Below are 288,358 nucleotides of genomic sequence, written 5' to 3' on the forward strand. Positions count from 1 at the left end.
TATTACCTGGTGGTAACGCAATATATTTCATTCCAGAAGTAATTAAATGTTAAATTTGGGGATTTAGCCGACAAATTGTTAATTAAAAATGCTTAATATTTTAATTTAATATTAGAAAATACTACTACTAGGCCTACTACTAGTACTACTACTAAAAGTATTTATTTATTTAAAAAACGCTGATTTTGTTGATTACTATCGTATTCTGCTTATTTACTAAAATAACAAAAACTGGAAAAAACAAAACAAAACAAACTGCATAGATAGATTAACAGATAAAAAAAAAACTAAAACAATAACTAATAAAAATGACAAAAACAAAAAATTACTAAAACTTTGACTAAAATTAAAATGGAAATATGAAATATAAATATAAAATTAAAATGGAAAACAAAATTCAATTATATATATATATATATATATATATATATACACACAGTATCTCACAGAAGTGAGTACACCCCTCATATTTTTGTAAATATGTTATTATATCTTTTCATGTGACGATACTGAAGAAACGACACTGTATATAAACCGCTGTATGGTCTTGGCCATCGTGCAGCAGCTCAGTTTCAGGGTCTTGGCAATCTTCTTATAGCCTACGCCATCTTTATGTAGAGCAACATTTCTTTTTTTCAGATCTTCAGAGAGTTCTTTGCCATGAGGTGCCATGTTGAACTTCCAGTGACCAGTATGAGAGAGTGAGAGCGATAACACCAAATTTAACACACCTGCTCCCCATTCACACCTGAGACCTTGTAACACTAACGAGTCTCATGACACCGGGGAGAGAAAATGGCTAATTGGGCCTAATTTTGACATTTTCACTTAGGGGTGTATTCACTTTTGTGGCCAGCGGTTTAGACATTAATGGCTGTGTGTTGAGTTATTTTGAGGGGACAGCAAATTTACACTCTTATACAAGCTGTACACTCACTACTTTACATTGTAGCAAAGTGTTATTTCTTCAGTGTTGTCACATGAAAAGGTATAATAAAATATTTACAAAAATGTCAGGTGTGTACTCACTTCTGTGAGATACTGTATATAACATAATAGTATCTCAATGATAAAATAACACAGATTGCAGACAATGGTTCAAAAAGTAGCTACAGTTCTCCCCATAAATACGTACCAAAATTAACCATGTCTAAGACCTGAATTATAATAATAATAAATATTACAGCGCCAGTAAAAGACCTTCAGACCCTATAACTGAGACCACACCAATCTGAGACTGCTGAAAATGTCATTACAGTCCTCACTGGATTGGATCATGTGTAGACCAGCGTGAGTCTGGTCTTATTTAATACTTTAGCTAGAGCATTTAAGAGTTGAAATCAGGCCATTATAGCAGCACGAAGCGAATCAGCCATCTGGTACCACTGATATAACCCTGCCAACAACACCAAACTAGTGGAGTATACCTGCACTTAACCACTTACATTTGTGTGAATAATCTACATTTCCAAACATAATCACTTATATGTTTAAAAAAACGCTAAAAACTCTAAAAATAATGCATGGGTCAAAACACAGCATGCGCTGCAGTCAGGCGGAGAGTTTCTCAGACTGCTTTCAGTCCCTGCTTGAGGGCATTTGGAGATAAATGTAGATCCATCAGTCATGAGTTAAACAATTGAGATCTGTACAGCACAGAAGCCCGGGGATGTGTATCCGGCGTGATGGCGCACTCATTGCGTACCCTTCCTAAAAGCATCTCAGTTATGTCTCGCTGCCATGGAGAACGACGCAGATGAGATTAAAAGATGCTTTGTTGAGATAATATAGGTGAGCATGTGGTCAGGTTGGGCCACATTGGACAGCCCAAATAAGCTTTAAAACATAAATCAAGTTTGTTTATGAGCAGATGCTGACGGGTTTTATATAATCTGTGAAGTGCTTTGTAAAGATCTCATATCAAAATACTCTTTTAATGTGGTCTGCAAACTGAAAGAACCATAGTGAAGAGGTTAGACATAATATCTGATATGATTGAAGGTATTTTGTGATCACTCAATAACTAAGATGCACCATCCATCACTGGTAGATCAAGGGCAAATTTGAGGCTTTTTTAAAGCCCAGTTAAAAGAAGCGGCTGGCATTTGCTTCAAAACACCTTCACTGAGCTTTTATTTTTTTTTATTTTAGGTTTAGCCAATTTGCACTTAGAGTAAACGTATTATGTTTCAGTTACACTGTAAAAAAATATATTTGAAGTTGTAAATAAAACAAAGATTATTGGAGATGTACAACTGCCTTTTTAGACTATGTTGGCCAATAGCTTGATCACAAGAGGCATGAGCTCTCAAAAACATCACATAATTTTAACAGCTAAAATCAGTTTATGAAATCTGTAAGATAAACATATGATAAGCTGTTTTGGACAATGGTGAGGTCAGCATTTGAATATATTCACAGCTGCTGACGGGGGTGGTTGAACAGCTGCAGGGTTTGAGATATCAGCAACAGGCGACATACGGGATGGGTGGACAACATTCTGCATTACTGCACTCTTATTACTCCAAATATTTCACCAACTGTACTGAATTTTACTGTAAGGCCTCCCATACTGAAAAGATCTAGTACTGAATGAACCAAGATAAAAGGTCCAAAAGGGGTTTTTCGCAATTATGTCATAGAAGAACCATTAATGCTTCCCCAAAGACCCTTTCGTGAACAGTTCTAAAGTAAGTAATCACCTAGCAACCACCCTAACAACTGCAAAGCGTCCCACTAAAAACCACTCAGAACGCCTTAGTAACCGCATAACAATGACCCGGCAACCACCCATAACACATTAAGAACATTCATTGTATATGTATTCTAATTATCATTACAAATTATTCGCATATACACTGCACCTTTAAGAAGTTTCGGGTCAGTAATATATATAATTCTTTTCAATTAATACATTTATTCAGCAAGGACGCATTAAACTGATCAAAAGTGATGGCAAACACATTTATAATGTTACAAAAAAAATTAGTTTCATTCTATTCCTTTCTATTCATCAAAGGATTCTGAAAAAATGCATCATGGTTTTCACAAAAATATTAAGCACAACCGTTTCTAACATTGATAATAATGATAAATGCTTCTTGAGCAGCAAATCAGCAAATTATAATGATTTCTGAAGGATCACGTGACACTAAACACTGGAGTAATGATGTTGAAAATTCAGCTTTACCATCACAGGAATAAATGTAATTTTTTATAGTGAAATATAGAAAACAGTTCTATTAAATTGTAATAATATTTCACAATATTACTGTTTTTACTGTATTTTTGAACAAATAAATGCAGCCTTGGTGAGCAATTGTCTATTATATTTTGTAGCCAATAATGTAACTTCTCATAATATGAATAATCTTTTATATTGTTACATCATAATCTATAAACGTTTAAGCAGATAAAGCCCATTAATCAGCCCAAAACAGCCCTGATGAATAAATTTATACATAATGTTGACCTTGTCCAGAGGTCATTCAGTAACGCTCCAGAGGACATTTTCATGTCATGACCGTCTGAAATCCCAACATATATTTTCGCATTGTTCATATGAGCTCAGACCTCCACACCCTCCTCTAGCAACAGCTGCTCCCACCCTGGGATTGTACCACTGACCCAGGATCAGCTGAAGAGTATCACTCACATCATCATGTTCACTGTCCGGCAGGTCCAGGATCAGCTGCTGAGGGATCAAGGGTTCGGAGCTCAGCTGTGTCTGCTTTGACTTTCAGCTGTTCAGACGTGACTCAGACACAGAAAGCAGCTCCATGTTTCTGAGAATGCTTTGATTCACTTAGTGACCAAGTCTGCATTTATTTGATCAAAAATACAGTAATATTGTGAAATATTATTACAATTTGAACTATTTTCTATTATAATAATATATTTTAAAATGCTATTTATTCCTGTGATGCAAAGCTGAATTTCATCAGCCATTACTTCAGCTGTCAGTGTCACACGATCCTTCAGAAATCATTCTAATATGCTGATTTGCTGCTTTGTTATTAATAATAGTCCTATTATCATTGATGTTTAAAACGTTTCCGCTGCTATATTTTCCCTGCTTAATATTTCTGTGGAAACCATGATACATTTTTCAGGCTTCATTGTTGAATACAAAATAAACTTTCATCAATGCATTTATTAAAATAGATTTTTTTTTTGTAATATTATAAATGTCTTTGGTCACTTTTGATCAACTGAATGCATCCTTGCTGATTAAAAGTTATGATTTCTTCCCTTATTTTAAATCATGCTTACCCCAGACATTTGAATGGTAGTGTATTATGGTTTCCATAAAAATATGATTTTAAAATCAACATAATAATATACTGTAGATAATGTAATAATATAGATAATAACCACAAAATCAGCATATTAGAATGATTTCTGAAGGATTGTGTGACAGTGAAGACTGAAGTAATGATGCTGTGTCACAGAAATAAATTACATTTTAAAATATATTCATATAGAAAAGAGATTTTAAATTGTAATATTTCACAGTATTAGTTTTTACTGTAATTTTGATCGAATAAACGCAGCCTTGGTGAGCGTAAGAGACTTTAAATATCATTTCATATTTTTGATTGCCAGTGTATATCTCTTCATTACAGCAATTTGTAAGCACAGCTGACTTGTAATATATTATAAACATCTAAAAAATAATAATAATTTAAAATAATAATCATATTAAGACTGACATTTTATGAAACATGAGCACTCAACTTAAAATCGGTATACAACTTTTTACTAAAACTTGTTTAAAATAAGTTTGTTTAAGCCGGTATCCACATTTTTGCAGGATTATACAAGAACGACGTCTTTGAAAGGACCATGGGTTCATACAAACCTAGGAGGAGGAAGTTAAAAGTTAAAACTCGACAGACAACAACAACAGAAGTCTTATTTTTAAATGAAGTAAAGATTATGTAAGTGTTACCTGGACCAGGTATGTCCTGTCCTTTGACGTCCTGTATCCATCTGCTTGTCCCAGAAAGGAAGGCAGCACTAGACACGAGGTGTTTGACCGGACGATTGTAGTTCACTATGTCATACTGTCCCGGGCCTGGGAAGGGTGGGTCTTTGGTGGGTATCAGAGGTGGCGCTGATAATCCCAAGTAGTGTCTCCTTCTGCACAGATATAATACACTGATCATCTCATGTGACACATTTAAACCTCTTAATCCAATATGAAGAACGAGACATCTGAGATATCCAAGATTATTCTTATACTGCTTTTGAAAAACTAGTTCATGATAAAAGCAGACGTTTTCATACATAAAATATATTCAAAAAATATCTTTGTATTGTGATGAAATTCTTGGCCAAAAATCATTATATAAACGTACATGTAACCAGTGCATTTTTGCTCTTAACAACATGAAAGAGAACCCTTATGGGTGTAATTTTATTGCAGATCTGTCCGAACACTTACGGCAGAATGGTTCTCTTCACAGGTTCTGGTGGCTGATAGGGGTTATAGGTCCCAGGACCAGGGATGTTGTTTCTCACTGGTGGCTGGATCCGGGAAGTAGTGGATTTAAAACAGGAGTAAGGAACTTGAGGAGTCTTCTGGAGCAAAACGTCACTCACGTTATAGTGGCCTTCAGAACAAGGATAGAGATGGATTCATCAACCGTAATTTCTATTGTTGTCTATTGTCTGTTGTCTATTTCTATTCTAATTCACAATGATTTGAGTAGATAGAGAGTTTTAAATATGAACATGTGAACAAATAAATTAATAGCATTACAATATTTGACTGTAATTAGAACAAGACAAAGTAACGGCACAAGAATATCTCTTCTTTTCCAATGAATATAACACCTCATTTCACTACTAAATTTAAAATATTAAAATAACATATACACTCATGAAAAGCAGACAAAACTCATTAATATTTGTTTTCAAATATAGTTTTGTTTTTAACCTCAGAATTACTGAAGAGTTTTAACAATTGGTATTGCAACTTTAACTTAATTATCTTCATCTAAAACTGGTCAAATATATGAGTTACTCACAGGGAGAGGGTCCTTTAAAGTCATCTGAGACACTGGCATTCCTTCTGGTTTTAGAGCGAAATGCACTTTGAGCAGAAACAGTTGAATTTTTGTCCACAGCACTATAAGACACCTGACAGCAAATAAATAAATAAATAAACTAAAAAATACAAATAATTGAATCATACACGACCGCTCAAAGGTTTGGCGTCAGTAAGATTTTTTTTTTCATCAAATCAAAAGTGACAGTAAAGACATTTATAATGTTACAAAAGATTTCTATTTCAAATTAATGTTGTTCTTGTGAACTTTCTATTCATTAAAGAATCTTGAGTAAAACATGCAATACTGAATTTACAAAAATTTTAGGAAGCATTCAACATTGATAGAAATAACAATGTGTCTTGAGCAGAAAATCAGCATATTAGAATGATTTCTGAAGGTCATGTGACACTGAAGACTGAAGTAATGATGCTGAAAATTCAGCTTTGATCACAGGAATACATTTTAAATACATTCAATTAGAAAGCAATTATTTTAAATTGTAATAAAATTTCACAAAATTACTGATCGTATTTTAAGTTAAATATCTTACATATAAAAATATAAATTAAAATCTTACCAACCCAAAACTTTGTTTTACCGAATTGTAAGCTTTCACTGTGACAAATAACAATCGAGATGTATGCTGGGTGATACATACATCATACTGATTTGGTGCAGGATTTTCATTTTTTGGATTTTCCCTCTTTACTGCAACAGGCAGACGAAACATTCTGGATTCTCCTCTGCAAAAATCGTGTTTGTGAAGTAGAGACGTCTGGAGGCTATAAGCATCGGGTCCTGGGCTTAATCTCTGGAAGCTACGGGGCACACGACCAGCCTTGAGATATGAAAACAGTCAGTAATATTATTCATAATAATAATTTCAAAGAAGTAATTAGCAGGAAGGCCAAATGTCTAAAGCATAGTAGGGTTAATGTAGGGTCTGATCAGGGTCTCACTTTTGAAGCAAAGCTGCCTGTTCCTCTCTTAGAGAATGAAGGACTGCATCCCTCAGCGGGTGCATGTGTGATATATGAACCAGGCCCTGGATTCTCATTCTAAAATGATAGATAGATAGATAGATAGATAGATAGATAGATAGATAGATAGATAGATAGATAGATAGATAGATAGATAGATAGATAGATAGATAGATTAAAAGCATTGCATTAAATGGAACACTATAAAATCTTATATGCCATAACAAATGAATATAGGAGAGCTGGATTATTTATTAAACTCACCAGGTGATCTTGAAACCTCTTTGACTGCGAAGAAAAGCCTTTCCTCTCTTCATTGCTGATGATGATTGTCTGGTACTTGGTTGGAATAGATGAAGCACATCCCTGAACTACAGAATGAAATACATGGCTCTGAATAAGATTAAACACTTTAGCAGATTTAATGACACTAAAGGCAAATCACTCACATTCATTCAGGCCTTTGTAGAGTTTACCCATGCTCTCCTTTCCTTGAATGTCATGTAGTTTTCTTAGTGCAGAGGGAGACAGAAAAAAATAAACATAAAACCTTTATTTATTAATAACCAGTCGGTTTAAACACTGAGAGAAATGCCTGGTCTGTTGTTTTCATGCTGTCGCAGGTAAACTCAAGTTTGTGTTGCCATAGCAACACGTAAACGTGCCTCGAGTTCAGAAAAACTAGTTTAGATTAGTTAACCTATCCTACTAGTAAACAAATACCAATAACAAACGAAATATATAAATTAAAAGACACTTAAATGTATTGACAATGAATATAGATTCTATTGTTATGATCCAATCGGGTAAAAGTAACGTTACATTTATATTGAATAAATATATTATTAATGTAATAGTTGCTCTTGCCTTCACACCAATTACTCTTCCCGTTTAACAATTTATCCCAAAATACGCTTTTACTGGGACGTCTGTATACAAAAAAAAGAAAGTTGCTTTTATAACAAGTACTCTGTCGCCGCTTGGTGGCCACTGGCTGTGTATAAAATGACGTATAAGACAAAAAAGCGGGAGATTTAACTCAGGGAGGCGTGACTTACATGTTCACGCCCGCGTTTCATTGGTCAAGGAGGAGGAAACGTCACATCTAAACTTGATCTAAATGCGAAGGAAATCATTAATTATATATTTCTTGAATATTATAAATTACATTATTATATCAGGATTGTATTATTATTAATAATAATAATTTCCCTGTCCTAAAGTTATTTGCTGATAGTAACGTTACCTAAACCGCAAGGGCTAATGTACTGAAATTTAAAGTAGAGACAACAATACTTTTTCTCTTTACATACGAACGACAACACGTGCAGCCCTCTACAGTTAAGGTTTTCCACAGTCCTCAGTCGATCGATAAACAGATCCAAAACTGATTAGAAAGACCGAGTACTAGCAGCAGTTTTTCGATTTTTTTTTAGCTTTAGTGGTTTGAATTCTGCTCTGGCTGCGAAGTGAGCGCCCCCTGTCGGATCGGAGGACATGCGCAGAACTGCAGTCAGGGGTCCAGCTTCAGCTGTTCTCAGTCATTGAGCAGCTCAGCTCCAAGATGGCGATGCACGCCAAAGCGACTCCACCGCAGATCCCCGACACCCGCCGCGAGCTCTCCGAGCTGGTCAAGAGAAAACAAGAGCTTGCGGTAATTATAAACCTTTCTAAATGTCCAGAACTCTAAAAACCCTGACTGAACTATGGACTGAAATACCCGCATCTGTGTTAGCGTACTAACACGAGTCTGAAATAAACCGTTACAAATACTATATATAAAACGAATGCATGTATTTGTATTGTATTTAAAAAGTCTTAGTTAACCGTAGTTGTACTACATATGTCAAAATGATGTTCTAATAACTACTATATATCTATGCTAACGTGCTAACTGTGTTAGCTGCTTTTGTTGTGGCGCCTCCTGATGCACAACATATAATTATAAAGCATGAAAAACATGCCTCTTGTGCACAACTTCGGTTTACAAAATGAACAAAGTAGAACTGCACAGAAATAATAATATAATGTTATCATATGTGGGTCATTTATGATTGACAGCTGCAGCTAAAATCTTTTTTTGCTATTTTAACAGGAAACTTTGGTGAATCTAGAAAGACAGATTTATGCATTTGAAGGCAGTTACCTGGAGGACACTCAGATGTATGGTAACATCATTCGAGGATGGGACCGATATCTAACTAATCAAAAGTGAGTGTGATATGACTTCATGTGGTGAAGAATCATAAAAACATACAGGTTAACATCAACTGGTCTCCTACTTTAGGAATTCAAACAGCAAGACTGATCGGAGGAATAGGAAATTCAAGGAAGCAGAACGACTTTTCAGCAAATCATCCGTCACGTCAGTGGCGGTCAGTATCTTAGAAATATACATACTTTGTGTATATGAAATAAGAGACTAAAGAAATTAAACAAATGATCTATTAAATTGGTTTTGGTGGACTGTCACACAGGCTGTTTGTGCTCTTGGAGGAATTCCTGATCATATGAATGAAAAACGTGAGTAAAATCTCAAGCTTATTGTGCCTGCAAGAAATTTCTGTCAATCATGTATTGTTTTTAAATGTTAAATGGGATATATTTTGAAACCTAGTGAGCTGGGAACCACAATTGTGTGCCCCATAGACTGATTTGAGTATTTGAAATCAAGTAAGATGTCTACCCAGTATTTCTGGGTATCGCCAGTGAAAATGGGTTTGTGAAGTGAAAATTGAGATTGAATTGAATCAGATTCAGTGTATTTAGTGTCTTAATATTTTAAATAATTTCTAGTTTGTAAACTTTCCTTTTCTTCTGTTTTCTCAGGCGAACCAGGCAGCGGAACAGAGAGCGACACGTCCCCAGATCTCCAAAACCAGGAAAACGAACCCAGCCAGGAAGACACAGAGGAGGCAGATGGAGCCCTGCAAGACCTGAAACCCCAGAAAGCTGCTTCGTCTTCCTCAGGAACCCACCACAGCAGCCACAAGAAACGCAAGAACAAGAACAGACACAGGTACCTGATCTCCAGCAGGCCCTCGGGGTCCAGGATATAAGATGGTTCTTTACTTACAACTTCATTCTGGCTGATCCAGTGATAATTGAAATAGACTGTTATTTGATTGTAAATGATGTAATGTCTTGTGGACACGTCTGAACATGGGAGCAGTTGTAAGTTAACATTCATGGATGATTATGATAGCTATGCTTCTTTTCTCAAATGGGAGGGTTTTACTTCAGTTTCGTTGTGCTGTGACTCCTGCTCAGCGTTTTTGCTTTGACTTCTCCTTTTAGTGTCTTTATCTACTCTTTCCTCTCATGTGGATCCAGCCTAGAGTCTCTTACTCTGTCCTGATGTTTGATGTTGTTTTGGTCCACTTTTGACCGGTTTGATTTGAGAAGATGCTCAGTAACATCCGCGTTTGTATTAGATGGACAAAAGGAAGATTTGAGAAGCTATTTTTCCTTGATTCCGCCCAGAGTATTTACAGCCACTACTGCATTTATAGATGATTTATGGAAAATTATGGATTGATAGGTTAGATATTAACAGGGTTTAAAAAAATGAACCTTAACCTTAAAATTTCCTTAATAAATACTGGCCTGTTTGTCTGTATTTTTTTTTTTTTTTTTTTTTTATTAGTAATTGCATAATACATTATTACAGTACCCTCCATAAGTATTGGAACAGTAAAGACAAAATTGCTCTGTTGGCTGTGGAGTCAAGACATTTGCAAATATGATTAAAAGATTAATATGAGACAAAACTACAGAATGTCACATTTTATTATTAGCCGTTTCAACACGTGTTTTACCAAATAAAAAGAACAGCACTTTTAGAGTTCATCTCACTCATTGATGTGAGCATAAGTATTGGGACAGTTGAACATAAGTCAGATATAAAAGATTAAAAGCTATTATTTAGTTGCAGATCCCTTGCGCACAATCACAGCAGTGAGTCTGTGACCCATAGACATCACCAGACTCTTGGTCTCATCCTTTGAAATGCTTTTCCAGCCTTTAATGCAGCCAATTCTAATTGTTGCTTGTTTTGGGGAGTTTCTGCCTTTACTCTCCTCTCCAGCTGGTGAAATTCATGTTCAATCGGATTTAAATCTGGAGATTGACTTGGGCAATCTAAGACTTTCCATTTCTTTGCCCTTATAAATTCCTTGACTGAACTGGCAGGGTGTTTTGGGTCATTGTCCTGATGCAATATGAAGCACTTCCCAATGAATCTGGTGGCATTTTCTTGAATATTGGTAGGCAAGATGGTTTTGTACCCTTCCAAATTCATTCTGCTACTGTCATCATACATTAAGTCATCAGTAAAGTTGAGAGGGCCTGTTCCAGAGACAGCCATGCATGCCCATGCCATGACACCACCTCCACCATGCTTTACAGATGAGGCTGTATGCTTGGGATCATTGCCGTTCCCTTTTTTTCTCCACATTTTTGCTTTCTCATCACTTAGATAAAGGTTCATCTTTGTCTCATCGGTCCATAAACACAGTTCCAAAACTCTTCTGGCTCACCTTTGTGCTTTTTTGCAAACTCTAATCTTGCCTTTCTATTTTTGGTGCTGGTCAGAGGTTTGCATCTTGCTGTGTAGCATCTGTAATTCTGTGTCAAAGTCTCCTGAGGACAGTAGATTGTCAGAGCATCACCCCAGCTTTCTGGAAGTTGTTGGTGATTTTACAGACACGTCTTTTAGGGTTCATTTTCACAGCTTTTATGATTTGTCTGTCATCAACTACTGTTGTTTTCTCAGCCGATCAGGTAGTTGTTAGTTGTTGGTTGCTGGTGTCACTGGTGGTTTCCAAACTCTTGATTTCTCCATGCCCTTTGTTTTTGCTAGAGCTCTAACTGACTTCCTCTTTTCTTTTAGCATCCAAATTGCTTGCTTTTCTCTCAAAGTCAGCTCCCTCGTCTTCATCCTGGTTTGTGTGTTATCATCGAATGCAAGATTCAGAATACAGAAGTAATGGATATAACTGATACGACACATTCCCTGCTTTTAATATCTGAAGAATTAATGCAATTTAATGCAATGTAGTTTTGTCTCATATTCATCTTTTAATCATATTTGTAAATGTCTTGACTCCACAGCCAACAGAGCAATTTTGTCTTTACTGTTCCAATACTTATGGAGGGCACTGTATATATTTTTTTATTAAGAACAAATTTTTATTTTACAAAATAAAATAATGCAAAATAAACACAATTTGCTGCCACAATGAATATTCGATGAATGAAATCAAAGTTTATCTTGTGTGGTTTGCCTCAAAAATATGATGAAGAAAATGGTCATGCATTATAGGCACAAAATTTCACGTTTTAATTAAAACAAACTATATTTTAATTACATTTTAAGTAATTTTTAGTTGCGTTTTAATTAATTATATTTTAATAATTTCATGTCTGTTACATATTCCAGCCATTAACAAGTTTGAATGGCTCTTCAAACCCATGTCTTGTTCTTTCTGTCTTTCTTGTGGAAACTAATGGTTGATGAAATAAGATGAGCACTAGTTAGGGTCCTATATTTAATAACGCACTAGAGAGGATGCATTAGTGTCTGTCCTGTTGTTCATCTAGTGTACAACTGAAGGTATAAACCCACGCATTGACACCCTATTTAGTGGACTAACCTCTAACCTCTGATGCTCTCTTTTTTTCTTAACGCTGCCCCCTTCAGCCCTTCTGGCATGTTTGATTATGACTTTGAGTAAGTCTCAATTTTACTTCCTGTTTCTCACTCCCTGTCTTCTGTCCGTTAGCTGCGTGGGGCCGTCCATGTCGCGTGGATGAATGCTGTGCCGCTTGCTTCTACCTGATCATTCGCAGATGTTGCTGCAGTTTCTTTTTTGGTTTTGCTTGGTTTTACAATTATTTTTCAGCTGCATGTTTGTGGAATTCATAGACATGATGGGTTTAGAGTTAGTTGCATGCAGGGTTTTTAACAGGTTCATTTGTTTATATGACTGTGATGGGCCACTTGTTAACTTATGTTTTTCCTTACAGATTTGACATGAAGATGAACAAGAAACCCAGAGCAGTAAGTTCAGATGTACTAAATATGTTTTGTTTATATATGCAAAAGCAAGTTTTATCTATAGAAACTTTTACTTTTGTAAGACACACTATTATGTCATATCTGTATCCTGAGTGTTTTCTCAGTGTAATTGTTTGATCCTGCAGGATTACTCGGCCTAATAGATCCGGATAATATTCATGCGAACCCAAACCTCTTCAGTCCGCTCCAGTTCTCTTCGGTATAGATCGCCTGGATCTCACAATGCATTTCTCCATGTTTGTGTTTGCTTCTTATTTCGACTGTAGTGAAGCTCTCATGTAATTATTTTTTTTTTTTATTCTCTGATGGATTCAGATCCGCCTGTTATTGCATGATATGTACTTCAGACATGAGGTTCTAATTCTGCTCATAATGATGGAATCGTTTTATTTATGATGCTACATGGACGATGTATCAGTGGATCCAAACCTTTCCCTCATGCTTTTGCATATCCTTCACTTTTGTTTTGTAAAACTTGTGTAGCTAATGTAAAAAGTTGGTCATGTCTTTTTGTTTTATACCATCTTGTTTTGAATAAAACTGAAAAAGACAATGATTTGTTGTTTGTTGATTAGTTTTTGGATTAAATATGGTAACTTACCATAATTTGGGCAGTTATCATAATAACGTATGAATGCTGTTCTTAGAACCAGCATTAGTTGTGAGAAAAATCAGTCCCAATACAAACAAGACACAAATGTAACCCAACACACCGAATACAAGAGACACATTTAAATGCAATATAAATACAAGAGGAACCCTGACATAACTGTAGTTCAGTGACAGATTCAGAGAAAGTGAAATGAATACTCATTGAGCTGTTCAAAAACCTTTATGGATGCATCTGAAACTCTCAAATAAGTGATAAATATAAGAGATTGTCCTGAACAGGTTTTTAATGGAAGTGGTCTGGTTTAGTCAGGTTTATGTGAAGCTGGAAACAGTATGAGAACCAGATTTAGTTGTCAAATACTCAACTAAAGTTGTTTAAGACACTGAAATAAAAATGTATTTCATTTGTTTTGTTTGTAAACTCTGAGGGGACAAATGTTTGGTCTGTTCGTTAGGCAGGGTAATGAAAAAGGACCCTGAATGCAAATATGCATGACAAGATGAACTAAGAATTTTTCACATATTTTTACAAAGAGATATATTTAAGCTAATTAATATTGGTTGCCTTTAATATAAACGGCAAATTATTTTTTTTTACAGTGCACTCACTATGTTTAGAAAGGAAATGTTCTCCCACAAAATGTTTATGGCATCGAAGTGGTATAAGAATTTAATTAAAGATATGTAATTCGATTGGTTGTAATGTTTGTTGCTTCTGTCATTTTGTCACACGACATAAAGACTAAAGAAACAGGGAAGTAGCCTAAATGACCTGCAGATAGACTAAACAACACAAACCTGCTGGGTCATTCTTCAATTGGGGTGGCAAATAAGAGGTAGAATTTGTAAAAATGTTTTTTTTTTCTAATAAAATATATAGTTTATAGTTTAATATGCTATATCTATTTGTTTTTCAAAGTCTTAAGGTTTTTATTTTTTTATTTTTAAGAATTTAATTATGAAGCATGTCGGATTTTAATATTTTATTTTTATCTTTTGTACCGTCTGTGTGATATTTTGTGTCTGCCGTATGATGCTACTCCCCTACTTGAATTGCCCCTTGTGGGATTAATAAAGTTCTTAATTTTAATCCATTAAAATAAAGTTTAAGAACATTTTGATTTTTAAATAATTTCAATCAAACACTGGTGGCACAGCCACTTACGTCTATGTCATTTTGAAGTAACACCACAGTCGTAATATAACACTGAAGACTTTATATTTCAAGTTACTATAGGCTCTGTGGTGTTACTAGAAAAGACAGTGGAGTCCTGTGTGATTTCTGTGAGGAGAGAAAGCTAAAAGCCCTGAAGTCGTGTCTGGTGTGTCAGATCTCTTACTGTGAAACTCACCTGCAGGCTCATTTGAGAGTGACACGTTTAAAGAAACACAAACTGATGGAGCCTGTGAGTAATCTGGAGGACTATATATGTCAGAAACATGAGAACTGTAAGATCTGATCAAGCACTGAAGACGTGCAGCAGATGATCCAAGACAGAATCAAGAAGATTCAAGACATTAAACACTCAGCAGAAGTCAGAAAAGTGAGTGGTTGTGGATGGTTATTATGATATAACTAAAGTCTGTAATATAAACTGTGCAGCTCGCAGACAACACCGCTAATAATTTGTTGATTAAACTGGTTGAGCAGAGAAACAGAGAAAGCAGCTCATGTTGAGCTCTTCACTGATCTCATCTGCTCCATTGAGAGATGTCTGACTATGGCAATCCGTTTTAATATTTAATCTATAAGCCACACTAGTATTTAACGTTACTGGTACTTATTTTTTAAATACTAGTGTAGCGCCCTCTAGCGTGTCTAGCTATTAGTGTGGAGTGCGCTCCCCGAATTCCTATGTAGCGAGAGATCTCTCTCTCTAATATTAATTAATGCTTTACTATAATTCCCTGATTATTATTTAGTTGTTAGCGGTTACCTTAATAGTAATTTTTAACTGAATGCAAAATGGCAATAACGTGTCTGTATAGCTAAATGAAAGTGAAACACTAATTGTATGCAGCTATCAATACTATAAGCGCAATAAGCATCAATTGAAATGTCACTTATAGGCTATCTTAATCAGCGCTAATAAACACTTTCACTTTAAACCAGGCTACTGTTAACTCAATAATATTATCTGACTTTAAGTAGGCCTATCAAAATTATCAATATCACAAACCCAATGTAATGAAAATCTTCAACAGAAATACGTTTACACCATTTACTGAAAATATAGTATTTACATATACACGGTTCAAATATCAAAAGTAAAATTCAAATGAAACACAATTCAGTCCAATGACCAGTTATACCAACCCACTCAATTCCCCAAAATTAAAGCTAAGCCGGCAAATTACTAAGTGGCCACTCAATGAAATAAAATAAATACCCAAACAGTCAGAGGAGGACACGTTGCAGGCCTGTAGCGTGGCTTGGGGAGCGGAGAGACCTTAAAAGCACAATGGTTGCTTCGCGCAGTGGCGCAGCAAACAAAACAATGGCTGTAGTTGTGCTGGTCGTCGTCGCGTTGCCGCGGCAACGCGGTACTGGCGATACTGGTGGTTGAAAACGTCGTCCGACAGCTAAGCAGGGAATGGCTCTGTAGATAAGTGTTTTTCAGACGATGCATAAAGGGCAACCGAGCCGGCTACTCACTGGCAAAGTCCTTGCAGCTAAATCGTGCTGACTAGCCGTCCACTCTGTCTCCTTGTTGAAAACTCTAACCGAGTTTTTATAAACCATCAACCATTACACTGTAAACTTAGTCAAATGTCTGTAACTCACTCTTCGTGCAGTCTACAATTACATTTACTATACACGCATTAACTTTTGGTGTTTACCAATTTCTAACGTGGCAGTCACAGCGCAATTCTCAGTCATGTCTTCCTCTCTCCTTTTTTTCCCGGTCTTGTTCTCCCAACGTTATCTTTTTGCTTCCTCGCGACCTCTCACCCTGACCCCCGATTGGATCTTTCTTCTAGGTAAGTGAATTTTAACTTAACTTATTTTCTAACACACATAAACATTATTTAAACATTTTTTAACAAACATGAAATGTACATTTAAAAGAAAATAACCAAAATAAAAAGTGCTTTTTAGGAAATACCCCCAAATTCCCATAGGGCTACACTAGTATCTTTTCTATTAAGTACTACTACTTATTCATTAACTACTAGTGCTTATTCTTTAGGTACTAGTGTCTTTTGTAAACAGTCGGTTAGGCATAGGCCTATGTCTTAACGTAAACAGTTGAGAAAAAAACGCATGATTTATGTTCATGTTATATATTTTGGTTGCGTTTGTGAGTTAATAAAAAAGTAGATGGTTGTTTAAAATAGGTAGGCCTATATAATATCCTTATATCTACTATAATATATTTTAATCTTTGTAATGCTTGTTTTATTCATTAAATTTTTCCAATCTTTACCTGACAACCGAAACTGTCTGTAAAATATTTACATCAAAATAAACCAATGTAATCTCAATAAACTGTTATTTTAAGGCTGTTTCTATCATCTCCCTTACAAAATGTTTTGTGATCTTACTGTGGTACATCAGATGGTAATATCTTGATTTATATAACAGATTACCATATTCATATTACATAGTATGTATATAGCACTTCAAGGTATCTAAAAACGGTAGATACAGTTTTACCATAAGAATAGAATCAATTACAACTGAGTTACATTATATAGACAAATTTCAATACATACTGGTGTCACGAGTCCGGGCCCTGCGCTTCTCCCTGTCGCCACCAGAGGTCAACATCTCCCTTCCTCCCGGACTCATCATGTAAATACATACACCTGTCACATCACACACACCTGTCCCACTCATTACACCCACAGCTGTTCCCAATTTCCATGGACTATTTATGCACCACACTCCTACTACTCTGTCTGGTTAGATTAATTGTTATTTGTGATTTCATGTGCATGTTTGGGAAAGGTAGTTGTTTTGTTTTTTGTGCCGTGTTGGCCTTTTTGTTGCTCATTAAAAGAACCTTACCTGCAATTGGACCCTGACCTCGTCTTTTCACGGCGTACCGTGACAGAATCTAACCAGCAAGATGGGTCCAGCAGGGAGGTGCCTCCACATCCGCCAGGGAGACCGGAGCATGGAGGATTATGCCAGGGACTTCATTAGAGGAGCTCGTCAGTCGGCGACGGAGAAGACCTGCCTCATGGTCTTCTTCTGGGGAGGCCTGGCTGAGCCCTTCAAGTCCCTGGTACCATACTGGGACCCCGGGGAGTCGCTGGAGGACTACATTAACCTGGCTCTGCAGGTGAGCGGCTCAGCCTTCAGGTTGGGGTTAGCGGCGGAGCCCGTTCACAGTTCTTCCGAGGCGGCGATCCGGGGGACGGCGGTGGCTGCGCCCAGTGCCTCGCGCCCGCTTCCAGAGCGTCTTGGTCTGATGTGCAGCGTGCGGGAACCCTCGCTGATGTCGGTGCGAGCAGCGTGGTCTGCTCGTGGTCTTTCCAGGGCGGCGGTGCCCGCTCTCAAGGCGGCGGTACACGCTCACAAGGCTTCTGAGGCGGCAGTGCACGCTCACAAGGCTTCTGAAGCGGCGGTGCCCGCTCACGATCTTCTCGAGGTGGCGGTGCACTCTCACAAGGCTTCCGAGGCGGCGGTGCACGCTCACAAGGCTTCCGAAGCGGCAGTGCCTGCTCACGATCCTCCTGAAGGGGCGGTGCACACTCACAAGGCTTCCGAAGCGGCAGTGCCTGCTCACGATCCTCCTGAAGGGGCGGTGCACGCTCACAAGGCTTCCGAGGCGCCGGTGCCCGCTCACAAGGCTTCCGAAGCGGCGGTGCCCGCTCACGATCCCCTCGAGGCGGCGGTGCCCGCTCACAAGGCTTCCGAGGCGGCGGTGCCCGCTCACAAGGCTTCCGAGGCGGCGGTGCCCGCTCACAAGGCTTCCGAGGCGGCGGTGTCCACTCACAAGGCTTCCGAAGCGGCGGTGCCCGCTCACAAGGCTTCCGAAGCGGCGGTGCCCGCTCACGATCCTCTCGAGGCGGCGGTGCACACTCACAGGGCTTCCGAGGCGGCGGTGCCTGCTCACAGGGCTTCCGAAGCGGCGGTGCCTGCTCACAGGGCTTCCGAGGCGGCGGTGCACGCCCACAAGGCTTCCGAGGCCTCGGTGCACGCCCACAAGGCTTCCGAGGCGGCGGTGCACGCCCACAAGGCTTCCGAGGCGGCGGTGCACGCCCACAAGGCTTCCGAGGCGGCGGTGCACGCCCACAAGGCTTCCGAGGCGGCGGTGCACGCCCACAAGGCTTCCGAAGCGGCGGTGCTCGCTCACGTTCCTCCGGAGACAGCTGTGCTCCCCCACGAAGCCCCCGAGAGAGCGGTGCTCGCTCACTTTCCTCCCGAGACCGCTGTGCTCGCTCACTTTCCTCCCGAGACAGCTGTGCTCGCTCACTTTCCTCCCGAGACAGCTGTGCTCGCTCACTTTCCTCCCGAGACAGCTGTGCTCGCTCACTTTCCTCCCGAGACAGCTTTGCTCGCTCACGAAGCTCCCGAGACAGCTGTGCTCGCTCACGTTCCTCCCGAGATGGCGGCGGTGTCCGCTGATGTTCCCCACCCTGATGTGCCCCCCGAAGCGGTGGAGCCCACCATTGCCCGCTCCAGGGTGGCAGCTCCACAGACACCACTGTGGTGGCCGCTGGTTCTGCCCTGGGTCTCCATCCCGCCGGCGCTGCCTCAGAGCCCAGGTTCCCTTCCACTACACGGGCCTGGCCCGCCATCCCTCCCCCTGTTCCACCTCCCTCTGGACTTTTGGGGGGTTATGTGGAACGTCTGGAAGCCGTTCCTTGAAGGAGGGGTCATGTCACGAGTCCGGGCCCTGCGCTTCTCCCTGTCGCCACCAGAGGTCAACATCTCCCTTCCTCCCGGACTCATCATGTAAATACATACACCTGTCACATCACACACACCTGTCCCACTCATTACACCCACAGCTGTTCCCAATTTCCATGGACTATTTATGCACCACACTCCTACTACTCTGTCTGGTTAGATTAATTGTTATTTGTGATTTCATGTGCATGTTTGGGAAAGGTAGTTGTTTTGTTTTTTGTGCCGTGTTGGCCTTTTTGTTGCTCATTAAAAGAACCTTACCTGCAATTGGACCCTGACCTCGTCTTTTCACGGCGTACCGTGACAACTGGTTTCTTTTTTTTTTTTTTTTTTTTAAATGATACAGTGCATCACTTTAAATGATGCTCGTCATGTGACACACAGCAGCCACAACAGCACTTATCATTTATTTTTTCCTTTTTTATTCGAAACATTCCCATACGCTTTAACTTTATCATGAAATATATTGATTCTCACCTTTGTAGATTATGTTCTATAGTGGGCGATGGTCAAAGTAACCTAATAATGTCATGCCTTAACATATTTTTAATACGACTGATTTTATATTTAATTCACTTTGACTGGGCATGATGCCTCTGAGTGGAGCTGATGTGAAGTATAGGGACACACATTTTAAACCGCATAAAAATATTTGACATCCCCATTCCTAAAATAACTGGGACATTTTGAAAAACGCAGTAAAAACAAGAATCTGTGATTTTGTTCATTATTTTTAACCTTTATTTAACTGACAAAAGTTCAAAGAAAAATTTCCGATATTGACCAACGTGATTTTGATGACTGCAGCACATTCCAAAAACGTTGGGACAGTGGAAAAATAAGTGAGAAGATCATAGAATATTCAAGTTAAACCGTTTTTAAATATTCCACAATAAGCAGGCAAATTGGTGATAGTTGAGGGTATCATGACTGGGTAAACAAAAATACACACGCACCCACCAAAGTCTCAGTCTTTGCAAGAAAAGATGGTTTGTGGCTTATCTATGCCTCTTAATGAGAGAATTGTCAAACTGTTCAAAAATAACATTTCTCAATGCAAAATTGCAAAGAATGTAGGTCTTTCTCCATCTACCATACATAATATTGTGAAACAATTCAGGGAATTTGGAGAAATCTCAATCAAGAAAGACAGGACATCTCTGTTGAATATGTGTAATTTTCAAGCCCGGAATGGCACTGTTTGAGAAACCATAATTCTTCTGTGTTAAATATAGCCACATGGACTCGGGAGTACTTCGTAAATTCATTGTCACTTAACAGTCCATTGCTGCCTCAAGAAATACAACTTGAATCTCTGTTACACAAGGAGAAAGCCATACATCAATCAGGGAAGTTCTCTGGGCCCGAGGTCATCTCAGATGTGCTATGGTCAGATGAGTCCACATTTCAGATTTTTTTGTGAAAACAGGCATTGAGTTCTCCATGCCAAAGAAAAACGGGACCATTCAGACTTTTATCAGCGACAGGTGCAAAAGCCTGTCATGTTATTGGGTACATTAGTAGCCTTGGCATGGGGGACTTGAGTGAAGGTACCATTGAGGCTGAAGCATATATTGGGATAGTAAAGAGACATATTCTGTCATTAAAAAGGACATCATTTCCTGGAGCATTAATGGTTATTAATGCAAGACAATGCCAGGCGTCATTCTGCATGTGAAACAACAGTGTGGTTTAGACTCTGAATATACTGTATGTGCTTGACTGACCTGCCTGTGGTCCAGTAGCCATTACATAAACTACTTAGACTAGTCCTATAAGGTTAGTAATCAGTTTTTTTTCTTTAAGGCTGGTCATATATATATATATATATATATATATTTATTTATTTTTTATTTATTTTTTATTTATTTTTAAGTTTGTTACATAAGAGAGTACAAAAATCCAAAAAGTAAGACTGTTTACCCTTGGCTAACTGTTAATTGGTCAGACTAGTTCTTAAGACTAGTTAAGTATTAACATAGTGGCTATGTTTATGCAACTTGCCCCTGGATTCATCAGCCTAGCTTTCACTTTCCCTGTGTCCTCAACTACTTTCCTGTGCCTTGTGTAAAGTCTGTTCAGATCTCATTCTCTTCTTGGGTTCCTTCTCTTAGATCCAGGTAAGTTTTCATGAATTAATGAAAATGAATTAAGTTCTATAAGCAAACTTCATTCAAATTCTCTCAACAAAAAATTGTTAAGATCTCAATTTTTGGGTGAAATAACATTAATAGCAGCATTCAATTTGAGAGAATTGAAGACTTTTGGAAATTACCGCTTTTTATCTATAAACGCAATGCAAGTTGCTATTTTTAAATGTTTCACTGAGAAATAAATGTAGTTAAGTTATTGTTTGTTTTTTTTACGCTTCAAACAAAGCAGAACAGTTTCGACTGAAGATGTTGTAAAGGAAGAACAGCATTCTGTCATTTGCCGCTTATAAATTTTTAGTCTCTTTTGGTCTACTTCTGTGTATAAATACAAACACTGAGATTAATATTCATGTCAGGAAACCTTTTCTGTCTTTGAGATGTTAAAAACCTTTTACCCAGAGCTTGAAAATCACGGTATTGTGTTTTTCACATCAGGTTCCCATGACTAAACCCTGCATCCACGAGAGCAGTGTCACATAACATATCAGATAATAGACAAACAGACTGACTGACATCTGTATGTTATGCAGAATTTGTCCTGGAAACTCCTAACAAATGTTGCCAGTCTTTTGTAAGTCTGCTGATATCTCTTCTATGTGGGCTGATAGAAACATCAGTCCTAATACAAACAGACACACATGAACGCTAAACACTGAATGCAGGGACAAATTCAAATACAGGAGGAGCTCTGACATATAGTTCAGTGAGAGATTCAGAGAAAGTGAAACTAACTTGATCACCCTGCAAACAAGCCTTTACAGGCCCACTTAGGACTAGCCTAAGGGCCCCCAGCGGGCTGCCAGTGCAGGGCCTCTGAGAATTTACTCATTGGCAAAGCGTTGGCCCCTTAGCGCTGGCCTTGCACGGGCAGCCCTCACTTAGACCCTAGGAAGCCCTCACTAGGCCCACACAGGGCCCATACTATTAATCTACAACAATACATCTGTTTCACTTTAAATACTTTTCAGCTACTATAACTTAAGTCTTTTGGAGAAACAGTTATTATACATCTGAAATGGATGCAGTCACCACGTAACTAATGTCAGTATTGTCAAAAATGTACAGTAGTCAAAGGGATTTCAAATCAATGGATTTATTAAATTTAAAATAGAAAACATTCAATTCAGGTTAATACATCTAATTTAACACTCTGAAAGGGACTACAAATTGTCTATACAAAATACAAATTAACATAAAATAAAAAAATAACAAATTATTTTGACCTCTGCTGAAAACATGTTTTGGTGTGCTAAAATATTCACTGGCAAAGCTCACTCTTCCTCCGAGGTCTCTCTATTAGTCAGCAGACGGTGGTAGCGCTTCTTTCATCCACTTGCTCTGTCTCTTGAATTCCGCAACCACACCGCAATCGCTCTCACAACTTGACTGAAAGGAGTATTTTCAATCAGCCTTTGAAAAGCAAATATGCCTATATCAGGGATCCTAGTCTCGTATTTTTTACTTTTACACAAGGCTAGTTATACAAAAAGGGGTTCATTGCTTAAAGATGTTAAAACCATTTAGGAGGAAAGACACTCACTGTTTTTTTATATTCACATATACCCAAAAATGTAAATGCACAAAAGTACAATAAAAATAAAAACAACAAAAGAAAGCAATGTAAGATTGTAGGATTTCATCATGTGAAAGTTGATGTGTGCGAAAGTCTTATCTGTAGTGCATCTATACAAACATAAAAAATGAATTTGCCAAGACTATGAAACCTCCTCCTATAAAACTATAATGGCCTATTTTAGAAAACAAACAAACAAACAAAAACGGCACAAATAAATTAACGTTCACCCTTTATTTGTATTTAGCTTTCATACAAACAAGAAATCGCTGTCAAATAAACATCTCAGACTCACCTTATTAATATTAATATCTTTAACTTTAAACATACACTATACCAGTAAAAGTTTTTGAAAATTAAGAGTTTTAATGGTTTTTAAAGAATTCTCTTCTGCTCACCAAGCCTGCATTTATTTGATCCAAAATACAGCAAAAACAGTAACATTTTTTAAATATGTTTACTATTTAAAATAACTCTGTTTATCAGTTTGCACCGGCTACAAATAGCTGCTCGCATAAAATTCAAGGCATTAATGTTTGCCAACGAAACCACCACTGGCTCTGCACCCCTTTACCTAAATTCATTACTTTAGACGTATGTCCCTTCTAGCCTCTTAAGACCCGAGAAAAAAAGTTTTAGGAAAAAAATTTTCTTCTTGTCTTTACATTGTTTAGAGCATTAAAAATAATGTAAAGAATTTAAAAATGATATTTCATTCATAAGTTATGCTATGTCCTTGGTAGAGGACATTGGGACATGAATGAAAAAATGAACATGCATAGGCAAAAACTATTTATTTTTTTAAATCACCAATACATTTTTTAAGATTTTTTTTTTTTACCAAACTTTGTATAAAGATGATTCTCAACTATGTTATAACAGAATGATTTGATATACCATTGTTCTTTCTGCAAATCTCTGTAAAATGGCCATTAACGGCTTTTCTCATTATATACAATGCATCTATAAACTAAATCTAATTTGCATATTAATTATCTTTGATACAGCACTCCTTGAACAGCCACACCTTTCAGTAATGACCCTCTGTGACTTACCCTCTTTGTGGAGGGCGTCAATGTTCGTCTTCTGGATCATTGCCAAGTCAGCAGTCATCCCCATTATTGTGGCTTCAAAGAACAATAGATACCCTGAATTTACACTGTGGGGATGGTCATTTATTGAAACTCAAATGTAAATATTCTAATATTTTGAGATACTGATTTTTGACTTTCATGAGCTGTAAGCTCTAATCATCAAAATTAAAACAAAAAACTTTTGAAATGCTTTATTTTACATGCAATGAATCTAAAATATATGAAAATTTCACTTTTTGAAATGACTTACAAGAAAAAATTAACTTTTTCACGACATTCTAATTTATTGAGATGCACCTGTAAATAGAATAAAGTTTGTGTATTTGGCATGCTGTCCGAGGGGAGGGCTCCAAGCTCGGAATTTTGGCCCGAACCCAGACTACACCCCCTACAGGTTAGGACAGAAATAGTTGTAAGTGCGGAGAACGGGTGGTGGAGGGATGCTGCAAAACTGCCACTGAACAGAGGTAAGTCTGCTGTGTATATACACACACGCCTCTTGTCTTGTTAACTGGGTTGATTACTGATTGTTCTCCTCTCGTGTTAATTAGGTTAATTATCTGAAAGTGCTCCTCCCGAACTTTGTTAATAAAACTTAATTTGTCTCTTCAGAGCTGAAGTGCATGCAGCAGTATGCAAGTACAGTGTGCTGTCTGAACTATAGTTTGTTCATATACTCACAGCTTGAGTACTTACACCCCTATATGATTCAACTGGATTAAATATTATATTACAGACATTATCATCACTAAACTCTGTATTGTGAAGTTTTGATTCATATTCTTTTTTTTTTTTCAGTGGATGTGACTCTGGATCCTGATACATCTCATCCTGTCTGATGATAGAAAACAAGTGAGACATGGAGACATTTGGCAAAAACGATACATTTATGCCCATATCCAAATAATAGTGGCAAGAACTCAATCCTACTGATCATCACACCTGTGAAATTACAATAATTGAATTTTCAGCATTAATATGAAATGCAGGATGAAAAACCCATCCATTCTCCAAACTGCTCATCCTCTGTAGTATCGCAGCAATTTCTAACCCTGTGTCTCGGGCCACAGGAAAGGAAACAGCCTGGACTGATGGTCAGTCCATCACACACGCTAACACTCACACTCACACCTACAGACGATTTAATGTCTCCAGTTCACATATGCTGCATGTCTTTGGATTGTGAAAATAGTTTATGGGAATGAAATTATCACAGCAGTCAGGTCCCCAGTTATTAGTATGATGTCTTGTAATTGACTGTAACACCGGAAAATTTAAATATATGCACTTAATGAAATTTGAGCCATAGCAAAGGGAAAGGTTTTCAGTAAATCACTTTTTTTACAGCTTAAAACTATTTGTTATTTTGTAACACTATTGATGCACAAATTACACACAGCTAATGTTCATTATGTGGCACTATATACTGTAGTTTCAAAATGGAACATCTAGATAATATACAGTGAGATTCATACAGTCATGGAAAACCAGGTAACATTAAGAAATTATAAAAGAAATTGTATAATTTGTGGTTGCAAAAAAAAAAAAAAAACGAATCAAATGTATCAAAAGTTTTATGAACGTATTTACACTACTTTAGTGAATATATATTTTCTAGTTTACTTAGCACTCACAAAGAACAATTTCTAGCTATGTCTGGAATTTTTTTTTTGCATTTTCATACATGGTTTGAGTATGTACTGCTGTATTTAACACGTGATGGACTGGGTGGTTCCAGTGTTTAGTTCAGATGGTTTTAACAGAGACAGCAGGAGAAATGTTTCGTCCGCTGAGGATTAGGACACAAGACATAACCGAAAACCCCAGAGTACAGCTTGAATAGGACCCAGAGTCTCTCCTGGGACAAACTAAGGCACAGTTTTCATATTTCTATAAACAGGGTCAACTGCATCTAAGTGAAGAGTCATGAGAATTTTTTAAACTAACAGCTACAGATGAATGTTTTTAAAGAATGTTGGAAAGATCGTCTGCTCATGTTTTTGATTGTATGATTGTCATTGCATTACATAACCAAGCTGCATTTGTTTTAAATAATAAAACAGTCAAATTAGTGTTTGTTGGATGTTAGTGTTTGGTGTTGATAGTTAATGTGATTCTCTAAACCTGCTAGACACTTGTCTGAACTTGAAGGGGTTCATATATCCACTAAAAAACACCGAAACATCAGATGATTAAAAGACATGGAGCAAAAATAAAGAGTTAGTGAAGACAAAAGCATTTAAGAGTAGGTACAGACTCTAGATCTGATATTTTGTATCTAATAATAATAATTCATTACATTTATACAGCGCTTTTCTGCTTTTTCTAAGCACTCAAAGCGCTCTACATTGTGAGGGGTGGTGTCACCACCATCTAATGCAAAGTCATGAAGGCATTTCTTGGAAAACCTTAATATCACAGACCTCACCTTTTAAGGATCACGGTATCCATCAGCCCATATTTTCCATTGGATGTGTGTGTGACATTACTCAAGTATTGAGCTGCTGGGACCACTACACCCACACTAAAGTACCACCTGTACTTCCTGCTCTGTGTGCTTCAACTTCCTGTGGTGAGAAACCTTCTGGAATCAATCATTTTAGGAAATTACATGTTCTATCCTAATTTTTTTAGGGCTGTGTGCCCTTATTTGGGAAAAACATTTGTCAGAAATTTGGCATCTGGTAAAGGGGCAAAGAGTGAAGTAAAAATAAATGTTTCACACGAGATTTAAAATCAAGCATAACTAAAAGCAATTATTAGAATTAACTTCACATGGAGGACTTGTCCATTGTCGTTAGGAGACAGAAAGTGCAATGTAAGGGTGGCATGATACTGTATATGCCAGATTAGTTTAACCTTTACATCTTCTATCACAGTAATGTATTCACATAAATGCCGTATATGACATATGGGGGGGGGGGGGGTAGAATATTGAAAATTCGTTCCCACAATGTATTAATTAGTTAGTTAAATCCATGCATTTTGGAAAACATAATCTGACTGAACCTTAAATGATATTTGAAAGTTCTCATATGTATTTTACAAAATTTTTATGAAAGGAAATACAACAGCAGGAGCAGTTTTACAGAAGGCATTCATGTGCAAAAATACATCAAACATCTGTGAAAATCATCAAAAATATTATTTTGAAAGCAACAAATAGGAATACGTGAATATTTCTTGTGAGAATTATTAAAAGCATGCATTGGTGCATTAAATAATTCACTGTTTAACCAACAACATATTCTGTCAATATGCATCATTACATGATTCAGTCCTTAAAGCTTAATGTCTTGTTGAATGCATGCATACACATTAACAATCATTTGGGTCATTGTGTTTTGTTCAAATGTAAATTTTGTTGAGGAATGTTGATGTTGGAGGGAATTTAGAGGCCTGAAGTTTATGCAAACACATGGAAAATTACTCAAATGTAAATTCAAAAGACTAATGACAAAAACAACATCTCAGGAAACTGAGCCTTTGGCATTTACGCATGCTTGGTTCAAATGATTTGAGTTTATAAACCATAAAATGCATCAACCTGATAAAACACGTCCTTCTAGTTTAGAAATGTTTAACACCCAGATTTGGGAGAATGTAACACCAAAACATTAATGTACATCATACATTTCATGTTTAAATGATTGTTTCAGAAATGTGCTTATATTACACTAAGGTTAGTTCACAATCAGCTTTAGCACATTTAAAAGAAGCAGTTGTTGGTTATTTGGCATTGCAGCTTTTGCAGAGAATCTTTGCTCCGTCTGGGAAGAATCCTGCTCCAACCAGAGACACTGAACACTCGGAGCACTTAAAACACGGCTGATGCCACTGACGCTCCTCAAACGATATGTACTTCCCTTCTCCAAAACCTGAGGAAAAGATTCAGAGGTATTTTTTTGTGATGAGTGGCCTCTTCAATCTCTAAAACACCATAGTCAGGATTAAACATGGTTTAAATAGTTTCTAAAGACTGAAAGGGTTACACGCTAATAAGTCAGTAAAAATAGGGCACAATTTTCTATGAATATGAATTTTCCATATTGATTATTCATATATGTTTTTATCCATATTTTGAAATATGTATTGCATAGTGTTGTGAGTGAGGGTTAAAGGTGGGGTATGTAATTTTTCAAAAACGACAAGTTTGAGTATCAAAACAGATTTGCAGCCAATCAGCAGTAAGGGGTGTGTCTACTCATGATATGAAGGAGAGAGCGTTCAGTGAACAGCCGATTCGCCGCTATTCAGCACGGACGAATTTGGTGTCTTGACGCACCACTATTCTTATGGTTACAGATGATCACCTTATTGCTGTGAATTTCACTAACAACATCAAAACTCTCTCAACGGAGTGAAAAAAAAGACATGGATATGACCGTTATGAGTAAATTAAAAAAATCTCCGCAAACACAACTTTTTCAGAACTTGCTCTGAGGTTAGTATCACTTTAAGATATTAAAACATATAAACAGTCTAGATATTTGACCCCATCTTGATAGTTCACGGCCTGGTGGATGTCAGACTCTTGGGTTCCCAACGAACAAGCAAAACTATTTCAGACTGAATCAACATTGTGAAGGATCCATCTGCCTCTAAACACATGAGCCTGTTATGTGACAACTGTCTCTTGTTTCTAACAAAGCGTTTCTGTTAGCAGCTGTAGGGACTAGTAAAGAAGAGCGCTCTTGTTATAAGAGACACACCAACACACACTGACCTGTGATGGGCTTGTCGCAGGCAGAGCATTTTTGGGCGTACAGGTTGCTGAAGCACTTCACGCAGTATGGATCTTCACCCTGTGTCGTGAAAGGCTGTCCGGCGAGCTGCACTTTACAACCCGTACACAAGAAACATTCTTTATGCCAGGGCTCGTCTCTATATGTAACACCACCCTGAACCAAGATCTGGAAGAGAGAAGACCAATAAAAAAAACTTAGCATGTGATTTAAAGGTTGGCAATGGAATAAACGCAATACTCAATATTTAGATTAATATTATAATGTGTGTAGTTTGCACTCTTAAATATAATGGCTCCAAAAGGGAGTTTTCACAGTGATACCATAGAAGAAACATGGAAACATCAATGCCAATAAAGAACCTTTTTTGAGTTTTCATCGCACCTGTTTGCAGTGGGCGCAGCGCGGGGCGAATCGTCCCTCGTAACAGGGCACGCAGTAGTACTCGCCCTTATCTGGGATGAACGACTGGGAGCCGATGGGCTGCTCACAACCACAACAAACAAAGCATTCCTCGTGCCACGCGCAACCTCCATACTCCAGCCGCTTGGAGCCTGAGAGATCGAAATCAATTCATATTAAACTATAAAACAAACTGTTATACACATTGCCTACATTGAGAAGACAGTGTCTACATTAAGCAAAGCATTTAACTAATGGGAGCTCATCAAAAAATTCTTAACATGTATTTTTGTCTTATACTACAGTTAAAATATCTTAAAATTTTTTGAAACAAGATAAATTTGATAAAACGAGATGAACGAGAAAAAACAAGTTAAAACCAAGTAAAAGAAAACCACCAAAAAAACCCCATCCATCTCAATTTAAAAGATATTGTTGCAAACATTAGATATTTGTACTGAGAAATAAGTAGCTAAAAATGACTAAAATTACTAAAAGATGAGTCATTAATATTTGAAATATTTTTCCATTATCTGAAGTACATTACAGTGTTTAAATGTTTCTGTTTGAATATGTTGTAAAAATGTAATTGAATTTTACTCCATTACTCCAATCTTCAGTGTCACAATATCCTCCAAAAAATATTGTAATATAATGATTTGCTGCTCAAAAACATTTATTATTATTAGTGTTAAAAACTATGGAAGCCTATTTCTGCTACAGAATAAAAAAAAATTAATTGCAACCTTTTTTTAAATCTCACAATTCTGACTTTTTTCACACAATTGTAAATTTTCTGCAATTACGTGTTGATATCTCTAATTACATTTTTTCCTCAGAATTGTATGATATAAAGTCACAAGTGTGAGCTCATTAGTGGAAATTGTGAGATATGTTTCAATTCTGAGAAAAAAAGTCATAAGGGTCAATTTTTCAAAATTGAGATTTATACATCTTCGGAAAGCTGAATAAATAAGCTTGCCATTGATGTATGGTTTGTTAGGATAGGACAATATTTGGCTGAGATACAACTATTTGAAAATCTCGAATCTGAGGGTGCAAAAAAATCTAAATACTGAGAAAATCACCTTTAAAAGTTGTCCAAATTAAGTCCTTAGAAATGCATATTACTAATCAAAAATTAAGTTTTGATATATTTACAGCAGGAAATTTACTAAATATCTTCATGGAACATGATCTTTACTTAATGTACTAATGATTTTTGGCATAAAAGAAAAATCAATAATTTTGACCCATACAATGTATTTTTGCCTATTGCTACAAATATACCCCAGCGGCTTAAGACTGGTTTTGTGGTCCAGGGTCACATATTTCTATTTTACTTAAACTTAAAATGAAAATAAGTTTCGGTGGAAGTACTAAAATTACTAAAAGTAAACTGAAATAAAAATGAAAACTAAATGGTAATATTACAAAAAAAAGAACATTAAAATTCAAATAAAAAAAAGAATCAATATAATAGTAATACTATAATAATACTAAAATTAATTTTAAAATACTATACCGTAGTAAAAATACTAGCATCTAGATTAGCCTCAAACATAACAGACACAAACTGAAAGCCATAAAAGTTAAACATTATTTCATAGCTTTCATATGTTTTAGCTTGTTGTATCATTGCACAATCAGTGAATGTGCTTTTACCTGTCTGCAACAGATTTCCTCTGAAAAACAGCCTCCCCTGTTTATTCACTACAGGTTTTCCTCAAGTGCTTTTACTGTGTTGCGTGTGGCTGATCATGTCCGATAAGTAACTAGCAACTGCAAAGCAAAAGCTACACATGACGTCATGCTACACAACTATGCGTACATTTGGGCCTGAACTGCACTAGATCTACAAAAGCCTCCTGTGTGGGAGTTTTGTTTGAGGCGTGCCAAAATCATAGGCTGGAAATGACGCAATGTCTGGTATTTCAATAAAAATGCATGTGGAATCTGGAAATATATAAGCTGCAGATGCAACATACAGGTTTGGTGGGAAAACGGCTCACCTGATCTGTGTATGACTGAGAATGGGTGTGAAAATGAGGGACTGATACGGCCGGTCTGTTTTGAATGAACGAGGGAGGAGAGATCTGCCACTTTTAGTTTGTAATTTTATCCTTTTGGAACTTTCCCCGTCTCTTATTTCTCTCCGAAAAGCTCCAGAGAGACAGAGGCAGGCGGCGGAGTGTAATTATGGGTAACGTAACGCCCGAGTGTTGGCGTCAGGCCTGCAGGCGTGTGCGCGAGTGTGGCCGGAGGCTTTCTCTCTCAGCTGAGCGTGTCTGTAATCACACTGTCACATCTCTACTGCTGCACCCTGACGCCTAATCAAAACTCATTAACTCAGTTTCTGCTTTAACAGGCAGGGTGAGAAACACTTCAACTTCATTTCCTGAAGGACTACATCTGAAAGGTTTCATATTTGTTGTGTATATGTTTGTGGTCTTTACATGCAAGACAGTTGTGATGCTTGGGACGTATTATCAATGTTGAAAACTAATGAAGCTCATTTCCGCTACAGAATAATAATAATAATAAAAAAATGTAATTGCAACTTTTTTTTATATCACACAATTCTCACTTTTTTACTTACAATTCCAAGTTTATGTTTCACAATTCGGACTTTTTTCACAGAATTGTGAGTTTATACCATGCAGTTGCGTGTTTATAGACGTTCTCGCAATTCTGAGTTTATATTTTTTCCCTCAGAATTGTTAGATATAAACTCACATTTGCGAGATCATAAGTTGCAATTCTGAGGAAAAAGTCATAATTGCGAGATGTAAACATGCCGTTGTGAGAAAGAAAGTCAGAATTGTGAAATAAAAAGTCGCAATTACTTTTTACATTTTTTTATTCCATGGAAGAAACAACCTTACATAGAAAACCATTGAGCTGCTTAATATTTTGGTGGAAACTGTGATTTTCACACCATTTATTTCAAATAGAAATCTTTTGTAACATTATAAATGTCTTTTCTGTCGCTTTTGGTTAATTTAACGTGTAGCACTGAATAAAACAATTTATTTAGAAAAAAAAAAAATCTTACTGACCCCAAACTTTTGAATGGTAGTGTATATAAAACAGCATATGCATGTGTGTTTAGGAACTGTACCTGGCATCACAGTCTTCCTGCAGGCCACACATTTAGATGAAGACTCATTGCAGTAACAGTCGTTACACACCAGGGCGTCTTCCTGACAGGTGAACGGCTCGTCCGCCAGCGAACGTCTACAGCGCGAGCAGCGGAAACAGTGTTCGTGATAATGCCTGTCCTCATAATATAGCTCCTGAACACAGACAGCACAGCAACATTGTCAGTTCAAATATAAATTACATTAATTCTTTAAAGCATGCAATACTTGGTTTATTGAATTTAGTTTAGCGCTTGTAACAGTGCATGAGACTGAATACCATGGACAGTTGGAGAAAGTAGACATGGCATGTTGCTTTCAGGCTACTAGAACCTGTTAGTCCATAGAAATGTGCATTTTACTCCATTGAATCAGTTACATAATCAAACTGTGGGTCAAAGGTCCCTGCACAGCTGAAAGAAAGGTAAAATGAGTTGACACAGCTGCTTGTGCAGGAAGTTGAAGCAAAACAGATCTTGCTGTTCTCTGTCATTTCCACTACCATGAAAGGAATGGTTTGAGACCTTTACGCAATAAAAAGACATGCTTTACTACCGTCCACTGATCCAAGCTCTAAAAGATCAGGCGGCTGTTAATACAGAACACAGAACAGAAGCTTCTCGTGTTTTACACACTCAAGGCCTTTCAGTAAAGATGTGAGAAATCAGATCTGACAGAGCTCACTGTCTCTATGTACACTACTAGACCTGTTGATGTTAGTGACGGTTTGCTGTTTCTCACAAATGTTGAAGCAAAACTGTATTGGATCAAACTGGATCAGATAAAATCAAAATACATCAGATTGCAATGTGAATCAATTTAAATAAGATACTTTGATACTGAAATTCATCCAATGTATTTACACGGTACTCCAAGGTATTAATAGCATTGTACAACATATTTGATTTATATATTGTATATATAAATAAATATGTATATATTGATATTATAAAATCGGTTTTAACAATACTGAACTGGATCAATTCAAATCAAAATGAATCAGACTCAGATGTGAATCAAATTGAAATCGAATCAAAATAAAATCACATACTACGGTACTGAAAATAATTACATTTACATGGTACTCCAAATTAACAATAATGTACTGCATTGGATCAAATAAAATAAAAAAAGAATCAATTTCAAAAGTGAATCAAACTGAAGCTGAATCAAATGAGATTAGATGGAATTCAAATCACAACAAATATAATTGAATCAAACTGATTCTGATTGAATTATATCATATTCAAACCAAAATGAAACTGAATCAAATTGGCACTGCCTTTGGATTAATAAGGTTGCATAATAGGGTTTAACAATGCTGAACTGAATCAAATCAAACCAAAATGAATTAGATGTGAATCAAATTCAATTTCATTACATATACATGGTACTCCAACTGAACAATAAACAACTGGACTAGTGAAGTGACATACTTCCAAGTATGGTGACCCATACTCGGAATTCGTGCTCTGCATTTAACAGTGGGCAGCCATTTAAGCTGCGGCGCCCAGGGAGCAGTTGAGGGTTCGATGCTTTGCTCAAGGGCACCTCAGTCGTGGTATTGAGGGTGGAGAGAGCGCTGGACATTCACTCCCCCCACCTACAATCCCTGCCGGCCCGAGACTCGAACCCGCAACCTTTGGATTACGAGTCCGACTCTCTAACCATTAGGCCACGACTTCCCACACTAGATCAAAATGAATCAGATTCAAAAAGAAATCGAACTGAAACTGAATCAAATTGTATTAGATGGAATCTAATTCAAAAGCAAAACAAATACAACTGAACTGAACTAAATTGAACTTGGTTGTATTCAACCTCAAAATACATAATCCATGATAAGGATCTCTGTGAGACCCAACAGTTCTTCACATGTGATTGATTCAGAGCTGTTCAAACTGTGTTAAACCTGTCATATAATAAATGATGTCCTTTTAGCCAAATGACCCACAAATCATCACGTCTGCAGATGACTGATGAAGGAGGAGGAAGGAAAACACAGAAAGAGAGCGAGTGAGTATTAGTTTATGTAGTGTGTATTTCTCCCAGTGGATCAATAACTCAGTGAGCGGCGGGCTGTGGCGTCTGCGGCCTGCTCTGTTTTCATGGCTGTCTGCTTCACTGCTCTGTCGCGTGTGACCATGACCAGCTGTGAGGATGCAAATCCTCAATCCTCTACTCAAATGTATTAAAAATTTTCAATATTGTTTGACTATAAATAAATATTAATGAATTAAAATACATATTTATATATTAATTAATGCACACACAAACACACATTAATGTAATATAATACATATACATGCATACATACAGTATCTCACAGAAGTGAGTACACCCCTCACATTTTTGTAAATATTTTATTATAATAAAATTATATTATATTCTTCATGTGACAACACTGAAGAAATGACACTTTGCTACAATGTAAAGTAGTGAGTGTACAGCTTGTATAACAGTGTAAATTTGCTGTCCCCTCAAAATTACTCAACACACAGCCATTAATGTCTAAACCGCTGGCCACAAAAGTGAAAATGTCTAAATTGAGCCCAATTAGCCAATTTTTTCTCCCCGGTGTCATGAGACTCGTTAGTGTTACAAGGTCTCAGGTGTGAATGGGGAGCAGATGTGTTAAATTTGGTGTTATGATCTCACTCTCTCATACTGGTCACTGGAAGTTCAACATGGCACCTCATGGCAAAGAACTCTCTGAGGATCTGAAAAAAAGAATTGTTGCTCTAAATAAAGATGGCGTAGGCTATAAGAAGATTGCCAAGACCCTGAAACTGAGCTGCAGCACGGTGGCCAAGACCATACAGCGGTTTAACAGGACAGGTTCCACACAGAACAGGCCTCGCCATGGTCGATCAAAGAAGTTGAGTGCACGTGCTCAGCGTCTTATCCAGAGGTTGTGTTTGGGAAATAGACGTATGAGTGCTGCCAGCATTGCTGCAGAGGTTGAGGAGGAGGAGGAGGAGGGGGGGGGGGGGGTCAGCCTGTCTTTGCTCAGACCATACGCCGCACACTGTATCAAATTGATCTGCATGGCTGTCGTCCCAGAAGGAAGCCTCTTCTAAAGATGATGCACAAAAAAGCCTGCAAACAGTTTGCTGAAGACAAGCAGACTAAGGACATGAATTACTGGAGCTATGTCCTGTGGTCTGAAGAGACCAAGATAAACTTATTTGGTTCAGATGGTGTCAAGCGTGTGGTGGCAACCAGGTGAGGAGTACAAAGACAAGTGTGTCTTGCCTACAGTCACGCATGGTGGTGGGAGTGTCATGGTCTGGGGCTGCATGAGTGCTGCCGGCACTGGGGAGCTACAGTTCATTGAGGGAACCATGAATGCCAACATGTACTGTGACATACTGAAGCAGAGACTGGGCCGCAGGGCAGTATTTCAACATAACGACCCCAAACACCTCCAAGACGACCTCTGCCTTGCTAAAGAAGCTGAGGGCAAAGGTGATGGGCTGGCCAAGCATGTCTCCAGATCTAAACCCTAATAGAGCATCTGTGGGGCATCCTCAAACGGAAGGTGGAGGAGCGCAAGGTCTCTAACATCTACCAGCTCCGTGATGTCGTCATGGAGAAGTGGAAGAAGACTCCAGTGGCAACCTGTGAATCTCTGGTGAACTCCATGCCCAAGAGGGTTAAGGCAGTGCTGGAAAATAATGGTGGGCACACAAAATATTGACACTTTGGGCCCAATTTGGACATTATCACTTAGGGGTGTACTCACTTTTGACATTAATGGCCACTGGTTTAGACATTAATGGCTGTATGTTGAGTAATTTTGAGGGGACAGCAAATTTACACTGTTATATAAGCTGTATACTCACTACTTTACATTGTAGCAAAGTGTCGTTTCTTCAGTGTTGTTACATAAAAAGATATAAAATATTTACAAAAATGTGAGGTGTGAGATACTGTATATATTATTTATAAATTTATTATAAAAATTACAATAACAATATATTCTGTAATATTTTATATAATTATTTAGGTAAAATAATTGAATAATAACTTTCTTTTTTTTTTAATATACCATGCTAAAATTCATAGTATTTATATTTTACGCCAAGGTAATCCATCTATCTAAATATTCGATTTCTATCATAATGTAATTGAAAAAAACACAACTTTTATGAATCCCATAGATGCTGATTACTAAAGCACTCACCCGTGAGTTGTGTTCGATGAGCTCTTTGCACTCCTGGCAGGTGTTTGCGTACAGACGGTCGTAACAGGGGACGCAGTGGGGAACGTCATCCACCTGGATGTATTTCTTGCCGTACAGAGACTCCTTACAGCTGTCACAGTCGAACGGCTCTGACATGACGCTCCCCTCTGCTCCTCTCTGACTTATGCAGCACAGTCAACAGATTGAGATGCACTCTAGTCCTAAAGCAAAACAAGATTTAAAGAAAGTTGTCATTGAGTAATTACTTGTGAGCTGTTCTAAAGAGAGTCACACAGAAATAAGTGCAGAGCAATTTATATAACCTGTAACCAAAGATGAATCTGTTTTGATTTGTAATCAGTGGTAAAACTTTCATCACAGTAGACCTGAAGGTTTCTAATTAAATGACTGGTGTAAATTTAAATTAAATAGGCCTACTCTGTGTGTGTAGGGAGAATGAAAGTAAGACAGAGAGCAAGAGAGTCTGCCAAAAGACACACTAGGGATCTAAGTCTAGTCCGTTATCTCTGATTAAACGGATAAGATGGTCCTCAGGATCCAGTGGGGAAACAAGTGGTCATTCTATATGTGTGTGTTAAATATGTGATCATAACTGTGTGTGTCCCGGACAGAGCATGAGAATAAATAGATTCCCACACTGAAAACTCAACAAATCCCTCTAACTACTCTCTACAAACTGAAATGCCATTCACAATCCAATTTAACTTCTGTAATGTGATGCATTTCAGAGCAAAACTGGATATTCAATGAGAAAACATAAGGTGGGATGAAGTCAGTGCAGTGGCATGCAGTTAAAGATTATGAAAACAAGCATAATTTTTAGCAACATGCTAAAACATGTAATGATGAACTATTCTGTTTAAGATCACCTGGTATTTTTTTAAAAATGCATTTTTGGATAAAACCATTTAACAAACGCACTAGTCAGATTTTAACCCGCATTTAGTGAATGTACAGCACTCTCTCGAATAAAGGGCTACGTTCTTGCGCATAAATGGCTGCACACTGCTCCGGGTGTGTGTTCACGGTGTGTGTGTGTGTGCACTTTGGATGGGTTAAATGCAGAGGACAAATTCAGAGTATGGGTCACATACTTGGCTGCATGTCACGTTGTCACTAGTTGTGAAAAAAGCAGAATAACGTACATTTAATTGGTCAATATCACAAGATAAGCTGCTTCTCTTTCTTTAATTCCTTTTTTTAAATTTGATTTATTTTGATTATTTTGGGGGAATCACGTTCAAATGAAGAGAGTTGAACACCTAAATGGCCCTTACCATGTGTTTAAAAACATACAGTATGAATTCAATGTAACAAGTAAATGGCAAACTCAAAGTATGTAGTTTTTCTCTGCCTGCATCTCTTGTCCCACTGTAATTCATGCTTTACTCTGGAATTCTTTGTGGGAGTCTTTCTGATTGTAGAACATGCGGATCTAATGAGATGTAAAACTCCCCAAGGGGTAAGAAAACATCAGAACTCCCTTTTATGACAGTGATAGCGCGGTCTCCCCCTCTTTCACATCCTGTACTCACCCACAAATGAGCATACGGCCCTGTAACCTGGAAGTAGGTTATGAATCATGCTTACATTCCCCCAAAACCATATTGTTTTTGTTGAGAAATGATGATAGCAGTGCAGTGCAAGACAATGAGTGACTCTTGATATAAACAACAGAACATTCCTTCATGAGGATCGAAAGGTTTGTCAGTCAAATGTTTGGACACACTGTCATATTCTTTTCCACATTTTGCAATAATAGAAAAATAACAAACGGAAAACCATGAGACACAATAGTAAATATTGTATATTAGAACTACTACTTTGTCTAGATTCCAGCTCTGCTCACTCAGGACATCAACCAACATCATTAGATGCTTTTCAAACACTACTGAACTCATCAATTGAATAAAATTAAATAAAATAACCCCCACTAATAGGGGAGTTTACATGTATGACGCACATTTAAAGTTACAGTCTGTAACTTTTTTGGTTAAAAATGAGTATAAATCAATATCCTAAATCAATATTTGAGCAAGTACACAGCCAGCCAGTGTTCAAAATTATTGCCTTTCTTTAGCCTGATTCACAACGTTTAGCTTATAATAATGTTTTCTAATAACTTCAATTCAATTAAACTTCAATTCAATTCAATAAAATAAAATAAAATGCAAACTTAAAGCAGTTCACTAATTGGTCCAACTCATCCATAAAAAAATAAATAATTCTCGCTCATACAGAAGGGAGAGAGACTAATGTGCAAGTGTTATGGAATGTATAGTCTACGCAGAAAGATGAAGGGAATGTGGGAATCATTCCAAGTAGCCCAGTTCTCAGATCATAGGTGACACTTTCCCACTACACTAACATACCAGAGTCTGTGTGTCTCACTATGTTAGACATGTCAAATTTTAACAGACAGCATCTCATAAAAGAGTGTCTGCACGTCCGAGCCAAGCCCTAGTATTACCTTTCACGATATGACTGAACGGAAAAGACCTGGAAAAATTAAAACAGACCTCAACAGACCAGTCAAACAGTGAATGATAAAAAAAATCCACATGAAATCAGATCTCATCATTCAGACTGACATGCATTAACAAAAATCTGATTTTAACTGCATTTCAAACCAAACCAAACCACCTATACTAATGTTCAATCAACAAAAACTTGTTTTTGATCACATTTTCAAACTAAATTTATCCTCTTTTCTCTTAAACTACCTTATTTTCTAAAGCTCAAACCTGATTTAATTCCAAATAGTGCTACATAACTTTCTCCATTACCTAAACCTGCCACCTAAAGCAGAACATTGGTGAAAAACTAATCAAATAAATTCCACAGCATTCCCACATGATTAAACCTGCCTCCACAAGGTGCAGATTAACGACTTTGCATAACAAGTAATATTTTCCGATCCACATGCACACACTTTATCATCAAGATGATCTTAGATTTGTGATGCCGCCCATCCAAAAACAGTATAGACTTTCAAAGACCCCATGCAATGGCAAATCCAGGAAAGGCGTCTCTGTTCTGGTTCCGCCGCATATCTCCAAAGAAACACACTGCTAAATGGTGTGTAAAACCCAAAATTAGAACAAAAACTTTCTTTGAATGTGGTTTCCACAGGTATTCAATGTACCAGAGTCTAGCTTATTCAGTGCACCATGTGTTATGAGAAGAAAATATAATAAATCCTTAAATTTGACACAAAATCACTCACACTTATTGAAGCACATAGTACATGTTGTTCAGCAACTGCAAAAGTTTCCAACCCCATTGTTCAGTGTGTGGAAAATTAACCAGCTGGTTAAGCGTGTGTGTGCGCTCTGATAGTTATTTGTTTCCTGAGGTCTATGTGCTAATGAAATTATTGCTATTGAACACCTGCGGGCCAAAAGTCAATGTTAGCAAAGCTTTGTTTCATTTTGAAGTCATACTAAACGAATCCATCCACACATTAAAATGTGTTGTTTGTGGATTTTAAATGTAGCCCAGATTTAGAGTACCACAAAATTGCTTAAAGTCCACTTGCGTGTAAACTCGTAGTCAACATTTCCCATATTTCTGACAGATGTTCAGTCTGTGAGTTTGTAGGTTTGGGAATAAAATGAGAAGAACTCATTTTATTAGAATAAACAGCAGGAAAAGTGAAAATGGCAAAATTAAGAATTCTATGTAATTAAGCAAACTATAAATGTATATATATTTTGTTCATTTCTTAATAAAATATTTAAAAATACCATAGTTAAAGAGTTAGTACAACAATTAATTCCCATATTTCTGACAAATTTTATAGCTGAAAAAGTCAGACTGGGAATTTGAGAAAGATTTGGAATGAATATCATAAAAATGAGACAAGCAAAACGAAGAATTCTGGGAAATGAAGCAAACTGTAATTAAAGCAAAACTTGTGCAGATTAAAGTGCAAATTCCAGTCTGGAGAATAAACACCAATTTGGGGTACGTAAAGACATTTAATTCTGAGTCTAATATCTTGGTTGAGATCTTGGGATAGTGAAGTGAAGTGAAGTGACATTCAGCCAAGTATGGTGACCCATACTCGGAATTCGTGCTCTGCATTTAACCCATCCAATGTGCACACACACAGCAGTGAACACACACACACACACCGTGCACACACACAGCAGTGAACACACACACCGTGAACACACACCCGGAGCAGTGGGCAGCCATTTTATGCTGCAGCGCCCGGGGAGCAGTTGGGGGTTCAGTGCCTTGCTCAAGGGCACCTCAGTCGTGGTATCGAGGGTGGAGAGAGCGCTGTACATTCACTCCCCCACCTACAATCCCTGCCGGCCCGAGACTCGAACCCGCAACCTTTGGATCACGAGTCCAACTCTCTAACCATTAGGCCACGACTTCCCACAATCTTAGTTGTTTACTCTTAAGAACAACATGTCTTCCTGCCATGGGATGTGTTGGAGCCAGCTTCTGCTGTTTAGCAAACAACACAACCATCATATGATGCTTATTAAACATATTTAAACACCAGACAGGTTTTATTATGAGAGGAGAAAGGAATACCATTGCTTTCCTTATCCAGTCTTGCATGCATTCTGAAAGTATTCCTCAAAAAGTTCTCTTTTACATCTACACTGATCTTAAACAAACTCTTTAGGATCATTTGACTAACACAACCATGTGCTAAATATAATGGACTCACGTTTTTATACTTGCATAAGGATTCAAAAGATTTTTACACTACAAACTAAATAATTTCACAAAAGATTCGATACAGTCATTTGCAAAATGCATAGCACAGCCACTTAGGGTACATTTACACCACAATGATGTACTAAAAACGGAAGAGTTTCTCATTTGCGTTTCGAAAAGTTTTGCATTTCTCATATCGTTTCATATATTTTTCAAAAACTTTCACTTTGAAATGTTTTCAGGCACCTAAAATGCCTTTGTCGCGTAAATGAAAGGCCAAAATGGAAAAAACATTTCCCTATTTTTAATTGAAAGGTTGGTTTTTTCAGTTGTTGGTCAAATTTTGGATTCTGTCTTTTGTGCATAAGCTCAGATCAATGAGGCATATGATCAGTCAATTTTAAAAACCAATGCAAAACCTGTACCTGTAGCAATTTTAGGCTGGGAACCCCACAACAAGGTGACAAAAATGGTTCTTATACCCTGTGTGAGCAAAGTCAGTAAGTTTTAGTCCAAAGCCATACCATTAACTAGTAATTCAGGGGAAAGAAAATCCTATTTTGGTCAAAATAACCGGAACACAACATGAGCTGTAAGTCAATTTATGTGAATATATTTAATCAAAATATTTAAATAGACAAATATAACAAAGAAAGGCATGTAAATAGTTGCCTTCATTTTTATAAAAGTTGTCTGAAGAGCTAATTTTTTATAATGCATTGTGTCTGACCGTAGTGCTCTTCACTGGCATGTCTCCAGCTATTGTCTCTGTGCCCTGTACCACCCTGTGGGAATGCCTCTGTGGTCAGGAAGAATTTGATGGTTTCAAAAAGGGCAAACAAAGACATTTTTCTGCCTAAAAATGGCACATTCCACTCTCCGGGCAGAGAAAAACCAGATGGAGTTCTTAGAAGACCAACATTTCTGCCAGTTACTCATGGAGAAAGACCAAAAACATTATGTGGTCACAGCCCCCCACCTCCATTTACACCCATCCGTTCAGACTCCATAACGTCGTGTTTGCTGGATAAGAGTGGAAACTTTTCCATTTGGTGCCAAACTCACTGGTGACATCATGCACTTAGATGGTGGAAAAACCGAGGTGTGCGAGTGCGGACCCCGCAGTTGGTTTGCGGATAGGGAATAAATACCGATGTTAGTCTTAATTACTCTTTTACAAGCCATATTTACCCTGCTCTATAAACAAGCATCATGTTTACCTCACTGGCGCCTTCCCATAATGCCATGTTCCATCCATGTCTGCCATTACAATGAAACCAAATAGGACGGCTCTTTAAAAAGCCGGCAAAATTAGCATTGCAGTATAGCAGAACAAAAAATAAGGTCAAATACATATTTTACGCAAATGTTGTTTGCAAGCATGTGGTCCCATAGTCCATGCTTAATGAGTTACTGTGGCGGTTGATGACTTACTTCTGGACTCTGAACCTTCAAATGACTATGCCATTAAAAGATAATTTCCCCTTGGATACCAAAGTATTCCCATTAGAAGACTTTAATGCATATTTGATCGTGCACCCAATTAGAAATGATAGAAAATTATAAGAATTTTAAAAAGTGTGCTTTTAAGTCTTAATTCTTAAAACATGTTAATGTCTGTTAAATTATGTATCACATTAGATAGACCTTCAAAAAAATTTAAATCCTCTCGTCATTTACTTATATTGTTCCAAACCTTAAAATATTTTGAAGAATGTTGGCAACAAAACAATTTTGGTTCTCATTGACATCCATTCTATTTTTGTTAATATAAGTCAGTGGGAACCAAAACGGTTTGGTTTCCAACATTCTTCAAAATATCTTCTTCTAAAGACTTACTTTCTAATGCAGAACATAAAAGATGATATTTTGAAGAAAGTTGGTAACCAAACAGTTTTGGTTCCTGTTGACTTACATTGTATTTTGGTCCATATAATGGAAGTCAATGGGAATCAAAACCAGTATTCTTCAAAATATCTTCTATTATGTCTCGCAGAAGAAAGTTAGTCCTACAGGTTTGGGATGACATGAGGGTGAGTAAATGATGTCAGAATTTTCATTTTGGATGGACTTTGCTTTTAAATTACCAAAGCTAAAACCAGTCAAATTAAGCGTGTTATAATTCATGATTTGAGCCTTATAAATCAGAACAAAAAAAAACAAAAAAAAAAACTTCATAAGGACCTGTAATGTCTTCCTAAATGTCTTTCACTTCTAGAGTTCTTCACTGAGCTCCTGGGTAGTTCTTGTAGCATTCATCTGCAAGACAGTTCAACTAATTTATTAACACTCAGGAGAGGGACAGCAAAATAATTTCCACAAGGTTTTAAACCTCAATCACTTCAGATCCAGTGGTTGAAGTTACGGTAAAGTCTATAAATCCTGCCCTTAGTGGAAAGTGGTCTTCTATTCATCATTTCGACAACTGTGGCTCCATGAATCTTACTCAGGAACAGCATCCAGAAACACAAATGTATGTGCACCAGCAATGAGCGCCACAATTCCCTTCAGGTCAACTAGTTTCAGAGCAGTCACTATTTTGGTGGACTGAGTCCCAAAGACCAATGTTTTCAAACACTAAAGCCGATTAACTGATATGATCCTCACACTTGGTTCATTCAAGGGAATATCAAGGTCAACAGTGGTGCAAAACAAGTTATATTTACGTATAAGTGTTAACTTAAGACATTACTCTACTGTGGCAGAAACATTGATGGTAATACCAGAGTGGTGGTGTGGTATTTTTTGCTCATTGTTTTAAAGCAACTTTATAATTTTTAATTGTCCACGTTTAGCAGTGTAGAGCTGGGTATAGGATAGTTTTAGGAGAGAAATTGTACATTAATTTGACAATCCTTTAATATGGTGTATTAGTATGATTGGCATCACCACAGTGCTGTTTGTACAGTAAATCTGGGAATGAGAAAAGGCACTGGGGACAAAGAAGTGTGGGCAAATGCCATCTTAATTCTGGTGAGAAATGAGATATAGTGTGTGTGTGCGTGTGAGAACTGACTGTATTCCGGACAAAAATAACTCACTTTTCAAGCTGCCTTTGTCGCTGAGCCCCTGGGGTGCCATACACGCACACACACACACACACACACATCCGATGAAACTGTCATTGTTTTATAGAAAATGTAAACTGTACAACTTTGAGCCTATTCCAAAGTTACTGTACTGTAGAGGAAATGAACAGCATGAAATCAGTGCTGCTTTAACAAGCTTTTCAAAGGTCCATAGAATATATATAGTCCATTATGCATATAAGAAATTAACGACTATAGTGACAAAAATCCGTTTAAGTTTTAGTAAAAAATATGAATAAAAAATTAAAATATACAAAATGAAAAAAGTAACTAAATGATTAAATAAATAGAACTTGATCATCTGTAAATACATCAAACACATCTCAAGGTTTCCACTGAAACTAACAGATCAGGAAACAATAGCAAGAGTTCCCTAGTGACATATTATTATTCAGCTTGTAAAACTGAATAATTCTGCTCTTTCTTATTCTACAGTAAGTTGAGATCTTACCGTGGTGTTGAAGCGTCCAGCTGATCTGGCCCTGTGCACAGTGTGTAAAGTCCGTCTGTGAGACACAGTGGTGTTACTGCAGTTTTTCCCATGAAGCACATCACACGGAGCTGATCCTCCCACTGGGCGAGTGGGCGAGACATTTGCAGTCTCAGCCCAGCCCGCCCACATCTGACACACCAAACATCCAAACCTTCAGCAGCTTTGAGCTGATTCTTCAATCAATGTCCAACATGGAAATTTTATGGAAAAACTCACACACTCTTAAAACACTTAGACATTTTGCTCAGAGACAACATTTGACAGGATTTCTGCAGGTTTCATGAAGGTAAATTTAAGACCAAGTAAAGAACACTTAGGAATAAATCGAATGGAACAATACGTTATGGTCTCTAATTGTAAATGTCTTGTATTAGCAACAATTCAAAGTTTGAACAGTTCCCCATTATTTAACTTAAAAGTTCACACTGCAAAAAGTGATACATTTTATTAGTATGTTTGTCTTTTTATCCAGTGCAAATGACAAAAGAATTCTGAAAAATTTATCAAAATGTTGTAAGTTTGATTAAAACGACAACAAATATCTGCCAGTGGACCTTGGCAGTGCAATTTACTATGCAGTCAATGAGACAGTCACAAGCCTCCCGGTTTTCATCCAAAATATCTTAAATTGTGTTCCGGGGATGAACTAAGCTTTTATGGGTTTGGAACGACATGGGGGTAAGTGAATATTAACAATTTTCATTTTGGGTTGGAGTATCCCTTTAAAATATTTAGATATTTGTATTGGGGAAAAAAAATTATAATAGGAAGTTTTTTTCTTCTTCTCCAATACATAACATTATGAAATTAAGATTTTTTCGGTTCTTAAAGACGTTTTAAGGCCTACAATTTGTGATAGACACCTGCAGAAACCCTCATACGATGTAACAAATGTTGATTATTATAAATTTATAAAAAACAAAAACAAAGTTCTAGCTGTAAATTCTGATTAGATTATCCATGTACTGTTCTTTTTTTTCTTCAAAATTATATTCAGTATGGTTGTACCTGCTTGCACACTTCAATTTGCTGAATCTTTATCCTGACAAACAGCGACATCTAGAGATGAAACAACAGCTAAGACACACACACACACACACACGTGTACAGACTAATGAGACCAGAGCTCAAATGAATATAGCTTTAATTTATCAACGTGCTCTGAGACAAAATATACCATAAGTAAACAATTCTCATTTTCTTGATATCTTACAAGTAATAATCTTTATAGTTCGATCACAAAAATGATTTTATTCTTTTACACTTTATTAGAAAAAAAGGAAAACGCACACAATCATCACTAGCAATCATCATTCAACACAATCGTACTTACCAGGGAGTCTCTGGTACACACACTTTCACAGACACACACACAAGCCCTCATTATATCCATTCAAGAAAGGGGAATTTGAGAATGAATAAAACATTGAATCATGTACAAAAAAAAAAAAAAAAAAAAAAAAAAAAAACGACTTCACATGAAAATGTAATACCTTTAAGCGCTTGTTCAACAGTCTTCAGTGTCATTATTCTGTGTTCTCAGCATATCAGAATTTTGCACCAAGCATTTTATGGAAAATACACGCTTACTGTTAGTCTGGGTTGACGCTTGTTCCCAGATTCATTTCAAATTGAAACAATAGATAATTAGGTGAAAAAAAAAAAAAAAAAAAAAAAAAACTCTGTATGCGATTCTTTTCACTGTAAGGCAGTTCACATAGACATGACTACATTCACAAATGTCTTTAGACTTTTCTCCCTTTATAGATCAGGAGTAAATAACAGCGGCAGCCAACACAATCACAGCACAGGCCAACATTAACAACTGGAATCTTAAAGACGGTTTGGCCTGGGTATTTTGCTACAAAAGGGAGTGAAGATCTGTTTCATTGGTGAATCTAACACGTCTAATCAAAAGAAAGAAATAGGAAATATATTGCTTAAAGAAAATTAAAGCCATTTTTAATTAAAACTTTCACATTGTGACAATATTTTTTATAAATATAAGTACATTTCACCCCAATTCGTATTACTGTAATGCAAAAAAAAAAAATCAAACAACCCCACCCCCCCCAAAAAAAAAAAAAAAAAAAAAAAAAAAAAAACCTGTGTTCTCATTTAAAAAAAAAACAAAAAAGTGAAAAATTTACATTGAATGCTATGGAATTAAGTGTGTGTGTGTATGTATGTGTATATATATATATATATATATATATATATATATATATATATATATATATATATATATATTTTTTTTTTTTTTTTTTTTTACTGTAATACAGTTAAAATACTACATTAAAGTAATGACAATCTAGAAAAATTGTGAATAATGGGAATTACAAAAAAAAAAAAAAAAAATTCTGACCTATTATGGCAATGAGAATTTGGGTGAAATGCGTTTCATCACAATGCAAACATTTTTAATGCACCTAAAAATAGACATAATTCAAGCATTTTTTTCCCCCATTTTGATTTGTTTGTGAAATGTTACTTGAACATGTGGAATGGGTCTCAACTTAGTGAGCACCCTACCTAGACGGCACTTTTGGCCACCATAAACGCATAATGATATAGTTTTGAGACTATTTACTGTAATCATTTCATTGTGCCTCATTATGTTGGCTAAAGTTTTCCCATTTCCTCCATTATAACAGCGGTTGCTGCATCTGCACACAATTTCACTCTCTCTCTCACACACACACACACACCAAAATATCATAAAAAAGCAGCAATGTAGTCTGTCCTGTACGAGTGTCCTGTTGTGTCTCATGTCCTGCAACAGCAGGTACAAGTAGAGAAACGCTCCAGTAATCTTACGTGTACGTTAGCGCACGTTCAGCACACTAGTGTGAAGGCCCTGTGTTCTTAAGAGGTCCGTGTGTCCTGGGTTAAACCAGGCTCCTGGGTGTACCGTTCAGCGCTGCGGATTTGAGTCGGGCCAGGCCATTGCCGCTGCTGCTGGGGGGGCTAAACTGCACCGCCACTCCTGTCCTCTGGGTGGAGCTGCTCACCTCAAATACCTCGTGGATGGCCTTTCGAAAGCAGTGGAAGTTGTAATCTATCAAACCTGTGGAAGATAGAGACATGAGGTATGTGCGAAATTGCAAATGAGACATCTTTAAGTAAGAAACACTGTGGTGCTTTTATCATTTTGTTGGTTAGAACAGTCTAAAATATCAACTATTCAGTCACTCACATAGTGCGAGACCAACCAACGGATAAACAACAAATTGACACCCTTAAAGGGTTAGTTCACCCAAAAATGAAAATTCTGTCATTAATTACTGTTGTGTCGTTCCAAACCCGTAAGACCTTCGTTCATCTTCGGAACACAAATTAAGATATTTATCAAATCTGAGAGCTCTCTGATCCTCCGTAGACAGCAATGCACTTGAAATGTTCCCAGGCCCAGAAACGTGGAAAGGACATCAGTGGTTCAACCGTATTTTTACGAAGCTACAAGAATACTTTGTGCGCAAAGCAAACAATAATTTATTCAATAATTCTTCCTGAGTCTTTCGCCATTTTTGAGAGTACCCCAGAATGTAATCACTAACATAAACAGCGCTGATTAGGTTCAGCGAAAGGGCGCACATTCTGAGCGTAAACAACGCTGATTACGTTGATTACATTCTTACATCCTTTCTAGAGATCGACCGATATCAATTTGCCGATATTTCCCCCCGATATTTAACCATTTTACCATAATTGGATATCGGTTTTGTAATATCGGATTCACCGATAAATGCCGCCATCTTGTGGGTTGTTTTCAGAATTGCGTGCAAGATTGCCATTGCAGTGGCGTGCAGGTACTTGATTTGCTGTAGTTAGTAAACTTTATTTAACATAATAGCCATTAATGCACAAATTAGATGCATTACAACTGGAGATTAATTATCTCCGCGAGCGATCGCAGTTTGAGTATAGTTCTGTGTAAATGCATAGATAAACCGCACTGTCAGCAGGTATTTCATAATCTAGAAGGACAAATAAAATTTAATAATTCTGATAACATTCCAGTTGAGAAATGCAATAAAATACGATGTTTTGTTTCTTATATTACACTATACCAGAGAATATTATTCAGTGAACTAACGTTATCCAGTGAATTATTCTTGGCCTATTAAACAGCTTATAAACCTACTAAAACTGTAGTTTAAAATGAAGTTGATATGACTCCTGTCCATTATTTATTTTCTCCATTTGAAAACATTAGACATTCTACATTTATTTTGCTTATGGTTAATATTAGGGGAAGTCGTGGCCTAATGGTTAGAGAGTCAGACTCGTAATCCAAAGGTTACGGGTTCGAGTCTCAGGCCGGCAGGGATTGTAGGTGGGGGGAGTGAATGTCCAGCGCTCTCTCCACCCTCAATACCACGACCGAGGTGCCCTTGAGCAAGGCACCGACCCCCTAACTGCTCCCCGGGCGCCGCAGCATAAATGACTGCCCACTGCTCCGGGTGCGTGTTCACTGCTGTGTGTGTGTGTTCACTGCTGTGTGTGTACACGTTGGATGGGTTAAATGCAGAGCACGAATTCAGAGTATGGGTCACCATACTTGGCAGTATGTCACTTCACTTCGTGTTGTTGCTGCTGATGCTTTTTTTTTTTTTTATTGTTGTAATATGAAGACTTTAGAATTTAACATGAAAGACTGCTAATTTTCAACATAAAAAAAGATGACTGAAAAGAGAAAAAAATACAGTGCAGTCTGTTCTTACTTCATAACAGTAAATAAATATCGGTTCTGCATATCGATTATCGGGCACAAACATGCAAATAATTGGTATTGGTAATAAAAAAATAAAAATCTATATAGGTCGATCACTAGTCCTTGCTATTTGTCTGGACCTGGGAACATTGCAGTTGCGTTGCGGTCTATACAGGGTCAGGAAGCTCTCGGATTTCATCAAACATATCTTAATTTGTGTTCCGAAGATGAACAAAGGTCTTACGGGTTTGGAACAACATGAGGGTGAGTAATCAATGACAATTTTCATTTTTGGGTGTACTAACCCTTTAATTATGGCATCTGTGGTTCAGTGAAGAACTTTAACATCCATGGAATTTTCCATTCCACAAAAGTTTCTTTATAGGAAGAAAAAAAAAAAAAAAAAAGATACTTTAGATTTTTGAAACGTTCTTTACACATGGTTCTTTTAAGAACTGTTCGCCAAAAGATTCTTTGGAGAGCCAAAAATGGTTCTATGTGGCCCTTTACCTTCACACAAGTCAACAAAACATGCTGATATTCTATAGCTATGATCATGTCAAACGTCTGTACCTTTTCTCTCAAAGCTCTCTTCTCTCAGGATGCAGACCAGGGCCAGGAACCTGGTGACCTCCTTCAGGTAAAGCACTGTGGTGTTGTTCAGCTTTATGATGGCCAGAGACTCTTTATCATAAGCGTTAACGTTGCGGTCATCTTTTAGGCTAAAAACATTCAATAAATGGGTTAAAAACAGATAATAGAAGACATAATATATAAGAATCATCTTATATCACGCACTGTCAGCATGATAAAAGGATACAAATTCGATAGAATCTTTTTTTTTTTTTTTAACTAGTATACATTACTCTTCAAAAGTTTTGGGTCAGTAAGATTTTTTTAAGCAAGTAACACTGAGCAAGGACACATTAAACTGATCAAAAATGATAAGAAACGTTTCTTAAGCAGCAAATCAGCATATTAGAATCATCTATGAAGGATCATAATGACAAAACTGAAAATTTAACTTCACATTGCAGAAACAAGTTACATTTTAAAGTATATTATAATACAAAAAAAATAAGTTGTAATAACATTTCACATTTTTTCCTGTTTTAACTGTTTGCTTAAATGCAGCCATGAAGGGTTTGAGAGATGTCTTTCAGAAACATTAAAAGAAAATCTTCAACCCCAAACTTTTGAACAGTAGGGAATTTATAAAGCACTGCATTACAGTTTCTCACCCATAAATACATGAGACGTCAATGACGACATCGATCATATCACAGCAGAGCTCGTACGACTGCATGTCCACTGGAGAGCTGTCCGTGGCGATGTAGATCTTACTGACCACGTCGAACAGGAACGCTTTCTCAATCCCAGAATTCTAAAAAGGGAACAATATATTGACATATGCACTATGGATTTTGACCAAGTATAGTACAAATGGAATCTCACTCCGTTTGCAATTTAGAATTGGAAAGAGCCATTCCTTAATTTAAAGAGGATATAGATAAAATAAAGATGAGGATATGCAGCTGTGTACATACAGAAATGAATATGTTGAGGAGGTTTTCCAGAGTGGGCAGTTGAGGGAGGAGTTTCTGGACCACCTTACTGAAGGCCTCAAATATGGAGTGATCATAGATGCTGGTGAGATAGAAACTGAAAACAAATCAAGAGAAATATTGCTCACATAATTCATACACATGTCATTTAACACATTTAATCCAGAAATGCTAGAAAATTAGCTCCAACGACGGAGGAATTCCAGAAATTTGCTTAATATTAAAAAGGAAACATTATATGGAAATAATATAATTTTAAAAACAAACATTTTGAACTTTCATAATGTGACATTTTTAGTCTATTAGAATAGTGTAGACTGAGACTTAATTTTATCCAACAGGATTTGATTAGGCAGAGAAAAGTAGACTGTTTTAATATTGGTAAATATTATTTTTCCTGGCCTAAGAGACCTTGAAAAAGATGTTTTGGAGGTGGATAAAAGTTTTGGATTTGCATGAAATATTTGAAAGAAAATAAAAATGTTTTCCTAAAACCCACACTGGTGAATATAGCACAATAAACATAAGAGATATCCGAATAAAAATGAAAGGGGAAATATAATATCAAGAGGATGTATTGCCTGCATTACCAGTGTTATTTTAGTGTTATTACTTACTATTATAGAATTAATATTTTGAATTAGCTTTTACATTTTATTTAAATTTTAGTTTGTTTTCGATATTTTATTATGTGCTCCTGGTATTTTTTAGAATATATGTGACCCTGGACCCCAGGTGTCAATTTTCCAAAATTGAGATTTATACATAATCTGAAAGCTTATGACAATATTTGGCTGAAATACAACTATTTGAAAATCTGGAATCTGAGGGTGCAAAAAAAATAAAATAGAGAAAATCACCTTTAAAAGTTGTCAGAATCGGGCACATGAAAGATCATATTCATGGAACATGATCTTTACTTAATGTCCTAATGATTTTTGGCATAAAAGAAAAAAAATCAATAATTTTGACCCATACAATGTATTTTTGGCAACTGCTACAAATATACCCCAGCGACTTAAGACTGGTTTTGTGGTCCAGGGTCACATTTCTATTTAGCTTTCATTTATTTTTATTTCACTATTAGTCATTCTAGTACTTCAACGTGAATTTATTTTATTTCAGCTAGTTATCAATTTTTTAATCAAATATTTATATTTTATTTTATTTCAGTAATGAAAAATATTTAATAGTTTGTTTTATTTAACAATAACACTATTTAGTACACATTCTCAAACACATTACCTGCTGGAATTTCACTGTAGCCCTGCTGAAAGCACAACATAATCCTACCAAACGCTGTCTATGTTATTAGACTGTATCATGGCAAATTGATCCGGCTTTAGGATCAGTTATGACCAACCTGAGGTGAAGCTTTTCCAGACTGGCGTCGGCTAGATCATCGTTAGCCCTCTGATGAATGTCTCTCTGTGTCTCTATCTTATGATCGTCTGATAAACCGTCCACCTTGTGTATAAACACCTCAAAATTTATCTCCGGGTTCACCCTGAATGCCCGCGACACCGTCAGATGTAGCCGGCCTAATGCTTCGACATAGTCATCCTACAGAGAGAGAGAGAGAGAGAGAGAGAGAGAGAGAGAGAGAGAGACATCTAAACACAATGGTAAGATAGCTGCAAAGTCTTTGCCAGGCATGGAGCCAATTCCCATACCAAAAAAGTACAAATGAAAGTATGCGTATTAAACAACAATCACTCTCACAATCCTTATATTTCACTTGTGTCAGCTCACCTGAGCATCGATGACGAAAATCAACGCGCCTGTGCCCCTGAAAATCATCTCGTAATCGAATGTAGGGTCAAAAAAGTCCACCTGCCCAGGAAAGTCCCATATGTGAAAGTTTACAAAAGAACTGCCAGAGATATCATCCTTGTAGATCTTGTTGGTGCTCTCCAGGAACAGCGTCTCGTTTGGGGACATCTTATGAAACACCACCTGAGAATCACAACATTAAATCATAGGTGAATATGCAATGTGCAAATACAGATATTATAAAACATAACTGATTCATTCCTTACAATCAGGCTTACATCTTACAGAAAACAATATTATTTCATCCACACACATCCAACAGAAATAGTTCTAGAGGGTGAAGGATTTTAAGCAGCATTAAATGTTACTTAACAGGAAATGTTCTTTTGCAATTAGTTCGAAATGTAACGTGAAGCAATATTTGAAATGCATTTCACTTGGTTATGTCAGCAGAATCAGTAGATGATCCATTTTGATCAAATATGAAGAAAAGCATTTTTCTTTTATGCAGTAACATGCATACACTGATGAATTATGCACAATATGATCACTAATCAGACACGCTTGCTTGTTCAAAGATAAATGAACGTATATACAATTATACAAATTTATACATACACAGAGCTGGGTAGATTACTTACAAATTGTAATCCGTTACTGATTCCAGATTACATGACAAAAATTGTAGTTAGTAACGTAATCTGTTACATTACACATTTTAGGTAATATAATCAGATTACTTTTGATTTAACTTGTTTATCACATTGATTTAAATAGCATTATCTTGTACCATAATGATGTAAAAAATGCAAAGAGTAAGAAAACTTGTTCCATTCATTGTAATTTTCAACATGAAGCGCATTAAACATTATATTACAGTTTCCCAAACTAGGGTTCGTAAAGGAACTGCAGGTGGGTTGTGAGTTTAATGAAAAGCTGACAATTAATTAAATCATAAAAAATAAAATTAAAATAAATCATTTTAAAACAAACTCCCTTTTTTTTTATTTACTTTTTTTTTTTTTGAACTCCCTTTTGAGGAAAGTCTCTTCACTTGGTGGCCATATTTGCAACGCCTCCAGTCAGCTCATACAAGACCTATCTTAATGAACAGGGGAATCCTGAAATCTCAAACTGCTCGCTGAACTCACATTGTCAAATTAGCAACAAAAATCTGAAATTAATTGCCCCATGAATGTTGTTTCTTATACTCAAATAGCGTTTAAAAAGCTTATTTGTCAGGCTAGACCAGGCAATGCGCATGCAGAATCATAACCTGCTTATACTGTGCATATGCATTGGCTAGTCTAGTCAGGTTTCTATGGGAAATTTGACTCTTTCATTTCGAAGGTGGGACTATTCCTCCATATTGCGTTGCAGTTTCTCCCATTCATAAGTATAGGAGTGAACAGTCTTTGTGTTTCTATAGTCTTTTTTTTAAATAAAACACTTACTAAAAAAATATTAAATATTTTTATTTACCTGCATGCCACGTGATCATTAATCAAAGAAACCGTGAACATACAAATGTGATACTTAATTATTGAAATATTTATTTTAAAATCTCAAAGGTACTTAAAGCAAATATATTTGGTGAATAAGGTTTAGATGACAATGTTTTGGAATGCCTGCATTACATGCATCTAAGAAATAACGTGAATGTGTTCATTTTAATTAGTTATAATTAATAATACATGGTTAAAAAACCTACAGAGTAATAATTCAAAGAAAAATGAATGTGTTCATCAGTAGTTGATGCAATGTTGAAACCCTTCTTAAACCTGAAATGATTTTTGTAAATCCAGTGGTCGAATGCTGTTGCCACCTGACTAATGACTGATCTTTGTGTGAATGTCCGCAAGACTGGACTATTTATACATATATAATAAGTATATAATCAGTAGGCTATTTTAGAAAGGAAAATTTAAAAGATGAAAAAGAGAAATTAGGGGGAATCAATGATTTATGAATAATTTATTGCTATTGTGTGAATAATATGTAATCATGTAATCCATGAAAAAGTAACTGTAATTTACTCTGATTACAAGTACTTCATTTTTGGAATCTGATTACGTAATCCAGATTACATGTAATCAGTTACTACCCATCTCTGTACATACATAGATACTAATATAGATAAATTATAATATTTAAAAATATATTATAACTATTATAATAACTATTATAATATTTAAAAAAATATTAATTTAACAAAAAATAAATAAAATGGTAAATGTTTTTAATACACTGCTATAATGGTTACACACAAAAACACCTTTATCTTACTGTGGCGGTACCACAGTACAGTGACAGTAATGATGTGGTACGTCTAAACATTTCACGGTACTGAAATTAATAAACAATTGTATTTGTGGTACTCCATGATACTTCCAATAATACCATGGTATTACACGTCCAGTTTATTGATACTATGGCATTATGGTACCGTGGTAATATAATGCGTTTGAACATACCATGGTATTTTTGGAAGTACCACACGGTATACAAAAAACCAACACTACCATCTGATACCATTATTGTACCATATTGGTACTGCCACAGTACATTTTTGTAAGAAACGGTACACCTATGTACTTCATAGAACTGCGTTGAATTATCATATCGGTAGTGTCCAAATCCAAAGCTTTACCATGGTAACGTTACTTTTATTGTTAGTGCAGTGCTGTCTGACCTTCTGGATGGAGGATTTCCCGCTGCGCCTCAGTCCCATCAGCAGGATTCTGGGTTTATTGTCAGCAGACGGCGAGTTTCCCAGGTTTTCCTGCATCATATCCATGTTTTCCACGCCGTAGCCGAAATCTTTTGGGAAAGAGTCCACCAGGCTTCCGGCTAGCTGCTGCTCGTACTCGATCGACATTATAACCCCGTTTTTAAAGCTTCGAATCCCTCTGATCTGTCTGTGTGGACTCTGCAGGCTCTGGTTGAGGGATTGAGGTGGGATCGGTGTGGATTACAGGTTTAGTTTGGATACAGATGAGGAGGTTTCATAGTGGGAAGCGGTTAGCTTGCTGCATTAACACAAACAAACGGGAAGCTGATCATATGACAGGCGCAGAAGGGAACGCCTGCAGGCGAGCGGAGAGGTCTACGGTATGAGGGAGGCCTCTGAGTGGAGCGGTCTCTCAGATGAGCAAGTTCTCGCTTACATTTTGGAAACGTTTTCTGGATATATTATATCAGGGGTTTTCAAACCTTTTCCTGGAGGACCCCCTGTCTGCATATTTTGTATGTCTCCCTCATCTAACACACCTGATTCCACTCATTAGCTGATTAGTAGAGACTGCAAGAACTAAATTGGGTGTGTGTCTGATTAGGGAGACATTCAAAATGTGCAGGCAGTGGGGTCTTCCAGGACGGGTTTGAAAACCCCTGGGCTAATATTTAAAATAAAAATATTATATTAATAAAAAATAAAGATTTTATATTTTTATTATATTAATCTACTAGAATTAGAAAATGAATTATGTCGTAGAAAAGTTTTCTTTTTGCGGCAAACGTTAAACATACGATTAACATTATTATATTATATTTAGTGCATTCAAAATAAAAGTTTTTGTTTTCATAATATATGTGTGTTTACTGTGTATATTTATTATGTATATATAAATACAAACACGTGCATGCACATATTTAAGAAAAATATGTTATGTTTTTATATTAAATACATTTATATATAATATAAAATATAAGAATATGTGTGTAAATGTATAGACATGTAAATATTTTCAACATATATACTGTATGTGTGTGTATTTACATATATATAATACACAGTACACATACATATATAATTTGAAAATAATTTGACAGCATATATGTTATGCTATGTTATATTATTACACAGCGAATGTTGCAGCCCATCCAACAGGGGGCGCTTATAAACAAGAATGAGTCACGCGCTTCTTTCTCATTGGCAGACTGCAGCAGAGAAGAAGCATCAGCAGTGTACACAGGAAGAGCGTTTGTGAGTAAAAACAAGCTTTTGCTCTCACACTTTAAAAGCATGTGGTTATTCTGCCAGCGTTATATTGGAAGAAATTGTGAGTTTCATAACGTACGTTAATACGCTGTTGACACGTTGATATCAGCTGATACATTTGAAGATATTTCATTCAAACACGCCTTTGAAATCAGATCTAAATAAACACAAATGTGTCATTTTGAATGAACAAACAATGATGATTGTTAATTAATTTAATAAGGAACGCATTAAGATTTTGTTTAAGGCTGAAACATTGTTTATTTTTATGGTTAGATTTTGTAATGCACTCTTGTTTTATTAAGTTTATGGTTACGAATATGTAGAATATTACACATTTTGGGATTTTATTTTACTTATTTACTGAATTCTGTAGTCCTTTTATGTTAGTAAGACAGTGTATTTAAATGAAGATTAAACATTAATTTCTGTCAAACAGAACACTACTACATTACATTACTGTTTTCAACACTGATATTAATAACCATAATTAATAATTTATCAGAAAATGATTTCTGAAGGTTCATATGAGACCGAAGACTGAAGTAATGGCGCCTGAAAATTCAGTTTTGCATCACTGGAATAAATTACAGATTTTAAAATATATGCAATTACAAAACAGTTATTTAAGTAAAATAAAGTATTTTTTAAGTAAAATATTGCTGTTTTTATTGCATTTTTGAACAAATAAATGCAGCCTTTTGGCTGTCTGTGTGTATTATATTATATATATTTCTGATTTAATATGAATTTCTATTTTGCCTGTTGTTTTAAAAAAACATTTACATCAGACATCAAAAGATTAAAATGTACAATAGAATAAATGGAAAACTCTATTAAACGCCTTTGAAACCTGCTATAATAAAACAATGTTGTTTTGTGGATGGTTTTCCTTCTATAGAGTTGCTGTATGCAGACATGAGCGTCCCAGACTACATGCAGTGTGCTGAGGACCATCAGACGGTCCTGGTGGTGGTCCAGCCCATGGGCATCGTCCCAGAGGACCAGTTCTTCCGCATCTACAAACGCATCACCAGCGTGAGTCAGGTTAACATATGGGACTCCCAGCGCGTCCTCTTCATCCGGTACCGCAACCATTACCCCCCTGAGAACAATGAGTGGGGCGACTTTCAGACCCACCGCAAAGTGGTGGGTCTCATCTCAGTGACCAGCTGCACCATGGCCAAAGAGTGGCCGCAGACGTCCGACCGGTTCCACGGGCAGAAGGAGGTGTTCGGCTCCACGCTGTACGACTCGCGGCTGCAGGGGGAGGTGGCAGAACAGCAGCGGACAGATGTGGCGTTCTACCCCAGCTACGACGACTGTCCTGATGTGGAGAAGCGGGTGGAGGATTTCGTGGAGTCTATATTTATTGTCCTGGAGTCGAAAAGGCTGGACAGAGCAACTGATAAATCCGGTGATGAGATACAACTGCTGTGTGTGCCGTTTGAGAAGAAGGACTTTGTGGGCTTGGACACAGACAGCAGGTGAGATTGTGCTCTGAGAATATGTTCATCTATATTGGCAGCCAAATTAATCGCTTATTGGAAAACCCATATGTCTGAATCTAGAAAAGAATGGCTTATGAAACTTCAATTAACACTTAATTATTATCTTGCTATGGCATGCATGATAAAGAAGTACTATATCAGTTATCAGCTGATATTAAATTTTTTTTTTTGATTTACTTGTACGTGCTATTTTTCTGTATTTTTACATTTTAGATTACCTTTACTATCATCGAATACTAACTGGAAGTTATTCTTGAAAAACGCTAATATTTTATTAATCACTACTAAATGTAATCTTTTGAAAATTTCTTAATGTGTATTTTTCATACTGTACATTATAATGTTGTGATGCTTACATTTATTTGTAGCATTTATACTGATTGATTTGAGTTTTTATTGTTTTATTTTTTGTTATTTTTATTTAGACAATGGATTTCCAAACTTTTTGTCAGCCGAAAGCCTTTGACCTAAAATATTTACTTTACCTGAGATTTTATATATAAGTGTTATTTATATATTTATATGTATATATTATATATAACATCTTAATAATAAAATATTTAGATTTATGTATTTAAGCGTGCTAGTTTGAATGAATTAATTTATTTTTATAGTAATAATTTGGCAATAAATTAGCATGTTCATATGTCATTCATGTGGCCAGTAACCAACATCACATTCAACTAAATTAATACAATAATATATTCTTAGATATTTTATATATAGTATATATACACATTTATTTATATGTATGTTTTTGCATTTTAGCATACAAGTACATCGTTTATATATTAAAATAAAACGTTTATATATTTATAATATAGTCCAATAAATTAATAGATAAAATTATAATAGTCCAATAAATTAATAGATAAAATTATAATAGTCCAATAAATTAATAAATAAAAGAATAAAAAAAATTATGCATTTTATATATTGTTATAAGTGTTTTATTTTGAATTGATTTATTTAAAATTGTTATCATTTGAGAAGTTATTTGCTTTTTTCAACTCATGAACCCGCTGCAGTTCATCTTCAGATATGAAGTCTGAATTGACTGCGGTAAATACTGAATGCCCAGGAGTCCCACAATATGATGGTTTTGCTTGGAGGTCAACCGTGCATGATCTTCTATCCTGTTTCATGAGTTTTGCCTTTTGTTTTTCATGGTGGTTGTTTTTCTTCCCTTCTCTTGTTTTGCCTTGTTTTATTTGTCTTTCTTCTTTTCTTTCATACTGTCCTGTGAGTTTATTATTGGGTGTGAAAAGGTGAGCCGGTTTAGTTCATTCTTACCTGATCAGCCTCTTCCTCTCCCTGTCAGTGACACAGTGGTTGGACCTTGATTCTCTTGTGTCTCAGTTTAGAGTAGAAAGGTCAAACTTTTTCAGATGAAAGTCAATGTGCAGGACCGGAAAAAGATTTTTGAAACTTTGTGTCCTCATGTCGTCTTTGAGTCAATTTTTTAAAGGTGAAGTATGTCATTTTTTTTTCTTTTGAGCTGCCTGGCTGAATAAACCAGTGGCAAACTTTCTGTTTGCTTGACTAATGGTAGATTTGTACTGGTTTGCAGTTCTGTTTGGTTATGCATAAATTACATACTTCACCTTTATGGTGAGAATATTTTGAATCCGTGTTGGAAATATGGGAACGATTCTCTGGGTCCTGGTGCCTGAAAGCGTTTAGTCAAGCAAACTGTATTTCTTATTCACTATCTCTGTCTCTTTTAACTGTAGAAATGCATGGATGTCATTCAGTAATTCATGAGTGATTGCTCGCAAAGCTTTCTGCTCATCTCATCTACGGTCGCAGCATGAATTTGAATATGACATCTATGCATCTATAGAAAACACTCTAAGAAAAGTTCTCGATCGGAAGTTAGATAAAGATTATAAATATAGATTGTTTATAAAGATTATATTTATTTATATAAAGCAATGCTATTAATTATATATTTAAATATATTTTAGTTTTTAATGCATGTAGTAATATATAAAAAGTATGGTGTTGATTTATTTTTTATTAAGTTTTAATTTTTAAGGTATTTAGTATTTAAGGTCTATAATGTAGGTTTCAGCTAATTGATTATTTATTAATAATAATCTTGCTAATTTTATATATATATATATATATATATATATATATATATATATATATATATATATATATATATATATATATATATATATATATAGAAATCTAAATTCATGTATTTACTTATGTATAAAAGTAATAGTATGAATATACATAACATACACATATATATATATATATATATATATATATATATATATATATATATATATATATATATATATATATATAAAAAATGAAGTAGTTATCTGTTTACTGAGACATCCTCTCTATGTAAAAGTGTAAACTTATAAAAGTAATGATGAAGAATATTCTCCTTTTTCTGGCTCTCACTTGAATAACACTTGACCCTCTTGCACACTATCTATAGGGGTCCTTCCACAAGCGTTTTACCTCATGTTTATAAAATAGAAATCCCTCGTTTAAAAAAATTGATTTAGTTTTTTTCATCCCCATGGGATTGACATCAAGTTGCTTTATGTCCCCTTTAGTTAAAATCTCCCCCTCCCAGTTTTGCCTGTGCATCCCCTTCCTTCTGCATCAGTATCTTCACCTCCAGCCTCCCTCTCTCTGTCTGTAAATCCTGGGCTATGACAGAAGACCAAGCTTGACGCAAAACCACATCAGCATATTTGTGTTCCATATAAGGAGAGCCAAATGAGATGACAAAGATCCACCGCTAAGAATAACTTTAATTAAATATGGCTGACGTCACCTGCACTTGGCTGCGAGCGCGTCTTGCATCGATTAAGCTCTGTGCGTAAATGCTGAATGTTTGCTGTAAATGACGCCTGTTGCTGCTCATCTTCCTCAGGCACTACAAGAAACGCTGTCAGGGCCGCATGAGGAAGCACGTCGGGGATCTGTGTCTGCAGGCAGGCATGCTACAGGACGCCCTCGTACATTATCACATGGCTGTAGAGCTGCTGCGGTCTGTCAATGATTTCCTGTGGCTGGGAGGTAAGACGGTGATTGCTAAATAATTTACAGATATATTTTCACACCAAGTCAGTGTTCTTTTAGTATCATTGTGATACTTTTATAGTTTTTATTAATATTGCTAAATAGTTTTTAGTTTATTATATTTTCATTTAAATTCAAGTTTTATTAATTTTGTTGTTTTTATAAAATGTAGTAGTCTTTGTAATATTGTAGTAATTTATGAATATTTTATTTATTTTAAATTATTATTAATTTATTTAGTTCTAAACTAAAATCAGAAATGTTAATAGCTGAAATAGGAAATATATTTAAAATATTTTTAATTTTATTCATTTCTATTTTTATATTTTCTGTTTTCATTTTAAGTCTGAAGCTTTAGTATATTTTAGTATATTTTTAGTTATATATATATATATATTTTTTTTTTTAGAACATCAAGTTAAAATAAAATGAGATGTTAAAAACCTTTTTAAATTTTGTTTTATTTAAAATCTCAGTCATCAAGTTTTAGTACTTTTAGTTACTATAATGATCCTGGTGTGATAAAATCAATTATATGCCAGTGCAAAATGATATCCATTTTTTTAAACTCATGTGCTGACCAGCTATCTAAGCTAACAAACCCAGTCAGCTTTCATCAAAATCTCCAACTGTTCAACTCCAAGCAACTGACATTTTCAGTCTTTGCCTAAATGCATCTGGCTTTAAAACCTGCATGGCAGATGTGAGGAATAGTAACAGTGAAATGGTTTGTGTGTTGTTCCTCAGCTGCTTTGGAGGGGTTGTGTTCTGCGTCTGTCATCTTTCATTACCCAGGAGGCACTGCGGGGAAGAGCGGAGCCCGCAAACCTGGCGTCTCCTCTGCTGCCGACGCTGGAAAGAGACACAGACCTGGTCAGTGCAGTCAGACACATCTATAACGACACTTTTTATCCAAACAAACAGTATAAAGATGATTTTCTTCATCGTATTTTTGGTTTAATAGCTTGAGAGATTCTAGATTTAATATTTAATTCTGTTGTAGATCTGTGTATCTTTGCTTTTTCCCCACACACATATATTCAAGAAAGAAATGTGAGGATCTCCTATGGAAACTGAAATAATGTTTTTATTTCCATCATGAATGAATGTGTAAATAAACCAGTGAAAGAGTGGAATGTCTCTTAAATGATGTGTCTGCTCATGCTCAGATGTAATTTATTGCTCTTTGATGTTTATTTCTTAAATGAAACTGCATTAGGATTGAATCTTTTCTCCACTGACAGCAGCAGAAGCGTTTAGTCTAAAGCAGACACATGATTATTGCTCAGTCTGTTATGCTGATCCAAAGCATAGAGGAATGTGAGAGCGTTCTAGAACAGAGCAACATAGTCAGTTTTCAATTGATCTATTTATTTATTTTGTACAATTTATAATTTTTTTCTTCTGTATTTTTTCCTTTTTCTTTCCATTTTTCTTTTGTTTTTAAATAAATAATAAAAAATTCATATAAATTTGCTCATATTAACCTATGTGTAAACCTCACGACTCTGTAACATTGTATTTGAACTAAATAAGCATATCATTCATTTACATGTTTCATTTGCTAATTAATGCGTTGCGGTAGGGTTTTTGCAACAGATTTGCATCTACAGTAGTTCCAAAAAGTATTTTCACACTTAAAATGAATTTCATATTTGATGCATAACAAATTATCATATCAAAGGCATTTAATTTTTCAACAAATAGACACTTTTACACACAACAGTTGTATAATGACAAAAATAGATGCTGTTCAAAACGAAGAGCAAAAAGAGCTCTCACAGCATTTGTGCAGATGCTGTTTGGTTTGATATTTTAATATCTAATCCAGTGACATTCACATTTTAAGTATGACTTAAAGGAATAGTACACACACAAAAGAAAATACAAATTTGCTGAAAATTTACTCATCCTCAGGCCATCCAAGATGTAGATGAGTTTATTTGTTTATGGGAACAGATTTGGAGAAATTTAGCACTTTGTGCACCAGTAAATTCACTCTGCAGTGAATGGGTGCCGTCAGAATGGGAGTCCAAACAGCTGATAAAAACATAGCATTAATTCACAAGTAATCCACATGACTCTATTAATGTCTTGTGAAGCAAAAGCCAGAAAAAAAAGGCAGTTTAAAGTTAAAATTCCTCGATGGATTTGTTTCTTACAAACACACAGCTTTTTACCGTACAAGATGTTTTGTTAATATATACTGAACCAAGAGAATGAATAATGTTTTTTTTTTTATAGCGTGCATGCTTCCTCAGCATCTGTTAATGGTCATTATTTAGAAAAAGCCCATAATTTCTCAGTTCTGCTGCTTGTTTGCTCATCTCCACAGCTTTATCATCATTCAGCAATGTCAGGATCATAACAGACCATTTTGTGCCCTGATATGTGCTGTACTAACACTGCTCACTGCTTGTGCCCAAGCGTGAACCAGGTTCTCTCTCTGTCTCTCCCTCTCTGTTTGTTTATCTGTCCGTCTTCAGGCGCTCAGGAAGTTCTCATTGATCCAGGTACAGTAAAGCAATTGTGTAGCTCAAGATATGGCTCTTGTTCTTGCCCGTTTATGCAGTTGTGACATAGTTGTAGTTACTTTGTTGTGCTTGTGCATGTGTGCAGGTGTTTGGGTGGCTTTTTGTGTTTCTAATCCGAAAGCAATGAAAATATCTACAGTGATTTCAGTGCATGGATTTGAATCCTTTCTTTTGATTTCAGCTGGATTTCTAACACTTTTGCAATCATTAGATGGGATATTTATGCGTTTTCTTATCGATTTTTGTAGTAGTTATTATGTTAATGACTGATTTAAACCTCCATTATAAAAATCAGTAGATACTGATCAGATCGGTTTGTATTTGTGAAGATGATTTATTAATAACTAATGGGTTTGAAGCTTTAGTTTAGACTTTACAACTTCTGCTATTTGCTGCCACTAGAGGCCAGTGTTTTGGTGTCATTTGTATTTCTTGTGAAAATTTGTTAAAGGGATTCAATTTACATAATAAAAAAAGATTTAATGGTTTTTAATTGAATTCTCATTTCTTTAATGCGGTTGGCCAGGTAAAACCAGCAGTTTCTGAATAGTATTTATGAAAAGCCTTTCCAGAAGGTTATTAAAGTTTAATAAAAAATGATGCACTGCTGAATCGTTCCCAATACGACCAGGGACATGGATTAATAAAGTAAACAGGGTAACTCTTCTTTCTTTAACAAACATCCCTAGTGTGTAATTATTTTTCTCATTCCTCTAAATATGTTTCTTGATGACTTTCATATTTAATTCAAGAGATTGCTTGTGGAGTTCCAGGTCTTGCATCAGACAGATTAACTCATTTGCAGAATCTTTTATCTCAGAGCGGCATAATGCAAAAATCTTTAATATTATTGTGGACTTTAGGCTTTATAGCTTTTAAAAATAAGGTGATGTGTTACAGTGGCATGCAGAGTACAGAATTGGCTTCTTTTTCTTTGTTTTCTTAATCTTTCATGGTGCATTTATCATGGTCGTTTCTCTTGTCTTCCTGTCCAGGTGCTCTGATGACCAATGGCATCAGTGCGGACACGAGCACGGAGATCGGCCGAGCCAAGAACTGCCTCAGTCAGGAGGACATCATCGAGAAGTACAAGGAAGCCATCTCTTACTACGGCAAGGTAATTTCTTGCACATGAAGGATCTGCTCTATCTGAGATGCTGTTCTCTGCTGTGGAGGATCAATTTTGTTTTCTGGAACTTCTATCCTTGTGTTATTTTAGTACCATTGAAATACTGTTACAGTTTTATTATTACCGTATTTAGAATACATTTTTAACTTTATATTTTCTGCTTTCATTTTAATTTCAGTTAAAGTTTAGTAATTTTTGTTGTTTTCAAAAAATTATTATTTTTTTTAAGTGTCTGTAAAGTTATATAAATTTTTGTTTGTTATTTTAGTAAATCAGGTTAAACTAAATTAATTTAAGGTTTTTGTTCAGTGTTGCAATTATTTGATTTAAAAATACAGTAAAGACAGTAATATTGTGAAATATTAAAAATAATTGTTTTCTATTTTAAATTATTCCAAAATATAATTTATTCCTGTGATGCAAAACTGAATTTTCAGCATCATTACTCCAGTCTTCAGTGTTACATGATCCTTCAGAAATCATTCTAATATGCTGATCTGCTGCCCAAGAAACATTTATTGTTATTAGCAATTTTGAAAACAGTTGTGCTTCTTAATTAATTTATAATGTAAATATTTTTGTCAGTATGCTTGATTAATAGAAAGTTCAAAACAACAGCATTTTTTTGAAGTGGAGGTATTTTATTAAAATATAAATGTCTTTACTGTCAGTTATTAACAAACTGCAAAACAGAGTTTTAGCTTTAAAATCTGATTTTAATGAGGCACATTTAAAGCACCTGTAAAACAGCCTTTGCGAACTCTTTTAATCATAAAAATATAATTATTTATTGAACATAGATATGTGGCCTTTTTAAAAATGATAAGTCTACCAAAGTCTTGTATTATAGCAATTTTACTCCAGTTAAGGGAGTTTTAAGTGCACATCTCTTTTTAACTGTGGTAAAACCACTTTAACATGCAGCTTCTCGTGGCTTATTGTTTTATTAAACACTCAAAGTTCTGTTTAATTATTCATCAACTCTCACTCTGAGATGGCAAACAGGGCCGGCTCGTTTTTAAGTAGGTGTTACCCACAATGCCTCTGCAAGTAGCCCTTAGAGATGCCCTTAACGTTTTGCATGGTGCATTTTAAACTCACTGTTTCTCGTCTTGAGTGAGACTCATGAAAAGTAAAGTATTTGACCCCCGTCTTGTGAAAAAAGCTGCTTATTCAGTCTCTGTTCCTTTCAGCGATGTCCAACTGCTCATTTCTGCCACATCAGTTGTTCTTCCAGCAGAGGACACTGCAGCCTTGTAAATTCATGGATTTGAACAGAGCACTTTGTGCCACTAACTATCCTGCTGAGTGTTGATTTTCAAAGATGATGACACATCCTGAACAGAGACACTTAAGAGATGGACGTACAGCATGGCCTTTCTCTGACCCGCAGATCTTTTCGTTAAATATAGTTCAGTGAGCTTCAATATTGCAAGTTTTTATCTTTATGGTCTCAGAGACCAATTTTCACAATCTGAAATTATATTTTAACTTGTGAGTAAGCCAAAACATATATAGCAGCATGATTGAAATGACTGGGGTCAGCATGATTTTTAACTAAAATTAATTCCTGAATCCATATTTTTTGTGCCTTATTTATCTGTTGTGCAATTAAAATATTATTGTATTAAAAAAAGGTTTAATAATTGCACTTATTAATGATTACATTTTATTAAATAATTTTCTAACCAGTTTTTTTAAAACTAATATTTTAGTCTTTGCACTTCAGTATTGCTAGTTATTATAATCTTTATGGTCTTAGAGGGCAATTTTCACAATCTGAAATTATATGTTAACTTGTAAATAAGACAAAACATGTATAGCAGAATGATTGAAATATGGGCATGATGTGCCTTTATGGAAATATGTCTTTAAAACCTTACTTATTATTGTATTAAAGAATTTAATAATAAATGTAATTTAATAGTATGATTTAATCATGAACACAACTTTTTTTATTATTATTTAAAGTATTATTAAAAGTAAAAAAAAATTAAAAAAAATACAAATTTAAATTAAAATTGTTTTTTTATTTGTCATTTTTAAATTTGATAAAATTATAATTCATGCTCTTAGAGTGCAATTCTCACAATCTGTTATTATGTTGTAACTTGTGAAAAAAGCCAAAACGTATGCGCAAAACCTTTGTGCATTTAAAAACCATTTAAAAATTTATTTTTATTTATTTATTTTTTTTAATTAAGCTTGAATGTCTTGAATGGATATGTATGGGCCTGGCCATGATTAATTGCGTTAATTTATTTTTTTGTAATTATTTTTTAATATAAATAATGCACTAAATTAACAGTTTAAATTGACAGCTCATAACTCATAAAAATTTAAATCTTGTTGTCTGTCTTTAAGTATAAGACTGCAGGAGTGATTGAGCTGGAGGCCTGTATTAAAGGCTGTCAGAGTGTTGGCCATTCAGAAACGAGCCATGGAGGCTTCAGAATTCCTGCAGAACGCCGTTTACATCAATCTAGGCCAGGTGAGGGCTTGCAACAAGTCAGTTTTCAAAGCTGCTCAATTAGAAATGGTCTTTGAGCGTATGTTTATGTGCTCAGCTGTCAGAAGAGGAGAAGATCCAGCGATACAGTGTGCTGTCAGAGCTCTACGAGCTCATCGGCTTCCACCGCAAATCAGCGTTCTTCAAACGCGTCGCAGCCATGCAGTGTGTGGCGCCCACCATCCCTGAACCGGGCTGGAAGGCCTGTTGCAAACTCCTGCTGGAGACCCTGCCGGGATACAGCCTCTCTCTAGACCCCAAAGACTTCAGCAAAGGTAACACGAGATGTTTCTTCTAGGGCTGGTTAAGTTGTACTATTATAATGATTGTTTTTAAAGCTGTTAAGCCTAAATTTAGATGGGACTTTAACAAAAATGGTCATTCACAGTCATTGTTTGGTCGATTTTAATGGTCATTTGAAGGTAGAAATGCTTTCTAACATTACTGAATGCACTGGCAGTTTTTTTTGTTTTGTGGCTTGTAAAGTGGCCTTGATTTTATAGAACGGTGTTATATAGTGAAATAAAAATTTTATGTTTACATTTAGTCATTTGGCAGACGCTTTTATCCAAAGCGACTTACAATTGGGGAATACAAAAAGCGATTCATCTTGAAGAGGCAATCAGACCGAGGAAGTGCTTGTAACACCAAGTCTCAGTCATTGTTCAAATAAGTACAAGCTAGTAAGGGAGGGAGAGAAAGATAGAGGGAAAGTTTTTTTTTTTTTTTAGGATGAAGTCAAGTACTGCCGAAAGAGATGAGTTTTCAGTTGTTGCTTGAAGATTGCCAGGGATCCGGCGTTCCGGATAGGGGTGGGAAGATTATTCCACCAGCCAGGAATGGTGAACGAGAATGTTCTGGAGAGTGATTTTGAGCCTCTCTGTGATGGTACCACAAGGCGTCGCTCACTAGCAGATCTCAAACTTCCGGAGGGGATGTAGGTTCGTAATAGTGAGTGGAAGTAGGAGGGTGCTGAGCCTGTGGTAGTTCTGTACGCAAGCATCAGTGTCTTGAACTGGATGCGAGCTGCCACTGGTAGCCAGTGCAAGGAGATGAAGAGAGGTGTAATATGCGCTCTTTTGGACTCGTTGAAGATCAGTCGTGCCGCTGCATTCTGAATCATTTGTAGAGGTTTGATTGTGTTTGATGGCAGACCAGCCAGAAGAGCATTGCAGTAGTCCAGTCTAGAAACGACAAGGGCCTGATCAAGAAGTTGTGCAGTTTACGAATAGTGCATATTAAACATTTATTTTTGCAACTGAATGCACCACATTGTAAAACTGTATACTTTTCTTCTTGGCCTTATTGTAGTTGATCTGATTGTTTATGTCTGGATAGAAAAGTGCTTGTCCAGCAACCAAAAAAAATTTATATATATATATATATATATATATATATATATATATATATATATACACACACACACATACATGTGGCCATGTGTATATACAGTCATGGCCAAAAATATTGGCACCCTTGGTAAATATGATCAAAGAAGGCTGTGAAAATTAATCTGCATTGTTAATCCTTTTGATCTTTTATTAAAAAATTCACAAAAATCTAACCTTTCATTGGATAATAAGAATTTAAAATGGGGAGAAATATCATTATGAATCATTGTTTTTCTCAAATACCAGTTGGACACAATTATTGGCACCCCTAGAAATTCTTATGAGTAAAATATCTCTGAAGTATATTCCCATTCATATTCACAATTTTGAGCAATCCAGGGTCATTATGAACATGAAATTATCCAGCATTGGCTTCCTGTTTCACAGAAATATAAATAGAAGGGAAAACAAAGCCCAAATTCCCTTAATCATCCATCACAATGAGAAAAAAAACAAATAATATATTTCTGATGTTCAGTAAAAGATAATTGAGCTTCACAAATTAGTGAAGTGGCTTTAAGAAAAGAGCTAGAGCAGTGAAAATTCCCATTTCCATCATCAGGGCAATAATTAAGAATTTCCAATCAACATAACATGTTATGAATCTGCCTGGAAGAAGACGTGTGTCTATATCGTCCTAATGCACGGAGAGAAGGAGAGTTTGAGTGGTTAAAGACTCTCCAAGGACCACAGCTGGAGAATTGCAGAAAATAGTTGAGTCTCGGGGTCAGAAAACCTTAAAAAAAAGTCAAACAGCACCTACATCACTACATGTTGTTTGGGAGGATTTCAAGAAAAATTCTCCAAGCTCATCCAAACACAAACTCCAGCATATTCAGTTATCAGACACGACTGGAACTTCAAATGGGACTGGCTTCTATGGTCAGATAAAGCTTTAAATATTAGCTTTTTAGCAGCAAACACTCAAGATGGGTTTGGTGAACACGGGGATAAAAAGTACCCCATGTGTACAATGAAATATACTGCTGTATTTTTGATGTTGTGGGCCTATATTTCTGCTGGAGCTCCTGAACATCTTGTTCAGACACATGGCATCATGGATTCTATCAAATACCAACAGATAAAAAAAATCAACAAGTGACTGACTCTGTTAGAAATCTTATAATGGGCCATGTTTGGATCTTCCAACCGTACAATAATCCAAACACAAACCTCAAAAACAAAACAAAAATGGGTCACTGAGCACAAAACCAAGCTTCTGCTGGCCATTCCAGTTTTCTGACCTGAACCCTGTAGAAAATGAGTGAGGTGAACTGAAGAGAAGAAGCACCGTCATGGAGCTGTGAATCTAAAGGATCTGGAGTGATTCTGGATGAAGGAATGTTCTCTGATCTCTTGTCAGGTGTCCTCTAACCTCATCAGGCATTATAGGAGAAAATATAGAGCTGTTAAACTGGCAAATGGAGGTTTCAAAAAGTATTGAATAAAAGGGTGCCGTTAATTGTGGCCAATGTGTATTAGAGAAAAACATATCCCCCCCCCCCCCCCCCCCCCCCCCATTTTAAATTCTTATTATCTTATTAAAGGTTAGATTTGGTTTTTTTTTTAAATGATCAAAAGGATTAACAATGCAGATTAATTTTCACAGCCGCCTTTGATCATATTTACCAAGGGTGCCGATATGTTTGGCCATGACTGTATATGTATATAAATATTTTATATTTAGGCCTGTCAATCAATTAAAAAAAATTAACTAATTAATCGCACATTTTCTCTGAAATTAATCGCAATTAATCCCACCTATCATTAAAGTATTTAAATGCACTTATATTGCAATAATTTCACATTCAATCTTCAAATTAATGTACAAACAACATATTTTTAATATTTGTTTAATGGCATCTTTTTTTTTGACTGAAGGCCAGTATCACTGATACCAAGTAATACTGATTTCCCTATAAGAAAAATTCCCCTAATATTTAACCATTGACTATAGCCTTTAAACATTAAATTATAATTAAGAGCTAGTAATTTGAACATTTATTAGACTTTAAAAATAACTTCTGATTTAAGTGAACATAAAACAATCTTCACATGAACCCATTATAATAAATGTTATATTTAGCTAGGTTACCTGTGCCCCTCAGCAGAAATACACAGAAATTGAATAAAGTTATCAAACACTAAATTCTAAACTAAATACAGATAAATACTTACAGCTATATAAAAGTTATTGATTTCCTCTTTTTTTTTTTTTTCTTTTATTCTTGATGAACAGACATCACAGCAGCTGGTTATTAGGTTGTTTTGGCTGCTGTTTCTTTAAGAGCTGCTGCTGAACGTGACACGGATCTGACACCCATCATATTTTCTCTCAACTCTCATCACCTTTTCTGACCCATTTCAGTCTCTCAATCGGGTCTGTTCGATGAGGGAGACAGTGCTGGGATGCTCCAGGACAGTTTTGAAAACCATTTCAGAGACATGTTCTTAATGTAACTCGTACAATCAGACAATTTAGTGATATCCCCGCAGTTGTGGTCTTGACTGGTCTTGAAACAATATCCCAAGTCCTCTTAGTCTGAGACCAAGACAAGTCTGAGTACAAATGCGGTCGAGACCGAGACAAGACCAAGACCATCAAAAAAGTGGTCTTAAGACTGATCTCAAGACCAAGATCCATCTCGAGGTTGATTTTCATAAGGTAATCAAGTATCACTCACCCTATTTTTAATTTAAAAAGCTTGTATATGGGTTTCAGACATGATTATAAAACACATGAAGTGAGTAGGGCTCAACTTTTTTACAATGTCCACAACATATTAATTTGATGTAAAATTTATGGAGCCATATTTTTTATTGTAGAGATTTTAGTATAATTAGAGCACCTGTGTATTGAGCCAGGTGATGTTGGTAATGGGGAAAGAACATGGTTTTTGACCGTGTTAAAGGGTAACTTGAACTAATGCGGATTATGCAGTATGTGAATATGTGCTGTGTATACAAGAACTTTATGTGTACATGTTTATGACCACGAAAGAAGGAAAGGCAAAGATTTAGGCTTTGTTTATTCTCTAAGCACAAAATAAAGACATTCTGCTTGGATCAACGTCTTTATGCATGGACTCTGTTTTTGCACGTGTTAAATACATGCTCACTCCTGTTATCAACAGCTTTATCGAGGCTCTGATGCTTGGAATAAGGTTCCCATAAATATATGAAAGAGTATTGCGCATGTGTTTCGAAGAAAATGTGAAGATATGCTTATTTATATAACCTAAAACTAAGTACAAGAACTTGGCTAGTTCATTAGAATTACAAATACACCTGATTTACAGCTGACCAAGATCTACCTGCATTTCTGTATAAATGCAATTCTGTACCATCATCATGGAAGACAGAAAGTTAATTCTGCTTGATGAGCATACAACTGAAAAATTGCTGCATTTATGCAGAATTATAAATACTGAACATAAAGAACTCAAACTCATTTTAAACAAGGCACGACATTTTGCTAAGAGCAACAAACTAACTCCAGTGTGTCATTAACTAAATGGCACTTTTTTATAAAGTTTTGTACAAGTCCATCAACTTGTGATCAAGTTATTCAAGCTACACAAATTTCACCACCTGGAGAAAAAGAAAAACACTGGAAATGATATAGATACAGATAAACATGAATAAAACTACACAGGCTACAGGTTTGGCTATCTGTTGTTACCACACAACAAAAGAAGATAGGTATTTCCCTGTGTCCTCAAATGCACTCTGTTACGAGAAATCACGTGATATCATGGCAAACACTTATAAACAGTATAATATGACACTTTTGGAAAACTGTTGGCTTAGAGCGCCACCTAGTGGAGACTAATAGCTAGAGAACGACTAAAATGTGCGTGTTTTAGAGAAATATATTTATTTTAGTTCGTTTAGTGTTTAAGTCACAAGACCATTCGATGATGTCGCATTAATAATTTGTTACATAGATTAGGTTTACTTTAATCGTCTTACATATTGGCGCAATATAAACAGCAGCCAATGCGCATGCGCGGTAGATACTCGGTGAAACCGAAAGTAAAATGAAGCTGCGCCAATGTTTCGGGGAAAACCCGACGGATCTTAAACACCCCGAACAGAACATCCACACACAGTCATCGTTTTAATAAACAGAGCAACGATGTCTGAGATTTCGACCATATACAAGATATCTTTCATCGCATTTACATTGTTTTGCAGCGGTAAGATTTGGTAATCTTTAAAATATGTGTGCGAGCACTGAACGCTATTCTCATGTCTCTTAATTTGCAGCTTCCGGTTCTGGATGTCCGGTTCTGGAGTGCTGGTTTGTCCAGGAGAAACCGGGTCATGGAGGGGGTTTCTCAGCACCGATGAGTCAAGAGAAATCTCTCATGTTCATCAGAACTGAAGCCTTCAGTGGAGAGAGCATATCTGAACTTCATCCTCCTGCAGACATCAGTTCATCCAGGATTTACTATGTGACTGGTCAGTGACAGTGCAGCATGGGATTTAAACAAAGATATTTGTGTTGATTTGCGAACTGTAATCTGTATGTAATAAACCCCCAGTTTCACAGACAAGGCTTAAATCTAGTCCTAGACTAAAATGTAAGTCTGAGCTGATTCAACTGAAATAAACTTGCACTGACTGATCTAAAATATTTACACTAAGTGCAAATAGAATATTTTTTAGCAATGGATTCTATTTACACTAAGTGAAAATAGCTGTATTTTTTAGTGATATGCTATTTACACTAAAATGTAAATAGCATATCACTAAATAGCATATAAGTGCAAATAGCTATAGATTTTATTTACACTGTTAAAACAGCAGGATTTTCTGTTATTTATACTACTTATTGCAAATAGTGGCAATTATCTGCACCTCAGTATTGTAGTACATTATAAAACAGTACGCAATAATAACTTATTGAGTGTAAAGGATAGTTTTAATTCAAATTATTAAATGGATGCCACATTATTGGGACAATAAGGCCCTCCCTACACCCACCCTAACACTACCCAATACTTTTATTGTCAACTTTTTGATTATTTCCTTCATTTTTATTGAAAATTAATTATGCTTTCTGATGCGACATGAGATTTGAAAAGGGAAAAAAAAGTTTGGCAAAAGGCAGTTTTGAACTCGGGTCGACCGGGTCAAAAAATATGCGCCTAACAATTTACGTCACTGAAACTGATGCTGAATTAGGGTCTTTTTTTTTTAATGTTGACTAACCCAATCACACGTAAGTGGGCGGAGTTTGTGTAAATAGTCTTTGCCAACAAGGCTGGCTATTTGCACTTAGTGTAAACATACACTCCGTTATTTATTTTGTCTCAAAACAACTCCACACCAGTTTTTTTCTAAGCATGTTTATAAAAATTACTTAAATGTCCTAATTGAACTATGTCCTAATCCTGGTTTAGCCCTGTCTGTGAAACCAGGCCTATATGTCACAAACACCATCCTTAAGTCAAAGAGGATTTGCATAATGTTGTGGTTTAACTTGTGGTGACTTTTTTTTTTTTTTTTTTTAAATAAATACTGTAATAATGTTTTCTGTAACGCTTATGGTATAGTCTTATAATATAGGCCTAGTTTATACCGTATAGACCAATATAAAATATACCAATATAAAAATACTGTATTTAAATACATTTACTACACCACCCAGATGCGAAACTACATCCACAGAAGATAGTACAATGTCTTTCAAAGTATTAGGCGATATTTAGACTTTAATGGCTTGTTCTCCTCCAGATCCTGCTGGTACGTTCTGCAGTGCTGCTCTGAATCCACTCAAAGGCTCTGTGAACAAACCTAAGTGTGAGATTAACCCTTTCATGCCTCATGCCTCTATGGTCAGATGGGTGTCTGCTCTCACTGACTCCGCCCAAAGTCCAGTCTACCTGCAAGCTGATTGGTTCTCAGTGGCAGCACAAGGGCTTGACGAGCAGCTGACGCTGTCCAATATCATGAGAGCACCTTCAGCTTCTAAAGAGCCACAAGGTAAAGAGCCCAAATTTCTCATATATTGCAGAAATAATAAATAGCCTACATATAACTGCATATAATGATATATATTATATATTTGCATAATATATAGTATAATAAATTATAATAATTGTTTGTAAAGAGCCAAAAGTTAGAGCACAGGTTTCTTATGTATTGCATAAGAATTGTCTTATTATATTGCATAACCGCATGTAATGTTATATACTTTATAACGGCTCAATGGGTTATGTAAAAATTTTAATAATTGCATATAATGTTATAATTATTATTAGTGGTAGTAGTATTCTACGTAGTTATATAGTTATAATATGTGATTATATATTTTATTTGTAATTTTAAGATTTATTTGCATACCAATATGATTTTGCAATCCATGTATTTTATAATTTGAGTCATTAAAGTAAGGACTAAACTCTGTTGAACACTTCTGATTTAATGAGGGTTAAACACTTTTCTTTGCTCAATTAATCGCACTCTTTTCTCTCTTTCTTGAAGTGATTCTGAGTGTGTCCAGTAAGACTCCTGTGGTCCGCTCTAGACTGGGAGAACCGGTTCTGTTGGACTGTGGGTTCTGGGTCGATCCATCTTCTCCGGTTCACGGCTCTGGATTCTCTATCGAGTGGCGTTATCAGTTCAGGGGTGAAGGACGGCTGATCCTCGCTTACGACGGCAAGAACGATCGGTTTGCAGAGACATCAGAGACCGGAGCCGATATCGACATCACAGGCCTCTATGAGACAGGAAATGCATCACTGATTCTGGAAGAATCTCAAGTGAGACACTCAGGAACTTACATCTGCACCGTCTATCTTCCTCACCTGCTTGCTCAGGTAGCTGTGGACCTGGAGATAATTGGTGAGATGATTGTATAATTTAATTATTATGCATATGATGCAGTAGCCACCTAGTTTAACTATTAGTAACCTTCACTGCCTGTTTTCTTTCAGAGCCTCCATCTCTGTCCATCTACCCGTCTCCTCTTCCTCTGCTGGTTCCTGGGCAGGTGCTGCTGGTTCAGTGTGAGGCATCTGGTTTTGCTCCTCACACTCTGGATCTGAGCTGGGAGTTCAGCGGGGCAGACGGGACGTCCCGCTCTCTGGGTCAGGGCAGTGTAACGGGTCACAGACAGGCGTCTGATGGCACCTTCAGTCAGAGCAGCCGTCTGGAGCTGGACTCGGGGAAGCTGGGACTCGGTCGAGGTGGAGACGTCACCTGTGTGGCCAAACATGAGGGAGGAACACGACGAGCTGCTGCTGCACTCAATGTGATCGGTGAGTTTACACGGTCATAGACTGTAACATGAAAGGTGGCAACTAATGTCTTTGTGAGTCAACCAAAACGTTTTTGTACAAATTTCATTTCATGTTCTGTTAGCATTTCCAAAAGAGTATTTATGACAGTCAGATTGTTCTGCTAGTCTTGATGTGATGTTTTGTTGATATCAGGTGTCAGTGCTCCTTCTATTGAGGACTCGATGGCGATGGTCGCTGTTGCACTTGTTCTTTATGGCATGATAAAGTTTCTTTTCTGGACATTCAGCTCTTCTGGTAAGTCAGTTCAGTTTGATCACTACAATCTTTGATTTTTTTTTTTCTAGTATCACTGCTTTAGAATGATTTGTTCTATAGTAAAAAAAACTACTGTATTGCAATATATATAGACTAAAGTTGTGTTTGTGATATAGTATGCCCTTGAATATATAAAACATCCAGTAATGTTAATGAAGTTTTATTTATGATTTTTTTTTTTTTTCTTTTCCATATAGACTCCAGTGACACAGATGTAAAGGATAAGGTAAATAACATCGTTTTTGCTAAACTGCAAAAAACACTCTCAAAACTTTTAAATTTTATTAATCTTTAGCTTTCATGTACAACTGTCTGTTTGCTTATTGTATATCTTTGTCTCTTCTGTAGAAGGACAAGTAAATCTGGACCTGGAGGGGATTTTTAAAGGCTGAATAGAGTGCAGTGAATGTGTGGTGTTTCTGTCTTTGCTGAAGATTTTTAGTCTGCGGTACATGAGTTTGGGTTAGTTTTGCAGTGCAAGTTTTAATTTTTTTAATTTAAACATTTTCAATGTCAGTTGTAGAAAATGCTGGAAAAAATTGTAATGTAAATTTGATTGTATTTTAAATACTGCTGACTGAGCTTTGATAAACAGAACTTGATTGATGTAAACTCAGTTATTTACAGTTATACTAGTTAGTGTGGAGATTCAAAGAAGTAATGACCTGTTTGTTAAATCATTAGGATGTTACCTGCCTTTCTGTCTCTTAACTCTTTAAGTCCCTGGAGGAGGAATCAGGCAGCAGGTTTATTCATTTTTAACTTTGTGTTTTAAACAGACAAAATACAGAGGATGTGTCACACATCTAATCTCCCATTCAAACTCACCATTTTATTACGTCATTTTCTCAAACTAAAGACTATGTTGCTGCATTCTTTGTAGTATTTGAATTGCATTTTCTGTAAGCACAAACGTCAAGTACGACTCCTGTATTATTGTGCAACTATGGTCCAAACTTGAATACTGTATATAAACATGTATGTCAGAAAGGAAACGGAGGATATATCCCAGGTTTGATAAGACAGAAAGATAAGAGTAAAGAAGAAAAAAAGCAAACAAAGGGTGATATTTCACAAACAGCAAAATATAGGTATTTTATTAAAAGGTTGCTTTTTGATATTTCGCTCTGGTGTGTGCGACAAAGTGCATTTTTTTTAAAATCTACAATAGCTAATATCTAATAGCATGTGGAAGGTCAAAACATAATATTTATTTACATTCAAAATAACATCTTGTAATTTAGTATAATGGATTTGACAAACCAAGCAACATATGCCAATGCAATGAAATAACCAATGTTTTGTGAAAATGTTTTTTTGTCATGTGGTAACATCTACACTAACTGGTTTTAAGTCAAAAGTGTGATTTAGTATCTCTGAATCAACATACACAAATCAGATTTCTAAGGATTTTGGGTCCAGGGTCAGTAATGCAAAGCAGTGCAAAACAAATAAAACTTAAATCCTTCAAATTAATCATTGGCATTCTTGTTTCCTCCTTTGTCGCTGAAGAGAAATATATACATTTGAAATATATACAATTTCCAGCTTTGTGCATCTCAAAATGCACATATGTCCATGAACGAATGAATAGAAATTGTAATTTTTTTAAAAACCTTGTTTATTCATCTGTTCCCATCCCAGAAATCTCAAGTCCTGTGTTTTATGTGCAGTAGTGTAAGCAAGAGTAAGCTGTCATAGCTGTCCGTCCTCACCTCTTTTCTTCAGATACACCATATATCCAGCAGCACCAGTGACAATCAACAGAACCACAGCAAAAACAATGATCCCAACATGAACAGAATCTCCTGTTTGATCAGAGGAAGACATCAGATTACTCACAGACTGTGCCTGGGCTATCACCAATACATTTGTATATAATAATAATAACAACATTTAATAACTTCAACAATAAATTAATTTTAATAAGAACAACATAGGTCTAAACATACATTACAGAGTTTACATGAGCAAAACAAATAATGTAACGGCCAGGTGATAATTATTTAGTGTTTGTTTATTATTTGTTTTTGGATTGTTCCCTCTGCAGGTCAATCAAGGAATTACAGTATCCTGCCCCAAAATACAAATATTTTTTTCTTACAAACTTATGTGTGCTGAGACTGCAAATTTTGGGACCACACAGATTCTTTGTTTGAAAAAAATAATCCAATTTTACCCTTTTTATTTATGTTACAGAATTAATGGACTGTTTTCAATAATAATAAAAACTCCACATATTTTATTGTATTCATAGTTCACTTATTTGATTTCTCTCACCCCTGTTTGTTCTGATCTCTTTCTCTGTCAGGATCTCTCTGATGGTTTTGCCCCGGTGCTCCACCACACAGCTGAACTGGTTCTTCTTCCACTCATCAGGTGTAACTCTGATGGTGCTTATCTTCTGAAAAGTCCCGTCCTCATTGGGAAGAAGTTCACCAAGATCCACATTTATACAATTGTCTAGTCCATTTCTCATCCAGGAGATTGTTACTCCACTGGGGTAAAAACCTGTAGCATGACACGAGACTGAAGAGGAGGAAGACTTCTGCAGGAGAGACTGAGAGTTAATACAATGATGCCATATTTAAATTAGTACTTAGTCACCAAACAAGAATTCATGAGTTCTGTTTTCTTTTATGTAATATTTAATAAATAATATTAAAAATAAATATTATGGGTGGATGACTGGTGCTCTATTAAGAAACATCCATTATTATTTTCCACAAAGACCTTATGACTGACAAAGCTTCAAATAACAAAGGTCTAATGTAACAGAATGTGTAAATAATATATGATTTTTAACACAACCTCTGGAGTACAATATTGCTTTAGGAAAACATGCACATGATGACTCCTGGATAAAAATAGATGTACCCATTTTCTCCAGGCTGCTGTTGCTGTACTCCACGTATTTGTTCAATGCTGAAGTAATGTTTTCTACCCTCAAGATAAGCTCTGTTATTATTCCACTTGTTCTGGGTGCTGAATCCTTGCTGCACTGGTGAAATTCATCTCATCTCTTTCAAATCCAGAGACAGAAAGTACCTTCATAACCTTCCTGACGAAACCCATTTGTTGCTCCAGTCTAATCATGCCACTCACAGCCGTACATCAGCTGGAATGTGTGCACACCTGAGAACAGAGATTATGTTTGTATATTGCATGAAAAAGACAAGTGATCTTAGAGGGGTTTTGGACACTTTTACACCTTAAGGATGGGTTACAAACACCACCCATTTGCTTAAAGGTTAAGTTTGTTTTGAAAAAAAAAAAAAACAGGTCTAGTATCCAGTTTCATTGCAGATGTCTCTTGATATTTTATTATCTCATAGAATTTAATGACTTTTCTTTTTCCTTTTCCTGACTTTTCCTACTTTTTGGGGCCAAGTGTAAGAGTATTCTGTGATTGTATTTTGTGTATATTTATGATACCTGTTGAATGGTTGAACCGATCTTTTGCGACTTGGATGTTGTTTCTGAACGCGTGATGAGTTCCAGCTGTGAGCTGAGTTTGTGTGTCCCAGTAATCTGCTCCTTCCTTCTGTTTTATCCACTCTGTCTTTGGCACAGTTTTCTTTGTGTTGCTGTCAAAGTAACTCCTCATCTGCTCCTCATCGACCTGACCAACAATAGTGAACTCTGGGAAGTCAATATCTCCAGACACAGCAGTAAAGAAATATTTCAGATAATGTGTACCTGTTGACAGAAAACTTTTTCTTTAACCATTTTTATATTTTCTAAAAAAAAAAAAAAACATTTTAGTTAATATAAATATTTTTAAACTGTTCATAAAATAAAAATAGGCTCCAAAACAAAACTGGACCCCACTGACTTCTATTATATGGCGAAAACAACAACAAAACTGTATTCCATGGAAGAAAGAAAGTCCTACAGGTTTGGATTGACATGAGGGTGAGTTAATTTTCCCTTTTTTCCAACAACAAAATATCTGCAGCAATCTCTGGCCACATTAGAGTATTAAATATTGAATAAACAAGTCCACAATGATATCAGCCAAATATTCAAAACCAAATAAATATTACAAATGAAACTGACCCTGTTATAAAAACTCCTACATTTGAGACTTTTAAAGTCAATTCCAAAACATTACATTTTAAATGTATCTTGGCCTATTAAATATAATTATTGGACTCTGCATCTACTACTGCATAATTTTAAAACATCCAAGTTCGCTTAAACACAGTCAACTTCAAACCATTTACTCACCAGCACAGGCGAGAGTAACTTCAAGCAGCAGAAGAACTACAGACCACATGATTGGACTTTGACTGAAAAGTAGTTGCAAATGAAAATGTACCTCGTCTCAAGGTTGAACAGTCTAGCCAATAGATTTTTAGGACAAGGGGAACATCACCAATCACTGAGGTTTTCTTAGACTGAACAGATGAAAGTGAACACAAAATGAAGTCATTGCACCTTTGACATATAAGTATAAATGGAAAATGATTATAAAAAATACAGTAAATACAGATTCACATGTTGCAGTGAATAAATATGAAGAATGAAATTAGCGAAGGATGGAATAAAATCAATCAATCAAACAGGAAATTCCAAAAATGGGATTAAAATGCAAAATGGAAAATTCTTTAATCAGTAATTTTATTTGTGTATGAAGTTCCATGTTTATTTTTTTCCTTCACACAACTTGCTAATGAGAGGATTTCATCAATCATCAGTAGGCAGAATTTCTGAAACCATTAGGTCATGTTGAAGAATTCATTAACTTATATGACCAATGAGCGCAGAGGAGTTGAGCGTTTGCCAATTTTTATTAATAAATAAATAATAAAAAAGAAAATCCCTATTTGCCTGCCACAATTATTTACCAAACTTTCCGGCTTCTCTTAATGGTGGAATGCTAACAACTGGTCAATAAAAAATAAAATAAAATAAATAAAATCTTTAGTAAGAAAATCTATTAAAAACATATATCAAGAAAGCAGCTTAATAACAAGCTTAATAACATTGGACCACTTGACTGGTGCGTATCATAAAGTTCCTGAAGCGAAACATACAGCATTTATCATAGAGGTCTGAAGCCGAAACGAGACCTATAGATTCCTGATTTCATTACTGTCTCCAGGCTATTCTACATAACAAAAATAAACTGTATGTGTTGTGGAACAAACAATGGTCTTCCCAAATTTGTCAATAAAGCTCAAGAAGCTGAGTTTCAGATGCGACTTTATAAGATGACGGCCACCGCTTCTGATTCTCTGTCTGTCCACGAATCCATTTAATATCTTTCTTTCCTACCATAATTGGTAGATCTGGTTTTTAATTTTAATAATCTGGTTTGCCACAATTTATTATCAGCCCACCTGGCCAATTATTTAATGGTGGAATTTGGCCAGATCAGCCACTTTTATTCAGCTGCCAGTAAGGAGGTCACACACATTGTCATACTCTGGAAATCACCCAAAGTTTACTCTAGTTCAGTCCAGTGTTAATTTCGTCGACGACGACGACGAAAAATATTCGTCAACGAACCTTTTTTCTGTGACTAAGACGAGACGTTCACGAGCTAAAACTAATATCTGATGATAAAAACTATGACGAAATTTATGCCACATCTTCGTTAACAAGACGAGACGGGACTAAAATGTTATTTGAGGACTACCGGACATTCAAAATACATCCTATAGGCTAAGTTAACTGTCTTGTCTTTCAAAATGTGCGTCTCTGTCATTGGATAAGGTGCGTTTGCATGGCAGCCGAAGTGGACGGATAGGCTACCAAAACGCGAACTAGCGATCTGAAACAATGGCATCAGCACCTGAAGGGTTAGGGAGTGGGTGACCAGACGTCCCGTTTTTCCCGGGAGTCACAATTCATTGTCGATTAACTTAAAGTCAGTGAAGGTGCGATAGGCGGAATCGCGCTGATAGAAGTGCTCTCTCTCGCGCACACTCCACTTCTTCAGTTCTCATACAGCGCGCGATCAGTTCTCAGTGCTCACATACACACACAGCAGTCCAAATGTCTCTCATGTAGAGCATCTCACGGAAATACAGTCCGTTATGGTTTAAGTGAGCTTAAACAGGTGGGTGAAAACTGAATGTATGTCAGTAGGCTATTACATACATACCTTCCGTCTTAAATGGACAGCATTCCTAATTATCTGTCATAAATGTTAACCTACAAAAGATGTTAAATAAATGTATACTTGTTAAGTAAACCTACTGGTTTCTCTTTTGGCTCTCAGCGAAGGCGGTCGCATTTTTTCTCTCCCTCCCTTCCCTATCCTTCCCTGCTTGCCTCTTCGTCTCGTGTCGTCTCACTTGAGAGACTCTTTCTGCACTGCACTCCAAACTGAAAAATATGGATTTGATCAACTGGTCTCTCAACGAAATTGACACCATCTTCTCGATGAGAAGCCTGGGATCGGGGAACCTGACTGCCCTGGCGGAACGTTCGCAGCTGGCTACACGATGGACGCAGGTCGTGTGTCTGGCAGCTCTTTCCGTGGAGGACATTGAAGACATCTACCTATTCGGAACCACGATAACGGGTTTTCTGCTGATTGGATTAGGCTTTGCTCTGTTATTTTTAGAATTCAGGAGACGGTGAACAGCTGTCCAAAGCCTCAAGGCTGCCCGTCATGAAGTAGTGGGCAGAACGGTCAGCACTGTCTGAGACTATTAACCGCAATATGGATACCATCACGGAGAAGCTCACGGTTAAAGGAAAATTGATGATTTGGAGACCAGAAATGGACTAAGAGAGTAGCTGTGAAATTGGAATGCGGCTACTCGCCCCAAGACCAAACAATCTTATCTTCTTTGGCTCTCCTAACCAGCGCAACCTCGGACAAGGTCGAAGCTGGAAAATTTTCCCGGGAAGAGCACTGCAGTTAGACTCTCTTGCGTTCCTCCCCCCTTCCAGACACCTGCTGTTGTTGACTCGGTTGGGGTCCCGATCAAGGCTGTCTCCATGGCAACCTGCTGTGTCGCTTTCACAATCTGCGGACTGAGGCAACTTGATTCGAATGCCAGTCTGCCAACTTCCCAGGCCACACATACATACACACACACATACAGATACGCACTCACCTCCCAAACCCCCATCCAACGCCTTAGCCGCTTTGTACCGCCATTCTGATATGGGTCTGACCGGGTCTGACCGGCGCCGAGAATGGCTGCAGGACCGGATGGCTGCTTGTCGGAACTGGATTACCCCCCCCCCCCCCGACGCCCCATCCCCCGTTGCAAGTCGTGTGTCTCCCCTGTTACTATGTGCTTTTTGTTGCTGGGGTGTTTTTTCTGTTCTCACACTGTACTCTCATAAGAATATAGTCTGTGAATTATTTTTTTTCTCCCCCCTCTCCTCATGTCAAGCTGTATCTTTTCTATAATACCTACATTTCACTGCTGGTTATACTCTGTATGATTATGTATGTGACAATTAAAATTACTACTAATAAAATTACTACTGTATCTGAAAAATACCAGTTTTTCCAAATTCAATCCTTGATTCAAATTTCTCATAACTAAGCTTAATTGATTTGGTCTAAAGAGAGAAGAATTGATGACTATTTTTGTTTGAATACTACATATAAAATAGCTACCAAAATAAATGTTGGTAACTGCAGTTTGACTAAAAGTAATGACTAAAAGTTGACAAAAATGCAATGACTTTTCGTCGACTAAAACTATGAAAGACTCAAATGACTAAAATGTGACTAAGACTATTAAGCTTTTTCGTCTCAAGATAAAGACTAAGACTAAATCAAAAATGCCTGCCAAAATTAACACTGGTTCAGTCTAGTTCAGTGGTGCTGCCCAATAGAAAGTGCCATACTTGTCCATTAGGGGACACCTAAGACTCACAGCCTATATTAAGACATCCAATGTTGAAGCAATCATTGAAACAATCACCATATTGATCAGTATATTGATTATGGTTATAGCCATACCTCATATTTTTGAATAAAATATCACAACACATTTTAAAAATATACCATACTGATGTGAGATATAAACTCCAGATGCTCCAAAAAGGCCTGTTTTTGAAATCTAATAAGGATCTTCCCAGCCTGTTGTCTTGCCTTTGACTCATGGGGTCCCCAGAATGATATCAGGCTTCAGATAAACATTTAGTTGAATTTGTGAAACAAGTTTAGCCTGAAACACAAATTGGGAACCTGATGAATATCGGTTTTGTTTCTGGAGACACAAAACACAAGATGCACATCTGACAACATTAAGTACAATTTAGTTTGCTGCCACATCATTTGACTGTAAACTTAAGAAATGTGAGCTGAGTCTCTGTTAAAGGGTCGCGTCTCCTGTTCCCTGCGCGGCGCTGATAAGCATCCAAATGCACTGCGTCCTAATCAGATCGCAGAAGAAACACGTACTCGCGCTCAGCCAATGAGCGATCAGATTACTGGTCGCCAGCGAATCAGCGCGTCTCATGTTGAGCTGTACAAAGATCCAGCGCTGAGTTTCAGGATCCGAGCGCGTAAGTTGTTTCTGATTGTCTTTTTTATCGATTGATCGGTAACGAGGTTTTATGAAAATGATTTTATGATTCGTTTGTAAAGATTGTGAGGATTATGACATATGTAGTTACAATTCATGTTCGAGGGTCTAAGGCTTTTAACAGAAAACGGAAGCTGTACTGTTTGACCGAATTAAAGAGCCACAGTCTCTCCAGTCTAACATAAAATATTATATTAATGTCATATAATATTAAATTATTATTATAACGTTGAGATATCGTTGGCCTTAGTCATCCATTACATCTGGTTGCTATGGAATTAAGTAAAAAAGGTACCATGGTAAATATAGTTACCGCCAAAATACCAGTAATTACTGTTATTATTGTAAAAATCATTACTCATTATATATAGTCTGTCTTTTGTTTCTTTTTTATTACACTGGTGACCATCCAAAACTTTTTTTAAAGAGCATTTTGCTTTAAGTTTCTATGACACACCAACGTATTTACGAATATTTAAATTATTTGGCCTTATTAATACATTTATCAACACAATATCTCTTGCATGCAGAAGTATTTCACTAATTAATATATTTTTCTCTAGGTACATACGGATTTTGGCATCTCAGTTTGGACTTTGACTGTCTCTTGACCGATTCGATGCTCAGTGCTCAAGTATGTACAGAAAAGCTGAACAAATAAATATTAGATGCATTAATGCATACTGTGTAGATGTTGACAGATCAAAATGCAATATGCATTGCGATTTTAAATAAAACTGAAATATGGCTGGGTTATGACATCAGTATGGAGTGAAATCATAAGGAGTAACTGGTATGTTTTCAGGTTTTGGTGTAATTGAGCCTGACTCCTCCACATTCATTACTCCTCAGCAAATCCTCTCTCCTCCCTTCCGGATGGCCGGAGCAGTGATGGACAGCATTGTGATACTTGACGATGACGATGAAGAAGCTTCCACATCTGCATCGACGTCCTATTCTCACGCTACAAACTGCCAGTCAAAAACACCCGTGAAGAATCAGCTGCCGCCTCCAACACACATCTCACAGTCTCCGTTCGCCTCTGCGAAGAAGGATGTTCATGTCCTGCAGGCGGAGAATGAAAAACTGTTTGCAGAGGTATGTTTGTTAACAATATTTACGTTGCAGAATATACTGACTACATACTACAAAAATAGCAAACAGGACAACAGTTTAAAAATGTCATGTTGTCTGATAAGGTTTCTTAGGATTTCTGCATGTCCTAAAATGTATTAACTCACACTTTTACAAATAAAGGCCTGACAAAGTCTTAAATTGGAGCAGAAAGTCTTAAGTTCATAAAGTCATCATTGGAATAAATGTTGCATGCAGTGCAAAAACTGAGTCTGTTTTCCAATCTAAACATCCTTAGATTAAGATGTGTATATGTGAGATGCAACGGGAAGATATGAGAAATTAAAAAAAAAAATTAATGTTTATGCTTGAAACAAGAACAAATATGTCAATGGGGAAAAAACTTGTTTTCCCTTTGAATGAAGTTGATTTTTCTAAGCCCATTGGAAGATATTTGTTCTTATTTTAATCATAAACACTTAATTTTAATGACTTTTTCAGAAAACAAGGCTTTTTTTCTTATGTAGTTTTCAAATCAAATCAAATCACTTTTATTGTCACATCACCACAGCACATGTGCCTTCGTGAGTGAAATTCTTGAGAGCGTGCTCCAGACAGTGCAGAAACAATTTACATATAGACATTACCATACATACGTACAGACTTATACAGATGACAATGTGTAATATACACATACGTATACGCAGTACACACAGTGTACTATTAGACAGACATACAGTTACCGATACACATTATACACAGTATGTAGTACACATTCTACGTTATATACACACAGTAATATGCGAAGATGCAGCAGATTATATATAAACCGGATGTGCAAATGTCATGGATGTGCATTGGATGGTATCCAGTGCTGGCAAAAAGATTGTTGTATTAGTGCAGTAGTGTACTGGTAGTCCAGTTTGAACTGTATTGGAATTAAAGTGCAGTGCGTGGTATATTGTAAAGTGGGAGTGTGCTGTAGGGTGTATTAGTTTTGATTGTTCATTAGCCTGATAGCCTGAGGAAAAAAGCTATCCCTCAGTCGGCTAGTGCGGGATCGGATGCTGCGGAGACGTCTTCCTGAGGGCAGCAGAGAGAGCAGTCTGTGGGAAGGGTGGCTGGAGTCATTGATGATCCTCCGGGCTTTCTTTATACACCGCCTGGTGTAGATGTCCTGGAGGGAGGGAAGCTCACCTCCAACAATGTGACGGGCAGTTCGCACGACCCTTTGCAGAGCTTTGCAGTTGCCAGCAGTGCTGTTTCCAAACCAGGCGGTGATGCAGCCGGTCAGGATGCTCTCCACAGTGCAGGTGTAGAATGTTCTGAGGATGCTGGGGCTCATTCCAAACTTCCTCAGCCGTCTCAGGAAGAAGAGGCGTTGGTGTGTCTTCTTCAGCACTGCATCTGTGTGAGCGGACCATGTGAGATCCTCAGTGATGTGAACACCGAGGAATTTGAAGCTGTTTACTCGCTCCACAGGTGTCATGTCGATGGTGATGGGTGTGTGTTCTTTCATGTCGATGGTGATGGGTTTTGCTTCTCAAGTAAATGTATCTTGATTTAAGAATCTTTAGACATTTGCACTGGAAATACTGATGAAGAACATTACTTTTTTTGAGTGCGGTCATAAGATACAGTAAAAGTGATTTCCATAGTATAGTGGTTGGGAGCAGAGCTATTCAAGCTTTAAGTTGTATACATACTTTTGTTTTGTGAAATGAATTAAAAAGTAAGAGAAATCTAAAGGAAATTTGTATTTTCAAAGCATTGTAGTACAAGATATTTACATTAAGAGACCATATTAATGCATTTTGTTCCAATCAATTTATTCCCTGAATTTCTTTACTTGGTCTTGGTCTTAAATTTACCATAAAACCGGCAGAAACCATGTTTTTTTCTGTTATCATATTAAAAGTATGTTGTATTTTTCCTCCTCTTTTCCCACTTGAATCTAACCCAATGCTGTCCCTTTATTCTGCTCGTCCAGTTTGTGGAACATTGCTCCAAGTACTCTCAAGACCATCCCGAGGTTGTGACCTACCTCCAGAGCAGATACTCTAAGGCCCTGCCGACCTTCCTGTCGTCGGTGGAATTTCGTAATACTCTGGGCCGCTGCCTCACACGAGCCCAGGCCAACACTGGCAAAACCTTTGTCTACATTAATGAACTCTGCACCGTTCTTAAACAGCACACAGCTCGGAAGAGGACCTCCATACAATCTGTCCCCTCCCAGACAAAACCTGAGCAAAAGAGCAATGGGACAAGTTTAAAAGAGGAGGTACAGGTTAAAGAAGAGGCGGAAAAGCAAGAGGGCGATGAGGAAACTAAGAAAACAAAAAGGGCTTCAAGGAGACAGGTATTAGAGCAATCCATCATAACTAATGTTGAGTAGGTTGATTTGATAGTGTTCTTGGATTTCTATATTAACACTGTTGAATTTCAAAAGATAGGGATGGAAATTATTAGTAGGGCATCCATTGGGATTTTTAAAAAAAATTCAGTAAAGAGTTTGGATGCTGTGTTTCATTTAAAGTGCGGTGTGGGATATTCCTATTTGAAAGCAATGACTTTTGGCCATAAGTGTTTTATTGTATGAACTGCCAGTATACATTGTATATATTAAAAAATAAATAAACCACGGACAATTAACTGGCAGTGTTCTGCCAGGATATTATCCTCTAATTTTACAGACATTTCCATGAATCATAAAATAACGGAAAGTGCAAAATTTAAAACACCTGTAAAAAAATAAATGTTTACAGTGTATAAGTAGGTTTCTACAGAATTTAACAATACTTAAAAATATCTATTTTTTCTAGTTATACACCAAAAGGTTTATTTGTTGATGTTAAAGATTTTATTATATATAAAATGAATGGAAATTATTTATTGAAATGCTACTGTTGCGCTTTATACTTGTGGACATTGAAATGCGCTGAGAGATTTTGGCTTGAAGTAGTTCACCGACAAGCTACACAAATCGCACTCAGAATTGCAGATGAATCGCCTGCGATATTGAACGTGATCTTGCGTAGCTTGTCAGTGAACTACGGCTCTGTGTATTAAATGCCGCTCCATTTGAAAACAGGTGATGGAGATTTATTACTAATCACAGAACCGGCTTTACTGACGAGATGCGCATGAAAATCGCATGCAATATATTGTGCAGCCCATTCATGTGCATTGTAATTTGTGTATGTGTCTCGTGTTCTGTTTCAGATAGCATACCTGGAAAACCTGTTGAAGGTGTATAATGAGGAGATCCGGCGACTGCAGGAGCGGGAGTTGAGTGTAGATGATCTGGAGAAGGAGGATTCCAGTTATATTCAGGAGCACAAGCTCAAACGCAAGGTAAGTCTCTCTATTCCTTATTTGGTTCAATTAAATGGAAAGTTCCGGAAAAGTCTTTGTACCTTTTTTTTTTTTCTATAAATAGTCCTATATGGACAAATTTCTGGATGTTACGATATGTTATTATATTAAATCAAACCATTTGATACAATCAACTGACTTTGAAGTCATGAGATTTTATTGGCTGTTATAAGATCTTGTTCGGATGTTGTTTTTGTGGTCTCAGATGATGAAGATCTATGACAAACTCTGTGAGCTGAAGGGCTGCAACACTCTGACGGGTCGAGTGATCGAGCAGAAGATTCCCTACAGTGGAACACGCTACCCTGAGATCAACAAAAAGGTGCTTCTTTTGCTACTGAACTCACTTTCCTCAAGATTAGTTCTGTAGATTCTCATTACTCAAAATAATGCTTCCTAATTTTCCCCACTCCTCTGTCCTCAAGCCTATGATAATAACAGTTAGCCGTCTTGAAGGACATATCGATTCTGTAATTGCTCCGTGAGGAGTGAGGATGCTTTCAGAGGTGCTATAAGTGGGGTGTTATTTATCGAAAAACTTGACACAAGTATAAGTTCTCCTCCCCCTTTATATCTCTCACAGTCTGTCATCAGGCTAGGCATCTCGCATTATTAACGTTTCTTATGAATTTTTTAAATAACCGAGCTCCAACAGCATAAGAGCACATCCCTTGAGCTCAGCTGATGATGCTTTGAAGTGATAAAGAATATTCCAACATTCCAAAGTTTTTCTTTGATTCTTCATTCTTGCATTGGACCAGAGATTGAGTGATTTGATTTATCAGTTTGTTTGATTTGTTCAGTGGTCAGTGATCACATGATTGAAACGTTTGGTAGATACATTAGATGATGTTTGGTTGAAGAACCATTCTGTGAAGCTTTGATCAGCAATTAATTGTAAAGGGATAGTTCACCCAAAAATTCTGTCATTAATTACTCACCCTAACCCCGTAAGACTTTGTTTATCTTCAGAACTCAAATTAAGATTTTTTTTTATGAAATCCGAGAGCTCTCTGACCCTCCATAGACAGCAATGCAAATACAACGTTCAAGACCCAGAAAGGTAGTAAGGAAATCGTTAAAATTGTCCATGTGACATCAGTGGAGTAAGGAAATCGTTAAAATTGTCCATGTGACATCAGTGGTTCAACCTTAATTTTATGAAGCTACGAGAATACTTATTGTGCACAAACAAAACAAAAGTAACGACTTCAACGGTTCAACATGGATGGTCAGAAAACTCTCGGATTTCTTCAAAAATATCTTAATTTGTGTTCCAAAGATGAACAAAGGTCTTATGGGTTTGGAACGACATCAGGGTGAGTAATTAATAACAGAACTTTCATTTTTGGGTGAACTATAACTTTAAAATTAAATAGCATCAGAAATCACCAGAGCTTATTTTTGACATCTGATGTTTTCTTAAAATTAATCTGATTTTTAAAAATTGGTTAAATGAAAAATACACCCTCATAAAGAATAAAAATTGCTCATTGAATGAAATCTAGGGGGCAAATATTAAGAAAATAATGAATATGAATATCATTTTTCTTTGCTTTCCTTTTCATCTTTACCGTTTTCTCTGATTTGTAGATTGAATGCTACATTAACAGTCCAGAAGCTCTTCACAATCCACCAGACTACACCGATATCCTGAAGGTGGTTCAGCGTGCCAACGAACGCTACAAACTCATACTCACCCGCAAACAGATGACACAAATTGCTCAAGAAGCCTTCAGAGAGACGGGCAACAAACTGCAGGAGAGACGGCATCTTGACATGGTCTACAACTTCGGCTCCCACCTCACCGACTCCTTCAAACCTAGTAATTCAATTCAGTTACTCTCTAATTCAGCTAGAGAACATAATCGTCTTATTGTATTAGTCTTATGTTTTACACTCGCCAACGATTTCTGTACAGTTCTGGATAGATGTAAGCATGAATGGACTCCAGTTATGTTTAGTGATTGTAAGTTCAGCATGCGAGGTGAATTTCCTGTGTTTCCTTCAGCGTTAGATCCTGCACTCACTGATCCAGCACTAAATCGCAAACTCCGCTCAAACAGAGACATGGCTCTCAGCAGCCTGGAGGAGGTGATCACCAAATACGCTAATAAACAGGAAGACATAGATGTCGAGGAAACAAGAAAGAGACAAGAGAGAGACCGACAGAAAAAAGAGGTAAAAGAACAAAATATATTCTTATATTTTGTTGTTGTTCAATAATTCATTTCAGAATTTGGTTTTTCTCCAGTAGAATCTGAAATGTATTCAGTTATAGAATCAATCTAAAATGTAAAATACTTCAAATGTTTTCAAATACATGCATACAAAAAATAAAATTGAAAATAATTATGATTATATTTTACAGTAATCAAAATTAAAGATAATAAAATAAAAACCTTGTTTTTTGATGCAAAGATACTGATGAAAGATATAATTTATATGTATAATTTATATGTAAGCTGGGCAACAATTAATTACAATTAATCGCATCCAAAATAAAAGTTTTTGTGCACATAATATATATGTGTGTACTGTGTATATTTATTATATATATATATATATATATATATATATATATATATATATATATATATATATATATATATATATATATATATATATATATATATACATGCATGTGTGTGTATTTAAGTAAAATATGTTGTTTATATATTAAATATTTATAATGTAAATATATATATGTAAATGCATGTAAATATTTTCAAAATAAATGCTGTGTCTTTATATATACGTACATAAATATAAATACAAACAATACACACACATGTATTATATAAACAAAAATGTTTATTTTGTATGCGATTAATCGCAATTAATCGTTGCCCAGCACTAGTAAGATATAAACAAAAATTACAAATATTATATTCTATTTTAATGAATACATTAAATAATGTTTTAAAATAATTATAATTAATTGATGTAAATAACGCTGTTGTAATATTACATAATGACTTAAAATATAAATCAAATATTTACAATTTATTCCTATTTCTGCATTGTCCAAAATGAAGCCAGAATCTCCTTGAAATCATGAGCAGTCTTGAATCTGTTTGTTCTTCCTTCACATTTACAGGCACTTAATGGGCAACAGAATGACAGCAAAGAAAAAGAGAGGGAGGAACCAGAAGAAAAAGAGGAGGAGGAAGAAGAGGAGGAGGAAGATGAAGAAGAGGAAGATTCCTCTGATCCTGACATTGAAGATGAGATCCAAGCCAGTCAAGAACAAGTTGGTCCAGGTAAGAAGTGCATAAATCATCTTCATCTCTGTCCTTTATGTAGCTTTTCCCTTTCCTGTCAGGAAAAACCCATTTCTCCTTTGCTGATGCGTTTCAGATAATGATGAAGAGGATGCCGAAGAAGAGCAGTTAAACAACAGTGACAATGATCAGCCGATGGATGAGAACTCTCCTCTGTCAATCAAATCATCCATTCAGGACACAGAGGAGGATCAAGGTGACGAAGACCAGCGGTCTCCAGACAGCAGCACACATGAGACCGGATCTGTGGAAACAAACACAAACGGCAGACTGGCGAAACAAAGCCCTCCGTTCATAGAGACTTTGGAACCTATGCCTACCGACGATGACGAGACAGAACTTATTTCCTCAAATCACATTAAAAGCACCACTACCTGCACTGAAACTGTCTCCACCAATCAGGACACACCGTCAACCCCTATGAGATCAGCCAACTGCAGTCCACTACCTCAAACAAGCCCTTTGCTGATCGACGAGATGGGCAACTACAAGAAGAGGAAACGATCATCCACTGAGAACCAATCTGCTGCCTACAATGGGAATTGCACACAGGACAGGTAAACCTGAATAAATCATACAGACTTTCCATGGGAAGCTGTGTAATTAATAACTTATGTAACGATGCTCCCCAAGCCGGTTGAAAATCAATAAAAAATATGCAATGAATTCAAGTCAGTTGAGATGTTAAACAAATCACAATACATTTGGGGTGGGGTTTATATGAATGTATAAAAATGACTTTTCATCTTGCTTCCTTATAATTCACGTTAAAGAAGTGTTTATAAGCAACCAAGGAAACACTATTGCTGCTGTTCCCTAAGCGCCACCTGCTGTCAGAGAGCAAATTTGCATTCTCATTCAGCCAGTGTAGGTAGTTTAACAAAAAATACATTTTTCACCTTTAATAATTTTGTATCTAGATATCTTGAATATTAATCGATGAATATTGATCTGTTTTTGAAAATTAACTTCAACAAATGAATTTTTTCATGAATTACCCATTGTCAAGATTTCGTAAACATGTCAAGAATATCTTTGGCTGCTGTGCTGATTTGTGCTAGGACAGATGTCAAGATTTTCTTTGGTGTTCTTCTGGAGGAAGACATCCATACAGGTTTGGAACGACGTAAGTGTCAGAGCTTGCATCATGCAGTTGTGTTTCTCTTTCTGTTTTTCTCAGTGATATTCCTCTGGATATGGGTGTGATCTGCTGTCCTGAGGACAAAGATTTAACCAGGACGAGGAGTTCGACTCGGGTCAGGGTCAGAAGCTCACGAGCCACTCCACCGCCTAAGAAAAATAAGGTGACTGTGTGTCAGTTTGCTTTTAGCTTGCATTAAAACTGCAGTAAATGCATTGGAATCTCTGCTGAATTGTTTTGCTTGTTGTTATTATTACAGCACTCCTGTAGCAAAAAGGCTGATTTTAACAGCTCAAATATTTTAGCATGACTTTATTCCATTGCAACTTTCTCAGTCACTGCAGTAAAATCACTTCATTTTCATTAATACAGTACTATATTATTTATTAATATTTTTGAGTTTGTTTTTATTTTAATTTTAGCTTGCATTTGAATTGTTTTTATTTATTTTTAAATATGTATATTTTATTTTTATAGTTATTTTCAGTTTAAGTTTTAATACTTCAGCTTTTCACAAATGTGAAATGTTGTCATGGAAACTTGCTGAAATTATGGAGGTAGATGAAACAAGCAAAAACAAGAAACAGACATAGAGAAAAGTACACTCTTATTGCTTTTGTCCTAAAATCTTCTTTTTTTTTTTTAAACAACAACTAGAGGAATATTGCTGTGATTCAGTTTAGGGATCAAGTTTCACTGGTTTGTATCAGCTTTATGAATTTCATTTCAGCTTCATATATCAGAAACACAGCAAGACTTGAAAATTTGTACTGAAAATATAATAAAATGCATAAATATATGATAATAAATTAAATGATTTTCAATATTGAAAATATTAGAATTATATTTATTAATAATACAAATGTTAGCATAACTATTCCATTACAGCCCTCTCAGCCATCTTAATAAATTTGCCGCTGTGTTTTTTTTTTTTTTTTTTGCTATCATAGTATTTATTAATAATAGAATTTAGTAAGATTTTTTTTTTTTCATTTTAATTTTAGTTAATTTTTGTGATTTGTTGGTTTTATTAGTTGTTGTTTTATGTCAGTTTCATTTTAATAGTTATTTTCAGTTTGTCATTTTAGCACTTCAACTTTAAAACAAAAATGAGAAATGTTGCTGAAATATTTACTCAAAGTATTATAGTTGTTTTTTAATTTGGTGTCAATTAATGTGTTTTTAAATAGTTTTAGTTACTGTGAACACACCTGATCCAGCTAATCAAGTCCTTCAGGCTTATTTGAAAACTACATGGTTTGTGTGTTGGAGCAGGGTTGGAACTAAACTCTGCAGGAACTGAGTTTGACACCCCTGCCATACAGCATTATTGGCCCACTAAACAAAGTGCTAACTCCTGTCATTCATGTGTTCACAGGTGAACGTGGCGACTCAGTGTGACCCAGAGGAAGTGATCGTTCTGTCTGATTCAGATTGAGTTCTGCCATCACAGGGTACTGAGCTGGCATCTCAGTCAGCGTCCTGCTCCGTTAGTGCCTGCCAGTATGAACAGAGAACAAAAATCTTTATTTTATTTTGGACTGGTTCAGTCAGGTTTTGAACCACTGGTACACAATGCCACGGTCTACTTTTTATACAAGGGAAAATGGCATGCCATTATTCATTCAGGCTTTTTAGAGGTATTTTGGTATATTGTAAATGGGACTTGCCTCTAAACATTCCTACTCCAAGGGTTTATCTTGTGTATTTATGGTTTTAGTTTGAGGGTTTGGATGCAATCCTCTTTTGTGCCAAGAGTCATAAGGGGAAGTGAACTTTCTCTCCTCAACCCAATAAATGCTTCCATTTTGTGTAGTGTTTGACTTACATGTTGATAACTTTGTATAGTGCACTGTGGAGTTTTTCAGCAGAATTAATTTATGAATTAAGTTATGAGCTACTTTACATGCTCCAATTTACAAACATTGGAAGCTTTGTTTTCAGATTACATCTAAATGAAATAGTTCACCCAAAAATAAAAATTCAAGCATTAATTTCACCTTTTTTGTGTGTGTGCAATACAGAAAAATATCAGTATTTGGATTTAAAAGGACTTGAGAGTAAATATTGACAGAATTTTTATTTTTGGGTGAACTGTCCCTTTAACTGGCCTCAGGTGATAAAGCACAAGAGTTAAGTGTCCACCCGCACTTGACGTTTAGTATTGAAATGATTTCTGTAAACTGCTGATGATTGATCTATTAAATTGATCAAGTATTGTCATATTATTATTTTTGTTTTAATTACTCTGCTTAAATAGAGGATTTAATTAGCATGACAAAAGAACAAGGTGCATGGTAACCATATTAAAGCTGTTGTTAAAAGTTATACTTACATTTATATTAATAATCAAGTTGTATTATATGTGCAAAACTTGCCTTGAATGTAAAATTAGTTTTTTCTAATACTATAATTATTTATTCCTCCAGACTGGTGGATAAGTAATACCTTTTTCTATAAGAATAATAATTTATTTTGGGGCAAAATATCCCTATATATATATATATACACACACACACACATATTAAGGATATTTTGCCCCCCCGCCCCCCCAAAAAATATGGCAGAATTTTCGTTTTTGATTGTATTGTCACTTGAAAACAATCAGTGTAAATGAAAATATCAAAAAAGGAAGAAAGTTAAAAACTGACTGACTTTCAAGCAGTAATAAGACAAGAATGAATCATAATTTGTGCACAACATACTTTATTTCTCTTTCATTTGAAGATCTTGAATCTTGTAAAACCATTGACATATTCTGTCCACATCAGGAAAATGCTTAGTCTGCTACCGTCTGTCGCATATTTAGTTCAGATTCACCACAACAGTTGTAGACAGAACAAATATTTTTTTTATTTATCTGTACAAAATACAGATCTCTAACCAGATTACTCAAGCGAGCACTGAATCGTGCTTTTACCTACTGGTTATTTTTAAATTAGATTTCAAATGTTCTCTACTTTATTGTTCACACTTCAACTTTGCTCACTAATCTGAAATACACACAGGTTTGATATAAAAGTAATAAGAATGTGTGGATAAGCAACAGATATGTGATTCCTTCCAGCTCACAATCTTCAGATCCGGTTTTATTTATTGTAATATATTGAACAGTTGCACAAATGTTTGAGGTATATGGTTTCTGTGGTGCATCTGTGGTACAAGGCAACTACTGATCACTGCATTAACATATCCAAACATCCACACAACTCTTGATCGATCCCAATCAGGATCCGTTAAATCATCTTCATATGTCTTAAACGTTCTTGGCAGTTGCAGACGTTCGCGCTAATTTGGCATGTCATTTGCATACTTCATTCAAGCTTTTCATCCATTCTCAAATCAGGGCTCGGCCTTCATGGAAGGCAAACATGTAAACTATCACTACAGTTTCACTATAGGCTACATCTAAAATACCGAAGGAGTTCAGTAGTTGGATGCCAGGTGACTTTTGACCAGTAGTGAGGAGGATGTGTCCCCCCTCAATGTTTATGTTGGTTTTACGGGTAAAAGGGCATACTGTTGAGCCAAAATGCACTGCGAGTTGATTCATTTCATGATCCAACTACCTACAAACCCTGCGCTTCCCTGCCCTTCAAGTAGTAAAAGCCCGTTCACACCAAAAATGATAACTATATTAGCATCCACACCAAAGCACAATAATGTTCCGTTTATTATAAGCATGCTTTATGGTTTTGTGCTTGGGCTCTTTAAAGTGGAATAGATTCTTATTGGCTGTCAATGTTTTTTAATCATTCATCAGCTGAAAAAAGGCAGCCTCTATGCCTTCATTGATATCGCTATTCTCACAGAATTTGAATGATTATTTGAGTTTTAAGGCCCGTTCACACCAAGAACTATAACAATATCTATATTAGCATCCACACCAAAGTACGATAAATTTCTGTTTAAGTGTGTGCTGCATTTTTTGGCGTCTGCCACTTTAAATGCTTGAGCTCTTTAAAGTAGGATTCTAGTGCTTTTATCATTCTGATTGGCTGTCAGTGTTTTTATCGTTTATCAGCTGGAAAAAAAGTCACTATATTTATGAAGTGAAGTGACATACTGCCAAGTATGGTGACCCATACTCAGAATTCGTGCTCTGCATTTATCCCATCCAATGCGCACACACACAGCAGTGAACACACACACACACCGTGAACACACACTCGGAGCAGTGGGCAGCCATTTATGCTGCGGCGCCGGGGAGCAGTTGGGGGTTCGGTGCCTTGCTCAAGGGCACCTCAGTCGTGGTATTGAGGGTGGAGAGAGTGCTGGACATTCACTCCCCCCACCTACAATCCCTGCTGGCCCGAGACTCGAACCCTTTGGATTACGAGTCCGACTCTCTAACCATTAGGCCACGACTTCCCCTGGTCATCGAATGATTATAGTTGTGATGTGGACTTTGCCATTCACTTAGAATGATTAATTAGAATTAGATTATTAAAACTTAAGAATTATTGTTACAACATTTTTGTGAACGGGCCTTTATCGTTAGTTACGTTATTTGTGTGAACAGACCTTTATAGTTATCATAATAAATTTATGATCTTTTTTGTGAACAAGCCTTCATAGTTATCGTTCTTTTTATGAATGTACCTTTATAGTTATTGTTAAAGTTTTCATCCTTTTTGCGATGACCCTTTATAGATGTCATCCTTTTTGCGAATGAGCCTTTATTGTTATCGTTATAGTTTTTGGTGTGACCAGACCTTTTTAGTTATTGTTATAATTATCACCCTTTTTTGCAAACAAACCTTTATAGCCATTGTTATAGTTATCATATTTTTTTGCAAATGAGCCTTAATAGTTATAGTTATCCTTTGTGTGAATGTACTTTTATAGTTAGATCTTTGTGTGAATGAGCCTTCATAGTTATCATTATAGTTATCGTCCTTGGTGTGAACAGGCCATAAGACACCAAAGTGCAGAGGAAACTATATTCTTGTCTCTTATTTAAGAAAACAAGAAATTTAAAACCTTTTGAGAGTGAATATTCTGTATATAGTTGAGTGACAGAACAATAAAACTTCACATCAAGAATGGACCAAATGAGTTACAGTAATGTACAGCTCTGTACAACATAATATAATAACAGAACGGCACTTTAGAGCAACAGTGAACGAATGTTCTGTGCTAGTGAGGCAGCTTGAACGTGATGGCGACTGTACCTTATTCCTGGCCGGGATACGGTTTCAACAGTCTCCATAGCAGCCTGGTCTTTAAGTAGATACATACGTGAGCTAGCAATGGGCACTTGGTCATTGGTATTATTTTTTAACACACATGGGACATCTTGTATGGCGCACTCACCGACATGAGGTAAAGAATCAGACAATTGTGCACATAGGGCCAGATTTACTATCAGCTTGCGCCAACGCAAACCCTCATTTGGTGTTAAAAAACTACTGTCAGGATTTACTAAGACTGTGGGAAATTGGCACTGAAAAGCGTGGACAGTTATTTTTGCGACTCACCTTATTGAATATGTATTTGTAGAAGTTTCCCATTCGATCTGTAAATTTATGGGAGGAGAATATTTAAATGAATCACACATTTACGCTCGTCAATTCTCTGGTATTTGTGGCATTATTTAATGCCCAAAAAAGCATGCTTTAAAGCAGGCAGTAATTTGCACTGCCCAGGTTTAAAAATAGTACACTTCCATAATGTACTAAAAGTGCTCTATTTTCACGCAATACTTTTATACTTAATATACTAAAAATGATTCTTTAGTAAGATAAACTTAAGATCAACTAAGTGTAAACAAATTTGTTATTTTAGGACAAAATGAATATGAACTAAAATGTGCTTTTAAAATATCTCTGTATTTAAAAAAATGTATTTAGTTACCACTTGTACTACACTTGAGTGTACTAGTGTATGAAAGATGGGTTCAAGTGGTAGCTAAATACATTTTTTAAATACAGAGATATTTTAAAAGCGCATTTTAGTTCATATTCATTTTGTCCCAAAATAACAAAGTTGAGTACACTTAAGAAGTACAAAAAAATAATTTTTAGTATATTAAGTACAAAATTAGTGTGCGAAAATAGAGCACTTTAAGTACATTATGGAAGTGTACTATTTTAACCTGGGTGCTCTTGGTAGATTGCACTGGTCATTATGGAAAAGAGATATTGTTGAGATTTTTCCCCTCCCAACTATGCTTTTATGGAATTGCGTTCTAACGCTAATTTTCCCTGATTAGTAAATCTGGCCCATAGTCCCTTGAAACCGAAGACAAGTGTTCTGGTTTTATGGGACGGTGGTTTCTGAGGGAAACCTCTTATGTGACGCTGCTTTCGTCAACGTCACCCTCACAGACTTCTTCCACACACCCGCTACGATGGCCACCAATGCCCAAAACGCTAGATCCAATGCCATGCGGCCCACTTTGAGAACTGATTCCAAGAAGACGCCCAGAAGCAGCCATGTTGAGACAAGAGACGCTATTGTTGCTCATGGAATGTTGCGGAGACAAAACGGGGATCCCGCTTCTGGCGCCAACGCTTGTCTCATTGGCTGACTGGAGCTTTATGTGATGTGGTGGAAAAATGACCGACCTTTCGGATCTTGCTCTTCCTTCGGCCCTGCTGCGCCTCTCGCAATGCGAGCGATGCCTCATGAAACTGTCGCGCCACATGAACTTCTTCCCGCAGCCGTGGCAGTCGTAGGGTTTCAGACCAGTGTGGGTCTTCATGTGCTCCGTGAGGTGATGCTTCATCTTGAACTTCTTGGTGCAGACGGGGCAGTGGAAGGGCCGCAGGTCTAGGTGCATGTTAATGTGCCTATCCCGCATGCTCTTATGTGTGAACGTCTTCCCGCAGTGACACATGAAGACCTTGCCTGAACTTCCAGGTGCGCTACCGTCTAATCCTTCCATCCCACTCCCCAAAGCGCCTTGGCCAGGTAAGTGGACCGCTCCGTGTTCGAGGCTTCCTTTTAGAGACACCCCTGACATGCCTCCTGCGAGCCCTAATGGAGATGTAGATTCCAGGGCTGCTTGATTGTACAGGAGAATCTGGTTTCCCTGCATATCCAGAGGGAAGAGCTGAGCTCTGGCGGCTGTCGACTGAACCGAACCGAGCAGGGTGGACACTGTCCTGCTGGAGCATTGGTCAGGGTTCTCAGGAGGGTGTTGAGAGGACATCTGGTCCATCAAACCGCTCTCAAACTTGAGGTAGTCTTCCGAGGACTGGCAATAGTCAGCCTAGAGAAAAAAAGACATTTGAGTAATTGAGGATGGTAAGTTGTTGTTGGTGCACCTCAATTATGAATATTTTTTTAATGCTGTAGTTTATTTTTGTCCACTTCATCATATTATCTTTGCATCTCTTATTCCAATCCAGTTTTATCTATGGGTATACTATAGTATCAATCACTGATTTGCTGAAATTATCTGTTCTGATCCTTTTTTTTTTCTTTACACATTTGACAATATTTGATATACAAAAATATTTAGGCATTCAAATAAAAAGACATTTAAAAATTCCCTATAATCCAATCACATGGATTATTTATCAATATATTAAAACAATGTGGCATTTTTTAAAATATATATGGAAACAAGAACTTACACTTAAAAAACAAGGTTTTGATAATTTTTTCAAAATATTTGGTTTCAAAATATGAAGCAGTATATATTTAACATTAAGACAAAAAGTCCTGGGTATTTTCTTGTTGTCAAACCTTGTGGAGCATGTTTATTTGTTAATGTGATGAACTTCACCAGTGGTTATTCTGCTTGGACACCGTCTGATGAACTGATTTCATACATTCTTTAAACAATTACCTTGAGATCAAATCAATATAAAACTGGCTCACAAAAATGAAGTTGGTTCTACAAAGCTCTACAATCTTTTGTTTACAGATACTACATGGTCTGATATTTTTATATAATGCAATGAAATTAGTAGACTTCTTTAATGTGTGACAAGTGTCCAAAAGTGCTGGTGATAAAGCTTAAAAAAACTTCAAAAATATTACTTTATATATATATTTAAATGAGGGTGATTCTTCTGTTAGGAAACCTAAGACAAGGATTACATTCACTCACAAAACCCTATTCTTAATAAGTAATTTTCCAGTTAAAATATATAAAAATCCTTGACACAAAATAAATATACACGAGAAGCAACACTGCATAAGATTCCGACTTTTTTAGAGAATATACCGGTAATCTATATTTAATGCGAGTGTAATTGACCTTACTACACTGGCAGACTTTTTCACTTGTTTTAAGTATAAACGAGGTCAAAACAAGTGAAGAAATCTACCAATGCATTTATATTTTAACTAGTCATTTTTCCAACTTAACTGAACAAATAAAAAGCATATTAGAGTAATTAGCATGTAAAATAATTCTTTTTTTAATACAGATAAAATGGTACCCAATATATTGATAATATATTATCCAGTCCTAAAAAAATTAAGTTAATGCAAAACTACTGACCTGTGCTTCCATTTCAGCTTGTTCTCTGAGTCCAGAGAGGGTCCTAACGTTCGATATGTTAAATGTCCTGTCCCTCTCTCTGACTATCTCCATCTCTCGTTCCTCTTCATCGTCTCCTCCCTCCTCTCCTCCCGAAACCACGATCAGGTCGTCGTCTCTCGAGTGCTCCGTCTTCACCACCACCCACTGTTTTCTCGGCATGATGCTCGGCTGACTGTATGACGGCCGCTTCTGAGGTGGAGAAGAGTCTCCATCTTGATACGAAGAAACTCCAAAACTGTCGCTCACCCCAACCTCTTGATCAGAGACGGAGGTTGCGACCTTTTGCTTGCCTCCCCGATCTCTTTTCCTGGGAAACAAGAGCTCGTCGTCGTCTTCTTCGATCATGAAGCCTTCCTCTCCGCCGGAGGGCATGCAGTAGGTCGGGGTGGAGTGAGCAGCACCCTCTCCCACTGCTCCGGTGGTCACCATTGTTCCGCCGAAGTGTGCGTCTCTAGGACTGAAGTAATTGGTGCTGCTCGGTGACTGGCTCTCGCTGAAAGACGGTCGGCTGGGAGGTTGAGGAGTCGAAGGTGCGTCTCCTCCGTCCGCTGGGGCGACCTTGTTGGCGCCACCGCTCTGCCCTGCGCTCTCCTTGTCTCCGGATCCCTGAGCTCCACTGGAACCGCCCCTGCCTTTGAGAAGCTCAGTGCATTTGTCCACAATGTGCCACATTTGAAGCACACTGCCAACAGTGAGGTAGTTAACGATGTCTTCGCGAAGCATTCGCAGCTGGCCGGTGTACGCGCAACTGAGGACGCTCTCAAACGCCAGGGGGTCCATGACGGCCGGGATGGAGACAGTGGACATGTTCTTCAGCAGCACCTGGAAAGCAGAAACAAATCTGATAGAAACTGGTATCCCTAATAATATTAATTGTGAAAGAAAATTGGTCTGTGAAATGTTACAGAACTTGGCACCTGCTAAGATTTTGCACTTGTCTAATATAACTATATTGCAGCTCCTCATGTGTGTTGTATAGCTTTGAATTATTTTATATAATTTATTTTATATAGCTTTAAATGTATTTATATAGATTTAAATACATTTTACAGTATTCAACACTCATAAAAGTCATAGTGACAAAATATAGATTTATATTAGATTGATTGATAGATAATAAAATAAACATTTACTGCAATAAAATATATTAAAACCATATTTCTTCAGCTAGCTCCCAAGGCAACATTTCTCATTTTTGTATAGTTTAAGTAAAATAACTAAAACTGAAGAAAGAATGACTAAAAACGGTTACTAAATTATTAAATAGCGATTACTGATTACTAAAACTTTTAAATTAAAAACAAAATATTAAACAATTATTCAAAACATTAATAAAAATATGGAATAGTATTGCAGTTATACTAAAACACTTATTTTCATGCTATATTTTATTACACATATTTATTGTTTTATTTCTTCCATATGTTGTCTATGCAGCGTGTTCAAAGATAATTTGAATTATTCAGATTTATAGGCTTTTCTCAATAAATACTAACATACAAACATGCAATTAGTTTTATTAATGGGTCAGAATATTATGCAATTAATTTGATTTAAATTCTAGCTTATTATACATTTCATTATACATACTTATTGTTTTATTTATTTATTGAATTTATAGTCCATGCAACACACCTTCTTGTGTTCAAAGATAATTTGAATTATCTTGATTTTTAGGCTTTTCTCAGTAAATACTCACATATGCAATTAATTTTATTAATCAATCAGAATATCAGTCAGAATTCAGTCAATCTGATTGAGTCTCTTTCAGTGTTTGTCAACAACTAAAGTGAGAATTTCCAAATAGGAAATCACTTATCAGACCTAGCAACAGTAAGCAAGGGGATGAGGCCATGTAGAATCAGAGTGATCTACAATACATGTTTCAAGAGATCTTTTACACCATCTAGGCTTCAAGGTAAATATGTACCTGGTCATGGAAGTAAGGTGATGATGCAGCCAGCACACACCGATGGGCCTTGAACACCTGGCCCTGAACGTGGATGGAGAGGTCGCAGAGATGGCCTTCTTCACGCTGCCGATTCAGGCTGTCCAGCACTGAGGCCTGCACACTGGGGAAGCACACCTGCACCACTGAACCTGCAGAGTCACCATAGCCTTGGTCCGCCGTGGCCGACTGCATTCCTGCAAGGGAAGAGCATCATAAAATAAATTATAAATTTCAGTGCAAACTTAATGTTTGTCCCAATTTGCATGCTTATGCACTATTCTTATGCACTATTATGCACCGTTTTTATCATAAATAATGTAATTGGTGTTCCCACTGAAAATTCCAAAAAGAAAAGGTGCACTTCAAATGCCTGGATAATGCACTTAATTAACCGAAAAAATGAAGTGTAAAATGTCGGGACACTTCATGCAATTAATTGTTGCGGGAAGAGGAGGAAATATCAGACTCTGATGCCGGATGACAAAATAACCTTATATAAGTCATACACTAGACAGTTGAGTACATAGTGCACAGAATAAATATGTACACTACGTTCAGCGAAGCGACATAACTAACATTGGTAGGTCACATTATAATAACAACACGGTGGATATAGCACGTCCAAATTTCATTCATACCACCCATATTCATAATAAACAGAACGTAATTTTTTAACGGCCACAAAGTAAGTTCAAATTCAAATGTAGTACCTACTCCAACCAAGTACACAGATAGTGTACCAATAGTGTATAGTGCATCATTTGGGACACAACTTCACATTACAAAGGCTACTTCCACACAGCAACATTATACGGTTGTCAGTCCTGTTGTATTAAATTGCTGAATACATATTCACACACAGTTCGGTTATAAACCAGAGTAACAACAGAATTAATCTCATTTGCATAAAAATGAAATTTACTTTGAAAATGAATGACTTTCAGCCACTTTCACATGAAAAAAAATACTGTTTATATAATAAAGATATGCTATATATTTAATAAATGTTACATAAACATATTTTAGATAACATAAGTAGATAAACAAACAGCTGCTAAAAAGAGGTGTTTTGATTATCCTCATAACATAATACAATATTAATTTCGATCTCTTTGAACCCAGCAAATGCTATTGCAGGTCCAAAGAACAAGGGGCATTGACCAGGCACTGCATGAACACTTTATTTATTCACGTGTTAGGTAGTCTTTCCGTTGTCTAATAATAACATGCATCACGAATATAGTTTCCTCAGACCGTTATAATGCCTCAGTGTGAATATTTCGCTATCCATTAAAGTTGCATTGGTGTTTGGTCAACAAACAGGCTGTGGCTTGCGCGAGCTCTCTGTCAGCGTGTATTAAAATCATATTCGCCACGTATAAACTCTCAGAGCCCCGTTTAAGAGTTCGCGCACGGCTCTTATTCACATTAGCCAGCCGCTGCGAAACCGATCCGTGTGGCCTTAAGAAGCACGTGTCATAAATCAGACTCTTTTTATCGAGCAAGATATCTTACCGATTTAAATATGTCCGTCAGGCACTCAAAAGAGGGGTTTTCATTATGATAGATCGACGTTTCCCACCGTAATGGTGGACTGACATCGGGTTTGGAGTCTGGTTTTGCCTTTAAGAAATCCCAGACAGCTGCTCTAGACTCGGCCGACTAAAAAAGGGAAGCAGACACTGGATCCGATTCTCTATTGTCATGGCAACAAGTGTTGTTTTAGAGTATTAGAAACCATATAAATTATAACCATCTTATTAAAATTGTTACCACTGTTCCAGCCTTCAACAACAACAGAGCAGTTAGCTATGCTTCATCTAAAACAATTTGATCCAGAAATTTCCTTCGTTATTTTATTCTGATGGGTTTAAAATAAATTCAATTGGCAATTGTAATGTTTAAATAAATAATAAAAAATATATATATATACAGGTGCTGGTCATAAAATTAGAATATCATGAAAAAGTTGATTTATTTCAGTAATACCATTCAAAAAGTGAAACTTGTATATTAGATTCATTCATTACACACAGACTGATATATTTCAAATGTTTATTTCCTTTAATTTTGATGATTATAACTGACAACTAATGAAAGTCCCAAATTCAGTATCTCGGGAAATTAGAATATTGTGAAAATGTTCAATATTGAAGACCCCTGGTGCCACACTCTAATCAGCTAATTAACTCAAAACACCTGCAAAAGCCTTTAAATGGTCTCTCAGTCTAGTTCTGTAGGCTACACAATCATGGGGAAGACTGCTGACTTGACAGTTGTCCAAAAGACGACCATTGACACCTTGCACAAGGAGGGCAAGACACAAAAGGTCATTGCTAAAGAGGCTGGCTGTTCACAGAGCTCTGTGTCCAAGCACATTAATAGAGAGGCGAAGGGAAGGACAAGATGTGGTAGAAAAAAGTGTACAAGCAATAGGGATAACCCTGGAGAGGATTGTGAAACAAAACCCATTCAAAAATGTGGGGGAGATTCACAAAGAGTGGACTGCAGCTGGAGTCAGTGCTTCAAGAACCACCACGCACAGACGTATGCGAGACATGGGTTTCAGCTGTCGCATTCCTTGTGTCAAGCCACTCTTGAACAAGAGACAGCGTCAGAAGCGTCTTGACTGGACTGCTGCTGAGTGGTCCAAAGTTATGTTCTCTGATTAAAGTAAATTTTGCATTTCCTTTGGAAATCAAGGTCCCAGAGTCTGGAGGAAGAGAGGAGAGGCACATAATCTGTGTGGGGTTGTGTGCTGAGAGGGCTGTGTGCTGAGCCCATTTCTCTACTCCCTCTACACCCATGACTGCAGGCCTGTGCATGGATCGAACTTCATCATCAAGTTTGCTGACGACACCACAGTGATTGGCCTCATCAGAGACAACGATGAGACTGCCTACAGGGAGGAGGTACAGCACCTGGCTGCATGGTGTGCTGACAATAGCCTGCTCCTCAACACCAGCAAGACAAAGGAGCTTATTGTGGACTTCAGGAAGAAGAAAAGTGGAACGCATGACCCCATCCACATTAACGGGATGGTTGTTGAACGTGTCTCCAGCTTCAAGTTCCTGGGAACCCACATCTCGGAGGACCTGACCTGGACCACCAACACATCCAGCCTAGTCAAGAAGGCTCACCAACGCCTCTTCTTCCTTAGGACACTGAAGAAGAACCACCTGTCTCCAGCCATCCTGGTTAACTTCTACCGGTGTGCAATTGAAAGCATCCTGACCAACTGTATCACAGTCTGGTATGGGAACTGCTCAGCTGCTGACCGCAAGGCACTGCAGAGGGTGGTGAAAACCGCCCAACGCATCACAGGGACACCACTTCCTGCCATTGAGGACGTCCAGAGAAAACGCTGTTTACGTCGAGCTCACGGCATTCTTAAGGACTCCTCTCACCCTGACCATAGACTGTTTAATTTACTGCCCTCTGGGATGCGCTTCAGGAGCCTCCGAACAAGGACAAGCAGACTCAGGAACAGCTTTTTCCCTACAGCTGTTTCCCTACTAAACAATGCCCAATGATACCCCCCTCACACGTCACTACAAACTCTTCACCCCTCCCCATCATTAAATCGATTTAAAAAAAACAAAAAAACAATCTACACACTGAGTACTGGAAATGTTTATTTCTATGCACTTTCAATGTTCATTGCACTAGTGTTTATATATCTTAATGTATAGCTTTTCATATCCATTTGTAATTATATTCATAGTTTTTGCTCATAGTGTACATACATTTACTGCACAATCCATCTGTATAGTATGTTCATATCACCCATCTGTATATCATACTGATAGTATTTAAAAATGTGTAAATTATGTCCATAGTACTACTGCCTTATCTGTATATTCTGTACATATGTAACATATTGTAGGCACTGTATATCCTGTACCTCTGCTTATTGCACTTCTGGTTAGATTCTAACTGCATTTCTTTGCCCTGTACCTTAGATGTGCAATGACAATAAAGTTGAATCTAATCTAATCTAATCATAATCCACGTTGCTTGAGGTCCAGTGTAAAGTTTCCACAGTCATTGATGGTTTGGGGTGCCATGTCATCTGCTGGTGTTGGTCCATTGTGTTTTCTGAGGTCCAAGGTCAACGCAGCCGTCTACCAGGAAGTTTTAGAGCACTTCATGCTTCCTGCTGCTGACCAACTTTATGGAGATGCAGATTTCATTTTCCAACAGGACTTGGCACCTGCACACACTGCCAAAGCTACCAGTACCTGGTTTAAGGACCATGGTATCCCTGTTCTTGATTGGCCAGCAAACTCGCCTGACCTTAACCCCATAGAAAACCTATGGGGTATTGTGAAGAGGAAGATGCAATACGCCAGACCCAACAATTCAGAAGAGCTGAAGGCCACTGTCAGAGCAACATGGGCTCTCATAACACCTGAGCAGTGCCACAGACTGATCGACTCCATGCCACGCCGCATTGCTGCAGTAATCCAGGCCAAAGGAGCCCCAACTAAATATTGAGTGCTGTACATGCTCATACTTTTCATATTCATACTTTTCAGTTGGCCAACATTTCTAAAAATATTTTTTTTGCATCGGTCTTAATTGATATTCTAATTTTCTGAGATACTGAATTTGGGACTTTCATTAGTTGTCAGTTATAATCATCAAAATTAACGGAAATAAACATTTGAAATATATCAGTCTGTGTGTAATGAATGAATCTAATATACAAGTTTCACTTTTTGAATGGTATTACTGAAATAAATCAACTTTTTCATGATATTCAAGTTTTATGACCAGCACCTGTATATCACACAAAAAAAAAATCCTTAAAGTTATGGACCAAAGAAGATTAGTATTTTATACTGGAAGAGTACATTTGTGCACTGATTTGATCCCTCATAGGACTTACATGTTTAATGCTAATGTTTACAACATTTGACCAATAACAAAGGATTATTGCTTTAATTATATTACCATAGGATATCTTTTAAACATTGAAAGAAGCTTTCAGAGTTTGTAAAATTTTATTTCTTGAGAACAGTAGCAAAGTTCAAGTTACCTCAGTTTCATTTAAGTAATTTGACAAACTACGATTACTATAACTTGTTTGTAAGAGAAGCTATTCTCATTTGCATTTCCATAAAACTACAAACTATATCCACAAGAACGAGATTTTACAAACTTTGTCCATTTGGCATCATAATGAGGCTCATCACTGCATTACATGCCAAAATAGAAATTTTATTGATCACCTTCTGAGATGCAGTGAAATATGCATTTGGTGGTTGTTAAAACATTAATAAAAATTGTTTGCTAGTAAGAGAGAACATTAAAAATGCATCACAGAAATATAAAAATATACAAAAGACAGGAGAGATGAGGATATAAAATGAAAAAAATTCAGATTTTAAAAAAAGTTCAAAACTTAAAGAGACCACAGTGGAAATAACAGCTGAACTACTTCCGATTAGCTGAGGCTGTTCCGATGACACAGTCGTTCACCTGCAACACAGTAAATGTGACGGTGATGAAGATTAGGAGACTTTCATGAACTAAAAACACTGATGTGATCACCATGAGATCCCTCACCTTGCTGGCAAAGCGCAGAGAATTCAGCGACTCACTGAAGCTCTCTTCCTCAGGTGATATATTCACAAACATCAAACTGTACAGAGGAAAAGAAATGAGTCACATATTCATTAAATTCACAAGAACTATATTCTGCAAAGCCCTGAAAGAAAATATCATCTAATGCTATAAAACAAACATGTACTTGAGCATTATACTCACGTTTTGCTGTTGCCTCCGAGGCAGTTCTGGAGGAGGTATGTGAGCTTTGAGTTACGGTAGGGAATAAAGTTCTCCTGTAGAAAATTAATGTGAGAAAACATTATAGTCATATTACTGAAGACAACATTTATAGCTCACTACTTATAATGCATAATGTACCAAGAAATCTAGAAAACTGTAATTTTGGTTTTGAAAATAAACTATGATATTGCAGCGTTATATTCTCCAATAACTCAGAATTGGTTTCACATAGTTAGCTAAAAACATACCTTGTTGGCCAAAGCAGCGATCACAATTCCCAGATTGGTGAGGGAAGAGTTAATGGCGGTCATCTCCTTGAATCGCTCTCCTTGAGACTGACTCTTCTGAACTCTCTCACTACCGGCCAAATCCACCAGACACAGCACAGCTGAAACGCAATCAATAACAATCAGTCATACAATTAAAGTCAGGCATCAATATCAAATATAACTATGGGCAAACTCAATATGAAGACTAGGGCTGTCAAAATGGCTGAAAAACTATTTTTATTATTTTGCACTTAAATATCAATATTCGAAATTAAAAGGAATAATTTTAATTAGGGGGGAAAAAGGGGGGTCTTCTATCTTGAGCTAGACGCGAGTGCAACGGTGATAGATGACCCTCTAGAGACGCACAAAATATGCATTCAGTCTGAACGGCTTGGTTTCAGTTTAGAAGTAAACAATATCACCTCCACAATGATGTTCTCTTTTTGAATTCAACTGGATAGGCTAACAAAAACATTAAAAAGCAACAGCACTTACATTGTCATTGCATTTCGTGCGCCACTGATAAGGCTGCCTGGCTCACATAATGCAACGTTTTTGCATTCGAATGTGGATTTTTATTTTATATTAAACGAATATTCGAAATCCAAATTGACAGCCCTAATTAAGACTACTCTTAATTAGACCTCCATCCCCTTTATAAAGTGCAGTTTATCTATTAAATCAAGGTACTCTGTGATTCTTACACTTGCACTTGGTGTCTCGATCAGAGTTCTGTCCCTCTATGTCTAGCTGGAACACAGAGTGAGAACGTGAAGAGTGATCGTTCATGCCTGTGCGAGCTGTGGACCGGTTCTGGTTTGCCAGCATGATCAAGTTTTGCACCTGAGACATGAGGAAAGAAATAAACATTAATAAACTGCACACTCATGTGTGAACAGATCAAATACAACACGGTTTACTGTGAATTTCAAGGTAGTGTTATCTAATATTTCTGTGCAATGATGTGATTTATAAATGAGCAGTACCTCATCTTCATTGTTGACCTTTTGGTAAGTCAGGTTGGTAACTGTGATCTCATTGTTGGAGACCTTCCTGATCTCATGCTCAGGTCTCTTGTTTGGTTTTCCTGTGTAAAGAAGATCTCGAAGAGTCTCATTGTAGATCTCCACAAAGCTGGCAGTGAAGGTGTACTAAAAATACCAACACAGAAACAATCTATTCATAAACAAACCATGAGGAGGCCACAAACAATACCACTCAGTGAACAAAACCTACTATCAAAACTTATTTAACCTAATTTGAACAACAAATATTTCATAGGAAAATATGTTGCCCTTACCTGCCACCCTTGCTCTTGGAGTGCTTTGGCAGACTTGAAGATCTGCTGGACAGCACGTGGAATGACTCCCCACAAGTCCTCCAGATCGCCCCCCTCCATAGTAAAGGTCTTCCCGCTGCCGGTTTGGCCATAAGCAAAGCAACAAACGTTGTACCCATCCAGAGCAGACTGTACCAGCAGAGAGATCTCTTCGAAAACCTCACGCTGAGAGTCACACGGCCCGAACACACGGTCGAAGCTGAAGTTATAGCTCTTCTGAGTGTCAGCGGTGCGCCCTGTGTGCGACTAAGAGAAGAGGGAATTTGAAAGGTTGTTGGTCTGTGTAAAGTAAATTCTGAGAATTGTCTGTAAACACATTATAAATGTTAGAAATGCATTGCTGAAACATTACAAAAACTGTGAACTACGTAGTACTTAATTGTGGAGTTATACCTTTAAACAGTTTTTCAGCATTTTCGTGATCAGGATTTTTTTGGCGGGGCTAAATCATGACTCGATGACGCAACCGAACACGGCCTCTACCCCAACACTATAAGCGGACTTGAAGCAGCATTGACTGCACACAGACTATACTGAGAGCTATAGAGAGCAGACACTCCTTATGCTTTCGAATCACTCTCTCAGTAATTTGATGTCAAACATTGATCGTTCTGTGTAGCACTGCTTCATGTCGAAAACGCATAATAACTAGAGCACATGAGTATCAGTGGTCCGTCGCTCAATCGCGAGTTACTGTCATTACCGTTAGTTACTACAGCTCAGTCTCCTTATTTAAATTAAGCTGCTGCTAGAGGAAGAGAGTTGAGAGAGACAGTAGCTTTCCCACGAGTGGGTGTGGCTTCAGAAACATGATGGGACGCATATACCTCTTCCGTTTTGGCAAGGGTAACAGCCTTGTTGTCATGGGCCGGCAGTTGGATGTGCAGAATATCAGACTGATTGCCAGTCAGCAGTGGGCGGACCCTACAAAACACTCGGATGTTGCCCTAAAAAGAGAGTATAGATTAATTAATCCATATTTGAACATAAATGACTAAATACATAAGAGGGATTTTGGACAATCTCACTTTAAGAAAAGTTACCCAACATAATGACAAACAGACACCAAGAAGCCAACAGAATATATTATTACTCGTTCCGTCATTAATGGTTATGATCCATGGTGTCACATACCAAATAAACAATACAGTTTTATAATCTCCAAACAACTCTATGAAAGCTCACTTTCAGCTCTTGAATAGTGTTGTGGAGCTTCCTTCGCTCCATTTCTCCAAGGTGGAGCTCTTCTTTTTGATGGGCCACAGTTTCCTCAAGGTTCCTGACCATTTCTTGGCTCTCCTTCAAACTGTCCTGACACTGCCTCAGTGTAGAGGCGTGAATGGCGAGCTGAGTCTGAGAAAGACACAGGAAGAGTTTGACAGAATCAGATTACAAAAAGTAGATGTTAATTAAAAGGTGTAAATGTGGCTGTATGAATGTTTACCTGTATATTGCGGAGTTCAGACTCCAAGTGATCCCGGAGTCCTTCCAAAACCTTATGCTCCTCGCTTAGCTTGTTGAGGTCTTTCTTAAGACCATCTCTCTCCGTAGAGGTTTGTGCCAGGTCATCTTTCACAGTAGCCAGCTTTTCCAGCTCCTCTTCACAATCCCTACAACAGAATCAGGAATATTCTCAGACAAATAAAAAAAAGACCACCAAGTTCTGATTCGTTATGGAGTTATTTTTAACATGCTTACCTGAGACGCTTTTTGAGACCTTTGTTCTCATCTTCGATTTCAGCCTTATGCTTTTGGGCTTTGGTTATAGAGACCTTCAGATGATCGTTTTCCAGATTTACCGATTTTATTTTGCTCTGGTAATTATGGACTTTGGCCTCCATGTCACTCACTTTGCCCTTCAGGTCCCATCCTGGCCTCCGTGATGCACCTAAACCTGCAGCTGCTGAAAGTGGATAAATTAGCCATTAGTCATCTATTTTATTATACTGTATTATATTACTTGCAGACCAAAATGTTTGACATACATATGCATGTATGTTTTACCTTTAGGTACTGCTGCAACAAGTTTTCTCTGGTCACCTTGATGCAAAGACAAAGTTGATGTTAAGTTGGGATATTCACATTTTGCATTTACTGTGGTTATAATATTGATGGTGCTCACTGATTATTTACAGATAAATAAATAAAATATTTTAACCCACAGTTTGTGCTACTGACCTGATTTTAGTAGTGTCAAGTGAGATTTTGTGTGTTTATGATCAGTTAAAGCATGTGTTTTGCAATACCTCTTGCGGGGGCGACGGCCACTGTCGCGGCTCCAGTTGGACGAAGAGCTTTGACTGGAAAAGAAGAGAGACAACATGAAGACCCCATCTGTTAAGTCAAATGGCCCCAAAAAAAACAAACAGAGATGTTAAATTTCAGTATAACCAACCAGGAGCTTTGACAGCCACAGGGCGTCTTGGGGGCACAACACTAGCCGCAGGTCTGAACCTCTGAGGCAGTTCTGTATCTATCTTGCGCATTTTCTTCTGGAGAAAAGTGGGGATGTGTTTCCATTAAATATATTCTAAAATTTGTGATAAAAGCATAAGGAAAATAAATCTGAACCGACTAAAAACACACCTGCACAGGCTGCTGTTGCTCCCCATCCATACTGTTGGTGTGAGCCCGTTTCCCAGACATAACAGGGAGACGGGATAACGTATTCTGCAGAGGAACCAAGAGAAAAACATGAACAGACTTTCAAAAGGTACGCATGACTGTATACCTAATGAGAGATGTGCAATCCAAAACAGTTGTAGTTTAAAAACAATGCATTCAGCACTCAAACTAAATCGCTGATATGGTGCATAATATTTTGTACTGTACTGAACAGCAATAACAAGTAGCTTGGGCTGCATATGCATGCTTGCAAGTGGATATTAACTTGTTTGTTAAAAAAAAAACTTATTTTTCTTATAGTCTTGTCCTTCCGTCCACATAGAGATGGCGTTTTTGTCAAGGAAAACTGAGCTTTTTGAAAACTCTCCAAAGTTGATAAATTTGAAAACACATTTTTCACATTGTAGTGTGAAGTGTTTAAAACGGAGGTATTTGAAAATGATAACGCATGTTTAGTCATGTGATGCATATTGTACCAATAGATATATACAGTGCTGGCTAAAATGTTTAGAACACTAGTACTTTCACCGGCTAAAAATGGTTCAAACATTCATTTTGCCATCAATTGTAATACTCCAGTGAGATTTTCTTGTCTGACTACAGCCAGTGCTCCACACAGAGATCTGATCTCATCATCATCCAAGGGTGCGTTTCCCAAAAGCAACTATGGTCCCAAGTTCCATAGTTAATTGATAAAGAAAATCTATTTATGATATTATTTTTGACAGCATCCTCATACTACAGCATGTTTCCACAAGTGCCTGAAACTTTTAACAGTAATGTAGCTTTGCAGGTAGGTTTCTTGAAGCAACTTTGAGACGTTGCCACAGTTCTTCTGGATTTAGTCTCAGTTTGCTCTGTTTCTTCATGACATTCCAGACAGACTGGATGATGATCAGATCAGATCTCTGTGTGGAGCACTGGCTGCTGTCAGACAAGAAAATCTCACTGGATTATTACAATTGATGGCAAAATGAACTGAAATATCATGCAAACTGATATTTCCTGCTGACACACTACAGCAAAAAACAGAAATAACTGACCTAAAACCATTTTTAGCTGCTGAAAATACTAGTGTTCTTTTCATTTTGGCCACCAGTGTATGTTTATATTGGTATTGTGCCCGTTATATAATATTAATGATGTTACATTGTACACTCTTCATATTAGAGTATTGCAAAGATGACAGGACGTTTACTCACAATAGTAAAGTTAGTCTTGAGGTAAAACATGAGGGCAGTTTCGTTTTAGATCAAACATATAACTTAACGTTAATCTGAAAGCGTCAGTCAATAATGAGATATTAGAATTACATGTCTATTTGGTCTGTTTCAGCTTTTATGAGGTTTACACCAACAAAGTAAGGCAAATTTAACGTTTTCCGACGTTTGAGTGTGGATTAGAAACTTGGAAAACGCTTGAAAAAGCCTGGACGGAGAGGAAAAGGAAAACATCGTTATGCAGATTAATATAACGTTAGACGTAAATGAGCCTTTATCTCCAACTCTTTATAATCTTACCTCTTTGTTCATGGATCCACCGCGGTCAAGTGAGCCGCCATCCATGAATACCCGGTCAAGCCAGCCGCCACCTGGATTCTGCTGCACGTCTGTTTGTAGTATTACGGTACGGAGACATGAAGCGGCCAAAAAGCTGACGAAGACCTATATTTCAGCGGTTATGAATTAAATGTGCCCCAAAACACAAAAGATAAAATATACAGTTATATTATGTTCAAATATATTATACTGTGGAGTTTTCCGTAAAAATAAAGTCTGCTAAAATACATTATAGCATTGATTATTTCCTACTATTTTCTACATGCATTATTCAAATTCCATCACAGTTAATACGGAAATGTCAAGAAATTATTTTTCAGAACGACCAAGTCTCTATCTGTGTAAACTTTCACTGGGTCTTACTGTAGAATTTGGAAGAAAATGAATGGCAAAGTCTGTCACAATGCATTATAGCACTCCTTGACATTTAGACAGGCATTATTCAAATTCCTTCAGAGTTAACAATAAAATTGGAATGAATTCTTTTTCAGGACACCCAAGACTCTGTCTGTGTCAACTTTCTCTGGGTTTTACTGTAGAATTTGGGAGAAAAATAAAGACAAAGTCTGTCAAAATATACAGGACATTGATCATTTCCTGCTTTTTCTAATGGCATTAATACAATTCCCTCAGAGTTGACATGACATTTTCTATAAATCCTTCGTCAGGATAAACATGGCTCTGTCCATGCCAAGTTTCACCAGGATTTACTGTACATTTTGGGAGAAAAATAAAGACAAAGTCTGTCAAAATATTTAAGACATTGATCATTTCCTGCTTTTTCTAATGGCATTAATACAATTCCCTCAGAGTTGACATGACATTTTCTATAAATTCTTCTTCAGGATAAACATGGCTCTGTCCATGCCAAGTTTCACCAGGATTTACTGCACATTTTGGGAGAAGAATAAAGACAAAATCTGTCAAAATACATTATAAGGGTGATATTTCCTGCTTTTTCTAATGGCATTAATACAATTCCCTCAGAGTTGACATGACATTTTCTATAAATTCTTCTTCAGGATAAACATGGCTCTGTCCATGCCAAGTTTCACCAGGATTTACTGCACATTTTGGGAGAAGAATAAAGACAAAATCTGTCAAAATACATTATAAGGGTGATATTTCCTGCTTTTTCTAATGGCATTAATACAATTGCTTCAGAGTTGACATGACATTTTCTATAAATTCTTCTTCAGAATAAACATGGCTCTGTCCATGCCAAGTTTCACAGAGTTTTACTGTAGAATTTGGGAGAAAAATAAAGACAAAGTCTGTCAAAATACATTATAAGGGTGATATTTCCTGCTTTTTCTAATGGCATTAATACAATTCCCTCAGAGTTGACATGACATTTTCTATAAATTCTTCTTCAGAATAAACATGGCTCTGTCCATGCCAAGTTTCACAGATTTTTACTGTAGAATTTGGGAGAAAAATAAAGACAAAGTCTGTCAAAATACATTATAAGGGTTTATATTTCCTGCTTTTTCTAATGGCATTAATACAATTCCCTCAGAGTTGACATGACATTTTCTATAAATCCTTCGTCAGGATAAACATGGCTCTGTCCATGCCAAGTTTCACCAGGATTTACTGTACATTTTGGGAGAAAAATAAAGACAAAGTCTGTCAAAATATTTAAGACATTGATCATTTCCTGCTTTTTCTAATGGCATTAATACAATTCCCTCAGAGTTGACATGACATTTTCTATAAATTCTTCTTCAGGATAAACATGGCTCTGTCCATGCCAAGTTTCACCAGGATTTACTGCACATTTTGGGAGAAAAATAAAGACAAAGTCTGTCAAAATATTTAAGACATTGATCATTTCCTGCTTTTTCTAATGGCATTAATACAATTCCCTCAGAGTTGACATGACATTTTCTATAAATTCTTCTTCAGAATAAACATGGCTCTGTCCATGCCAAGTTTCACAGAGTTTTACTGTAGAATTTGGGAGAAAAATAAAGACAAAGTCTGTCAAAATACATTATAAGGGTGATATTTCCTGCTTTTTCTAATGGCATTAATACAATTCCCTCAGAGTTGACATGACATTTTCTATAAATTCTTCTTCAGAATAAACATGGCTCTGTCCATGCCAAGTTTCACAGATTTTTACTGTAGAATTTGGGAGAAAAATAAAGACAAAGTCTGTCAAAATACATTATAAGGATTATATTTCCTGCTTTTTCTAATGGCATTAATACAATTGCTTCAGAGTTGACATGACATTTTCTATAAATTCTTCTTCAGAATAAACATGGCTCTGTCCATGCCAAGTTTCACAGATTTTTACTGTAGAATTTGGGAGAAAAATAAAGACAAAGTCTGTCAAAATACATTATAAGGGTTTATATTTCCTGCTTTTTCTAATGGCATTAATACAATTGCTTCAGAGTTGACGTGACATTTTCTATAAATCCTTCGTCAGGATAAACATGGCTCTGTCCATGCCAAGTTTCACCAGGATTTACTGTACATTTTGGGAGAAAAATAAAGACAAATTCTGTCAAAATATTTAAGACATTGATCATTTCCTGCATTTTCTAATGGCATTAATACAATTCCCTCAGAGTTGACATGACATTTTCTATAAATCCTTCGTCAGGATAAACATGGCTCTGTCCATGCCAAGTTTCACCAGGATTTACTGTACATTTTGGGAGAAAAATAAAGACAAAGTCTGTCAAAATACATTATAAGGATGATATTTCCTGCTTTTTCTAATGGCATTAATACAATTCCCTCAGAGTTGACATGACATTTTCTATAAATTCTTCTTCAGGATAAACATGGCTCTGTCCATGCCAAGTTTCACCAGGATTTACTGCACATTTTGGGAGAAAAATAAAGACAAAGTCTGTCAAAATACATTATAAGGATGATATTTCCTGCTTTTTCTAATGGCATTAATACAATTCCCTCAGAGTTGACATGACATTTTCTATAAATTCTTCTTCAGAATAAACATGGCTCTGTCCATGCCAAGTTTCACCAGGATTTACTGTACATTTTGGGAGAAAAATAAAGACAAAGTCTGTCAAAATACATTATAAGGATTATATTTCCTGCTTTTTCTAATGGCATTAATACAATTGCTTCAGAGTTGACATGACATTTTCTATAAATTCTTCTTCAGAATAAACATGGCTCTGTCCATGCCAAGTTTCACAGATTTTTACTGTAGAATTTGGGAGAAAAATAAAGACAAAGTCTGTCAAAATACATTATAAGGGTTTATATTTCCTGCTTTTTCTAATGGCATTAATACAATTCCCTCAGAGTTGACATGACATTTTCTATAAATCCTTCGTCAGGATAAACATGGCTCTGTCCATGCCAAGTTTCACCAGGATTTACTGCACATTTTGGGAGAAGAATAAAGACAAAATCTGTCAAAATACATTATAAGGGTGATATTTCCTGCTTTTTCTAATGGCATTAATACAATTCCCTCAGAGTTGACATGACATTTTCTATAAATTCTTCTTCAGGATAAACATGGCTCTGTCCATGCCAAGTTTCACCAGGATTTACTGCACATTTTGGGAGAAAAATAAAGACAAAGTCTGTCAAAATATTTAAGACATTGATCATTTCCTGCTTTTTCTAATGGCATTAATACAATTCCCTCAGAGTTGACATGACATTTTCTATAAATTCTTCTTCAGGATAAACATGGCTCTGTCCATGCCAAGTTTCACCAGGATTTACTGCACATTTTGGGAGAAGAATAAAGACAAAATCTGTCAAAATACATTATAAGGGTGATATTTCCTGCTTTTTCTAATGGCATTAATACAATTGCTTCAGAGTTGACATGACATTTTCTATAAATTCTTCTTCAGAATAAACATGGCTCTGTCCATGCCAAGTTTCACCAGGATTTACTGTACATTTTGGGAGAAAAATAAAGACAAAGTCTGTCAAAATACATTATAAGGATTATATTTCCTTCTTTTTCTAATGGCATTAATACAATTGCTTCAGAGTTGACATGACATTTTCTATAAATTCTTCTTCAGAATAAACATGGCTCTGTCCATGCCAAGTTTCACAGATTTTTACTGTAGAATTTGGGAGAAAAATAAAGACAAAGTCTGTCAAAATACATTATAAGGGTTTATATTTCCTGCTTTTTCTAATGGCATTAATACAATTCCCTCAGAGTTGACATGACATTTTCTATAAATCCTTCGTCAGGATAAACATGGCTCTGTCCATGCCAAGTTTCACCAGGATTTACTGTACATTTTGGGAGAAAAATAAAGACAAAGTCTGTCAAAATATTTAAGACATTGATCATTTCCTGCTTTTTCTAATGGCATTAATACAATTCCCTCAGAGTTGACATGACATTTTCTATAAATTCTTCTTCAGGATAAACATGGCTCTGTCCATGCCAAGTTTCACCAGGATTTACTGCACATTTTGGGAGAAGAATAAAGACAAAATCTGTCAAAATACATTATAAGGGTGATATTTCCTGCTTTTTCTAATGGCATTAATACAATTCCCTCAGAGTTGACATGACATTTTCTATAAATTCTTCTTCAGAATAAACATGGCTCTGTCCATGCCAAGTTTCACCAGGATTTACTGTACATTTTGGGAGAAAAATAAAGACAAAGTCTGTCAAAATACATTATAAGGATTATATTTCCTGCTTTTTCTAATGGCATTAATACAATTGCTTCAGAGTTGACATGACATTTTCTATAAATTCTTCTTCAGAATAAACATGGCTCTGTCCATGCCAAGTTTCACAGATTTTTACTGTAGAATTTGGGAGAAAAATAAAGACAAAGTCTGTCAAAATACATTATAAGGGTTTATATTTCCTGCTTTTTCTAATGGCATTAATACAATTCCCTCAGAGTTGACATGACATTTTCTATAAATCCTTCGTCAGGATAAACATGGCTCTGTCCATGCCAAGTTTCACCAGGATTTACTGTACATTTTGGGAGAAAAATAAAGACAAAGTCTGTCAAAATATTTAAGACATTGATCATTTCCTGCTTTTTCTAATGGCATTAATACAATTCCCTCAGAGTTGACATGACATTTTCTATAAATTCTTCTTCAGGATAAACATGGCTCTGTCCATGCCAAGTTTCACCAGGATTTACTGCACATTTTGGGAGAAGAATAAAGACAAAATCTGTCAAAATACATTATAAGGGTGATATTTCCTGCTTTTTCTAATGGCATTAATACAATTCCCTCAGAGTTGACATGACATTTTCTATAAATTCTTCTTCAGGATAAACATGGCTCTGTCCATGCCAAGTTTCACCAGGATTTACTGTACATTTTGGGAGAAAAATAAAGACAAAGTCTGTCAAAATACATTATAAGGATGATATTTCCTGCTTTTTCTAATGGCATTAATACAATTCCCTCAGAGTTGACATGACATTTTCTATAAATTCTTCGTCAGGATAAACATGGCTCTGTCCATGCCAAGTTTCACCAGGATTTACTGTACATTTTGGGAGAAAAATAAAGACAAAGTCTGTCAAAATACATTATAAGGATGATATTTCCTGCTTTTTCTAATGGCATTAATACAATTCCCTCAGAGTTGACATGACATTTTCTATAAATTCTTCTTCAGGATAAACATGGCTCTGTCCATGCCAAGTTTCACCAGGATTTACTGCACATTTTGGGAGAAGAATAAAGACAAAATCTGTCAAAATACATTATAAGGGTGATATTTCCTGCTTTTTCTAATGGCATTAATACAATTCCCTCAGAGTTGACATGACATTTTCTATAAATTCTTCTTCAGGATAAACATGGCTCTGTCCATGCCAAGTTTCACCAGGATTTACTGCACATTTTGGGAGAAAAATAAAGACAAAGTCTGTCAAAATATTTAAGACATTGATCATTTCCTGCTTTTTCTAATGGCATTAATACAATTCCCTCAGAGTTGACATGACATTTTCTATAAATTCTTCTTCAGGATAAACATGGCTCTGTCCATGCCAAGTTTCACCAGGATTTACTGCACATTTTGGGAGAAGAATAAAGACAAAATCTGTCAAAATACATTATAAGGGTGATATTTCCTGCTTTTTCTAATGGCATTAATACAATTCCCTCAGAGTTGACATGACATTTTCTATAAATCCTTCTTCAGGATAAACATGGCTCTGTCCATGCCAAGTTTCACCAGGATCTGTCAAAAATGAACCCTTTTTTAAAAACAACTGTAAAATAACGACATCTACAGGTTACTACGAGTTAGAACGATTTTCTTCAAAGTGTTAAGAAAAAATTTGAGTTATAACGTAATGGAGGACTAAACCTTCAAAAACAATAAAAAACTAAATACACAAATACATAAGTGAATACATCAATACATCAATATGGTCCTGCATAAATAAATATATAAATAAACATATATATGTATTTTTTTCCTTCTGATTTTCCCGCCTTGTTTGTTCTAAATTATTTATTGGGTGGTGATTATGGAAATTAAGCGTTGTCAAGCATTTTCATTAGTCCAAACTTCTGCTGTGATTGGTTAACTGCTTTAAGGCGGTCACTCTGAACAGCATAAATAGCACATAGTAGACTATATCTGGTTTCAACGGTGTTTGCTGGTCTCTGGTAATTGCAAGTTTAGCTCCTTTATTTTCGCCCATCTGTACGTTAATGTGCCAGGCACTTTCACATCGGTCAGCCAAAGTTTTAGTTTAACTGATAAGTTTTTTGGTGGGGAAATCAGTGTTGCATTTTGCCAATTATTTATTAATTATTGTTTTATTTAAAATATTTATTTTTTCATTCATTCAAGCTATTTTATATGCAGGAACATGTGGGTTTATGTAAGCTACTGGTTATTTATCTTTTGTTAGTGTCTATATTAATTAATTGCTTTTGCAGGTTTCATCCTGCAGTAGGCTACAGTCTACTCCAGTTCTCACCTAATTCAAGAATGAGTACACACAGGTCAGCATCCAGTTAACCAAACTAAAACGCTCTGTTTATTATACACAACTGAAGTGTACATATTGCAAAACATAGCCTACATATGTTCTAATGCTGTTTTTTTGGTATGTATTTTTTAAATCATTATTATCAATAATTTCATAGTTGTATATTAATTTAAGCAAAAACAAATCTCAGTTTCAGCAATGCTGACCCGTCCCTTTGCGCCACCTGGTTCTGCTTTCGCTTTTAGCGAAGGTTTTAGCCAGTGACAGGCAATAGGGTGGCAAAGATGCAGAGCAGTTATATGACTAATGGAGCCTGGGATATTGCTGATAAGCAACATGCACATGAATTATTGACATTGTACCGTTTTGCAGATCTTCATTTAGGTCACCATAAATGTAATTATTTTTACTTCTAGTTCATTGAAATAGTATATCCAGTATATATTTAACTGCATTTTGAATTGATAGTCCAAGCACGTTATTTGCAGTATTAAGCCATATGACACACATATGTGTGTATAATTTCTTTAATTTCCTATGTATTTTGATTCCAGAATCTGCACTTTCAGCACATTTGGAAAGGCAAGTGTTAAATTAAACACACAACAGCCTACTTTAAAAAAGTGCATCCCCTCATGAAACCATTGCATTGCTTTTGTTTATCAAATCTATTTTTCAGATGGAACACAATTTACCGTAGTGTCATGCAGTATTTGCTTTTGTGTTTAATTTCAAAGGCACGGAGAACTTCGAGAAATCTTGAAGATATTATAGCAAGCACAAATAAATTTGTTGTACCTGGGACCAAAATAAATGCCTACAGTGTTCACAATGTGGCTGGCTTTTGGTACAATGTTTGCAAAGATTTGCAAGTGCCAAATACACTTGCAAATCGCAAAAAAATTCTTCAGGCATCCCTACTTTTGAAGGTAATTTGTTATTAGATTGACTTGAAAGACTCAACAATGCTCTATATTAGTAGAGCATAGCGTCACTGTTATCTCACGCATGAACACTTAATTTGTGGAAGAATTCTAGGGGTTCAAATAATTTTTCTTCACATTTCTATATGTTTGGTACAAATATATGGTCTTGTTTCATGTTAAAATGTGCCCCATACACCATGTTTACCACTGTTTACCAACCACTGGCACACCTATTGGCTCAGGGCCTTATTTGTCTTATTTTATTTTTGTATGTGTCTTTTATCGTCAACCTATATTTTTACAATTAACTATGCTTTCATTTTTTTTTCATTAAACATTCATACAACGTTTTCAAGCCTACTTTAAACCATTACAAAAGTGAAATTTCCTTAATTTTTCTATAGAGCCCCTCTGCAGTTGAGAGTCCTTTAGAAGAGACGAATGTCAATGTTGAGGAGAGACCTGTTGGGGAGAATATTGGTACTGTGGTAAGTTAAACTGTTGGTTAAGGTTTTGGCGGGGTGGGGTGTCTCCACCAGACCTTATTGTGAGTAATTTCCTGCTCCTTTTCATTTATTTATTTGCTTATTTATTAAGGATATTATTGGCTGCATTCAGCTTTCAATATTAAATCGACAATATTAAATCAACTAACAATCACAATAAGCCTATAATCATGAATGAACTGCGTTATCTCTTCAGTGAGCAAATGAAAAACGAGCTTTGAAGGCGCAGTGGAGTTCAGCGACCTATGGTAGATTTTCCTTGATTGATGTTTCAGCCTGCGAGGTTTTAAACATTCATTCCTTAAATGCAACTCACACGAGCTCGTAATGTTGCTGTCACTATCATCATCATCATCATCATGGGAAAAGACACAAAAGCGAACTTCTAAGATAAATCAGACTTTATTAATGAAACTGAACATCAGGGCTACATTCTAGATCTTCATTTTTCATTTACGCGCTGAAGCCATTCGCCTGAGGTTGCAGTCATTGGATAAATTCAGATATACACGTTAACGAAATCGTTACACTGACCATTTGAATTTTCATCTGCTGACACTGTCATAGGTGTTGATTTAAATGCCATTATTTTTATTTCTCCTTTCTGGCCTTTTGGTTTTCAAAGAATTGTTTAACTTTGCTAGGCTATACCTTAATAGTCGCTATTGCCTGTGCATTTATTTGCAATTGTTTGGTAATTAAGAATTAATACTCTTTTTGGGAAATCTTTCAAATACTTAGGATGACCAAGATGCTGGAGACAGTGACTTGTCTCCATACCAAAAAGAGGCTGAATGTCCATCTGTCAAAATGGTGACTTTTTATCTTTGTGTGCTATCCATTTGGTGTACTTTGTTTAACATTGTTTTAGAAGTGACCCCACTCTCTTTCTCTTGTCAGGATGTGTGGGAGACTTGCGGCAGTGACGTTGTCTGTAGTCCTTTAACAGGCGACTTGGAATCAAATTGTGGTTCCACAAGTGAAAAGGTTGACTGCACTTGTTCTATTAGATGTAACAAAATGTATTTAATTCAGAATACTATGACACATGTAATGAAGTCAATACTTTGGCATGTGAAATCTAAATCTGTTATCCTTTGCAGAGTAGGCTAATTGTAATGTGTGAGGAATATAACTTTTTTTCTCTCTCTCTCTCAGTATTCAAGATTCAAATATAGCTTTATTTCCATGGTGACAGAAATCTTTACATTGCCAAAGCTTTAATAACACTATACAATAAAAATAAATAATAATAATAAAATAATAATGAAAAAAAGAAATCTAGAGTAAAATATAATGGAATACAGATAAAATGATTTAAAACAATTATAGATATAAATATCTTATAATATTTATAGAAGTGCCTCTAGGCGTCTGTCCCATGCTACAAAGTTATTTGGATAAATTAAATATCTAAAATATAAAAATCATGAAAAAGAAAAATAGTAGGGTACAACGGGGCTAAAGGCGCCTTTGATATTATTATTTTCATCTAAATCACTAGATGCAGAGTCGATCCTCCCTATAGGCAGAATACACAAGCTGCGTAGGGCCCCTGAAACACCAGGGGGCCCCCTTGCTCTCAGAGAGGTTTTAATTTTAGTTTCGTTTTTGAGTTTGGCCAGCGGTTATTGAAAACATGAATGATCATTTATTTCAATGCAGTGCGCTGTCACCCTCTCTACGTAAAAAATCAGTCAAAACATGTAACGTGAATGTCGTACAGTCTCTTGCTCAAAACTAAAAAAACGAGTTGAAAACGCACCAAGCCGCGGAAGAGATACTGTTTCTCGAGTGCTTTCCACGAGCGCGATTCACAACAAATGCGTTACATCCATTCTTTCAAACCCCCCCCACCCCCCCCCCCCCATATTTTAATGACAGTATATTTATTGAACAAAAATTATTTTTTATTTTTCTAAATAAGCAGAAAATAGTACAAACTTTGCACAGATTGTTTTGAACAAGCATTAACTTAGACATTATACAAAATAGCGAAATACATTATTTTAGCTGAAGTATTTGTATCAATACCGTGGGCTTTTTACCCTGTGTGTGGGGTAAAAGGCACCCCTTGCCACCTCATACATTTATAAGATTTTGAAACAAAATACACAACTTGAAGAATTTGTTTTCACACAAAATTTGTTGCTCCATTATTGTTCAATACAATGTAATTTTTTTTCTTTCTGCAATTATACATTTTAGGCGCAGTGAATAGTGCATTTTTTATTAAGGTGGGCCTTTTGCCCCGTTGTACCCTACTGTAGAAAAAGTATTCTTATTTGGTTTAGTAATTAATTTAGGTCTGTGTTGGGGTTCTCAGGGGAATTTACCTCTTTAACATATGGCCAGTTGTGAAGGCTTTTATTTCCTGACACACAAACCTAAGCTGTAGTTTGAATTTCATATGAACACAATGGAATGCCAGCTATTGAACATGGGAGAAGGACATAAAGGACAATAGAAAGTGAAGGAAAATAAAAGACAGAAGTAAGCTTTAGATATCAGAAATGTGTGTAAACTTTTTATGTATTTTAGTTCTTTTCCTCTATTACAGACTTGGGAGAAGGAATTCCCTCAAAATGTATCCCCTTCAACACACACCAGTGAGGAAGAAAAATGCTTCACATGTGCTTTGCCAGCTCAGCCCTGTTTCTTTTTTATAGAACAAAAAGAATGGCAGGCACTAAGAAAACACCAGTATGGCCGACTTTTTCAAGGTCTTCAATGGACCAACATAATTGCCAAGGGCATCAGGTCTGTGCATCCATACTGCAGCTTCGGGTTTAAGCGGCACAGTGTCAAAACCCTGCTCTCACAGAAACCAGGACCAGTTTTTACATGTGTGGGCTACTGCCGGTTTACAGATTGTCCAGTGAGAGCACATGTTGAAGTCACTGATGAGTGCACCCTAAAGGCAACAGTGGTTTTCTCTGGAGGTGATGTGTGTCATAACACACACGAGCTCAAGAGAAGGCCAGTGCGTGCAGATGCACGTCAGTTCACAGCAGAACTCCTACAAACGAAACTCCCTAGGAGTTTATACTTGGAGTCTATGCACAAGCTTCCTCAAATGGTCATTGATTCTGGTTGCAGGGACAATGCGCCATCCAAAGACGTGCTAAAAAACATCACTTGGAGTGAACGAAAACAAAAACGACCACATTTTGATGAATTCACCAGTTTAAAAAAAATCATTGATGAGCAACCTGGCACGGACAATGATGTTCTACAGAAGGTTTTGATGCAGCCGAAAGGGATAATGCTGTGGTCGAGGAAGACACTATCTGTATTTTACAAGAGGTCTAAGGAGGATATAGTGTATCTGGATGCAACAGGGAGTGTGATTCAAAAAAGTGCACAAAATCCACCATATTATGTGTATGAATTGGTGGTAAGAAATCCATCCAGGGGGGCTTCACCTTTACCTGTTGCAAGCTATGTTACATGTGATCACACAACAGCATCCGTCACATACTTTCTGCAGTCTTTCCAAACAGACCTTATCAGAATGTATGGAACTGGGGCAAGCAAAAGGCCAGTAATGATTATATGTGATGGCTCCCTTGTGCTTATGCACTCCATATCCATTACATTCTGCAGAACAGGTCTGGAGGATTTACTGCAGAAATACTTCCTGCTGATCACAGGACAACATCCTGCAGATACATTTGACCTCCCCATTCTTCATAGATGTTTAAGTCACATCATGAAGAATGCCAAGGATCTATGCAAAAAACAGTAAGTACGTTTTGGAGTGTAATTTACTCTTTGAAAATAAATTTACTCTTTGAAAATAAATTTACTAAGATAATAATGTTGTTCTTGATTGCTTTCTTTGTAGGATTCCAAACCATTACAAGCTAGCAATGCATGTATTTGGCCTCCTTACGTGCTGTTCAACGCTTAAAGAAATGGATGAGGTGGTTTGTAGTTCTGCAGTCCTTTTTTGCAGTCCTTGCAGTGGAGCAAATATACAAAAACACTACAACAACTTACAAATGCTCATGCAGCAAAGAGGGAGCTTTGAACATGAGAAAGACGTCATTGCTGAAGACTACAGGGTATTAAAAATAATGTTAATATTACAAGACCTTTTTTTCAGCACACAATCTCACAGCTATAATGCATACAGTATACTGTGTAATAAAAACCAACCAGACCTGCTAAAGCCTTTGGTTGCTAAATATTATGTGTGCTGAGTAAACAAGTGGGTTAAAGTTAAGTTTCTGTCTATGAGTTATCCGAGTAAATTAACACCGGTCAAGGACGTATCATGCATCTTAATTCAGGTCAGGCAGGCATAGATGAGCCACATTACTGTTAAACAGAATAAATTAAGAATTAACACACATTTGACATTTCTACAATTGTGAATATTGATTTTCAGCATGATGTCGGAACCACACCCCTCATGACTTATTTCCAGGTGACAATCAGTAATGCATCTCTTGATCTTGATGGCCCATCCAACATCTATTACGCACCAGAATTCATTTCTGGTTTGGCCAAATACTTCCTCCCGTATGCCACCCTGTGGTCTGGTATGATGCTAGGTAAGTTTAACTCATGTTAATACATTTCATTGATTTAAGACAGGTACTTATTAATCAGTACATCAATACAGCATTTGCTTACTTTCACAATTCTTAAATCACTTTTAGGAGATCTAGGACGTCATGGGACAAGTCCAGTCTACCAGAACTTGAGTAAGTTCTATAAGAAAGTCAGACAGTCAAAGAAACAGGTAAACTGTTACAAGAAGCATCTGCTATTTTTCTTTTAAAATCATGTTATACTTGTTCTTAGAATGTCAACAGATAAAAGATGTGCAATAATGTTTCAGAACTTCACTCAAGATAATCATACGCAGGGGATAATGGAGAAAAGCCAATGGGACCTAAAAAAAATTAGGTTCCAACGAAAAAGGCTAAGAAGACTTGATGACTTCGTTCAAATTTATCAAAAGATGCACGATGCGCTGATTCTGGAGTATCAAGATGTGGAAAGATGTAGGAAGAAAGTATGGAATACTTTCTGTTTTTTGATTGCTACTTTAACCTGCTCACATTTAAAAAAACAATATACGCTTGAGCAAATAAAAATGGGCATTTATGTTTTAGTCTGTGTTTGTGTCTGACAACACATCTTTTTATAAGTCTTTTCGAGTGGATCTGGAAGTCTGGAGGAAAGGTCGGAAGCGCAGAGGAGTTTATGTTTCACCTTTAGTGCTGGACCTGTCACTCAAGGTAATTATTAAAAGATGTTTTAAATGACGCAGAAATACACAAAAGCATGTGTTGTGATTTTTAATATTTCTAAATCCTAATTGGTCTACAGTAATTTTTTTTCTCTAAAACCAATGTATCCAAGATGTTTTAAATCTGTTGTAGCTATTACTGTCTGACTTAGTAAGCTAAGTTTTCATTTTTAGGGGTCTATTTTGTAGTTATGCTTTGTTGGGAAAAGTTTTTATTTTTTAAACAGAAAACAAGAGACGACTCTGCACAGCCACGTTTACCAGATGAACAAACTGAAGTATTCATGCAAACACAGGTGTTTATTAAAAAAATGTGATTTTAGATATATAGAATAGAATGTCACCTTATTCCTGCCATTTTTATTAACAGAGTTCAGAAAACATGACCACATCTGAAGCTCCAGCCACATTAAACACGACAGAGCATCAAGAGGAAGACAGAAGTACTCAAAGAACCAATGATGTACAATCACAGGTGAAGTTAAATAAAATTAAGGATTGTCAGCAAAATGCCTGCACTGATTGTTTTGGATGTGATGTAGAATCTTGGAAAAAAAACATTATCATTACTTTTATAAATTTTTCCAGGATTGTTTCTGACAGTAAATCCAACATTATATCACAGCACATTAAGTCTACATAACTTAATTCTGTCATGTACTTATGGAAAATCTATAGCAATATGTTTTCTTGACCCTCAGCTAACTGAATTATGGGAGAAAAACGACACAGAAGTGGTTGTTTCGAGGATCCCCTCTCAAATAAGAGGGAACAATTCCATCATCCACCACTCTGAGCTCCGATCACTTAGACCGCACAATTGGCTCACCGGTGAGGTATGTAAGCCAAATGGTACTGCAGCATGATCATGTAGTCACTGAAAAGTCGCAGTGACGTAATCATCTAAATGCATTAATGAAATAGGCTACCTATGTTATGCTGCCCTCATAACAGTCATTTCAATTTAATTATTTGTAAAAATTTGTTTTTAAATGCTTCCAAATTTGCAGACTGGGGAATCCAAGTTTTAATACCAATGCCAGTAAATAAGCCAATACATAATCAATTTGTCTGTGCACCTAACCATGGTCATAAGTGATAAAAAGAATGTAAAAAGAAAACAATTTATCATGAGGGACTTGCCTTTGCATCCTGGCTCGTGCTCTGTCAAGTATAGTGGCATCCAGCTGCCTGTCTCTGGAGTTAATGGTTGGAGCTTGTTCTAGTCCATGTTTAGATACTGGGATATGATTTGGGTGTGGTTGTTAATGTAATGATTTCTGATATGCTGTCTCTCTAAATATTAAATGTGATGTTAGATAATCGAGGTCCTCTTGCATCACACTGTGAATCATCTTCATTTGGAAAAAAACATCTACATAATGAACCATTATACAGCGGGTGTGATCCTCTCTGGAGACAGAAAAGCAGTTAGGTGTCAGAGTTTACCGAAGGTAAGATTTATTTGTTTCTACAAAGGGTGAAGAGTTTGATAATGTACACTATGATGAAGCAAAACCAAAATTAATGTAAATGATAAATGTTAACAATGTCTTTTGTGTTTATCATATTCTTACCATAATTTTTGTGTAACAGGTTATCTTTAATGACTACAAGGCCATTGTGTCTTTTATTAACGTACAAAATAGGCACTGGAAGTTTCTGGTTAGTTTATATTTAACAATTTATATTTATGTACATTCACTTTTGTTTCTGTAGTTGTTAATATTTGTGGAATTATGCTATTTTTCTTGTGGTTACAGTACATCAATGCAACAGAAAGCAGAGTGTACTTAGTTGACCCATTACACAACTCTGCAGAGCAGGCAGAATCGGACCATGCTGCCAATAAATTCAAGTACTTATGCAATTTCAGCTATTAAACCTAATCATTTACATTGCATTACATCTATCTATGTATGCTATTAGTCAACAAAGGATTGTGGATGTAGACAGATGGAATTTAATTAGGCTATGGTCAAAACAGAAACACAAATAACAAAATCTTAATTTTAAAATCATCTGGGGCTCAGTGCAAAGAAACTGATATGGTCAAAAAGTAGTGTTTTTCTAAAACCGTATACATTTTAGATTTTAGTAATTGGATATTAAATATAATATGCAAATTAACATTTTATTCTCACACAGTGAATACTTTCAATTGAGGACCATCCGCCACCGCAAGAGAGACTGGGCTGATGTTAAGTTCAGTGGAGCTGTCATGACACATCCAGTCCAGCAAGATGGAAGTAGTTGTGGTGTGATCGTCATCATGGTACAATAAGATTGTCAGAATGCAACTATTTCACTAAATATCAATGATCTGAATCAATTCAGCATTTGTATTTGAAGTCAGTTTTGTGCATATTGTGCATGGTATACGTATATTTGGACAAGAGCTATTTACATTGGATAATTGTTACCTACTAATATAAATAGTGTAAATCACATATGTTTTTAGATGGCAAAGGCTGTGATGGAGGCTTTTCCAAAACTGCCCAACATGGAATTTGGCACCACAAAAAAAGAAATGGCGCTGGAACGTAGAGCTTTGGCACTGACAATCCTTGAAGCATCAGGTGTGTGGCAGTTTTTCATATGCATTTTTACTGCCATATTTAAATACTCAATCTAAAAATTGCTTTTCCATTTCCATCAGTGTTTGATGCAGAGCAAAATTGCTCTATGTGTTCAGTAGCCAAACTATCAAGTCCAGGGCCTTCCATGACTGACTGGGTAAGTTGTTGTTTTTCATTTTGTTCATTTTGCACTTGTTGATTGATTGAAGGGTTTACATTTTGTGACTTTAATAGAAAATGGACATCAGCCAGGAAACAAGGGTATTGAAAGACTGATAATGACATGCCACCATACATGCAATCCAAATGGAGTCATAAGTTATCTTGTTGTTTGTCTCTCTGCATCCACTCTTCACTATTTCAAACACAAACCTAATAGTGTACAGAGGTGATCGTGATGAGTTTTTAAACTGGGTATGCCATCTAATTTATTAGAAATGCATGACAAACACAATAAATAGCAGGCATCAATTTAGGGCTACTGCCAGAAGTAGCCATTAAGTGGCAGTGTGTACCCTAATTCTCTCTCTCTGTCACACACATACACACACACACACACACACACAAACATGCAAAAATACTAAGTTTTGCAAGTTGATTAGTTTGCTCCGGCATCTTGCTAAATAACTTGTACATTCAACATTTGTCTACGTCAAAAAGGCTTTCAGTGTTTTCAGAGAATCTTTTAAGCAGTTGTTAAATTAATATTAAGAAGTAAAGAATGGCAGCCAACTGCTCTAAATAATAAATTAAAATCTGTGACCATGATAGTACAAATGTAACATTTGGTGAAACAATAGTAAGCAATTGTACTAAAGGTGTTGTATTTGTCCCTTTACAGATACAGTGCGACAGCTGTAATCGGTGGTTTCATACTGAGTGCCTCCAGATGAACACACAACAACTAGAATTTGCAAAAAAAGCAGCCTGGGATTGCTGCTTGTGCGAAGCTTAACTTTTTTTCTTTCTCTTTCTCTCTCTCTCTCGCTCTCGCTCTCTTTTGTTAGCACAATTAAACTGCACACTTTTTGTCTGTTTTGTATTTGTTTTTTGGCTCTTAAAAATAAATTTTGACAGATTCTGTAACACTCTCACAGTCATCTTGAAGAATCCATTGGAAATGTCACGTCAACTCTGAGGGAATTGTATTAATGCCATTAGAAAATGCAGGAAATGATCAATGTCTTAAATATTTTGACAGACTTTGTCTTTATTTTTCTCCCAAATTCTACAGTAAAACTCTGTGAAACTTGGCATGAACAGAGCCATGTTTATCCTGAAGAAGAATTTATAGAAAATGTCATGTCAACTCTGAGGGAATTGTATTAATGCCATTAGAAAAAGCAGGAAATATCACCCTTATAATGTATTTTGACAGATTTTGTCTTTATTCTTCTCCCAAAATGTGCAGTAAATCCTGGTGAAACTTGGCATGGACAGAGCCATGTTTATCCTGAAGAAGAATTTATAGAAAATGTCACGTCAACTCTGAGGGAATTGTATTAATGCCATTAGAAAATGCAGGAAATGATCAATGTCTTAAATATTTTGACAGACTTTGTCTTTATTTTTCTCCCAAAATGTACAGTAAATCCTGGTGAAACTTGGCATGGACAGAGCCATGTTTATCCTGACGAAGGATTTATAGAAAATGTCACGTCAACTCTGAAGCAATTGTATTAATGCCATTAGAAAAAGCAGGAAATATAATCCTTATAATGTATTTTGACAGACTTTGTCTTTATTTTTCTCCCAAATTCTACAGTAAAACTCTGTGAAACTTGGCATGGACAGAGCCATGTTTATCCTGAAGAAGAATTTATAGAAAATGTCATGTCAACTCTGAGGGAATTGTATTAATGCCATTAGAAAAAGCAGGAAATATCATCCTTATAATGTATTTTGACAGACTTTGTCTTTATTTTTCTCCCAAAATGTGCAGTAAATCCTGGTGAAACTTGGCATGGACAGAGCCATGTTTATCCTGACGAAGGATTTATAGAAAATGTCATGTCAACTCTGAGGGAATTGTATTAATGCCATTAGAAAATGCAGGAAATGATCAATGTCTTAAATATTTTGACAGACTTTGTCTTTATTTTTCTCCCAAAATGTACAGTAAATCCTGGTGAAACTTGGCATGGACAGAGCCATGTTTATCCTGACGAAGGATTTATAGAAAATGTCACGTCAACTCTGAAGCAATTGTATTAATGCCATTAGAAAAAGCAGGAAATATAATCCTTATAATGTATTTTGACAGACTTTGTCTTTATTTTTCTCCCAAATTCTACAGTAAAACTCTGTGAAACTTGGCATGGACAGAGCCATGTTTATCCTGAAGAAGAATTTATAGAAAATGTCATGTCAACTCTGAGGGAATTGTATTAATGCCATTAGAAAAAGCAGGAAATTATCAATGTCTTAAATATTTTGACAGACTTTGTCTTTATTTTTCTCCCAAAATGTACAGTAAATCCTGGTGAAACTTGGCATGGACAGAGCCATGTTTATCCTGACGAAGGATTTATAGAAAATGTCACGTCAACTCTGAAGCAATTGTATTAATGCCATTAGAAAAAGCAGGAAATATAATCCTTATAATGTATTTTGACAGACTTTGTCTTTATTTTTCTCCCAAATTCTACAGTAAAACTCTGTGAAACTTGGCATGGACAGAGCCATGTTTATCCTGAAGAAGAATTTATAGAAAATGTCATGTCAACTCTGAGGGAATTGTATTAATGCCATTAGAAAAAGCAGGAAATATCATCCTTATAATGTATTTTGACAGACTTTGTCTTTATTTTTCTCCCAAAATGTACAGTAAATCCTGGTGAAACTTGGCATGGACAGAGCCATGTTTATCCTGACGAAGGATTTATAGAAAATGTCATGTCAACTCTGAGGGAATTGTATTAATGCCATTAGAAAATGCAGGAAATGATCAATGTCTTAAATATTTTGACAGAATTTGTCTTTATTTTTCTCCCAAAATGTACAGTAAATCCTGGTGAAACTTGGCATGGACAGAGCCATGTTTATCCTGACGAAGGATTTATAGAAAATGTCACGTCAACTCTGAAGCAATTGTATTAATGCCATTAGAAAAAGCAGGAAATATAAACCCTTATAATGTATTTTGACAGACTTTGTCTTTATTTTTCTCCCAAATTCTACAGTAAAAATCTGTGAAACTTGGCATGGACAGAGCCATGTTTATTCTGAAGAAGAATTTATAGAAAATGTCATGTCAACTCTGAAGCAATTGTATTAATGCCATTAGAAAAAGCAGGAAATATAATCCTTATAATGTATTTTGACAGACTTTGTCTTTATTTTTCTCCCAAATTCTACAGTAAATCCTGGTGAAACTTGGCATGGACAGAGCCATGTTTATTCTGAAGAAGAATTTATAGAAAATGTCATGTCAACTCTGAGGGAATTGTATTAATGCCATTAGAAAAAGCAGGAAATATCACCCTTATAATGTATTTTGACAGACTTTGTCTTTATTTTTCTCCCAAATTCTACAGTAAAACTCTGTGAAACTTGGCATGGACAGAGCCATGTTTATTCTGAAGAAGAATTTATAGAAAATGTCATGTCAACTCTGAGGGAATTGTATTAATGCCATTAGAAAAAGCAGGAAATGATCAATGTCTTAAATATTTTGACAGACTTTGTCTTTATTTTTCTCCCAAAATGTGCAGTAAATCCTGGTGAAACTTGGCATGGACAGAGCCATGTTTATCCTGAAGAAGAATTTATAGAAAATGTCATGTCAACTCTGAGGGAATTGTATTAATGCCATTAGAAAAAGCAGGAAATGATCAATGTCTTAAATATTTTGACAGACTTTGTCTTTATTTTTCTCCCAAAATGTACAGTAAATCCTGGTGAAACTTGGCATGGACAGAGCCATGTTTATCCTGACGAAGGATTTATAGAAAATGTCATGTCAACTCTGAGGGAATTGTATTAATGCCATTAGAAAAAGCAGGAAATATAAACCCTTATAATGTATTTTGACAGACTTTGTCTTTATTTTTCTCCCAAATTCTACAGTAAAAATCTGTGAAACTTGGCATGGACAGAGCCATGTTTATTCTGAAGAAGAATTTATAGAAAATGTCATGTCAACTCTGAGGGAATTGTATTAATGCCATTAGAAAAAGCAGGAAATATCACCCTTATAATGTATTTTGACAGACTTTGTCTTTATTTTTCTCCCAAATTCTACAGTAAAACTCTGTGAAACTTGGCATGGACAGAGCCATGTTTATTCTGAAGAAGAATTTATAGAAAATGTCATGTCAACTCTGAAGCAATTGTATTAATGCCATTAGAAAAAGCAGGAAATATCACCCTTATAATGTATTTTGACAGATTTTGTCTTTATTCTTCTCCCAAAATGTGCAGTAAATCCTGGTGAAACTTGGCATGGACAGAGCCATGTTTATCCTGAAGAAGAATTTATAGAAAATGTCATGTCAACTCTGAGGGAATTGTATTAATGCCATTAGAAAAAGCAGGAAATATCACCCTTATAATGTATTTTGACAGATTTTGTCTTTATTCTTCTCCCAAAATGTGCAGTAAATCCTGGTGAAACTTGGCATGGACAGAGCCATGTTTATCCTGAAGAAGAATTTATAGAAAATGTCATGTCAACTCTGAGGGAATTGTATTAATGCCATTAGAAAAAGCAGGAAATGATCAATGTCTTAAATATTTTGACAGACTTTGTCTTTATTTTTCTCCCAAAATGTACAGTAAATCCTGGTGAAACTTGGCATGGACAGAGCCATGTTTATCCTGACGAAGGATTTATAGAAAATGTCATGTCAACTCTGAGGGAATTGTATTAATGCCATTAGAAAAAGCAGGAAATGATCAATGTCCTGTATATTTTGACAGACTTTGTCTTTATTTTTCTCCCAAATTCTACAGTAAAACCCAGAGAAAGTTGACACAGACAGAGTCTTGGGTGTCCTGAAAAAGAATTCATTCCAATTTTATTGTTAACTCTGAAGGAATTTGAATAATGCCTGTCTAAATGTCAAGGAGTGCTATAATGCATTGTGACAGACTTTGCCATTCATTTTCTTCCAAATTCTACAGTAAGACCCAGTGAAAGTTTACACAGATAGAGACTTGGTCGTTCTGAAAAATAATTTCTTGACATTTCCGTATTAACTGTGATGGAATTTGAATAATGCATGTAGAAAATAGTAGGAAATAATCAATGCTATAATGTATTTTAGCAGACTTTATTTTTACGGAAAACTCCACAGTATAATATATTTGAACATAATATAACTGTATATTTTATCTTTTGTGTTTTGGGGCACATTTAATTCATAACCGCTGAAATATAGGTCTTCGTCAGCTTTTTGGCCGCTTCATGTCTCCGTACCGTAATACTACAAACAGACGTGCAGCAGAATCCAGGTGGCGGCTGGCTTGACCGGGTATTCATGGATGGCGGCTCACTTGACCGCGGTATGGATCCGGAGTAATTCTTTTTTAAGCCAAGCCCGAAAAAACACAACATTTAAAAAAGTTAGTTAATGTCATTTAGTCAAATAACTTTGCCTATCAAGCGCATATTTTAATTAATAAACTCCAAATTAACAATAAACACATGTAACGTGTTTTAACGAAAACAAACCGTTGCTGAAATATATCGCGGCTTGCCGACATCATTCACGTAACTTTACAAAACAAACGTACAAATCCATACAATAAGCTTTATCTTAACATCATGAAATAAAGCAAAGCTTATCATACTTACAGTTGATGTACATACATAAACCTTTTATACAAGGAACTGAGAAACACACCCCGGCGCAAAAATCTCTCAGCCGTTTGAATTCAAATTGAAATTCTGCTTGTTGTCGCTTTACCCGCTGAGCTCTCATTGGTCGGATTAGAACCAATCAATACAAAGCATCCAATAACTCCCGCCCCTAATGGGCGGAGAAACAGGTCCTTTGGCACCAAACCACTAAAGTCCAGTCAGCGAGACAGTTTTCAGATATTTTTATTTTTTATTTTATTTAGCACATAACATTAACAGGGGATACATACAAAAAGAAGAATATGTGACTCAAGTAAGTGCAAAGCAATAAGATACATACACAACCAGAATACAAAACACAGTAATATTCTACTAAAATAATCAGTCCAAAAATAATAAATACAAAGAAATATAGAGGAAAAAAATAATAAAGATAATAAATAATATAGATACAAAATAAAGATAAGATTTAAACATCTAAATAATAATAATAATAATAATAAATAAATAAAAATAAATATAAAGGAAAAAAATTATAAAGATGAGAAATAATATAGATAAAAAAATAAAGATAAAACTTAAACATCTAAATAATAATAATAATAATAAATAAATAAAAATAAATATAAAGGAAAAAAATAATAAAGATGAGAAATAATATAGATAAAAAAATAAAGATAAAACTTAAACATCTAAATAATAATAATAAATAAATAAAAATAAATATAAAGGAACAAAAAATTATAAAGATAAGAAATAATATAGATAAAAAATAAAGATAAAACTTAAACATCTAAATAATAATAATAATAATAAATAAATAAAAATAAATATAAAGGAAAAAAAAATAAAGATGAGAAATAATATAGATAAAAAAATAAAGATAAAACAAACATCTAAATAATAATAATAATAATATTAATAAATAAATAAAAAGAAATATAAAGGAACAAAAAAATATAAAGATAAGGAATAATATAGATAAAAAATAAAACAATAAATAAATAATTACACATAAAAATGTCAGCTTCGATGAAACCCCTACACTGAAGTCATTATTTTTTTTCATCAATTCAGTTGTTTTAGCAGCTTTCTTATTAAGTGATGAGCGAAGAGATTAGTTTTCAGAGTTTCATGATCAAAAATGATTTTGTAAATGTGCTGAGAGCTTTATAGACATAGATATATAACACAGAAAAGCATAGACACGATTTGTTTTCCATAACAGCCTTTATTAAGTGTGTTTTTAATTTATTTGTCTAAACTGCAAAAAGACAGCAGTACAATTAAATGTAATGTATAGGAAACATTTTAAGAAGTAATGATTAAAAATGCATTATATAAAGAATAAGCACTTACGTAAGTAAAATAACAGGTTGTAAAACAAATATAAAGCCATAAAATACAAAAAATAAATAAATAAAGGCACTTTGATTTTTAACACAGATAACAGACCTATGCTTTGTTTTCCTTTATTAGAGTGGGTTTTTAACTTATTTGTCAAATCTGCAAAAAGACAGCAGTCCAGTTAAATATAATTTTTTTTTAAAGAATGATTTAAAAATACATTATATAAAAAACAAGGACTTGCATAAATAAAACAACTTGTTGTAATACAAATATAAAGCCATAAAATAAAATAAAAACCTAACACTAACTATCAAATGCACCGTATTAAAGCACCATATATCTACAAGAATAGAAAAGGCATGCATATTTCATATAATTTCCATAATATTAATGAGAGTTGGCGAGGTTTTCACATTTCTTATTTCACAGTTAAATATAAAACGAATAACATGTACTTCATGACTTTGATCAAATATATATTACAATGACACAAATCCATTTATTTGTGAACATTTATTTATTGGGAAAAATACATGACCTTACATGGCGGAAGTGATTTTGGCGGTAGGCTTGCGATCATTTTGACCTTATTCACCGGAAGTGTAGTCGAGCGGAGTCGGACAGCCCTTCGCGAGCGAAAAAAATAGAAAAAAAAATAGAGGGAAAAAAAATCGGTGAATCCAAGGGGTTCGGGCGGATTTGGACGAAGTTTCCGAACTGTCCCGGCTCGGAGGAGCCCTGGGGGTTGAAAGGGAATCGCCAGCACCGGTAATTAACACAGAGTTATAAGTCAATTGTGAATTCTTTCTCCAAATTTGAGCAACTCACGCGGGCGCTTCTCCCCCTGTCTCGCCAGCCGGAAGTCTGCATGAAGCTGCGTCTCTCTCGCATTAGCGTCGACGTTTTTTTTTTTCTCTCTTCGGTTTTTTTTATCCTCGAGTTTTATTTTCTCAGCGAGACTAACCGAGAGAGGGATGGAGGCATAGGGGCATTATTGTTTGCAAGCGGAAGTTTACATGTTGCATAGCTTTTAGATAGTGCTTCTTTCTTTGCGTGCATAACAAAAGCTGACATTTTAATGGAGGCTGGTTGAGGAAGCCCTGATATCATTAATGGATGGTTTTGTGCCTTTCCAACTACCTTTCCTGATGCATATGCTATTAACATTTTCCCATTAGCCAGAAACATGCAAAATGAGCTGTTATTGCAGCAAAACACGCATGCAGCCTTTAAAAAAAGGAATAAAAACGCGACGTTTTCGCTTCCATTGATTTTATTTAGGCGTGCATACGAAATGAAAGACTGTCAGAAGTTGACTAAGAGGTCTGCACATTTGCTTTGGTTTCTTTATGATTGGCAGTCGCAGATTTGGTAGGATCGCGAGGCGATGCTTTTGTTTTGATGCCTATTTATAGCACGCGCGAATCTTCATGCAAGTTCTGCATCTCTCGTGCGGTTAAACAACGTGCAACAGACAACAAATTGTGTGTAAAGAAGATGAAATATATATATATATATATTAAAAAAAAACTTGTGTTATGTTTTATTTGACCCTTTTTATAACTTTTTGAATCATTCAAATTTGTTCTAATTGAGCACTGCTGGAAAAGCTGGTTCTTCAGGATGGTCTGTTGGCTGGTTTAAAGTTGGCATGAAATTAAAATTCACCCTATCTGTTTTCTAAATGCATATTACAGATTCTATTGTGAACAATTCATCTGTGAATGTGTTGGTAATGTGTAATTAAAATATCATGTATAGCTGGACCCTCAGGTGAAAATGACAGACTTTTCTCTGGTGACATACGCAGGACTTCTCCAATCATTTAGTCCACTTTAACCCTGCACCTGCAATCTCACATTCATAGGTGTGTTCGACTTGAAGCGGCGATCAGGGTTATTACCGTTAACTTAACCTAATGGGAAATTTAAACTACAAAGGTGACACAAAAGGGCTTCTGAAGAGGCATTTAGGTGTCCTTACTAGGGCTGGGAAAAAAATATCGATTCTCCGATTTTAATCGATCTTCAGTTTAACGCAACGATATCGATTCGGGAAATCCCCGAATCGATTCTTAATGCGCGTGCTTCACGTAAGAGGATATGAATATTCACCTCTCGTCCTGAAGGTGTCACCATCTATAGATATACTTACCTGGCAGGGGAGACACCATGATAAAGAAGGCGGTTCACCCTGTGTGCACCCTATTATTAATGTAGATGTGTATTTCAGTAAAAAACTTAAGTAGGAGAGTTTCAGTTACCAGCATTTATATCAAAATATGGATCCCATGTCTGCAAAACTAACATTTTAAATGAAATATTGATCGCTAATCGATATCGAATCAAAACCATAAAAATAAGAATCGAATCGAATCGCAGAATTGGTCACAATACCCAGCCCTAGTCCTTACACACGGTTTAATGTTAGGTTTTGTGAAGGAGGGCCACTAGTAAGGAGTTCACTACAATATATTGGTTTTCAACAGTGACTGTGAAATATGCACGTTAGGTATGGGAGTTGCATATTTTGAGTTTTGATATTTGGGATGTGGTCATTGGGCTACTTTTGGGCTATTTTTGATTGGCCATTCGGTTATGCAGACCTGGCAACCCTGGTGGAAAGCCAGAGAGGAATATTGAGTGGAGCGTGAAAAAGCGCTGTGACTATGGCTAGAGGGAGAGTGCAACCTGTGTGCTAAATGTTTTTCTCTTTTGGCTGAAAACCAAAAATAAAATTTTCGGCTTATAATTTTCGCCGGCTGAAATTTCAGTGCATCTCTTCTCTAATAAAAACTATAAAAGTGTATAATGATGTTGATATAACACTATTTCAATGTGCGTTACAAAATAATAACCAAAAAAATATCGGTCACTTCTAGCATTTCATCTTAACTTTAAAAGGTTTTATTTGGTCAGTCTGTTAAACTATAGTTGGCCTACAATTTAAACCAGCAGAGTACCAGATGGTTAGACTGAGAGACCAGCAAACAATCTTAGGCTGGTTCAAGTTGTTGTTTTTTCCCGTATTGTGCAGGCTGAGGTGGCATGCATGCATTTTTATTTTATTCATATCAGTTGTGTTTTACACATTGGGTCTTGCATGCATTGTGATTCCTAACCCAACACGCCTCTTTGCCAAACATCCACCTGAAAGATGCTCCAAAGTCCTTTGCTTAAAGAGAAATAAATCACAATTGTCAAAAGGATGAAGGTGCATGATATTTGTCAGGTGTTTCAAAGAAAATATTAGGAAAATATCCTTATGTTATGCAAGGTACTTGGGTGCCAAAATAAATACAGTACAGTTCAAGTGAGTGAATAAACCTTCAGGCCACAGGGGAAACATAAGGACGAGGTGTCATTTCACAAGTGTTGCCAAAGGCAGAGTGGGTGTTTTACAAGTTATGTTGCTTTTCAATTGCAGAAATAATGGAAGATTCCCATTTCAACTCATCATACTTTTGGTCTCCCGTTCCAACAATGCAAGGACAGGTAGACAACTTATCATTGGACTCTCTTGTACAGTACATCCTTGTGTCTTTTACAGACACACCATGCTTATAGAGCACAATCTAGTAAATCAAAAAAAGCAAAACAAGCATACCAGTCTAGGATGGCTAACACCAGCCTCGCACTGATCCATGTGAAAGTTACACACTGGAAGCCTTGCACCAGCATCCAGATAAAGTAACCCTTCCCTTGCTGCTCTCTCCTTCTTCCCCTTCATCCTTCATCTGTGTTTATCTCTCAATCCATCCTCCTTTTCTCTTTCCTCCTTCCCTTCTTTCCCTTGTTTTTTTCCCCATTCATTGCCCCTTGCGAGTTTAGATTGAGAACGCCATGTTTCTGAATAAGATGAAAGAGCAGCTGGGGCCGGACAAGGGCACTGCTTTTCCGCACTCGTCCGCGGCGCACTACTCCACGACGGTGCTGACGGTGCCAGGCTCAGTCACCATGGACACGGGAGGTGTCGGGAGGGTGCCGAAGCAGGAGGGTGGAGGAGGAGCGACCGGGACAGCAGGGGGGCAAATATCTGGCATGGGAGCGCACCTGCACCCACCTCACACGTCTCAGAACATCACGGTGGTGCCTGTCCCGACTACTGGCATCATGACGGCAGGTAGGTATTCCACGTGTGTATATGTGTGTGTGTGTGACCGTGTGTATATGTACACTGACGCTCAATTTTGGGATCAGTGAGATTTTTTATGTTTTTTTTTTTATTCGATCAAAAATGCAGAAAAAAACTGTAATATTGTGAAATCTTATTTCAATTTCTAATATTGGTTTCCTATTTTAATATACTGTAAAATAAAATTTATTTCTGTGACGCAGCGCTGAATTTTCAGCTATTTCAGCTGAATTAACTTTTATTCTCGCTGTAGTATTGTTGCCATCGCTGCCATGGAAGATATTCCAAATATGGTAAGGGGATGTAACATTTCCATCACACGCTTGAGGTATTAGGCCAATCACTATGCACCGAATAGCTGGCCAATCAAAGCACATCGTGCTTTTCAGAACAAAGTGTACATAACCTGCACGTATGTAAATAATTAAATCACATATATTCAACCTGAATCGCATATACAGTGCCCTCCATAAGTATTGGAACAAAATTGCTCTGTTGGCTGTGGAGTCAAGACATTTGCAAATATGATTAAAAGATGAATATGAGACAAAACTACAGAATGTCACATTTTATTATTAGCTGTTTCAACGTGTTTTACCAAATAAAAAGAACAGCACTTTTAGAGTTCATCTCACTCATTGATGTGAGCATAAGTATTGGGACAGTTGAACATAAGGCAGATATAAAAGATTAAAAACTATTTAGTTGCAGATCCCTTGCGCACAATCACAGATAGACATCACCAGACTCTTGGTCTCATCCTTTGAAATACTTTTCTCATCCTTTAATGCAGCCAATTCCAATTGTTGCTTGTTTTGGGGAGTTTCTGCCTTTACTCTCCTCTTCAGCTCGTGAAATTCATGTTCAGTCGGATTTAAATCTGGAGATTGACTTGGGCAATCTAAGACTTTCCATTTCTTTGCCCTTATAAATTCCTTGACTGAACTGGCAGGGTGTTTTGGGTCATTGTCCTGATGCAATATGAAGCACTTCCCAATGAATCTGGTGGTATTTTCTTGAATATTGGTAGGCAAGATGGTTTTGTACCCTTCCAAATTCATTCTGCTACTGTCATCATACATTAAGTCATCAGTAAATTTGAGAGGGCCTGTTGCAGAGACAGCCATGCATGCCCATGCCATGACACCACCTCCACCATGCTTTACAGATGAGGCTGTATGCTTGGGATCATTGCAGTTCCCTTTTTTTCTCCACATTTTTGCTTTCCCATCACTTAGATAAAGGTTCATCTTTGTCTCATCAGTCCATAAACACAGTTCAAAAACTCTTCTGGCTCACCTTTGTGCTTTTTTGCAAACTCTAATCTTGTCTTTCTGTTTTTGGTGCTGGTCAGAGGTTTGCATCTTGCTGTGTAGCATCTGTAATTCTGTGTCAAAGTCTCCTGAGGACAGTAAATTGTCAGAGCATCACCCCAGCTTTCTGGAAGATTTTACAGACATGTCTTTTAGGATTCATTTTCACAGCTTTTATGATCTGTCTGTCATCAACTACTGTTGTTTTCTCAGCCGATCAGGTGCTGAACTTCTTAGCTGGTAAAACATCTATGTGTTGAATCACCCAATAATAAAATGTGACATTCTGTAGTTTTGTCTCATATTAATCTTTTAATCATATTTGCAAATGTCTTGACTCCACAGCCAACAGAGCAATTTTGTCTTTACTGTTCCAATAGTTATGGAGGGCACTGTATGTATTTAATTGAATCGTAGCGTTTGTGAATTCACAATAATGTGATGCTTTATTAAGATCTTTAAATGGGATTAATGTATCATGCAGCCTTGATAAATGGTAAAATAATGCGTTTCATGAATTCTCGTCCGTGGAATGTGCCACTTCCGGTATTTTGGCGCTTACTCGACATGGGCAAAATGTAATTGAGGATTTTTTTTTTTTTTTTTGAGTACTTGAATTGAATCGACTAATTTAAGCCCTTACATATATACAGTATCTCACAGAAGTGATAAGGTGGAGGAGCGCAAGGTCTCTAACATCCACCAGCTCCGTGATGTCATCATGGAGGAGTGGAAGAGGACTCCAGTAGCAACCTGTGAAGCTCTGGTGAACTCCATGCCCAAGAGGGTTAAGGCAGTGCTGGAAAATAATGGTGGCCACACAAAATATTGACACTTTGGGCCCAATTTGGACATTTTCACTTAGGGGTGTACTCACTTTTGTGGCCAGCGGTTTAGACATTAATGGCTGTGTGTTGGGATATTTTGAGGGGACAGCAAATTTACACTGTTATACAAGCTGTACACTCACTACTTTACATTGTAGCAAAGTGTTATTTCTTCAGTGTTGTCACATGAAAAGATATAATAAAATATTTACAAAAATGTGAGGGGTGTACTTACTTCTGTGAGATACTGTATAGCTTCAGAAATCAAATGTTAATGTAATGAGGTTATCAGAATTGGTCAAATTGATGTGTTTGTCCTCTGTCTCTTAGCAGGGTTCGTGATCACGACTCCTCAAGGGGCACTGGTCACTCCTCCTGCCTCTTCTCAGTCTTTTGTTTCTGGACCACCCACAACAACCATGATTGTGTCCGCTTTACACCCAACAAACACAGGTAAACAATTTTACTTCCCTTTCTGACCCTTCCAAAATATACACATTTTTAACATGCTGCAGTTTATACCTTCCATATTTATGGTAAAAAATAACGGTGGTAAAACCAAAAGAAGAATGTTAGAACTAAGAGTATTATGTATAGAACTTCACAGTAAATAACATTACATTTGAATTTATTCATGAGGAAATTATCAGTTTATCAATACACACACATTTGTAAGATATTTGAATGTGTTGAAAGTGGTCTTTTCTGCTCACCAAGGCTGCATTTCTTTGATGAAAAATACACTAAAATAATGGTTTTCTATGTATATATATATTTTAAAATGTAGTTTATTCCTGTGAATTTTCAGCATCATTGCTCCAGTGTTCAGTGTCACATGATCCTTCAGAAATCATTCTAATATGCTGATTTGCTGTTCAAGAAACATTTCTGATTATGATCAATGTTGAAAACAGTTGTGCTGACATTTTTCTGAACACTGATATATTTAATATTTCAGAGTTATTTGATGAATAGAAAGTCCAAAACAACAGCTTTTAATTGAAATTGAAATATTTTGTAACATCATGAATGTCTTTACTGTCATTTTTGATCAATTTAATGCACCCTTGCTGAATAAAAGTATGTCTGCTACAGTCAAAAAAAAAACATGTTTTGTGAAAATTTCACTTTTCTTGCAGAGTTACTTCAAAATGATGTTCCTGTTATCATGCATAATTCATAGCTCTCCATTTCTGCACAGTGAATAGGCATTTCTTAGTCACAAATGATTCATGATGGCCTTAGTCATAATATTAAGAGCATGTGTTTGTTTGAGCATTTCCTTTTTATATAACAACAGATAATACACCACACATTGCAGAATATTGATTATTTTCGTAATTGTTTTTCATGTCACTTTCACTGTAAAAGCACCAGACACACACACATATGCTTGCTTATTCAGCCAGTCTGAGAGCCAAAGAAGCTGTAGGAAGTGAAAGTGAGTGACTGTGGGAGGTAGCGAGAAGGGATGGATGAATAGAGAGAGGGACAGCGAACTCTATATGTTGAGAATGTTCTGCTCTTTTCTGTCAGAGGCTGTCCAGCCCCCTTCCCTCTATCTCCACAGCCACTGTAAGTATAATAGCACATGTACATCTCTACCAGAAACCTGCAGTCAATCACACTCAAATCACTAAAACACTTATACAGTGAAAAAACACTTTATTTAATTTGGTGTCTGTTGACTTGAAATAGCAGTAATAACCACTTCTTGCTTGGATTAGTTTTTGGTTATTTAAAAAAATTCAAATAAGAATTAAATAATTTCATTTAACGCAGTCATTTGGCTTTACATTTAGGTCAGACATATAAGATTAGTCATTTGGAAACCAAAATGGTTTGCCAAGGTAGACCTGTATGTAATTTGTTTGACTCTACTACAGCATAAAAATGCTATAATAGATTTGCAGATATTTAGGAAACATGTCAAGTTCACATTTGATTCTTTGAAAAACAATGCCACAGCCAGTTATTTGACTTTGAAATGTGGGTACCATGTCGGAATGTCTGTTTTTGTTTTGGTCTGTGTGATTCCGCCCACTGCCAATTTACCCAATAGTATTTCGACACCCCGGGTTGCCAGTTGATGGAAAACACTGCGTATTAGGGCTGTCAAATTCGAATTTTGTACTAAAATATTATCAAAATTGTAATTATATTCAAATTTAAAAGGCATAATTTATGTTAGGGGGAAAACAAGCTTTTGGCTTCTCTCCTGAAGCCACAAGAGCAAAATATTACCGTACTAATGCACGCTTCTTCAAAGCAATAAAAAACAAGACTGTCTTTGAAAAAAGCGCATAATGTTTAAAATGTTTATAAACTATATATAATTATGTTGCTTAAACAATTAGAAACAACAAGCATCGTGTAAGTATGTATAGTTTAATACTAAGGACTGAAAACCAATCACAAAGAGTAGCCTACTTTTTTTGGGATGCAGAAAAACTGCCATAAAGTGTCTGTTTTTACTTGCATTAATTTTACATGGCTTTCTAAACATGCTGCTATCTTGTGCGAGACGCGAGTGCAACGGTGATAGATGTCCCTAAAGAAAATGCAATAATATGCATTTTGTGTGAATGGCTTAGTTCCAGTTTTGAGGTAAACGTCATCTCCGTATTGATGTTCTCTTTTCCTGCAATATTTTGAACGAGCAACGCCGCATCCAGTGGGTTCAACTAAAAAAAGCATTAAAATGCAACGACACCTACATCGTCATCACATCTTGTGTGCCACATATAAGGCTGCCTGACGCACATCTAAAATTCGAATGCAGCGTTTTTGCATTGGAATGTGGAATATTTATTTATTTTTTGACAGCCCTACTGCGTATTGCGGCTATGAAGACCAGCAAACGAATTGGGTCAGAGAACGCAGTTTCTACCTGACCTTAAAAGCTCTATGAATAGAGAAATATTAAAACGCAGATGAATCAACTCAACAACGAACAGTTCCCTTGTCTTTTGTGCTCATTCCTGTTGCGTGTTCACAATCTGGCAACCCATGTGAGAAGGGAGGGGTTGGGGAGAAACAAATATCTCTCATATTTTGAATTTGGGCTGCAGTACCCATTTCAACCGTTAGCTGTGAAATAATACATAGTGAATCTTTAAAATTGGGTCATTACAATCTTGCAAATGCATATTTAGGTTTTAGTGCACATTTATGTCTGTTTTACTGAAATGTATTTGAAATGTTTGCTAAATAAGTTAATCAATGTCAGTGTGAAGGATTTGATGTCAGACCTTTAAATTTCAGACATTTCTTTGAAGATAGCAAAGTTTAAAATTCATTGCCTTTATCCTCTGAATGCAGTGTTGCATGAAGATTATGTTTCATAATCAATATTATATTACTCTGTTTTTACCCCGCTGAAACAAAAAGACAAGAAAGAGGACGGCAGTATTCCACCCGCCGTAGTCATGCCACTTCCCTCAAAGCGGGGCAGAAAGAAGAAGTCCATGATGCCAAGGGCAGGTCCCGTTTCAGCCCATGCACTCGCCACAGGAAGTGATGCACTGATTCTTGCACACCTGGCTGCTGGGGGACAGGTGAGATGTCATAATTTTACCTTTATGTATATAAGTTATTGTTTATATTACACTGCCCTGCATCATATTCACTGAATGAAATCCAGTTATTGGTTTGTTTGTTTGTTTGTTTTTTATTCATTTTGTGGTGCTGTTTCCAAATTTAATATCATTCCAAAGTTTTGCTCGAGCATGTCACACTTTCTCACAAAATATTATGCATTATTTTACTTCATATGCCATATGCCAAACCATATGAAGAATTTTTTTTAGTCAATATCAGCCAACTTTCACATGTATGACATTATTTTATGCCTAATCATGCTTTCAAGGTTAGAATTCTGGCCAGTGACAGAAGAAAATGCAAACATGACGCAGATTTTGTGGCAAAAAAGATGATTTATTTATTAACTTGTTTATGTAAAGTTCATTGAAATTGAATTCAGTGTATTTGTGCATATTTTTCCACTCCATTGCAGATTGCAAGTTAAATTATACGTTTTAAAAAATTTCTGTTTGTCATTAAATTACGAAACCTACTTGTTATTGATGCATATAAGTAATTTGAAATAATTCATTCTTTTAAGTTGTGAACAAAAATGTACATGATGGAAAGTTTTTAATGATATTTTTAAAGTCCGCATCATCAGATTAGGTAATATTAGGACTTTATTGGTAATCAACAGATGTTTTTTTCAATATGCAGCTCTGTGTTATTGTCCAAACAAGCCGTCACTGATAAGTCAATTTAGAAAAGGGGTAACATTTTTAAAGATCTTAAAATAGAGAGAAGTAAACCAAATTGAGACACCTTATTAATTGTTTTATTTATTGTAAAAAAGACTCTCAAAACATGCTTCCCTAAATTGTCCTAAAGGTGTTGACTGATGCAAAAGTAAAAGTTTACCTGTATTAAGATGCTCACTTAATTTTTTCGCTTTTACAGCACAACACGAGTGACCCATATGACCTTTCCAATGATGAGGATGATCATCCAGGCAAAGATGGGAACAAGTCATACAGGTGCATATTATTGCTTAAAGAGAGAGTTCACCCAAAGATGAACATTCTGTCATTAATTACTCACCCTCATGTTGTTCCAAACCCGTAAGACCTTCATTCATCTTCAGAACACAATTTAAGATATTTTTGATGGAATCTGAGAGCTCTCAGACCCTCCATAGACAGCAAGGGTCCTTACACGATCAAGGTCCATAAACATAGCAAGGACATTGGCAAAATAATCCATGTGACATCAGTGGTTCAACCTTAATTTTTCAAAGCTCCGAAAATACTTTTTGTACGCAAAGAAATAAGGATGTTCATTTCGATTATTAACCGTTAACCGACAAGATTATTTAAAGAATAAGTGTCTGTGCCCCGTTAAAAATACTAACATTTGTTTTCCGGGGATTAATTTTACATGCGCAAAAAGCATCAAACATTGATATATTGGCTGCCGATGGGGCAATTGAAGCACTACTTAAGTCTAGTCATAATTATTATGAATCTGGAGATAAGCCAGGCAAAATATTAGCCCACCAAATTCGACAATCTGTCTCAACCCAACATATCTTACAGATCAATACCATCGATGGTACAACTCTTAACCCTCAAACTATTAATATTGATGGGTTTTTTTAACCCCATAAACATTCCTTCCATTGACCCTGAGACATCTTCTAGTTTGGATGAACCTTTTACTGTAGATGAAATTAAAGGTGCATTACTATCAATGCAGAGTGGGAAATGCCCTGGGCCTGATGGTCTGCCTACTGAATTTTTTAAAGCGTTTGCTGATAAACTTTCTCCATTACTTCTAAATATGTTTAATGAATCCTTACAATCTGGCATACTCCCCCAAACTTTAAGACAGGCCACCATCTCACTAATATTAAAGAAAGGAAAGGATCCGCTTCTTTGTAGTAACTATCGCCCTACTTCTTTGTTATGTGCGGATGTTAAAATATTAGCTAAAATGCTGGCAAGGCGTCTAGAGGCTGTTCTGCCTTCAATTATTTCCACAGACCAAACAGGGTTTATTAAGGGAAGACACTCTTTCCACAACATAAGGCGTCTTTTTGATATATTGTACTCTCCCTCAAAATCTACCATTCCTGAGCTGGTTATTTCGATGGACGCAGAGAAGGCATTTGACCGAGTCGAGTGGCCTTATTTGTTCTACACTTTAAAAAGATTTGGATTGGGCAGTAAATTTATTTCCTGGATTAAACTTCTGTATGCTTCTCCTTTAACTCGTGTCCGTACCAACAATAACTATTCTGACTATTTTCCTCTCCGACGTGGTACTCGGCAGGGCTGCCCACTGTCCCCCTTACTGTTCGCTATTGCTATTGAACCTTTGGCAGTAGCCCTTAGGTTCAGTCAGATGATGGGGATCACAAGAGGGGGTTCTGTGCATAAACTGTCTTTATACGCCGACGATCTTTTACTTTTTATCTCTGATCCGGACAGATCCATACCCCAAGTGTTAGTTTTATTGGAGGAATTTGGACAGGTCTCAGGGTATAAACTAAACTTTCATAAGAGTGAACTCATGCCTATAAACTCTGCGGCCATAGCTTATCCTCTTTCAAAACTCCCATTTAAGACATCACTAGATCATTTTAATTATCTGGGCATCTGTGTAACTAAAAATTATTCTGATCTCTTTAACTGTAATTTCTCTCCTCTGATGGATCAAATGGCTAAAGATTTCCAACGTTGGTCTTTATTGCCTCTTTCCCAAGCAGGCAGGATAAATTCTATAAAAATGAACATACTGCCTAAATTTTTATATCTCTTTCAATGCATACCAGTTTTTATTCCCAAGTCTTTCTTTCACTCTTTGGATAGCTCTATTTCTCAGTTTATCTGGAATGGGAAAACCCCCAGAATACGAAAAGGTATCTTACAAAAGACCAAGGAGTTGGGTGGTTTAGCACTACCCAACTTCTTGTTTTATTATTGGGCTGCAAATGTCAGAAATATGTTATTCTGGTGTAGCTCTGATGATCAGCCCCCACCCTGGTTAAGGATTGAGGAGGCTGCATGTGGTAAATCTTCACTTATGTCTCTTCTCTGTCTTCCTCTCTCATTATCACCTTTAACATTTTCCAATAATGTTATAGTTAAGAACTGTTTAAAGATCTGGTGTCAATTTAGGCGTCATTTTACTTTACAGTCAACACCTCTTTCATGCCCAGTGCACAGTAACCCCCTCTTTCCTCCCTCTCTCACTGATAAGGCTTTTTCGGCTTGGCTGAACCGTGGGATCATTTCTATTAAGCATCTCATCTCTGCTTTGACGGAACGTTTGCTTCATTTGAACATTTGACTCAAGTTTTTAACTTGCCAAGGTCCCATTTTTTCAGATATTTGCAAATCCGGGACTTTGTCCGTAAGCATTTTCCCGGGTTCCCCATGAGCCCACCCTCCACCCTTGTCGATAGTATTTTCAATACTAATCCATACCAAAGAGGAGCTATCTCTACAATATACAATACTTTATTTGCATGTCACCCCCTGGATTCTGATTGTCTTCGGATTACCTGGGCTAGGGATCTTAACATTGAGATAGATGCAGAGACATGGCAGTTGGTTTTAAAACGTGTTCATAATTCATCTGTTTGCGCTCGCCATGGGGTTTTACAGTGTAAAGTTGTTTACAGGGTACACTGGTCCAAAAGTAAATTGTTTGTATGTTTCCCAATATTGATCCATGTTGTGACAAGTGTCATCTAGAACCAGCTAATTTAGCCCACATGTTCTGGACTTGTCCTGCTTTGTCTCTTTTTTGGGAGTCTGTTTTTGACTCACTGTCAGCTACCACATCTGTTAAACTTTCTCCCTCTCCTCTAATTGGCTTGTTTGGAGTCTTGCCTTCTGCTTACTCATTGCCATCTCATTTCGTTGAGCTGGTAGCGTTTCTCACTTTACTAGCAAGACGTTGTATTCTGATGCATTGGAAAGGTCCTCACGCCCCTTCTCACACTCGGTGGATAAAAGATTCTTTATTTTTTATTAAATTAGAAAAAATTAAACAGTCCTCGTGGCTCCATAGTCAAATTCTCAAAAATTTGGTTACCCTTCCTTGAGCATGTTAGAACTCTGCAGTTGGATGCAGTCTCTCTTGATTAATTATCCATCTACACTACTATTATTACTCCATTTATCCCGATTGTGCATTTGTATTGCCATGTTAGTAGCACACATTTGTAAGCTATTTATTTGTGTGTATTTTTTATATATATACCTTTTTTTTTTTTTTATGTTTGTATGTTTATTACTTTCTGTCTTGTCATTTTGAAAATTCAATAAATAAATCATATAAAAAAAAAAAAAGCAACAAACAGAACATGAGGATTCACATGGTCATCATAGCTATCAAATCACGCACCTGCAGCGCTTCTGCGAGCGGAGAAAAACATAATAAAGCTAGTCTCTCTCTCTCTCTCTCTCTCTCTCTCTCTATATATATATTTTCCCTTAAATAATAATTTAAGAAAACTAAAGAAAAACTGTACAACAAGTAGCCTATGCAGAGGTTCAGTTTATTTTTGTGCTGCAAAACCAGATGGCAGAAAGCGGCATCCTATTTTTTAGGCTTATTTTACAATAGCGCAAATATTTGTTTTTAATGTGAATGTACACAAATAAAAGCAAACCTTTTACAATTCCGATTATCTTCATGACTAAAAGGAGTATTTGCTTCCACTGTTAGAAGGAAAAAAAAAATCAAGTGATTGCACCAGCGCCGCATGCACGCCACAGTTAAGCATCTACCTTGACAATGCAGCCTGTTCATTATCATAATAAAAAACAATCAGTCAAACATATGAAAAAAAACATACTGATCAGTTTAAATATGTAGTAAAATCGGTGCCGTTAAGCGTTATCACCGTACTGCCGTGACGTTATGCAAACATTTTGTTTTACATGGATATTGGAACGCCAGTGAAGTAGGCCTACATAAAAGGTAAATAATAGGCTATTTTGGCATTCAAATACATCGCGAATACGGAAACATTTGATTTTGTGTCGAACGAGAGATCCAACGTTGGTTTCAATTTCGTTTTATCCTAAATTAATTAGTTTTGGTTTGTCGTTTATATAGCTATAGCTTCTTACATTTTTAATTCTTGTTCTTTTTTTAAATAGCCTACTGCTAATTGAAAGGATTTGTTGTGGAGTGAGGGGAACTAAATGTTTACAGTGCTTATTATAATGTTTGTAATTCGTGTCTGCCTATTTCTCAATTAAATAATAAAATGCGACTTATGTTTCTCTCTAAAAAACGTTGTTGTTTTTTTTGTTTTTGTTTTTAATACGCTTGGCTTATTTTAACCATGCAGCAAACCTTTTAAAATATTTTGATAAATTACTGAAAAATAAATAAGTGACTTTAAACCTTTTAACTTATTGTATTAATCAGTCAAAATTGTTATCGGTCGGTTAACGGTTAAACAGTTAAAATGAACATCCCTACAAAGAAAACCAAAATAACGACTTTATTCCAAAGATGAATGAAGGTCTTACAGAGGGTGAGTAATTAATGAAAGAATTTTAATTTTTTGGTGAACTATCCGTTTAAGAAATAAATAGACACCTTAAATATTTGCAGGCTTGATTTAATTTTAGTGTGCATTAAACACTGCAACACACAAACTATTTGAATGCGTATTAGTGCTTTTATTTGAACTTTTAAGTGACATATCTGCCACCTTACAAAAGGTAGTGTCTATAAAGATGATAAATGGAATGCAAATGGAATTCATGAGATACATTGTGACACATTTTCAGTATAAGTTCTCAAAAGTGTCAAGGCTGTTTTAGTGTCTTTTTTAAATGATTTTTTTCTGTGAGTATTTCGAATGCACATGCTTATTTTTCTCTGTAGGTGCCGAATGTGTGCGGTGACATTCTTCAACAAATCAGACATGCAAATTCATGCCAAGTCACACACAGAGGCGAAGCCGCACAAGTGTCCTCACTGTTCCAAATCCTTCGCCAACTCCAGCTACCTGGCACAACACATCCGCATCCACAGCGGCGCCAAGCCCTACACCTGCTCCTACTGCCAGAAAACCTTCAGACAGCTCAGCCACCTACAGCAGCATACACGGTACGCGTGTGTGTGTGACTTACTAAAGAATGCCCTGCTACCCCTGCTACAGGATGGAGCCAGGGCTTTAAGTACTTGGCGTCTTTTCTGCTTTATATTATAATCCTATGGACACCTGCTTGTCTTGTTTCACACCACAATGTCTGACTTTCTTTTGTTTCATTTACTTCTTTTGGAGTCCTTTATTTTTTGGCACTGTATTCTTGCAAAGCTTTTTTATTTAATGTTTTAAATTTTGTGTGGACTGGGTAGAATATTGTTTTTCCAATTAATCAATCTTCAAGATCGATCTTTTACTCTATTCATATATATATATTATCTGAATTTTTTGCAAACAAAACCTGTTATTTTGTATGCGATTAATCGTTTGACCGCACTAATTTATACATAAAAATATGGTTATATGATATGTATATATGTTTACAGACACATTCAAAGCTTTTCTATACTCTTTTATGGGAGTTTTCAGAAGTATAAGTTTACAATAATTTTGCATAGGGCTGGGCGATATGGCCAAAAAAAAATTGTCAGGATAAAATTGTTCATATCAGTCGATATCGATTATCATAATAACTGCCAAATTTTTATTTCTTTCAAGTTTAAAGGCATATTTTTGCTCCTAAGTAAAAGTTGTAAAAACCAGACAGTTAATTGTGGTTTTAAACTACTCTTTATGATCAGAACATGACAAACACTTCACATTTTTGAATTCTTAATTTTTCCTGTCATTTTTTTTTTTTTTTTATTAAAATAAATATCTTAATAGAAAAATTAATTTATTAAGTTCTTGATGTTCTAATAAGTAATATATTGTTTCAAATCATGAAACAGGTTTGCGCAGTTTGCAGTGCAGGCTGCAATATTAATATTACTTTTTTTTTTTTTTTGTCCCTTTGAAATTGCACATTTGACAGTATGGATGCATGGTTTTTATTTAGTACTGTCCGAAGATATTTAAATTATATAGAGTCCACAAGACAAAATAATAGCTTAATTAAAAAAAAAGGAAAATCGATAAGGAGCCCTATTTTTTAGCTATTTGACACAATGTCATGTAATATTCTGGGTTATTTTTAACTAGTTTATGAACTACTTCTGTGATGATATTAATTATCACTGACAATAATTTAAAATCATCCCTTAGTTCGTAAAAACTAATAGGAATTATAGTTACCATAAATAAGCTTTAATTGAAGCCTAGCAGGCTGGAAGGCTCAAAAGCATGTCATTTTGTCTCCATTTGCTTCTGTATTATCTGTGTTTCTTCTCTACGTTATCTGGCTTGTGTCATATCTTCTTTCTCTTCTTTCCATGTCATTTCTATGCTGTCAGACAAGAATGAGTCTTTAATTGAATTCCATCTTACTCTGCTTATCTTCATCGTCTGCTCTGGTTTAAGTGCTCTGGATAGTTTCATATAACCCGATAGTTAGGGAGGGGAAAGGAAGCTGGTGAGAGAGAGAATGAGAGAGAGAGAGAGGATAAGATGAAGTGCCTTGTGTTTTTGTGTGCTGCGTTTCATAACTCAGACACCACAATGAGCACCGCCACATTGCTAAAAGCATGTAACCTACCACATGTTTGATAATACGATCATGATTTGATCCAAGTAGGGCTCGTTTATTGATTCATTGGTAAATCTCTCTCTGTTTGTTTCTCTCTTTTCATCCCCTTCCCTTCATCCCTTGTTAGAAACCACACAGAGGGCAAACCGCACAAGTGTCCTCACTGCTCCAAATCGTTTGCCAACTCCAGCTACCTGTCCCAGCACATCCGCATCCACAGTGGCGCCAAACCCTACACCTGCTCCTACTGCCAGAAAACCTTCAGGCAGCTCAGTCACTTACAGCAGCATAACAGGTAACAGACAGGGACAGATAGAATCAGTAACCAACCATATACAGCAGCTGTCCTTTTCCTTTATTCCTTCTCTCCCGTCTTCTGTCATTCTGTAGTTGAGAGGATTGTGTAGGCTTCCTGGAAACATATTATAGACACTGCAGAATGTATTCAAGTGATCTTTAGGTCAAACGTTCTAATGAAAAGCTTCTGATTTGTTTTGAAGGATTCATACTGGTGATCGGCCATACAAGTGTTCCCATCCCGGATGTGAGAAATCTTTTACCCAACTATCCAACCTCCAGGTAACCATCTTCAGCTGATTTATGAATGCTTCCACACATTTCAGCTTTCTACATAAGTGATTGAAAATTGCGGTTCAAAAAAACTTGTATTTGAGTTTGGTTTTAGTAAAATGCTGTAACCAAATGATTTTTCATGACCTTTGGTTCCATTGCGGACTGAACACTGTATTAAAGGATTAGTTCACTTTTAAAATAAACTTTTGCTGATAATTTACTCACCCCAATGTCATCCAAGATGTCCATGTCTTTCTTTCTTCAGTCGAAAAGAAATTAAGGTTTTTGATGAAAACATTTCTCCATAAAATGGACTTCATTGGGACCCAAGCGGTTCAAGGTCCAAATGACAGTTTCAGTGCAGCTTCAAAGGGCTTTAAACGATACCAGACGATGAATAAGGGTCTTATCTAGCGAAACGATCGGTCATTTCAAAAATAAATAAAAAAGTTTACGTTTTATAAGCACAAATGCTCGTCTTGCTCTGTTCTGTGATGCGCGTTCGTGACGTCACGTAATACGCAATGACGTTGAAAAGGTCACGGTTGACTTAGGCGGAAGTAGCGAGTCAGTAGGCTTTTTAATATTAAAACACCCAGGATATGCACACGAAATGGGCATTTTAAACGATAAACTGACACAAAGACATTTGAATATGTGTATATGGTCCTCCTTCCGCACATTTGTAAACACTGACTCTGTATTTTTATTTATTTTTGAAATGACCGATCGTTTCGCTAGATAAGACCCTTATTCATCGTCTGGTATCGTTTAAAGCCGCACTGAAACTGTCATTTGGACCTTGAACCGTTTGGGTCCCACTGAAGTCCATTATATGGAGAAATGTTTTCATCAAAAACCTTAATTTCTTTTCGACTGAAGAAAGAAAGACATGGACATCTTGAATGACATGGGGGTGAGTAAATTATCAGCAAAAGTTTTTTTAAAAGTGAACTAATCCTTTAAAATATGCAAACTTACTTCAATTACTATTCAAGAATGCCATATGCAGATGGAAGTCCAGTCCACTTCAGTTTTGGAAATTAATGACTCTGATTCTTTTTAGTGAATCAGAAAAGTAGTATTTTATTACAATTAATTAATAAAAACTATAAAAGTTATTATATTTAGTATTTTACTTTCATTAATACACTACTCTTTGGGGTCTGAAAGATTTGTTAATATTTTTGAAAGAACATTATCTTGTCGTCATTAAGGCTGCATTTATTTGATCAAAATGTAAAACAACTGTTTATTTTTTTTATATATTTTAAAAAAGTATTTTATTCCTGTGATGCAAAGCTTTATTTTCAGCATCATTACTCCAGTCTTCAGTGTCACATGATCTTCAGAAATCATTCTAATATGATGATTTGCTGCTCAAGAAACATTTCTTGTTATTATCAATGTTAAAATCAGTTCATATTTTTGTAGAATCTGATATTTTTTTTTCAGGATTATTTTATAAATAGAAATGAAGAACTTTTTAAACATTTTAAATGTATTTCCTGTCACTTTTGATCAATTCATTGCAAACTCGATTAAGTCTTTTAAAGAAAAACACTTACTGACTCTAAACCTTTGAATGGTGTTAGTGACCAAAAATTGGTTTGTCAAATGTCTGAAAAATCTGAAATTATCTTAGGGCACTAAATACATTTGCATTACATTCTCTAGAGTTATATCCATAACTGACACTAAGTTGTAATTGCATAAATCATTGTCAAATATTCTTTTGTAAGTGTTGTTTACAAGTTCAGACCATATTATAATTACATTATAAATGATTTAGCTTGGTAGCTATTTAGCAACATGTCGCTGTAACGGTCTCGAAAAATCTGCTTGTCAATTTCTTGTTAATGTTATCAAGGCCACTCTCATGACATTCACTTTTTTCACAATTTTTTCAGTCTCATCGAAGACAGCACAACAAGGATAAGCCATACAAATGTCACAATTGCAACCGTGGCTACACAGATGCTACCAGCTTAGAGGTTCACTTGTCTACACATACGGTGAAACATGCCAAACTCTTCTCCTGTGGCCTCTGCAACCGCGCCTACACATCTGTAAGATCCCACCCATGATACCTCAATCCTTGATCCTCCATCTTGTCAAACTTCTGTTTTATTAACCTAAAATTATAGATATGAGTTTGTTAGAGATGTCGAAAGTTTTAGATAATACTTTGTTAGGGCTATATGATAATTACGATACTTAATCGCAATTATTTTGGACAATTCTCGATCATGATTATATTTGTCACTTTTTCGTCATTCATCAGAATTAATGCACTTCGACACAAGCACGAGTCAAGAAAAAGTCAACACGTATGGTTTGCTTGCAGATTTAGTCGCAGCAGAAGGTGCAAACGACTGGCTGTATTACACTTTCATTTGAGCAGAATATCTCAGCAGTGATTATTAAACTAACTTACATGTTTTCTGGTGTTTTCAGCTCATCTGAGCTTTTTCTGTAATGTAGAGAAAGCACAAATGCGCTTTCTTTATAATGGTTTTCTGTGAGAAGAAAACTCTTAAGATACAGTTTAACAACGTGCTTCATTCGGGTTATAGAAGTCGTCAGCAGCGCTGCACAGGACTTGCTCTAGAAGGATTGTCCTTTTGTTTCTAGCTCGCAAAATCAACTGTGTCATCAAAGAAGTGTGTTTTTGGTTGGGAGGGAAAGATACCTTGTTCAGCTTCCAGTAGAACCCAGCATTAAGGGAATTATTTATGTCGATGTCATAGCTTGCAGACGATTGCTACACAAAAGCTTTGCGTACCCGTGACTCTTTAGCTCCGCCCTCAGCACGCCTCCAGGATCTTGACTGTATTTGGAGAGAAGCAGTACAGCTCTATCTTTTATAAATCTGATAAAACTAAAGACTCTTCAGAGATGTGTAGGATATGCAGTAGTACTCTCTAGGTACTCGAGATGAACAGAAACTGTGTGTGTTATGGCCCCTTTAAAGTAAAATAGTCTTTCACTTGGATTATGGTGCCATTGTCGTAGCATTTATGACCAGAGAAATGTGAGAGAATTTTGGTTTGCACTGGTGGTTTTTAAGGACATGTTATGCATTTCAGAATGTAAGAAACCAGCTCTGATTGGGGGATTTAAACTCTTGAAACCTGGCAACCGCAGCCAGCTTGTGGTGGCTTGTTACCAGTTTAAGATAACGCAAATGCCAAATTAAAATGCAGTGCCTTCAGGATAAATAAACAGTGGGCAAATATTGCAGGCGATTTTGCTTAATAAATCGAGAGAAATCATAATTAAAATATGGCATCATGCAGTCCTATTTAATGTTGACATTTTTCTGTTTTTGTAATTTTTTAGGAGACATACCTGATGAAACATATGCGAAAACACAACCCAGACCCTCTGACGGTAGCAGCCGCAGTAGCTGCCCAGCAGGGCCAGAATCCGGCTCAGCCCTCGGGTGGGGGAAGCAGCAGGGGTCGCGGGCGAGGCAGGGGGGCCGGAGCTGCGTCAGCCGGGGCAGGAACAGCAGCGCAAGCGCAGATCCAACCCAACCCGCCAACCAGTTACTCTGTTACGGAGGGACTACCCTGCCCTTTCGACCTGCACCAGTACAAGACCGTGTCGGCTGGAGAGATCCAGTACAAACCGGTCACCGTGGCCGACCTGACGGCACACAAAGACCTCTGCCTCACCGTCTCCACCTCTGCCATCCAAGTGGAGCACATGAACTCGTAGAGGAACTTGAGGAGAATGAGAGCGAGGAGGTGGGGTGAGGAGAAACAGACTGGCAAGAGGGGAGGGCAGGTTTGCAAACTGAGGAGAAAAGTAGAGATGAAGGATGAGCACATGAACTCTTATGAGTTGTCTTTCTTTAGACTTGCTCTGCAGTGTCTCACAAAAGGCTTTAAACTGTCATGGTGGCTATTTTCAGTTAGCAGCTATTGAAATGTACAATAACCAGCCCCAATTCTGTCCCTTTGGCCACTATGGATTTCAACAGTCAGGTTGCGGAAGTAAAAATCCCATTAATTTTCTTCACAGGGGAACTGATTTTTTAAAAATACAGACCAACTATGAGCTACGAGGTTGTTAAAGGTACAGTTCACCCAAAATCATTTATTCTCCCTCAAGTTGTTCCAAACCTGTATGTTGAACACCAAAGAAGATAGTTTGAGGAATGTTATAATTAATAGCATAATTCCTTGTGAAAAACTACATTACCCATGATTCTGCAAAGAAATCTCCAACAATCTGTGCAAATCACCAAACAGCATAAGCTGTTAATTATGCAGTTTAGTACTTTGTCCCATTTTTAAATACTTTTTTGCTTCAAAACAAAGTTTCTAATGCCACGATTCACCATGTAGACTTGTTAAAATCCCCATGGAAAAATAAATGGGAAAAATCCTTTCAGCCAAGACCATTGAAAAAGTGTGTGGGGTGGGGGGGGCATGTAGTTTAAAAAACTGTAAATTTTAAATTTGGCAGTCTGAAATGGCAATCTTCATAATTTCCAATGACTTGAGAGACAAACAGTGTCATAACTGACTACTTAACTTGCCCATAAATACACCACCCTCAGTTTTGAGAACATATTTTAACATCCAAGTAATTTTATTCAACATCTTATTTATGCCATCTTGAGCTGGTTTTGATGTAGAGGTCATAATGAATAAAATTGATAGTAATGAATTTGCACATGATATTTTAAAATGATTCCATTTCAGAATGACAGAAAAAAATAAGGTTACACTTTTTTGATAGTCCACTTTAGACATTCTACTAACTATAAGTAACTTTGTAACACGTCAACAAATTCTCATTAATTTGCAACTACATATCTACTAACTCTCAGAGTAGACTGTTAGGGTAGGTTTAGGGTGAGTAGAATAAGTTGACATATACTTATACATATACAAGTTTCTCATAGTTGTATGTTGTGGACCCAACAAAATAAAGTGTTAAAAGATATCAAGCAGACAGTCTACTAATAATCTGACTGCTAGTTGACATTAGTTAGTAGTAGGGATGCACGATATTATCGGACTGATATCGAAATCGGCCGATAATGACTTTAAATGTAAATATCGGCATCGGCCTGACATGCAAAATTATGCCGATATGTCTTGCCGATAAGGGGAAGGGGTTAACTCGCATGTGCTCAGGGTGTGCTAGCGACTAGATCACGTCAGCAATGTGGCTCATTCTTGAAGCAAAGTTTTGTCTGAATGATGAATAGATTGACTGTTTTGGATCGCTGCATTTAATGTGTGAAGGCATGTACAGAATGACGCGTTCGGTGTGGGATAGAGTAAACAGTTATAGCACAAGCAGGGGCAGCAGTGACAGCCTCCCCCAGGTCCTAATGCCCGTTCGGTAAGGAGTTTTAATCTGTAGGGGGCGCTGTTGGCCTACTTCTAATTAAATTAAAAGTAAAATAGCCTACACAAATAACATTTAGACTGTGTTTCTGATTAAATAAAGCAGTAATTGATGTAATAAAATAAGTATGTTTTGAGTTAATGGTCAGAAGCTATAGCTTACATGAAAAAAAAAAATCACAAACATGACACTTGTAAATTAAATAATTTTATATATACTGATTTATTCATTAATGTGTAACATTTTATTTTTTAAACAAATCATGAGCTCTAAAAGATTTTCAGAATTTTTACAACTCTTTTGTTTTAGACCATCTACAAATGTTAAATCTTAAAATAAAATATTAGGGTTAACACTGCATCTTTCTGGGGGAAAAAATGCTGCGATTGATATAGTTGATTTATATTTATTTTCAAAGCTTCAATGTACTGTTAAAAAACCTTTATTATTTTTTATTTAATTCTAATAAATAACTTCTTGTTAAAAACTAACCAAAATTAATAATATTTTGCTTATAATTTCTGCACAGGAGAGACTTGGTGTTGTTTCCAAACAAAAGGAAATATATCGGTATCGGCATCGATATCGGCCAAAATGAGTGGAAAAATATCGGCATATCGAATATCGGCAGAATTCCAATATCGTGCATCCCTAGTTAGTAGAATGTCTGAAGTGGACTATCGAAATAATGTGTTACCAAAAATAAAGCACTGTCAGTGGAGAAGGGATAATTGAGCAAATTATTTTACATTAGTGATAATTTTTTCTCTACGTGGCATATTTCTCTATCATTACTAAAAGGAACAGGTGAAATGAAAACAGGTTAATTTTGTTGCAAGAATTGTGCAAGATTGACTAAAAATGGACACTAGCTTTTTAAATATGTGATTAAGGTTACCAATGCCAGCTAACAAAGACTAGCTCATGCTTATATCAAGCTTTGAAAACCAGCATGTTTAATTTTTCAAAATGCTGGTAAACAAGAAAATATGGACACATACCACCAAATATCTCATAAATGAATTGTACAGAACTGAACTGCAACTAGTTTACATCACTAAGTATTTCACAGAAAGATAACACACATTTGAGCAGGTTTACAGTAATAGTTAAATTACTGATGTTCTTCCAAATCCGTTTGACTTTGTAAGCTCTTAGGAAGTTTTAATGCCTTTTATGACACTGCTTTGCAGGCCTGCTGATTGACATTTCAAGCAAACGTGCAACTGGTTTGTCACTACCAGCCGAGACCTGTTGGAAAGAGGAGGCTAAGACTGCACTAAAGGGGAAAAGGATAAACAGAAGCTAATGGTTTATGGGAGATGGCACTTAAATGAACTTTTTTATTCATCGTTTCTGTTTTGTCATTACATTTTAGTCATTTATCATATGTATTTTTCTATTGTCCTTTTGTATGTGTTTGAGTGTGCGAAGGGTTGGCTGTAAGAGAACATTTAAAGAAGGAGATGAATGTGTGAAAACTTCTATAAAATTCTGTTTTTTGTTTGTTTTTTTTAACCAGAAGAGTTTAGTTATTTTATATTTTCTTGACCCTCCCCACAAAGAGTCATTCTTTTCCAGAAAGGAAGGGAGGGGGAAAAAATGTGCAGAAAACTATTTGGTTACCAGGTACTATTTAGTAGTGTTTTTTTAAAAACCTTTAATACCAGTTATAACATTGTTTTTTTATGCAATTATTATTATCATCATCATTATACATTGGGAGTTACTCTGTGTGTGTGTGTATATATAGAGATGACATGTTCATTCAGAAAGGGAAAGATGGTCTTTCTGGTCCAGCTGAAATATGATTTTTAAAAAATGTATTAAAGGCAACGTTAGAGATCAGAGTATGGGATGTTAACATATTGCTAAACCATCCAATCACTGACCTACATGATGCCATCTGTGTCCAGCAAGCAGCCAAGTGATTGGCTGATCTTCCATGTATAATCCTTGTATCCATATGTCTTTGGAAAATAACACGGTTCTCAATATTATTATTAATGTTACTTCTGTCACTCCTAATACTTATTAACTACTCTTTAAGATGACTTTGCTGTATAGATCAACACTCATTCATCTTGACGTAACTGTTTCTCCTAATATGAACAATAAAAAATGATAAACACATTTTATCTGGAATAGTCCTGTTATTGTCTAGTACAATATTGTCTAATCACAATTTGCTGTTTGACTTTTATTTAGGACATTTTAGGAGAATCTCTGAGGTTAAAAATATGTTTGAATGCTTATTTTTTTAATAGTATATTTTCCCTCGATGGAAAGGCCTGATTTGATGTAGGCTAATTGCACATTTTTTGACTTTTTTTTTTTTTTTTTTCTAATTTATTGCAAATTCAGGCATTTAGGCCAAGAAAAATAGTGTTGACCATACTGAAATAGTTTTCATTGAAATATTTCCTCATTGAGTTTTGATTTTGACTCTTATTTTAAAATGAACGTGGCCAATCATAATAAGCTTGTGTCACAGTATTCAGCCAATCAGAATTGCGTTATCTGGCTGATTACACATGAATCGACTTTCAGATTTCAGGCTAGTTGTGGGGATGTGATTCATTCATTCATTCGCAAACGAAGTAATATGAGTGAGTGATTGAATCATTTACTCAACTGATTCATTCAAAACAATGATTCAGGAATGAATGAACAATTGTGTGTTGCTCTGGGATGCTGTAGTTGATTGTATTTTGACTTTATTTAGTATAAACTTCATATTTTATTTAAATGGTGTATAAAATCAATTCTGTTCAATTATGCGTTGCATCGTGCCTGCTCTGATATTATGAACAAATGCACGAATATAGGGCTCATATTGCATAAATAATCCAGTGAAGTCTTGGAAAAAAATATCAAATTCCCCTTTTTACCCATAATATTTTTATTGTAGGAAGTTGGAGTAAAATATAATGTACTCACCCTCAGCACACCCTCCAAAAATGACAATGTGAGTCTGTAAATTTGGTGTTTGTCCATGTAGTGTCAGGTGGATGGCAGATTGTGAGGCAGCTGGATCATATGCATTGGTGGAGTTCAAGTTTGTCAAGCAAAGAGGACTTGAGATGAGTCATGATGACTGACCGGCACCTTAAAATAGGCAAGTGAGGGGGTTTAATAGGTAGGATGTCAGTAAACCAAATTCAGCGTGTCTGCATAAGTTTCAGTAAACTTAAAGCCCAAGCTGAGGCTGTCAAATCACTTTACCATGTTCACATTTCCAAGGGCTTGGCATTCTCCTGCAAGGAACATGTTGAAGTTATTTGAATTAATTTAGACTGAACACTGAACAATTTAGCAGTGTTGGGGAGTAGTTAACTACAAGTAGCGACGCTACTAACTTAACTACATTTTTCAGTAGCTTGGCAGTAGCTCAGTTGCTTTTTAAACAGTGTAGCTTTTCCAGTAGCTAACTACTTTTTGCAGCAAGTAGCGGTGTAGCGCGAGCAAAAGCTACATTGCGTTTTGTCGAGCCTGCGCGAATCAGCACGATGCAAGGATATTCTTCTTGTTAGATTACAAACTAATTTTTTGCCATTACCGCCACCTGTTGTTTAATCACGCATCTTGCGGCTAACGGTTCACTGACGTACAGAAGTGGGTTGACACACCCATATTATCCATGATGGAGCAAGACGTGGCGGCAGGTTTGGAGGATGGAGAAACAACTAACGTTAATTACCCATGGCCTTATTTGTCCAAGTTCATGTCTCTCAAAGAAACGACAAGTAAAGGTTACACTTGTAACAGTCTGAGATATTTGAGTGTTGTGTGTAATGAAACAATACTCTTTGAAATCATAATTGTATTGCATTGTTTTAAACACTAAATATTTTACTTAAAACATTCCTCAGACACTTATTCAGTTATTTATAATATACGTTGTTCAAAAAAATCAAAAGTAGTTTCAATGTAGCTAGCTACTTTTTGATAGTAACTTGTAGTGTAGCTAACTACTTTTCCAAAAGGGTAGCTTGACTGTAGTTTAACTACTTTAACTTACGAGTAGCTTGTAGCTTGTCAAACTACAGTTTCAGAGTAGCTTCCCCAACACTGCAATTTAGTTAAACGTTTATTTTAGTAGGGAGGTTACTTTAAGGCATCATAAGCACAGATAGACAATACAGTGGTTTGGTTTGTTAGTCTTTGCATGCATGCTGAAACAGATGAAACTGTTGAAAGTTAAAATAGGTGATTTGTTTACATAATAGTATAGAGTAGAAAAAGCATCTTATGACAAATACAGTTTTTCTTTCATTTCACTAACATAGCAGCCATAGCCTACACAGCATAACAGCAGGTCTACCTAATGCCCTGATATACTAAATCTATCCAAACATCACTGTTTAGGCTTAACTAATACCTGCCCACTAATAATAAGTGAACAGGCCTTCATATTTAGCCTTCAAGGGATGCATCCACTTTCAAAAGTATTAGTCATAAACCATTAAACATGAAGGTAGTAAATACAAAAGTGACAAATGTGTGGTTAGTTCAGTTTGCATTACGCATCATATCTATAAAGTACCATAGTGTTTATACATAATGTCATGTTAGTAACGATTTTAAATCTAAATAATGTCATTAGTGCTTATGAATGCATGCTGATATATCTAATGAAGTCAACATATTGTACTGACAATTAAACATTTGACAAAAGAACATTCATCACATTTTTTATGTAATCAAAGAAAACTGTAATGTAACCAGTTTAAAATACTGTATGATTATGAACAAAACATATATGAGAACTCACTTTTTTATGAAACACAACTTTGAAACTATTTTGACGAGAACTCAGCCTTCAGACTTATTTAATGAACAGATCTGTCTAAAAATGTAACAAGTTTACCTGTTTATCTAGTCCTAAAGCTCACTGCATGGTCATGATCATTTTCAACATTGTTAAGGACTATATATATATATATATATATGTGTGTGTGTGTGTATGCATAAAATCGCACCTTCAGTCATGCATGAAAACACTTTATACAAAAAAAACCTTCATATGATAATTGTGAAATAAATACGTTTTTAAATAATTACTGACTCATAATTCTGTATAACAGATGAAGACATCTTGATTGTTCATTTGAATAAACACTTACACACACACATGAAGATCTGATATTATTGGCAGCATCTTCAGATTTCAGAGCACTGTACCATTTGAAGCAGATAACTGCTATAACTCCTACACGATAATGTCCAACGAACTAATATAGCTATAATGTACTGTTGAGGTAAAGTGAAAGTATATCCTATTCAACCTACAGAAACAAATGACACAACAGCATCAGTCCTTATAAATGTGTTTCCCTTCATGTTACTTTGGCTTCCAAAAGCTTACCTAATGGAAAGCTCAAATATAACGAAATCCTCTTAGTGCACTACCAGCATCAAAAAGTGCTCTATAAGAAAAACTAAAGGTGAAAGTAACATTTCAAAATGTCAGAAGTTGCAGTGTCTAATGGCATTCAACAGATCCTTGGACTTCACTGTCATCTTATGATTGCATTAAAAATATAAAGAACAGCATTCTTCCCTGGAGTTTTAGATTAAAATGCACTTTGGGTTTTGGCAGCATGGCAAGACAGACTGGAAGTGTAAGTCGAGAGAGAAGTATGGGAAAGGGAAAACCCAAGAGATGCAGTGTGGAAGATAAGAAAGATAAAATGAGAAGAAATAAATTGTCAAAGATAGAGAAGAGAGTCATTTAAATGATAAAGAACGTGAGGAAAAATTGAGAGTGAGAGAAAAATATGCAAGGAAAGATTAATGAAGCATGCATACAGAAACGTCATGTTGGAGATTTTCTTCAACCAGTCTGGGCCACCTAAAGAGAAAGAGAAATTCTACGTCAGTTGTACATGTGAGAATATGCACACACTACATGATGAGCAAAATAAATTCATGATCATGTGAAGGAAAACAATTTCTGTATTTACTTAAAATACAAAAATAATACTGTTTGGAATACCTGGGAAATTTTGACCCCAGTTAGTTTCTCAATGGTTTCAGGCAGTCTGGTCATGATGTCAAGCACTTCTCCTGTCAGCTTGGCTGCACCAACCTCTGAACCTCCACTGGAAACCATGGTGACCTTATTGGTAGCTGACAGGGGCTTACTTATCTCCTCTGCCATCTAATGGAGAGAAAGAACAATTTACCATCAATGTAAGACATCAACGTAAACTGCATTGAACTGCTTTTTGCTCTAAGCAGGATTATCTCCTGCAAGATTCATATTTTTGCAGTGCAATGCAATATTGTTCTGTACTGCCAACGCACTAGAAAAAAAAGCATTATAAATACACCATCTCACCAGTGGCAGTTTCTCCAGTAACATGTCCACCATAGCTCCTTCCTTGTACTGCTGGAAGGCGTCAGCCTTCTTAGCCATCTGCTCAGCCTCGGCACGACCTTTAGCCTCCACAGCGTATGCTTCAGCCTCTCCTTTCATCTGCAGAGACACAGTTCATTTGTAACACAAACTGTTTTGTTTTGCATATAGCCAAGATGATGTCTGATCACTTACTTTAATAGATTCGGCCTCAGCTTCTGCCTCCATGATCAGCTGAAGACTGTTGAAGTGCACAAAATGGCCAGATGCACAGGTTTTTAAAGGTGAATGGTTAAAATTTTTCAATTTTAAAATACTTTCTCCTATCCAAGCTGAGCCATTTTTTTGCAATTCCGTGTGATTTCATTAATGTGGAAATTACACACTTTTAAGACAAAAACAATTGCTGAATATTTGTGGAAAACAACCTCCATGTTAACCTCCATTGGTGTTTAAAACAAACAGGAAGCTGAGTGCACTGAAGAAGCATCCATCTCACCGTTCTGCTTGCGCCAGTTTCTCAAGCCGGTATCGTTCGGCCTCGGCTGGTTTCTTGACTTTGGCCTCCAGCTCTTTCTCCTTGCGTGCGATCTCCTGTTCTTGAAGCATGGTTTGCTGCGAGCGCTCCACCACCATTACCTGCATCTTCTCCTCCTCGATCCGCTGCTTTGTCTTTGCCACCTAATGCGACAGTTACACAGGAGGATGAAGATTTACTGAAATGTAAGTAAGTAAAAAAAAATTTTACCCACAAAATCAAGTCACACATTTATGTTTCTTAAATCGGCATAACTATTTAAGGAATAGTTCATCCAAGTATGCATTCCTTTCTTTTGCTGAACACAATAAAGATATTTTACTTTGTTGATGACCAGTTTCGGTTTCCGTTGACTTCCATGGTATTTTTTTTTCACTGGGAACCGAAACTGTTAGTTACAAAAATGATTCAAAATGACTTTTGTGTTCCACAGAATAAAGAAAGTCATACTGGTTTTGAATGACATAGGAGGGGAGTAAATTATGACATAATTATATTATATACAAAACCCCCAAGGATTCATTATAGAAAGTCAAGAAATTATTTCACAATGTTGAAGGTCACCAATAGGTTTGGTTGTCGTTTTACCTGGAGCTGATAGGCCATTTCAGACTCAGCTTTTTTGGTGAAGACCTCAATGTCATAGACAGCCTTCTTTAGCTCGTAGTCTCTCTGAGCCTTAGCCATCTCGATCTCATTCATGTACTGAGCTGACACCTTCTCCTGTATAGCATTGGCCTCCTGCAGAGAGAAGAGAGAAAGAAATGAGAGAGACATTAACATTAATACTCATTGATATTTAGATAAAAAGGCTGTATTTGCAACAGAGTTCAGGAATGGCTCACCCTGATCACTGCATCTCTTTTGTTCATGGCTTCCCCAATACGAGCATCCTTCTGTACTTGTGCCGTACGGGCCTTCCCCAAAGAGTGCAGGTAATCCTGAACCAAAAGACTTGATTTACCACTCACACAGATTATTTTTTTTAAAGCATTTTAAATATTCAGGGGCAGATTTATTAACAGCTTGAGCCAACACAAACTCTCCTACTGTCAGGATCCACTCGAGATATGCAGTGAAACACTAGCGATGGAAAAAGACACTTTATTTTTGCAATTAACCTTGCTTTAGGATTTTCCTTTTCAAAATTTATATGAGGACAGTATTTAAATGAATCATACAATGTGACTTACTAAGGTTTGCGGCAGTCATTTTACTGTTATTTGTGCCATTATTTAATGCCCAGAAAAAAGCATGTCTTAACCCACGATTATCATCGGCTCTGCTTGTTTGCGACCTCTACGCTAATTTGCACCGCTGTTGGTAGACTGCAGTGGTCATTATGAAAACACACTGGCTGCGTCTATGTTCTTTAATTCATGCATTGTCAGTAAATCATCTGCAGAACTTTCCTTTCCCATCCACACTTTTTATGGGATTGCACTCTCACGCTAATTTGCCTTGTTTAGTAAATTTGGCCCTAAGTTCGATTAACACAACAACACAAATGGGGCTAACAGACCTGGTCATCGTGAACATCTTTAAGTGTGTAGCTGACCACGCTGATGCCCATGTTGACAAGGTCAGACGAAGCCACCTTGAACACCTGCTCGGAAAACTTCTTTCTGTCTTTGTAGATCTCCTAAAGAACAAACACAAAACTCACCATGCTCAATTAAGTCAGTATACTATGCTGTGGACTGAAAGTGCAGATTTTGAACACTATATCCAGTTTTACTGCTGTTTGTGATGTTGCAGAGTGCAGTACATTTGCAAGGTGGACACTTTCTCTGTGAACATATCTATTTACCTCCACAGTCAGGTGAGCAATGATGGCTCTCTGGTGACCCTCCAGTGTTTCCAAGGCAATGTGGGCAATCTCACCCTCTGACTTTCCCAAAAACATCTGACATGCTGCAGCCAACATCTGTTTATTTTGCCCTTGAATCTTCATCTGTCAAAGAGAGAAGGTTCAGTTTAGCCACATAACAATCAATAATTTTTTTTTTTTACAGAAAAGTTATTAAAGGAAGATAAAGTATTTCATAAAAGACAGAATACCACAGTAATCTGGGAAAAACAGTTGTATTAAATGATAAAAACAGCTTTCTTAAACCCTATGAAATGTTTTTTACTGCATATTAGAGAGTGCGTGAGATAGTTAACCTGTGCAATTCCAGTGACAGAGACGGGCACTCCATGACGTGTGTACACTTTATCACTCTTTACATTCAGCGTCAGTGTGTTCAAAGAGATCCTGTGATGGAAGAAAGAGAAAAGGCTGAGATTTGTTTATGCAAACCATGCATACATATATCCACAAACACAAAGAGTGAATAATACCTTTGTATCTGCTGAACGCATGGAAAAACAAACACTCTCCCCCCAGAGATCATGACTGGTGGTGAGCGGCAGAAACCTGAGGCAGGAGTCAGATCACATATGTGTTTTCATGATTTCTACTGAAAATATCTCTCTATAAACATATATCTGTTATGTTTAGTCTTACCCGACACCACCATTGCTTCATTTGGACCGCAAGTGTAAAACATTTTCACACTATGGAGAAACCAGAGAAATTAAAATAGTGGAACACTTTAAAATTATTTTAGAATTATATGTGGAGGAAAAAGCAATCACTGTGGATTAGTTTTTTAATATCTCGCATAACAACAATATTATTATATTCTTAAATCTCCATTCTCATTGCAACATTCAGTATGGCACACTTTGCAAAACTTTTACAAGCAATTAATCCAAAGAGGCTGTAGGCCACCAAGACATATATAATATATGTATATAATATATTTTTATATATGTTTTATATAAGTACATATACACGCATATTTACATTTACATTTATGCATTTAGCAGACGCTTTTATCCAAAGCGACTTACATTGCATTCAAGTTACAGTTTTTACATTTTTATCAGCTTTTAACAGTATATATGTAAGTACATAACATGCTGAAACGTCAAAGGTTAAAATATCCTTACATATGTGTAAAAAACACTCAAATAATTATAAAGTAAAATTAAATCTATTCAAAATAAAATCTATTAAAAGCGAATTGAATTCGAATTCTATATTCTACATAAAATTTATTTATAGTGTGTACAAACAATGCACAGTATCTTACAATCTGCATAATAAACCCAGTAATGCCTTTAAGTAGTATCGATTGACTGATGCGTTTTTGCTTCTCTGAAATGGTGGGCTTGTGGTTGCTTATTAAATTCAGGTTAATCTCCGGAGAAAAAGCATCCAAGTCCATTCATTTATTAAAGGGTCCTAAACGTGGCAGATGGCAAAACACGAGCATCTCTCTCGTTGTTATTCAGAATTAGCGTTGACATAAATACATATTTGCTTTTTTGTTTTGTTTTATATTGTGTTATACTGTATTGTTTTTGTTGTTGTTGTTTTTTTGTATGGTGGAGAGCACTAGGAGGTGCCCTTTAATTACATTAGTAGCCTATAATAATATTAAAGCAAGCGAATTTTGCCTGTTATCTTAGCCTACTGATGCGAAATAACACATAAACACAACAACAACGTCTACAAATTCGCAATATTGTATCGACCAGTATAAGAAATGAATCCAGTGTTTACATCCAGCATGTCACGACAGCGTATCCATCGGAACAGACTGCAGAGAAAATAATAGTCAGAAACACTCTTACCGTTAGGTGAATGGATAGAAAACATTAATCGACTTAATAATAGCACGATATCTGGGTTATTTTCAAAACGCTGTAAGACAAAGATGCAGCAATCCAGCAGCTGTAGCAGCAGCAGCGCGCGCCGGTGATGGATCATACAGGCATACAGGCGCCATCCCCTGGAGCAGTTCTTCCCAATGTGTGGCCCTCAAAGCTATCGCATATGGCAAGCCGGCTTAGCATTTAATCTATAAGCCGTAGTAGTATCTATTTTCATGCTACTAGTACTGATTTTTTAGATACTAGTATCTTTTCCATTAAGTACTAGTATGGCAAGCCGTCTTAGCATTTAATCTATAAGCCGTACTAGTATCTATTTTCATGCTACTAGTACTTATTTTTTAGATACTAGTATCTTTTCCATTAAGTACTAGCTTCATTAGGTACTAGTACTTATTCTTTAGCTACTAGTGCTTATTCTTTAGCTACTAGTGTCTTTTGTAAAGATACTAGTACTTATTCATTAGATACTAGTACTTATGTTTTAGATACTGGTACTTATTCATTAGATACTAGTACCTATTTAATAGATACTAGTAGTTATTCATTAGGCACTAGTACTTATTTATTAGACACTAGTATCTTTTGTGATTACTACTAGTAACAATTCTTATCTTACTAGTCAGATCTGCTTTTTTACTCGTCTTATGTCATGACTAGTCCAAATGGCTACAGTAGAGTTCAATTAAAAAATTTACTAGTAAAATAAAAATTCTTACTAGTAACATTTTGAATAAGTACTAGTATCTAATAAATGTGTACTAGTATCTATTGAATAAGTACTAGTATCTAATGAATAAGTACTAGTACCTAATGAATAAGTACTAGTATCTAATGAATAAGTACTAGTATCTAATGAATAAGTACTAGTATCTAATGAATAAGCACTAGTACCTAATGAATAAGTACTAGTGTCTATTTAATTGGTACTAGTATCTAATGAATAAGTACTAGTTCCTAATGAATAAGTACTAGTATCTAATGAATAAGTACTAGTACCTAATGAATAACTACTAGTACATAAAAATTAAGTACTAGTCACTAGTGGAATACTTAATAGTTAAAACTGAATAGTTGATATCTCAATGACGGATCCCCATAGAAGTCAATGGCAAAAAATTTAAATTTGTTACTAGTAATAATATAATAGTTACTAGTCACTATTGAAATACGTACTAGTATCTAATGAATAAGTACTAGTATCTAATGAATAAATACTAGTATCTAATAAATAAGTACTAGTATCTAATAAATAAGTACTAGTATTTAATCAATAAGTACTAGTATCTAATGAATACGTACTAGTACCTAATAAATAAGCACTAGTATCTAATGAAAAGGTACTAGTATCTAATGATTAAGTACTAGTATCTAATGAATAAGTACTAGTAACTTTACAAAAGACACTAGTACCCAAAGAATAAACACTAGTAGCTAAAGAATAAGTACTAGTGCCTAATGAATAAGTACTAGTACCTAATTAATAAGTACTAGTACTTAATGGAAAAGATACTAGTATCTAAAAAATAAGTACTAGTAACATGAAAATAGATACTAGTACGGTTAATAGATTAAATGCTAAGGCGGCTTGCCATACAGGAACGCGATATTTGCTGAATCCCATGCATTAAGTTTAACTATAAAAAACTTTACTGGTCCTTCAATTTAAATGCAGCTGTCATAATCACATTTAAACATTGTTGAATGCAAATATGGATTTGAATACAATACATTTGTGAATTGTGTATCTGTGTGGCTTTTGCTACATATTTTTTATAGAATTAATTGGATTTAGATGCAGTTCATATGTAAACTGAATACAGCTTATCGTTTTATCTTGACAGGGATATGAATTGTGGAGCTTTTGCTGATTGCTAAACTATGCCTCTGGAATTTTGGAGGCTGGGAATCACCTGTATCTTGGAGATTCTTATAAATGTCTGTATCCAATTGAAAATACTGTGCAAACGGCAAGGTAGAGTTTAACTTATTTTATTTTTTGAATGAAAGTGATAAAGAATTATTGAAACTGCCTTTCTGTTTTGCAGCTGCTCAGTGAGAAGACATGCAGAATTTTCTCCTCGTCCTCCTCATGTTTGGTGTCAGAGTCTTGATATTGATGTTGCCCTGCCAGGTTCATGCAGGAAATATCAGATTTCTATCTGATATCCAAAGTTATTCAAACTCCATTATTAAGTTAATATTTCTGTAGCCAAGAGGCAGATGGTAAGGAAAAGCAAGGGGCAGAAAATTAAGAAAGGAGCAGTTTATTGCATAACCCTATTTGTGTAAACAGAAACATACTTGTTTTTATAACAAGCCAGAAGCAATGGGAACTTTCTGCTTCTTAACAATATCTATGGCATTGAACTCCTTGAAGCTTGTAGAGGCAATACAATAAAAAAGTTATTGTTTTCATCAGTTCACAGATTAATTAAGCTTAAATATTATTCCATGTACAACAACATTGTTGTTATACAACATTAGGAAAAACATGACGATGAACATGAATCAGATAAGGAGAAAATGATGTATCACAGTTGTTTATTATAATATAGGAATGTTTGTGAGGTTGCAGAAGCTCATTCATGAACCTTTAATTGTTAACAGTAGTGGTGTAAACAGACCAAATATTCCTATTGGCCTCTTATCAGTAATGACTTCCTAATCATATGAACAGGTTGACAATATCGCTGTGATCTGGGACACTTTTTGGATGCTACAGACAGGTGACTCAAGAAGACTAAAGGTCACTGCACACTTAGTCCGAAATTTTCGCATGTTAAAAAATAAATATGACCTCACGTTGTGTCAATCACGTTTGCGCACTGCCTCCGAAACTTTCGTCCATCAAAAAAAAAATAGAATCAGGTTCGATTTTCTGCATTTTCGCATCCGTAGCATGCATTTTGATAGGAAAGGATGGGGAAAACGGAAAAACAAGAAAAAATGAACTGCAGTACTGAAGTATTGAGTATTGAAACTCAAATGTAAATATTCTAATATTTTGAGATACCGATTTTTGACTTTCATGAGCTGTAAGCTCTAATCATCAAAATTAAAACAAAAAATGTTTTACTTTACATGCAATGAATCTAAAATATATGAAAGTTTCACTTTTTGAAATAAGTTACAAGAAAAAAATTAACTTTTTCACGATATTCAAATTTTTTGAGATGCACCTGTACATAAGTAATGCTTTTTTGTAGCTAAGGCATGTTTGTAAAAACTACTTAAAAAACTACTTAAATGCCCTAATTTAACAAAGGCCTAGTCCTGGTTTAATCTGGTAAATATGATTTAACCAAGCACATGTTCCTGGATCAACATCCTTGCTTATCCTGGAACAACATTCCATTCAACCAATCAGAATTGAGGCATATTTTTTCAGGAAATATCAGTTTTAGGTTTACGATCAAGGTTAGGTGATTACAGCTCATGAAAGTCAAAAATCAGTATCTCAAAATATTAGACAGGGCTCCAGACAAAAAAAAAAATCGAGTAAGGAGCCATTGGCTCCTATAAAAGAAAAACTTAGGCGCCAAATTATTTTTTTAGGTGCCACAGAATAAAAGTGGTTTATTTTATTATTATCATTTTATTTTTCCCCCTATTTTAACATTTCAATCATTTTGTCATGTGTTTATGTCTTATCTTTTCTAGGCTTTATCAGCATTTTAATCCATCTTGTAGATGATCAGGTCGACCGGGGGACTAAGGTTCACTTAAAGTGTGAATTAAATGTCTTTTACAACTTGAAATATACAGTCACAAAGAATTGTTCGTTACACAGAATCTGTACCAATATCATGGACCATAAGCATCACTTGGCAACTGAGTGCAGTGCATCCTATAAATGTTGTCACGTCTTTCATGTACAACACAATAAGTAAAAATATTAATATGCAACAGCGCATAAATATAGCAAAACGCTCCTCTTTATAGTTATTTTTCTAGCTGACTGATGAGTTTATGGACACTGAGTGGTTATTCTGAGGTAAATGTATTACAATGCAATGTTTACAAGCTTTATACATTTCCTCAGTTTGAAACACTGAATGAGCTTTTACATAAAACATTTCAGTAAGTTGTACTATAGGCTTTCTTATTGCCTACCTTTTGATCATGTTCATTTCATACTATAGTAGTAAATCGAAATATATAATGGGTTCACTTGCTGCTTTAACTGAGGTGCTAAAGAGATCGCGCCTGAGCATTAAGTGCGATACTCTCCGCTCGCGCGATCCGGACGCATACACGGACCGTGTGGACGCGGGGTACGTTTATATTATCACCTTTCAGGTCTCTCTCACAGCGTTCAACAGACTGTGTGCGGCAGAGACGAGGACTGTTTGAAACTCTTTTCCAGTAAAACTTTGATGCGCATCGTCTTATGTAAGTTTAATACGTGAACATAACAAAAGATGTGAGCGCAAAACAATCGGGAAAAAAGTCCTTTCATGCAAATTATATATAGTCGCCAGTGGCGACCTCAGCAAAAACTTCACTCGCAAATTAATATTTTTGGTCGCAAATGCGACCATTTTAGTCGCAGTTCGGAGCCCTGTTAGAATATTTACATTTGAGTTTAAATTAATGATCATCCCCACAGTGTAAATTCTGGGTATCTCTTGTTCTTTGAAACCAAAATAATGGGGAAGACTGCTGACTTGGCAATGATCCAGAAGACGAACATTGACACCCTCCACAAAGAGGGTAAGTCACAGAGGGTCATTACTGAAAGGGGTGGCTGTTTACAGAGTGCTGTATCAAATGCAAAGTTGACTGGAAGGAAGAAATTGGGTAGGAAAAGGTGCACAAGCAACAGAGATGACTGCAAGCTTGAGAATACTGTTAAGCAAAGCTGATTCAAACACTTGTGAGAGCTTCACAAGGAGTGGATTGAAGCTGGAGTCAGTGCATCAAGAGTCTCCACGCTCAGACGTCTTCAGGAAAAGGGCTACCAAGCCACTTCTGAACCAGAGACAATGTCAGAAGCGTCTTACCTGGGCTACGGAGAAAAAGAACCGGACTGTTGCTCAGTGGTCCAAAGTCCTCTTTTCAGATGAAAGTAAATTTTCCAAATTTTAATTTGGAAATCAAGCTCCCAGAGTCTGGAGGAAGAGTGGAGAGGCACAGAATCCATGTTGCTTGAAGTCCAGTGTGAAGTTTCCACAGTCAGTGATGATTTGAGCTGCCATGTCATCTGCTGGTGTTGGTCCACTGTGTTTTCTGAAGTCCACAGTCAACGCAGCCATCTACCAGGACATTTTAGAGCACTTCATGCTTCCTTCTGCTGACAAGCTTTATGGAGATGCTGATTTCATTTTCCAGCAAGACTTGGCACCTGCCCACACTGCCAAAGGTACCAAAAGCTGGTTCAATGACCATGGTGTTACTGTGCTTGATTGGCCAGCAAACTCGCCTGACCTGAACCCCATAGAGAATCTATGGGGTATTGTCAAGAGGAAGAAGAGAGACACCAGACCCAACAATGCAGATGGCCTGAAGGCCGCTATCAAAGCAACCTGGGCTTCCATACCACCTCAGCAGTGCCACAAACTGATCACCTCCATGCCACACAGCATTAATGCAGTAATTAAAGCAAAAGGAGCCCCTACCAAGTATTGAGTACATATACAGTAAGTGAACATACTTTCCAGAAGGCCAACAATTCACTAAAAGTGTTTTTATTTTTTTGGTCTTATGAAGTATTCTAATTTGTTGAGATGAATTGGTGGGTTTTTGTTAAATGTGAGCCTAAGTCATCACAATTAAAAGAACCAAAGACTTAAACTACTTCAGTCTGTGTGCACAGAATTTATTTAATACACAAGTTTCCCAATTTGAGTTGAATTACTGAAATAAATTAACTTTTCCACAACATTCTAATTTATTGAGATGCACCTGTATTTAATGGATGTAATAATAAACTTTGAAGAAGTTTGTGAACAGACAATTGGCTTCATGTACATAACTCTTTCCATGGGCCCATGTCTTCATGAATGATAAGGAACTGAGAGTGTTTAGGTGGTGACGAGACATAACGGGGTTAATTAATTAACACCTTATAAGGATATTGTCACACACTGATCAAGGAGGAAGACAAGTGGATAAAGTTAGCGAAGGATATTTTTTCACAACAACTAAGGCTGGGCTTCCAACAGAGGTAAGACAACAGAGGAGGCACTGGAAGCAGAATGCACAGATATCAATTAGCGTAACCTTGCGATCCCACAGGCAGGGGTCGATCCTGGACGGATGGGCAGACAGGAAACCATTGACCAGCATAGAGTTGCTTGCAACCTTGAGACCAGCCGACGAGTGACTGAGGTGAGTGAGCTTTTGAATAGTGGTGGCAAGTGGTTGCAGGTGTTCATGATTAGTACTCTGGGGATTGAGAACGGGTGTAGGAGACTGATTCAGTTGATGAGGCAGGTGATTCCATGACAGATATTCTATCTCTTGCTCAATTTCTGTTTTCCTATACTTTAATTTCTGCTACTATATATATATATATATATATATATATATATGCACCACATGGATAATAAAGTTGAGCCTTTAGTGAACTGCACCATTCGTGTGTCATTCTTGGTTTCCCAGGTACCCGTCTCCTTTGCTCCATAGCCCAACCAGATTTTGGATCTCTGCAATTACTTAAATATTTTTATGAAAATATTTATAACAGTTTGGGGGCTCGTCCGCTAAGGGGGGAATCTCTTTATGAACTGGGAAAAGAAACGTCCGGAGATCGAGTGGGAAAGGTGCGCTGGAGATCAGGGAAGGACCTACGATAAAAAGGGTTTTGCATATTTCTTGAAGGAAATAGGCCTACAGAGCTTACCCCTGTAGGATCCTGAGAATTATCCCATAAAGAGGCGGGATAGGTTATACTCACTATAGTCGCTAGTGGAATTTATGGTAACACTTTAGAATACTGTTTCTTACTTACTGCATAACTAATAAGGAATTATTGAAGAACTAACAGGTAATTATTCATTAACACTTAACTTACTGTTAACTACTAAGGAAGATGTGTTACCTAATCAGTATGTAATACAATTTTATGTAAAAGTACAGATACCCCAATAAAATATTACTCCAGTAAAATTATAAGTAGGCCTATTCATTTTCAAAATTACTTGAGTAAAAGGACAAGTACAAAGTACTACTACAGTAGCAACTTTGATACAGTCCACTACTACTGTTATTAGCCTATAATGGACATGAAATATGCATTTTGTTTGCAGCACACCCAAAAGGACTCATTACTATAATTGTACATAACGAGGAGTGAGAACCAGAAGGGCATAAGAGACATTTTGGATGAAATGGATATATATATATTTTGTCACGGTGCACACACGAGGGAGGAACCAGGAACACACAGACGAGGATATAACTTCAAACAATATACTTTACTTAACATCAGGACATGGCAGGACAAGGCAAGGCAGACAAGGACATCACACACCGGGGTTAACGAGTAGACCAGACGAAATCAAATTGAACAGACAGGACTATAAATAAACAGGTAAATCATAGATAATGAGACGAACACGGCTAGACAAGAATTAACTAATGATAACATTTAACAAGGACAGGAAACAAACCAAATAAGGAAACATGAGGCGGGAACACATGACAGACACGACAGAGGACTGACATATATATATATATATATACATACATATATCAAAAGAAAGCTCTCGATGAGCACTTTCTACTGACAAAAGTGTACTGTAATCCATGAGTGTACAAATGTTTATTATAAACGATTGAAATCAGTGCACAAAGTCAGATCAACCAATGGTAAATTTTAGTTTTGGCCCTCCTCTAAAGTTGGTGAAATGTCACTTACGCCTTTCTGGTTCTCACCCATTATGTTTTTGCCTGTATCTTAAATAATTGCATTGTGCGCATGTTCTGTAGGAAATCTGCTTCGGAAAGGAAACCCAACTCCACTGTCTTGCCATAACTATCCAACTTAAAGGTTTCACTATATTGTCACTTTAGAAGGCCTACTGTTTCAGGTTCGAAATAAGTCCTGCAGAATTATTTGATAATTCTTTATTAATTACTAATGGGTTACCTGTATTTTAATTTTCCCTCAGTCCTTGCCTTATACATACAGGAATTGAATTAATTGTAATGTGCTATATGGTGAGGAGGCACACATACAGTGCTGTATATAAAATATAAAAACTAAGGTAAGTTATCGCATGGCACTGGAGAGGTGGTGAGGTTCCCATCGGAAGCTGATTTCTTACAAAACACACTCACAAAACAATTCACTACACAGGCAAAACCTCTATAAAATGTATTGCATTTATTAATATTGCATTTTCATACTACTACTACTGCTAATAACATTTATATGAGAGGGTCACAACTCAATTTATTTGCGTATAATTGTTCAGTAGTAGTTATTTCATAGTTATTTTTCCTGAGCCTTAACTAGTAGATAATTAATAGTAGTTCTTCAGGAGGTATGACAGAATACATTAGTTATTGATTAGCTAACTGTTACTTAACACAATCATAAAATTGTATTACATACTGATTAGTTAACACATCTTCCGCAGTTATTAGTTATGCAGTAAGTATTTATGTTTCATTGTTGTTATACTGTCAGTCCTGTCTTCCTGTGTCTTGTGTTCCCCCTCCTCTCGTGACCATATTTGGTTATAGTTCCTGTTCCTGTCCCCGTTTAGGTTTATCAGTTTATTAGTCCCCAACCGTGTGTCATTAATAATCTAGTTTATCCTCGTTTAGTCTCCCCTACTTAAGCCCTGTGTTTCCAGTCTCTGGTGTCCGGTCTAATTGTCTCTCTGTGAATGGCTGATTGTCTTTCTGTGTCGCCAGCGGTCCCTGTGTTTGGATTACTAAAGTCAATGTTTTGAAGAGTTCCCTGGCTCCATACGTGTTGTGACACCTGCTGTACATACATTTAATGTTACTTTGAAATTACTTTTAGTGCAATAAGCAATCCTGAATAGTTTTCTTGACACATTAGAAAAACCATTGAAATATTTAAATGTATTTTATTTAAAACTAATACAATTTAATTACTAATCAAAGTGAGTCGTTATGAATTTGCCAAAAATTGCTTTTGAATTAAACATCTATAATTCATGAATAAAGTCTGACCAATCTAAATATAAAGTATATAAATATATAAGTAGGGGAAGTCGTGGCCTAATGGTTAGAGAGTCGGACTCGTAATCGAAAGGTTGCGAGTTCGAGCCCCCCGGCCGGCAGGAACTGTAGGTGGGGGGAGGGAACGTCCAGCGCTCTCTCCACCCTCAATACCACGACTGAGGTGCCCTTGAGCAAGGCACCGAACCCCCAACTGCTCCCCGGCTGCCCACTGCTCCGGTGTGTGTGTGTGTGTGTGTGTGTGTGTGTGTGTGTGTGTGTGTGTGTGTGTGTGTGTGTGTGTGTGTGTGTGTGTGTGTGTGTGTGTGTGTGTGTGTGTGTGTGGATGTGGATTTGGATTTGTTCACTACTCACTGCTGTGTGTGTGCACTTGGATGGGTTAAAGGCAGAGCACCAATTTCGAGTATGGGTCACCATACTTGACAATACGTCACGACTTTACTTTACTTTACTTTAAATGTCTCATGTTGCCAGATCCAGCGTTTTCTGACTTTTCCACTTAATTTGTCACTTTAGAAAGTTAAAGTAGGAAGTTGTAGTTTGGTGTCACGCATATCTTTACCTTATCTTATTTGCAAAAAAATTGAAATAATTTCGGTTTATTTTTATTTAATTTTTGTTTTTAATAGCAATATCTGGCAACATCGACGGCACTCAGTAATCAATAAAGCGTATGGACAGGTTAATGCTGACAGGATACCACATTCGATAAGGGAAACGCAAAAATATCATGATATTATCTGTCAGAAACGTTATCAAAAACAGTATTTAACACTACACACTACACTACAAAGTTATCATCTATATAGCAATGGTTATTAATAAAATGAATAATAAAAAAACTGATAAAATTATCCACCCCAAACTCAGGCCTGTTAACAAATTTTGATGCAATAGGGTATGATTTAAAAACGATCATCCCTCCAAAACAGAGAAAACATCTTCCATAAACATCTACATGCCTGTCTCTTTTAAAGTGTTTATAGTGTATATAATGAGTTGTATTTGCTTGTTAATATAGCACCCCCCCCCCCCCCCCCCCCCCCCCCCCCACACACACACAGTTTTAATAGCATAAGGCTTTATATAAACGCGACTGCTCTTTATAAACCACAGGTGAGAGAATTTTTCCGGACATTAACGACAGCATCCGAGCAAAGCCGATCTGAAATTGTCTTTTAAACGACATCAGCCGAAGCCTTCCAGATAAAGCCGATTTGAAAAACAGAAGTGTCTTTCTTTGGCAGATTGGGGGCGATGAAGAAGGGTTAGAAGAAAAGAGGAGGAAGAACAAAACCATATTTCTTTATTTAGCGTGCCAATCTTCTTGCTGATTTGGATTCCATATACAGAGGTACAGCACTTCTTTATCAGATTTAAGAGGTTTTTTTTTTAACTCGATGCTTTTTCATAAGACAAGGCGAATAATAGGGTTAAAGGATGCAGTTTGTCGTTTACCGCATTTGAACTTTATTCTCAGATATTTACAGATTTTGCTTGTGTATTAGAGCAAATTCTTATAGAATGGCTGTGCAATTGAAGTGGCCGTATTCGTAACACGAGAAAATATTGATTTACAGTTCAGTGTCGATTGATGAATAACACACTGCTCTCTCGTGAACACTCGTGACTGTAGCCTATATAACTACTATGTTTCGCAACGCATCCGTTCGTTTACGTAAAAGAACCGACGGACGGTTTTCATGAAGGCATTTTAATGTGTGTTTATTATCTCGCGAAATAAGAAAGCAGCAGTCGTCTTTTTATCATGTTTGCTTGCTCTCGTTTCTGTGCATAACCTGCTTTGTTCGAGCTTGTTTAAGACGCGCGTGAATGGTAATGTGTGTAGATATGAATCCCCAATTTATTTCGGGTTTAATGGGGTCCTCGGGGTGTTTTTGGTGGGACATTTCCAGCAGAGGAATGCGACACACCCATGTCCCATGCAGCGGGTTAATATGGACAGAAAGAGGCGGCTGAAGCGCAATGTTCCCCCACGAATGAAAATAGTTAACCCTGTAATTCTCGACACGACAGCGAATTATGTCTTAATACAGACGCAATCCTTTCTGAAAGATGATTAATTGGTTGTTTAATTGGTGCCATTCTGAATCATCATCTGAGTCAGTGATTTAACAGACAAGCTCTATAATTAGCCTCACATCAACCCACATTTATTTCATTATTTGAGAGCTAATGTTAATCTTACGCTGTTTAAGATGAGAAATAAGGTTAAATGCATTTATAAACCAAACACGCTTATTAATAAATGATGCTGTGTTATGAAAGCCACTGCACTGGAAGTGGAGCAGATGCATTTCCATTTTTCACGCTGAGGCTCTCAGTTTTGATTCAATATGAGGCCAAAGAGTACTTTGGCAAAGGACTAGAACAAAGCAGATTGTCTCTCTTTTTCTCTCTCCCTCTCTTGAAGGATTTTGCCAAAATAAATGCATTAGCGATAAATAAACTTTCTAGTGACTGAAATGACAGTGAACACTTTTTTATTCGATTAGGGAAAAAATATTGGCCTCAACTGATCAGATTAGATGTCTATAAAAGGTCAAACTGAACCCTTATAAGGAAGGGAGAGAGAGACAGATTTGAACTCTGAATTTCTTGGGGTTTTGGCAGAAATGGCACGGTCAGCTGCCTTCAGTCTGGTCTTTGCAAGCCATCCTGCCAGAAACTGTCATGGCATTATGGTTAGTGTCCATTACAGACAGCCAATCACCTCCCTTTGTCAGGTCTACAGTATCTTAAAGAGACACTGTCTGTTACACTGGCTGATGTAGTTTGACTTAAAAGCAATTTATGGTCTCTTTTGGTGTCCATGGGAGGATTCATTTGCCATTGATGATTCAGGATTAGGCTTTCAGTTAGATAACGATCATATTTTACTATGACAAGAATCTTTCAAGTCTTGTCATCTTGCATGAATTCATTAAATTTGGTTTCGATTTAAATGCAGACCATCATTCTAATTCACGGAACATATTTATTTAATGAATTAAAAATTGTGTATTTTATGTGTCATATTAGTTATAGTGTTATTTCTTCATATATCTTCCCAGATAGGAGTTTTGATTGTTTATGTTGTGCTTTATACTTGCATTTTTATTTATTCATTTTTTTTCCACACAGATATCCAGCTAAAATGGGCATCACATGTGTGGCAGTCATTAGCACCCTTCTGTGCTCAGGTAACTGTTTGAAAAACACATTTCTACAATGTAGGTATCAAAATAGCAGATAGATTTTCATTTGCATAGTTTTCCAAATTGTTTCATTTCACAAGGGCAACATTTGCAGCATAATTTATCATAAGATGTTGGACTGAAAGTGCACAGTTGGCAGTTTGACATGGCAGCATTCCTAATAGTCCTTTCATATTGTTAGTGCTTCAGAGAAGGAAAACCTGCACACTCTTTCACCCGATAAAACTCATTCACTATTAACTCTGAGGTGTATTTTTGTTGTCAGCAAAAAGGCATATATTTTTAGGGCCTGTATATTCAGACCAAGCAGGAAATGCTCCTTTGTGCTTGAGTTAAAAAAAAAAAAAAAAATATATATATATACACACACACACACACACACACACACACACACACACACACACACACACACATAAACATACAAGTAAATAAAAAGAGAGAGATTTGTCTCCTTGTTATTCTTCTTCATCCTTCATAACTGCTGATTCTCAAGTCCAAAGAGATTCAGCTGGTTAGAGCTATAAGGGCAAATCCATTGCAATTTTGCAGCAGTCATAGACAAGCTAAATTTGATCTAATAGAAATGTGATCTGTCACTTGAGCAAAAACACATTCTCATATTGCTGAACCATTCTGAACAGTATATGTTGTTGAATAGCATTTACTCTTACAGATTTTTCTAAACTTGGATATGATCTGATATTATTAAACCCAAATTAATTAAACCAATGCTGCATCACTGATTGGTACAATGATAATAAAATATACTATTCCACTCACATCATTTTGTCACCCACAGTGAATTCAAGAGGTGAATAATATCGATATAAGAGTCACTCAGGGATTTGTGTATTCAATTTAGTGTATTTATTGAAGCCTTTATTAATGAAGACAACACCTAGATATTTGCCTTTATTTGACTTGGATTTACCTGTTTCATTGTTTTTTACAGTTTGGTCATCAACCATTAAAGGTAATGCTTCTTAAATTATTATAATATTATTAGAAACATTTTATAAAAATAAAGGATCTTTGTTGGCATCTGTGGTTCCATTAGGAACCTTTAAAATCCATGGAACCTTTCCATTTCACCAAAGATTCTTTATACTGAAGTATTGGACTTTTATCATGTTCTTCACACCAAAAAAATATTATTTTAAAAACAGTTCACTGAAAGGTTCTTTGAGTAACCAAAAATGTTTTGTTGCTTTTCGGTGGCATTGCTGCAAAAAAAATATATTTTTTTTTAGAAGTGTACAAAGTAACTTGCTAAGTGCAGCTTGTCTATATTTTATATATTTTTCAAATGTATGTTTTTCAGTTTTCTGTAGTCAATAAGTGAATTATATTAGCTTACTTTTCCCACACATAATGGTCTTTCTTCCTCACTCTGCAGCTAAAGATGAACACCGCACTGCTTTCTTTGGAGAGGACGTTCATATTCCCATGCCGGCTTTAGACACAACAGAGGTGTTGTTCAAGCCAAGGGTGGATCCGGTGTTAGAGCGGGTTCTCCTGCGAGACGGGAAAATTCTGGACACAAGAGCCAAACTGAACGTTCACATCAGTCATTTGATCCTGGAGGATGTGGGCGAGGAGGATGAGGGCACATATGTGGTGAAGAATTCTGCTGCTCCGGCTGATGTCAGACGAATCATTCTTATTGTTAGAGGTATAAGTTACAATATCACTATATAGATACTTGCTCAGTTGATTATCTCATGATAGACTGATAACAGGATAGAGTTCACTCAGCAAAATTCACTCAGCTATTATGGTCAATACATGTTAGGAATATATATACTACTATCAATTTTTTTTATGTTTAGAAGGACATATATTAGGCTCACCAAGGAAGCATTTATTTGATCAGTGAAATATTACTGAAATTTAAAACTGTGTTCTATTTTAATATATTGTAAATAATTTATTCCTGTGATGCGCAGCTGAATTTTCAGCATCATAACTCCAGTCTTCAATGTCACATGATCCTTCAGGTATCATTCTAATATGCTGATTTGCTGCTCAAGAAACATTTCTGATTATTTTAAATGTTGAAAACAGTTTTTACTGCTTTATATTTTTGTGGAAACTCTGAGAAAGTAGCATTTAAAAGTTCAAGTTAAGATAACAATAAAAAATTCAACAAGGACACATTAAATTGATGAATAGTGACAGTAAAGCCATTTATAACATTATAAAAGATTTCTCTATCAAATAAATGTAAGAGAAATGAATTAAGAAATGTATCATATCTATTTATGTATTTAATGGAATCACGATTGAAACATCACACAGAATTATTCAGAATTATTATACTTTTGTTTCTCAGTGTGTTGTCAAAAAAGCAGCACAGTCAGCAGAGGTTGTTTGAAAACAGGTTTATTTTCATAATTCTGCTAGAAACTGCTTACCCTAGCTTTAATGTATTTCTAATATGTTTTTCTCCTAGACTGTGCTCAAGAGACTGTGGTGAAATATGGAGACACGTATCATATCCCGATCAACCCTTCGATTGGTCCATACACCCTTGAGTTCAGGCCTGGAGCTCACACTCCAGTTAACCAGACCACAGAGGAACCACCTGTGCTGCTTCTCAACCAGACCGGCATCCCCACGCAAGAGTATGAGCACCGCCTCACCGTGGGCGAGAAGAGGGCCAACCTCCATTTGGTTACAGGAGCCGATGAGGGCAGCTACACTGTTGTGGACAGTGATAAAAAAGTCAGATTGAGAGCCTGCCTCAATGTGAAGGGTAAAAAAAAATAGTGTTTTTGAGTACATTATATGAGGTGACTGTTTCAGTATTTAATCAAAGAGAAAGCCTTATGTGACTAAAGTGTCAAAGTCTTAAAATAGTGTAAAAGCAGAGCAAGGGAAGTGGAAGAAGAAGTAACGAAGGAAAGAGAAAGAATAAAGGATCAAAAAATAGTACGTGATCTACGTAGACTCACATAGTCAGACTTTATATTATCAATATTAATTTTGGTCCACATTGCAGCTTATTCTGACCAAGAACCATCAACTTATACAGAAAAAGACCATCTGACCATATAAAGTGAAAACCAAAATTTTAGGTGACATTTTGACTGGATGAATCTAAAATCAATTCTAAAGCAAAGCTGAATATACAGATATTGAGTACAAAGTTGGTGGTACAGTATTGACATTCTAGTGTCTCACTAAATCCGAGTACGAAATTTTCGCATGCGTGTTTCTGTTTTTTCGTATTCCTCATCCTTTCCTAACAAAATGCATGCTACGGATGCAAAAACGCAGAAAATCTAACCTGATTTGAATTTTTTTTATGACGGACGAAAGTTTTGGAGGCAGTTTGTAAACGTGATTGACACAACGTGAGGTCGTATTTATTTTTTAACGTGTGAAAATTTCAGATTCGATGTGCAATGACCCTTACAGTGAAAGTAAAACTTCTTTTGAATTGCAATTATTATTTTTTTCAACATAGGACACCAATGTTTAATAAATGTGTATTATTACCAATAATAATAATAACTAAAACATATATTATATTAATATAAAATTAACAATTATAATTATTAATTTGTGCAATCAAGTCGACGATATCGCTGGAAATTAAGTGTTATAATATTATTAACATTAATATGAATAATTCTGTCAAAGTATTATAATTTATTAGCATTACTGTTGGCTGTTTGCTGGTGCAAAGGAATTTGATGTGATAAATAATATTAATTATGAATTGTGTATATTAATATTAAATATTACATAATAATAGAACAAAATTATATTATTATTAATATTATTAAAAATCTAAATAATAATTTGCCATGTATTATAATTCATTAGTATTAACTGTTGATTGTTTGCAGGTACATGAGAATTTGGTGCATTAATTCAACATTCAATATCTGCGTATATAATTTTTTTCTCCCATATGACAGACCACCAGATCTTTGTGCATTTGAATTATGGTGAAACCTTGAATATCAAGCTTCGTGTGGACCACACAAAAGTCAAAATGATCTACATCCCAGATACTGACCACAAGGAACGACTCATCATGGACCTGGGGGAGCTGACGATGCCTGTTGACTCTGCTTTTGAGGGTCGAGCATCTGTGGAAGGATCCATGTTCTACTTGAAGAAGGTCAAAATCGGTGACATGGGTGTCTTTCGAGTGATGGACTTTTCCGGCTTCCGCATAGCTGATGTCTACCTTCATGTGGAGCGTGAGTAGAGAATTTGAGAAGCTATTGTTGATTGAGTTTGGATCAGATTTTAATAACTTTCACATTGAGGTCTATTTCCTGTACCCATGATCCTCTTTTCTCGCATAACAGCCTATAAGCTGCCACAGCTGTATCTGGCGATCATCTCCTTGCTGTGTCTGCTGGCGTTGCTGCTGTTGGTGTGTCTGCTGTCCTGTCTGATCAAGGTTCACCGTCGGGCGGAGAGAGCACGTAAGATCACCCTAATTGCTCAGCAGGCTGGCAAGGGCGACGGAGAGGCCTTCAGACAGGTGATAAACCAATCTTCTGACACCCCAGAAGTATAATATAGCCTATATATTGAAGGTTGTGAAATACACTACTGTTCAAAAAATTTGAGGTCAGCAAGATCAAAAGTGATCAAAAGTGACAGTGAAGACATTTGTTACAAAAATTCCATTTCAAATAAATGCTGTACTTTTGAACTTTGTATTCATTAAAGAAAAATAATGAGCAGCACAACTGTTTTCAACACTGATAGTGATAAGATGAAATGTTTCTTGAGCAGCAAATCATCATATTAGACTGATTTTTTGAAGGATTGTGACACTGATGATGCTGAAAATTTAGTTTCTCATCACAGAAATAAATTACATTTTATAACACATTCAAATAGAAAACAGTTCTTTTAAATTGTTATAATATTTCACAATATTACAGTGTTCACTGTATTCATTTTACAAAATAAATGCAGCCTTACTAAGCATAAGAGGTTTCAAAAATGTAAACAAAAAAAACAACCACAGACGTTTTGAACAGTGGTGCGATTCCATAATATATAATGATAATTAAATCAGTTTCAGCAAATGTGACTGATCAACTCTATCAAAAATATGTCTGTTTGTCTCTTGTCTTTGTTCACTTTGCTCTTTGATACATACTCATGTACCCCTTTTAATTATTTATTATTTTTTGATTATTTAATTATTTATTGTGTTAATCACATCCAAAATAAAAGTTTTTTTTACATAATATTGTCACCAGACAGACACAGGACACAGAGGTAAGTGCCTTTAATAGGAATCAATCTATATAGCGTTTTATTTTTATATTTGTTCATTCAGTTTCGTGAATGCTCCTGCTAAATACACCTATTGTACCTGAAAATAAAATACTGTTTATTTAATATTTATATTGTGTTTATTTGTAATGTGTATCTTTGTTCTCATTTTTTAATAACAAAGATAAAATAATGACAAATATTTTTATCTTCACCCACTTTGGCCTAAATATCTGCCATACTTTTTTATATTTTGTTACCTTGAAAGGCTTTGTCTTTATAATAGGGAAATTAGTTTGGCTGTAATGCTCAAACAGCTTGCAAAATAGAAAAACCAACATGACAAAGAATCGTGATAAAATTGTTGTAACGAGTATGCAGGTATAACCTTCTGACTTGGGGAGATCTGTGACGAAGTCGACTCCGACGTGGGACCAGGGGCGACGTGGAATGGGTAATGGGACTAATTTTCCGGCGGGTAAGTGATGTGGAGTCTTGGAGATGGCGCCGATTGAGCATCCACGAATGTACTGGGAGATACTCCCGGGCCATACTGGGCCACCAGTACCGAGCTTGGAGGAGCGAGAGGGTACGCTGGCTGCCTGGGTGTCCAGAGCCCGTGGAAGAATGCAGGGAGCCCAGAAGGGAAGTCCTCAAGGAGGTGGGCATGTAGGTCTTGCCCTCTGGGCCTCCCAGCGGAGCGGGTTCGGTGATGGAGGCGATGCGGATCTGTTCATCCAGGGCCCACCGAATGGGGCTCACAAGGATGGGTTTGGGTTCAGGTGTGGAGGGTTCGTTGGGGGCATGGATACATGAGAGGGAATCCGCCTTGACATTCTTATCTCCGGGTCGATACGTGATGGAAAACTGGAACTGGGTGAATTAGAGGGCCCAGCGAGCTTGCCAGGGGTTTAACCTCTTAGCACTTCAGAGATATTCCAGGTTTTTGTGGTCAGTGATGACCGTAAAGGGGTGTTGTGCTTCCTCCATTTTTACTTTACTCGCTTCATTCGTGCATGAAATTCGCTTCATTCGCACGTGAAATTCACATCACAACAGACGCGAATTCGCGTCAGGGAGGGGCTTCTGCGAGGCGGCTCCAGTCTTGTTGCGAAATGGCTGACATATACAGTGGGGCAAATAAGTATTTGATACACTGCCGATTTTTCAAGTTTTCCCACTTACAAAGAATGGAGAGATCTGTAATTTTCATCGTGGGTACACCTCAACTGTGAGAGACAGAATATTAAAAAAAAATCTAGAAAATCACATTGTATGATTTTTGAATAATTAATTTCCATTTTATTGCATGAAATTAGTATTTGATACAATAGAATTTAATATTTGGTACAGAAACCTTTGTTTACAATTACAGAGGTCAGACGTTTCCTGTAGTTCTTGACCAGGTTTGCACACACTGCAGCAGGGATTTTGGCCCACTCCTCCATACAGGTCTTCTCCAGGTCTTCCAGGTTTTGGGGCTGTCGCTGGGCAACATGGTGTTTCAGCTCCCTCCATAGATTTTCTATTGGGTTCAGGTCTGGAGACTGGCAGGCTAGGCCACTCCAGGACCTTGAAATGCTTCTTACGGAGCCACTCCTTAGTTGCCCTTGCTGTGTGTTTGTGGTCATTGTCATGCTGGAAGACCCAGCCACGACCCATCTTCAATGCTGTTACTGAGGGAAGGAGGTTATTGCCCAAAATCTTGCCCTGTCCATCCTCCCCTCAATACGGTGCAGTCGTCCTGTCCCCTTTGCAGAAAAGCACCCCCAAAGCATGATGTTTCCACCCCCATGCTTCACGGTTGGGATGGTGTTCTTGGGATTCTACTCATCTTTCTTCTTCCTCCAAACACGGCGAGTGGAGTTTATACCAAAAAGTTCTATTTTGGTCTCATCTGAACGCTAGGTAGTCAGATGGGATCGTCGGAACTTCACGAGGTTCGGGGCTCTCCACTAGGGTGGATCCAAAGCCCTGCCTGTAAGCAGTGAGTAGCGCTGCCTCATTCCATCCACACGAGGCCGCCAGAGAGAGCTGTTCGAAGAGCGCTGACCAGCTCTTCGAGAAGATCCATAGCGGCGGGTTTTGGGAACTCCATCTCCGGTCGTCGGTTCTGGTCTGGTCTTCTGTCAGCAGACAGACACAGGACACAGAGGTAAGTGCAATACAATCAACTGGTTTATTGAGTAGTAGCAGAGGGGAAGGAGATGAGCAGAATGTCCAGGTAAGCAGGCGGGGAATGGGAATGTCTCTAGGGGCTTATCTGAGTGTGAATGTCCTTTTTCATTTTCCCAGGGGATCCAGAGGTAACAGTGGAGCATGGAGACTGTGGAGAACAGGGATAGGAACACTGGAGCAACTGGTAAGTAGATAAAAGGTAAGTGGGTCAGGTTAGTCAACATAGAATGTTTGAGACCAGACAGTGAGTGAACGAGAGGAGTGCAGGGATATAGTGCTGCTGATGAGTGCTGACAGGTGGCAGTGATCAGAAATCAGGGGATTGGGATCTGGTGAGTGTCGTTAGTGGTGACTGTGGTGACTTTCTGACAAATACATGTCTGTGTACTGTTTATTTATTATGTATATATAAATACACACACATTCAGTATATAGTTTGAAAATATTTACACGCATATACATTTATATTATATTTTATATTATATATAAATATATTTAATATATATATGCATAACATATTTATATAAATAAACACAGTACACATATATTATGTAAACAAAAACTTGTATTTTGGATGCGATTAATCGTTTGACAGCACTATTTTTATATTATTATTTTTTATTATTCAAACTATTCCTTGGTAATTTATAGTCTGGTTTACGTTCTTTTTACCCGATCAGACAAAATGTCTTGTATCATGTTGCTGTAGCCTCAGGAAAACGTCCCCTTTTGTTTGCAAATTCAACCCTTTTCCAACAGCAAAGCAATCCAGTCTTGCCAGTTACCTATTATGACCCATCAGTCAATACAAATATAATCTGGCTGTTTGTGTCGGAGTGTAAAGTGAGATTGAATGTGTGTATTCAATGAGTTTGACCCAAACACATTTATTTGGATTAAGAGGTTTCATGGGCTGGTTAGCTTAACACTTCATCTGCGTTGCATTTCTCCCTCCTAAAGGATCGTCTGACGGGGTCCCTGCTGGGTGAGAGAGCTTTGCGTTCTGCTGTTGTATTTTCCTGTAGTGCTAAGCTGATGAATCTGTATTGGTGTTGTGGTATCGCAACATGGGTCCCAAAGGCCTTCTGTCACTCTTGGTGACTGTTTATCTGTCCATTATTCTCTTTGTTTTCCTCTCAGACCTCCTGAGATGAGTAACTTCAGGTGTTGCACTGATCCTAGTTTGAACTCTTAAAAGAAATAGGTATAAAGGTACATACACCTGTGTGTTAAAGCTTCTGCCGTGCTTAAACACACATGCACATATGCAATCTATATGGAGAGGTAAATATGAAATCTATGTGTATGTGTGTATGTGTGCTGTTTGTATGCTGCTGTGTGAATGTGTACATATGGTTGGCAGTGATCAATAGAGTCACTTATATGTTAATAATGTGTTTATATTTTAACAATATTCTGCTTATACAGAATTATTTCGAACACTTCTTGTTATGTAATTAATAACCATTTTTCTTTCACATTTCAAGGTTTAGATTTGTGAATTAGATACAGAATATGCAAGATTATGTTCGGAATGGAATATTAGCGTACTACATATTATGCAGTATATACATAATTTTTTTAGATTTAAACTGCATATTTATGTGACATTGAACAATGAACTATGACCAGTATGTTACATTGCTGTCACGTAACTTCATGACGTCATGCCAGAAAAAAAATGTCTATTATGTATTTTCAAATCAATGTTATGTATAAAAAAAGTTTGAAGACTGATCAAATAATGAGAAAATAAATGGATATGAAATTTGGTACTTCACAATAGATTTGCCACGTGACGATGTTGCAATTTCAATGTCGTAATTTTATTAAACCCAGTATAACGGTAATAGTGCTATAGGATTATTTTCGTTCCACAAAAACGCAAGCTTGATTTCAAACTTACTATTTATTTATATATGTATGTATGTATAAGTATGTATGTATTTTTTTATTTATTGCTAAGTAATTACACTTAAAATAAATAATGTGCAATCAGGCTAAATGGTGTGTTGTCCACCAAATGCTCAAGAATGTCAAGTGTTCAGTCATTGGGATAAGGGTCTTCTCTTCTGAGTGCAACTAGATTAATTCCTTTGTTGTGTTTGGTTTACTCTATTAATATTTTACACACTTATGCATGTTGTGAAATGCATGTTGTGAAACTGGATCATGATCTGCTGACTTTTGTGCTGCCCCTTGCACAATTGTTCCTGTTAAATGAAAGGTGTTGTTTCTGTCAGCACTCATGCTGTATTGCCGGTGTAATTTTGATCCTGTCTGTAGAAACACTTGGCTTTTAATGCATTAATTTAATTCATCATTAGTCACATAAGTCATCGTTAGGTGACTAGTGTCTAATTTCATGCCTGTATCTTCTATACTGTGACAAGCCCACTGCACGCTATACAAAATACTATAGTAAAAGTAGTACGCTAGTATGCTATTCTGAATATAGCCACTAGACTCTAGCACTTAATCATTTGCCAACCCAGTGAAATTCATGTTGTCCATGTGTTTGTCTGTAACATCATTGTGTGTACTCTCAAAGCCTTGTGGGTAAGTGTGCCTCTGGATTTTACTGTATGCTCATACTGTATATGTTGTGTGACACTGTGAAGGGCCAGACACTGACACTGATAAGCAGCGTTGTTGTGTTTTAAACAAACAACAACATGCCGACTTCATCAGAATCATTCAGATATTTTGCCCATGGCGTCATCCAGTTTTCACAATGTTACAGTATACAGTATATTCCTTGTACAGAATATTTATTCTGGATCTGCTGATTATTTCTCAGGCTGTTTTCACACTTGGTTTGATTGGGTGGTCTGGACCTGAGGTCATTTCGTACAATATTTCAACATTGCATTATTTGGCTCCAAACTGTGATACATTTGCATCACCAGCAGCAGATGTCTGCCGCTGGTGCTATAACAGCTCAGAAGGAGAAGGAGCTAAAATGGAAAGCAATATTCACCTCATTTGTTGCAGTCATATTTTAGTCCCTTTGATTTTCACGAGAAGATTTTAACGTCACCTGCATCTTGTCATAGCAAGAGAAGCAAAGGATGTAAGATACTTGCCAGAGGCAATTTCTGCAGGCAAACACGAATGACTGGTGAATGCAGGTAAATCAGGCCACTTTTTCATATTGGAATTTTGTCTGAATTCATTCTACTGTCAATAGCAGTTCACTTCATAAAATGTACATCAGATTCCCATTTTCAAGTAGAATCGTGCACAAATTTGAAACAGATTTCACACCCAACAAACCAAACTTGTCAAATGAACTCTGGTTCAAACCACGTTTTTTTTATTTCCATTGTGAGCCCATGCCCATCCACAGTACTGTGTGCTAATTCACATGTGTGTAATGATGTTTTTCAGGTGGTTCATGAAGCTTATACTAGATTCACAGAGGAGCCCACCGTATTGTCTACATGGGAGAACACCACCGAGAGCACAGAAGTTGAGATCAAAGTAGGCCGTTTAGTTTTTCCTTTGAAATTGGTTTGCCATTAACATGATTCTAAAGGGATAGTTCACCCCAAAATGAAAATTCACTCCTTGTCATTGTATCATTGCAAATCAGGGTTATTAAAAATAAAACTATTAAAAACATTGTTAATTGAAAAAGCTAAAATGAAAAACATATATAAATATTAAAATAAGAACTTAAATGAAAATGAGAAATATTGCCTTGAAATAAATTTAAGTTGAATTAAAAATAAAAAATAAAACTGAAATAAATCAAATTAAACCTAAATAGTCATATTTAATTAGTAATTAAAATGACAAAAGCACATAAAACTAATACAATAACTGAATATATACAAATAAAAGATTATTCAAAACATTAAAAACTGTAATAGTATATAAATAATACTAAAATAACAAACCTGAATGCTGTTATTTTAACCCTAAAAGGGGCAACGTATCCTGGGGGATACAAATATTTGAGGAGAGAAGCAGTGAAAGTGTAATCTTATTTCTTGGTTTCATGTTGAAAGGCTGTTTGTTGTGAATATTTAGTAAAGTAAAGTAAAGTCGTGACGTATTGTCAAGTATGGTGACCCATACTCGAAATTGGTGCTCTGCGTTTAACCCATCCAAGTGCACACACACAACAGTGAGTAGTGAACAAATGCACACACACACACACACACACACACACACACACACACACACACACACACCGTGAACACACACCCGGAGCAGTGGGCAGCCATGCTGCAGCGCCCGGGGAGCAATTGGGGGTTCGGTGCCTTGCTCAAGGGCACCTCAGTCGTGGTATTGAGGGTGGAGAGAGCGCTGTACATTCACTCCCCCCACCTACAATCCCTGCCGGCCGGGGACTCGAACCCGCAACCTTTCGATTACGAGTTCGACTCTCTAACCATTAGGCCACAACTTCCACGACTTAGATGAGAGAACTTTTGTTTCTACATTCTTTGTTTAGCTCACAGGAAGCTCACATTGTCGCCTGTAGTGGACAATCCACTCGCCCTCCCAAAAAAGTTGACATATTTACATGTACATATATGTTGGAGGGGACTCGCATGTTTAAAAAGCTGCTGTTCAACTTTAGCTTATTAGGTTTACAACCCTAATTCCAGTTGGGACGTTTTGTAAAATGCAATAAAATCAAGAATCTGTGATTTGTTCGTTCTCTTATCTTTTATTTAATTGACAAAAGTAAAAAGAAAAGATTTCCAAAATTTTCACTGACCAACATAAATGTATTTTGTAAATATGAACAAATATCGATTTTGATGGCTGCAACACACTCCAAAAAAGTTGGGACAGAGGCACGTTTAACACTGTGTCATTACAATGTTTCTTTGTTTGAGAAACAAGAATACTAATTGTTCAAGTTTTGCAAGCAAAATTTTTGTCTAGTCTATCTTGTGTAAGGGAAACAGGTCAATTTAGCTCAAAGGGAATCATTTATGATTTTATAGGGAATTTGAACAGAATCACTGTTTTTTACGGTCAGCAATTCAGTGGACGAGCCGTACAAAATCAACTCTGCACTGGATATTAAAATCCAAACTATAGTGAAAACACTATTAAATTAACAACATCGGTATATATTTAAATATAAATAAAACTTTATTGGATAAACCCAAGACATGTAAACACATAATCATACGCACTCACACATTCATACACATTGCAGAAAGACAGAAAGTGAAAAAAGGATGAGTTTAAGAGAATGAAAATGTGAAATCCTAAGTGTCCTATTGCATAGACCTGAACAACCATCAATCACTTATTTAACCCTTGCATTGAGTTTCTCAATGAGGCTAAAATTAATATTAAATGCACCAATTCAGCAAGAATCTGGAGTTTGTATTACTTGCGTTGCCTTTGTGTTAAGGGATTCCCTTTTGTTGTCTTCTTTGCAGAAAGGGGTTTTTCCCAAGTTGCTGATTGGCTGGAAGTTCAGTAGTCTATGAAGTGATGTCTTGGGAAGCCAATGGTTGGGCGTTGGCTGAGGATGCAGAGTTGTGGTCTGGTTGGAGTTTTGAGGCGGTCACACTCGAAGTGAACTCGGAGACACGAAACTCTCAATGGAAAGTTATTAAAAAGACACACACAATGAGTGATTAGAATATGATAGTCAAGTGTGTGGGTTACATACATAATATGGAGTTATGCATAGAAATGATTAGTTGCTCATAAGTCCTTTTAAGATGATTTTAGGTGCATAAAAGTGAAGAACAAAGGTCAAAAAGGGTTTGGAAGGAATTTCAGTCTGGTCTTTGTCCTGCTAGTTGGGGGGAAGTCAGTCTGAGGAAGCTCATGATCTCTATCATGGATTTACATGTGATGGCCATGCTGTGCATCTCTTTGATCATCAATCTTGATTACTTGCCCCAAATTTGACAATCTCCTTCCTGATTTGCGATTATCAATGTGTTCTTTTTTGTGTTAATGTTGTAAGGTGTTCTGTGAAAGAGGCTTGTTGGTTAGGCTTGCTCCAGACTCATGGCGCCAGGGTATTTTGGACAGATTTATGACGTTGTCTTGTTATCTGGGGCCTCTCTGTGGAATTTGCTCTTTTGGTGGTTCTAACACCAATCTGATCGATTCTTAAATTGTCTGATTCGCTCTGATATCCTACACTTGAAACAAGGCTTCAGATGCCCAGCAGTCTGTGATTGTCGTTGTCTGATTCTCCTTTTCATGACTGGTCATACATTTTCAATTGGAGACAGATCTGGACTGCAGGCAGGCCAGTCTAACATATTCACTCTGTCTCTGTGAAACCACGCTGTTGTACCACATGCAGAATGAGACCTGGCATGTTTTTGATCTAATAACCATGGACTTACCATGAAAGATGTCATCTTGATATATGCCTCCATGTCAATGGTACCTTCACACATATGCAAGTCACCCATGCCGTTTGCACTGATGCACTCATATACCATGACAGACGTTTGCTTTTGCTTCTGTCGCTAATGAAAGTCTGAATGGTCCCTTTGGTCTTAGGGACTGAGAACGCAAAATAAATTTTTCCCAGAAACAAGCTGAAATGTGGACTCATCTGAGTACAGCACACATTCACTGTCTTTTAGACTGTCTGAGATGAGCTCTCTCCCAGAGAACCCGGTGGCATCACTGCATAGAATTGATGTATAGCTTATAACAAAGTTTCAAGTTGCATTTCTTGATGCAGCAGCAGACTGTGTTAATTGAGAGTGGTTTTCAGAACTTTTCCTGAGCCCATGTGGCTATATTTAACACCACAGCACGATGGCTTCTTATGCAATGCCATCATAGGGCTCAAAGGTCAAGCACATTCAGCTGAGGTTTGCTGCCTTGCCCTACATGTACTGTGATTTCTCTGGATTCCCTGAAGCTTTTCACAATATTACGTGTGGTAGTTGGTGAAAATACCTTGACCTATTACCAATTCACCGGTTTACTGTGAAAGGTTTCAAAACAGTTTAAAGTGGATATTCTATAACCTTTTCACTTTTATTTTGCCTCTGTCCCAACTTGTGTTGCAGCCATCTAAATCAAAATTTGTTCATATGTACAAAATACATTTATGTTGGTCAGTGAAAACGTTGTACTTTTGTCAATTAAATAAAAGTTAAAGAGAACAAACAAATCATGGATTCTTGATTTTACATTTTTACATTTTACATTGCATTTTTACAAAACGCCTCAACTTCTCTGGAATTTGGGTTGTACATTGAAATTTTATGAATTAAATGCTTACATTGTTTTGTTTATATCTCAAGGGATACATCACACTTTTAGGGGTATAAATCAAGATCTAAAAACATATATAAACTCTATTTTGTGGCTTGTGTTTTAGAAAATCAAATAATTGTAAAAAAGATTTTTTAAAAATTTTTATCAAATAAAAAATAAAAAAATCGTAATCTTGACAAAACAGATATAGTTGGAAAGGTCTGACAGTCAAGGTTCCATCTTTGGTTTTGTAATAGAAGTGATATTGTAAACAAATATATACATAAATACATAAAAAAAACACATTTTATAACAACAAATTTAAAAATACTTTTATAACTTTTTTGAAATGCTTTCACTTCAGCAATAATCTGCTATGTGTCTTCTTTAAAAAGAGACCAACCTTAGGTCTGTATTCCAAAGTATTCAGGAATTACAACCATGTTGTAACAAGCATTGATAAACAAGTGTTCTGTAAAAATAAGAGTCAAATTTTGAAAAATAAAATCATGAAATTGTATTATTTGAGTCCCAAAAAGATGGAAAATAATTCATTTTCTTTTCAATTACGGCACTTATTTTTCAATAAATTAATTTTCTGATGTCTTTTTATGGGTTTGGCCTTTTTTAGGCTTAATAACAACATTTGAAATATTTAAATATTTGTTAAAAATTAAAGAATTGCAATGCAACTTGTGCAACAACTGGTCATACTTAGCTCAGACCAAAAAAAAAAAAAAAAAAAATTATATAATAATAATAATAATAAAAAACAGCGACATTAAGATAAGCAAATTAAATAATTTTTTTTTTTTTATATATATATTTTTTTTAGTATTTAATATTTGAATAGTCGTCTTACAATTCTTGGTTCTGATTTAACTCTTAGGGTCTTGAGGTATCAAAACCAGGTCAGTACCAGGCCCTCCAATCTGAGAAGAACTTCTTGGACATGAACGACTCAGGCGTGGAGTTCAACTCGTCAGCGCTCCCTCTGGACAGTGACACAGACGTACCTGATTATCTCGCCTCTCAGAAGCTCTTGCTCGAGTCCGACACTCTCGCTGGCGTCCCGCCGGCCATCTCTGAGGGCGACTACAGTGCCACTCGCACCCCTGATTCCATTCTGAGCACCAGCCCCGTTGTCCAGCCCAAATCTGCGGCTCAGATAAATGGCGACTTAATCGGAGCAACAACACCTGAGGAAATGACCAAAGCCAATGATTTAGATGCGAAGACGAGCAAAGATGCTTCACCGCATTCTGAGAAAGCACTGGATCCAAGTAATGGTACCACAACCTGAGCACTTTAAAGCAAATTGAGTTCGTTCATCACATCCCACCATTTGACGTCTAAAATGACACTTCATCTTGCTTGGACTGATCTGTTGCATAACAAATGGTTTGTCGATCAAGGAAAAATCCTGATCCTAGAAGAACAAAAGAACAAATCCAAGAGAAGACAAAAAAATTAACAAAAATAAGAAAAAAATTTGAAGTACCGAATCAGTCCTGCACTATGCATGCCTTTGAATTACTGAGGTCCAGTTTGAAGCTAAATGCTAGATTAGAGTGACCATGTAGTGCATGTGAAGAAGAAAAACACACGTGTAAGACTTAATACTTTTATAATTTTACTAAGCAATGCAACTATAACCAGAACTTTCACGAGAGAGTCATACTGCCTGAAACTCCATGGAAGCTTCAAGTAACATCTGAAGCAAATTGCATTGGATCGTACATCTACAAAATGCCAAATTTTGAGAATTTCTTCATTTGTTGGATCAAAGTTGGATTCATTCCAAGATCAAACACACTTTCCCAGCGCTTCACCTGGTGCAAATGCTTCCTTTTGACCGTCTGCAGTCACCGCTGGCTTTGAAGTGCTTTGCTGATAATCCTTGCCAATGGTAAACTAAACACCGTGATGAATCAGGTCCGCATGGATGACAGGTATCTGATACGGTGGCTTACCGCTGTAAATAGGATCAGCTGTGGTGGAGGGTTTTGGCCCTGGTTCAGAGGAACTCCTCTGAAGGAACGGCTTGTCTCAGCAGTTTCAGGTGCTGATTCTGCTGGGGTGTCTCCACAACCCGGGCCTTTCCGGTGATCTCTTTTCTAGCGCTTTATTCCTACTCATTTGAATATATTTTATAGCAAGTTTGAGCTCGTAGAAATGCACTCATTACGAAAATCATTAACATTTATTCATGAGGAATGATTCGCAATAAGACGTAACTCAGTGGGGTCTAGGGGGTGCTGAGTTCAGGAAAATTCAATATTCATATTCATGATATCTAGTGTGGTTTCATTATGTAGATTTGAATAATTTGTGATTGACTCACATCTGTAAGTACAGTTGAGTCGGCATAAAACATCCATATTTCCAGCTGTAACATGGCTATTGTGCTTCTGCGATTTTACTAAAAGCACTGCAAATTTTTTTAGTTTTTAAAATAATTCCAAATATCTTTTTCATACCATACACTCTTAAAAGTTGTTTTTTTTTTGCTAGCATTGATGTTTCATGAGGAATCCTTAACATTCCTGGAAGCTTTCAAGGTTCTTTATAGAAAAAAGGTTCTTCAGAATATTATGTTTATTACACTAAGAAAAAAGATTGTTTTAAGAACAAATCACTGAAAGTTTCTTTGACAAAGCAAAAGTGCTTCTTCTATGATGCTGTTGCAAAAATCAGCTTTATTTTTAAGAGTGTATAGTTCAAATTCTCTTTTAACGTTCTCGCAGCACTTGATTTTTAGGTTAACGCTACTCGTTTGTACTGGATAGATGCGTTTATGCAGGTAAATGATGTGTGAGGAGGATTATGATGCGATATTAAAATGAGCTGTAGCTGGTGGGTGGAGTCTTATATCAGGGGTGTGGTTTAGCCTGTTGGTGAAACTGCTACCTCATGTTTTGATGTCTGAAGGACACACATAGGGAAAATGGCAAAAAAGACACAGGGTGTCAAAAAAGCACAATTAAGACAAAATCCTTGCAAAAGATGTGAATTAAATTGCAGCAAATGTAAATACAAAATAGTCAAATTATGAATTAAATTAACCCCTTTTTGCTTATAGTGAACCCTTTAGTGATTGCATTCAGAACATGGATAGACTGATTGTAATTTTAAAGCATTGTATAAAAAGTAAAAAACAAGAGCTTTCTATATTGCATTGATATTTATGGGCATATTTCATGATCAAGCCCTAGATTTTTGACTAGCTAACATTATTTTAAACTCCCATTGCTTCACTCCAGAAATTGTTTTATTGGTTAAGGTTTGTTCTTATGTTATATGACTAAATGTGCCATTATTGGGCCTTATGAAGCAATATTAGTGTGAAAGCATTGGGCCTCATTTATGAAGCATTAACAAAACAGATCTTTGTATATTGTTCGTAAAACCATTCACTCTCAGAAAAAAAGTTACTAAATCTGTCACTGGGGCACTCCTTTTCACAAGGTACTAATATGTAACATTAAGGTACCAACATGCACCTTTAGGGGTGCAAAGGTGTACCTTTTGAAAAGGTACTGCCCCAGTGACAGCTTTTGTTTCCTGAGAGCATTCTTACATTCAAAGTTCAATTCACTACAACATTGAATTTATTTTCATAAATTAGCCCTGCTCATGTTTCAGGAATGGGGCTGGATGCACTCACACTCGCACACACGCACACACACACACACACACACACACACACACATGTTGGGTTTCCATGTTTTATGGGGACATCCCATAGGCGTAATGGTTTTTATACTGTACAATCTGTATGTGCTATTGCCCTACACCAACCCTACACCTAAACTTAGCCCTCACAGGAAACATGCTGCATTTTTAGATTTTCAAAAAACTTTATGCTGTATGATTTATAAGCTTGTTTCCTCATGGGGACCAAAAATGTCCCCACAAGATTAAGATTTACTGGTATTACTATCCTTGTGGGGACATTTGGTCCCCAGGACGTGATGAATACCAGGTGCACACACACACACACACACACACACACACACACACTCGCACACACACACACACACACACACACACACACACACACACACACACACACACACACACACACACACACGTACAGGGTAGGTGCAACAAACATACACACACACTTCTGTACATAGATGTATTGCATGTTAATGATCAACACTATCCAATGATTGCTGGATTCTCATGCATTTTTCTTCAAATAAGACACAGCTTCTAAAGAAATTAATGACATAAAAAAACAAGAAACATTTACAGGGTTTCTGCAGGTCATAAAAAATGGGTTTTAATTTGCTTTTCCATAAATTAAGACCTTAAAAATCTTACATCTGGGGCGAAATCTTAAATTCATAAAGTCGTGGCATTAAATGCTGCATACACTGTAAAATAAAATAATATCTTTCTCAGTATTTTTGTCTTGTATTCCAGCTGAAATATCTAAACATTCTTAAATAAAGGTACATTTACTTGTGATTTAAAAACATAAAAATCAAGCCTAGTTTAAGGTATTGAACAAAATGAAGTGAGTTTATGCTTAAACAAGAACAAATATGTCAGTGGGGTATAGAAACTTGTTTTCCTTTGAATTAAGTGAATTTTTCTGACACCATTGTCCCCATTTTTTTTAATCACACTCATTTCATTTTGATCATTATCTCAGAAAACAAGACTTACCTTATGCCATCTGCATCTCAAATAAATTGACTCTTTACACATTTGCACTGGAATAAAAGAACAGCACTTTTTTGCAGTTTGAAAGCAAGTTATTTCCAAAAAAGTAATAATCTGTTGTATTTTCAAACTTTGAAGTGATGCTAATACAACTTATTGAAAGCATCCTTGACATCAGAGAACATACTGATGAATTCCCTTCAATTTATTCCTTACATATTTTTGACTTGGTCTTAAATTGAAACCTGCAGAAAACCTGCTTTGGCACTGTCATGCTTTAACTGAATCTTTGCACTTGAGAATGATTTTGATAATGCAAAACATTTCTCTGACACTATATTATTGCTATTGATTAATTATACTCTCTTTATATATGCGCTGATGTCATAGATCTACTATTCAACTAAAAGCATTACATAAGCATGCTGAACTAGAAGTTGCCTGTTCGAAATGAGATTTCATTGCATTGCATTACTTTGTCTCCGATTAGAAGTATTCTTAATGTCAGTGTTATTTTAGCAGCTAATATGGAAATGTTTTCAAATTTGGTTTATTTTGGTAAAAAAATTTATGTCAGATTTATAATTAGCCTATGCAATTTCCAATCATGAACAGAAAACAGTTTTTGAGTGGTGCGCACATTTCCAATCCTCAGGTATAACTAAGCATAACAAAATCAAAAGAAATGGATATCATTTTTCTGTTTCTCACTGGGACAGAAATCATGTCTACAGTCAGCTGGATATACAGTTTTAGCTTAAATGCATTCACCCCTCAGAGTTCAGTGTGATTCAGATTTATAAAGGTCAATGCTTTTAAATATGTTGAAATTTGTGTTTGGTGAAGTGAACATTACCCTGAGTAGATTGAGCTGGATAAAATCATAATTCTGCACAAGAAAATGCACTTATCACACTGAAAAGTGACTAAAAAGATGTTTTTCAGTGGTACAGGAACCCTAGCAATACAAGTCCATCCTGCTCAGGTTATATCAGTGGTTTACACAGATGCTGGCATCACATAATTAATTGAGCTCAGGAGTGTGTGCTTTCTTCATTGATTTATGCTGATTTCATTGTTCAATTGATCTTACATGCAAGGGTTCTCAGGAGACAGGTTTCTCAAAGTGCTTTATTAATCTAAGAAAAGCTGTGATTGTGAACATGCTTTATAACATTACGGTGTTTTGCTCGTTCAGACTAGCATCTCTCACAGCTGTATTTACCTGATAAGTATAGACTTCCAGAAAACCATGAATATTAACAATACTTCACAGTCATGTACAAAGTATGGTGCAGATGATCTTGTTTTTAGCTGCTTTGTTAATTTAGTACTACATGTGGTGACTTCAAGCACAACTTTAGTTCAACTTTGATTTGCTCTCTTGAAGGAAAGATGAAAATAAAACTTTGACTTTAAAAGTCCCATGGTTGGTAGTCTTTTTTTCTCAGTGATGCACTATTCAGAAATTCTTTGAACCTCATTTAGGCGTTACTAATATTTATAGCTTAATTATTGAATGCTAAACACATAAAAAAAATACAGATATGATTATGAGCTTTACATGTAATCTGGATTACGTAATCAGATTCCAAAAATTTATTTATGAGTATATTTAAAATATTAATTAATTATATTTATAATTTAATAATTATTACATTTAATAATTACAGCGTGTGACAGTTATTAAATAAACGCAATGATTATGTAAAAAAAAAAAAGAAGATAATAGTTACTGTATTGTCATTCTGCATTGACGGTCTCCTTGACAACATGGACGGAAGTGGCGTTGATTTTCGCGCAAGGAAACTCGTCCTGCTCCTGGCGCGCTTAATTTCAAAGCACTTCCTGGGGAGAGGAGGCGATAAGATTTACCACGGAGCGCAAATAAAAGACTTGCGTAGCGTTTTACAAAACATATACCTTCATATTTTAGGTATGTCATGCTTTTGTAAGTGCTTTCTCATCGAAATGTTCGACGAAATGAAATGGTTGCGTTTGTAAAGCAGCTGTTTTCGGCTTTCTTTGTGTGAATGTGTTTCTATGCGCCACAACGAGCACTGCTCTGCTACACAAGCCGTGCATTTCCTTTAGTGACTCTAGAAATATCGATATGTCTGTTTTTTCTACATGCTTTGCACTTTTTGAAGCTGCGTTGCCACTGTTTCTAAGCTAGCATTCGTGTATCATGTATAGTTTTGGAAGGAAGTCTATAGGCTACAATGCATAGTGTATGTACTGCTGTCTAACTTTGGTATTTGTGCATGCTATTAAATGTCAATGTATAGATATGTATGTGTTGTTGGAGCAAAGCCATGTAACACGTTTGTGTATCACATGTATTTAATATATTAAAATATTTCTTACATGCCTTCCTTTATTATATTTTGTATTAAAGAGAAATGCATAAAATTTAAATATTGAAATGTTTAGTATAATATAGTCATTTTATACTGTAATATGCACTTATATAATAATGTATAATTAATCAAATAAATTGCAGTAAAAACATTAATGGCACTAAATCCCTGTATTGTTCTGTTTTACAGAATGAAGACCATCTGGCCACTACACATCCACTTTTAATATTTCATCCACCTGTGCTGCAGCATTTTAGTTTGTCCTCGAGTAAATATTTTAATAATTTTTTAGCATGTCAGATTTTATTTACTGGGCGTAATAAGCTTTTAAAAGGGTCATATTTGAGAGGAGGATCTTCAATGGAGGACGTTTATCTCGGTGTTATGTGAGGGTTGTTTGCTGGCTGTGTTGTGGTTTTTCCTGCACAGTTATTTGTGGGATGTCAAAATGTCGTCAGGAGTCCAGCCGTGTTTTCAGTTGTTGAGGATTGGTTTGTCTGACACAAACAATAGTAACGCTCAGGGAAATGCTTCGTCAGACTCCGTCCGTGACCTGTACACTTTCTGGCCTGCACTGGCCCAGTGTGTGTTTCGTTTGGGACGGGACACGGAGCTGTGTGACGTCACTCTGGAGTCCATGATCATGATCGTGTCCCGTATCCATGCAGAGCTCCATGTGGAAAGAGAAACTGATGCCTCTGGAGAGGAGAGCTGGAAAGTGCAAGTGAAGGATCGCAGCAGTTATGGTGTGTTAATAATAATTTATTATATTGCTGTTAGTGTGTGCATATATGTGTGTGTGTGTGATATTTTTAATTTATTAAACAAATGCTTTGTGAATGTGTATATCATTATATTTATTATATATATATATATATATATATATATATATATATATATATATACACACACATACCACTAAATCTATTTTAATGATTATTTCTCTCTCTATATACATTTTATTAAATCATATATAATGGGTGTATATATATATATAATTTTTATATTTACACACAAACAGAAATTAAATGTAAAAAATTTATAAAACAATAATCAAATAATTTGCAAAACATTAAGTTTAATAAAAATATTAATTATGATTTCAATATAAACACAAATATAATTTATTATTTTGCAGCGTCATAAATTGGAGTGTGTGTGTATATATATATAAAAAATACAAATGTAATGTTTAATATAATCTTGCTGAAATTATTATTATTTTTTTTCTTTAATTTTGCTTTAACTGTATAGCCTAAATAGCATTTTTATGTGAACATGACCGACACAGTTGCATTCTGGGACAAGTGTGGGTTATTTTACTACGAGCCCCAATGTAGATTATAAAATTCTAAAAAGTTTCTTTTTTTTTCCCTCAGGCACGTGGGTAAATGACATGCGCCTCCAACAAGGGGTCTTAAAGGAAATCTTTGATGGTGACACGCTCACCATCGGTGGCCAATCAGGACGGGCTAGTCCAGAGTTCTACTTTCTCTTCCAGAAAGTACAGGTTCGTCCACTGGACTTTGATGCTATCACTGTGCCCAAAGCGGGTTTGTTTTCATCCGACATAAAGAACCGGATCAGAACATGCTCGGACCGTAAATCAGACCCTGCTCCGGACATCTCAAAGCTGTCCATCAAGAGAGCCACGGTCATCCTCAACTCCATCGGCAGCCTGAGCAAGATGAACGGCAGCTGCTGGACCTTCAAGAAGAATGAAAATACAAGCACCTTAAATATGCCGGCTTTCACCGCTCTGGCCCCGCCCACAACTCCGCCTCCTTTCCAGGCCGTTGGTGAGATTTCATCCAAGTCTGTCCCGCCGTCCTCAAAGAGCCGACGCAAGTCTGCCCACACGGTTCTGCTGGAGGACGACAGTTCGGACGATCCGGCGAACCGCAGAGACCTGGAGGACGGACGGAGGGGACAAGCCAAGAAAAGACGCCGGCTTTACAAATCAGAGTCAGAGGTGTTTCAGCCCCCTCTGCCCAAACTAGAGCAGAACTGCCACTCACAGATTGACGTGAGCAAACACACCGGTGGCAGCATTTTCAATGTGCCGCCCAACCAGCAGTTCAATCATATCCTGAACATATCGAGTCACACCAAAGGCAACGGCATCAGTGTGATGCCCCTCCACCCGCAGAAGCCCTGCTTGTCTGGTCCTGGCAGGAGGCCGAGGGCAAACAGCTCTCTCATATTCACCACCCTCGGGATGGGAAGTGAGAATTACAGCCTGACCTCCCCATCAGCGAGGATGAGCAAGACCGAGAAGGCCAGGCGAGTGATTTCTCGCTTTCAGGCCTCGACTGGGTGAGTGATACTTGAAAGTTACACACGGATTCTCACAGTCATGAAGAACCTGGAAAAAAAACAGGATTGTGATTCTGAGGTCTGCATGTCAATAATAAAATAAATATAAATGCAAAAAAATATATATACATATATATATATATATATATATATATTATATATATAAGTAATAAAAGTAATATAAATGTATTCTACATTAAAAATTGATAATTATTATTTGTAATATTGAGTATTTTTCTGCTAATTATTCATTCATTGATATTAGGGGTGCTCCGATTGATCAGCTACCGATCACTATCGGCCGATAATCGCTTGGGGATGTTTGATCGGTTGTCTCTAAAAAGGCCGATCTCAAAAAACCTCTCAAGCATCTCAAGCTGATGACGTGCCTACTGTTGACAGGAACTGTCACTTGCACAATCGAGGCAGGGTTGCATCGTCACTATAGTTTATAAATTTCTTTTTAATTCTTGCCAGTGTTTAAAACATTCAGCGCTCGCGTGCTCTCCTGGAGACTGTGCGCTCATGCACACTAGCAGCGCGCGCACACACACACACACACATAACGCCAGGTTCACATCCGTTTGCAGTGGAGATGCAGTGCGTATTTTTTCCGCACTCATCATAATGGATTATAGCGTTCACACTGCACACGTCTGCGGTCCAGCAGTGCATTCCAGGAGCGGTGCGTCTGCAGCAGTGCAGAGATCGTTTCCACTGCATGCGTTGAATTAAAGTAACACATTACTGGTGTGCATCTTGAGACAAAACAAAGGCACTGATATATTTTATGATCAGTCAGTGCAAGTTTTTTTCAGTTGAAACAGGTCAGACTTACATTTTAGTCTAGGACTAGGCTTAAGCCTTGTCTGTGAAACCGGGGGTAAATGTTTTGCCACTTGAGCAACTTAATATATAAATCTAGAAGTAGATGCAAAAGTAAAAAGCATTGAATAATGTGTTGCTTTGCTTATATTTATTGTGTTTAAACACGTCTATGAAAGATTGTATTACTGTACTGTGGAAAAATAATAATCACAATGCTGAAAAAGCATTTTCAGTGAGAATGTTTGGATTTGAAATCAAAATAATGGATAGATGTTGTGTTTGTGGTAAACAGCCACAGATCAGTTGCAGACTCCTGTGTGAAAGCACAGTCAGTGCTGCTTCTGCACCACTTACGTACCACACATGGATTGCATACACACTGCAAACGGAGTAGGCCTATGCAGGGCTCCAAACTGCGACTAAAATGGTCGCATTTGCGACCAAAAATATTAATTTGCGAGTGAAGTTTTTGCTGAGGTCGCCACTGGTGACTATATATAATTTGCATGAAAGGACTTTTTTCCCGATTGTTTTGCGCTCACATCTTTTGTTATGTTCACGTATTAAACATAAGACGATGCGCATCAAAGTTTTACTGGAAAAGAGTTTCAAACAGTCCTCGTCTCTGCCGCACACAGTCTGCTGAACGCTGTGAGAGAGACCTGAAAGGTGATAATATAAACACCAGTACCCCGCGTCCACACGGTCCGTGTATGCGTCCGGATCGCGCGAGCGGAGAGTATCGCACTTAATGCTCAGGCGCGATCTCTTTAGCACCTCAGTTAAAGCAGCAAGTGAACCCATTATATATTTCGATTTACTACTATAGTATGAAATGAACATGATCAAAAGGTAGGCAATAAGAAAGCCTATAGTACAACTTACTGAAATGTTTTATGGAAAATCTCATTCAGTGTTTCAAACTGAGGAAATGTATAAAGCTTGTAAACATTGCATTGTAATACATTTACCTCAGAATAACCACTCAGTGTCCATAAACTCATCAGTCAGCTAGAAAAATAACTATAAAGAGGAGCGTTTTGCTATATTTATGCGCTGTTGCATATTAATATTTTTACTTATTCTGTTGTACATGATTCAACTCCTCCTATAAAATTGCATTTTACTAATGAAGAAAAACAGACTGAATGTGTGAAAGACGTGACACTGCACTCAGTTGCCAAGTGATGCTTATGGTCCATGATATTGGTACAGATTCTGTGTAACGAACAATTCTTTGTGACTGTATATTTCAAGTTGTAAAAGACATTTAATTCACACTTTAAGTGAACCTTAGTCCCCCGGTCGACCTGATCATCTACAAGATGGATTAAAATGCTGATAAAGCCTAGAAAAGATAAGACATAAACGCATGACAAAATGATTGAAATGTTAAAATAGGGGGGAAAAATAAACCACTTTTATTCTGTGGCACCTAAAAAAATAATTTGGCGCCTAAGTTTTTCTTTTATAGGAGCCAATGGCTCCTTACTCGATTTTTTTGTCTGGAGCCCTGCTATGTGTGAACCTATAAAAGGCCACCTCATATACAGCTTGCAAAATCAGGCTTGTGCTGTGTGTAAGCTATTGCACAATTGTAAAAATAAAAATGCACTGCATGATCAAACATTTAGGCGAGATAAATATATATTTTGGAAAAATGTCTAAAAAATGCTCCCTCCACCCCTCAAATTAAAAAATCCCCTCTCACAAGAGTCACCTAAGTGGGGAATTCATTCTCAAAAATGAAATTCAGGCCCTGAATAAATCCTGATTGGAGTATCACTATAAATAATTCTACATAATAAAAAGGTGGCTTTAAAAAGATCGGCAATCAGTGATCGGCCTCAAATCCTGATCGGAGCACCCCTAATTGATATAAACTTTCAGAGAATTTGTGCTTTCAAGGCCTGAAAAATATATGGAAATAAAATCTTTATTCTTTGTAAAAGTAAATGTATATATAAAAAAAAAAAGCTCTAATATAATATTAGAATATAAAATTAAAGAACTATTTCTAATAGTGAAAATATTTTCTAATTAATTGCAGTTGTTAATATAACATTTCAAGGAATTTGTGATTTTCAAGTCTGGAAAATATATGGAAATTAATAAAATATTTATTCTAAAATGTATATAAATATATAATAAAAATAATAGTCATTAATATTTCTAGTAGTGAATATATGCTTCTAATTAACTATATTTATTAATATAAAATATCAGGGAATTTGTGACTTCCAGGCCTAAAAGATTTATGGAAATGATTAAAAACATTATATATATCTTTATTCTATAGAAAATATTAAAAATAGTATATTATATTTGTTAAAAATACAGATATTCTAGAAGAATAAAGTAATTTAAATTACTTAGAAGTATATTTTATAGAAGTATATTTATTTAATTATGTGCAATGTGCATCTATTAATATGAAATCAGGAAATTAATAAAATCTTTATTCTAAAATGAAGTACAAAAATATTTTTTTTAAAGTAATTTCTAATCAAAATTGTGACCCTGGAGCACAAAACCAGTCTTAAGTTGCTGGGGTATATTTGTAGCAATAGCCAAAAATACAATGTATGGGTCAAAATTATTGATTTTTCTTTTATGCCAAAAATCATTAGGGCATTAATAAAGATCATGTTCAATGAAGATATTTTGTAAATTTGCTACTGTAAATATATCAAAACGTAATTTTTGATTTGTAATATGCATTGCTAAGAACTTCATTTGGACAACTTTAAAGGCTTTATTTTCTCAATAATTTGATTGCTTCCTCAGATTCCAGATTTTCAAATAGTTGTATCTCGGCCAAATATTGTCCGAACCTAACAAACCATACATCAATGGAAAGATTATTATTTTGAAAAATTGACATTTATGACTGGTTTTGTGGTTCAGGGTCACAATTATATCTTATAAATGAATTGCATTTATTAATGCATGATTTTACTGATTTTTCTCTGCAGGCGTCGACGTGGAAGGCCTAGAAAACACCCGCTGCCACAGCCTTCCCTGCCGTCTCCCTCTTCATCCTCCTCCTCTAGCTCCACCTCTTCGTCCTCCTCGTCATCATCATCCTCTGAAGATGATGAAGAGGTGCCGGTGTCTCAGGGCGTGGAGCCCTGCGCAGCGGCTCACTGTCGTCTCCCACAGCAGGACACAGTGCAGTGGATCCAGTGTGATGACTGCGACGCCTGGTATCACCTCGACTGCTTACCACACAACCACAACCGAGACTCGCTGCTCTTCGACCCCAGCGCAGACTTCCACTGTGGCTGCCACCGTTCCAGACACCGCTGAGGACCGGCTCGGCTTCCTCTCCTTTAAAGCTTTTTAATTAACCAAATGCTCTCAAACATTGTTGATATTACAACTCACAGGACTTGCAGATATGTTGCTTGGCATTCACAGTGCAAATCTCTGCGATGATGGCGAGTTGATGTTTTCTGCTATGGTGCTAATTGCTTTGAACGGTGATTTGAACTGATTTGGATGAAATGAGGGTGTTGGATTTGCACAGCAGCTTCAAGAGCATCCAAATACGCTGCATCCCATTACAACACTGGATGCTTTCTGACTGCTTCTGATATATATGTATTCAAGATACACAAGAATGAAATCTTCAAAATGCTAAAAAATCTAAATAAGTATGAATATGAAAATGGGAGTTTATATTTTTAGAAGAATGGATGAATTGAGTGTTTGGATTCAAATATTAAGTAGGATTTCGCTGGGCTTTAACTAGATACTGGTTGTTAAACATGCTTTGCCAACATATTAGCTGGTATATAATATCATTGAATACTGTATGTTTGCAAAAGGGCAACGAGGATATATAATATGCTGTCTCATTCAAGGGTTTCAAAAGCATTACTTGGACTTTTTGTAATTTCAGAACATTTAATAACAGCTAAACCTTAAATCACTCCGAACATTTCTATGGTCATTTTTTTTAAAGGAATAGTTCACCCAAAAATGAACATTTGCTGAAAATGTACTCACCCGTAGGCTGTTTCTTCATGTGAACCGATTTGGAGATCAATTATCAATTAACATCTTGTGACGCAAAAAGCTGTGTGTTTGTAAGAAACAAATCTGTCATTAGGGCATTTTAACTTTAAACAATTGATTCTGGCCAAAATACTAGTCCATAATCACACTTCTTGCAGTGATAGTGAAGTCCATCTCCTGTTGTCCTCTCGCATCAAAATTCACCCACATATTTGTTTTGAACTGTTTTGGCCTGTTTTTGCTTGTAAATGGTGCATGATCTGTGCTTTTTTTCCCTTAGGATTCAGACAAGACAACTTGATAAAGCAATATTATAAACAGAGGGCTTGTGTTTTAGCTGGAAGCAGCAGTTTGAAGTTAAAACATCTTGATTGGTTTGTTTCTTACAAACACACAGCGCTTCACAAAACAATTGATGTACTGGAGTGGTGTGGATTACTTGTGGGCTATTGTGATGTTTGTATCAGCTGTTTGGACTTTCATTCTGACGGCACCCATTCACTGCAGAGGATCCACTGGTGAACAACTGATGTAATGCTACATTTCACCAAATCTGTTCAGATGAAGAAACACTCATCTACATCTGAGGGTGATGACATTTTCAGCAAATTTTAATTTTTGAACAAACTATTCCTTTAAGCTTGACATTTGATTGCATAAATGATTGTCACTTGTTTCTTGTAATGTGGCCTGTTATTAACACAAGCTTGGTTTCTGATCTCGACTAACCCTGTCTAGCTGTATCTGTAAGAATAGAATTCCTGTGGTATGACTGTTAAAAGAGACTTTCACTGTCTTCACTTTAACTCAACATTCTAGAAAATGACAAATGACTCTTGTCACAATGTTTGTTTTGTTGGGAATTAAGGGCTGAATAAAGAAATCTATATTTAAATATGATCTGCCAGCTGTTTGTATAGAGTGCAGCGAGGAGCTGTTAGTAACTGGGACACCTTTGATAAGTGCTGTGTTCTTGTGTAGTAGGAAAACTGAACCGTCAGTATAAATATAAATATTATATTTATTATATTACTATTATAGCAATGAGATAATGTCGAGCATTTCTCACTTTCACAGTCTTACATTGATTTGAACTAAAGCATGATGATGTGTTAATTTTTCATCTGCATTTAATAGATTTAAATATTGTTTATTAACATCTATTATGTACTTTACTTACTTCTGTCATTTAGCAGATGCTTTTGTCCAAAGCGACTTACAAATAAGAAAAAGTAACTAAAACTAAAAGTTACAACTCTATAAATACTATATACCCACATATTTAAGAAAATAAATAAATTAGATAAAACTGACACATGCGTATAACAACATTTCAATAATAAACATATAAATGAAAAAACTAAAATAAAAAGCGATACTTCTATCCCTGCCCGGTGGAGTCGCACGGTAGAGTTGAGGGTCTTTACACTAAGAGGGCTTCACACGACGACTGCCGCGGTATAATAACCTTTTTTTATACCAATCCAACAAATCACCTTTTCAATTCAGCTGGACCCACTTTCCTGTTTATCAACTAAAAATGGCCAAGCAAGTGCACACACTGACAAGATACGCGATACAGTACGAGACCAAACGCGATTTCAGCACCTCTCAACACAGTAAACAAAATAAGCGTTTCCTAGCAACGGCAAATGCGCTAAACACTGAGACAAGTAAATACACTTACGAGCTGATTTTAAACTTCCGCTGATAGACTGCTTCTCTTAAAGATTATTTCATTACACTGCCTTCTGCTGGCGCTTGAACCCACTTTCATGTTTATCAACTAAAAATGGCCAAGCAAGAGCACACACTGACAAGATACGCGATACAGTACGAGACCAAACGCGATTTCAGCACCTCTCAACAGAACCTCTCAATTTTAAACAGTTATTTTAAATTTTAAAATTCCATGATTATAATACTTTTTTTCTCTCTTTTTGCTGGTCCTGCAGTCTTGCTTTGGCACACCTGGCTGTAATTTTCAAGTAAATCTCAAGACGTTGATTAGCTGATTCAGGTGTGGTTCATTAGAGCTAGCAAACATTCCGCAGCAAAGTTGCTCTCCTGGACCTGCATGAGGAACCCAGATTTAGTACACCCTAAAAAATGCTGCGTTAAATACAACCCAGCGTTGGGTGAATATAGGACAGAACACATGCTGGGTTGTTTTCAACCAACACTTGGGTTAAATGTTTAACCCAACCTTCTGGGCAGAAATCCAACCGCTGGGTCTAAACAACCCAATCGCTGGGTTCGTCCATATTTTACCCAGCGCTGGGTTGTATTTAACCCAGCATTTTTTAGGTAAAAGATCATTTTTGTTATATGAACTACAATCTAACAAAATTAAGTAACACAAAAAGTAGCTAGCTTTAAATGGTAATTACCCCTTTAAAATTGACTAGGAGGTCTTAATCTTAATTAATTAAAATTATGCATTTATGTCATTTTTAAAAAAAATATGTTGAGTCAATATTTGGTTGTTAAACACCATTTTTAACTAATTTCAATGACCAATTTAATGTTGTCCCACATTTAGTGCAACCCTTTTATTGCATTTTTTAAAAATAAAATAATAAAACATTGTATTAAATTATGTTAAAAGTTTATTGCTATAAAAATAATGAGGACAAATATTTATACTTTCAACTTTGGTAACATGTTGGCAAAAACTGCAAATACAATATTTGTACTTGTACACTGAAATAAGGGAATAGCAAAAAAAAACAACAACTAAAAGGTGAATGAAAACCTTACATGCATATAAATCATAACCTAAAATCCCAATATTGAAAACAGTTAACATCCATGTTATTTCTCAACCACACTTAGTTATATTTTTGACGTTCAGTTTAAATAAATGTTTTCTTCGGCATGCATGGCACAGCTTAACCGGAGCACATTACTGCTGTTGTTCTGTTCTAAATCTATACAGCTGGATGGTTTGTCAGATGAAATCCAGTACAATTCCTCTGACCTTTATGAAGTCTGTGACCTAAATGTCTGAATCACCTATTGTCACTTCACATCCTGTCACATTTGTCCATTCCCTGAGCGTGGCTGTTGGGCTGGGAGGCATTTGTAACACTCTGTGGGTTTGAGGTCAGTGGAGACTCATACCTGAGCCTGTCTCTCTGATGGATGGCTCGTATTAACTGTTTTCTGCTCGGATAAAGCAAATCTTATCTAGTGCAGTGAAATTTCAATAACGCTGTCTATTTTGTGCGTCTGCAGGTGTGCATCTGCGGAACTGAGAGCGTGTTTGTATCATCAATATATTAAATATATGTGTGTATGTATATATATATATACTTTATGTATATGTATGTGTATATATATATCTATATATATATATGTGTATATACACTGCTGCTCAAAAGTTTGGGATCAGTAAGATTTTTGTGTTTTTTTTTCTTCTGCTTATCAAGGCTATATCTATTTGATTAAAAATACAGAAAAAAAACTGTTATTTTGTAATATATTACTGTAATTTAAAATAACAGTTTTCTATTTTAATATACTTTAAAGTTTATTCCTGTGATCAAAGCTGAATTTTCAGCATCATTACTCCAGTCTTCAGTGTCACATGATCCTTCAGAAATCAGTCTAATATGCTGATTTATAATCAGTGTTGGAAACCGTTGTGCTGCTTCATATGTTTTGGGGGGACCTGTGAATTTTGTGTTAAAATATACAATGCTATTCAAAAGTTTGGGGTCAGTACATTTTTTCTTTCTTTCTTTCTTTTTTTAAAACAAATTAATACATTTATTCTGGAGGGGTGTTAAATTAATAAAAAGTCATAGTAAAGACTTATATTGTTAGAGAAGATATATATATATATATATATATATATATAACTATCATATATATATATATATATATATATATACTTTGCTATAATAAATTGCTATAATAAATTCTCTCTCTCTCTCTCTCTCTATATATATATATATATGATTTGAATCTTTAAATGTTGAAATTTGAATGTTAATTTTTTTTTTATATGACATAGGCTATATAAAAAAAATATATATCTATATATAAATATACTTATAGTTCTAAATGACGTTAATTCTCTTTCTCTGTGTGTGTGGTACCTTCTTTGGAACGTCAACCTGAGCATAATTAACAAATTAATTTCTATAATGTCTTTCAAGGGAATAATGATCATTTTTAACAACATTTAATATTTAATGCTAATAAAGTCAGTAGTAATGATATTTATCAAATAATAATGAACTAATTTAAAAAGAACCTACATAATGCGTTTACACTGCAGAATAATCTATTATTAATGTTATTTGTGTCTCTGGCATGGAGCACAAGGGAAAATATGTTTTTTGTAAGTCCATACTACTCTAGTGACTGTAGGCCTATTGGTGAAGGTATGGATTCACCTGTCTGGTGTCCCTGCCGCTGGGGTTGCCATGTCAACCTGATATCTGAGTACATTATGAAGGAGAGATAAATCAGAGGTGTGAGATCTGCTCAGGTTCTTCCTAATGAGGGCAGTGGATTGCAGTCTGACCGTGTTGCCATGACGATGCTGCTTGCAGTCAATGGAAGTCTGTGGCAGAGACCGAAGCAGCAGCAGCAGCGAGAGACTGATGCTGAAAACACAGCCTGCCCTGCGCTGAATCCTGCTGCGACTCACCCTGATGAAGCTGGCAGGGATGAAGCGACATATATTGGTTTACAGAGGAAGATTAATCCACACGCTAATCAGTCCGAGTGTGTGTGTGTGTGTGTGTGTGTGTGTGTGTCTTCCTCTGGCCAGCAGAGGGCAGTGTCATCCCGAGCCTCAACACTGCTGCATTATCTCTGTTTTCAACTCCGGTGTGAAACTCGCATGAATCAGAGCTCAAACAGAGGATTGGGGTTTGCTGCTTCTTTTCTAATCAGTCTGAGCAGCTGAAACCAAAAAACTGACTTGAATTTAAATCATCTATCTATCTATCTATCTATCTATCTATCTATCTATCTATCTATCTATCTATCTATCTATCTGTCTATCTGTCTGTCTGTCTGTCTGTCTGTCTGTCTGTCTGTCTGTCTGTCTGTCTGTCTGTCTGTCTGTCTGTCTGTCTGTCTGTCTGTCTGTCTATCTATGTCTGTCTATCTATGTCTGTCTGTCTATCTATCTATCTATCTATCTATCTATCTATCTATCTATCTATCTATCTATCTATCTATCTAGTCTGTCTGTCTGTCTGTATGTCTGTCTGTCTGTCTGTCTGTCTGTCTATCTATCTATGTCTGTCTATCTATCTGTCTGTCTGTCTGTCTGTCTGTCTGTCTGTCTGTCTGTCTGTCAATCAAAACTTTTCTTTAGTATTGTATATAGGCTATATAATTATATAGCATTCCATTTTTATAGAAAATAAATTGTATACATATGTTAAGTAAAAATAAATTTTATATATATATATATATATATATATAAATAATCTATATCTATATATATATATATGTGTGTGTGTGTGTGTATGTTTATATAGTATTTTTAATAACTAAGGATAAAAACAGATTTATTTATTTTCTTTCAGTAACATGACTTGTGTATAACATAAAATAACTATGTACAGAAATCTCACTTCTTAGTACATTGTCTACAAGTAGCCTTGATGTTTTTTTGCAGAATCTTACAGTTATATTTATTATTGATTAAAAGGACGACAGATGCCTAGCTTGCTGCTTAAACATGCGATGTAATGTATAATGTAGATTTGACTGCACACTGTAAAACTTTACTGTAAATTTACAGGCATTTTCTAACAGTATTATACTGTATTTTTATAAAACAGTAGCATTCTGTATATTTTACAGAATGTCTGTAAATATACAGAAATTTTCTGTTTTCAGCCCGCTAAATTTGTAATACAGTACCATACTGTAAACGCATTGCATTGTGGGATATATTTATTTCGCGCTCAATTCAAATGTGATGTGATCTCCAAAGAAGAAGAAATGTGAACAGTGTATTACAGGCAAACTAGATTCGTCAGCGGGAATTAATTGAACAAAATAATTATTCGCGTTATTAAGATAAGCCAGTGGTTTGTGAATCTGTGCGTAGATAAGCTTTGTGAGCTTCGTTTCGCGTTTCAAGCGTTAGTGCCTGTGACGCAGCAAACAATGGACGACGCAGAGATCATTTGTCATCTGAATCATCTAACCTGTGCCTGAGATGATGCTAATCGACTGGAGCATGAGAAGATGGATTAATGTTCGACTAAGTATCGATACGGTAAGCTTGTCTTTTTTTCATTCACATTTCTACATTGTTTCCACGCATGGTTTGATTTTGGGAACGTTAAACTTAACTTAAATCCCGAGTTAGCAATTCACTTGGGCAAAATTGGTTTTATATTCGCACATTCACAACATTCACATATTTCCGCGTTCAATAACTTTCTAATTATTTGTGCAATAAAGTTATTTTGGCGGACTAAGCCAGAGCGCGCACACACACGTCACACACCGGATGCGTGCGCGCACTCAGATCACTTGGACATGGTTGTGTACAAGAGGTAAAAAACTGTATAAATACTGTTCATTTTCTCACACAAACCGCTCGTTTCGTGTCTTAGGCCATCAATGTGTAGTTACGATGGGGAATTGTTTAATTTGGATTTCTCTGTGCATGTTCTTTTTCGCTCTTATAGAGACAGTGACCTATACCTGCCATTATATGACTGACAAGCTAGAACGATTTGACCTAAACATATCAAAATTGGATCTACTGAAGAAAAAAAGACACCTACATCTTGGATGCCCTTGGGGTAAGCTGATAGATACCAAATTTTAATTTCAAAGTGAACTATCCCTTTTAAGATGTTTATGCACACCTTCCTTTAATCCAACAATCAAAAACAACTTAAATAGCAAATAAGACACACATTCACATGACCTGCTTCTGATTATTATTTTTTTATTATTATTATTTTTCAGGCTGAACAATCTGATGAAGATCCGGTGCTAATGTAAGTGCTTCCCATTTGTAGTCCATGTTAAAAAATGTCAGTTCTATGATCGTGCTTTTTAATGTGTTATAATTTTGCCAGCACATGAAAATCCATAGTCATGTTCCTAATGCTTATTTCAAAAGTAGTATTCCTGATTGCTTCCATGTCTTCCATGGTCCTACAGCTGCTCCCACACTTGCAGAAATTAGATGGCCTTACCCTTCAAGCAGATGTAAGTAGAGATTACTTAAAGCATGTTGCAAATAAATGTGATTTGTTATGTCTTGGTTCTGTTAGTGATGGTTGTGCTGTCTTCTTAAAAATTGTTTCAGGTATTCACCACTCAATCTGATGTCCAGCAGTCTCTACATTTGCCAGAGAACACAACCTATAATTCTTGGTAAGTAAACAGTAAAGGTTTAGTACCTAAAATGAACATCAAGTCATCATTAACGCTATGGAAGCATATGGGTAGCAAAATTCAGTTTGAAATAATTTCAAATTCAGTTAGTAATATGCAAAATGGCAATGCATTTCTGTATTTTAATTGACATTTTACCCTAAATGTGCAAAGTTTAGTGCAAAATGAAAATGGAAATTCAGTTATATAATTTACATATGATATTTTCTACAATTGTGCATCCTGTTGCCAAGCCCTGCCTTGATGTAGCCTAAAGATTGACAGGTCGGGGGTGTGTTGCATTTTCAAATACATTTCGAATGCATTTTCAAATCCACATTGACTTTATATTCATCATGGGGTATTAAATGAAAATGCAATTGAAACGTCTTATATATGAGTGTCAATGCATTTAAGAAAAATAAAAGATATTTTAAATTACAATTTTTCTACCTTTTTACTGCACCTTTGGATCAGAATGCATTCTGAAATTACAATTATCATGTGGTATTATGATGTAAAAACAGTTTTTGCTTGGACATGTTAAACATCTAATCAATTTGGGTAATACATTTTAATTTCCATTTTGCAACTTATAAAGCATTAAAATATGTTTTTAATTTGTGTATTAAAACTAGTGTAGGAAATGGCAAATGTAAATTTTATAATTTAAATAAAATTTATGTGATATACAATAAAATACATATGTGCACTAAATATTGCACATATGTATAAGAAAATGTAAATTGAAATATCACCATTTTACGTATTGCATTTCAATTGAATTTTGCTACCCATATGCTTCCATGCACCCTGGTGTTGTTCTAATGCCCTATGACCTTCTTTGTTTTTTGGACCACTAAAGGAGAAAAATACAAAATAAATAAAAAAAAGCCTGCTCACGCTTGTCCATATAATGGCAGTGATAGTGACCAGCATCAAGATACAATAGTATCACAGAATGTTCACATGCAACATGTCATGTATTCTAAGTGTTCTGAGGGAATGCAATATTGTTTAATGAAAATCCTGACACTGACATTGGTCTTTTGTGCTCGACTGTGCATTCATGAGATACTATTATTATGCAGTTCACAGCTATAGTTGTGAACCCTGTAAATGGGATTTCCCTGCACATATTTCAGATTTAGTTTAATAGTTATGTTGAGTTGAACTATGTATAGACAACTAAACAGAACTGCAATGGAACCCACAATAGTTTATTTGAAGTATTTTCTTTCTTTTTTTATTTTCAGGTCAATCTCTAAGCAACCAGCGGTAAATGTTGAGCAGCCCAACTTTGTCTCTGGCCTTGCAGTGCTGTTTGTATTATTGTATGATTTCAACCTCCAGTATCAGGAAGAGGTGGCATGCACCCTTGCGACTGAGGTTAGCATATTTGCCATTGATATATATATGATAGAGTGAATTGTCACTAACTTGTTTTGACAGTATTTGTAAAGTACTTAAGTATATTTTAACAAATATTTTATACAGTTGATTAAAGAGCTGAATGACATATTGCATATTTAACATTATCATGTAGTCATGTAATCACATCGTAAGTGTTGCAATTCTCTGTGCTGTCTCAAAGAACTCACTTCTGTGAGATGCTGTGTGTGTATGTGTGTATTAGATATATATATTAGACATATACATAATGTTCACTTTTTTTCTTTTCTGTCTTTTAGATGCTTTCTCGACATCAGCCCTGCATGTGCATCAAAAACCAAGAAAGGAAAAGTGACTTACAAGAAGACTGGACATGTTGTGTAAAAAAAGAACAGCACTGTAAACCCACAGGTTTCCTCTCTTCTGAAAGACTTATAAAAAATATATTTCTGAAAAACCTTTCCATTCTTTAAAAGTAAATAAGATTACTGTATTTTGAATTACTTGCTAATTGTTAATTGCATTTTACATGTTTTATATTTAAAAGAAAAAGGAAAAAAAAAACTACAGCTGGCATTTCAGCCAGTAAATTCATATAAGGCAATTGCCTGGTCTTTTCTTCAAAATAAATAAAATGTTTTAAAACTCAGAAAATATTATTTTCTCTATTTTTTTGTGAATACTGTTATGAAAAAGTATATTTTTAATTTTGTAAATCCAAGAGTACTGAAATAAAAGCAGGATTTACAGTATTCCCTGTAAAGAGCACAGTGTAATACTGTAAAAAAAGTTATATAACCGTATAATACTGTATTTCGTAAATACAGTACAGAACTGTAAATGTTGTGTACAGTAGTAGTACTGTAAAAATACAGTATGTGGCTGGCAACCCAGCTGCCAGTATTATACTGTAAATTTACAACGAAAAGTTTTACAGTGTAATACTGTAAAAAAAGTTATATAACAGTATAATACTGTATTTCGTAAATACAGTACAGAACTGTAAATGTTGTGTACAGTAGTAGTACTGTAAAAATACAGTATGTGGCTGGCAACCCAGCTGCCAGTATTATACTGTAAATTTACAACGAAAAGTTTTACAGTGCAGACACACAGCGCGCCTGACAGTTTAAAGCGTGATGGACTGCAGCCAGATGCTTGGGTTATCTGAACACGCTCTGTTTCAGATCATCTGAGTGATTGACAGGGATCTAATGGGATCGTAGTGTGTGGAGACACTTGAAAAGTCATCCGTTTCTACTGACCGGCGTTCAACCCAGAGTGGGTGGGCTGCTATAGCACACAAAACTCCAGAAACAACTTTAACTCAACAGCAGCCTCCAGGCGAAAGCACTCAGGACAGCTTTATGTGCACATCCTCTCTGCTCCAGTCAGGCCCTGAATGAAACATTAGTTTGGCTGCAAGTTTGTGTTATAAATGATGCAGGTGAACAAATGAGGGTCTGTGCTACCTGCATTAGAGCAGTTTTATTTGTATTTTTCTACTAAATCGGCAGGCCTAGTAACACTACAAATAATACATTTTAAAAACACATTCCTGTGGAATATTTAAACACGATTTTCATTAAAGCTTCACATGGGCCGAAAAAATCTGTTAATACTTAATTTTACATCAGTTTGTGCCAGGCCTTTCCAGTGCTTTAAATCAAGGTAAATATCACATCATCCATTTACAAGCAAGCTGCAGTTTTGTCAAATTACACAAGAACTATGTGTGAAATAGGCCTACTTATTAATGTTTTAATATTTAACATACTAAATTATACATGTTAAATTAATGTAATACTGTTTGTATGTACTATATAACAGTGTTTGACCACAATTTCTTGGAAGTAACAATCTATAATGTGCATAGGCTACATCTTTCTTAACTGTACCACCTGGTTGAAATTACAAAAATAATGCTTGTTACATGTGCAGAAAGCAGTTTGTGCTCAAAATGAGCTAAACAATAAATCCTTAAAATAAGCTTAAACATAACCTTTACTGTAGTTACTGAAAATGAAAACGTTATAGTTATAAAATGTTAAAATATAATACAGTGATACATTGTGTTGCATTTTATTTTTTGTGATGTTTGTGTAAAGTCATACTTTTGTTAAAATACTGTTTTGATCTGTTTGCTATTTACAATGCTTATACTATTTTTTTTCACAGTGATGTTTAGTAAATTGTAGCTTATTTAAATAACTTAGCATTTGATCATTAATAATTAGCCTACAAAACAACCCTCAACAAAAGCTTACAAAAATGTAGTGTCCCCCTTACACAAATAATGAGAGATTTTTACCACTAAATTAGTAAATGTCCCCGGTATCCATTTCAGAAATTTGGTCACCTTAGCTCAAAATACTTTTTAGCAACTGCATTACAGCAATAGCAACCACTGTGGTGTGTTTTGCATGGGAAACGCCACTCAGATTGTCCTCTGAAAATAAAGATTTTGTTACCCAACAACAGAAAACAGTCGAACTGATTTATCAATTAGACTTTTTGCACAGTGCATGTATTTGAGGAAACAAATCAAATTCAGGAAACCTGATTAATTTAGCTTTATTGATTGTGTTATTGATAAGGTTCTGCTGGCAGCGGTGATTTGATAGCACGTTGATGGCCGCTGTGTTGGTGGGAGCAGGACACAGGTGTCCTCGTCTCGTGCTTCTGCAAATATCTCTCTCCTTCTCCAGTCATGGCTGGGCTGATGTGTGCGGATGGATGACAGCTCCTCTGTGGAGACGGTTGAGTGGGTTCGAAATCTGCCACATTACTCTTACTCATGCCTAAATTTCAGATCAGTGAGCAGGAAGTACGGGGGTGAATCTAAAGGTTTTATGTCCTATGCCGCTCACTTACACAAACCAAACTCTCTGGAGAATTCACGACTGGTGGCCACTCATTTCTCTCAAAGCATAAATACAGGGTCATTTTCTATTCAAAATGACAGCAATCTTTTTCTTACACATTGTTACCTAAATGATTTTAAACGAAAACAAGTGGAGTTTTATTTCAGCTACACTGTAAAAAAAAAAAAAAAAAAAAAAAAAAAAAAAAGGAAAACTTGATGTGCTAAAAATTTAATAATAAAATGAAATAATGAAAACTATAGACACACATACACACACGTGTGTGTATATATAGACATTGTGGCAGGGTGGAAGGAACACAGGACAACGAGAGCTCAATTTTAAAGCCCCGGAAGGTGGTTTATTTACAAACAGTGCAAACGAAGACGTGGCGTTTGGTGAAGTCGTGCTCGGTGTGCGTGGTGGTGAGCTTTCGAGGTGAGGTGGACCGGCGCGGGGCTCTTTGGCTGGGTCGCCTACACTGTAAGGAAAAAGGCATAGAACAGCGGTTAGCACGGCGTCTTCTGGAGATGAAGCTCTCCTGCCTCCCTGGCTCACACGGCTTATCTGGCCGCGGCCTGATGGGGAACAGGTGCGGCCGCTTGGGCCGTAACGAGCAGGTGCAGGTGTTTCTCGTGTGTTTCCAGGGCAACGCTGATGATTGCTCGGGACGCTCGTCACAACATATATAAATAAATAAAGTGCTTATAGAAAGTATTTATACCCCTTCATTTTTTCACATTTTGTTATGTTGCATTATTATGTTAAACTGCTTTAAAATACTTTTTTTCCCCACATAAGTCTACACCCCACTCACCATAATGACAAAGCAAAAAGCGGATTTATCACAACTTTGCAAATTTATTATAAAGGAAACACTGAAAAAATGACATTGCACAAGTCGTCATACCCTTAACTCAAAGCTTAAAGCGCTTTGGCAACAATTACAGCCTCTGGTCTTTTTGGGTATGATGCAACAAGCTTTGCACATCTGCATTTGGGATTTTTATTATTTTTTTTGCCATTCTTCTCTTTAGATCATCTCAAGGTCTGTCAGGTTGGCTGGGGACCATCGGTGGACAACCATTTAAAGGTTTCTCCAAAGATGTCTGATGATCTCCATGTGATGTCCAAGTCCAAGTCTGGCTGGGCCACTCGAGGATGTTCATAGAGTCGTCCCTAAGCCACTCCTGCATTGTCTTGGCTGTGTGCGGAGGTTGACTGTCATGTTGGAAGGTGAACTTTCAGACCAGTCTGAGGTTCTGAGCGCTCTGAACCAGGTTTTCATTATGAATATCTCTGTATTTAGCTGTATTCAGCTTTCCGTCTTATCTGATCACTTCCCCAGTCCCTGCCGCTGAAAATCACCCCCAATGCATGACGCTGCCACCACCATGCTTCACCGTTGGGATGGTATTATGCAGGTGATAAACGTTGCTTGGTTTCCCTCAGACATGAATAAGGAATTGAGATTTATCAGACCAGAGAATCTTTTTTTTCATAGTCTGAGAGTTATTTGGGTGTATTTTTGTAAATTCCAATCAGGGTTTCATGTATCTTTACTGAGGAGAAGCTTGAGTTTGGTCACTTTGACATCAAGCCCAGATTGGTGGCATATCGTAGTGATGTTTGTTCTTCTGTAAGTTTCTCCCATCTCCATATAAGATCATGGAGCTCAAGCAGAGTGACCATCAACGTCTTGATCACCTCTCTAACCAAGACCCTTCTCCTTTGAATGCTCAGTTTGGCCAGGAGACTAGATCTAGAAAGAGTCCCGATTGTTTCAAACTTCATCCATGGAGGCCAAATGCTCCTGTGAACCTTCAGCACAGCAGAATTATTTTTTTTTGTAGTCTTCCCCAGATCTGTCTCAACACAATCCTGTCCCTCAGCTCTGCAGGCCATTCCTTTGACCTCATTGCTTAGTTTTTGCTCTGACATCCATTTCAGCAGTTTAACTTTATATAGACAGGTGTGTGTGCCTTTCCAAATCATGTCCAATCAACTGAATTTGCCACAGGTTAACTCCAGTCGGAGTATAGAAATGTCTCAAAGATGATCCAGTGAATCTGGAATGCTTCCGAGCTAAATTTCAAGTGTCAAAGCAAAGGGTATGAAGACTTGTGCAATGTCATTTTTTCTACATTTTTGTACTACTGTCATTTTTAATAAATTTGCAAAGTTGTGATAAATCTGGGTTTTGCTTTGTCATTATGGTGAGTGGGGTGTAGATTTATGTGGGGAAAAAAGTAATTTATAGCAGTTTAACATAATGCAACATAACAAAATGTGAAAAAAATGAAGGGGTATGAAGACTTATAGGCACTGTATACACACACACGCACACACACACACACACAAAACAAAAAGTACTAAAAATGACAAAAACACAACATAAAATTTCAAAAATACAAATTTATGTGTGGAATTTGCTTTATTTTTGTCTCAGACCTAGATCTTAAAATATAAAATCTTAAAATATAAAAATTAATTTTTAATGAATTATTATTACATTATTAAAACAATGATATAAATAAAGTAACATAAATATGAGCCATATTTATATCAAATAATGTAAATAATGTTAAATAACCACAGTCTTTCAGTCACACATTTCTATCTCAGCCCCCCCCCCAAAAAAAAAATCCTAATAAAATGGCATTTTATGTTTTTCAGAAGCTGGTGAATGTTCATTAGTGTAGAGCATATCTTCAGATGAAATGATCTGTGAGGGATACAAAGAAAAATCAAGGTAAATAACTCTTCTTTATTGTCCAGTATTTCCAACAAAGCTGTAATTTTGTCAAATTACACAAAAAGCATTCACACTACCAAAAAACAAAACAAAAAAACAACAACAACAAAACATTGTTGTAGACAATTCTCACATGATCACTGCTGGACATTATTACTGGACCAATTAAATACAGCTTATTATATTTAATACAAATCTTCATGAAATCTTGAGTTTATCAAAATGAATGTGCTGCAATAGGTTTGTTTCTAGAAAATGTGCACTATAACATTGTCTCCTCAAGTTTCAGAAGAGATCATGTCACAAATTGAGCTCAGAGGTTTGCAATCAAAAGTCATATATATCTATATGAACTCATTTCTCATCAAACACTTCCAAGACCAAATACTCTGCGCTCTGCTAGCCACATACATCTAACTGCCTTTTACTCTTACTGTATGTCAACTATTGTCTGATTTGTGTGCATTTGTATTTCTCCTGGGGAGTGTTATTCTGAGCTATGAGAGAGCAAACCCTAAGCAATAAAACTGTCCTTTGTGTAATTTCCAACAATATGAAATGCTGTGAAACATAGAGAGTAAAGCTGAGCTGAAGAACTCTTTGTTGTATTGGATGGTGTTCACATTAAATTAAACCTCTCTGCTGTTGCTCCAGTAAATTTGGATGCAGAAATCAATGCTAAATTTGGCTCATCGCAGCTCATCACAGATATAATAACCCCCTGCTTGCCAGTATGTAACTCTTAAAGGGACAGTTCATTCAAAAATGAAAACCGTCATTTATTTACTCACCATAATGCTGTTCTAAACCTCTATGATTTACTATTTTGTGGAGCATAAAAAGAGATATTAGGCACGAATGTTTGAGTTGTTGATTTGCACACAACAGAAATAAATGAGAACTTTCAAGTTCCAAAAATAAAGTTCTCACACCTGTATGTAATTCTATACAAGAGTCAAAACAGATCACAAGATGGGCAAAAGCTTATAATATACGGGCTATTATCAACTTTTTTTATTTTTTAAACTATAATAAATCATTTTAAATGATAATACAAAAAATTAAATAAGCATGTATATACATAAAAATGTGTGTGTGTGTGTGTGTGTATATATATATATATATATATATATATATATATATATATATATATATATACACACACATACATACACATAAATATAGAAAAATAATAAATACAATATATTTAAAATGATAGAAAATTATATCTAATAACAATTTATTTTGAAAGTTTAAGTATTATGAATTATATAAAAATTGTATAGAAAAATATTCATTATATTAAAAAAATGAATTTAATAATTAAATAATAATAATAAATTAAATATAAATTAAATGTAAATTAATGATATATGTAGAAAATAAATATATATATATTTAAAACTATAAAATGTCAAATATTAATTAAATATGAATTTTTACATTATATTTTGATATATAATAAAATGACAATATTTAACAAATAAATTAAATATAAAAAATATTATTTAAAATTCTATAATAAATAATAATAAAAATAATAACTAAATATGTTTAAATATTATTAATTAATTAACTACACACATTTGAATATATATAATATAATATTCATTATATTGACCCATTAAACATCTTAATGGGCCATCATGGAATATTTTTCATTTCCCAGAATGCCAGAATTTACCCCCAAACTCAAAATGGAGCCAAACAACATGAAACCACTTAACGAGATGGGAACACCTTAGCTATATCTGTTCTTGTGCATGTTTGAATTTTGTTGAATTTCAGTTCAGTAAAATCCCCTTCCCTTTTCCAAATCCAAGTTCCACATCCTGAAGGTTATGTGCAATTCAATTCAAATCCACACTCGAGCACAGAAAAAGAGGAAATTCTGGGTCTGTTCCTCAGCATAGTGCACAAGTCATGCAGACTTCTTTTAGTCTTTTATATTCAGACTGTGATTTCATGTGCACATTCATTCAGCAAAGCACATTGCTTCAATAAATCATGCACAGAATGACTGTGAGCCCATCACTGACAAGAATGACACGACCTCTGATTCCTCTCCATCACACACTCCAGTGGAAGCAAACGTTCGTTCGTGCGCACACACACATGCTCAGGACCACTCTAAGCAGATCATGGTTGACAAGTAGACGTCCCACAGCTCTGCTATGACAAAATCCCTCCATCTCATTCCCATTCTCATCTGCGTCAAAGTCTGCCTGCGCACCGCAGATAAAGACTGCAGGGCTGTAATCAAACCGCTCCTTCCCGTCGGCTCTACACAGCGCTTTATGTATTTACCAACAACTACGTGCTGCTCAGACTGTAAGAACACATCAGGACGCGAGACACAATGCATGTGGACGAGAGAAATGAGCTACACGTAACACAAAGACGGCTGATATGTTAGTTATTTGTTTTTCGTGCACGCATAAGACAAATAGCTGTTTGGTTCTTCGAAAAAAGGAAACAAAATGACATAAATAGCAGAAAAGGAAGCAGAGGAGTGATATTTTATATAAACAAGGCCTCAGGAAATGTTTACACACTTGCATTAGGCTTCTTTCTGAATAATTTCAATTGATTTTTCTCATCACACAAATGATGCCTCGCTCTGATGTCGTGAGCCATTTTTTGAATATTGATTTTAAATTTAAAACAGAAATCTCATTACTTTAGAATTCAGAACTGTGTAGGACAGCAGTGATTAAAGCTTCCAGTCCTTTTGGCTCGCTTTCTGAATAATCTTTCAATTTGTGGAAATCTCCTGTTTTTCCTCCTTGAGCTTTCTCAGAAATTATGGATGTGGATCTGTCAATGCAATCTCCGTAGCAATTCTACACCAGTCTTTGTTTAGTTAAACATATTTACTGCAGAAGCGCGTCTCCGGAGCCGCTCTGGCATTGTATCGGCTGTTTTCTTTGGCTTGTTGTGATGCTGTAAGTCTATTTTTTTAAGCTTTCCCTAGGCTTTTGTGCACTCTAGGCTTTATTTTCTTCAAATACCTGTCTGTATTAGCTTCATTTGACTTGCTCTCAATGCTCAAGCGGCTTTTGTATGGATCTACTCTACCACACAGACCTGATGGATGGCGTCCCACAGAGATGGTTGCCCTTTTGACAGGTTCGTCCATCTCTTCATTGTTGGAATTCAGTCGTAAAAATAGTGTCCTGTTGAAGGTTTCATAATCTGAAGCAATACAGGAGAACCTTATGTTTCACAAAGAATGCGTATTCTCCATATCTTCAGAAAACTATGTATATTGTGGAGAATTAGAACTCAGGAACCAGAGCTGAAAAAATTCAGAAACTGCAAAAAAAGAAAGAAAAATAAAGAGGCCCAAATGTTGCTCTTTCAGAATTATTGGAGATCTCAATATTTCGTTTTAGGAACTCAGATGTTTCTCTTAGGAAAAATAAACATACATTAAATGAAATAGTTGACACTGTATAAAGTGATGTGGATAGCAGCTCTGGACTGAATTTAATGAGATATTCGTCTTTCAGATTATACTAAGATCTCTGATTTCGATGTTTGAGCTACTTTGGAAATCTCTTCTAAAACCCATGTGAGATTTTATTTTTTTTTTGGAAGAAAAAAAATCTGAGAAGCAGGAAACTTCTTTTGATCGAATTAATTTCATTGCTGTCTATGAGAAATAATTGAGAGGTGAAAGATGTGATTTTTTTTTTTAGTATCATTTTTTTTTTTTTATTAAGGTAACAATAACAATATTACAATTATTTTTAAAGAAAATATAACTTTCTCCAAATCTAGGACAAATACAATATTTCCTGCAAATTCAATGGATTTTAAAATATATTTTATATTTACATAATGTATAGCAGTGTATAAATACAAAAAGTTAGAATAGAAATAGAAATAGCTATTTCACTAATAATTAAAAATTCTTTAACAACCCTTGTTTTATTTACAACTTTGACAAGTCGTTTGTCTATAAAAGGAGAGAGAACAGTCTTGTTGGAAGCCAAAACCAACATAACTTTCCTGCTTCACACATTCAGTTGCAGCTATTCTTCTCACTCTAATGCCCTTTTAATCCTTTTTTTCAAATGTTGTTTGTTTCCCTGAGGCGGAGGTTTTTCTATATATGGAGGGGTATTGAGAGGATGTGAGTCGATCACAGTGAGCCAGTCATTGTGTGCGTATTTGAGTACATTGTGGCCTGAGAAGAAGGACACACACACACACACACACATACACAGCAAACAGATGTGTCATGAAAAGATGTGAATGGGCAAATTCATGTGAGAAGCACATATATGCGACACCTTTTTTCTGTTTTCACACAGCAATCAAATCCTTTGAAACCTAGTGCTAAATTGAGATATTTATTATTATAGACACAAGATTTCTGTTTTCCTGTGCTATTTTTTCCTCGCTTTCATCTCCCACACACACACACAGCTTAAAACTTGCATTTTAAACAAATCTGCAGTGAAGCATAAACGATCTAATGAAAAGACCCACAAACCAGCAGCAAAACAAAGTGCTTGATATCACAGTAATCAAGAGGTGAATAAGCAGAATTGAGATAAATGGAGCAAGAGAGCACTATAAAGGAACAAAATAATTGACAAAAGTAGTCTTAAATGAATAGTTACCATAAAATTCTGTAATTTACTTGTCATTCCAAACCTCTATGACTTTCTATTCCATGCAATCACAGTGAATGGGGCTCTGAAGCTTTCAAGCTTAAAAAAGAAAGTAAAAAGCAATAAAACCATATTAAAAGTGGCCCAAATGACTTGTGTGTGATATTCCACTTTATTCAGCAGCTTTGAGTGAGAAATGTATTGAAATGCATTCAGAGACTGGATCAGTGAGTCAGTGCATCAACTCAAGAACCGAATCAGTGCAATATGTGATTGAATCAATTAATCAGATAAGATTTAATGAACCCAATCAACTTTTCATCAAAAAGTTTTGAATCAAATGAACATTTCTCAAATCTTACATCTGTTTTACTGTCATGAAGACAAAGAGAATTGACACGTGATGCAATGCTAAATTCTGTTCCAATGAAGAAACACACTCATCTACATCTCAAATGGCCTGAAGATGAATACATTTTCAGCAAATATTTGGTTGAACTATTTCACTATTTCTACTTCAGATTCTTTGAAAATACACATAAGACGCAACAAGCATATTGAAGAAAGAAAGTCATACAGGTTTAGAACATGAGGTTGAGCAAATAAAACAATTTTCCTTTTTGGGTCAACTATCCCTTTAAGAAAAACATGAGAAATGAGACATTTGAGGCAAATGAACCGAGACATTTATAGTTTGTGTGTGTATGCAGAACTACAGGAACCTGCTGTGGGGTGGTAGCCTGCTCGGCCCTTTAATGTGTTTAATCATAGCGTATTATCAGCAGCCCCTCGGAGCACCATTAGCAGAGCAACACTTAGTTGGGCCGGTTTAATGGAGTCTTAAGATATACTATAATAATGAAGGGCAGAAGGCAACCAGATCGAGACCTGAGGAGAATAGAAAAATAAGGCAGTAAGGAAGGGGAATGGACACTTTAGTGTATTAATCAGTCTGCCAGAGTTATGCCGGTAAAGGTGTCGACAAGCAACTGATACATGATCACATTAAAGCAGCCACCAAGCTTAATCAATCTGAGCCCGCTGGGCCGAGCTAAGGGACAATCTTTCAAAAAGCTCGGACAGAGGGCTAAGTATGCAAGTGTGAAGGAGGTTTCAGGACGTTTTTTTTTAAGGGTTGTCAGATTTGGACATTTTGCCATCCTGTTGGACCTCCGGTTAGGACAGAGTGCTGGAGACAATGACATTGAAAACGTATCATTAGTGCCAAACTGTCAGTGGTCTTTAGAAGCGATTGGCCCGGTGAGCGGCAATTCAAGCTATTTTTTTGGCCCAGATGAGATACACATCGTCAAGCGCAATTGAACACTCAACACCAAGAGAGGAAATGCAGACAGATTCTAATAGGATTCAATTGCTCTTTTTCCTATGTGCCATCTGACTGTGACTCAGCTATATTAAGGATGCTTCTGCGAGAGAGAGGGTGAGTGCTGTTAGGTATAACATCATAATCAGGAATCTTACTGAATGTTCTGTGTGGTGGTTAAAATAGTGTGTATGAAGGTCATGCATTCACAAGCTACTCCCACTGACAAAAAATGTCATTCTTAGTTCACAGGCTCTTAATAGCCCAGCAGTTACATTTGACCTAAAGGCACATTCGGCAAATGGACACTCCTAGAAACACTGCTAATGGCGTCCCCGAGGATTTTAATAGTAATTTCCGGAAGAAAATTATTATTTGTGTTGAGATGTAGAATTGAGATTTAATTGCATGAGTAGCCCTACCGTAATTATCCATCTACTTATAAGAATGTTTAATATGCTGTTTTTCAATGGCCCAATTTAATGAAGTTTTGTGTTGGTTATGATGCCATATATTAATCGGCATATATAATCGGATTGAAAGTGGTGATGTAGACCAGAAATAATCCAATCAACAAGAAAAAAAAAATTAAGCATGTAAAAAATTAAGCATGTAAACGCTTGAATCTAACAATTTCCTTCATCAGATTGAAAGCTCCTTGCACGCATACGCATTGCCATGATGCATGTTTACATAAGTCAGTCTTATGATAGTGCGTAGCCCATGGTTATTTAGATCTGGTCAGTGACTGAATATTTAACAAAATGTTTGCTAAAAGCTCTTCTGACATGTCAACTTTCTTTTTAGACATGTAATCGAGGGAAAAATTAAACAAATGATTCTTGCGGAGCTGCAGTGACATCGCAGTGGCTTTCTCCAGTTATGAACAAGGTGACTAGGCACTGTGCATGTACTAAAGTTTTGTCTTGAAGACATGTAAATATACAGTGCTGCTTGAAAATTTGTGAACCCTTTAGAATTTGCTATATTTCTGCATAAATATGAACCAAAACATCATCAGATTTTCTGAAGTCCTGGAAGTAGACAAAGAGAACCCAATCAAACAAATGAGACAAAAATATTTTCTTTGTCATTTATTCAGGAAAATGATCCAATATTGCATATCTGTGAGTGGCAAAAGCATGTGAATCTCTTGGATTAGCAGTTAATTTAAAGGTGAAATTAGAGTCCATCTGTGCAGAGGTGTTTTCAGTCAGTGCAATGACTATCAAATATCAGTACGTGACCTGTTTTATTCAAAGAACAGGGATCTATCAAAGTCTGATCATGTTTGTGGAAGTGAATCATGTCACGAACAAAGGAGATTACTGAGGACCTCGGAAAAAGAGTTGATGTTGCTCATCAGGCTAGAAAAGGTTACAAAACCATCTCTAAAGACTTTGGACTCCACAAATCCACAGTCAGACAGATTGTGTACAAATGGAGGAAATTCAAGACCACTGTCACCTTCCCGAGAAGTGGTCAACCATCAAAGATCACTCCAAAGCAGAACGTGTGATAGTCTGCGAGGTTGCAAAAGTTTCCAGGGTAACTTCTAAGCAACTAAAGGCCTTTCTCACATTGGCTGATGTTAATGTTCATGAGCCCACCATCAGGAGAACACTGAGCAACCATGGTGTGCATGGCAGAGTTGCAAGAAGAAAGCCACTGTTCTCCAAAAAGACAATTGCTTGCTAATGATCATGTGGACAAGCCAGAGGACTATTGGAGAAAAGTTTAATGGATGGATGAAACCAAAATAGAACTTATTGGTTTAAATGAAAAGCTATTATGAACACACTGCATTCCAGCTTAAGAATCTTATCCCAACTGTGTAACATGGTGGTGGTGGTATCATGGCTTGGGCCTGTTTTGCTGCATCTTGGCCAGGACAGCCTGCCATCATTGATGGAACAATGAATTCGGAATTATACCAGCAAATTCTAAAGGAAAACGTCAAGACATCTGTTTAAGAACAGTCTCAAGAGAACGTGGGTCATGCAGCAAGACAACAACCACAAGCACATTCTACCAAAGAATGGTTAAAAAAGAACAAAGTTAATGTTTTGGAATGGCTGAGTCAAAGTCCAGACCTTAATCCAATTAAAATGTTGTGGAAGGACCTAAGCAAGCATTGGAGGAAACCCACCAACATCACAGAGTTTAAGTGTTTCTGCACTAAGGAACGGGCTAAAACTCCTACATGTTATTGTACAGGACTGATCAGCATTTACAAGAAACTTTACCTTCAGTTACTGCAGCAAAAGGGGGTCACACCAGATACTGAAAGCAAAGATTCATATACTTGGATCATTTTTCTCAATAAATAAATGACAATGACAAATGAAAATATTTTTCTCTCACTTGTTTGATTTGGTTCTCATTCTACTTTCAGGACTTATATGAAAATCTGATGATGTTTTGGGTCATATTTATGCAGACATATAGAATATTCTAAAGGGTTAACAAACTTTCAAGCAGCTCTGTATATAAATAAATATGTGAGTTGGATTGCAAATTTAGGATTCATATAAACAGATTATGAGATCTTTCAGACTCCGAAATTGGACTGGATGTATTTCAGACTGAAGAAAATTAGCTCATGTAAACATATACTTAAGTCTGGTTCCATTGGTTATTTTCAAAGTATGAGATGGAAGAATTCCAAGTTCTGAGTTGTCTGGTCCAACTCTAATCAAACACCTGCAGCAGCTAATCAAGGTCTTTGGGTTTACTTGAAAATTACAGCAGGTGTGCTGGAACTGAACTCTTCAGAAGGATAGATCTCCAGATGCAGGTAGCACTGAGCATATATTTGGTAATGGACTTTCTATTTAAATTATCCCTGCTTTTTAGATCTTAAAAGACCATCTTTATTCAAAATGTTGTGGCTTTTAGTCCACATCTATATGCTAATGAACACTTAATTAAAAAAAAAAAAAAGATTTAGCAGATATGCATTCAAAATGTGCAGTCTGTCTTCTGGAAAATCAAAAGTAGGCTATTGATGAATCACGTTGCACTACACAGATCTTTGTCCAGTCAAATGCTCTTCTAAAATGAGAGTTTCAACAGAAAATACATCTGGACAGAAAAGTAAACTCTGCTTTTCAAGCATTTCTAAGGGCGAAGCGTTCAAAGCGCACACAGCCTGTGCAACCTTCAAACTTCGCAGCTTTTTTGAACTGTCAGGCAATATTTTGTCAGCCAACATCAAAGTTTGCCTTGTCGATCTTCTAGTTTAAACTATAAACGTATACGCAAGCAGCCGTTTATGCATAACCGAGAGGACGCTGGATTTCATTTGACCGAGATCTCTCGCGCACTGCATGCTAATGACCGCGAGCGCGTAATTGCGCAGATCAGTCAATAGATGGCGGAGCGAGGTCACTGATTAGTATGCAGGCCATTCCCAGAGGAGAAGAGCTCTGAATTCATCAACCCTGTCCTTCATACCTCCTTATTTGAATAAATCGCATTGTTTTGACAGTCGATCAACTGTAGTTATGGGCATCCGTGTACGTATGAAGCAAGTCAGGCAATATGCAGCTAAAACAGATCAGCGTACAAGTTCAGACTCAGAACATGCAAAAAGCCAAGTCTTCTGATTTATATGGTCTGACAATTTTGCCAGCGTGGGAAATTAACTTTTTGTTTGTTTAATATAATAGTCGCTCCCCGGAATTGAATTTCAGAAGCATTTACCATTCACTATTTGTGAGGGCATATTTTCTAACCACATAAACAGGGTGGCGTCCATTAATATGATACAATTAATTGAAATAAATTCTCAACTGGAACAACGACGGCAGGAAAACGCTCTGCTAGAATGTATTTTACATAATCGGCCGTTCTCTGTAAGATTATACAGTTGTTTACTATCGCAATAGGCGATAATATCTAATTAGATTCACTGAAATAGTGAATCTAATTAGATATTAAAGTGGATTGTGATAGTTTCAAAATAATGCTATACCTACATTATACACCATCAAACGTACTGTCATTAGATTTTAGGCTACTATATTGACTATTTTTGAGGCGGCAGGTGTAATTGTACTGTCTTGGTTTATTTAATGTAGAATGTTATATAGGCAGCGCACCAAACGTTTATGTACAAACCAAGGGGATTTACCACGGGGCATTTAGCCGAAATCTCCGGTTCATTTCACATACTGCTTAAAATCTCGCACAAAACGTTGTTCTCTTAACGCGTAAAAGCAGGATATCTGGACTTTACGCGTAAATGTTTCTGAACTTCAATGCAGTTCCATTCCCACCACGGCGTGACGCGCCGATGACATCACAGTCAGTTCCATCGGTCGCGCTCTCGAGCTCCAGATAGAACAGAAGAAGCGAGCGAGGCGCACAATAACATACCTGCGCACACTCCGGGCTTTACTAGCAGTTGGAGCGGACTGTAGACTGCGATCTGACGAGCCTAGACACACCGCTTCCGGTTCGCTTCGCAAAGTGAAAGAGATTTTATGATAAAGTTTACAGGATTTGTTTAACCTCCCGCGGACGAGAGCGGAATGAGCGACTTTACGATGATAAACTGTTGCCTGATTTTCAGCGCGTGTCTTCTGTCCAGCCAAGGTAATGTGACACAGTAATTTATGGGTTAATCTCACTCTGTCTCTTTTGTTCTTTTAAACCAAGAGGCAATTTGCATGATGCTTAATGTGAAGTCGCCTGTCCCAAGTGTATTGATACACAAGTTGCATGCGTGCGCTACGCTTGTGCGCGCTGATTTCTACAGCTTACCTGCTTATCTAGTTTATCCTGGTCAACTTAATGAGAGCCACTGACCGTAACCCATATCTCTTGTCTCGTACGCCATGTTACGCAAGGTGTGGCCTGTCGTGATCAGTTTTTTCTTAGGCTGGAAGGCAGCAGGTTTAATTATATTGTCTCACTTTATCACTTACTTTACAGTTTGAAACTTTTATATCTATTATAGCTTTTGTGCTATATATAGAAGGTGAGCAATGCAACAGGGTTTAGTTGTTAACACTTAGAGCTTTATGACAGGTCTGTGCAGCTGACTGGAACTCTTCAAAATGCAATGATGTCTGAATTTTATGCAAGTCTTCTGCTATTTTGAGATACCACTTTTATAAAGTTGCATTTTAAGTTACTGTTCCCCTTATTTGCCATACAAGTCTTGCTAGTGGTGATGGTCCTAGACATTTCTTCCCTGGTGGTTTAAACATCACAGTGATTTGATGGCGTCTCAGAGGGGCTGCTTTCCTCTGATAAGGAGAGACATGTCTGGTTCTTTGTAAGCCGAGGCTACACTGCAGGATTGAAGCCCTGCATGTATTTAAAGACTCAGGTTACATGTTTTGGCAACAGGATGCAACTAATGGCATTGTTTTTCACAATTGTAGCTATGATTCCAAAAACATTTTCGTACACAGTTGTGCCTAGCATCAATAAACAACATACAGAAAACTAATGTACGGCAAAAATAAAAATATATAGCATTAAAAACCCATTCACATCAAGAACATTAACTACAAAAATAACTACATTATCGTCCACACCAATGGAAGACAACATTCTGAATATTATAATCGCATGCTGCAATTTAGTTGTCTACCTTTTTATATTCTCAAGCTCTTTAACGTTAGATTGGCTGTCAATGTTTTTATCATTCATCAGCTAAAAAAGTCGCTCTGAAAGTGATTCCAATTGTTGTTTCTCATTGCTGCTTATCCACTTGTTGGGACAGTGTTCACACCTGACAACTGGTCGGAGAGGTTTCAAACCAGTTTCAGACCAGTATGCTTGCATACTTCTTAACTACAATTCAGAGCATTTTATTGCATGCCAGTCACATAAAATATCAGTTTTTCGTGTGTAAGGCCAGGGAAACGCAACGTTATACTGGCATCAGGTGGCTGTAAATGAATCCCTGATGTGCACATATTTCACAAGAAATAAGACGAGCATCTTGGCCGTTGGTTAAATGAGTTTTGGATGGATGAATCGTGGCACCACAATTAGTCATGCCAAGATCCCAGTGCCGCTCAACTTGCGTGGGCACAGTCTGGGGTTCGCCTCTATTAATTTCTTCATGGGATAAGGCGTTTTACACCTCAGGATGAGCGGAGGGTTATTACCATGAGTGCAAGACTTTCTGTAGCCCATTAATCTTGTTGGTACGTGTCAAAGGTTTGTGTATTAGTTCTCAGAGGGGATCTTCAGGGGTGAGGTGAAGGTTTCTCACAGTTGTCATGGAGACCCCTTTTCATTGGGGATCTGATGGCATCCATCTTGTTTTAGAGTCTTTGAGGGGAGTTTAAAATATTATTGCCGAGTGCTTAATTCAGTTTGGGATCAGGGAAGCACGACAAATGGAAGTAGATACTTTCCTTATTGGCTCCCTTTGGTCTTCCATTACTGTCAGAAGCAACAAATATCAGAGCGGTGGCAACGAGCAACTCCCTCACAAAGACGTGATAATGTAGTTTCCTTGTGTTCTCTTTCTCTCCCCGCCGAACAATACACTTCTATGCCAACAGGTTTCTAAGAACAAAAGACCTCAGAGTCTGCATTGTCCAAAAGAGAGCATAGAATGAAACTCACACCTTCACAAGAAACCTCTCTCTGTCTTCCCCTCTGACACTCAACCATGTTGAGCATACAAGAGGGACTAAAATTGCTGGCCTTTGAATGAGTGCCCTTTCCTCGCACCCCTCCTCCTTTTTTCTCCAGCCGTGCATTCAGAGCTCCGTCTCAAGCCTTTGTTCTGGTGGCTTTAGTGATTGGTCGCCTGTAAGACCCTCTGTTTCTTCCACTTCCATCGTTTATGAGTGTCTGTAGAGTGGAGTGCAGGAGAGCGTTTTTCTGAGTGTTGACAAAAAAAGTTCCCCCGCCTGTCCTCGATTTACCTCTGTCTCACACAGTTTATACATCATAACGGCCCCACTATCTAGGAGCTGTTTATTCGGTCTCCTTTGTAATGTAGATTATATATTTGAAGTGACTGAAGTGCGTACAAAACCCGAAAATTGTTTGATGGGCGCAATCTTGCTCGCTGGACTTGAAAATATGCTGCAGTTGTAAATGAGGAATCAGATGTTGCCACAGAACAGATGGAAAATCTGTTCTTTGTCTCTGTCCGTCTCCCGATTTATCTGTTTGTCTCACGGCGTGTAAGAGGTACTCTCTGTCTCTGCCTCCCTCTTTTTCTCTCTCTCTGTCCTTCTCTGCTGCTCAGCACTGAGGTGGTCATACGGTGCTGTTAGTGAAGGCCGGAGGACTCCTGGAGGCCAGCCATGCTGTCTTATCACCCACCACTGTGCCTGATAAAATGAAGACTAAAGAGAGGGATTTTTTTTTTTTGTGTGGGCTCTGAGATCAGACTTTTTCGTGACCCTGGGCTCATTCAAAGGGTTTTTCCGCCCTCTTTAAAACTTTTTACGCCTTCAGCTCTATCAATCCTTTAAGCAAAGAGCGACCGCCATCTCACAGCTGTGTAGCATTGATTATACCTCAAGTGTTTTGGTTAGGGTTTGTTTCAGCCTTGTGCTATATCCTAACCTGGCGGGATGTGATAAGTTTACAGCTAGAAATAATTGGTTGGGACACAGTAAGTGTGCCAGTTTTGGATTTTGTAAGACTTGTAATGTGGTCTTTAAAATTTTGTTAACTAAGATTAAAATCGAAAAATTTAAATTTCTTTGTTGTTTAAAAGATTAAGGCAATTACTAAAATTTGATGACATCATTTAATTGTTTAATAAGATGTTTTTACATGATTTGTTACTTCTAATTACCTTTTAGCATATTTTGACTCATGCTTGACAAATCAAATGTGGACTCTGGTTCTGTGTACATACAATGCAACAACAGAGTTAAAGTCTAAAACCTAGACTTACTTCAAACGTTACCACTTCCGATTGTTGCTGTGCAAGTGCTATTTTTTTCCTTGGGGAAAATGCAAACCTAGTTCTTTGCGCTCGTCTTAAAATTAGTCTTAAAACTTGTCTTAAAATTCAAGTTAGCTGTCCTTTTATCTGTCAGATGGATTGGTGGTGGATTAAGCACATAAATGCTACTCTTTCATAGCTCAGATGACTTAATGGAGTTCTAATTTGTTTCATGGAAGTAGAGCAATCTCATTTCTGTTTGTTTTTATTGCTCGTAGGAATTGTAGGAGAAGCATCTGAATAATTGAGTGTAGAGCTATAAAATGAATATGCATTGCATAGACTACCCAAGGTAATTTGATTTTGGAAGAGTTGATGAGAAATACATTTTGAAATCTGACTTTTATTAGTTTAACGTGTCCATACATGCAGATGAGCATCCGTCAGAAGCATCGGTGATGCGCATTACGTGTTAACAGCGTTTGCCTGAGCCAGCGCAAACTACGCTGATTCATTGAGATCCTCTTGAGGGAGGAGCTGAAATTACCTTAATTACCGTCTGATCTTCTTCAGAAGCTCGCTACTTGATTGACTTTCTTACTCCCGTGCCATTAACACGGTGCTTTTAATTGTGCCGGCACACATGCAAACGTGCGGTTATATCTGTATGTGCTTAATCTACCTTTTTAATAGAAACCGTGCTTCCACCTTAGCAGACCTCTGTAATTTACAGCGGTGTTAACCTCATTACCAACAATAAATTTGTGTCATCTAAAAAAAGAAGGCTTACAGAATCTAATTTTCTCATCTTCTGCATTTTATCTGAGAGATGAATTTGAAGACCATGTCATTTGCGATTTGTAATTAAACCTTGCGTGCGTTACGGTGATTCGGGCCTTCGTGATCCAGTTTGCAAGGAACTGAGGAACAGTACTGCAATGTTTCTGTTTTAAATCTCTAAAAAAAGTCAACTAGTATGTTTGGAACTTTTTTTACGTCCATAAGTTCTGAATGAAACCATATTTAATGATGGGGAAAATGTGCAAGTTTTCACAATTTGGTGAAAGATTATGAAGACTTTTCATCAGAATAACATGCACTGACTGATGTTAGTGCCTTAGTGTCAAATTTTGATTTCATATTTTGCTTAAATGAGCATAAAAGCAATTTTTTATATTTATGGAATGATGATTTGGGTGTTTGAGATCAGTTTGCAAGGAATTGAAAAATAGCACTGGAATGTTAAATGGAATGTTAATGATTAAAAGCTCATTTTTAAAGTCAACAAGTGATTTTTCAACCCATTTTACTTCCATATTGTGACTTTTTTGAATGAAACAACACTTAACAAGAAATTAAATATTGGGAATTGATTGGATTGCGCAGATTTTTAATTTGATGGAAGATTATGAAGACAAACAAATGAGATCATGGGTGTGTATTGAAGTTAATGTCAGATTTAATTTCATATCGACTTTAAAGGCTGTTCGAAAATTACCATTTAATTTAGATGCAGTAGAGGAACTTTTTTTGTTTTGTTTTTGCTATTTATAACAAAATTGAATCCCTTGCTTTACGTTTGTGAAATGGTGATTTGAGCCTTTGTGATCTGTTCGCAAGGAATTTAATAGTGTTTTTGATTTAAAAAGTTTTTCAACATCTTTTTTCAAAAGTTCTCTACCCATTTTACTTCCATATTGTGACGTTTTTGAATAAAACAATATTTAACAAGAAAAAAGGTTGGAATTGATTGGAGAGTGCAAGTCGTCACAATCTGTTGAAAGACAAACTTGTCTTTTTATTCAGAATAACATTCACAGATAAATTGCTGACAGCAAGGGCTTGAGCGTGTAATAAGTAATGTCAGTTTTGACTTCATGTTGACTTGAAAATAGGTAGAGAAATGACCATGTACGCAATGTAGATGCAGCAGATGAGCTGCTGTTTTTTTATCTTTTGAGTCCCTTGGTTGATAACCAGGGTAATGGAGAATGACTTCCAACCTGAACTGTTATTCTAAGACCTTGGGAGTAAACCCAGCCAAATAAATAAAAGTTTTATCTCCTGTATGGTTTTTAAGTTCAGTTCAGTGAATTGAGATGACAGGCATGTCTCAAGCCGCAGACTTAAACCCTGGAGAGATTTTTCTGAGTTGCTGCCATCCAAAGCTCTGAGTTGAAGGGTGAAAGGCTAATGCTTCTTGAGGATTCCACGGACCTCCAGTCATGGTGTTAGGGAAAATTACTTCCGTGGGGAAATTTCATAAATGTTTATATGAGCGGCTGACTGCGATGGCCTAGTCCTTCTGTGTGTGTGTTTTTATGCTTTTTAATTCCAGCTGACTTGGCAGTTATATACCTCTGGCAGTTTGTTCAGCTCTTTGTAGCGATGAAAATGTCTAAAAAAAGGTTTTAGTAACCGAGCAGGAACAGACGGGGGTCTGCAGACTGTAGAATTGCAAAATCACACTTGTCTGGATACTGAGACTAGAATTGCAAGATATCTAGGTATGGCAACATGCTCCTCTCCACAAGCACACTAATGCATTGTCCACTTCCAGGCACACCTACGTACTTGCAAATATAGAAAATATTTAGGCTTATGTGCAGAGACTCCGATGCGCTGAAGAAAATATTGTTGCTTGGAGGTTTTGCTCTTTTATAGTTCAGGACTCGCAGATGCAGAGTATTATAACAAATATTTTTTGACATGATAGAGTGCGAGGCTATAAAAATCTGCATAAAACTCTGGTAAAACAGAATTTTTTTTATTGCAGACTTGCTATCTTTGCAAATCTGATCACATATGCACTTTTTGGAGAGTACTTTTCCAAATGGAGTTGGAGTTATAATAATTAACAGTGGATGCTTGTGATTTCATGAACTGATTCCGATGGGATTGGGATTTCAGTAGTTTTTACTGAGGTTGGATATGTATTTTCTGAATGTAGGCATTGTTGAAGGTCATGCATCGTGTGCATCATGTGTGCATCATGAAGCCCATTGAGAAACATTTGTTATACGAATATAATTAAGAGATTTAATTGATTAAAAAAAAAAAAATACTGTTTTGACACGTATTATGTATGTGTACGTGTGTGTGTGAGCCAGATTTGAGGATCCCCGAGTTGGATCATAAGGCGTCATTTCTGAGGATCTTGAACCAACAACTGTTATTTTACTCAAAGTTGGTAAAAAGGTCTGAATCCATAATGATGGTGCATTGGGGAGCGAATCAAGAAATTTAGCCTTGGCCATTGTATCCGACACAGTAATAATAATGTATAAGAAATCAGACATTCCTGTTTGACTGTGATGGATTTCTCAGACGATGCCTGCCTGAAAAACAGCAGGTAAAATGCTTCATAATTTTCACTAGGTTGTGTAAGAAAAACAGATGCATTTTAATTTGGATGTAATACAAACCACAAAGTATGTCTGCACAACATGACTACAGGAACTCTCAAATGCCTCTCCTGAGGACAAAGTCTCCATTTGCCTTCTGTATAATCTCATTTTCAGTCTCATGTGAGGGGTCTCGCAGAGATAGGCACTCTCATTTTCCCTGTTTCTTCCGTCCGATAGCTATCGGTCTGTCACGTGAAACCTCGCGGTGGGTTGAGTGTCAGGTGCATTGACACTGCACAGGTGACTGCTCTTGGATCCGGAGACTGGAAGTTTCCAAAGTTTAGCCGTACTGTCATAACTGAGGCTATTCTCAGACACCCTCGTTCCCATTTCTCTCTGTCTCTCTCTGTCTCACTTTCTCACATTGGCGAGTGTCAAATCCTGCACCATTTCCCAGAACGGTGATAGATGGAAAGAAAGAGAGAAGAGCCAAAGGAAATTGACTGTAAGTCAGGTGACAGAGGTTAATTCCTGCTTCATTAGGAAGCGTGGTCCGAATCATAAGGAGGGTGTTGAACATGTAAGCTCTTCTCAGCCTGGAGAAGAACTCATTTCTTGGAACGACTGTATTGAAATTGTGGTGAATATAAAAGGCGAGGATGGATTTCAATGGACGTTTTCAAAGCAAAAATGTAACTTTTCTAATTCGTCAAGATCAAGAGATGTTCAAGATTTTTTTTATTTGTCACATACACAATTATACAGGGTATAACCAGCAGTGAAATGCAGGTCAGGTCCACTCCAAGGACAGTGCAATTATAAGTATACAGATATTAAGAAGAAAAGTAGAAAAAATAAGAGAATAAAACTAAATAAAATAAAAGATAAGATAAAAAATATAAATATAAATGTGCAGGTCAGTATGTTGTTGACTTAAATAGTAATAAGAGGAATGTGCAAAAAGTTGTACAGGGTATTTAAATAGCAGCAATATGAGGTAGAGAAAAATTATGAATAGCTATTGATATGGTGATATTTACATGGAGTCAAGTGATGTTATGACACAGAGTTAGAGTTTAGGAGCCTGAGGCCTGGGGGAAGAAGCTCCTCCTAAGTCTCTCAGTTTTTGCCATCAGGCTACGGAAGCGCTTACCAGATGGAAACAAAGCGAATAGATGGTTACCAGGGTGATTAGAGTCCTTGATGATTTTAACAGCTCTACTTTTGCAGCGTTTGAGGTAGATGTCCTGCAGAGAGGGGAGAGCAGACCCTGAGATGCGCTCAGCTAAGCGCACAACTCTCTGTAGCGCTTTGCAGTCCTGATTGGAGCTGTTTCCATACCACACTGAGATGCACTGAGTCAGTACACTTTCTATGGTCCCTGAATAGAAAGTTTTCAGGATTGCTGGAGAGACCCTGAATTTCCTGAGCTGTCGCAGATGGTACAGTCTTTGCCTGGCTTTCTTAACCTGTGTTTGGATGTGTGTAGTCCGTCAGGTTCTCGGAGATGTTTACACCGAGGTACTTGAAGCTACTCACCCTCTCCACAGGGGTCCCACTGATCATAAGAGGAGTGTAGGGCTGCTGCTGTCTCTTCCTAAAGTCCACGATCAGCTCTTTAGTTTTGCTCACATTCAGAGAGAGACAGTTGTCCTGGCACCATGATGTGAGTCTCTCTACCTCGTCCAAGTAAGCGGTCTCATCGTTGTTGGAGATGAGGCCCAGAACCACAGTATCATCAGCGAATTTGACAATAGATGTGGAGCTGTGAGAGGACACGCAGTCATGCGTGAAGAGAGAGTAGAGCAGGGGACTCAGGACACAGCCCTGTGGGGCTCCTACGTTCAGGGTGACGGGGTTTGAGGTGAACCGGCCAACTTTCACCACTTGAGGTCTGCCGGTGAGGAAGTCTTGAATCCAGTCACAGAGTGAGGAGTTTAGGCCGAGGTCTGTGAGTTTTTAGCATATCGTCGGGCCTATACATTTCATGGCAATATTAATACATTTCAGTTTTGGATTTTGAAGCAATTGCATTTAATTTTATGATGCAGAAGATAATTACCATTTTATGTGTTCTCCTATTTAATTTACTTGAACGAGGAGAAAAAGCCCATCTGTGTGAAAGTGTGCTTAATTATATTGAACTGCACTTGTACTTAAAATATACTATATTTAAAAAAATAATAATAAAAATGTACTTGCAGATAATATATCAATTAAATAAAAGGCCACATTTATAAAGGGATAGCATTTATAAACTAGTTTAAATAAAGGGATAGTTTACTCAGAAATGGAAATTGTCAGCGCATTGTGTGCAATGACCTCGAGTCTTAAAGCACAGATCTGATCTTTTGATCATATCGGATTTATTTTTTTTGCATTGCATTTGCTTTGTGTCAGATGTGAGCCCAAAATTTTTTTTATTTTTATTTGTGCCATTGTAAACATGACTGTAAGTTGTTTCAAACGTGTTAACCACGTGTAACCATTGACTTCCATAGTAGGACAATAAAAACTATGTAAGTCAATGAGGACCAGCAAATGTTTGGTTACCATTTTTCAAAATAGCATCATTTGTGTTCAATAGAAGAAAGAAATTCATACAGTTTTGGAACAACTTCGGTGAGTGAATAATGACAGAATTCTCTTTTTTGGGTGAACTGTCCCTTTAAGTCTGTGCTTATTAGAGAATATGGTTCATGACTAGTAGTTATATTGATTCGTTGACTAACGTACTAAAGCTCAAGTACAGTATTGAATATAATTTTACCTGACAAACTTTTTATTAAAGGTACTTTAAATGTAGTAAATTAAACTTCATTAAATATATTTAAATGCATGACATACAGGTTTTTATATATTATATATTACAATACAATAAAGTATGTTTGAATTTACTATCAATGCTTGTCAGTGCATTTGGTAATACACAATTTTAAACTAATAATCATTTAATTGAAAGTAAAAAAAAGTGTATTTTATTATATAGTATATTAGTATATTGTATAGTATATAGCATATTGTATGGTTTAATATATAATTTCCATAAGTATATGTTTTACAAGTATGCTAAAGTGTAGGCCCTTTTTTTTTCACGTGTGCTCAAATGCCAATATCATTACTGGAATTTCCCATGACCTGGTTTTGCTTTACCAGATTTTATTGAAGCAAAACCAGTTTATAGGGTAATCCCATACGCATGCTGGCATCAGACCAGGCTTTTCTCGGATTTCATGTGATATTATGTAAAGTGCCATGCCGTTATCGTTTCATCAGCTGTTAGCCTTCTAGTTAATAGGCTTCTAGTTAATCACCTGATCAGATTAAGGTGCGTACGGAAGTGGCCACTCGTGTAAATATGTGGTTTCGCTTTCACAATCACATGTCTTCTGAATGTCAACATCCAAACATCCGTGTCCTGTCAGATCCTGCTTTGAACTCGCTGCTCAAGCATTAACCATCAAATATTACGCAACACAAAAACAAGCTCGTTATAACATCGCAAGCTGTCATATGTTTCTTTTGAAGTGTCGTTATTTTAGTGACTGCTCTCAACAGTGTTATACCTGAAATGCGGTAAATGTGTTAGAATCAATCAGCCTCTCTGATGAGTCACAATGCCGCATTGCATTAATGCATGAAACTAAACTCAAAGGTGTCATTCTTACAGCGGCGGCTGGTGAAAAAATTGTGGTGGGGCTGTGGCACACTGGCACAGCAAACAATTTCACAATAACAATTCACAATAAATCAAAGCAATATGATTTATTGCAATGCAGACAAAGTTAACGAACATCTGGTTACCGGTTTACTCATTAAATCATCTCCGATCAGTTATTTTACCAGTCTCAGTTAAATTTGGGATACTTCCATGACTGATACAAATCTGAGGATAACCATGTACAAGAAAATCAATGTGGTGAGAGAACCTGCATTATTATTATTTTTTTTTTTTTTTACTTTGTACAGGAATTTTGCTCTTCTCTTCTTCTGATTGACAAACTTCCCAACTACTTTCTTATTGAAGTCAGGAATGTCTTTGACCAGTTTCTTCTCCATAGAAAGCATTGCCAGAGCATGAAGGCGATCATTGTATTTCTTAGGAACATTTTGATCCTCTTCAAAGTAGAAAAGCACCTCTCTGACTCTGCTGTTGTCATAGGCGTGGTGATTATGATCTTGAGAAGACAGACAGTCTCTGTGAAAGTACTTTGAAGATTGTTCTCAATGAAAAACTGGTACAGAGGAACTGCACCACTGCCAACCCTAAACTCAGGGTTCTCATAGATGAGGGACAGTTCTGTTTTGAGCTTGGCCTTGTTCAGCATGGGGTATGACTCCACAGTTGTTTCAAGTGCTGATTCAGGAAACGTCACACTGTGTTGTGGAAACAAATCTCCATCCAGCAATATTGCACTAACGAGGTGCTGGGTGAAGGAAAACCGCTCCTTGGAATGAATCAGGATGGTATCACATACCTGTAAAACATTTTTATCAAAGTGATTCTGAGTGAACATAACATGCATATTATATTATTACTAATGTTTAAACTCCAGTATTCCTCATTGCACTTTACTTCTCCTGATCTTGAACTTGCTATTGGTTTCCTAAACAAAACAAGGTCTACAGTAGCATTTCAATAAATAAATCACCTATTTTCTGCTACATGTAAGGATATGTACTCAATTATTTTCCCATTTGTATGGATGACAGAAACGTCATCATGCTTCTTGTGACTGATCAGCAATTTTTTGGTACTGTACATGACATGGCCCATCTGTTTTATAACGGTGATCTATACGTTTGATATACTGAGGCCAGCTACATAGCTTTCTTAGATTAGTCTTAAACGTTAGTGATGTAATTTTTTTTTTTTCTACCGTTCCTATCTTTTGTTTAGTCAGGTAAATTAAAAGTAGACTTAAGTTTACAGTTTGGCTGACTGCTAGTTGGTCAAACTAGTGCTTAATATCTTAATACAGTGGCTAGGTTTATGTTACTGGACTGGTCTGATATAAATTCCTTTTATTTGTCACCAAAAGATGTTATATCCACTTACCCACAGAGGCAAGATAATGGCATGTGTTATACTATATTCACAAAATAACACATTTACAAAGAGTCACTGCAAGAATGCTTATGAGCAAAAAATTAATTTACATTTTTATGGAATAATTATTTACAATAGAACGCCCATACTAAACCTCAAACATTATGGATCTTGTTTTTGGGAAAACATAATACTTTTCAATCTCTTTCCTTGTTGGTATTTAATCATCTGTTTCTTTATAATTATAATCTATATGCCATCGTTTGTGTGTGTGTGTGTGTGTGTGTGTGTGTGTGTGTGTGTTTTACCTCTGTAGCTAGCCTCCGTTGTTCTCCTGGTCCCAGTGTCCTCGGTCGCTTGTTGGGCTGGTGCTGCTGGTCAGATGATGCACTGTCCCCACACAGAAAGGAATTGAGTCCCTGGTCCAAAAGATGTTAATAAATAATAATTAAAATAAATAGATGTGCTCTATGGCAATCATTTATATTGATGGCAAGGCACAATTAAGATTTCAGACAACGAATCTTTCTAACAACAACAACTTTATCAGCCAATAGTAAAGGGTATTTATCTGATGGCTTGAATGTTGTTTGTGAATCCCTGGACAGCTGCTTTAATGTAGACCGGGTTGATGTTCCTCTTCTGCAGCTGGTTGAATAGCATGTCTACATTTGGCATGATCTTGTGAACAATACCAGGAAAAAACAGAAAGCCTCGTCTTCAAGCATCCTTACAAAACCCACTGACTCTCTGACAGTTGAGGAATCAAAGTTCCCTGAGTCTCTGATCTGAAAACATTTTAAAAGTTCATCCTTGTGTTCGTACACAATGTTTGCAGCACGACTTTGGAAGTTCCACCATGTTATAGCAGCCCTGGGAAGTCTGTGCGCACCCACTTGGTCAAGCAATGCGATTCGCTTGGGTGACCTGGAGAAGAAGGTAGAAAATCCACCAAGGTCAGAAAAAAAAGTGCAGATTCTGGGGATGTGTGATGTCGCCTTCTGCATGATGAGGTTCAGCTGATGCGCGTAGCAGTGAACGTAGTGAGCATTTTTGCAGACATCATTATCTTACGCTGCACTCCGCCGGTGCTTCCTCTCATCACAGTAGCCCCGTCATAAGTTTGGGCAATTACTTTGTTTAGTTTTTTTGTCCATTTGGTAGAATGGTACTTAGACTGTCCAGAAGTGCTGTAGCAATGGAGTCGGTGTTTGCGTTCTGGGTGGTAAAGAACTCAAAGCGCTCTTGGATGTTACCAATGGAATCGATGTAACGAAGCACCAGCTGACAGCGGGTGGAAACGTCAGTCGTCTCGTCAGTTTGAATGGCGACGAAATCAGCAGCAGTTACTTCCTCCAGAATGTAATTCTTTACCACTGATAGCATGGAGTCCAACAGCTCGTTTTGTACCGTCTTTGATGTGCCCTTAAAAACGGTTGCTGTCTTAAGGTGCTCCTCTAGCACATTGTCTAGCGAGGCAACAAAATCCACTAAACCCCTAAAAATGCCAGGGTTGTCTGAGTCAGTTTCATCGTGCCCACGCAAGGCCAGCTCAAAAGCCCCACAAAACTTAACACAATCAATTATCTTGGATAAAATATACCTGCTTTTTATCCACCTCCTCGTTGTGTTTTCTTATCGCAATCCTGTGGCCGTCGTCTAACTGAGTAGCGACGTTTACTCTTCCCAAAATGGCTAGTTTGACGGAATTATCCATGTGTGCCCTGGTGTTCTCATCTTTTCTTACTTTCTCGGACAGGTGCTTCATATTTCTCACTCCCGCAACTGTCCATGCTGGATCTGCACCAGTTGCTTTAAACAGCAAGCAAGCACAGGAAACAAAATAAGGCTTTAGCAGAGACTCATCCACATAGCCAGGCCTTTTTGGTGTACCAACGGGAAGAGTAGCTTCGTGTGTACTTCTTCCCTTTTTCGCTTGTCTGTTGTCTGATTTAAGAGGTCAGGCTGATCTGGACCCAGCTCCTTTACCTTCAGTTTTTCTGCCAAAGTTCTCCTCTCAGACGGACATTGGAGTAGAGATTGTACAGAGTTAGGTTTGTGTCCGGAATAACTAACATCTGAGTCCGCCATTGTCACGTAATTGAAAATTGCGCCACTAAAGACCAGCCTTGATTTTAGCAGCTTGGGGCGACACAAAAATCGCCCATTTCAGTTAAGATTTGAGGATGCTGATTGGCTAAATTTTGTCACATCTTAAATATATTTATATCTTGAATCAGCATTTGACTAAATTCTACAAAGACCCGCCTCGTGTGGGCGATTTCTCGATCGCCCCCTCAGCTGAAACTGACACGTGCTGACGGGCATAGAGGTCATATGGTGATAGTGAAAACATATATTTTTCACAGAAGATTTTCTAATATATCACATCATACAAATATACATTTAAATAATTTATATAATTATTATTTTGTGTGTGGTTCAGGGAGGGCGGAGCCCTCTATTGGCCAGCTGCCACTGCATTCTTAATACCTTTTTTTTTTATTTTTTTTTTTTTTCCCACTTTTTTTTTTGCCTTGTATTATTTAAACGCATTTCCTGACGGCTCTACTTGAGAAGAGGATAATGAAGAGAGGTGGGATTCAGTGCTGTTGTGCTTTGGCGTTCTTCAGTAGTTGTTTAGCATAAGCACCGCCATAGGCCGCATCACAATCATGACATATTTAGACATATTTTTGAAATCATGATTACGCAGATGAAGCGTGTCCTCTTTAGGTTGTGTATATTGTTTTATTTAAAGCTCAAATGTTTTTTTTTTTTTTTATGTTAAAAAATAGGGGTGTGACCAGGGTTTAAATTGGGCCGGGGCCGTCCGTGGCTGAGCCCCAGCACAGACTCCAGGGCTCGACATTAACGCTTCATTTATGCCAGACATGCTGAGGTAAAAATTCAAAATTTAAAGTTTTTATATTTAAAATACAGTTAGTTAGGTAACATCACTCAACGTTTTCACCATTACAACCGTTTAATAGTTCTATAAACAGTTCAATGAGCAAATTACAATAGTATTAGGTGTTTTTGGCAGAACCACAGCCATCTCAAAGCAACCATCCGATTCATTGCTGAATGATTCAGTGTTTTGAATGAATCGGTTGAGTCAGTTTAATTAGTCCATGCATAAACATCTGATGAATCTGCCGTTTGAACGAGTAGTTTGAATGAACGACTCAACGACTTGCTCACTACTGGCACCTACCGGAGCTTTAATTTCATTGAAAACTATAATTCCCACCATTTCTTGTTTGTATATTCAATTTTTTTAAAAATCTCACTTATTGTAGTTTTTTTTTTTGTTTAAATTTATTAAATTTGATAACGTATAGATAATAACAGTCACATTATTATAATTGAATTTATAGATCAAATGTAAAAATTTGAAATGAAAGTTAATGTGATTAGTGGGAAAATGCCCTCTCTATAAACGTGGGGGAAAAAATGGTCTCTATGGTCTGTAACCATAGAGCCCCCCCACATAACAAATCCCAATTTAACCCCTGGGTGTGACTATCTGTTTTGTGCAAGCAGTAGAGGACAAGGGACTGTTAGTAAAAACCTTTTATTTTGCAATTCAGTTTAGTCACTTAATGCAGTTTAAATTACACCCTTCAGCTTTAAGGTATATTTATAATTCTTTTGTAACTTCCCTGGTATTGTTGTGATTGATTTTGTCTGTCTATGTGATTCCTAAGGAATTAATATCTGTGCAATCACTTGTCATATACAGACCATTTTTATTGATCCAATGCAGTTGAGATTCATTGCAAGTTCTTCCTTATTTTTGGTTTTCTTGTTGAATATGCCGTTTTGCTGTAAATAAGACCGCATTTTGCTTGTTTTGGTATACATCTGAAGTTTGGCTGATCACTTCTTTCAATATTCTGTGTAAGATACAAGTGAAATACCATGGCCGAGGCGACGTAAACTTTGTCATGACAATCAGCATGCATTGGTTTTTCCAGTGCATAGTGTTTTTCCCACGATAGTGATTTTCTTCGTTTCCTCTGCTTTTGGTCTCTCAAAGTCTTAGTCATCATAAAACAGCATTTGCAGCCTGTTTTATTTCTGTAAACAGGATATTCAGTTAAATAATCAAACTGTTTTTCCTTCGTGTTTTTGAAATGTTTCACATACAGGTGACAACATTGTCAAAAATACTAAAAACACTATTTTTCTTACCAGACCAGTAGTTGGCGACGTTTAGTTGAACTTGTCTTTGCAACAACATGCACTGGTGAATCATCCACAATAGGACTGTTTTGAGTTAACTAATATGGACAGTTTGAAGTATATAATACATGTTCTGTCTTTGCGGTTTACATATGGCTTGAGGACCAGCATCAAGAAGGCATTTTTCAAATTCACTTGTACTTGTCGATGCACTGCGTTTTCCCTCTGTGCTGGTTCTGCGGCGAGTCCTTCACAGATGAGCCCAACAGAATCCTGTCAAATCTTGCTGAGTCTATGCAGGGGTCCTGAGCTGGCACGTGAGCCGAGCCGGTCATGTTGGTGTCCTTGGCATGCCAGGGAGCTGAGGCAGCCTGGTACCCTTCCAGATGCCCAGCACTTGCAGGAACGGAAGAGATGACTCGCTATGCTTGCGTCCTCAGCCTCATGTCTGATGGGATGAGTCATGCTCGTACAGCACACAGGGGTCATAACTAGGTGATTATTTGTGTGTGAGTGAATGTTTGTGGGAGGCTGTATAACGATCTCTGCTTTTAAAATACCTGTGGTAATGAGGATGCATGCTTTCAGCTAACGCAATGTAAGAAGAGTGCGGTTTTATACTGGTTGATATTAGTCAGCCACTGCTTTGATGGGTTTTTCAGTGGCTTTTGCTGATGTCTGAAAAACAGGGAGATTAATCCATCGGTCTGTCACATGCTTTAAAGAGAGCATTACATTAAAATCGACCCTGTTGACTATTCTAGCCACTTTCAGACTTGTTAAATTTCTGAATTTTTTACGGTAAGTATACCACGTCTGTTACTCGCATGCATTGTCTTTGCATGTGTTCTAAACAATTTGAATTCAAACATAAGACTTTTGAGGAAAATGGAAAACGTATGAATAAATAAATATAATGTAATATTATATATATATATATATATATATATATATATATATATATATAATTTTTTTTTTTTTTTTAAATGTATAAATACATTATTATTTGAATATTTGGTTTAATTTTGTACTTTCATGTTGAATAAAATTAGGTGCCATTTAGAGTATGAATTAGGGCTGCATGATATTGGATTTTGCCGATATCCAATATGCTGATATTTTTCGACTCATTTTGGCCGATATTTCCTTTTTGTTTGGATATCACACCAAGTCTCTCCTGCAGAAATTATAAGCAAAATATTTTTAATTTTGGTTAGTTTTTAACAAGAACTTTTGTTAGAATTAAATAAACCATAAAGGAGGTTTTTTGACCGAATACTGAAGCTTTGAAAATAACTATAAATAAACTAGTCTATATATCAATCGCTGCATTTTTTTTCTTCCCAGAAAGATAGTTAACCCTAACTTTTTATTTAAATTATTTATATGATTTAACATTTGTAGATGTAGTCTAAATTATTTGTAGTCTAAAGCAAAAGAGTTGTAAAAAAAAAAAGTATTTTGGAGCTTATTTGTTTAAAAAAACAAAACCTATTACACATTAATTAATAAATCGGTATATATAAAATAGTTTAATTTACAAGTGTCATGTTTGAACTTTTTTTTTTTTTCATGCAAGCTATAGCTTCTGACCTTCAAATCAAAACATAGTCATTATTTTATGACATCAATTACTGCTTTATTTAATCAGAAACAGTAAATGTTACTTGTGCAGGCTATTTTACTTAATTTAATTAGAAGTAGGCCAACAGCGCCCCCTACAGATTAAATCTCTTTACCGAAGGGCGTTAGGACCTGGGGGAGGCTGTCACTGCTGCTGCTACACGTGCTATTACTGTTTACTTTATCACACAGCAAAAGCTTCATTCTGTATGTGCTTTCACAGATTAAATGCAGCAAATCGATCCAAAAGAGTGACTCTAATCATCATTCAGACAAAACTGCTTTAAGAATGAGTCTTACTGCTGACGTGATCTAATCACTAGCACACCCTGAGCACATGTGAGTTAAAGGGGACCTATTATGCTCCTTTTTACAAGATGTAAAACACGTCTCTGATATACCCAGAGTGTGTATGTGAAGTTTTAGCTCAAAATACCCCACATATCATTTTTATAGATTGTTAAAATTGCCACTTTTAGGGTCTGAGCCAAAACGCACTAATTTTGAGTATGTTGCTTTAATGCAAATGAGCATTAGCAGTGCTAGCCTTTGCAAATAAACATTCCCCTATTAGTACAAGCCTGTTAACTTTATAGAAAACATACTCCGTTTTAAAGTCAGTCATCTGATTGTACTGTGCATAATACAGTCGCGTTTGTGAATTACACAAAGGGAGCACGGCGGCATAAAAATAACACGGCTGATCTCATGCTGCATGGCATGCTATCACAAATTTTATAAGTCCCACTCATGATTATGAGCTCAACAAACTCAAGCGATCGACTCACATTGCTTTCATATGCACCTTTTAACTGCCACGTTCCTATTCACGATCATTCATGAAGGCAGGACCAGTGAAAACAGACAGAGACAATGGTAGCTTTAGCATCATTAGCCTTACAGAGGGCTACTTGGAAAACAAATGCGTGATACTTACTTTGTCTGGAGCTGACCTTCGCGCACAAAGTGTTGATATTGATCCTTACATGTATTGGGGACTTTACCAATTTTTTTTATAAAAAGTTATTGTTGATCAGAGCAGATCCTAACCTCATACATTCTCAAAAAAAAAATACTCTTACAGCTTTTTCACACAAGACATCAAAATTCTGCCAATTTGACACTTTGTAACTTATGTATTTTGACATCAGATCATGTTCATTCATTAGAAACATCTTAACGGAAAAATGCTATGTATAAAATCACCTATTGAATACCTTTTATGCATGATCAATTTTTAATACATTTTTTAAAAATAAAAATCATCGTCAGCATTAAGTAACTATTTTTTTGACCCCTCCCTTTTAATTACCTTTTTTTTTTTTTTTGGGCATCAGACACTTGTCTTGTTGAATATATCCTGTTGTGCTCTGGTTACAGAAGTAAAATGGGCTAAAATGGGCTGCGACGGTCATGTGATGGCACATGTCATGTGATGGCATTTACATGTGGACTTAATTTGACAGTATCTCTTGTCTCTTCCTGTGTGTCAGGAGCTCTTGTAAGGTTTTTCCTGTCAAGTGTATGTGGTCTCATTTCTGAGTGTTGATGCGTTTTGTAATCAGTGTGTCTGATTGCTGTGTGTGTGCTTGTGTGGGAACGCGGTGATGCTCTGGGCTCATACAGGTTATCCCTTCTCAGTCACGCATTCCATTACCATATATGGGCAGCAGAGCAAGACGAAGCAATTACTGTCGACCACAGTGTTCTCTCATCGGATCCTCCTCTTCTCGCTCTCCCTTTTATCTCCCGCTCTTCCTGTTTTTCTTTTCTTTTCTTTTTTCTCCTTTCTTCTTTTGCATGTTCCTTCTGTCTTTCTCCTTCACTGTCTACACCCACATCAGCCCCTTCACTTTGTTCCTTCCTTCTTAATTTTCCTCCAGTCGTTTACTGCATTCCGATTTGCATGCTTACATTGACCCAATATTAAAGGGATAGTTTACCCGAAAATAGAAATTCTGTCACTTACTGTATGGCTTTCTGTCAGTGAGACATAAGCTATTCTGAGAATGTCGAGTGTTTGCATACAATGAAAGTCAATGGGGTCCAATGCTGTTTTGATTCCGGGGAACTTCAACATATGCTCTCAGAACAAGAAAAGACATGCAGCTTTGCAATGACATGAAGATGAGTAAATGATGACAGAATGTTTCTGGGATGAACACTGCTTTAAGTACTAGGGACAAAGTTTTGTACACGGCTTTATGTACAAACCAACTAGTGGTTTGTAGAGTTTATTAATCACAGTAAACTAATTAACTTCACAGCTAAAAAAAAAAAAAAAAGCTATTGCAGTGCTACAATACTGCATTGATAAAAATAAATGTACCGATGCAATATTATGAAGAAAAATACAGTGAAGATGTTTTATAATGTTACAATTTTTAAATCTATAGTATTCTTTTGAACTTTCTATTCATTAAGGTATGAAAAAGTGAAAAAAGTATCAGTTTCCCCAAAAATATTCGCCGTTACAACTGTTTGCAACATTTATAATAAGAATAAATAAAAATAATAAAAATGACTTCTTAGGGATCATGTGACACTAAAGACTGGAGTAATGATGCTGAAAATTCAGCTTTGCATCACAAGAATACATTACATTTTAAAATGTTACAATAGAAAACCGTTATATTAAATGGTAATACTTTTATCTATGTCTGTCTATCTATTAGGGCTGGCTCGATACCACTTTTTCAGAACCGATACCAAAAATTCTGAGTATCTGCCGATACCGGATTTTTAAATCTGTGTACAATTTCTATACCTCAGTGTGTGTTGACCTGCTCATCACTCATTTGTGTTTTACACACAATCTACAAAATATACTTTACTGTAAAGAAAAACAACAAATTAAAGAATATGTAATTATAATCTATGACAAATCCTTTTATATACTAGGTTAGTGGATAATTTGGTAGCAAAAGTTACTCTAGAAAAATTGTGAGTGCACAATTTTATAAAATCTAAAATTAGTGAAGAAATTATTTAGGAACAAAAAGTGAATAAGTGTAGGAATATATCTGGTAAAAATTATATATTGCTCTTTGTATTGTTGTAAAATACATTCATGGAAAACAATATATTTATAAATCTACTGTCAAATTAAAAGACATTTATTTTAAACATACTGCACAGTAATGAGGCCGCACCATATGATAGATGAGACGAACAAGAAAGGCTATTAATAATCTTTCATTGCGCAAAAATATTATTATAATACGAAAGGCTCCAATACGGAGCGGCATGAAGCACTTATGCACATCCCGTGTGCAGAATGATGCACTTGAAGCAACACCGAGTCACAGCGCACAGGCACAGAGATCCGGAGTCCGCATAGAGAAGTTCAAAGCACAAAGGAAAGACATAATAATGCATAGTGTATTAAATCAGTTTGAGCCTTTTCTTAACCGTTTTAAATTTCAGTTACTGTGCTCTCTCTCTATCTCGCCATCTCTATCTCTACCTATCCATCTCTCTCTCTCTCTCTCAGAACGTAATAAATGTAATCCGCGTCGTTTACATTCAGTATAAAGCGTATAGAGCTCTCAGATTATATCAAAAATCTTAATTTGTGTTCCAAAGATGAACGAAAGTCTTATGGGTTTGGAACGACATGAGGGTGAGTAATTAGACAGAATTTAAATTTTTGGGTGAACTATCCCTTTAAATCTTACCAGTCTCACACTTTTGAACTTTAAAGTCCTTAATGTACTTCACAATTTGTGCTTTTTTCACCTTTTTCTACAAGTTAAATTAGCTCCTCATTCTGAGGCAAGGTACTGTGGGTAATACTAGCCTTAAAATCATGCACAAATAGATACTTCTGAAATTTGCTAAATATATTATGCCAGAACTGGGCGAACAACATATTACTGCCATTTGTTTTTTTTCAAAGTTTGTATGTGCATGCTATTTAGGCTTGTATTATGTACTATGATCCATGATCCATGTCTTGCATACCATACAGTACAGCTAGTATGGGACTTGAAAAAGAGCTGCATTTTAATTTCTGCCCGAACGCCCCATGCAAGAACATGGCATCTGGTCCCATTCACCTGGTCCAAGGTGTTCTGTGTCTCTTGTTATAGAAACACCGCTCAGCCCTTTAACAACTGGGCCGTTGATGCTCTTCTTATCAAATGCTTTCCCTCGCCTTGATGGCATTTCCTTGGTGCATTCTCTCAGGAATTGGTTTCGATTTAAAGTGTTTTCTCTGCTGAGATTCAGAACAATGGAAGGATTTTAATGCATCAGCCTGGAGAAAAAAAAAAACATAAATGGCCCTGTCAGGCAGAAAAAAAAACACATCTCTGTTCTTGTGCTGTAAAAGGGCTTAGCAGAATGATTACTTGTGAAAGCTAAATTGGCTTTCTGCCCCCTGTCTTCCACTGCCACCTGTTCAGTATCTCCAGTCCCTCACCCTTGTTTTGTTTCTCTCTGCCTGGCTGTTTGTTAACTCTTTACTACTTTCATACATTGTAACACAAAAAAAACAAGAAAAGAAGCCTCTCTCCCTCTCTTGTTTGGGTCTCTTGTGTAAGTATATTGAGAAGGTCAAGACTGTGTCTATTTTGGTTCTTATCTTTGTCAATGACCTCCTTCCACCCAAACAGAGATTCAGTCCCTGATGTCTGACAGACTGACTCAATCTCCCTCCCTCTCGTCTGTCTGTCTTCCTCCCTTGTCACCTCAATCATCTCTTTTATCCCCCTTATTTATTTTCCCACTCCTCCTCTCACTCATAGGTGTAATTAAAGTTTGACTGCAGGAATACAGAGTAGGGATTGGTCAGGATTACAGGAATTGTAATGGAAGGACATCTGTGTGATTTTAATTATTAATGGAATTAATTGCAATATTTGTCGAGGAAATAATTTAAGGGCGTGTTCTTTAATTTTAATTAATTGTTGATCTATATAGACCTGCAGATTGGCACATCGTGACATGAGTGCCGTGTTTTTAAGACCATGTCAAGATAATGCATCCTGCATCCATTGTTCATTTTTAATTGCCTAAATGTTTTATTACATTTTCATGTGATTTTAATCACACCAAATTAGCATATTAAATTGAGTTTAGTGGTGTCTCGCACGTGAAAGTTTTACTTTTTTATTATTTTATTTCCGCTGACAAGCAGATAAAGCATTTGAAAATATATAGCTTATATAGATATAGATATCAGCTTTTTTTATTTTTGTATTTTTACATTTATAGATTTTTTTTTAAATGCAATCAAAATGGTTTAACTTTTTAAACATTACTAATTATATTAATACTTTTAAATGTAATTTTTCAATGTATTTTACTGTTAAATTTAATTACATGTTTAAAGATTAAATAATAAATGTATATTTACTGTTGAATTTGAAAAGTGATTTTATATTATGATTTCAACTTAAAAAAAAAGAAAATAAGAAAATAATTGTGTATATATAATAAAGGTCATTGCACACTGAGTCCGAAATTTTCACATGCGTTTCGTATTCCCCAGCCTTTCCTATCAAAATGCATGCTACAGATGCGAAAATGCAGAAAATCGAACCTGATCCTTTTTTTTTTTTTTTTTTTTTTTTTTTTTTTTTTTTTTTTGATGGATGACAGTTTCGGAGGCAATGTGCAAACGTGATTGACAACGTGAGGTCATATTTATTTTTTAACGTGCAAAGATTTCGGACTAAAATTTGGGGCTCAGTGTGCAGTGACCTTAACTAGAAACGGTGTATAAAATTGTGATACTGTAGAAAATGTATAAAATATATGTATAACTGTATAACTATGTATAGTTTTAGTTCAAGTTAAACTAAACTAAAATGAGAAATGTTGCCATGGCACCTAGCTGAAATGTTTTTTTTTTTCACATTTCTTTCTGCAAACATTATTTCAATTAAATCCTACACCCTTTTTTTTTTTTTTTTTTTTTTTTAGTGCATTTAATTAAGTAGCACTTGTCAAAGAAATGGTCAAATTTTAATGTTGAACTTTAAAAAAAAGTCTCTCATTTAGAACACAAGGCCGCATTCTGTGACTAAGAAATGCGTCTGTTCATACACGACCCTAAATCAGCTTAATTGTGCAGCGCTTCCGTAAGACCACTCGCTCGATTATGAAAATGAGTAGTTCTGCAGTTCTCTACTACAGCCACGCACTTCTTCTCGCCGCGGTCCTGTCCCGACTGTCTAGTTAGCGTGACAAATTCTCCTCGTTTTATTAACAAACTATGTAAATAATATAAATGATTATAGTACATGATAACAGAGCTCTCTATCTCTCCCCTCCTTCTGTTCCAGATATACAGTCCTAATCGGTCATTCTGAGGCGCTGCTCACTTGTGCCTGGCTCAGCAGATATCACTGAACAACTGTCAGTGCGAGAAATGTTTATTCTCTCTATTCTCTTAGAAGCTCTTTTCGACGCCTTTCTTCTCTGCTTTCCTTCCCCTGAGGTGCTTTCCACCATTTCATTTGTATGTTTTTGCGTATGTGTGTACATGTCTCGCTGAGGGCCGCTGGTGGGTGTTTAGTGAGGATGGTGTAGGAGCGAGTAGACGGACCAGAGCAGGTATACAGCTGCTATCATTAGTCTGATGGTGAAATGCTAAACGCTGTATGTTATGAGTTGTCTTTTTATTTTGTTTTATTTATTCTGTTTTCAGTGCTTTCTCCGTCTTGTGTGCGTGGGTGCTTGTATGGCCCGCTCTCTGCCTCTTACTGACTAATTAGCTGGTAATTTGTGTGCATGTAAATGTAATCATTTACTTGTCGGTTTTATGAAGCACACCTTTCTCCCGTCTGTGTGTGTGTGTGTGTGTTGACTCTTCCCGTATTGCAGTTGAACTGGCCTTTACCAAATGTCTCAATCCCACTCCTGCTGAGATGTCTGACAGGTTACTCACTTCACCATCAGCCTCCTGCTGCACTTACTAACAGCCTCAAACACACACCGCATTATCTGTCCCTCTGTCTGTCTGTTGTTCTGACACTTACTCTCTCTATCGTTCTGTTCGGTCTGTCCCTCTGTCTTTCGGTCTTGTTATTCGGTGATATTGTTCTGTCTGTCTATTGTTTTATCATCTATTGTTGTGTTGTACTACCTGTCATTCTAGCTGTCTGTTTGTCTTATCATTCTTTCTATCTGTTGATCTGTCTCTCGGTTTGTTTAACTGTCATGCAATTGTCACATTGGTCTGTCTGTCTATCTATCTATCTATCTGTATGTCTATCTATCGCTCTATCATTTTCTTTCATTCTGTCATTATTGTCTGTCTGTTGTTCCATCTATCATTCTTTCATTCAGTATGTTCTCTGTCATGCCATTGTTCTGTCATTCTATCTTTCTATTGTTCTTCCTTTTATCTGTCGTTCTCTTTCTATTTTTTGTTGATCTATCATTCTTTTGTTTTATCTAGCTCTGTCATTCTATTGATGATTCTATTGTTCTTTTATCTGTTGATCTGTTATCATTCAATCTATCATTTTATTTTTTCGTTCTATTTTTCTTTTACCTGTCGTTTTCTCATTCCGTCTTTTGATTTGTTGATCTATCGTCCGTCTTCGTTCTGTCTATCATTCTGTTCTTTGATAGAGGTGTGTGTGTACTGTGTACTGTGGCGGGAGGAGCAAACGACAGACACAGTGGGCGTGGCGTCAGGCCTCGGAGACGTTTTTATTAAACAAAAATATTAAAATAAAGTGTCCAAAGGGGGAAAGTGGCCAAAATAAACAGGGGATCGTCGTGCTGCGGGGCTTGTGAAGGAGGGCAGTGTTCAAGAGGGAAGGGTCCAGGGAAGGGGCGGAGTCCGTTGGCCGCACGCGCTCCCCTCTCGGGTCCGGGAGCGAATGGCGGCGGCTTCCTTCAGCGGCGACGTCCTTCTCCTAAGCCCCCGGAGCTTCTGGGGGACTCGACGGCCTGGCATCCTGGCCCGTCGGCCGTCTAACGGGTGCGGCAGTCTTCCTACTCGACGCTCCCTTCCTGGACCCACGAGGACACCAGCGTGCATGCAGGGGGAAGAGACCGGTCTACCCGAGGAGAGGCGCGCTCGGCATTTAAACGGCGGCGGTGATGAGGCTCTATTCACATCAGGTGCGCCTCATCACACGCCGCCAGCCCTGGCGGTTTCAGCGCCCCTCCTCTCTCACACACCCACTCCCGGGAGCCTGGTGAAGGGCGGCGAATACGGGACGGGGTGGTGATGATAATAAGGGGGGAGGCAGCCGACTCGTTACAACACACATGTACATACATACATACATACATACATACATACATACATACATACATACATACATACATATTACTAGACATTATTAAACATTATTACGGTTTCATTCTGCGTTCTAAAGGCTGGTCAGAAATCATGACAACCATTCACAACCATTTTACTGTTTTGAGAGCCGTAATCTTTTTTTTTTTTTTTTTTTTTTTGTCTCTTTGGCTAAAATCTCAAGTTTTCATTTATTACAAATTAAATATTTCCCAGTTTGTGTAATATTTATGTAGATTTGTCAGTACAAATGTGCTTGTACATAAAATATAAAATCAGATAAGTATTTATAGGAAGGATGTCTTATGTAAGGGCCTAAAAAAATTTGAAAACTCCTTGTTACATCTATTTATGTCTGTGTAACTTGCTAGTTTGTGGTTTGTCTGTCTAGTAGCTAATTTGTTGCCTAATCTGTCTGTGGACTTGTCTGGCAGGTTATTGTCAGATCTGTCTGTCTGTCTAGTGGTCTCATTTGCTGTGTGTCAGTGTGCTTGTCTGTCACTTTTTCTGTTATTCTCTCTTAGCCATGGTGTTCAGTCTCTGTGGCGTTGCTTTATTAAGTCTTTACTGGTGAACTTGGCAGGCCGTCTGTTTCTCTCAGCGCAGGGGCAGAAGTCAGCATTTTTTGAGGCGTTTTCTGCCTTGTTTTTAAAATCGCTTTAGCCTGCGCTTAATCTGCTGCATGTGGCATCTGAGCACATAATGCTAATAGCAGATGATGCTGGACCACTTTTACCACCTAATACATTTTAGAGCAGTTACAGTGCGCTCGTGAATCTCAAGTCAGATATGCGAGGTCTCGCCGTGTTTACTGTACAGCGTAATGCGAGACTGTCTGATAACGAGAGCTAATGGCTTGATTGATTTCCCACACGGATGGGAAATAATGCAGAACTACTTTGTGCGAATTCCCCTTAAACATCAATCTCTGGATAATGTCTGTAAACCCTTTAACACGGACACTTAAATGTGTCAGAGCAGTGCTTCTTGGTGAGTTTCTTCACTTTTTCACTCTGAAAATCTCATTATCGGTGACATGGAGGCTGTGTCAGTTTCATTTCCTGTGCAGTCTAACCAGTGCGTACATAAAATGTGATTGGGGTGTTTGGGATTGGACTTACATTTCCATTACTGACTACAAATCTCATAATGTGCATATGGTGAGCTGGCTGATGGCATTAGCTAGTTACTGATAGAGCCGCACATGTTAAGTATTTCACACAAGCTCTCAGCCATGTGTTTCAAAGCATTTTGCCCTGACTGTGGTGGATGACGGAGTTTGACTGCGTTTGTGTTTTACAACCTCTACTGTAAAAAGAATAGAAAAAAAGTAATGTTACCAAATTGGTCTCCGCACAAAAGAAGGGTGTGAGTTTAGTGGTGTTTAAAGGGCAAGTGGGCTTGTGGCTTGAGCACAGTCATCTGAGAAAAGGGAACCGACACCATGGGTTTGAGAAATGGTGACTTAACCGTCCCCTCAGGTGAGCTGTGTGTGTGCGTGCACGGATGTACGCTTTCAGATGGTCAGGCCTGATATGTCTCCCTTAGAGGCCTTCCTGACCTTTCAATTCACCGGCCATTCAAACTTGAGCGGCAGCACTGAAGACATTAGCAGCTGCCCACCCAGATTTCATCTAAATTTCCGCACGTTAACAATCATCTCCTGATAAGACTTCCCCTTCGGCTACAGATACAAAGCAGACAGATGTTGTGAAATTTGCATTCTATTACCCCCGCTTTGGTCTTAAGCGCTCGTGCTTCCCCTCTCACTGTTTCGTTTTAATCATCTCTAATTCTCTTCCTCCCACAGTCTTCCTCTTCTCTTTCCTCTTCTTTCTCTTGTGCCGTCAGAGCTAGCGGAGGTTTGAGGGCCGTGGGCAGTGACAGAGGTCAGGCGGGTCGCTTCAGAGTGACCGTTAATTGTTGACAAATATGGCAGGCGGACCCTGAAGAGAATGGTGGGAGTTATTAGGTGATTTGGAGCGAATCCACACAGGAGTGGGCAATAGCAAGCTCTCAGCCATCCAAGAACACAACAGAGAAACGGGAGGAGGAGGAGAAACAAAGATGGTGAAAAAAAACAGGGAAAACAATGGCAGTGTTTTCACATGCGCATCCAAGATGTCTCTCAGAGGATTGTGTAAAAGCCTTGCTTGTCTTTGAATGTTGTTATATATCGTATGGATGTTGCTAGCGCTACAGTATGCTCCTATATGTTTGCGAATACTATATTGACTTCACTTAATTTAAAGTGTTTTCTTAGGAAATCTAGTATATTGCCCATGCAATACTTACATGATACTATAAGTTTGGTTAAATTTGGAGTGCAGGATTTTTTTAATTTTATTATTTTTTTTTTCTCAGCCTTGGCATCCATCAATTTAAAATAGTTGCATTTTTAAAAAAATATTTCTGGCAAGCACTGGATAACAACCAAGCAAAGCCTTAGAAACCACACAGCAACATCTAAAACATCATGTGAGTGAGTTTTGTATGAGCAACAGCACTTGTTTTCTTTAGAAGAAGTGAAGCTTTTTTTCTACCCTTTACTCAGTCCTCTAACACACTAACATAAATAATGCAACATGAATATAATAAGCAGAAAGCAAGCCAACATATGTGGTAAAACACGGCATGAGTCAAGCAGATAAATTGACTGCAATGTCCCCTTAAGACTTGCATTAAAAGCTAATGTTTTCTCTCCAAAAATACAACCACATGTGAAAAAGCTATAGCCTTACATCCAAACGTAACACAAGGTTTACTGTTCTCGACTATACAGGAATGTGCAAAACTAGTAGGTAATCAGTCTTAAGGAAGTCCTAAATGAATAGATTGGTTTTAGTTTGACCTGACCTCACTCACAAGTTTCTTGAGGGAAAAAATCTTTCAGTGATTCAGAGACAAATTCAAATTTAGCCAGATATAAGTATTATTTATTAAATAAATATAAATATACAATTATTATTAAAACTTCCCTCAGGCAATCCATCTCATGAACATTGAACTCTTAACAATAAACATGAAACACGCAACACTATCATACGTTTTGTTTATTTTACACACATACTTATTACATTTAAAATTTGCACCTAACATAACTGTACATACTGAATTGTCTATTTTGTATATTGTGTTTGTGCTACTTGGCACATTGTCCATTTTTGTATATTTGTACATTTAATTTTAAATTTGTATTATTATTATGATGTTGTCCTGTCGCTGTCTGTTGCACTGTGGAGCTTCTGTCACTAAAACAAATTCCTCGTATGTGCAAACATACCTGGCAATAAAGCTGATTCTGATATTTTTAAAATAAATATAAATGAATAAATAAAAAAAATTGTATACACTATCATTCAAAAGTTTTAGGTCAGGAAGGTTTTTTTTTTTTTTTTTTTTTTTTTTAATGCAGTTCTTATTCAAGGATGCATTAAATTGATAAAAAGTGACTGTAAAGACAATTATAATTGAAAATAAAATTCAAATAAATGCTATTCTTTTTATCTATTCATAAAATATTGACAATCAAAAAGTATAAATTTGACCAACTGTAGTATAAAATGTTTCAAAACATCCACTGAGCAGCATTGCATTGGTGAGTAAGAAAATGTCGCAAGAGTAAGGTTTCATTGTGAGTCAGTATAGGGGCGCATGTTTAAGGTCATGACCTGTAGACGGGTGAGTGAAGTGTGTTTGGATGTGTTTGTTGGTGACAGCTTATCAACAGATCAGCAGAAGAGAGACGATAACGGGGCTTTTAGAAGCATAGCTTGGCTTATCTGTAGTGTTTAGCGTGGCTAGTCCTCTGGGCTTTAGACACTGTCTGCTCCAATTGTCCTTGCTTTGCAAAAGCGCACAGACAAGAAAGGCCTTTCTCTTGCTCTCCTGTGCTGCGGTTCTGGGCACCTCGCTTTGAGACCCATACACGCCGTTACCCTGCGAGGGCCTCATGATTTCGCCACAAGTCAGTGTTTATAATTTGTTCAGTGTGTGTGTGTGGGGTACAGCGAGTTTTCGGGGAATGGAGGGAAGTGGTAAGGGGGGGATTGGATGAGGAGAAGGGAGTGCTTGTTCAGTCAGTGCCCAGAAAATGGCTCTTCCCCTCTCGAGCACCCCTTTCTTCAATCTGCGTTGCTCTATTTTCTCGCTCGTTCTCGCGTGCTCTTCTCATGTGGGGCGACTCGGAGCAAATTTTGAACCGAGCCAGATTAAAAGCCTGCAGAGGAGCAGCTCATCTGCTGTGCTTTTTAAGGGCTTTGTGTTTTTTCCTGTAGCTCCTTCCCTCTGTCATCTCCCCACTGAGTGTGAAGAGGGTTTGTCAGAAACTCATTAGTTCATCTTCATTACCACCATCCCTCCTCACAGCCCTTCTTTCCTTTAATTCTTTTCTTTTCTTTTCTTTTTTTTTTTTTTTTTTTTTTTGGTTTGTTCATTTATTCATTCTGTTGTTCTTCCGCTGCTTTGATCGTGCTTTTTTTTTTTTTTTTGTGGTTTTCATTTTGTTAATTTGTTTGTTGATCCGTGCCTTTTGTTCATTCATTCGGTTTTATTTCTTTGCTCATCTATCATGTTGTTTTAGTCATTCTTTTTATTGTTCCTTTGTAATTTGGTCCTTGTTTCTTTTGTTCATTCATTATCTTTCACTTGTTTGCTCTTATTATTATGTTCAATATTTTCATTTTTTTCATTCATTTGCACTTGACTTTATTTGCCGTCTGTCTTTCACTTGTTTGCTAATTTGTTCGCCAAGCTTCATTTTTTTTGTTTGTACGTTGTTTCTTTTGTTCATTTTTTTTTTTCTGCCATTAATTTTGTTTGCTCTATTTTCATTTGTACTTTTGCTCGTTTCTTGTTTGTCCTTTGTTTAATTCTCCTCCACTTGTTTGCTCTTATTTTGTTTGTTCAATGCCTTTTTTTCATTTGTTTGTGCTTTTGTCTTTTTGTTTGTCCTTTTTGTTCATTCATTCAGTCTTTAATTTGTTTGCTTATGGTTTTTCAGTATTTTCGTTCATTTGTGCTTTTGTTGTTTCTTTTCATTCATTATGCCTTTCACTGGTTTGCTCATTTTGTTTGTTCAATCTTTTTTACTTTTGTTCAAACATTCTTTCATTTAGTTGTTAGTTTGTCATTTTGTCTTAAATCTTTGTTTGAACTTGTTTGTTCATTTATTCCGTCTTTTACTTGCTCGCTCAATTATCATTTGTTCAGTATGTTTTGTTTGTTTTAATCAGTTTGCTTTAGTCATTCTTTGAAATTTTCATTTGTTTGTAATTTTGTCCTATTTTCTTGTTCAATCTTTGTTTTGTCTCTTGCTCTTTTAAAAATTCTCTTCAATGTTTTTGTTCGTTTGTTTTTTAACTTGTACTGTTTTTATTTGTTTTGCTCCTTTTTGTTTATCCTGTTTTTTTAGTTTTGTTTTTTATTTTATTTTTTTTGCTCGTTTAATCCTTCATTTGATCTCCTTTCTTTCTTACCGCCCACAGGCCTTTGGTGTTTGTGACAATGTGCAAAAGAGACTCAGATTAGGAGAGAGACAACAGGAAGATGCAGCAGAGAGTGAGAATATGTTTAGATATGGATGTGAGGTGTGTGCGCACGTTATGCATGTTCAGTGTGATGCAAGTCACGATTAGAGCTGTAACACTCTGATTTAAACACATTTAAAAAGACACCGCCTCAGGAGAGACTGATAGAGAGCAGAAGAGAGCGAATGTCAGAACCATGTGCTTTCATCTGCAGCGCTTGCATAAGATATTCATACGGTCCCTGTTCATGCGACCCTCCTGCGCTCTCTCAACCTCAGTTTCTCACACTTTCACCTTATTAGTGCTCTTTCCCTGAGCTGCCATCCTAATCTTTCTTTTACTATCCTGTAATTTTGCTCAGTCTTTCAGCTAGCATCTCCATTTCATCCAATTTTTTTCATGTCGTTTTTTTTTTTTTTCTCACCGCTTTTCAAGTCCTGTTTCTTCTCAATTTCTTTCGCCATCTATATCTGTATTCTTAGCGCCGACATCCGTTCCCCTAATTTTCTCACCTCTATCATTCCCTCATCTCTATCCATTCTGCCCTCTCTTCTCTTTATCGCTGCCCCCTCCCAGATTCGGCCCTGTTCTTTCGTATGCTATCTGTCATTTTGCCCGCTGCGTAAATGGTTTCCTATTTCCACATCCGACGGCCCTTTCTTCTCTTCGTTCCTCCATCGTGGTCTTGCTTATTTGTGTTCTCTGCTAGGGACTACATCTGTCTCTCTCTTATTTTCTCGGTGGTGTTACTCAAGGCTGCCCATACCAGGTTGAAGTGCCCTACTTTTTCTCCCCCACTCTTTTTTTTTTTTTTTTTTTTACCGCACCCCCTCCCTGTGTTGATTTTATTCACACACAGAGAGCGGAGATAGACAGATAGAGACTCGGAGAAATGGTATGGAGGCTTGGAAAGAAGAGGTCAGCGGAGAAGTGCAAATAACGATATCCGACATTCCACTCTTGGTAAATTGGGTTTGGATGGGCAATCAGAGGGTCAACAGATTATTTATCACCCCTGAAGTAGAATAATTCAAATTTGCATGCTTCTGCTCTGGTATTAACGTGGAGCACACTATTTCGTGATGCATGCATGTTGGCAAGTGGTCAGAAGAGACACATTTAAGACTCATGCTAACACCAAGTGTAAACAACGGGTTTTGGATGGCCAATTATGAACACATCACCTGAGGCGGATGGTATTACCAACAAGTGTAAACGGGGCCTGTAAGTCTGTACTTTGCATGAGACAGGCAGCTAGTGCAGTTTGCAAATGTGTTTTATTTAAATTGATTTATTTTTGAATTTATAAAGAATGTTTTTCTATTTAAATTGAATGTAACATAATAATTTAGAGATTTATCATATTTTAGTTTGAAACAAGTGTATAGTAATAAATGTCATAATTTATTTAAATGTAATTTAATGGGAAAATATAATATGTATACATATTGTTTATATTAATATATTATGGTTTTTATACAATATTTTCATTTATGATGTTATTTTTATACTATGACTACATAGTTTTTCATATATTTGTGCATTTCTGTTTTTAAATTAATAATTTTTATATTCTTTTAAAATATAATTTTAATTAACATGGATATAATAATAATAATAATAATAATAATAATAATAATAATAATAATAATTTAATGTAAATTAAATAATATTTCGAAATGTTCGATAGCACATTTTTTAGGACTAGATTTTTGTATTTTTATTATTCATGTTTTTTTTTTTTTGTATTTCTGTGCTTATAGTTCTTATATTTTCATAAATATCTCTTATCCAAAGTGATGGATTACATTCAAGGTGTCTGTCCATGCATTTTCTGAGTATTGAACCCTTGACCCTACTGATGCATTGAGCTACAGGAATACGATTGAAAACTACCACATGCGTATTAAAATCCTGTCCATATCCATAGATATGCAGTGCCATATACGTAATGTGCAGCTCTAAGGTCATTCAAGCTGATGTCTGGTGTTAGTCTGCTCGCGTTTCACAGTCAAATTGATTTTGTGACTATGCTGAAATACAGATGTGGCATGTTATGGTCGAATTAACAGCTTGCTGCTTTTAACAGGAGCGACTTGACGACAGCGTAGCACCGTAATATCTGTATCCGGTGGTTGTGACCCTCATCATACACTAGTAATGTGTTTATATGTGACACTGATGACCAGAGACACTTGGAGTCTCAACAGCGGATCATACGGCGGAGGACGTGATGAGCCGGGCTTGAGCATGACAGAGTTAAAGACTCATACATGGACACACTCATTCACTGGAGACGGTCCAGGGCCTTCTCCGTAAAAGGGAATGGTTTGACTCCATTACGGGCCACGGCCACAAGACTTTATTAGGCGGGATTTGTACTCTGGGGGGGATTCTTAGTGGAACCAGCCTTGCGCATGATCCATGTGCACACAACAGCCTGCGAGGAGTTGCCCAATTAATTAGCTCGCTGAAAAGAGCCGGAAAAGCATGGCTTTATTATTCGCCTGCGCAGTCGTGCAGTAAACCATTTATAACCGCCGAACTGCTGTCAGCTTTAACTGATACAAATTTGCTTGGAGTATCTGAATTAAATGTGAATTGTGGCGTGATTTGAAGATCAGCAATCGATTGATGAACGGAAAGCAAATAGGGCCTTTTGGGGGGCTAATGAGGCACAGCTTGAGAAAAGCAGGAGGGGATGAAGTGGAGAAGGCTCTACTTTAAATATAATATAATTAAATACTTTAATATAGTAAAATGTACTTCTCAAAGTTGTAGTAGCAGTAGTAGTAATAATATTTAAACTTATTTTATGATCAATGGGTAAATATTTTGACCATTTTGTGACCATATTCATGGCAATGAAACAATTTTTCCTTAATTGTATTACTTTAATGTGCTCAGATGTTGTACTGGAAAATATCACTGTTATTACATTTTGGCAAAAAATGCAATATTTTATTGTAAATTGTTTTCATTTTATTATAATTTTTATGAATTCAAATGATCAGACATGGTGTTTTTAATGACAAAAAATGGAATCAAACGATTGCATTTTAAATGGCAAACAGAATTTGGGGGAGGGGAAATAGATTTTATTGGGCCCTAAGAAAACGGTTGATCAGATTGAGCAAGAGCGAGAACGGTGGAAAAGAGGTGAGAAATGAAAGACAACTCGGGTGAGAGGGAACGAGAGCTCAATTGGTGGAGTCTCGCTGGCACTTATGCTTGAACGAGCTTGATGAGGAGAAGGGGGGCGGGGGAATGTGTGGGGTAACCTCATTATAAGTAGGAATCTAAAAACAGGAAAGAGGAGTGTGAGTCTGACAGCGAAGGTGTCTGTAAAGCCCGCTAATGAGCCGATGAGAGTTTGTGCGAGTGGAGATCACAGCCGGTGTGAAGCAGCAGAGTGGTGATGATGAAGATTAGGGAGGCCTGGCGCTAGAGTTTCCCGCTGGCAAAACCCTGCCCTGGGAGACGGATGAGACGCGGTTCCACTGCGAATTCTGCTCCGCAACTATTCGCACGCTAGCACCGGATCACGAACTCAGGCCCGGATCAATGGCTCTCGGCCTCTGATCTCAGCCAGAATCTGGGTTCCTGACCTCGAGGTGGAATACGGACCGCTGTGGAACTGCAATGGAGCTGCTGCGGCCCACTTTGTTTCCTGGCGGGCCGGTTTAAGTGGTTTGAAAGGAATATCATAACAGGCCTGCGACTGCACAGATCAGTAGATCTCACGACTTGTGTGATTGCTTCTCACAGCAGATTGCTCTTAGAAGTTGTTAGTTTAGCTACGGGAACCTTAAAGGTGCCGCTGCGTGAAAATATCAGCTTGTGGTTTTCTTTGAAGGTGGAGATGTGTTTGTAGCTTGTTATTATTAACAGGAGAGCTTCTGTAAGGTACGCGGGAGCAGTCCATCCATCATGTTCTGTTAGGCTATGAATTCCTGTGTGAATCCTTTTTTTTGGAGTTGAAAGTGTGTATATGAGCTCATGATACATTAGATGTTCTTCAAACGCAAGATCAGCGCACTCTCTCATAATAGTCTGTCCTGAAATGCCTGCATCGTGTGTCTTGCACTGTGTTGAGGCTAAATATCTATAGCATCTGACTCTGTTGTAAACGATGGTGTACTACTATAATAGTATGAGGAGAAAAATGATCAGGCCCACACAGAATTTGTGCCTGCTCAACAGTAATGTTTTTTTTATATTTATATCTTTGTTTACATCGTTTTTTTTTTTTTTTTTCAAAAGAAATCTCAAATGCTCACCGAAGTTGCATTTTATTTGACTAGAATTGCATTAAAAACCGTAATATTGTGAAATATTATTACAACTTAAAATAACTCTCTTCTGTTTGAATGTTTTAAAAATTATTTATTCTGTGACTCAAAACTGAATTTTCAGCATCCTTACTCCAGTCTTCAGTGTCTCACAATCCTTCTAATAATCCATTCTAATATGGTGATTTAATGCGCAAACATTTCTGATTATCAATGTTGAAAACTGTTATGCAGCTTTATATTTTTGTGGAAGCCGTTACTTTTCAGGATTCTTTTGATGAATAGAAAGATCCAAAATAACAGCGTTTGAAACAAGTCTTTTGTAACATTGTTTTTTACTGTTACCTTTGATCAGTTTAAAGGGCTCATGAACTGCATTTTTTGTAAAAGTTGTTTTATAATGTTTCTTGAGGTGTACTTAAATCTTAGCCCATTTTTGTCATCTAATTCAGATATAAATGGTCATTTTTCCACCCTGATTTAGCCCTCTGATTTAAAGTTGCGTGTTGCTTTGACAACTTCAGTGTAAAAAGACTTGTTTTTCCCACTGCTGTGATTGGCTAACATCTTTGCATATGAAATGAGCATTACATGTGGAACTCTTAAAAACTTGATGCGACGATGTGGAAGTAGCCGTTTATTCTGCAGAGGTGGACTTCTGTTGCACTATTGCATCATACTGAGGGTATGTTTACACGACAATGGTGTAGTGTAAATGTATTATTTTTATTTTTTTTGAAAAGTTTCATGTACAGATGACATTGTCAAAATAATTCCCATTCAAACGTATCTGCAAAAATGGCTAAAAATGCTGTATGCATGCCAGGCCAGTAGTTGGCGATATTAGTGTGTAACGAAGCACTACGTGTCTGCGCACACACCTTTCCACCTTTTTCTTGGAAAAATGGGCTGTTTGTAAATTTTTTTGGGTCTGGATTCCAGTCTCGTGTGCGTCCAGCTATTTTTAGCTCATTTTACTGCTTGATATTGCAAATTGGTGTGTCTTACCGTATTATTTTGATGTATTATCTTAATTATGAACACTGGTTTGTAGTGAAAACAGTTTTACCGTTTACTGCACGTTGTTGTTGTTGTCCTTATTGTCCTTTGCTCAATCTGACTCCGCTTTAGTCTAGATTTAAACCGCTGATTTTGTCTGGCCAGAGGAGAATGACACTATTTCGACAAACCATTTCCACGTCTAAATACTGTAAAGCTGATATAAAGCCACCCAGCTTTATATCAAGCTGATGTAAAGCTGCTTTGACACAATGTGCATTGTTAAAAGCGCTATACAAATAATGGTGACTTTACTTATTCTTCTCACTATTTCCCTATAGCGGCTAATGAACCGGAAGTCTCGCCCATATGCTTACTTCTGCGTTGAAGAAAAAGGTGGCTAGACTAAATATGTAATGCACATGAGCATGCATGACATCACCATTTTCGCAATTTCGTGTTTTCGTAGTACACACCGAGAAGATTACAGCAGTTCAAAGTTTTCAGAAATAGCCCCCAAAACGCCATTGTTGTCTATATGAATGACCAAAGGCATAAAAAGTTTTCTTTTCTAGCTGAAAATGGTGTGTAAATGGCTGAAATCTGAAACAAGCTATTTTAGCAAGTTGGTTTCAATAAGAGCTGTTTGTGGACTAACAAGGAAGTTCTGAGTTCTGAAACTTAGACAGTGTTTTTATAGTACAGTGACCTCTAACAATCAAAAGATCCAGGAAAATTTGAGAATCTTGCGCCCACATTTTGAATGGAGGGTACTGTTTATTTATTTACTTTATTAATGTTGCTCCCACATTAAAATGGAATAAAATCCCCTGCTCACTCATTCTTTCCACCAAGAGGGTCCGTAGGCTGAAAACGGTTGATTTGATCTAATCCAATGACGCTTTCAGCTTTAAATAAGAGTGTCCTACTCCTGCATCATTTTACATGTTTTACCATGTTCAAATTCGTTCCACAAATCTTCACTTTTTTTTTTTTTTTTTTTCTCAAATCAGCGCCTGAAAATGCAGAGAAATCTGCAAATTCTGTCTAGGCCTAATTAGTGCAAATGAAAAATGTGGAGGTGTGGGAGAAGAGGACAGGCGTACCAAAAAGAGGAAATGGCACAGAAACTTGAGTTTAATTACTTGTGCCGCACTGTTTAGTTGCTTAGATGGGCTTTGAAAAAAGGAAGTAGGACATGCAAACAGTGTCTGATAACATCAGCGAGCCTCATGACTGGGCTTTTTCACCCAGTGCCTCTCGAGCAATTCTAGGCCATTTGTTTTCTGATAAGCCCCCGATGGATTTGCATGACCGCCCAGTGCAGTCTGCAAACCAGAGCTTCTGTAGCCATCCAGACCAGGCTTTCCTGCCATGGCCACCCTGCTTTCTCTTGATAGGTGAGAAATTAGCACAGCGGAGGTTGTGGTGAGCAAGCTGCCATTTGGAAATGCCGCAGACTCCTACTAGGGGATTGCCAAATCTCAGAGGCTCTTTAAAGTTCAGACTTAGGCTTTTCCTGTGAGCCCCGGTGAAGATTGATGTGCAGATTTTTGTATATTGTGTTAAAGCTTGTGTGCCGCCCAGCCCAGAGTTTCAAGTTTGGGGAAGCGTGCAGGTCTCGGAGGTTTTTTAATGCCAGCAGTCCATCTTTATTGCGACCGGTGTGTTCTGCTTTCAGTGTGACAAATGGATGTAAGTGTTATTAAATAATAATGTAGACGCAGGAGGGAAAGCACAGGAGAGCTATAACTGTCAAGAGAGAATTTCTGCGTGTAAGGAAATCTTTCAGCTTGTTTACGCACTTTCTGTGAACAGACGATTAATAATTTGTTGGTAGATGGGTTTTTATAGTATTAAATTTTAATGTTTATTTGGGTTTATTTATGGACTTTTGAGTGAATCATTGGTCACATTTCACCAGAAAATTAAATAGAAAATCTATTAGATATTACAATTTTTTTATTATTATTATTATTATAAACAAAATAAATATTGTTAATAAATGTTTTAATTTAAATACTATTACAAATTTTTAGGATTAATAGGTAAATATTGTGTGTGTGTGTGTGTGATCACTTTCGTGACAATTAAATTATTATTATTATTATTATTATATAAATATTTTGACCAACAACAGTAATAATAATAATAATAATAATAATAATAATAATAATATTATTATTACTATTATTGCTGTTGGTAAAAATATATATTTTTAAATATTTTTATTATATTGTGACAGTGTGATCAACTTTGACAAGTAAACCATCCTCGAATTATCAATATATAAATATATAAATAAAAAATAAAATATAAATGTTCTTACTGTAACTTTAATTGTTATTTTTACGTTTTTTAAATTTATTTTTTTTATTCTCAGTAGTGATTCGCAATACAGTAAGAGCAATTCTGTATTGTAAATGGCATTATTAAATTGTAAAAAGTTAGTACAGTAAATATTACCATGATGTACAGTGTAAATATGTCACCGTTTATCTACTGTCAGTACTTTACAGTAATTTAACATAATAGTAACATTTAAAAAGGCTTCATTTTCTTAAAGTGAGAGATGGTTTCTTATTTCTTTTGTTTGAGGTGAAATATCACCTGGAGATATATTTGACAGGTTTTGTGAAATTGGCAGTAAACTGACCCTTTGTGGTGATCAGTGTGGTGCACCGCAGGAGAGGCGGGGTGGATAGCTTCTGAGGCTCTGCTTAACACACTCAGTGCTGCAGTTTGAGACGGGTGTTGATGAATAGCTGGAGACCGTGGAAGAGGGGAAAAAACAGATGGAGAACGAGAACAGACGTCACTTTCTGAGGTAGAACAGACAATGTTTGGAGGCAAAGCAAAATAACTATTGACAGCATATGAGGAATCCAGAAAACAAGTATGCAACAGTTGGACTCGTTCGCCAGACCTTTTATGTGGCGTTTCTCTGTGGCTTCACAGAAAATATAGCAGGACTTTTTAATATATTTAATATGTAAAGTATTAAATATTTTTTTCTGTAAGGACACAGCGAGGCAGTGCATTCAAGAGTTGGACACTTTCTCCAGACCTTTTTAAGCATGATTTCCTTATTGAAGTTAAAGACATACGAGCCATTCTACAGAATTGGAAACAACTTTAAAAAAATTTCTCTTTCCACAAATTTTGTATGTATGTAAATTGTATAATATTCACAGATAAGTTTGGAAAGTCCCCTCCCAAATTAGTCACTATTGAATAAAATTTCTATAATTTATTGAGGGTTATATTGATCTGTGTGTATAAAAGTCACGTCACGAGCTGCAGGGTTTAATTTGGTTTTGTCTGTGTAGATTTTTTTTTTTTTTTTTTTTTTTTTTTTTTTAACTTTCAAAGCCATGGGTCTCATTGACTGCCATTATATGACTGACAGACTGCAACGGTTTGAGTTAAAAATCTTTGTGTTCTACTGAAGAAACGAAAGCCCCTTTCACACAGAGATTCCGGAAAATACACGGGTAATGTGTTCCGGCAATTGTTCCCGGGTCGTTAGATTTGCTGCATTCACACTGCCAGTGATTTTCCGGAATCTGTGCGCGCGTTCACACACAACCCGTAAATGTTCCGGAATGACACGTGACGTCGTCATGTGACGTATACAATGCGCCACGCACCATTTCACTAAACTGGCGAACGAAAAAAACTAAAAAAATAAAAAATAAACTGGCGAACGATTTCAGTTTCAGCGCGGATAGTGAGGGGCTTCGATCGCTGCTTCATTCCAGTTTACACATTTTTCGATGTGTGAGTGTTGATCTGCCTTCAAAACACCTGGTGAAAGAGTCGCATGATAACGCGCGTCATCAGCCTTTACGGCATTTATCCGGCTTTTGTTCACACAGCGCTCGTTCCGGGACTGAACGCGGCAATGTTACTAGGTCCCCAACCCGGGATTGGTCCCGGAATCAATCCCGGGTCGTGGTTGCGTTCACACAGAAGGCACTCTGGCAATTTTCCGGCAATGTTCCGGGACCAACGTGCAGTGTGAAAGGGGCTAAAGTCACCTACATCTTGGATGGCCTGGGGGTAAGCAGATAAACAATTTTCATTTTTGGGTGAACTATCCCTTTAATAGAACATTTTAGAAAATGTTATGTGTTTGAACTTCTTGCATGCTGTTTTTTTTTTTTTTTTTTAAAACGTCTCTTGTAAAGGCCCTGTTAGAAACCGGTTTAATTTTAGAAGACTTTTGTTAAGGCCTGTCAGCTAGTTGTTCAGGTTACCGACTCATTAGCAGATTTTTAATAACATGATGTTTTGTGCATTCCTACTTTCTTTCATTCTCTCTCTCGATCTCCTTGCATGTTTCTCCATCTCTCTGCTGGCTCTCTCTGCTCTGTTGGCACGGAGATGAATGCTCTTGTTGCCAGATGTGACTGTGAATGAGCAGCTGTTGCTCTGTCACCCAGCTGCCTCTCTTCTCGCCGTCGCCTTGACGACAGTGACTCTTATCACCACAACAAATGTTCCTGGAAAACGAGGGGTTTGACCGAGATTGCGGCTTTTTCTTTTGATGTGTCGACGCTCTTGTTTACGCTGGACTTTGATCAGATCTCCACAGTTATTTTTCAAAGCGTGGAAGGCTCGACCTTTCTTACGGGGCATCGCACATATCGGCGGGATACTGTTAAAGCCTTGTTCTAACAAACCCAGGCAAGCTTGTTAGAAGCCGTTCAGGACTGGGACTTGCTTGCATAGAGATGTGTTTGCAACAGGGTTGCAATAGACAGCGCAGAGGGCATTGCATCGGGTCGCAGATCCCGGATCAGAGCCGCATCTGCTCCGTCTGATCAAAGTAACTGTGAGCTAATGAGTGAGAATGATCTACATGCAGGCCTCTGACTCCAAAAGCCAGAGTGTTGAATGCTCAAGGCTGTGGTTCTTCAGCGTTTTGCACTGAGGTCATGGAAAACGGGGGATTTGAGGGGTGGCGGTGCAGAGTAATCTTGGCTTAGGACGGTTAGATGTATTGTGATTGAGGGGCATAACATCTGTGTGAGAGATGTGTGCGCGTGTGTGAGTGAAAAGGATTAGCTTCTGAAAAGCTGAATGAAAGGTTTACACACACACACACACACACACACACACACACACACACACACACAGAGACAGGGAAAGGTGTGATGTGACAGCAATCTATGTTTGAGAGTGCAGGGATGTGTTCCAAACCTCTGTCAGGCAACGAGTTCACAGGCAGCACGTTTGTATGAACATGAATTTAAGTGAGCTTAACACACAGCTAAGCATATCCTTAGTGACTAGGATGTTTGTTTCTTATTAGAAATTTCCTTGGTAGTTTAAAAGTGTGAATTTGAAATGACAGGAAGCAGAGTTTAAAAAAATGAAACCGGTAATGTGTTGTGGACAATAACCGTTCTTTCAGTCTGCTCCACTATTATATTATATTGCATTCATTCATAAGAAAGTAAAATTTGTTAACATTACATATTTGAATCATTTTGTTAAAAATTGTATGTAAATGGAAAAAACATGAATGAACAAATATAATAGATTATAAATAATGCTACTTAATGGAAAAATATATTATTATCTTTATAATATAATTAGTAAAATATATATTTTAATATTTGATATTGAAAAACAAACATTTTACTGTATTTTTGGCTTTTATTACGACAGGATAGTGAGGAGCAATTAGGAAGTGAAGTGGGGGAGAGAGGGGGGCAGGATTGGGGAAAGGTCCTCAAGTCGGGATTTGAACTCGGGATGCTTGAAACACAAAGGCGTTATGTCAGCGCACTGCCCACTAGGCTATCGTATCGGCACAGGCACAATTTGTGCATTTTTAATATGCATTATGTAATGTGTGTGTATATATAATGTTAACAAATGGTTTTGTAAAATGTATACAGGGCTTTCAAAGTAAAATATAACTGACTGAAGTTTGCAGATAATTTTCCATATTTTCTATAATATAAGAAAAAATGTATGGATGTACAATCATAATAACATATTATGAATTTGTTTAAATATAAATAATTAGTATTATTATTATTACACACAGTATATATTTAGAAAATATTCACATGTATATATTTGTTCATAGAATCTATATTATATATAAATATATTTAAATAAACATTTTTTCGTAAATATGTACATGCATGTGTGTATTTATATAATGTACACATTACACACACACACACACACACACACACACACACACACACACATTATGTGAACAAAAAACTTTTTGGACCTATCTATATGGAGGGCGGTTCAAATTCAGCCAGTGAGTTGGAATTTAAAAGCCATTCAGTTCAATTCTAAATGGCGCATATCCATAGTAGATATCAAACCCAGAAGTTGCAATAAATGGGGGGGGGGGGGGCATTATGAATTCATTGACTCGTTCTCAGTGGTACAGATGCCTTTTTTTCTTCTCCACCAAATGATGCACCTGTGTGATTATGGGATATCATCATCATGAAGAATGCATCTTATGCGGGTTTCAGAAATCAACCAGAGGAACGTATGAGGTTCCCTAAAAAGCTGAAAATGAGAGTTTCAAAAGTGTTATTTCCACCCCTTTAAAAGTCATACAGATGAATAAAATCTTAAAAGGTCACAAGAATTTCTATGTGCACACTACATGTGTATTTTTTTTCTAGTTCTTAAGTGTTTTCCTCAGCTGGGAATGATCATTCATGAGTGCAATCTCTATAGAAATTATTTTTAAAAACCCTTATTTCTTAAAAGGCACGGAAGAAACATGATGGAAATAATTCATCAGAAAGAGTGGGAACCCTGAAGGTATCTCACAGGAGTGCTGGCTTCAGATGAGCCGTTTTGTCTTCCCATCTCCGTTTATCATCTTTCAGAAACAGCCCAGGATGTTTTCCTCCATAGCCAGCTGGACCTTGACGTTTTGTGGCTTGGCACATCTCTATCTAATATATCTCAGGTTACCCCAGATGATGTTCATGGCCTGGGATCAAATTATCGAGTATTGCTTTCGCTGAAGGACGTGCACGGATGTGATTGACAGCCCGATAAGCCAATAGGGTAATCTTATTAGATGGAGGTAGGGATGGCTCGATACCATAATTTTGGCTTCGGTACGATACCAGAATGTAGTACCTCGGTATCGATACCATAGGTGACAAATAACCAGCCTCAAAAGACAAGTGAATTAAAAAATATATATTATTAATAATAATAAAAACAGATTCATATCTTAATACCTTTGTATCAAACTGTAACAAAAAACCTAAAGGGAACATAGGTTACATTTTGATGTTGCAGAAAAAAAAAATATGCTAACTGCATTATAAATATATTCAAATCTTATCTTTTCAGTGCAAACTAAATGTCTCCTAAAAAAAAAACCTACCGGAAACACAGGTTTCATTTTGAAGAACAAAAATAGCACTGAAGTTGCGCAATTGATGCAACAAATGTTGCTTTATTGTAAAGTGTTATTCTAACAGTCAAAGTAATGTTCAAAATCATGTTGTTATTTCTCTCTCTCTCAGATTGTTTTCAGATTTCAGACTCAACCAAAGAAAAAGCATTAAATGTAAATCTCACTCTCTCACTTGCTTCATATTAGCGGTCGGCAGCGCGTCAGAAACATTCCCTTCATATCATTGATACTAAAATTAATATAGCAAAACTCTTGCTCAATTCATATCCAATTAAAATTCTATTGTATGAAATGCAAGTGCATGCATTACGTGACCAAAACTTCATTGATTCTAGCGTGTCTCACATGCACATTTGCGCTTACTGTATTACATCTGAATGTGCGTTGATCAGATGTAAATAAAAGGTCAAATCAAATCTGAATTTATGAATGACGCACTCACCTGTCGATCTCTTAATACTTTGAAAAGATCAGGATGAGCAAGCGACAAATGCTTAAAAAGATTTGATGTGTTCCTGTGCCAACATGATTTAGGCCTATAGCAACGCTTGCATACAGGTGCAGTAAGGTCAGTTCCTTCACCTTTGTCATCTGTTTTTTATCCAAAGTAATGCCATATTTCACTTCTACTGTTCTCTTTATTTATTAATTTTGGGTGCGCTGAGTTTCATCTGTTTGATCCATCGCGTTGGTCTGTTGTCACATTTACCGGTTGCGCAGCAATTTGGGAAGCACTGCCACTACAGGTGCATTTTGCAACAGCAGCGTATGAAATACCGAATTGAGCAAAATTATGATATCGTACCGTTTGAAATATAATATATACCGGTATTTTTCCAGTATCGGTATACCGCGCATCCCTAGATGGAGGTAACGTCCTTCACGCTACATGATGTTCAAACACTCACTCAAGGTGAAGCCGATGTTATATAATTGGTTTCCTCGGCTCTTGTTATATATATTTATTTATTTATTTATTTATTTACCCTTGAAATCCCGGGATCAGTGTGGCGGTAGACACAGAGTTAAATGCACGAGAGGGAGAGAGACCACGCTCGTCAACCAAACCAGAGATTGGGCGCTTTTAATCAGAGCACAGCTCGCTATGGGGAAAATGCGACAAGCAACCTAATTTAGAGCTCCAAATCCCAAAGCCATCAGTGTGTGCGTGTTAGTGTTTGCCTATGCATGGATACTAACATCAGCGAATGAAAACACCTGACGTTTAGCCCAGATAAGCTGGTGCAGGGTGGTTGTTCTGCCTCGTTCAATTCCAAATACCGTGTTATGATTAAAAGGCTTGATATAGAAATCCGCAGCTTGCTGAGTACGAGCTTCTCCCTCTGAAATGAATCAAAGGAAATTCACCTTCTGTGAAGGCCATGGATGCTATGATCTGTTTGTCCGCAGGTACACCTCAGCCTTGTCTGAATTTTTTGGAGAATGGAGAGCTTAGAAAGGGAATAGAGAATGAAATGTGTCTCGCTGGGTTTGGAGTGGTCATGTTTCATGTATGTGTCTGTTTTTGATGGTATGTTTGGTAGTTTTGTTGATAAGGTATAAGGTTGATACAAAAATAACTTTGGTAAGCATTTGCAAATATTAGTAAATGCATCGGGTATCATGAGTTAACAATGAACCATTTGTGTTGGTTAATCTCAGTGTTGTCTTTATTTTTGGTTAACTGAAAAAGCTGAAATATTGGTTAAATTTTGCTTTGCTAACTAATTGGAATAAAATACTAGTACTATATAGTACTAAAGTACTAAAACTAAATAAAATAAAGAGAAAAAACTACTAAAAATGACAAGCACATGACAAAATGAATAATTAAAATTAAATAAAAATTAGTTAAAACGAAAACCGAAAATATAAAAATAATACTATGATAGAATATAAATACTACAAATTAAATTTGAAAATTTTTATAAACTATCAGTAATAAATACTTTCATAGTAATAAACACTATCATAGATTATACACACAAACAATAAATCATGTTATTTTTAGTATGTATGTATATGCACACACATACACTTGAAGTGTTGTTATAATGAAAAATAAAAACATTAATAAAAATTAAATATGATCATAGTTTGTACATGATACTAAATTTATTTTTTTTAAGATTAGATATTATGAACCAACCTGAATTTATACTTATACAACATTTTATACTGATAAGATCAGTATAAAATGTTCAGTTTGTAAATGAGATATGGTACTCAGCCTATATATTGTGGATTCCTATTAACTTATAACACCTGTAGCCTCATTGTATTGTCTGTTTAGCTGAAATGCATTTGGTGTTAGTTTTTTTTTTTTTTTTTTTTTTTTTTTTTCACGTGCTTTTAAAGTCCTTTGCTTGTCTAAGTGGGCTGTTCTCGGCTTTAATAAGTAGCAATGAAAACTAGACTTCAAAAGACCAAAGTCAAAAGTCTTTGCTACGACGTTTCTCAATTCTTCGAGTATTGAAAACATGCTTGGCCTCTTCCACGGTTATTGAATGGAAAGCACGAACGTGTCTGTAATATCAGAGCGTCCTGATTACGTGCAACTTGTGTCTATTGTATTCCCTCCCGCTGCTTCTGCTCACTTGTTAACCTCCATTATTCCCGGGCACGCGCTCACTGAAGTGTGCTTGGCGAGCAACAACCCGCTCTCATTTAGGGGCTAATCACCCAGGAGTTTTACCACAGTGCGAGCTCGTAAACCTACAGTGGGAATTTTCTATAAATATGAGCACCGACAGGAGCTGCCAGCTGCCATCGCCTCTCAAAGTTGGTTTTTGCCAGGCTGTCTCCTAGCAGAGATTACCGCTAACGGTTAGCTCTGAGGCTACACTCCGGCTATAATGTGATTTAGGGCTTTTCGGTAATGTGATGAACGCTGTTACATGTCGACAGCGGCGCTCTGGGGAATGTGTGTTCGTGTTGTGCAAGTGGCTCGCTGGGGCTTCATTATGGAGAGATCTTTACGATTCAGGAGCTCTCATGGGAGCTCGCTTTACTATAGCGCATACAGGTGTGAGTTAATTGATTCCTGCGCACGGCCTGCCACTTCAGTCGCGCGCAGATGATCGCACTTCATCCGAGAGCTCGAGCGCGCCTTGAATAATCTGCACTCACTCGCCCCCATTGCGCCCACGTCCTTCTAAACATCCCGATACAGTCACGTTTACATCTGCGCCTGTGACCCTCTTGTATTCACTGTGGTGAGGTTTTCTATTATGCAGTTTTCCCGTAATGCGATTAACCTTTGATTCAGCGGGAGAAAGTCCCAGAAGACCGCATTGCTAATCCTTAACATATGAGTTTTGCTTCCTCCTCCCCCGAATTCATTCTCCCCATTCTCCCCATTCTCCAACATTTAGAAAAGTTCACATTTAAAAGCATTTTCTCACTCTTGTGACTTAATTACTTTCTTGTGTGGAATAAAAATGAATATTTAAAGGTATTCTGGTCTCTTTTGTCAAATATAATGAAAGTGAATAAGAACTAAGGCTGTCAAACCTCAAAATGACTAAAAAGAGTCATAAAAGGGGTTCTTATGGTTATATATATTTTCCCCCTGGTTCATCTGAAGTGATACGATGCACTTGTGAGGAACAGACGTTTGTGAGTCTGACTTGTGAACAAAAGGAGTTTTTGTATGTTTTAAAGCCATTTGGTCCAGGTCACAAAACTGAGCCGAATGATACATTCAGTGAATTGAACTGATTTGGTTCTTGAGTTCAACTCACTAGCCACGTTTACACGTACGCTTCTTTTTTTTTTTTTGTCATTCCGATTGAAAGATTCAGTGGACTGTTTACATGAGACATTATCTAATCCGATATGGTGTTTACATGTGCCTGTGCTTTCGATTTTTAGGATGCGCTAATAGCCTACAGTGACAACAAAAACAAGTCACCAGAGTAAAAAAACATCCATATTTACGTTAATATTTTTAATAGATGCTTGCACTTGCTTAGAATAAACGGATAATATTTGCAGTGCTGATCCTAGACTGCCGGGGGCCCTACGCAAAACTGTCGGGGGTTATGGGATGAGGGGATGAACGAATGGATGAAACGCATTTGTCCATGTTTCGCTCAGTCTTGAATCGCGCTCGCGGAAAGTGCTCGAGAAACAGTATCTCTTCCGCGGCTCAGTAAGCTTTCAACTCGATTTTTAAATTTTATTTATTTATTTTAAGTAAGAGCAAGAGACTGTACGACATTCACGTTACATGATTTGGCCGATTTTTACATAGAGAGCGTGACAGCGCACCGCTTTAAAAGAAATGATCATTCATGTTTTCATAACCGCTGGCCAAAATCAAAAACGGAACTAAAATTAAAACATCTTTGAGAGCAAGGGGGCCCCCCTGGTGTTTTGGGGGCCCTACGCAGCTTGCGTATTCTGCGTATATAGGGAGGATCGGCTCTGAA

At 36.6% G+C, this 288,358-nt stretch overlaps 16 protein-coding genes across 31 annotated transcripts in view; 9 read left to right on the plus strand and 7 right to left on the minus strand.

Annotated features, from left to right (window-relative positions):
• Window positions 1-4,740: 4,740 nt before the first annotated feature.
• stpg1 (sperm-tail PG-rich repeat containing 1) lies at window positions 4,741-8,491 on the minus strand. Of its 2 annotated transcripts, none has more exons than XM_079380323.1 (9): window positions 8,095-8,491; window positions 7,486-7,547; window positions 7,301-7,407; window positions 7,016-7,114; window positions 6,715-6,894; window positions 6,033-6,144; window positions 5,447-5,615; window positions 4,952-5,142; window positions 4,741-4,861 (listed from the first exon to the last, which is right to left on the minus strand). In XM_079380323.1, exons 2-9 carry the CDS (start codon window positions 7,514-7,516, stop codon window positions 4,788-4,790), a joined length of 963 nt encoding a protein of 320 aa, XP_079236449.1. In that variant the 5' UTR covers window positions 7,517-7,547; window positions 8,095-8,491; the 3' UTR covers window positions 4,741-4,787. The 2 variants fall into 2 exon arrangements, with proteins under 2 accessions (XP_079236449.1, XP_079236450.1); XM_079380324.1 differs by lacking the exon at window positions 8,095-8,491 and adding an exon at window positions 7,904-8,028.
• Window positions 8,095-14,434, plus strand: LOC306846740 (chromatin modification-related protein MEAF6). 2 transcript variants are annotated; one of them, XM_079380325.1, is made up of 8 exons: window positions 8,095-8,690; window positions 9,132-9,247; window positions 9,324-9,411; window positions 9,514-9,559; window positions 9,866-10,055; window positions 12,738-12,767; window positions 13,064-13,097; window positions 13,241-13,658. In XM_079380325.1, exons 1-8 carry the CDS (start codon window positions 8,601-8,603, stop codon window positions 13,253-13,255), a joined length of 609 nt encoding a protein of 202 aa, XP_079236451.1. In that variant the 5' UTR covers window positions 8,095-8,600; the 3' UTR covers window positions 13,256-13,658. The 2 variants fall into 2 exon arrangements, with proteins under 2 accessions (XP_079236451.1, XP_079236452.1); XM_079380326.1 differs by lacking the exon at window positions 12,738-12,767 and having other exon boundaries at window positions 13,241-14,434.
• A 12,992-nt stretch (window positions 14,435-27,426) lies between these two features.
• LOC306846890 (four and a half LIM domains protein 3-like) lies at window positions 27,427-45,191 on the minus strand. 2 transcript variants are annotated; one of them, XM_079380579.1, is made up of 7 exons: window positions 45,125-45,183; window positions 44,626-44,653; window positions 36,884-37,104; window positions 32,679-32,853; window positions 29,540-29,709; window positions 29,137-29,323; window positions 27,427-28,288 (listed from the first exon to the last, which is right to left on the minus strand). In XM_079380579.1, exons 3-7 carry the CDS (start codon window positions 37,037-37,039, stop codon window positions 28,140-28,142), a joined length of 837 nt encoding a protein of 278 aa, XP_079236705.1. In that variant the 5' UTR covers window positions 37,040-37,104; window positions 44,626-44,653; window positions 45,125-45,183; the 3' UTR covers window positions 27,427-28,139. The 2 variants fall into 2 exon arrangements, with proteins under 2 accessions (XP_079236705.1, XP_079236704.1); XM_079380578.1 differs by lacking the exon at window positions 44,626-44,653 and having other exon boundaries at window positions 45,125-45,191.
• Window positions 45,192-47,436: 2,245 nt separating this feature from the next.
• Window positions 47,437-56,279, minus strand: LOC306846741 (ras-related GTP-binding protein C-like). The gene is made up of 7 exons (XM_079380327.1): window positions 55,911-56,279; window positions 53,198-53,401; window positions 52,809-53,008; window positions 51,428-51,542; window positions 51,122-51,264; window positions 50,454-50,602; window positions 47,437-48,233 (listed from the first exon to the last, which is right to left on the minus strand). Exons 1-7 carry the CDS (start codon window positions 56,094-56,096, stop codon window positions 48,055-48,057), a joined length of 1,176 nt encoding a protein of 391 aa, XP_079236453.1. The 5' UTR covers window positions 56,097-56,279; the 3' UTR covers window positions 47,437-48,054.
• Window positions 56,280-57,162: 883 nt separating this feature from the next.
• Window positions 57,163-72,420, plus strand: LOC306847425 (trafficking protein particle complex subunit 9-like). 2 transcript variants are annotated; one of them, XM_079381375.1, is made up of 9 exons: window positions 57,163-57,203; window positions 58,120-58,705; window positions 61,635-61,780; window positions 62,531-62,656; window positions 64,270-64,296; window positions 65,313-65,434; window positions 67,811-67,937; window positions 68,014-68,230; window positions 71,586-72,011. In XM_079381375.1, exons 2-8 carry the CDS (start codon window positions 58,137-58,139, stop codon window positions 68,142-68,144), a joined length of 1,248 nt encoding a protein of 415 aa, XP_079237501.1. In that variant the 5' UTR covers window positions 57,163-57,203; window positions 58,120-58,136; the 3' UTR covers window positions 68,145-68,230; window positions 71,586-72,011. The 2 variants fall into 2 exon arrangements, with proteins under 2 accessions (XP_079237501.1, XP_079237502.1); XM_079381376.1 differs by lacking the exon at window positions 64,270-64,296 and having other exon boundaries at window positions 71,586-72,420.
• A 927-nt stretch (window positions 72,421-73,347) lies between these two features.
• Window positions 73,348-78,385, plus strand: LOC306847424 (tapasin-like). Its single transcript, XM_079381374.1, has 8 exons — window positions 73,348-73,545; window positions 73,616-73,810; window positions 75,089-75,337; window positions 75,839-76,198; window positions 76,291-76,614; window positions 76,789-76,890; window positions 77,109-77,137; window positions 77,260-78,385. The coding sequence occupies exons 1-8, from the start codon at window positions 73,485-73,487 to the stop codon at window positions 77,269-77,271; spliced, it is 1,332 nt and encodes a 443-aa protein (XP_079237500.1). The 5' UTR covers window positions 73,348-73,484; the 3' UTR covers window positions 77,272-78,385.
• Window positions 78,386-78,503: 118 nt separating this feature from the next.
• On the minus strand, window positions 78,504-81,190 carry LOC306847464 (BOLA class I histocompatibility antigen, alpha chain BL3-7-like; the record flags this gene model as incomplete). The annotated part of the gene is made up of 5 exons (XM_079381409.1): window positions 78,504-78,767; window positions 79,192-79,471; window positions 80,025-80,046; window positions 80,364-80,610; window positions 81,142-81,190. The coding sequence occupies 5 exons, from the start codon at window positions 81,188-81,190 to the stop codon at window positions 78,607-78,609; spliced, it is 759 nt and encodes a 252-aa protein (XP_079237535.1). The 3' UTR covers window positions 78,504-78,606.
• A 4,153-nt stretch (window positions 81,191-85,343) lies between these two features.
• On the plus strand, window positions 85,344-96,107 carry LOC306846738 (death domain-associated protein 6-like). 2 transcript variants are annotated; one of them, XM_079380322.1, is made up of 12 exons: window positions 85,344-85,398; window positions 85,982-86,052; window positions 86,224-86,516; window positions 88,483-88,851; window positions 89,715-89,846; window positions 90,073-90,189; window positions 91,461-91,692; window positions 91,879-92,048; window positions 92,968-93,130; window positions 93,228-93,708; window positions 94,332-94,455; window positions 95,671-96,107. In XM_079380322.1, the coding sequence occupies exons 3-12, from the start codon at window positions 86,295-86,297 to the stop codon at window positions 95,728-95,730; spliced, it is 2,070 nt and encodes a 689-aa protein (XP_079236448.1). In that variant the 5' UTR covers window positions 85,344-85,398; window positions 85,982-86,052; window positions 86,224-86,294; the 3' UTR covers window positions 95,731-96,107. The 2 variants fall into 2 exon arrangements, with proteins under 2 accessions (XP_079236448.1, XP_079236447.1); XM_079380321.1 differs by having other exon boundaries at window positions 85,350-85,398; window positions 86,271-86,516.
• Window positions 96,108-100,084: 3,977 nt separating this feature from the next.
• On the minus strand, window positions 100,085-104,935 carry LOC306847123 (zinc finger and BTB domain-containing protein 22-like; the record flags this gene model as incomplete). Its single annotated transcript, XM_079380908.1, has 3 exons — window positions 100,085-101,508; window positions 102,751-103,614; window positions 104,723-104,935. 3 exons carry the CDS (start codon window positions 104,933-104,935, stop codon window positions 100,585-100,587), a joined length of 2,001 nt encoding a protein of 666 aa, XP_079237034.1. The 3' UTR covers window positions 100,085-100,584.
• Window positions 104,936-109,733: 4,798 nt separating this feature from the next.
• On the minus strand, window positions 109,734-138,446 carry LOC306847233 (carboxy-terminal kinesin 2-like). 2 transcript variants are annotated; one of them, XM_079381067.1, is made up of 16 exons: window positions 138,361-138,446; window positions 114,734-114,817; window positions 114,543-114,639; window positions 114,394-114,447; window positions 114,152-114,187; window positions 113,846-114,050; window positions 113,592-113,757; window positions 113,333-113,500; window positions 112,975-113,094; window positions 112,109-112,393; window positions 111,795-111,959; window positions 111,513-111,651; window positions 110,785-110,924; window positions 110,516-110,589; window positions 110,315-110,390; window positions 109,734-110,227 (listed from the first exon to the last, which is right to left on the minus strand). In XM_079381067.1, the coding sequence occupies exons 2-16, from the start codon at window positions 114,791-114,793 to the stop codon at window positions 110,183-110,185; spliced, it is 1,830 nt and encodes a 609-aa protein (XP_079237193.1). In that variant the 5' UTR covers window positions 114,794-114,817; window positions 138,361-138,446; the 3' UTR covers window positions 109,734-110,182. The 2 variants fall into 2 exon arrangements, with proteins under 2 accessions (XP_079237193.1, XP_079237194.1); XM_079381068.1 differs by lacking the exon at window positions 138,361-138,446 and having other exon boundaries at window positions 114,543-114,636; window positions 114,734-114,772.
• A 1,863-nt stretch (window positions 138,447-140,309) lies between these two features.
• LOC306847291 (zinc finger protein 362-like) lies at window positions 140,310-165,266 on the plus strand. Of its 6 annotated transcripts, none has more exons than XM_079381148.1 (12): window positions 140,323-140,488; window positions 143,147-143,214; window positions 143,551-143,842; window positions 146,325-146,447; window positions 147,531-147,569; window positions 149,385-149,551; window positions 150,477-150,553; window positions 155,430-155,654; window positions 157,347-157,514; window positions 157,720-157,798; window positions 159,703-159,861; window positions 161,135-165,266. In XM_079381148.1, the coding sequence occupies exons 2-12, from the start codon at window positions 143,152-143,154 to the stop codon at window positions 161,513-161,515; spliced, it is 1,773 nt and encodes a 590-aa protein (XP_079237274.1). In that variant the 5' UTR covers window positions 140,323-140,488; window positions 143,147-143,151; the 3' UTR covers window positions 161,516-165,266. The 6 variants fall into 6 exon arrangements, with proteins under 6 accessions (XP_079237279.1, XP_079237274.1, XP_079237278.1 ...); XM_079381149.1 differs by having other exon boundaries at window positions 140,325-140,488; window positions 146,328-146,447; XM_079381152.1 differs by lacking the exon at window positions 157,347-157,514.
• Window positions 165,267-167,840: 2,574 nt separating this feature from the next.
• On the minus strand, window positions 167,841-173,927 carry LOC306846889 (flotillin-1-like). The gene is made up of 13 exons (XM_079380577.1): window positions 173,746-173,927; window positions 172,571-172,620; window positions 172,405-172,480; window positions 172,228-172,318; window positions 171,872-172,015; window positions 171,584-171,703; window positions 170,907-171,002; window positions 170,650-170,802; window positions 170,023-170,204; window positions 169,719-169,764; window positions 169,506-169,643; window positions 169,161-169,325; window positions 167,841-169,016 (listed from the first exon to the last, which is right to left on the minus strand). Exons 2-13 carry the CDS (start codon window positions 172,611-172,613, stop codon window positions 168,999-169,001), a joined length of 1,272 nt encoding a protein of 423 aa, XP_079236703.1. The 5' UTR covers window positions 172,614-172,620; window positions 173,746-173,927; the 3' UTR covers window positions 167,841-168,998.
• Window positions 173,928-184,002: 10,075 nt separating this feature from the next.
• LOC306847704 (uncharacterized protein) lies at window positions 184,003-202,270 on the plus strand. Of its 2 annotated transcripts, XM_079381822.1 has the most exons (9): window positions 184,003-184,300; window positions 186,091-186,149; window positions 187,117-187,137; window positions 187,561-187,836; window positions 188,617-188,919; window positions 190,091-190,378; window positions 190,490-190,668; window positions 196,986-197,078; window positions 201,697-202,270. In XM_079381822.1, the coding sequence occupies exons 2-9, from the start codon at window positions 186,104-186,106 to the stop codon at window positions 202,108-202,110; spliced, it is 1,620 nt and encodes a 539-aa protein (XP_079237948.1). In that variant the 5' UTR covers window positions 184,003-184,300; window positions 186,091-186,103; the 3' UTR covers window positions 202,111-202,270. The 2 variants fall into 2 exon arrangements, with proteins under 2 accessions (XP_079237948.1, XP_079237949.1); XM_079381823.1 differs by lacking the exon at window positions 187,117-187,137 and having other exon boundaries at window positions 184,170-184,300.
• Window positions 202,271-207,296: 5,026 nt separating this feature from the next.
• Window positions 207,297-215,897, plus strand: LOC306846771 (transcription factor 19-like). 2 transcript variants are annotated; one of them, XR_013782112.1, is made up of 5 exons: window positions 207,314-207,417; window positions 208,031-208,587; window positions 209,221-210,157; window positions 213,961-215,068; window positions 215,403-215,897. XR_013782112.1 is itself a non-coding variant. In XM_079380373.1 (4 exons), the coding sequence occupies exons 2-4, from the start codon at window positions 208,290-208,292 to the stop codon at window positions 214,292-214,294; spliced, it is 1,569 nt and encodes a 522-aa protein (XP_079236499.1). In that variant the 5' UTR covers window positions 207,297-207,417; window positions 208,031-208,289; the 3' UTR covers window positions 214,295-215,897. The 2 variants fall into 2 exon arrangements, 1 of the variants encoding a protein (XP_079236499.1); XM_079380373.1 differs by having other exon boundaries at window positions 207,297-207,417; window positions 213,961-215,897.
• Window positions 215,898-221,948: 6,051 nt separating this feature from the next.
• On the plus strand, window positions 221,949-227,803 carry LOC306847465 (uncharacterized protein; the record flags this gene model as incomplete). Its single annotated transcript, XM_079381410.1, has 6 exons — window positions 221,949-222,208; window positions 222,309-222,376; window positions 223,633-223,765; window positions 224,068-224,179; window positions 227,008-227,280; window positions 227,670-227,803. The coding sequence occupies exons 1-6, from the start codon at window positions 222,095-222,097 to the stop codon at window positions 227,801-227,803; spliced, it is 834 nt and encodes a 277-aa protein (XP_079237536.1). The 5' UTR covers window positions 221,949-222,094.
• An 11,841-nt stretch (window positions 227,804-239,644) lies between these two features.
• The window catches only part of LOC306846792 (nectin-2-like), a gene marked incomplete at its 3' end in the record, with an annotated part of 190,830 nt that continues 142,116 nt past the window's right edge, over window positions 239,645-288,358 (plus strand). For all 3 annotated transcript variants that reach the window (XR_013782114.1, XR_013782115.1, XM_079380405.1), the window contains exon 1: window positions 239,645-239,932. Coding sequence is in view for 1 of the 3 variants with exons in the window: in XM_079380405.1 (XP_079236531.1) it covers window positions 239,869-239,932 (64 nt within the window). The remainder of the gene's footprint in view (window positions 239,933-288,358) is intronic.

Source organism: Barbus barbus (genome assembly GCF_936440315.1).
Source record: "Barbus barbus genome assembly, chromosome: 27".
In the NCBI taxonomy this organism is placed as follows: Eukaryota; Metazoa; Chordata; class Actinopteri; order Cypriniformes; family Cyprinidae; genus Barbus; species Barbus barbus.

Excerpts from the sequence above, each read along its gene's own strand:
- stpg1 (XM_079380323.1), bottom strand. The coding sequence starts at position 7,516 with ATGGGTAAACTCTACAAAGGCCTGAATGAAT. Across the intron at positions 7,408-7,485 it reads CTACAAAGGCCTGAATGAAT|TTCAGGGATGTGCTTCATCT; the intron begins GTGAGTGATTTG and ends TTCATTCTGTAG. Across the intron at positions 6,145-6,714 it reads CTGCACCAAATCAGTATGAT|GTGTCTTATAGTGCTGTGGA; the intron begins GTATGTATCACC and ends ATTTGCTGTCAG.
- LOC306846740 (XM_079380325.1), top strand. The coding sequence starts at position 8,601 with ATGGCGATGCACGCCAAAGCGACTCCACCGCAGATCCCCGACACCCGC. Across the intron at positions 9,412-9,513 it reads CATCCGTCACGTCAGTGGCG|GCTGTTTGTGCTCTTGGAGG; the intron begins GTCAGTATCTTA and ends ACTGTCACACAG. Across the intron at positions 10,056-12,737 it reads AAGAACAAGAACAGACACAG|CCCTTCTGGCATGTTTGATT; the intron begins GTACCTGATCTC and ends TGCCCCCTTCAG.
- LOC306846890 (XM_079380578.1), bottom strand. The coding sequence starts at position 37,039 with ATGTCAGAGCCGTTCGACTGTGACAGCTGTAAGGAGTCTCTGTACGGC. Across the intron at positions 29,710-32,678 it reads CAGGAAGACTGTGATGCCAG|GCTCCAAGCGGCTGGAGTAT; the intron begins GTACAGTTCCTA and ends TCGATCTCTCAG. Across the intron at positions 28,289-29,136 it reads CTGCGACAAGCCCATCACAG|GTTTTGGAGAAGGGAAGTAC; the intron begins GTCAGTGTGTGT and ends TCTTTTCCTCAG.
- LOC306846741 (XM_079380327.1), bottom strand. The coding sequence starts at position 56,096 with ATGTCGATCGAGTACGAGCAGCAGCTAGCCGGAAGCCTGGTGGACTCT. Across the intron at positions 51,543-52,808 it reads CTGGAAAAGCTTCACCTCAG|TTTCTATCTCACCAGCATCT; the intron begins GTTGGTCATAAC and ends ATTTGTTTTCAG. Across the intron at positions 48,234-50,453 it reads AGAGAGCTTTGAGAGAAAAG|GTTTGATAGATTACAACTTC; the intron begins GTACAGACGTTT and ends TATCTTCCACAG.
- LOC306847425 (XM_079381375.1), top strand. The coding sequence starts at position 58,137 with ATGAGCGTCCCAGACTACATGCAGTGTGCTGAGGACCATCAGACGGTC. Across the intron at positions 61,781-62,530 it reads TGATTTCCTGTGGCTGGGAG|CTGCTTTGGAGGGGTTGTGT; the intron begins GTAAGACGGTGA and ends GTTGTTCCTCAG. Across the intron at positions 62,657-64,269 it reads TGGAAAGAGACACAGACCTG|GCGCTCAGGAAGTTCTCATT; the intron begins GTCAGTGCAGTC and ends GTCCGTCTTCAG.
- LOC306847424 (XM_079381374.1), top strand. The coding sequence starts at position 73,485 with ATGTCTGAGATTTCGACCATATACAAGATATCTTTCATCGCATTTACA. Across the intron at positions 73,811-75,088 it reads CAGGATTTACTATGTGACTG|ATCCTGCTGGTACGTTCTGC; the intron begins GTCAGTGACAGT and ends GTTCTCCTCCAG. Across the intron at positions 75,338-75,838 it reads AGCTTCTAAAGAGCCACAAG|TGATTCTGAGTGTGTCCAGT; the intron begins GTAAAGAGCCCA and ends TCTTTCTTGAAG.
- LOC306846738 (XM_079380321.1), top strand. Across the intron at positions 90,190-91,460 it reads ACCCTGAGATCAACAAAAAG|ATTGAATGCTACATTAACAG; the intron begins GTGCTTCTTTTG and ends TCTGATTTGTAG. Across the intron at positions 93,131-93,227 it reads TCAAGAACAAGTTGGTCCAG|ATAATGATGAAGAGGATGCC; the intron begins GTAAGAAGTGCA and ends GATGCGTTTCAG.
- LOC306847233 (XM_079381067.1), bottom strand. The coding sequence starts at position 114,793 with ATGTCTGGGAAACGGGCTCACACCAACAGTATGGATGGGGAGCAACAG. Across the intron at positions 111,652-111,794 it reads AGGTCAACAATGAAGATGAG|GTGCAAAACTTGATCATGCT; the intron begins GTACTGCTCATT and ends CTCATGTCTCAG. Across the intron at positions 110,925-111,512 it reads TCGAGACACCAAGTGCAAGT|CTGTGCTGTGTCTGGTGGAT; the intron begins GTAAGAATCACA and ends ATTGCGTTTCAG.
- LOC306847291 (XM_079381148.1), top strand. The coding sequence starts at position 143,152 with ATGGAAGATTCCCATTTCAACTCATCATACTTTTGGTCTCCCGTTCCA. Across the intron at positions 146,448-147,530 it reads TTTACACCCAACAAACACAG|AGGCTGTCCAGCCCCCTTCC; the intron begins GTAAACAATTTT and ends CTTTTCTGTCAG. Across the intron at positions 147,570-149,384 it reads CCTCTATCTCCACAGCCACT|ACAAGAAAGAGGACGGCAGT; the intron begins GTAAGTATAATA and ends TGAAACAAAAAG.
- LOC306846889 (XM_079380577.1), bottom strand. The coding sequence starts at position 172,613 with ATGTTTTACACTTGCGGTCCAAATGAAGCAATGGTGGTGTCGG. Across the intron at positions 172,016-172,227 it reads CTGTCACTGGAATTGCACAG|ATGAAGATTCAAGGGCAAAA; the intron begins GTTAACTATCTC and ends TCTCTTTGACAG. Across the intron at positions 171,003-171,583 it reads AAGATGTTCACGATGACCAG|GATTACCTGCACTCTTTGGG; the intron begins GTCTGTTAGCCC and ends CTTTTGGTTCAG.
- LOC306847704 (XM_079381822.1), top strand. The coding sequence starts at position 186,104 with ATGGGCATCACATGTGTGGCAGTCATTAGCACCCTTCTGTGCTCAG. Across the intron at positions 187,837-188,616 it reads AATCATTCTTATTGTTAGAG|ACTGTGCTCAAGAGACTGTG; the intron begins GTATAAGTTACA and ends TTTTTCTCCTAG. Across the intron at positions 190,669-196,985 it reads ACGGAGAGGCCTTCAGACAG|GTGGTTCATGAAGCTTATAC; the intron begins GTGATAAACCAA and ends GATGTTTTTCAG.
- LOC306846771 (XM_079380373.1), top strand. The coding sequence starts at position 208,290 with ATGTCGTCAGGAGTCCAGCCGTGTTTTCAGTTGTTGAGGATTGGTTTG. Across the intron at positions 208,588-209,220 it reads GAAGGATCGCAGCAGTTATG|GCACGTGGGTAAATGACATG; the intron begins GTGTGTTAATAA and ends TTTTTCCCTCAG. Across the intron at positions 210,158-213,960 it reads CGCTTTCAGGCCTCGACTGG|GCGTCGACGTGGAAGGCCTA; the intron begins GTGAGTGATACT and ends TTTTCTCTGCAG.